At 37.0% G+C, this 285,231-nt stretch overlaps 7 protein-coding genes and 1 long non-coding RNA gene across 13 annotated transcripts; 1 reads left to right on the top strand and 7 right to left on the bottom strand.

Annotated features, from left to right (window-relative positions):
- Window positions 1–4,066: 4,066 nt before the first annotated feature.
- On the bottom strand, window positions 4,067–5,215 carry LOC109076799 (vegetative cell wall protein gp1-like). The gene is made up of 2 exons (XM_019092453.2): window positions 5,156–5,215; window positions 4,067–5,062 (listed from the first exon to the last, which is right to left on the bottom strand). The coding sequence occupies exons 1-2, from the start codon at window positions 5,213–5,215 to the stop codon at window positions 4,307–4,309; spliced, it is 816 nt and encodes a 271-aa protein (XP_018947998.2). The 3' UTR covers window positions 4,067–4,306.
- Window positions 5,216–14,534: 9,319 nt separating this feature from the next.
- Window positions 14,535–44,240, bottom strand: LOC109054809 (MAP kinase-activated protein kinase 2). Its single transcript, XM_042734269.1, has 10 exons — window positions 43,553–44,240; window positions 23,862–24,001; window positions 17,790–17,854; window positions 17,601–17,680; window positions 17,394–17,520; window positions 17,238–17,313; window positions 16,980–17,104; window positions 16,792–16,877; window positions 16,599–16,679; window positions 14,535–16,469 (listed from the first exon to the last, which is right to left on the bottom strand). Exons 1-10 carry the CDS (start codon window positions 43,769–43,771, stop codon window positions 16,320–16,322), a joined length of 1,149 nt encoding a protein of 382 aa, XP_042590203.1. The 5' UTR covers window positions 43,772–44,240; the 3' UTR covers window positions 14,535–16,319.
- Window positions 44,241–60,110: 15,870 nt separating this feature from the next.
- Window positions 60,111–68,406, bottom strand: LOC109083876 (dual specificity tyrosine-phosphorylation-regulated kinase 2-like). Its single transcript, XM_042734268.1, has 3 exons — window positions 67,477–68,406; window positions 66,233–66,348; window positions 60,111–64,279 (listed from the first exon to the last, which is right to left on the bottom strand). Exons 1-3 carry the CDS (start codon window positions 67,517–67,519, stop codon window positions 62,690–62,692), a joined length of 1,749 nt encoding a protein of 582 aa, XP_042590202.1. The 5' UTR covers window positions 67,520–68,406; the 3' UTR covers window positions 60,111–62,689.
- A 2,983-nt stretch (window positions 68,407–71,389) lies between these two features.
- Window positions 71,390–108,589, bottom strand: LOC109083864 (ras association domain-containing protein 5-like). Of its 3 annotated transcripts, none has more exons than XM_042734264.1 (6): window positions 107,826–108,589; window positions 92,122–92,252; window positions 74,409–74,525; window positions 74,025–74,307; window positions 73,817–73,932; window positions 71,390–72,797 (listed from the first exon to the last, which is right to left on the bottom strand). In XM_042734264.1, exons 1-6 carry the CDS (start codon window positions 108,481–108,483, stop codon window positions 72,645–72,647), a joined length of 1,458 nt encoding a protein of 485 aa, XP_042590198.1. In that variant the 5' UTR covers window positions 108,484–108,589; the 3' UTR covers window positions 71,390–72,644. The 3 variants fall into 3 exon arrangements, with proteins under 3 accessions (XP_042590198.1, XP_042590199.1, XP_042590200.1); XM_042734265.1 differs by lacking the exon at window positions 107,826–108,589 and adding an exon at window positions 101,287–102,081; XM_042734266.1 differs by lacking the exons at window positions 92,122–92,252; window positions 107,826–108,589 and adding an exon at window positions 82,931–83,656.
- A 326-nt stretch (window positions 108,590–108,915) lies between these two features.
- Window positions 108,916–118,630, bottom strand: LOC109087965 (inhibitor of nuclear factor kappa-B kinase subunit epsilon-like). The gene is made up of 20 exons (XM_042734263.1): window positions 118,270–118,630; window positions 118,035–118,172; window positions 116,658–116,793; window positions 116,342–116,523; window positions 115,204–115,364; window positions 114,968–115,078; window positions 114,264–114,443; window positions 113,830–114,026; window positions 113,553–113,611; window positions 113,352–113,443; window positions 113,148–113,249; window positions 112,942–113,002; window positions 112,737–112,852; window positions 112,151–112,227; window positions 111,724–111,763; window positions 111,546–111,647; window positions 111,273–111,369; window positions 110,224–110,318; window positions 110,082–110,153; window positions 108,916–110,006 (listed from the first exon to the last, which is right to left on the bottom strand). Exons 1-20 carry the CDS (start codon window positions 118,381–118,383, stop codon window positions 109,943–109,945), a joined length of 2,196 nt encoding a protein of 731 aa, XP_042590197.1. The 5' UTR covers window positions 118,384–118,630; the 3' UTR covers window positions 108,916–109,942.
- A 135-nt stretch (window positions 118,631–118,765) lies between these two features.
- LOC122138928 lies at window positions 118,766–119,644 on the bottom strand. Its single transcript, XR_006155910.1, has 3 exons — window positions 119,366–119,644; window positions 119,007–119,247; window positions 118,766–118,824 (listed from the first exon to the last, which is right to left on the bottom strand). It is a non-coding gene; the product is annotated as an uncharacterized LOC122138928 (long non-coding RNA).
- Window positions 119,645–121,327: 1,683 nt separating this feature from the next.
- On the bottom strand, window positions 121,328–213,032 carry LOC109087963 (SLIT-ROBO Rho GTPase-activating protein 2). 4 transcript variants are annotated; one of them, XM_042734258.1, is made up of 23 exons: window positions 213,011–213,032; window positions 210,672–211,120; window positions 167,024–167,216; window positions 157,849–158,011; window positions 150,970–151,032; window positions 146,388–146,603; window positions 144,697–144,825; window positions 143,430–143,651; window positions 141,889–141,990; window positions 141,007–141,204; window positions 138,898–138,982; window positions 136,457–136,484; window positions 135,948–135,978; window positions 133,557–133,617; window positions 132,822–132,899; window positions 132,592–132,726; window positions 132,368–132,473; window positions 129,716–129,940; window positions 126,574–126,653; window positions 126,070–126,277; window positions 125,765–125,911; window positions 125,109–125,427; window positions 121,328–123,743 (listed from the first exon to the last, which is right to left on the bottom strand). In XM_042734258.1, the coding sequence occupies exons 2-23, from the start codon at window positions 210,736–210,738 to the stop codon at window positions 123,276–123,278; spliced, it is 3,324 nt and encodes a 1,107-aa protein (XP_042590192.1). In that variant the 5' UTR covers window positions 210,739–211,120; window positions 213,011–213,032; the 3' UTR covers window positions 121,328–123,275. The 4 variants fall into 4 exon arrangements, with proteins under 4 accessions (XP_042590192.1, XP_042590196.1, XP_042590194.1 ...); XM_042734262.1 differs by having other exon boundaries at window positions 126,070–126,250; window positions 213,011–213,031; XM_042734260.1 differs by lacking the exon at window positions 213,011–213,032 and adding an exon at window positions 211,932–212,036.
- Window positions 213,033–213,265: 233 nt separating this feature from the next.
- On the top strand, window positions 213,266–217,333 carry LOC109087980 (protein FAM72A-like). The gene is made up of 5 exons (XM_019102160.2): window positions 213,266–213,427; window positions 213,764–213,958; window positions 214,059–214,136; window positions 214,849–214,973; window positions 215,675–217,333. Exons 2-5 carry the CDS (start codon window positions 213,813–213,815, stop codon window positions 215,767–215,769), a joined length of 444 nt encoding a protein of 147 aa, XP_018957705.1. The 5' UTR covers window positions 213,266–213,427; window positions 213,764–213,812; the 3' UTR covers window positions 215,770–217,333.
- The last annotated feature ends 67,898 nt before the right edge of the window (window positions 217,334–285,231 follow it).

Genomic DNA, 285,231 nt, shown 5'->3' with positions numbered 1-285,231 from the left:
GGGGTGGTTAGCTGGTTGGAGTAGCAGTTGAAATTGAAAGCTTTTGCAAAACAACAGAGCAAAGAGTCATAAACTTGTGCATCTATAAACAGCAAACAATCATAGACTGTGCATGAAACCTTTGAGGGTTTCTCTATAAGGTACCTCCTAATGAAACTAGTCGCATACAGGCTTCCAAGGCACCAAAACATCAGGTCTTCTGATGCAGAACTGATTAAGAGAAATATGTGGTGACTGCAAAGCATATTTCTTAAATACAGGTTTGTAAAAGTTTTGTTTTTATTTTTTCTATTAACTAAATGCACATCACAAGAATTTAGCTGCCTTCAAAATTAGATGAAAGCTGTCCTGCTCTCCATGCTCAACATTGCTACACACTAGGAGATGATGGGGTGGGCGATATGACCAAAATCTCATATCACGATATGTGTCATTTTATTTCACTGTAACAATATTTATCACAATATAGATATTCTTTATGATATCAATACTTTTGATACCATAGAAATTTCCTAACTTGTCACCAATGTCAACATCATAAAAAAACTAATACTAGACCAAAAGAAAAAAACAAACAAACGCAAGATCACTGAAGACAAATACAGTCAGCGATTAAAAAAGAAAAAGAAACTAATTACAAGCAACAGGACAAAATAACTACAGTAGAACAAATAAATAAGAAATGCTACATACATTGTATAAAGTGTATAAAAACACTGCATATTCTTCACTGTGTAAATTAAATATATATTACTTCTTATCAAAATTACAAAAGTGTTTTAGTCAAGAACAGTGAGAGATTTTCTCTCTTTTGTTGTTTGATTAAAATGAATGACTGCTGTCACTTTAAGAGCTGCCTGGATCTGATATACTGTTATTCATGTGTTTTCAAGTTGCTGTTTTTTTTCACTACATTACTGTGTTTATGAGGATACTTGCAAAGACAGGCATTTTGACACATGCAAGTGTATGTATTTAACTGTTAAAGGCCTAAAAGCAGCAAAAATAACTTGTTTCAATACCCGCACGCTCTATGAGCACTGTCTTCACATGCGCATGCCTCTCTTTGACAGCACTTGGTCTCTCAGACAGCACGTGCATATAGCGAAATGGGTTCTTTTTCGCTGCTGATTGTGTTTGAATGGCTTCAAATCACTTGTTTATAACCCCAATACACAAACAAACTATACTTTTTGTAACCACATAACACAGAAACGTCACGTGAGCTTGTATAGAGACGAAAGTCCGAAATCTCTACTGGTTGACAGATTACTACTGCTTAATCGTGTCCATCGGTATATCACCAGCCCCTAAAGATGAAATGCAGTACTATGCAGATACAAATAAAGCACTGTATTGTTTGTCTACATCTACCAGACACAAAAATAACAATTAAGAGTTAAATTGGACAAATTTAGCAATTAAGAATTATAGACAAATGTTAAGTTGAATTTTAACTACCTCGGGATCGGAGACTAAGTCATTTTCAGTTTTAGAAAAAGCTGATATGGCAGAAAGTGTTCAGTGACATTGAACAGCCAATACATACACAGTAAAACTGAGAATACAAACTCAAGTTAGGATGTAATATGGAAACTAGATACTGCCGATGAGCTTAATGGGTCAGTTCTTGCACCACTTTGCACTACTGGCATGGTCGGAGGCAGACAGGCGCAAGGCCAGAATGTGCAATTGAAAAAATCTGATTAACTCTCAACAACCTAAAACCTAAAACTCATAACCCTTAACCATACCAAAGAAAATAATTAAAATCAGTCAATGTTTTAATTATCCTTTCAATCCTGCACAACACACAAGGCTATGTTGGCTATCCGTAACAGGAAAACCGAAGCTGCTTCATTTCCGCAACAAGCAGCCACCAAACCAGAGTGTGATTTTACCAAGTTGTTGAGGATGGTCATGCCACACTTTGCTGCCACTGATTCACGAAGGAGTGTTAGTCACAAGACTTCCTGTTATAGTCTGGTCCGTTGGCTGAACGTTGCTGTCAGTCTGAAGGTCTGGCTACATGAGACTAACTTCCTGTAAGCCCTAACACTCTGTGCGCATTGTATATTCAGAGAAATGGAGCGATTTAACAGAAAAGCAGAAGAAAGGCAAAATTCCTAGAAAACGTGTCACTGTATTGATCTAGACAATTTAGTGCAAGTTTTAGGGGTTCATGATAAATAAATAAACAAATACTCTGGTAACGCTTTAGATTAGGCCACAACCTGCAACATACTGCGTTATTAAACAGAATTTACAGCATAACTTTTTTGTAATTGTAGTATCCAGTACCTCCGTGTAGGTATAAGGGAATAATATGCTAAATTTGGGCTAATAAAGGGGTAACAATCTGTAAAAAACGACAAATTATTTCTACTGTAAGTATTTTGAAAATAAGGGGTACCTATTCTAATATTACCTGGTATGTATGACCTAACAACAATCTTACATACAAGCGATTTAGCAAAAACATACACTGTGTGCTTTTTTATAACCTACATATATAAAACACGCTGATAATTGTTTTAATCGAAATGCTCGGTTGAGACTGTTGGGTTAGGAAAGGTTGGGTTAGGACTTGATTTGACCCAATTTGGGTTGATATCAATAAGTATCCTGACGGTGCTGGGTTAGGAATGTGGAGGACGATGTGGATTGAAATTGTCTGGAGTATGTTCCTTTAAAACCAGTGAATGTGGTGAGCGCGAACTGGAAACAGCTGGAATGGCGAATGAGATGAGTCTATCCATGTTTGCGGCGCTTATGACAGGAATATGTGTCGAAAATACAAGAAAACTAATTGAAGCAAAGAGGAGAGGGATTTTTGAAACTGGCTGGAAGGTGTTCTTTTAAAACTGGAGGGTTTTGCCCGAGTATGTTCTTACAACATTGAGTGCCGGCGACTGATGAGCGGTAAAACCAGGAACTGTGAACTAGTCAAAAAGGTGCTTGAGGACGTGGATCAAAATGATTAAATCAAAGACGTAAAATCCTGTCAGTTCGCTATAATACACAGTTTAATCTTGACTTTCAGTGTTTATTACTGTGTGTTTATTGGGGTGAGGGTTTGGCCATAATAGTAATATTAAACCGTTTTTTTAACAAGCTTTTCAAAAGAATTTGGTTTAACTGTATAAGCTGTATAAGTATGGAGTTGCTTTACTTTTTTCGGAACTGGTGTAATAAATTTGTATCTTTTATTAGGCTATCTGTTGCCTGTGTTGTTACTGTTGTCATATTGTGCGTGATTTTTGTTTTAAAACCCATTTTGGGTTCATTTAACCCGGCAGTATAGGCCTATAAATTTCAAACAGTATTTGAATTATGTAAAACAGTCCACCATGTTTATTGATATATTACCTGATATATAATGTATGTATGACCTACTATATAAACAATTATTTCAGAGCAAATTGTTGTAGCCACTTACCCTGTAACTACATGAAACAAGGGTGGGGGGGACAAAGCACCACTTTAATTTACAGCCCGCAAATGTTATATTTACACTGCAATTACGTACATGGAACAAGGAGGGAACAAGCACCACTTTAAATTACAGCCTGCAAATGTTGTATTTACCCTGTAACTACAAGAAACAAGGGAGAAACAAGTTGGACTTAAACACAAAACAAGTGTATATTTGTATAGTATTTACAGAGAAAAATATTGCACTACTTTTAATTTAATTGTTCGATGGCCAAATGAAACCCTCCTTTTTTTGGGGGGGGGGGGGGGGTATAAAAACACTATCCACAGTATACATCCACTGAAATACAAATGTTGTATCATGTATTTTTTTTTCTGCAAAAAGCTCGAAAGAGGTAAGCTTGTTTTAAGCTGCATTGAACTTTGATGGTATATCATGCAGCCATATCAAGTTATTTGGTGATAGTGGTGTTGGGAAGTTGCTGAGATTGACGAATAAGCTTTTAAGCTTTTCAAGGCAAGTAGTGAATTATAAATCATAGTAGAAACTCATTAACTAATTTCACTAGATGTCCAGTTTTGTTGTTCAGTAATCTCCATGTTACAGTACGTGGTTGTAGAGAATGCGCTCGACACGAAGTATAAGAGAAGAAGGTATTTAATTAGCTTCAAAACACTTAGACCATTAAACTAACATTAATCCAAGACAAAGATGATACAGAAACAGGGCTTATAAAGGAAGGCAAACTAAGGAGCAAATAAATGATTAATACAACAAAGGTGAACAGAATGGACAATTACATAATGAGAACAGGAAAAGAACCAAATAAGGACAGACAGGAACTAAACAGAAACTGACATGTGACAGATATCACCTCCCCCGGAAGGCGCATCCCGCACCGTAACAGTAACATCGGTGAGGGAGGGCATGCACCCTGGAGGCTGATGCAGGACAGGAACAGGTCGGAGAAAAAGAGAGCCTGCAGGGTCGGATCAGGGAGCTCCAGGAGCCATGGCGGAGCAGGCAGTTCAGTTCATTATATGCCCCCCACCCCACACAAATCTTCTTGGGGAAATCTAGGAATCCTGGGCGTCCCTCAGGAGGAGCTGGATCGGCTGGGCACTCTGTAGGAGCGGGCTCTTGAGGGGGCTCTGGAGGAGTGGGGATTTGAGGGCGTTCTGGAAGGCACTTATGAGGAGCAGGCACCGGAGGGAGCTCTGGAGGAGCAAGCTCTGGGGCTGGAGCCCTCCCTGGGCGTAATTGGGGATCGGGAGCCCTTCGTGGGTGCAACTGGAGATCAGGAGCCCTTCCTGGGCTAAACGAGGTATCAGGAGCCCTCCCTGGGCTAAACGCGGAATCAGGAGCCCTCCCTGGGCTTAACTGGGGATCAGGGAAGCACTTACGAGGTGCTGGCACTGGAGGGCACTCTGAAGGAGCAGGCAAAGCAAGGCGCTTTCCAGGAGCTGGCACTGCCGGTGGAGTTGCCACATGATTGGCCAGAGGGCTTGAATTGGGAACAGCTGGTTGACTTGACTCGAGAACGGCCAGCTGACTTGACTTGGGAACGGCCGGCGGAGGGGTTCCGGATCGGGATCGGAGATTCTCCAGTCGTCTGTCTCCTTCCAGTCATGGTTGTGGTGTCTGGGAGCTCTGTGGGATGATGGAAAATAATTCCGAGCCAGAACAGTGTCATAAGGGTTTCCCCTCGAGGGAACTGACCAGGTCAAGTGGCACAAACACCCTCGTGAAGACGATCGGGTCGGGGCTCGCCTGAGCCATTTTTATGAACCTTGCTCATTCCTCCATTTGGGACAGGGAGAAACAAGTGGAATGAACAGGAAGAAACAAAACACTTTTCAAAGGTAGAAAACAAACACGGGGGGAAAAGGTGCCACTCACTTTCGGTTCTGGTCACGAATTCTGTCACAGTACGTGGTTGTAGAGAATGTGCTCGACACGGAGTAGAAGAAAAGCAGGTATTTAATTAACTTCAACACACATAGACTATTAATCTAACATTAATCCAAGACAAAGATGATACAGAAACAGAGGGCTTATAAAGGAAGGCAAACTAAGGAGCAAACGAGATGATTAATACAATACAGGTGAACAGAATGGACGATGATTAACTAATAATGAGAACAGGAAAGGAACCAAATAAGGACAGACAGGAACTAAACAGAAAATGACACGTGACACTCCATCATGTTTCCTTTAATAAATATAATTTATTTAAGGTTAAAAATACCTTGGCCTATAATAAAATACCATAATAAAATAATCTTTCTAAATCATTCACAAACATAAGATTGTTGTTTATGCCATATATAGCACATAATATTAGAAGAGGTTTCAAAATACTTATATAAATTATTTGTAATTTTACAGGTTGTTTACCCTTTATTCCGCAAACGTTGCATATTATTCCCCTAAACCTACACAGAGGTAGGCTACACTATAATTACAAAAAAGTATGCTGTAACTTAAGTTTACTTACACAGTTCTTTGCAGGTTGCATATCTGGTTGTTACCCCACGTACGTTCTTTATAGGTACACTATAATTACAGAAACGTACACCATAAATTCAGTATACTTATGTAGTTCTTTGCGAGTTGTAATCTAAAGCATTACCAATACTCTTACTGTGACTCTTACTGTCCCATGTTTTCCCCCTAAGTTCTACATTCCATTGGAAATTAAATAATTACCTAATTCACATCATTTAAAACCAAATAAGAATTAAAACAACCTCGTTCACTACCCTTGTAAAATGCTGACTACTTTTAAATGTGTCCATAAAGGTTAAATATGATGGCAATCACTAACATTCTGTTTGGTACGTTGGCAGTCATTTTCTCTCAGTTGGCCATATACCTACAAAAATGTTTGACATAAAAACACTTTGAGTTCATTTACCAACAATGAAACTGATAATGATCAACATCATCAACCACATCTTTTTGAATTTTGGTTTTTCAGTTTACCCTTTAAGACCCCTTTAAAATCTGTTCTAATATATTGAAGCTATTTTATATACTGAAAGGAAAACGCTATAATCATCCACAACTGCCAAATTGGGTTGGTGGGATAAATCTCAAAGGTCTGTAAAGAGATTAATAAAAAAAATCTGGAAATGGCTATCTGGATTAGAAAGGTTTACAAAGAAGCTGTACTTCAGCTTCTTTGTGCACTGACAACAACCTGCTCCTTAACACCAGTAAGACAAAGGAGCTCATTGTGGACTTCAGGAAGAAAAAAGGAAGCACACACGACCCCATCCACATTAACGGGATGGTTGTTGAACGTGTTTCCAGCTTCCAGTTCCTGTGAACCACCATCTCGGAGGACCTGTCCTGTACCACAAACACCTCCAGCCTGGTCAAGAAGGTTCACCAGTGCCTCTTCTTCCTTAGGACACTGAAGAAGAACCAGCTGTCTTCAGCCATCCTGCTGAACTTTTACTGGTGTACAATCGAGAACATCCTGACCAGTTGTATCACAGTCTGGTATGCGAACTGATCAGTTGCTGATCGCAAGGCACTGCAGAGGGTGGTGAAAACTGCCCAACGCATATCAGGGACAACACTTCCTGCTATTGAGGACATCCAGAGAAAACGCTGTCTACGTCGAGCTTGCAGCATTCTTAAAGACTCCTCTCACCCTGACTATAGACTGTTTAACCTCCTGCCCTCTGGGAGGCGCTTCAGGAGCCTCCGGACAAGGACCAGCAGACTTAGGAACAGCTTTTTCCCTACAGCTGTCTCCTTACTGAATTCTGTCCTCTGACAACTCATTTATTCACCCTCATGCCATTCCAAACTTTGTATGACTTTCTTATTTCTGAAGGCCAATTCGCACCACACTGATGCTGGCAAATGGCATTTTTCAGGTTTTGTCTGTTCACTGTTTTACCCCTCAGTGTCTGTTTGTTTTGTTCAGGATTTGGATTTGCCAAGTAAACATGTTGAAATGATCTTTGTCAGAATATCTTGGAATATCTGAAAAAATTATGTACTGTACTCGGTTGGATGTTGCATTGGGCTGTATCTCTCTGAGTGGTGTGAACCACTTTTTTAATGTCTTTTTGTGTTCTGCAGAAAAAAGTAAATTATATGGGTTTGGACTGACATGAAAGTACGGAAGAGGATTAGGGCCAAGCAATAATAAAAAAATAAAACCATCTCGAGATTAAAGTCATTATATTGCGAGATTAAACTCGTTCAATTTCGAGAAAAAAAGTCGAAATACAATCTTGAGAATAAACTCATTAAATTTCGAGAATAAAGTCATTGTGTTTCGAGAAAAAACTCGTTAAATTTCGAGAAAAAAAAGTCGAAATACAGTCTTGAGAATAAACTCATTAAATTTCAAGAATAAAGTTGTTGTGTTTAGAGAAAAAAACTCGTTAAATTTCGAGAAAAATAGTCGAAATAATCGTGAGAACAAACTCATTTAATTTCGAGAAGAAAGTCGTTGTGTTTCGAGAAAAAAAAGTCGAAATGAAATGTAGAGAATAACGCATTAGATCAGTGTTCATTTGCATAGCCTATAGAGGACATGGCAGAGTTGGATCACTTAGTCAAGCTATATTTTAGACTTTCTTTCAGTAACAAAGAAATACTATCAACTTTAGCTAATTATGACACAATAATAATTAGCACACAAACTTTAAAGAGAATTTGCAAGCGGCCAGGTCTTTTTAGAATTAAAAATCAGTCCAATTTGCGCGATGAAGGCTACTCGCTTTTGTCCAACATGAAATGACAACCAGAGGACAAATGCAAGGTTATCGCTGGCTTCACCCAAATGCACTCTGGCACTTGGACAGCTATGATGAATTTAAACCGTACAGCATTGCTATTAATGGCGTGTAATGTAATGAGTTTATTCTCAAGATATAAAAAAAAATATATTTCTCGAAATTTAACGAGTTTTTTTTCTTGAAACACAACGACTTTATTCTCGATATTTAATGAGTTTATTCTCAAGATTGTATTTCGACTTTTTTTTCTCGAAATTTAACGAGTTTAATCTCAAAACACAACGACTTTATTCTCGATATTAAATGAGTTTATTCTCAAAATTGTATTTTGACTTTTTTTCTCGAAATTTAACGAGTTTAATCTCGAAACACAACGACTTTATTCTCGATATTTAATGAGTTTATTCTCAAGATTGTATTTCGACTTTTTTCTCGAAATTTAATGAGTTTAATCTCGCAATATAATGACTTTTAATCTCGAGATGATTTTATTTTTTTATTATTGCTTGGCCCTAATCCTCTTCCGTATGAAAGTGAGAGGAATTACATAAAATTTGTTTATTTTTGGGGGGAACTATATCTTTACCAATGTTTTTTTTTTTTTTTTTTTTTTTTAATAGTCAATCATTTTTACAGTCAATTTTCAGCCTCTGTTTAGGGAGTGAACAGGGGGCGATGTGGGAGTGTAAATCTGGAAGGGTGATTTCCCTTTGGGTGTGGTATACTAAGAACATGAAGATGAATAATTTCTTATACGATGGCATGACTCAGCTAGCTAGAATCGAAATGGGCTTTTCACGTTTATCCACAATTACTGTCACAGAATCATAGAAGGAGGCATTCATGCCATGACCATTCAATATTACAGTGGTACTCATTTTGACTCAAGGCACACAAGTTGTGTTGCAAAATTTTCACCCTTTTCATTGTGATAACAACCCAAGCAGACAAGTGGGTTCCTGTGGCTCAGTGGTAGAGCATTGCGTTAGCAGCGCAAAAGGTTGTGGGTTCGATTCCCAGGGAACACATGTTAGGTAAAAAAATAAATAAATAAATGTTAGCCTGAATGCACTGTAAGTCGCTTTGGATAAAAGTCTCTGCTAAATGCATGAAATGAAAATGAACAAAGATTATAATAAAAACAGTCTAAAACTAGAACCGCAAGTACTAAAAACAGTACCAACTCCCCTCTACAACATTGAGGCTGGAGTTTCCCTTGCTACACAACACAACAATCTTGTCACAGCTCTCTATCCGTCCATCCCTAACTTCTAGTGGTGGCCATCTTAAATACACATTTTTTTCCCGCTCTCCCCAAATTGGAACATACCATTTTTTTATAAAAAACTCTTGCCTTTGACTCTTATTATATACCCATGATCTAGAAACAAGAGTTTAAATAAATACAATTAATCATACAATTAAATAGAATGAATAAACCAAAACATTTGCACAAAAATTAACAGTGAAACCAGTGATGGTAGACCATTTCAAAGTCTCTCCATCACATTCCTATTTTTACCCAAAATAGGTTACAAAATATTGCAGAAAAAAAATCAAGTATTTATAGACATATCTAGCCTATGAGCTCATGGATTAATTCAAAAGAACTGATTCAAAAGAGTGTTTTATTCCTGAATCGGACATAGTTTGTTCTGATTATAAACAGCCATGGAAAAATAAAATATTGTGCCCTTCTTTAACTGTGTAGAAATGTAAGATAGTAAATAGCTTCGCAACAAGTACCTCGTCTACGAGAAATGTAGTTTAACTAATAGAATCTAGTTATGGTTTATTTAAGTGACCCTTTATCCACTTCTTCTGAATCTGGGTTGTGAAATGTAAGAGCTGACATCTTGAGTGATGCTTTCAATATGCTGGTCTTGCTGTAGACTCTACATGACCACGACCCGACCACACAACCATTGGGCAGGATAGTCTCTGTGGATGAGCCGTCCTCCAAAGATCCGAACTGTCGAGGCAGCGCATCGGGTTTAGTATTCTTAGAGCCTGGTCTGTAGGAAATGGTAAAGTTGAACCGTGCAAAGAATAGAGCCCAGCGTGCCTGTCTAGCATTTAATCTCTTAGCCGAACAAATATATTCAAGATTACGGTCATCAGTTCAAACAACGAATGGATGGGCTGCCCCCTCAAGCCAATGGCGACACTCACCTAATGCCAACCAAATGGCCAGGAGTTTGCGGTTACCTACATCGTAGTTACGTTCTGCTGGCAAGAGACGGTGAGAAAAAAAAAAGTGCACGGGTGGACCCCATCATCCTGTGGAGAGCGCTGCGACAGCACTTCTCCCACACCAACATAAAACGCATCTTGTAGTATCGGGAGTGATAAGAACAGGAGCGGTCATAAATAATTTCTTAAGACGGTCAAAGGCTATTTGAGCCACTTCGGACCAAGAGAAATAGGACTTGGTCGAAGTGAGGGCGGTAAGGGGGTGGCCACTTGATTAAAATCCCAAATAAAGCGACAAAAAAAGTTTGCAAACCCCAAAAACCTTTGGAGAGCGGTGCGTGAGTCAGGGATTGGCCAGTCGATGATGGCGTGCACCTTAGCCGGATTCATGCTAATGACCTCGGCAGACATTACAAAATGCAAAAACGTAACCGAATCAGCATGAAAAACATACTTCCCGGCCTTAACAAAAAGGCAATTCTCTAACAGGCGTTGTAGCACACGACACACGTGCTGGACGTGTTCCTAGGATGAGGATGAATTTTTTTTTATGTCGTCCAGGTACACGAACGCGAAGAAACTGAGCATGTCCTTAAGGACATTGTTCACAAGTGCTTGGAAAACAGCTGGAGCATTGGCGAGCCCAAACGGTGGAACCTGGTATTCAAAGTGGCTTAAGGGCGTATTGAAAGCTGTCTTCCACTCATCTCCCTCCTTGATGTGCACCAAATGGTATGCATTGCGAATATCTAATTTCATGAAAATCCTTGCTCCCTGCAAGATCTTGAAGGCCAACAACATAAGTGGCAATGGGTACCGGTTCTTAACTGTTATGTTGTTCAACCCACAATAATCTATGCAGGGACGCATAGAACCATCTTTAATTTTCACAAAGAAAAACCTTGCGCCAGTGGGAGAGAACAAGGTTACAATGGTACCAGCTGCCAGTGAGTCTGCAAGGTATTCTTAAGCACCTAGCATTCAGGTGCGGACAAGGAATTAAGTTTACCACAAGGTGGCGTACTACCTGGGACCAGATCAATGCTGCAGTCATATGGTCGATGGTGAGGGAGAGAAGCAGCCCGGGAACGACTGAATACTGCTCACAGATTGTGGTACTCCTTCGGGACACCAGATAAATTGCTGAGTTCCTCCTGTAACACAGAAACAGAGGACATGACAGGCACAGCTGAAACAAGACACTTAACATGACAAGATAAGCTCCAAGACATTATGGTCCCTTCTACTCAGTTAATTTGAGGATTATGCTGAGTTAACCAGTACGGAGTTAACCTAAAACGGCATCAGGGGGGAACGAAAAATTTAAAATAAAATTGTCTCTTGGTGATTGCCAGAAATGGTGAGATTCACCGGAACGGTGGCTCAAAAGCGTCTCAAAGCACTTGTCGATCCAGATGGCCAGTTCAACCAGCTGGTCCAAGCGGGATGGCAGATCATGAGAATTTCCTCCCTTATCTCCCCAGAGAGGCCCCCCAAGAAGTGAGCAGGCTCGTTCCACTCACAAGTGGGCGCTAGGGTGCAGAACTCGATTACATAATTGGCAGCAGACCTTGCAGGCGAAGTGTTGCCATTTGTCGAGACACCTCAAGTCCATAAACGGAGCATTCGAACACCTTTATCCTCTCCTTCTTAAACAAAGAAAATCGCTCACAGCAATCTGCCTCTGACTCCCACACTGCCATTCCCCAGTCACGAGCCCGCCCAGTCAGGAGAGAGAGCACAAAAGCTACCCTGGAGTGATCCTCGGCAGATGTTGTTGGTTGGAGGGAAAAAAACACCTCACACTGCATTAAAAAGCCTCAGCACTCAGTGGGCTGTCCAGAATAGCAAGGAGGTTGTTAATACGTGGTTCAGGAGAATTACGTTACGTGACCAGCTACTCAGGGTGCAGGTTCTGCAGCTGACTGGTTAACTCACCGTTGCTATGCTATTACGCCTTTTGTAATATACATATATATTGTTGTTTTTTTTGTTTTGTTTTTCTTTATTCTATATTATTTAACCTTTTAAGTTTGTATAATAAATTCCACTGTTTTTGGCAGAATTTTGTTGGACATTTGGTTTCTTGCCACCATCACTACACCCAAATTATTTACAAATCTAAATGTTATCTATTATACCCTTAGATCCTCAACCAAAAGTCATAACAATCATTAATCCCATTTTATTAAGTGATGTGAGTGCTTTTTTGGCACACACACACACACACACACACACACACACACACACACACACACACACACACACACACAGACACACACATGCACACATACACACACACACACAAAAACATAATTTACCACTTTATTTCCGAAAATATTATCCAAACACATGTTGTGGCACTCTGGTAAACACTCATGTGTGTTGTGTTAATGCAAGTCTTCTATGGCATGACTGCAACACAAATGGGGTTTAATGCTCTCATGAGCACAATGTAGATCAATATTTTCATAAAGTTGTAAACTGTTTTATTGTGCAAACAAAGCACTCATGTTGCTTCATAACATTGAGGTTAAACCACTGAAGTCACATACTTTAACCATGTCATTCCTACCGTTCTGGGATTTTAACGTGTAAACTGAGTTGCAGCCTATGGAGGGAAAGCTCTCGGATTTCATTAAGATCTTCATTTGTGTTTGGAAGAGGAACAAAGGTCTAACGGGTGTGAAACGACACAAGGGTGAGTTATTAATGACAGAATTTCCATTTTGGGGTGAAATAAACCTTTAAATCATTCATGTTTCCAACTGGGGGAAAAATTAAAGAAGCTGTTTTGGTGCAAACTATGTATGTATTAAAATATATCAGATATTGCTCACTGAATGTTATTGCAGGACAGAAATAAAACCAGCTCTAGAACTTAACTTGCTAGCAATTGACTATAGCTTGCTTGGCAAAAGTTAGTTACTTGTTTCTATAGAAAAACTGAATATTTTCAAGTATTAAATTAAACTAAATATTATTGCAAATGTCTGAACAGCATGTAATGAAACTTGAAAAATGAAACCCTGTAGACTAATTATTACGTGAAAGATTTAGGGCAGTTTTGCTGGGAAAATCAAAGGTAAACTGTCATTACAGAGTAATTTTAATGAACCTAGCTCATCTGTCGACATGATGTCGGTGAATCACACTGGCCGTTGCTCACACGCATTAGGCCTATTATGGAGTGTGTGCAAGAGCAATAAGTTACCACAGTTCATATAACGGCCCCCGGTGTCGCTAATAACAATGGTTTCTGTATTCTACAGCAAAATATCAGCATTTGTCAGGAGTTAATCTTTACTGTTAACAGTGAAATTGCTTGAGCCATCCTCTTGAGTAGGATTAGGAGGTATGACGATACAGTTTCACAGGACTACCTAATTTTTGACATGCTTATAAAAAAAAACATAAAAATATAGTGTAGAAATTCCTGATGGTATTAAAGTAAACGAAATTAGAAAAAATTAATCCATATATTGTCCTAGGGTTAAAGAATATGTTGTTTATAAGATGTTCAAGGAGGGGAACGCACAGGAAAGCAATGACAGTCTCTTGCACTTGATTGCTTGTAAATACTGTTTGCATTTGTCAAATTGCAAATTACTTGTATTATAATTAAATACATTTCTCACACCAGTATTTTTGTATTTTAATTAAATACATTTGATGAACTTGTATTTGTAATTAAATACTTTTTGATGCAATTGCGCCCATCTCTGTTCATAAACAAAACTAAGTCTATCTATTGCCTCTTCAATTTCACTTAGCTTTTAATTTTCTCTTGCACTCTGTTTTTTTCTTTGTAATCTTTTCCCATCAACTACAGAGCTTATTAGTACATCTAACTCATCTCTTTTTTTCCCATTAGCATAATGGGCGAGAATCGTTAACAGGATGAGAAAAGGTGAAGTTAACAATAAATAATTATTAGATCTCATGATAAGACTGCATTTTATTACTTGGTTTGAGACGAAGAGAACTGAATTACATCATATACATGTATCACCAGTTTCATGAAGTGAAAGAGAGGTATTTGACAAGTTAGTATGAGAACATTAACACATTCCACATAAATACTTATGTAAATACAATGCTGGTTTCATCATAATTCTACAAGTTTAAATGAGACACAGACATTTGGGTTTTAGACGTTTTAATCCAAAGTTGAAACAGACCAAGAAATAAGTACAGCAGTCAAATACTAAAAACGGGACACATATCTGCCTTTCCCCGTTAGTATAAAATTCTGTGGGAATTCTAATCTGTTTTTCAACTTGGTTGATATTGTAATCTTTGCTTTGAGAAATAAATGTATGAGACAGGGAAAAGATCCTACAAAGTGGTAATATAAAAAGAAACGGCAGAAACTGTTATTTGCAAGAGGGGCACTGAAATCATTTAGCAGATATCTGCTGCTTGGGAGTATACTGACATCGCATGTTCAACTTTGTGAGCATTAAATCCTTAAAAAGAGGATCAATCACACAACAAATATGAAGTTTTAAAAAACTATACAGAAAAAATAAAACAAGATTCAACCTTTCAGCATAAGTGAATCAGTGCAGCTAATAATCAGTCTGCTGGATGTGTAGAATTCCCTGTATCTCTTAAACATTTCCAGAACACAAGGCCTTAAGTCAAAGAGGGCATTTCTTTGTTCCTTATCAAACACCTGGTACCTATAAGCTGCTCTCAACAGGTGCATTCAAACACTTACTGCATGGTAGGCATAGAAAAGACAACACAAACAAAAAAAAAAATGCACTGGCATGATGAAGAGTACAGTCGACGGCTAATGCATGTAGAACCATCACAAAGATCCCATTTCAGAATTCATTAATTCATTATACACTTAAGAAAATACAAATGGGCTTTGCGGTTCAAGGTGATGGGTTAAAAGCAGCAGAATGTGTCTACTGTTTTTAGCAGGTATTTGTAAAATGAAATGCCAGAGCATGGGTTAACATTCTTTACAAATCTCTGAGGGAAAAACTAGTTGGAAACATATGCATAGAATCAATTCAAGGCAAATCAAAACGATGTGAAATAAGCGTATCATTCAGCAAGCAGAGGGCCGAAACAATGCATTGGACTGGCTTTCCATGGTAAGCCTAAATCAAAACCAGTGTGAAAGCACGGCAATATGCTGTTTTCCTCTCAGTTTTAAACCAACATAAGGCTAACTGGATCTAAAGCTCCAAAAACAAAAAAAAGATATTGTATTTTACTTGACAGGACCCTGAACAATACTGACAGACATTTTCACAGTAAAGAACAGAGCGCATCTACATTCAGAGTCATTTCAAAAATACATTTTCATCTGGACACCAGTACTGTCTTTTACTGTAAAAGCATTCAAGTGTAGAAATAAATGACAAATATAATAATGAAGAACAAACAGGAAAACTAGCACTATGCATAGGCTTCTCAGAACATAAGCAGAAGAAAGGAAACTGATCATTCTATTACAGGACAACTTATTTTACGAGCTGTCCCATAACTCAGAATGAAAACATCATTAAAACAAACAGTGTTAAATGTGTATAACTCATGAATTCATTTTCCAATGGCTTTTGATTAAAAAAAGGAGAGGAAAAGGAAAAATAAAATGCTAATGGTAACTAACTTGGCATTCTGATTACCCCACTAAACACCCTGTGAAAAACAGTACTTGAGAACAAATTACTGGACGTCAGCCGCTTCACAACTCAGTCTTGTACCATAATTGTACAGACCCTTTCTTTTGGTAGCAAATTGGTGTATTAGTTACAGATACTGAGTGATTAAAAAGAAATACTAAAAAAAAAAAAAAAAAAACACACCTTACTTTCACTTTTTTGTTATTGCTTCCTTAATTCAACCTTTTCAGCTGATGTATGGGTGTAAAATGTGTGTGCACGTGCAACAGAACAAATATGTCCTTAGCAAGCAGGTGTCTCGTTTTCAGCAGCTGTATTGTTGGTTTTCTTTCTCCTTTTCATCAGCAGTGGATTGGACGAGTCTTCAATCCTCTTGATTTTAATCTGCTCATAGTCAACTCTCATTGTTGCCAAGGCACTAGTCATTTCTTCCTGTGGAACAGAGACATAACAGCATCAAACAGAATGAAGATATGGATCTGAGGTGCAGTGACTGCAAAAAGCATGCAGGAGACTCTTTCTGAGTTCTGAGAAGACTTTTTTTTTTGTGGGAGGCCTCACCTTGACATCCTCCCATGTGTCTTTCTCTTCCTTCAAAACACGGCTGGTGTGTAGGGGCGTCTGTGGCACCTCCATTGATTGCTATAGCCACATAAATAACCATATAACATAGTAACCCAAATATAAAGTACAAAAGAAAGCCATTTGTCTAGATCAACACAGAATCCATAAAATAATATTTATATTTACTCACATTGATCCAGGGGTGGTTCATAAACTCTGTGATGGTCATCCTTTGTGTCGGCTCAGTTTTCAGTAATGTTCTGATGAGATGCTTGGCTACAAAAATAGGAATAGTAAGTCACTCTAATCTATAATCATTCTTCGAAACATGCAAAACAAATGACTTTAATAACAGCATTCTAAGAACAGTTTCTTTACCTTCCTCTGAAACTTCTGACCATTCGGGATTTGGAAACTCATACTGGCCCATGCGGATTCGTTTTTTCATACCAGGGGATATAGCCAATCCGTGGTTGGAATAGAAAGGTGGGTAACCACAGAGCCTGGAAGTTGAATGAAGGGAGAGTTGAGCTATATCAGACACTTCACTAGGTCAAGAGTGGCAAAACCCATTTAAATAGAGGTCTAGACAGAGAAAAATGGCGTATGCACAACATATGAGACAGATTCACTTACAGAATATACATGATGACACCCAAAGACCACATGTCACAGGACTTGTCATACTTTTCTGGACCAAGAACCTCTGGGGCTATAACATGAAAAATATGAAAATACTTAAAAATGGGATCAAATGGCCATCCTGATTATTGATCATTCTGATATTCTTACCAACATAATAAGGAGTATAGCAAGGGGTGGCCAGAGAGTTGTGTGAGGTTGTCTCTTTTGCAAACCCAAAGTCTGTCAGTTTTAGAAGGGCGTTGGGCCTTTTAGAGGTATATAAGAGGTTCTCTGGCTGCAAAATTAAATTTTCAGGCATATTCAGTTAAGAAAACAGTGAAGGCAAAAACAATTTCGTCGTCGTAAGAATATTACCTTGACGTCTCGGTGTGCGATGTTTATTGCATGTAAATACTGAATGGCCTCTCCTATACTCTTCATGATATCAGAAGCCTCTGAAAAAAAATATTAAATTAGGTATTGTGGCAAATGGGTCTATTTATTATTTTGGCATTCTTAAACATGTTTATATATACTTTATAAGAGAGTAGACAATGCTGTTACCTCTTTCAGTAAATGCCTGGTCCCCTCTGTCCTGAATCCGACTGAACAGCTCACCACCATCCATGCTTCAAAACAAACAAAGCAAAAATCAGCTGACATATCACAAAATAACTGAAGTAACGTCATATTAGTGGGGGAAAAAATAAGATATTAAGCTATTATGTAATAATATTAAGACATAGTTAAGTGAAAAGTGCAAGATGTTATTACTAAATAAGGCCATTTACTACTACTACTATTTTTGTTATTATTATTATAAGAACCAACACATTTGGCTGAATGTACAACAGTGGATTTGAAATAGAAATGGCGTCAGGAAGCTATAGCAGTGTTTCCTCTAAAAGCACTGATAGTTCAAATGTATACGTGCTGAAACGCACAAAAAATTATTTTGTTCAAATGCATACAACTTAACCACACACATCAAGGGGGGATCTTTTCACCTTTGTCCCCATGTCATCATTGTGGTTATCATTTCCGATTATAGCAAACCACTGCTAGGTGTGCAAGTCGTGTGATCTCCATTTCTTGAAAACTTGCCAGTTGCGAGAAACTGGGTCAGTGGGCTTAGATAGACTGTCTGTCTCTCAGCAGAAAAGAGGAAGATGGGCGGGGCGGGGGGGGGGAGGGGGGGGGGGGTGTAAAAGAGGGATGGGTAAAAGAGGGATCTGCGCAAGACAATTGGACTCAATTATTAAATAATTGATCGTTGGACTTGAAAAGCACTTGGTGTACTTGGCATGCTTCTAGCACATCCGTTATTGTAATGATAAGCATGATAATTTGTGAAAGAGGGTGCAAACTGCTGATAACCGTGTACATCTATGTAAATGTGAAGAATCATGCTGTTTTCACATCTCCACTATGGGCCACAGCGTGCAAGACGAGTTTCATTTCCTCAGCTCATGTAGAATTGCAGTTTCAGGTGAAATCATCAAAGGACTGACAGAAGAAGAAAACACAGTAAGAGTTTGACTGAGAAAGCATATGAGACAGGGGCTATGAACAACCACATCACGTTTTACTGCTTTCAGTCTCACTAAACCTCAAGACGCTTTGTGTCCCATCCATTCGACATATAGCTGAATGTGCCAAAAAAAAAAAAAAAAAAAAAAAAAAAGGTGTTAAGCTTAGGTGCTGAAATTTCAAAAGCATGTGATTTATGGTACTAAACACCCAAGCCCCACAGAAGGGTTGGGTTGCACCATCATTTCTATGTTTAATATTTCTTAGAAAAGCCATATTTGAAGCTGAACATCAGTGTTGCCATTTTCCGTTTCCATCACCAGCTACACACTCAGTTCTGATGACCTGTAGATTCTGTTTCCTGCGTGATGAGTAGCTGGATGTGTCTGGCCTGATTTCTTGTAATCTATTCATGATCTTCTGCAATCTATGATAGACCTTCAGCCAGCTTATTTTAATATTTGCATTATGACTATCAGCAGTTACATATAGATGAATCTATAAGATGTTAATGATACCCCAATGAGCCACTGATACCACACGATCACTCATGTCTGGAAGCTCCTCACACACACACACACATTTCCGTCCTAACAGAGGATCAACGGTTTCTAAAGAAACACTACACTTCCCTATGAGTCTCTTACATCAAAATGATGCATGAAATCTTGCGTCATCCATGAAACAATATTGTGCTTGTAAGGAAACAATGGACTGTAAAGCAGAATTAAAGCAATGTATGGATTTATTTTTGCACCTATCAAACAAAGAGCATCTGTGACATGCAAAGAGTAAAAATGGCTCAAATTAATTGTGCAGAAATGTGGAAATATACAGAAACAGAGTTGCCTCCTCTCTATTCTTTAGTACATTTAGAGAACTTTTCAAACTCAAAATTTCTGGAGAACACATGTGGAAATGTACAGGAAGGAGAGCTCAAGTAGAAACACAGAGTTGTCTCTTCTCTGTTCTTTAGTATATTTAGATTAAGACACTTTCAAACTCAATTTCTGGAGAACACAAGGGTGTAACCAAACTCCACACTATGCATCTGGTTGACCTTCCACAAAATTAGTTCCGCTAAAAAGATTGGTAACCTTTTATAACACGAAACTGTCAGTTTTCAAGACACTGATAGTCAGTGTCAATTTTTTTTTATTGAATTGGTAGTGAATTTACATCTAAGGGGCATCCGGCGGATTTTTGACTGCTTCAGGGCTTTTGTTAAAAATTACAGATCAAATTTCTGCATTTTTGTATTCCTGCCCACAGAAAGTTGGGTCGACATAGAGGCAAGTTCATTATCGATTTTAAAGTTTCAGGCAAACAGAACACCGCAGCCCATTTTCCACAGTTTTCTCATGTAGCACCAATTGCCCAAAAAGTTTGATTAAAATTACATCTTGACAGCAGTGAATTACCACTTCAAAGGGATAGTTCACCCAGAAAGTTATTAATTACTCACCCTCATGTCATTCCAAACCTGTAAGACCTTCATCTTCGGAAAACAAATTAAGATATTTTTAATGACAACTAGACAGCATAGGGATAGACAGCAACGCAATTGAAATGTTCCCAAGCCCAGAAAGGTAGTAAGGACATCATTACTACAGTCCATGTGACAGCTGTAATTTTCTGGAGCTACATGAATACTTTTTGTGCACAAAGAAAACAAAAATAAAGACTGCAGAGTCAGAAAGCTCTTGGATTTCATTAAAAATATCTTAATTTGTGTTCCAAAAGATAAAGGTCTTATGGGATTGGAACGAAATGAGGGTGAGTAATTAATGACAAAATTTTGGGTGAACCATCCCTTTAAGAGAGAAAATGTCTCAGAAAAGGATTTAAAAAGCTGATACTTGGCATGCTAAAACACAGCATGTCATCAACATTCTACAAACCTTTCAAGAAGCTGTCATTAAACATCTCATTAAACATCTAGTATTTCATCCTGGTCTATCCCTATGTGCATAATCTCTGATGAGTAAAACGATTAAAAACAAAAAGTAAACAACGAAATAAAAATGTTAAAAATTCTAAGCTTTAAGAATTCTCACCCTAAAAACCTCAAAAATTCACATAAGCTCACATCTGCTGGTAAACAACAGTGGTGACAAACACAGTGACTTCCTACAAACAGGCAGTAAAGAAAATGTGTGAGTCAGCGCATACGTGAGACCAAGAGAACTATCAAATCAAAGAAATGGAAAAAGATGTGTGATTTCTGATCCAAACATCATCATATCTGATACAATAAAAGTGTGTGACTTCAAGATCAAACACCTGAATGGAGATGTCACAAGCACATCACTTTGATGTTTTCAGTGAAAGCATGCATTTCAGATCATGCTGATCATGCCAAATCATGTTGAAACTAGACAAGATGGTGTTCTGAAATGATACATATATGCATTTAGTGCACAGTCTGGGCAATATATATTGAATATTCACAATTGAGGTGGGCAATACGGCAAAAATCTTATATCTTATTCAGTTGTGTGAGTATATGAGTAATTTTATTTTAACGATAAGGAAATATATCATGACTATATATTTTTGCAGAAAATTACATTTTGATGTAAGAATTTTTTCGGCAATCACATTATCACTGTATAAATAGTATATACAAAAAAAAAAATCAACTTGTGGAAATTTCACGAAGGCAATAATATAGAATTAAGCTACATTCAGAATATTGCAATGATTTTAATGCATACAACACTTTCCAAGGCTTCAAGAACATAAAGAAGTTTTAATAACGTCTCTAGTTTAAATTTCAAAAACAAAACTGTGTTAGAGTTGGCAAGTCTCTTTGAATGTTTCAGCTAACTCAGAATTCTCTGACTGAACTGACTGACAGATCTAAAAAAAAAAAAAATAAAATAGATCTATAAATGTTGATGTACCATATGTGAAAACATACTAAAACACTTTCCACTTTCACAGCATTGCCATTCTCTTTTCTCTGAAGTCTTTTAAATAATCATATCAGTAGTCTGCAATTTAAGTAGTCTATTGCAGACTTAACCAAAACATTATTATTTTGTGTCATTATACAAGAACTTGCATTTTGATTACAGCAGGGACCGTCCCAATGAAGCAACCGAGGTCCAACTGCCTTGCAGAGGAGCACACAATGGTGGTAAGCAGAGAAGGATGGTACCAGCTAGCATACATGTTACAAGTGTGGGAAACAACGGCATCTGGTTATGCAACTACATCTAGTTTATATGAAGGAGAGGTCACCACATTAGAAGGTACGTCATCAGACAGGGGACTTCTGAATTTACTCAAACATGAAAAGGGGCACATAGGTGTATGAGTGTTTACCGTAACAAACCTCTAAACACCTGCTGGTAAACTATTTACACAGATGAGGCACTGAAACCTCAGCAAAACATTACAAATGAGTTAAGGGGCTGTGCAGAAAGAGTAACTAAATGAATCAAGGTTTTCATGACAATGCAATTCAGGACACAATCAGACACAATGCTGGGTGCACTGCAAATGTCAAGTCATATTGCTCAAGAAATGTCTACTTAAACTCTAAATGGCCAAATGTTACTAATGAAACATAACATCAACTCGGCATTCTGTTCTCTTAATAGACGGTTAAAGGGGGCATAACAATAACAGTTTCACCCAATCTCAAGTTAATCTTGGGGGTTGGATGGTTTGCAAAAAAAAAATTATTGAACCGTTCGATTGTCCATACACGGTTCGGCACGCACTAGGGCCGCGGTTTAACTTAAATCTGACAACGCATCTGTAATATGGTTTCTTATAAATAACACGTAAAAAAACAGGGTTTGGCTAATGTATGTTTCTGTTGATGGCAGCGCATTCTGGCTTCCCAGTACATTACAACAACAGTGATGAGAGGAAAAAAAAAAATATAATAATAATATTGTGTTTTTATGGACAAATTCACATAAAAATTATGTCAAAATGTCCATCTTGGTAAGTTTCCTATAGCAGACATAGCCGGCTCAACGTACTGTATCAGTGCACTGTATCAGTGCATTCTCTTAAAGTGACAGTCTTAATATTAATTGAACAGCAACAACAAATAAATAACTCACTGCTTTTGATTGGATAGCTTTTGTAACTTGGATAAAGATTAATCTTTAATTTATACAGTCAAATACTTTATTCAATTTCTGTGCCTAAAAACTAATGCTAGACCTACCTAAAAAAAAATGTTTATTTTATTTGTATCTTTACTCTTTTGTATTTATTTGTGCTGTTGCTTGTAGTTAGATAGAATATTCTTATTTTCTTTATTTTTATTCGAAAGTATAGTTTTTCCATAAACACAGCACATACCAAACCATACTGAAACTCTGAAACCATGATACAAACCGAACTGTGAAAAAGTTGAACCGTTCCACCTCTACTATCGAGCAGTACTGCATCCTTCATATCTCCAAGAAGTCTTTAGTTTTATCATATTTATAAAAGAAAGATACAGCTTTACGATTCTCTCCTGAAAAAGCTGAACTCCTGAAGGCGCGCCGTGGGTGGAGCACTTGAGCGCCGAATGCCAACAAAAAATACTTTTGATCACTGATCTATAATAGAGAACATGCTTTTTGATGCCATTTCACTTACCGTCTGCAGTTCTGAATCGTGACCGGGATCTTTTATAGCTGGGACCGCTCCATCTTTCAGTATCAAGATGTGCAAATCCAGCGTCGAACTGGGCCACGATTAAAAAAAATAAAATAAAAAAAAAACTATTTTTTTGAACCCTTGGCCATGCTTAGCATGAGAATCCAACTCTTTAACAGTGTGACCAACTCTGAATGAAACAGCATTGTACCCCCCTTTAAGAATAAGGGCTACAACAGCAAAAATTGCAAGTTGGTATGATCTAGGAAATAAAGATGATGCCTGATCATAATGCTGATCAGCATTTACAATGGAGTAAAGAACCTAATCTAGGGTTGCTCTAGGTTAACTGTTTATGAATGGAGCATTCATATTCACAGAATTCTAAGTTGCTTATAAATGGAAAGTTATCTAAAAAGGAAGTGAAATATAGAAATGGGCCAAAAATAGGACATTTTCATCTCTAATGAAACGATGATAAAACTGATGACTCACCACTCCATTACAATAAGAAGGCACTTCCTGTTTTGGTAGAGATTCTCATAGACGTCAATAATCCTGACGATATGGGTACATGATGATGCCCGCCAGTGCAGCTCCACCTCTCGTCTAGCTTTGGGACAGTCATGAAGCATTTAAAGAGAGGATGAAAAGGAGACCAAGTTATTTAGTTATTTAGCGATTATTCATAACTGAAGTTTGTGACAAATGTTTATTAATAATAAGAAAGCACAAAACAATAGAGATGTGTAACAATTTATGATTGTTGCCATTTTTCCTCAAATTTATATTATTTGTGCTTTATGTATATTTATTATAATATATATTTTTGAATTGAATGTCTTTATTGTTATTGTACAAGTACAACAAAATTGAAATGCAATCCTTTGGGTGCATATATATTTATTATGCAAAAATTATAAATATGAGAAAAAAAAGACAAGAAGGTAATATATACTTGCCTATTGCTACCAAGGTCACAATGCAGAACAACCAGATTTCTGGAGTTTTGCCTCCCCCTACAGGTAATCGCCCCTTATTACATCAAGATCTGGACAGTATGTTTTTGGTACATAGTCATACTAACATCATGCATTTTTTATTTTATGCATTATATTATACAGTTTAGTCCAAGTTATCTTACAGCATGATATTTTAAACTGAATTTAAATTTTTGGGTAAACTATCCCTTTAAACACTACATAATACGACGACGACACATAATACACTGCAGTCAACTAAGCCATGGTTTTGCCCAAATGTAAAGCATGTAACAATAGATGAATGTCCTTCATATTATTTATTTATACACACATACACACATATATATATTTAATGATGGCCTCTTACAATATACTACTGTCTAAACGAACATCCAGTTACACTCCCAACTTACATTTCAGAGCCTGGAAACTAGTGCGTGTTTTAAGACTGCTAAGAACAATCACATCACTGAAAATGTCAAATATAGACTCCCAATCCTAAAAATGACTGAAACATCACTGATAACAGAACATACAGTCCAGCCGCAAAGCTAACTGAATACCACCTTCTTTTAAATCACTGAAAGAGGAATTTGGAGTGTAAAGAACAGGGACTTTCTCTCTTTTCTTCTGCTTTTAGGATAATAGGGAGAGATTTAGGGCCTAAATACTCCATGAGAGCAGAAACAGGATACTTCTTATAATAAAGAAAACTACGGAGTGACACGCTTGTCCATTCAGACAAAAGCACCTGATTTAAGCAAAAGATCACTGGGATACAGGACATTGACAAAAATAAAAAAAAGCTTAAAATTATTAAACATAAGACAGCTTTGGAACCTCTAAAGTTTATTCCATCATGAGAACACATAAGCAGTTGGCCACCATTAAGGCATGTTGTACTGCAGCACACAGTTATGTATGACAAGTAGCGGAAAGAATCCCTTCAGGGAAGTGGTTTCAAAAGGCAGACATTCTCGCTTGTCCAGATAGCCAGCTTAGAGGTCTCGGGATTCCTGCTTTTGCACACCGCCCACATCATGCCTGTGAAACCTTATATTCTCACACCGGCCTACAGGGGGCTAAACAGCTTATTTGGCAGAGCAAAACCATGCGAACCTTCATTTGCTTGCCCACCATGTATACAGGTATGATTCAGACCTACTTGTCTGATGTGAGAGGATTGGTTATCACAAATGTAAATTAAAATGGAAATAAATATATGTAGCATGTAAAAACCCTTCTGTGAAAATAGACACATCACCCACACACTGCACAACAGGCAGTAGCAGTCACAAAGCCTTCTCTCACCAAAGCCCTCTAGTTCTCAAGCACAGACAGATAGCTGTAATGTTTCATTTCACTAATGCTCAGCAGAACAAGAGTTTTTTTGTTCATCTTCATAGAATATTTAGTAGCCTGGAGTGCGATGGACTTCACTCCACTTCTACTTGACTTACTGTCATTTCAAATACCATAATAGGGTTTATTAAATGTTTTGACATTTGATGGCATTTTAAATCACAGATGGGATAACCTCTCATTTTAAAAAGTCTACTCACATATACCAAGGTCTAGTTCCACTCAGTGATTGATTTGATGTGGAAAAGGGTGGATGACATTACCTGACATGATCCAAGCAGTTTGACAGGCTACAATACCTTTAAAACCAAATTTTTAGATATGATGCATGCAGTTTCAAATTATGTCACACAACACAAACATTTAAAATGAATGGGAAAAAATGTAATTAAAATGGGTGAGAAAGATTAATAATGGCATTTATGGAATTCCATCATTTTAAAATCACTTTGACCAAGAAACACAAGCTTTATCCACTCAAGTAGACAGGAAGGCTTCAGCGTTCTTTCTAACGACTAGTATTCTTCTATTTCAAACCATTGCAGAGATGTAATCATTTTGCTGGCTGCAACAAACCCTTGAAAAAAAAATGAACACTAATGACTGCAAACAATGTTTTATTATTTAACACCATTGGAGGATTTATTCAAACATAAACTACCAGTCAAAATTTCTGAATCATTCAGATTAAAATTTTTGAAAGAAGTCTCTTTTGCTCACCAAGGTTCCGTTAATATTTTATATTGATAAGAAAAAAAAATGTTTGAGCACCAAATCAACAGATTAGAATGATTTCTGAAGGATTATTTGACACTGAAGATTGGAGTAATGATGCTGAAAATTCAGCTTAAATCAAAGGAATAAATCAATTTTTTAAATCTATTAAAATAGAAAATTGTTCTTTTAAATTGTTATTTTATTTCACAATAACACTTTTTCCCATATTTTTGATCAAATAAATGCAGCCTTGGTGACCATAAGAAAAGTTTTAAAAAATCTTAATGATTCTAAACTTTTGACAGGTAATGTACATTAATAAATAGTTATACAGATAAGTAACTAGCAATGGACATCATATCATTTTCCTGATGTAATGCAAGATCCAGTAAAAGTGACAAGTTTATAAACTTAAACTATATATATATATATATATATATATATATATATATATATATATATATATATATATATATACTATAAGTAAGTAGGAGGAGTGATCGGGGGAAAGACACTATGTGGCTCTCCTGTCTGACAGAGTTCAGTAAAGATCCATTTCCTGGACCAACCAGAAATCACCACATGGGGCTGTTTTTCAGTAACTGTAGACCTTGTAACATTTCCCAGACATAATCCATGCCAACATTATGAAAGAAGAACAAGATGACAAGAAGTTGTGGCAGGTGTGAAAACACTCAGGGTATTGTATTTAGGTCTGTTCTATGTTCTATGATTGGATTCTGCCAGATCGGGTGGGTGCTATGACCAAAATCTTATACCATGATATAACTAATTTTATATCACGGTATATATTATATATATATATATATATAACTATATATAATCACAATATGTTTTTTTATTTTGTTTTTTTCTTTAAAGGTTTTTTGGATATTAAAATCTTTGATACCATAGAATTTTCATAATCCTTGTCACCAATGTCAATATCAAACTAATACAAGCCTAAAAAGAGAGACAAAAAACCCTCAAGCTCACTGAAGATAAACAGTGATTAAATAAGGATAAGAAACTAATTCCAAGCAATAGGACAAAAAACTACAATAAATAAGAAACGCTACAGACATTGTGTAAATTAGTCTTCACTGTGTTACTTATATCTATCTATCTATCTATCTATCTATCTATCTATCTATCATAGATTGATAGCTAGATAGAATTTATGTGTTTTAAGTATAGATTACATACATATATATATATAAAATATCATTATTATTATTATTATTATTTAATTTCTTCTTATTAAAGTTACAAAAGTGATTTAGCCAAGAGCAGTGGGAGAGTTTAGCTCCAAACCTGAAAAAAAGCCCGCATTTGTCTGTAGCTTTAGTAATCCTGAAGACCTTGATTAGCTCGTTCAGGTGTGTTTGATTAGGGTAAAGGCCTGTTCACACCAAAAACGATAACTATAAAGATAACTATAAAGATAACGATATTAGCGTCCACACCAGCGAACGATAAAGCGCACGCTCGTCTGGCGCTTTAAATTCTCGAGCTCGTTACAGCAGGATGGATTCTGATTGGCTGTCAATTTTTTATCGTTCATCAGCTGGAAAAACAAAAATCGTTTTGAAAGTGATTCCAACGATATCTTTTTCTTTGTCTTTATCGTTATAGTTGTGGTGTGGACGCTGCTGTTCTTTAATACAGAAAACGATTTTTAGAACTATATCTTTATCGTTATCTTTATAGTTATTGTCCTTGGTGTGAACGGGCCTTAAGAGAGCTAAACTCTGCAGGACAGCAGCAATCCAGGATGTTGGCTATCCCTGCAATATACTGTTACATATGCATTTTTTTTTTTTCAGCTGTTTACTCTCTCTTAATACCTAAATCACTGTGTTTGAGGATACCTTCAAAGATGAGGATTCTGACGCATATAAGTATGTTTATGTAAACGTTCAAAGCCAATAAAGTGGCAAAAAAACGGTGTGTTCCTCTCAAACAGAAACAGAGACGGCGCACGCATATAGCTCTGTTGTTTGTGTATTTCAACGGCTTAAAATCGGTTGTTTTAAAACTGCAGTGCTTAAAAACGCATGCCCATGCTACAGATGCAGTCCCTCTAGAAAGGAGCTCCTCGTTTTGTCCTGGTTGGTCATTCTCCACTTGGTTCTGCTTCCCCTTCACGCCCCGTGGTGTTTGCAGTCATCCAAATGATGAAAAAGTATTATCGCAAACAATGTATTTTGCCACACCAATGTATTTTGAGACTTATTTCATCCATCCGATATATATCATCATATCGCACAGCCCTTTATATATATTCACATACATACACATATATATGTTTGTAAACTGGCACAGCTTTTTAAATATCTGAAAGTCCACTCTTAACACCAGTCAGACAAGTATTATTATATGATACAACTTTAGTAATTACATTTAAATCTTGGTAACCATGTATGAATGCAGAGACATTTTAACTGAATTTGGGACTGGAGGTGATGCTTTTTTGGTCATTCAGTGTTTCTGTTTAAAAAAAAAAAAAAAGGGGGAAACTATCATATACTGATAAGATGATAAAAATAATTATAAAAATAATAATACATTTTATTAATAATACAATTCTACTAATAAGAATAGTATAAAACGTACAACGTAAGGATTAATGAGCTACTGGATTCATGAATATTAATCAGGTTGTGATCCGCTGAAATCAAAACGGGGACGAGTGAAAATATATCTGTGCTAAACTTACAATTAGCCTCCAACTCACACACTGGCAAGTAAAATCTGAGAATTTATCAGCCACTGGCTAATATAAGACATCATTTAGTTGCTCAGAGTGAAAATTTAGTCACACATGTGAGTGATTTAATCATAGATTTACTTGTAGAGGGCTGCTTATAAAGTGATACAACCATTGGTAAATATTAAAATGAAAGAAAAGCACTCCTTTGCTATCAAAAATGTAAATCAAAATAAAATGAAACAAAGACGTTTATCTGCCGCCTGAAAGTTAAATCATTTGTTACACCAGAACTTTGGATTGCACTGTTATTCTGAGTAAGGTTAAAGAGTGTGCATACTGTGAATGTGTAAATAAGGGAACTCTGAATGAAACTGTGGCATAAAGGGTCTGAAAGTACACTAGGTACATGCAGCTTGCGTCACAGGAACAGATTTGGGCAGCCACCTGCCCGGCCTGAATGCAACTGGAACATCTATATTAGACTGTAGTGACTTTAAGACATTAAATGTCATTAACAAATCTGCTGTGGATAACTGTGAGTGACAGGGAGGAAGGGACATATGGCAGGTGGCACGAGCTTTGTTTTGCATGTGAAGGGGATAGAAAGGGACGGCGTCACGTGTGGTGTTGTGTGAGAGGGGGAGGGTGTTGGTTTTCTCCAAAGAAACATGAGGCGGGGCCGAGTGCTCCAATTTCACTGGCAAACCCCAAAGCACCCTTGATATCCTGCTAATGTCCTGACAATAAACAACAACCTGCTAAGACTTCAAAATATACAAACGCAAACAAATATGACACCCACGGTGGCATAGGGGCACAATGTATGGGAAAAACATGCAAAGAAGTCATCATGATAACAGAAATTAAAGGTTCTAAATCAAAACTGCTTTCGCTTACAAAACCATTCAAGTTCAGTTTTATGAATCACACAAACACCTGCAATAAACTGTATGCTTACTAAATGTGTTTACAAGAACAGTTATAATAAAGAAAAAGCTGGTTTTCGTATACTACAGTCTCTCAAAATACACAAAAGTGTAATTGAAGAATTAAATGTTATATTTGTCTTTCAGACAAAGTGCTTAAATTGCATCTTAAATAGATTAAATTTGCTTTAGACCAACTGAAATCAAAATTTTAAAGTGCATGTAGAGGGATAGTTTACTCAAAAATAAAAGTTCTGTATTAATTTATCCTAAGGTTTGTTACAGGAACATTAACACAGCATTACAGTAAAACAACATTATTGTGCCAATGCACACATCAATTCATAGAAAGCTTCATTTGCTACATGTTTGTCAAATTTTCACATCTGTGTTCAGTTAATTATATATACACTATTTACACTATAAAGAGACAAGTTCACTTAAAATGAACGAAAGTGTTGAGTTGAAAAAGGAGCCTTGAAAACTTCTCTTTTATCTCCACTCTTTTAATACCGGTGGATCTTCAAGAAAATCATGTCCATCTGTTATCAGAGTTTTGCTTTCACCCGCTCAGTGGGAGAATAGCAGATGTGGCCCATTCACCTTCCTGAGGCCCAGTACAAAAGATCCCCTCCACACGCACACAAAAGAGCGGGGTGAGAGGTTTCGAGGGTGGGGAGGGAGGGCTGGAGGTGGAGGGCCAGCATCTTCCACCTGCTTCTGTTTAGGGACTGAGGACAAAACAGCCTGCAAGCTACTTACTATCTTACTTTAGTATTAACCGCTCTTTGTGCCAGAGTATGTGTTTGGGATACGTGTGTGTGATGCCAGACCATTGCTCATTGTGATGACTGGCCATCCACATGTCAGAGTAAACATGTTTGTGTCAAAATGTCTTGATCTGATTAAAGACATCTGCCACTGACCCCTCTGACTTAACTCAAAAGGAGCTTTGTCTATGACATATAACAACAATAAAAAAAGTCTTCTTATTTGTTCAGAACTGATTTCCTGTTATCACAGACTCCATTCTTATCCCATTCCAGACCGTGACCAACAGCTTGTAACACTTACTGTCACTACAGCTTTAATGTGTTACACCTTCCTTTTCTTCCTGTGACATCTTCATATGGTTTAGGGCCAGACACTTGGGCTTGTACTCACATGAAGAGCTGTGGAAAGTGAATGTGTCTAGAGCTTATTCTCTTGCTGCCAAAGCAACATGTCATCCAGCACACAGCACTTACGGGCACTGCAGGCAATGGATGAACTTGCTAGAAAAGGAACTTATTCATTCACAATATTATTGCAAGGGTTTTAGTTAGGGAATTTTTTAAAACATGTTTCAACTACAATCATCCAAACTAAATGTTTCGTCACCCAGTGTATTTGTGTTTTACAATTTATAAAATGTATAAAGTTATAAAGCAATATTTTGAGGCAGATACAGATAAAAAAAAAAAATACATAAAAAAAATTCAAAACACTGACAAGTAAACAGTCATTAATAAAATAAAAATAGATTAATGACAAGTAATGGCACAAACAAATACAATAACAAGATAAAACTAAAATTAACTGTGCCTTAAGTTTTTCAGATAGGTTTAACAGTAATATTCAGGTGCAGAAATACCACAAACAGAATAATCTATTTAACTTTAAAATAACACTGGTTAGTCTTCAATGTATGAATAAACAATGATAGCAGCAGGCTTATTTAGGTTGCGGTCTCTTTAAGACCTCATGCACGGCTCAAACTGTTACACAAGTTTTGTTTCTCAACTGTTTACATTTACTTAAGAGCCTGTATACAGACAATGTTTAGTATAAATCGACTGTTTACATGAATACTCATCAAGACGGGCACTTTAACATATTTTTGTATGTATTTGGCATACCTGTCAACACTCCCGTTTTTCCTGGGAGTCTCCCGTATATCACACCCATCTCCCGTCCCCCTCCCGTTTTGTTATTTCTCCCGGGACACACCCGTAATTTGTATGGCCCTACCTCGTAATATGAATAATCAAATCAATACATTATTCCAATGTTGTCCAGTTGCCAGATCTTGTATGAAACGTACCCTACTCACACAATAGATACATCATACAATTTTGAACCCATTTGTGACCTCAACCTGGCAACCTACAGCTCTGTTGCGCAGTTGATATCTGCGCAGGTAGATGGGGGAATTTGAATCAAGCATCACTAAAAATGGCATTAGAAAGCTCAGGTGGTGCTACAGCGAAAAAAACGAAATATAGCTTCAAATATAATAACAGCTGGTCGGAGGAATTTAATTTCTTATCACGAAGCAGCATCGACAATTCCCACGCTTTTTGCAAAGTATGTCGCACTGATTTCAGTATCGGACACGGTGGGAAAAATTACGTAACAGCACAATAAATCCCAATGGCACAATCGCGCTGTGGAGGCACAAAGGGGCACACCCGCGATTTCAAACTTTATCACTCCCTCCAGAGGGGTACTTATAGCAGCAAAGTCTGCTACTTACAATAATAATTCTGGATGTAAGAAACACTAGGAAACACCCTCATGTTAAATACATCAAGTACTGTACTTCATGTATTTAACATGAAGGTGTTTCCTAGCGTTTAACCTGAAGGTGTTTCCATGTACTGTAATATAAAATTTGTTATAATAAAGATAAATAAAAAAGAAACATGAATAAGTCTCATTATTATCACAATAATTCTTATTAATAATTATGTATTATGTGTATTTAACTTGCCTCTGACCCGCCCCAAACCCAACCCCCATCAAAAATCTGAAGAGACCGCAAACCCCCCAACCCCAACTGCCCCGCCCCCCGGAGTCTCCCAGATTTCGGTATCCAAATGTTGACAGGTATGGTACCCCAACTGCCCCGCCCCCCGGAGTCTCCCAGATTTCGGTATCCAAATGTTGACAGGTATGGTATTTGGCCGTTTACGCGCAAAGGCACACGCTCTCAGATGCGTCTCTATGTGCGCGAGCTTTGGGTTTGAGGCTGCTCACAGAAAGGGTCTCACAGTCACAGAGCACGCAAGCTCTGTATTGAGCACCTGAATGTTCAAAATTGTGAGACTCAAAAACATGTGCAAATGATACATTCCGTCGTCTGTCGCGAGCGTCTTTCACGTTGAAATATTTGTGGGAGTCTCCCGCGTTACAGCTGCGGGAATCAGTAGAATTATGCGCAATCCCAGAAAACCCGCGCCGAAATTCAAGCCCTGCCTTTCAGGTCAGTTTTATTCAGATCAGCTTAATCGGATCATTGAGATATTTATATGAAGGCTTTTCAGTCTGACTAAAGCCCCGTTCTCACTACAAGCGACAAAGTGACATGACACTGTGTCTGAATGAAGGGATGCTCTAGTGTCTGATTTGAACAGCTAAACAGTGCCAAAACAGCTTATACTACTGTCTCAGCTATTAGAATAGTTCAGTTTTGTATGTAATAGCAAAGTTATTATATTAATTTCATTTATTTAAATTAATTTAGAAAAACGTTAGGAAGATATTTTTGTTTGTTAAATATAAGTTTTATTATTATTTTTTTTTTCAAAGTAATGACTAAGCGGCCAGCATTAGACAGTGAGCCTATGTTTGAGCAATTTAGCCTTCTCAAATCATCACGACCTGCCTAAAATAAATTCTATAGATATAAAACAGTTCAAGCATATAACAATGTTTAAACGTTAGACCCAGATAAATGTGCGCTATATCCAATAGTTTGTGCAAAGACGCCTCAGGACATGGAGACGCCAGCGTGATCATTTGCATTTTTTTCAGTAGATACGCCTTCATTTTTGCATAGAAAGGTAAGAGTAATACATCATTTGTAACTGCAAAGGGTCTACTTTTATTTGTGTGCACTCACAATATCAACAAAACGTTGCGCTTTCTGTCGTGTTGTCTTTAACAGGAGTACAAAAAAACTGACACTCAGTGAAAACACGACTAAATGATAAATATATCTACAGACATGCTAAATATATCTATAGAAAGCATTAAATTTAGGGGGAGTCGTGGCCTAATGGTTAGAGAGTCGGACTCCCAATCGAAGGGTTGTGAGTTCGAGTCTCGGGCCGGCAGGAATTGTGGGTGGGGGGAGTGCATGTACAGTTCTCTCTCCCGGAGTACCAACTTAGGTGCCCTTGAAAGGCATCGAACCCCCACTCCCCGGGCGCCGCAGCAAAAAATGGCTGCCCACGCTCCGGGTGTGTGTTCACAGTGTGTGTGTGTGTGTTCACTGCTCTGTGTGTGTGCATATGGAGGTTAAATGCAGAGCACTAATTCTGAGTATGGGTCACCATACTTGGCTGAATGTCACATCACTTTAAATGACCACTTAACGAAATAGAACAAATCGAAAACAAAAACTCTTTCATTATAATCATAATCCATAAAGATGCACTTCTCTCTAATGCTCATCTAATGAGATGGTGAGTCAGGATCAGCAACTTCATTCTTGCGACACAGACTCAGAAAACACTAGTTTATTAGTAAATAATTCAAATATCTCCTTACTATTTCCCCCGCCACATTTATGGTAATTAATTTTGCTGGTGCTTTGCGGCAAGCTTAAGCCTATTGCGTGTATTTAAACGCAGAACTTTTCAGCTGCGCTGACAGCACACACCATACTGTTGCTGCGGGACACTAAACACCGTCCAGCCTCTCTTGACAGTCGCGGAAGCATGGTCTTGTGTTGTTTCCACCAGCGCGGCAAACAGGCGGGATGCCCAGCCTGCATCTGAACTATGATGTGAAAATCAAAAAAATTTTAGTCGCATTACATGACCCTTTTAATAAAACTCAAACAGTGAGAATAATTATATTTCATTTCACCATATGAAAATGAGGATGTCACAATTTTATTTTCTTTATTGATGTTACAGTTTTTAATAATGAACATAAATTTGCATCTGCATCATCATAACTCAAGTTACTACTTCTGTCAAATGTGCATTTCTGTAAGACAAAAAAAGTTATATTATTAATATTGCAGCCTGCAATGCAAACTTTGCTGAAGATACACTTCATCAAAGTCAGGCAACAAATCTGTTTCGTGATTTGAAACAAACAATATTATTTGCTAAAACATGCAGAAACTAAGAAATGTTTTTTTCTATTATTTTTGTTAAGGAATAATGATTGGAAAGAATTAAAAAATGTGAAGTCATGTTCTGACCATAAAGAGCAGTTTAAAACCACAATCAACAGTCTGGTTTCTATAGCTTTCACTTAAAGGGTTATTTCACCCAAAAATGAATATTAACCCATAAATTACTCACCCTCATGGCATCCTAGGTGTATATGACTTTCTTCTTTCAGACGAATCCAGTGGAAGCTATATTAAAAACTGTCTTTATATTAAGTTCTATTAAAAAAAAAACCCCGCTGACCTCATGTGTCATCTGCCCATAACTGCTTCCGTTTACAACAGTGAGCGCAAGCTAGATTAAACTGATTATTACGTTTTGAATATGGATATTTTTCTTACAAAAACACATCGATTCGCTACAGGAGGCCTTTGTTCACCCCATGTGAGACTTTTTTTTTTTTTTTTTTTAATGGATGGGCGCTTTTTTTTTTCACTTCTTTTGGACTGAAGCACTGCAACACCCGCTGACTGCCATTAAACAGCTTGAAAGATCAAAGACAATTTGTAATATAACTCCAACTGGATTTGTCTGAAAGACGAAAGTCGCATAGACCTAGGATGCATTGAGGGTGAGTAATTTATGGGCTAATTTTCATTTTTGGGTGAACTAACCCTTTAAGACCAAAAATCTGCCTTTAGACTTCAAAGAAATAAATAAATTTGACATTTATTGTGATTATCGATATCAACTGATATAAAATTTTTTGTAATATTCTTTTTGCCTTAATGCCTAGTCCTACTCTTTAATAAGTCATACAAGGTTGGACATTACCACAAAGTTGTCAGTTACACTAGAGTGCTTCCATTCATACGTATGCAAACACTGGAAAACGGAAGAACAAGCACATGAGGGGAAGTTTCGAGTTTCACTGTGCATTTAGTCTTCTGAACTCTGACCTGTGAAGTTTGACCAACAGAGAATTCAAATATCATGGACTGACCTTTTGGAAAACAATGGAATTCAATAAGGTGAAATAAAATTAAACAAAATGCTATCCTAAACACTGAGCTAGGAAGGGTACAAGGAGCAATTTCAGAAACAGCTAATAAAGAAGACACCTGTAGCTGACAATCAAGTTTTAATGGAATGCTATTATTCATGCAAAAAGACAGCAAATGTGACCACGAAGTGTCATTCTCTTCACAATACAAGATTCCTCCACCAGGTGTCCTTGCATATGACATTTAGAAGTTTCACTTCTACAAGTCCGCCAAACATCCTTTCCCCACTTCCTCCAGTTGACTGTGCAGCTGTGTATTGAGACATTACAGCTCACTAAACTGACCCATTTGATAACCACTCCTCTTAAGTGCGATCTGAAAACTGCCACAAAATTTGACACTTTGCTGATGTAATTTCCCTGCGTTATCAGATGACATTTTGGTATAAATCACCATCACTAAGCTAATGATAATGATACTTTCAGCAGTCATGATTCTCTATTTGGCTAAGTCATCTCTTTTCCTTTAGGGGTTTTCCACCTGTCACACTGGTTGAGAGATGGGAAACTCCTTACAGGATGTGGTCAATTTACTTCCAGGGAAATGGAGGAAGGGCCACACAGATTGCTGCTCATGTCAAAGTATAATTAGCTGATTTCATATTCATTAGACTGGACTCCCAGAGTAAAAAACCCTTCTCTTTACTAAAATAAAAAGTGTTTGTGGGACATGTGAGATGTCACTTTTAACATTTCAAAATGTCACTTCTAAAATGTGACGGAAGACTAATGTAACATGGGGAAAAAAAGGAGCATGCACAAAGAGGTTGCGCATTAGTAATAGATTTCCTTACCACAAAGCCAAGGTCAAAATGTTAAAATATGACCATGATCAAGTCATTCTGTCATACCAAGAAAAAAAAAAAAAAAAAAAAAAAACATTCATGCCATGTTCCAACCGTAGATTATTACATAATTCTGTCATTTTATACAAATCTGTCAGCTGCAAGTGCATTGTTAAAAACTCAATAAGCAAGATGGATACACCCAAACATAAACAATACAATATAAAATTAAAATAAGTACATTTACAAATTAAGCTATTTGCCTATTTAGCCACAGGTGTGGCTCTGGAGTTGGTGTACTACTAGAAAAATAACTTAACAGTCAACAATGTCATAGAGACAGAGAGGAAGTGCAGCTATATGCCAGCTGTGCAACGCTAAGACACCTTTCATGTAACAAAGTCAGCAACTTTCATACACAGAGACCAAATGCAAAAATAACAGGTGGCTCTTCCACTACTTACTTTAGGCTAAAGAACACCATAGAAACCCTCACTTAATATAAATATTATTACAGCCATAATACAGACCTGTGCAAACTCTGCCTGGGCACGCAAATGCAACATTTGATTTGATTTAGGATACAAAAAAAAAACTTGCCACTTTGCTTGAGTTATAACACACACATTATATATATAAAATTATTCAATAATTGAATATTACAATAAATATGCTGTAATATACAAATATTATGTGCACATACACGCAACAACAACAAAAAAATTAAAAATTAATGTGCAGGAAAAAGGAAAGAAAAATAAAAAGTAGGCCTACTTCCTTTTAGCCCATATGCTCAGATATCGGTTATGACTGGATAATCCACTCCTTTGATTATCTTAGCTGAGATCAGCTAATAAATCTAGTAACACATTATCAATCAGACCTGTACCTTTAAGTCCATACTCTGTCTGATAGCTCACAATTTGTTTATCACATTTATAAAAGCAACAAAAGCATGTTTATTTCCCCTTCCTTCTTACATGCCAGAAAGACTGCCTGTTGCTAACCACAAACTATGAATGAGCAGAAAGGTCTTTGATGGCACATATAGGGGTTAACAGAAGAGCTGGAATAAAGATTGATATTTTACTTAAAGCCTCTCAACATTCAAAGAACTCAATTATAATACACAATAATTTTTTTTGGAGATAAATGTCCAATACTTGCTGTTTTTAGATCATATAAAAGTGAAAGCAATTTTAAACAGCATTCAAGGAGGGTGAATCACATGACTTCCTCATTTAAGAGGGCGTAAAGGATACTCCATTGCCTTCCATCACAAGCCCCCCCCCCCAAAGAACTGTCATTGCCTTTCTAGCAAAGATTACGTATAACATTCCAGAATCAGATTTAAGGCTGGGAAACACTACACGACTTTTAAAAACTGAACAGATCTTAAAATATTGGGCATGAAAAACTGGCTATCATACATTAAATGACTGAGGATCAGACACTACCAGACTTTAAAGTAGTTTTGAACACAACAAACTTCGGCAGAAACGTGTGCCTTGTTGGTAGGAGAAGCATGACAAATGAAGACAATGCGCGTTCTAAAATCGACTCAAAATATCAAACATGTTTGATATCCTCTGCCTGGACTGTATCAAATGGAGTCTGTGACCACCATACACTATACGATTTTCTGTGAAATCTGTCAACTCAAATATGCAGACTGGCTCTGACTTTCAGCAGCTAGTGTCGACTAACTGTAAATTAGGGCACAAACTGTACAGTGTATTCCAGCCTTTTACCATGTTCTTCTGATCATTCCAAGTGTTTTAAAAGGCTTGTGTAAACAAGTTTACATGTCTCTTAACATTTACAATCCCTTTTGTGACTGGGTGATGAAGGGCAAGCTGAAGCAACCACCACAGCAGCTGAAGCTGTCTAAAACTGACCTGATTGTGGTTATAGTACAGGAAACAAGTGACAAACTAGAAATTGTAAACCACTAATAGTTCAACATTTTAATAGTGACACTTTGGGAAATCATGAAACTGAAAGAAAAAAAAAAGAGAGAGAAAATTAGGCTTATTTCAAATGGCAAATTTTACACAGTAAAGACTTCCCGATGGCCTGGGGCCAGCATGAAAGACATTTGGGACATAAGACGGATTTGTCACCTGCTGAATCAGGCTACTGCCGCGTAGTCACAACATTTTATCATTTGCATGGGTTTTTAGGACTTGTTAAAAGGATGGTTGCTGTTTTATGTTGAACATAGAAGATATTTTGAAGATTGCTGGTAATCAAACAGTTGGTGGTTACCATTGACTTCCATAGTAGGGAAAAAATGGCAACCACCAACTGTTTGATTGAGGGTGAGTAAATAATGACAGAATTTTCATTTTTGGGTGAACTATCCCTTTAATTTAAAAGCATTTGGGCGTACAAGACAACTCCTTTAAGTACTCGCGTGCTGTGCTCTGCTGCATCTCTGACACGCCCGAGCCACCTGAATGGGCAAATGCATACAAAAGTATGTCAAAATACCCATCCTGGCACGTAACTTTGTAACTTTAACAATGATTAATCTATATCGAATTTATACACTGGAGTACAGATGATCTACCGGACATGTTTTGTTTTATTTCAAATTTTCTGTTCCTTGCTTGCACACAAACGACACTACAATAATTTCCCCAAAGGCCATTTGTGTGGCCAGAGATGCTAACGTAAAGACGGAAACAAAGAGGAGAAAATATTGTAGCAGGCAGAACAAGTTCACTGTTCACGATGCGCAAAATATGTGTGCCGCTCCATTTGAAAGCAGGTGATTGCTATTTAGCAGTAATCACGGAACCAGATTTACTGACTAGATGCGCATGATCATATCGTTAGATATATCGCCCAACCCTAAAAGACAGCCAGATGTGCAATAATTCTGGGCAATTGTTTGTTCACATGTTTGTTGCAGAGCGGACCATCAGTGTACGCTTTCGGAAGTATAAATGGAAGAAGTCTGCATCCGCGCTGTCCATGTTCGTGTGCGGATTGCTCATGCGGAAATTATAACACAGGCTTTAAGAACAACATTCGACATTTTGCCTGTAATCTAGTATTTTCGACAGACTAGGACTAGGTCTAGTTTCTAGGAACATATACAACCCAAATCAGGCTGATTCAGGGTTACCCATGTGAATGTCTGTCATTTTCCTTTGCTCTAAAAATACAACTAAATACAACTAACCAAAGGATAACGTTTACTGATTAAAACGCAGGAAGTCAAAATATTTTCTATTGTAATGCAGTGATATAATATCATAATTTGATATTCTGCCATAAGCGAGACAGTTAGGTAAGAGATACTCAGATGTACCTCAGACTATTACAGATCCCATGAACAGGAAAAATAAAACCCACCAAAAAGCATCTAAGAACAGACACCATGTGGTGTTTAATCCTCGATTTAATCAGCAAAATATATCAGAGGATGCACCGTAGGCTCGTATGTCTGATGTACGGATCAAAGAGGAAGTAAATATGGTATAATCACATAAAAAGGATTTAAGGCCAAATCTGCAAAACAAAGCATAATTCCGAGAAAAACATTGGAAGTGCTGTCTTCCGTTCTCTGAAAAAAAAAATAATAATAAAAAAATCTTGAAACTGTCAGCCAGTCTACTTGTGAGATGTCAGGATGTGTTGTTACTTGTACCCAAAATGTTAAATACATAGAATGGGCTACCATAAATCAATCAAAAAAAAAAAAAAGCATGTCCAGGTTTACAGGCTTTTGAGGGGATTCTTTTTTGTGGTTTCTTGCAAATGTGTTCCCGGCAGATGGAATTTTCCATTTAAGTCAGAATGGAAGATTACTTAGATCACAGAATTCACAGATCCTTGACAAGTTTAAATCTGCATGTTCATGAATTAAACATCACAGTCTAACAAACATGAGTCCTCAAATCTAATTATTCCTTGGCTTGAAAACACGATTGGTGTTTTTCTTCCTCATGCATCCAGTTACAAAAAAATGATGATACCGGTGGATCAAGCTGAAATTCCAGGTATATGAAATCAGGAAATGTGTTCATTTCTAGGTAAAAACTAGGGCTGTGACAGTCGCCGTGACAACCATGTCTACTGCCACCGGCAATAGTGCACATGATGTCACGCACTCTATAACAAGCATAATACAAACTTTATTTAGACTATATGTCTATAGGTAGCCTAATTCACAAATGACCTCAAACACCATACACAGCTTTTCATTTAGACTGGCAGGTTTGAGTGCAGGAAAATACAGTTTATTCTGCATTCAGCAAATTAATTCTGTGTTGGGTGATGGCCCTTGTTGGTAAACCAAATACTACATCGCCGATCTATAGCCATCTACATTCATGCCACCCATCCGTGTTTGTACAAGTGTCTTCAAATTCCCGTGATCACAAACGCCTGGCTGGTCAGGTTTGGTGAGGCTTTCTCCAAACTGACCAAATACAAATGAGACAGCGATAAATGGAAGATGTTAACAAGAAATGTGGAAACAATACCTATTTCAAAGAGAGCATGTGCAGACGAGAAGTTAATGCACCCGCTTGCTTGGTGGCCGAACAGTGAACAGTGTCTACACCGGACGCAACACCGGCACGTCGCAACAGGTTGAGTCTGTCTACACAGGACATCTGAACTTTGTGTCAGTACCTCATTAACAGGACGAGGCAGTTTACTGTCTGGGATTTGTCATGTCATGTTGCATCCAGTGTAGCATTACTGATTATAGTAAGTAAACACGCATGTTTGTTAATAGATGATTGAGCGTCATCTATTATTACTTTACAAAATTACAGGCCTACATACACACATATGCATAAATACATAGGATATATATCCTATCAACACTGCACCAGCGGCAGTAGTTGGTCCATTACCACAGCAGTGGTAAAAAAATAAAATAAAATCTGCCACCGTCACAGCCCTAGTAAAAACGAGCCAATTTCCCCAAACATGTACACAAGGAAATGCACTGTTGTTAACAAAATTGTGCTCTTTTGTGGGGTGGACAGCTCCTCAGGTCAAATTAATTTTACTAACTGGCAGATCAGCTATGACTCACTTTTCCCCAAACATACGGAATAAAGACACCCTGATGCACAAAGACTAAATCACAAAGGTGGTTGAATGTCTATGTCCCTAACACAGATCATTAATGGGCTCTCCAAACCACTATCAGACATTATTTATCTCATGCTTTATAGACCCTCTCTTCTGCAGCTAAAAACAGCCAGGCCGTGTGGCAGTGATGAATGCAGGGCTGAGCCAGATCTGTCACTGGAGAGCACAGAGATCCAGCATGATGACAGAAAGCCAGCTAGGGTGCTGACATCATCAGTGGCCCTGGAAGATCAACAGGGCTTTCCTTCAACAGATAATCATCCTATCCCACCAAGCTGAAGCAAAAAGCAAATGCTTGATCTTACAGTAGTCCCTTCAATAAGAAGATTTGTTTCCATGTCTTTCTATGTGATCAATATTTTGGGGTGGCTTCAAAATAACTTTCAACTACACCGTAATGATGAATGTCTCTAAAAAGACCCCAACCCAACAAATGTTAAGAGGGAGTAAATGAACACCTCTGCGTTTCTGCTCTGCTACTATAGCAGCACAGACAGTGAGTAGGAAGAGGCCAACCACAGAAGTGGATTGTTCTGAACTTTGAGACATACATTTTTCCCCAAGTCTTGTTGGGGCAAACTAGAGGGTGGGTGAACTAAGCCCAAACTTATATAGCCTAAATGATACCTGATCATTTCAGGTCATTTTAGTATGTTACCATTTTGTTAGCTACTACTAGGAGATTATCTATAAAAAGCATGTGACATTTTTGGTGGAAACTTCCTAATTAAAAGTATGTTGGTAAATTTCGAAATAACTAAATATGAGTCAACCAAATACAGGCCAATGCTGGTGTCAACTTTCTACAAACAACCAAAAATCACATGGCAACTTCAACACAACTGACTACCGCGTCAACTGTCGCACCCATTCCACAATCACCTGACCAAAACAAGATTTAGATTCCTGTTTTGCGTAAAACGAGTGAATTTGCATCAGTCTAAATGAAGCAAACACTCCTCCTGATGGAGGTGGAATGTCTTGTGTCATTATCTGCCCTCTCATCCAAGCCATGCTGCCCAATACAGTCATTAATATCAAAGGCCAGCTGGAACAGGAACCTGCCACCTGGTTCTTAATAAAACAGATGGCTGTCCAATTTCCATTGTGCTCCTAAAAAGAATGATTAACTCACAAATCACTGTTTACCCTGGAAGAACACCTGCAGAAGGCCAACCTGGTTACCATTAAATCCCTTAAACATACTTTACAGAGGAAAACACTCCAAATGAAGAATAAAACACTGATTTGAGGCTATATGAATATGAGAGAGTGGGTAGTCGGTCCTTTTAACAACCAGAAAACAACACTGTGGCGTGTTATTACTATTACATATAATCACAAAGACATGTCCTCGTTTGAATCGTGCTCATAATGTACAACAGCAGATTTATAAGCGTCTCAATTTTACCTTTAAAGCATACTTCTCCGCACTCCTCTTGCGAAAGATCTCCAGAACCCTGCCATTGATGCCCAGCCCCAGGACCTGGCTGGTGACCTTGTAGTCGTCAGTTATGGCATTTTTCTTGATCTGAAGTGAGGCTTTTCCCATCATGAATTGGGCTGGATTCTGTTGCTGCTGCTGCTGCTGGTTTGGAAACTTCGGCGGACTGTTGGCGTTAGTCAACATCTCACACCTCTTTTCTTCCCTAACTTCAACAACTAGCTAACTGTTACTTTTCCCGAACTTCAGTCTTTCTTTGGCAACACCCAAGGCGAAGATCTGCCTCACAGAGCTCGACTCCAGGAACATAAACTACGTTTAAAAGCGATAAAAACTCAGACAGGGACCCTTTGATGCGCCGTTATTGCGGTTTCTTGGTAACTAACGTTAGCTAAGCTAGCTAATTTCCATGTCGAGGGTCAACCCACCAATTCAGGGCTCAGAGAGTTAAAAAAAACGACTTACATAAAACCACTTCAAGTTTAAACGGCTTCGAAGTGTCACAGGCTTTTCGAAAGCGCCGCCGAGCGAGTTAAAAACGCAAATACTGAATTAAAAAGTCGAGAATAGCGTGCGCTCCAACCTTACTCTGTGAGACGAGCACTGGCCCTTCGCTACTTTCGGCCAGCGTCTTACTGCTCTGACGTCATAGCGGGGGTTCGGAATGCTTGTGCTCTTAAAGGAGCCGCCACCTAATAAAAAAGCCTCTCCACCATAAAATTATGTATATATGCTAAACTGTTGACTTCAATTATGAAAGCTTGCTGCCCAGATAAAGACTTCTCTGCCAGAGAGGAAGAGTAGTTTAAACCAGCAAGGCACAAAAAACAGCTTAAAGCCGGGGAAAGAAACTCATTCAAACATTATCGTCATTTACTCTACATGGAGGCTTTCTAAGTTTGCGTTTTCTTATTAAGTGTTATTTCATTTTTAATCTCGGCAAATATCAACAGGTGTCACTGTTGTGTAAAACTAAAGAAAAAAGTTTAATGAGGTAAATATGTATAGCCGCAAGAGGGCGCAGTCTGCACGCGTTTAAAAACATTCACAAACTTTTGTGAAAATAAACCTATAATTTAAAAAAATACAGTTTAATTAATTATTTAAAATAACAACATTCACATCTAATAATAATAATAATAATAATAATAATAATAATAACACTCATCTTTTAACCAGTTGTACACTTTTTGTAGGTCTCAATCATAATAAGAAAAGACGCAAGAGGGCGCTTTAGATTAATCCACCCTTAGAAAACAACAGATTTGAGAACATTTCAACACTCTTGTTTTTGTATTATGAAACAGATTTATAGATTTTATTTTGCAAAAGGACCTGAATCATTCACAAATAGCTTTTATAGTCAGCTGGTATTATTGAGAAATGACTGAAAATCCTCCTTATGTCACTTCTGGCTATTTTTTGTGTTATGCATGTGCTCATTTAGAAAACAAATTAACTCTGACACATTGGTTATTATAAATTGTAACATTTCCTTTTTATGTGAATGATTTGGGGCATGTTTTATTAAAATTTTGCTATTTGGTATCAACAGGTATTATTTAGGCTACCAAATAGCTGTCTAAAAAGTGTGCGACTTTTATGGTGGAAACCTCTAAATAAAAATAGGTTGGAAACTTCCAAATAACTCTGAATTACAGGCAAAACATTGGCAAATGGTGGTGTCAACCTGCTACAAACAACCAGAATCGCATGGCAACTTCTACTGATTGAACTGACATACCCATTCGTAAAATGTTGCTGTTTTAAGTCACATGTCTATTGCTGACTTCTGAATAAACCTTTGAGTCAGATCAAAAGTCACACTGCAACAAAGAGATCATAAGTGGCTGATATATGCACACAAAAGATCCACGAGTGACATTAGCAAGCAGATATAGCCATATACAGTGTGTCAGCAATATTTCACATTTCACACAGAAAATCCCTCTGATCACAGTTATTTTGATTATGAGTCAGGACTTTTGTGTTTTGTTGTTGTTGTTGGGGTTAGGTTTTTTTTTTTTTAGCTGGTGTCCAATAACTACATCCACCAAAGACCCATGTTTTACTTTTTCTTGTAGTCTTGCCTATTCTTCTCATTTCATTTGAAACTTTATACAAAAACACAGTCTATATAAGATTCATTCATTTAGCAGATGCTTTCATCTAAAGCAACTTACAAGTGAGAGCAACAGAAACAGATTTGTATTCTCCTGTCTGCTCCTTTCAAATGTGCAGGGAATCTGCAGTCTAGAGCATGAGCCAAGTCACATTTACAGAGTCTATTTACGGCAACCTGCTTCCAGTCGTGCTTGCTTCCCAAAAGCTAAAAACAACCGAGCCCAGTGGAGAACTGTATATTGGGAGAAGGATTTGATTTCACACGTAGTCTTTAGAAAACGGACTTGGCTTGGTTGTGTGGACAGATGTGTGTGTGAACCCACTGCACCCAACCAATTCAACCAGTGTTTACCACATGTCGGCCACTTCCTGCTAATGGCAGTAAGCACGATATGACTGGCAAACACTCACAGATAAAGCTGCCATTTTTCTAGCCTTGTTTGTGCATGGAAACAAGAAATTGCTATTTAAAGTGTCATATGCTTACACAAGCTGCACCAATCAGAGCCCAGGTATAGTTAGCATGCCGTCCCCCTCCTGCCAGGCCAGAAGACAGCTCGACATGTTCCAATTTATCCAGAGACAGTGGAATTTAGGTGCTGTAGCTTAAGAGACAGTGTTATATTAACATTAAGGCCAGACATAAAAAGTAGATAGACTCAGGAACATTTGAAATGCTACTGTCATAAAATTTTACACCATAAGGCTATGTAAAATGTTCATGGTGTACCATTTGATCTCGTTCTTGGTTGCTTTCCAGTCTGCGTGTGACAGCATCGTTGCCAAAGTGGAATGTTTCTATGGTGATGCACCATCTAACGGAAAGTACAAGAGGGGAGTTTGCCATCATAGTTTATTCATTTTATTCATGTATTTTTTCAAGCATATTTAATGTGCTTTTCAAGTTCAGAACTTTAGTTATATTCTTATTTCCTTGTATGTGACAAAGCAAGCCATTAAAAGCACAATGGTTAATGAAGATGAAGCTCTATCATACTGCATTTAATAAAAGTAAGAGATTGAGGTGAAATCAAAGCATCAAGAACTGAAAAATCCAACATACTCAGAGTAAACTCACAAATGAGGAACTTCCCTGCATGCCCATAAAATTGCCGGGTACCGTTCTGGTAGGTCACATGATTCTGTGTGGAATTTCCCCTGTTCTGCAGAAAGCCTCATACTCTTAAGGAACATAGAATGAAAGCATTGTTGAGAAGGGAAGCACTTTAAGTCATTTTGTCAAACCAAGAGATGACTGATGAGTAAGATATTACGAGGAAAGGACGTCATCATTCCAAAATCTATATATAATATAATAATATCTAATAACAATCAAGCATGCATAGTCAGTCCAGTCATTGTGCAGCTGTGTCTAAAGAGCTGTTTTTTGTTTTCATGTCAATGCATTCAAAAAATCATTATATGCATTTAGCAGACGCTTTTATTCAAAGCGACTTAAAAAGAAGAACAAAGCAATTCATCAAAGAACCAACCATTGCTGTAGTACACAATGCCAACTATCTAGAAAAGATCCTTTGAAATTATTTTATATAGCATTCTTTAATTAATTTATACAATATTGTGGCATAATTGCTAATTTAGACATCAGACTAGAATTTTTTTTTCTTTTTTTTTTAAGACTGGCACAGCTTGTATATTGATTGATTGATTGATTGATTAAATGTTTATTTTGATAAAGTTAAGTAATAATGTCACATTATGAGTTACATTGTGAAATATGAAGTTGCAATTATGAGAAATAAAGTTGCAATTGCAAAATATAAAGACACATTATGATTTTCTTCTCAGCCCGCAAAGGGTTATTGGCATAAGTTGGTGAGTGAACGCTTTTGCTATATGGAGACTAAACTGAATACTAAACAGTCAGATCTTTTTGCTTGAATGTTTGAAACTGTCCCAAAATATTTCTCTATTGGTGTACAATGAAGGGTGCTAACAAAATGCTATGAAGTGATCTTAGGTCAGTAGGGCACCACAGGGTCTGTCTGGATGGTCCCAGTGCTTGCATATCTGAGTCACATGAAAATGCCTGTCGTCTCCCCCATTTCCATAAACAACAAAGGGCCTGATGGTGGAAATTTGTTAGCCTACTTCTGGGTGCCAGGTTCCCTTGTGTCTCACTCAGCTAGAAAAACTGCCCCACTTTACACTTCACTTCTCAGTCACAGGAGCAAACGGATGACATGGCTAAGATGCTCCATTTGTCATGTACAACAGATTTGGAATTGTTTTTCCAAATGGGCCTCAAATGAGCTTTCAAGCAGGTCTATATCTCTGCAGCCCCAGACCCAGTAACCAACTAATCTAGATGGGAATCGGCCAGGTTGGCAGAAACTTGGTTTACAAAAGAGTGAACAGAATTAAACTGGTCATCTGTTCAGTGGTACAATCACCAATGACCTACATATCATCACATTGGAATTACAAAGTCCTGACATTTTTGTCAAAATTAAGTTATTCACATATTCTTATGACAACTGATTTACAGGATGTGATGTTTGTTTTTTAAGTTACATACAGTCTGGGACTTTTTATTAAGAAAAAAAAAGGTTCTATCTACAAAGTAAATGGAATGCAAAAACTTTGAAGCTCAATATCTCAAAACTGCTTAGAATGCAGATAAAATTCCTAGATAACAATATATTGAATCACCCAACATTTAACAGATTTTCTTCAGGTTTATTTCTATATTGCTGTTCGCAGTAAATAGCTTTATAGAAATTTCCACAGCAAGAAATTGGCAATTGTAAAAATATACTTATATATTAATAAAACTTTTTGCAGGTTATATAAAGCAGTGACGACAAGTGACTGTCTTCAAGAGTGAATCATTTTAATCATACACTCAAAAAAAAAAAAATTTCCAAAAATCTGATTCATTCAGGAATGAAAGAAGTGACTTGCTTTATGAATGAGTATTTAATCATTTACTCGATTTGTTCATGCAATTCATGCATTAACAAAACAATGTTGCAGTAGATTTGCTGTGGCTGTTTTAAAAAAAAAATTTTATGGTTGGAACAAAACAGATAAAGTATCAAAGTAGTATTTAAATTGCATGAATATGTATTAATATAAAATATATTTCTATGAATAATAGATTTTTTTTTTATATAGAAAACCGTCATTGTCAAATGAGACAACACATTTTATATTACAATATTAGTCATGGCAGTGTTTCTTAGTGCAGTATTTAAATACCTTGTATTTTGGCTTTCTGGTCTATTTTCAGTCTATCCAATCTACAGTATGAGGCACACGCTGACGTACAACAGATCCACACACCTGCTGTCGACTCTCTCCTCCCACATTCAGCTGATCTCTGATCAGTTCAGGCCAGCAGTAGCAAGGAAATGTGAGCCACTTGCTTCATCTTACAGATCTATCGGTTCATGCATAAGGTGCTTCTGGGCACAGATGTCAAATCCACCTAAACCTTCTGATCCTGCATTAAGATTACAAGAGACACTTGTGTGCAAGATTACCACTGAAACATAAGTAACTCCTATATGCTGATTGTGGATAATCTGTATAATTTCAGGCAAGTATGAAGATCATTGTTAAGTATTTTATTCAATACAGAGATTTTCCCATTATCCACCCATCCTTTAACTGGCCCACATCCAAAATGAGGTTTTCCTCCTCCCCAATCTACTCTAGTAGAGGCCTCATACTCTTAGCACTCTCTGTCAGATGCTTCATTTCTTTACATTGACCTGGCCAACATCACTCTAGTGGCTCTTTAATCCTTGACCTGTTTTGATCCCAGTCACGTTTCAACACTTGACACTTCAGCATGCAACAATACAACCTACTGCCCTAGATAAAACATAAGCCAGCTTTTTCCATACAACCAACTCTACTAATTCACTTGCTTGCTTTGTGTAGATTTGGGATTAATTATTCTTTTTCAGTGCAGACATTTTGAATGCTGTTCACCTGGGCTACATTGACTACTCCTATCTGGCATGGTGTCTATCCCTCAGACATACTGCTTAGACATGGGATGGGCACTACCAGAGTCTCCGCTCATGCATACCCAATGGCCATCTTGGGGTATTTGAACTAAAGGCCATCTGAGGTGTTTCCTTATCATTTCTGCATGAGCGTTAACCTCTCTCTAAACTAATCCCTCTCCATGCCATCCAGAGGAGAGAGTTATAAATAAACAGCCATGCATCAGACATCTACATAAGTGTCACATTCTAATATTGCTGCAAATACAAGCCTCACGTTTCAGTGTAGATTTCACTGCCTAATAGGATTAACTGAATTACCCTTAGCAAGGCCTCTTGGCCAATTAGACTGCAACTCAAATAGTGTGCACAGATGTCTCCTGCGCAAAGTTTTCCACAGCAGGCTGGAATGGACACAATGCAATGCTGACTAGTCTAACCGTGGATTATAGAATACATTGCATTATACTTCATATCAAATATGTACACCTTGTTATTTGTGGTCAACAATGCAAAATGCTAATGCTGACTGAGGCCTGTCTACAGAGATCATGCGTTTTAGCCAGTTTCAGTAGAAGTCACAAAGGAAAGCCACAATTTAGCTTCCTCTCACATCTCACAAGAGAATAAATGCAACACTTTGCTTTGGAGGAAATTAATGGCTACATTTGAATACATGACAATAAAGGTGTATATGAACAATGACTGTCAAATGGAGCTTGACTAGAGACATAAATTTAAAATGTTCTGAACTCGTTATAAAGGATAAGTTTGAGAACTCAGGATGGTAAGTTCAACAAGCTGCATTATTCACAAGATGCCTTGTAAGATTTGTGCTACAACCGAATATAATAGCGACACTTACATAAAACGATTCTGCATTCTTAATATCAAAACAGACTGACATTTACTTGAGGTAGCTAAAGAGCTGAATTATTTAGAGATCTCATACTGATGGAGCCGTGGTGTTTTATTCTGTTCCCTCTTACAGAGGTTTGAAAGGTTGTTTTCTGCACTCTTTGATTGCAGAGGTTGGATGGAAGTATAGAACCAAGTATTAAATTGATCTCATTCTCTTATAGTCCTCAAGTCTGATTACATTTTGCCCAGCAAGATAATGCAGACCACTTCAGATGTTTATGAGGATTATTCAGTGTTTGCATAGTCATGGAAAACCTGGAAATGTCAGGGACATTTAAAACAGTGACTTCCAGGCCTGGAAAATTCACAGTCATGGAAATGTGTATAGACAGAGAGGGGAAGAGAGAAAGAGAGAGACATTTTTCATACATTACTTAAGATTTAATTTCATTGCTGTAGTTATATGCAACCATTACTTTTAAGTTTATTTTGTAGGAGTATTTACGACTGAACATGTATGTAATGGTCCGGATTAGATTAAATACATCTGAACTATTCTAAACAATGTCTGAAATATTTTATTTCTAACCCTTCTTGTATTCATTGCCTCTTTAGGATGAATCGCTAGATGTATTCCCCATTTGAAAGTCATTTTGGACAAAAGCATCTGCTAAATGAACAAATGTAAATAATCTCAACTCATAATTTTGTAATTTGCAGTGCATTTACTGTAACTTAAGTGAAATATGAGGTCAAATGCTTTGTCTCACCAAAAAAAAAAAAAAAAAAAAAAAAAAAGATTAGCTAAAAACCTTTTTTATTTGATCTTGAAATGGACATAACATAATATAGTATGGCAGTTTGGTGTTTGTTTGGTCTTCAGTCTGCTTGTGATGGGTGTGTAATCCCTGATCAAGTGTCTGTAATTGCTGTGACACTGACGGAGCGGATGAGCAGGAGTCCTTTACTTACCTTGACCTGACTGCTGCCTCGTTTCCTTATATACTGATCCATGGCCAGCTGTGCTGACCCAAATAATTGTATTAATCAGTATAATATAAGCCACAAAACTGACCTTGGACCAGTGGAAAAGGAGACTTGCAAACAGCACCCTGTCATGAGCAGACGGATATAGAGTCCTTCAAGGCCTTGCTTTGAGCCCAGTCCTGCTGACACGGGAAAGCACTCAGCGGTCAGTGTGGTAGGAGAACAAAGCTGAGCTGCTCCTTCAGCGTGCCAACAGCTGCTCAGCAGGAGGCCTGGCCATAGAAAGCCTGGGCTTCTTTCACCATTTGCTCATATGCAACAAACAAAGACAACAAACAGACATCTGAAAACATGCTCACACACACACAGATACAAACACGCACATCATTTCATATATACATGTACATGTACTGTATATGTGTGTGTGTGTCTCATTTTTGATATTGCATACAGAAAATCATACAAATCTGCTATTCAAATGTTTAGGGTTTTTCTTCGCAAGAAGTGAATTTGATTCAGCAAGAGTGCATTAAATTGATCAAACTTGATAGTAAAGATATTTAAAGTTTGTCAAATAAATTCTTAACTTTCTATTCATCAAAAAATCCTGAAAAAAATACAAGAGTTTCCAAAAACAGCACAACTGTTTTTTTTTTGTTTTTTTGTTTTTTTAACATTGATAATATTAAGAAATGTTTCTTGAGCATCAAAACATATACAAATAATTTCTGAACGATCATGTAACACTGGGCTGCCAAATATTCACCTTTGCCATCACAGGAGTAAATTTAATTTTCAAATCTTAAAGCTTAGAAAATTGTATTTTCTTAATGTATTTTGATTAAAGAAATACAGCCTTGGTGATCATAAGAGACTTTTTTCAAAAACAAATTTACCAACCTCAAACTTGTGAACAGTGGTGCATAAATGTCAAGATATAAATAAGTGTAGTTGATAACTAGTTGTGGTTTTATGAGTCATAAAATGCATTTTATAACCACAAAGGTCACATTATACAACTGAAGATGCAGACAAACTATGTGATCAGATTCGATAGTACACCTGACCCAATAAATACTGAATCTGAAGCTCAATGAAGGTGAATATCCTGCTCAGCACTGCAAAGACTTTCAGAGAATCATTATTGTATATTAACAATTACCAATATTTGATACTTATGTTGAACCTAGTACACACAATAGAAATGTAGTTTACATCTTAATTATTATTCATATTATAAAGAAGAACAAGCCACCACTCCTGTGTATTTGTGAACCATAGGGAGGACAAATCTTCCCACAGGGGAAAGGCAGGACCGAAAGTTACCTGTAATCTTGTCCAGGATGGCTTTTCTGCATTGCAGCCTCCCAGCTGAAATCTGACACTGGCTACAAATAACTTGTTTACCTAGCAACAGTGACACTAAGCAACAAGCTTCCTGTGAAATGAGACAATGTCCATGTACAATATGCACTGGCCTAGAGTCAGTTTGACTCTTGTTGCATATGAAGATGCACAATACTAACATCAAAATAATTAATAACATAACATAGCAAATGTTATACTCAAAGTCAGATTCATGCACTAAAAAGGTGATATAAATGTAGGAAATGCTTGATGAAATAATGTTCAGTGAAATGAATACAGCAGAAATAATTTAACACTATTTACTAATAACAAGTTAGCTATAAAATTAAGTAAAATCATTTGTTCCCAGCATGTACTAGGCGATGACTAAAATAGTGTAGGATTTACTTTGAAACTATTATCAATTAATAAGTTTCACAAATTATACATGCGATTTTAAAGTAGAAAGACTGAAACAGTGTTGAACAAGAAGTTGGCTAGCCGCACACTAGATCCAATCCAGACTGGAAAATCTACAAAAACATATATATATATATATATATATATATATATATACCTACACATATATATATATATATATCCTACACAGATTCAGTTTCTGCACATAACTGGGTCATTTTAAAATGTGTCATAAAGGTAATTCATTTTACGTTTTTACTCAAACACCGTCACATAATTTGGAAATCATACTGACAGCTTTTGGACACATGACTATCACAGACAATATCCAACACTGTGCAATTCATTAAGTGTTCTTTGCAATAAAATGATTTGCGTGAAGGCACTTCATAAACTGCACAATACTCTTACCCCAATTACATCTTTATGGAGCTCACTCTGAACAAGAAGGTTGCCCAGGGGGAAAGTAGGCCACTCATGCTAACAGCAATTTTCATAGCACTGCTTTAGAACAAAACCTTTCCTGAGAGAACGGGGCAGCAATCCAAATGTTCTTTCTCTTTTGTAAACAGCAGTATATACTGCAGTCACTATGTCTACTCTCAGTGCATTAAAAGGTCAGCCATAATTCATTCCTTGTGCTGCTGTCAATACTCCCTTTTCCATATAGGCCTGATGTCCATCACTGTGTTTTTTTTATATTACCCTATATAACATAAACAAAAAATGATGTCATTATTAAAAACACTTCATATAAACATATCTTGGGTCAGACTGTTGCCATGATGACAAAGATACCTTGCTCTAGCATGGAGTCAGTTGGTGTTTATGTCTCCTGCCTGGCTATTTAAACATCAACATTATGATGGCAGTATATAGAGGGCTACTTCAAAAAGTTGCATCACAGGACAGTGATGTTGGTTTTGTGACCTCTTTAAGGACTATGACTGGCAACACAGTCAGATTAGAGTGAAAAAATAAAAGACAGAAAAGTAAAAGCAGACGCTTTTTTTTTTTTTTTTTTTTGAGGGTCTTGATAAAAAGAAAAAATATATATATATTTCTTCGCTTAGAAATAAGTTGTCTTAACGGGGCACAAAATATGGGGTTCCCAGGCAGACGCTCCTCAGAAGGATGCTCCCAAAGAGGAGCATACTCTCATTTTGTTGCTCTCCAGGCAGACTGTGGGGTCATGGTCTATTTCAGTGCTGTCTGAGGCCTGCTGAGTTCAGCCATAAACAAATCAGCAAAAAAAAAAAAACAGATAACAGAGAGAGCATAGGAGTCATAGAAAAAGAAATGAGACAAAGGTAAGACACAGATGAATGAGGAAGTTCATCCAGAAAAGCAAAAACATTGATAAGATAAAGAATACCTGCAGGCCTGCAGTGTTATTATTAACTAAAAGTACGTAAATCTATTACAAATGTATTTTGTTAATAGAAATATATATATGAAGAGTTCAGATGCAAAAGCCTCTAAGACCGTTTGAAATTTACTTCTAAAATGAGCATTTTTTTCAGGCTCCTATGTTTATGTTCAGTTATTTCACTTTACATATAGGAGCCTGAGACAAAAAAGCTCATTTTAGAAGATATATAAATCCTGACAATTAAGTAATCATATCATGTTGTGAGTTCATTGTAATTCAGTCTTTAATAATAATACATTTTTGTTTCAGTACATTTTTCTAACAGTATTTGCATTTTAGTCATAAGTATTGCAAAATAGGTGGTAATACTAAAAATTGCCTTCTATTTCATTAAACTTTTTTTTTTTTTATATATATATTTCTCATATTTTCTTTTCATTGTATGGGTAAAATATAGCCATGTTCTTGTGAGATTCATACATCTGACCTGTTGCTGGGGTAATAGAAGTAGGCCACCCTCATCATAAGTATAGCTGATTCTTCCGCATCTGTGTGCCAGTCATCGGCCCATCCTGACCCACAAGCAGTGCTCCTGTTACCGTGGCTCTGGCTGCTGCGCTGGAATGTGGAATGTTCGGGTTGTGGGACAAATGTTCCTAAAATGCAGCCCCACCTTTTTAAACTGTTTGCCACCACAGTTGTGGGGACCTGTGCGTGGCTTGTGTGGACATGTGTTAGACTGCAATTGCACGAGTGCCTTTGTGAGGGGGGCAGGGTGGTGCAAGATTGCTGAGCTTTAATGAAGTATTCCTCCCACCCAATAGAGAAACTCAAAACATTATCAGAATGGAAACAAAGTGCAATGAGGGCATACGCAGACACATGCATTTTTTTGTCCGGTAGCACACACCACAGATGAATGATTCATATTTAACAAGCTCATCAATCCTGAAACTTTTTCACTAGAAGAGTTGCTTCAAGTTAAGACTTCACAGGCCTGTTGTTCAGCTTTAATTCTTGATAAACAGCCTTCCATAAAGGCCACAGATTTACCAGCCAAATTAGACTCTGTGTGGTCGATTCTCACAGCAACTGTCACAATAAGGACAGGGTCATGTTTTACAGGAGCATTTTTATGGGATAGTAGTTCACAAAAAACAGTGTGAAAACTTTATGATACATCAATGACTCACTTTGCCTTGACGCATTTCATTCAGTTAACATGAAAGACGTCAATATGACTATTACTCTGATCCAGGTGGGCACACAATAATATGTGCTTGTATTTTATCGCTGATGCAAACATTCCATTCAAGCCCTTCTCATTAGATCACCTCAAGCTAACAAGCGTATAAATCCTGAACTAACTGTGGCAATGGTGGGCTTCATAATGGGCTCTATAAAACTAGCTCACATCAGTACGAGAAAAATGTCAGAAGGGGAAAAAAAAAATATTTTCCTCATTTAATGCCTTTATAAGAACTAAATGGGTGCAGTCTTGTGCTTGTATTCAGTAAACCAAGCACGGGATCGTGTGACTTTGAAACACACCGTACCAAAGCTAATAACAATCTCTGAAAGCAGTGCATGGAAAAGCATGAAGCGCGTGAGGACAATATGAATAAACAAAAAGGATGTTTTTCTTGAGGTTATCCTTCGTTGAATTGACCTGAAGTCCCTGTATAATAACAGCTGTGTTGCTCCGATTCTTTCATTTTGTGCAGGATGGTTTCATAAAAATCATTCCAGAGAAAACCCACACAAATGTTTCTGCATGAGAATACAATTTACATACAAGTGTATTTCTATCATGACAACTCTCAGTTTTTTTCAGCATGGTAATAGATGACAATGTTAATGCCAGGAAATCATGGTTAAAGGGATACTCCATCCCAAAATGAAAATTTTGTCATTTTTCACTTACCCCCATGTTGTTCCAAACTCGTAAAAGCTTCGTTCGTCTTTGGAACACAATTTAAGATATTTTGGATGAAAACTGGTAGGCTTGAGACTGTCCCATAGACTGCCAAATAAATAACAGTGTCAAGGTCCAGGAAAGTGTGAAAAGCATCGTCAGAATAGTCCATCTGCCATCAGTGATTCTACCGTAACGTTATGAAGCGACAAGAATACTTTTACACGAAGAAAACAAAAATAACGACTTTATTCAACAATTACTCTTCTCTGTCTCTCTCCAAATCAGCGTAGCTCCATTTTGGCAATTCTGAGCAGTAGGCAGATGGCGTACGCTCTTCTGTGTCACCGGCGCCACAAGGATACGTTTTTACGTGTATTTACGCTTTGGTTTGAAAGCAAACAGCACATCGGCACAGCCCGGCTGACACAGAAGAGCATACGCCGCCTGCGTACTAGACAGATTTTTCAAAATGGTGCTACGCTGATTTGGAGAGACACAGAGGAGAGGAATTGTTGAATAAAGTAGTTATTTTTGGGTTCTTCGTGTACAAAAAGTATTCTCGTCGCTTCATAACGTTACGGTTGAATCACTGATGGCAGATGGACTATTCTGACAATGCTTTACTTTCCTGGACCTTGACACTGTTATTTATTTGGCAGTCTATGGGACAGTCTCAAGCCTACCAGTTTTCATCCAAAATATCTTAAATTGTGTTCCGAAGACGAACAAAGCTTTTACGGGTTTGGAACAACATGGGGGTAAGTGATTAATGACAAAATTTTCATTTTGCGGAGTAACCCTTTAATATTGTAAATTAACACAGCATATGTTGTCTTATTTCATTTACTTAAGCGGAATACGAAAGGGAACTTGAAAATAATCAGGAGGAAAATAATGCAGCGGGCTGAAAAGAGCAATTCTATAGATATTTTTGTCACATTAATATACCAAACTTAACGTTATTTTCCTGACTTCTGAACATTTACAGCCCAATCAGTCAAAATGAAGGATAAGGATTTTTTTTGTAGCACAATCTTATGATTTGAAACAATTTTTTGCAGTCTTTTTGAGTGGAACTTCCCCGAACCGCCTCCCATAATTTAAAACACAGTAGGTTTGTTAGGAAAAAGGTGGATAAGACAGCCTTCTAAGAACACAAAGCTCAATAAAAAAAAAAATCTCAAGATCTGTTGCATAATTTTTTCATTCCACTAGCATGCATCTCGCGATTTTAAATACAAAAACACATTTTGTGTGAATAGCCCCTTAGATTGTTTTTCCTCATCACAGTAACATTAATGAACGGTCACACTCTCATCACAACGGCTGGTCTACAATCCCCCGTGAAGGCTCCATATGGCTACAGTACTAAGTCTTTGTAAAACCCTCAGGCTTGAAGACTGTCCCTGACACAAAGGGTGAGGGGAGGGAGGATGTGACTACTTGGACCATTTGAGCTGTGCCAGTCCATATGGGTCATACATTCAGTGTGTTGGATCCTTAATGGGATTGACTTAATCTGCTCTCTTCTAGCAGGACAGTTCTGTGAGGCTAAATCAACCACGTTGTCCCTAAATCTCAATGAGATTGATGAGAAACGAGTGGCTACCTTGACGCACTATTGTTCTGAGCCTGTTTAGACATGTTGAAGACTGGTGAAGAGATGATCATGACTTGCCCCAGACAGGATTTTATAGTCACACAACTGCTCTGATTAATCCCAAATGCATGTCACGTGTCTCAGTTAATTGGACATATACAAAATTTCAAAGGGTAGTACTATATAAGCCTTTGATAACGAAGAAAAAAACTAACCAACCAAAACAATATTAGAACAGCTGAATGCAGGCTAGCCTAAGCTGTTACACCTACACATAGCATAAACTGAAACTCAAAGCTCTCTGGTTTCATTCCATCAGAGGATCAACAAAAGATGTGTCTGCTTTCATGAGGTTAGGCAAACAACATGTTTCAAAACTCATTCAGGAAAATCAGAAGTGGGTGGAAATAAAAAGAAGGGTAAATTCAATTAAGTTCTCTTTAATTCATAATATTACATGATTGGAGAAATATTTTGTGTATGATCTGATACTTACATCTCCTGGTAGTGCACGGTGATTGCATTGATTTGGATATTTTCGCTTTTACAAATGTGCCAAGATCCTCAAAATCACCTAAATGACAAATGATATAATGACTAAGTGGGATATTGGTACATAAAATGATTAAATAGTTTTTCCTGTTGTTCCTATAAAAGAAACATCCGTTTTTACCATGTAAATAGTGTGGTATGTTTATGAGCTCACCATATGTAAATACCAACCGACCGATTTGCTCTCAGGGGAGTTTCAACAAGTTTCAGTGAGGCTGGAGATCACAGTCTAGCAAACACATATTCATATATTGCCTCATCGAGAAACAATGTCTAATTTTGAATATATCCAGACCTCCTGTTACTGTTTTCAAGTATCCTGTTGTTTCTCCACATCACTTTGTCTTATGACCTACTTTTATGTCTGGGATAATCTATAAAATTTGAACATTCAACCAAGCCAATACTGCCATTTAGATTTAGAATTTCAGTTTTATAAAGATTGGAAAAGTAAATACGAGGACAAGACAAGACATTAGGAGTCTTAAAGCAACTGAAAACAGCATAACCAAATCCACATGAACTAGATTACTATGCACGAGCTGCCTGATTTGATTTCATCTCATGCACGTATACTATTCAGATATGCAGTTAGAAATGCAGGTGATGCTCCTATTTGTTTACACGGTTTATAAGGTGATCTGTTGTTTATCACATCAGTATTTAAAATGAGGCCAGGCTTGTTTACATGAGTCTGACTCCAAGTGTATTAAAACTATGGACCTGTACAAAGCACCTCTTGAATACTTTGGACAAGACCTTTGGACAAGACTTTCATGCAAAGTCCAATTATGACTTCTAGATGTCATGCACACTTGTGTCATGAATAATAACGTAAGTATGCAAGTAATGTTTATACAAATTGTAATGTTGTTTCAGTGCACATTCCTACATAGTATTGTATTTCATAGGTGTGTTGAAGAGCCTGCTGCTTCGTTGTGTTAAGTTTGCCAGTTAAAAGATTTGTTTTTAAAATAGTTAAAATAGCTTAAAGTTACACTGAAACTGAAGTAGCACTAGATCATGTACTTCACGTACATCCAAGAATAATGAATTACCCAAAAAGAAAAAAAAATGTAGGTCGGGGAATGGACTATTGCACTAAAAAAATAAAATTTAATAAATAAGGAATGCAGTCTTGAGTGTATACGGGCTTAATGATTGGAAAAGCCGGCATATTGAACAATTTTGAACAAAAATAAAAAAATGAAATACATGGATGAAAGATTTATCTATAACATACATTTACAAAGTAGATAAGGTGAGTTTTTTAATTTAAGGATGAAAATTCTCATTTTTGAGTAACTAACCTTTGAATGTTACAAAAAAAAAAAAAAAATTGAAAAACAGACAAATTGCAAACAAAAGACTGGTAATATTGATTTTATTTCTTAGAAAAGAAACTAATACAAGCTTATTTGGTTACTTACACACATTTTTTCATTATTTAAATCTTTTCATTTACTCCCGTTTCACTTTATCACTTATTTTCATGCGTTCTGTGATTATCATGCTCTGAATCACATAGCCAACAACCAAGAGACAAAGTTAGAAGGAAAATTACATCATCTCTTTCACTTCTCTTTAAAACAGTAACAGTAAAAACTCTATAAAAGGGTGAAATAAAAGCAATACAAAAACCTGACTATTAAAGCTGGAAGAGAAACATTAGTCATCCCGTGCTTAGCGTTGATTTAGTCAAGTGTGTTCAGTTAAAGGCACAAGACTAGATTCCCCCCCCCCCCAAACCGAGGGGTCCACGCACCGAGACGAACAACAAAGAGACAGCTAAGTGAACGGGTGCTTTGGTGAAAAATTCAGGATAACACAAACAGGCAGGAACACTGGAGCGAAGTAGAAAGATGTGGAGCGAGATGCTGTTATTGTGTGGTAGAGATCTCTCTACAGCATACAAGATGGATTTCACAAGCAAGAAAGAGGTAGAAAAACAACACTATAACCACTTTTGCCTGGACACTTTTCCCTGATGTATTCCAAGAATACGCAGAACAACTGAAACTTTGCAGGAGACCACGTATGAACCCAAAAATGATTACGAATGGACAAAGACACCATAGAGGCCTGGAGTTCATGGTCTAATTTGAGCACCAACATCTCTAAAGCTATAAAGCTTTTCTGAAACCCAGCTTTTTTTGAGAGCCAAATCATCACCATCTTTACACCCACTAGGTGTGTGGAATCATATTTAAATGTCTATTAAACCCCAAAGGAAGGTTAAAACCTGAGAAAGAGGCGTGAAAAGACAATGTTGTTTTTCCAATTAAGAGGACTTTCACAACTACTTGCCTGGTATCCACTTGGTCCAGGTAGCACACAGATGCTTTGCACACACCTGTCAGGGCCAATGGGTTAAGCGCCATTCATTTTCACAGTCCTTTAGCAGATTAGTGTCTTACCTAGAAACAATTAGCTTCTAAACATTATGTATTCAATTCACAGCTAGAAAGAGTGAGGCAGTGTCAAAAAGCATGCTTATGTTAGATCATACAACAACCTTCCGAACAACCAAATGCATATATTGTTTGTCCTGATAATGGGTTCACATGGACAAATACTCAGAGTGCAGACACTGACCAGCGCCATTGTGGGTGGGTGAATGTGCTGCGTGCTCGGCTGTATAAAGAACAAGATTCTCTTGTAAACCTAGAGTGAAAGGGAACAAAATGGTAGGCCACTATGAAGAGATATTTCAGACTACACAATCAACCAGAGTCACTGGAAATTATCCACTCTATGTACTGATGCTAAGCTCTGGGGTAGAGGAAGTACCTTTAGTCATGTTGTTTGTATATATACATATTCTCTCACAGTATGTATGGCAAGAATAGTTACTAACAAACAAAAACTAAACATTAAAAATTACTGGACAAGGGAGAGGTTCATAGGTCAAACGCAATCTAGAAGGATATATCTACAACCTTTTGTTAGCTAGTATTTTGCATATGCTTATGAAGTCCTCACACTAGCTATATCCATAATCACTCAGTGCAAATAGCACACGGTTATTGAATATATTGCTAACAATTCCCTTCCCCCACCAGCAGCTTAGGGGAAATACATACTACCATGTACAGACAAACACGTGATACTGCCTGTTGCCTTCAAGTGAAACCTGACTAATATCTTTCAAAACCGCACTGATAAAAACACGGCCCTATACGACACTTGTGAAATAGTGCCCATCTCTCCCAATACATGCCAGGAATGGGCATGGCCATCAGAAAGCATTGTGACCTGCATTACTCTACCACTTACAAACAAATATAACTTTCTTTATCTTGTTCTAGGGTAACCTATCCAAAGCAATAGCTTCTCAAATAATAAACAGACTTTGTCCTCACACTTGGATGCAGGTGACTGGGGGAGGATACTGTTAAAATAAGAAATGTGCTTATCTTAATTAGATCAAGATCATTTTTAAGATGATAACATAGGCTTTAAACCACCAACTAGACATTTTAAAATAGTTTTAAATGAAGATTAGAGTCAGATGTTTGAGCTAAAACTGCAAAAATCCACTCTGAGCCCTTGCAAAGAATACTAAGAGCCACATACTAGCAAAACAGTCCTTAGAGATGCAAAAGTTGTAGGTTTGTCTGAGCAGAAGTAGTGTAAACTTCAGAAAGGACAGGATGAGCAGTCAGCATCAGAATTTCACCCACTCCAATCAACAGCACTCAATTCAAGACCAAGGTGTAAATAAAACAGCCCTGATGTCAACTTTGCATTTTTCACGCTGAAGTCCATTTGATAAAAACACAGTATAGTTGTATAAAATTGTTTTTGCTTGTTACACCTCATTAAAAATTGAAACTCTGAAAGTTTTGACACTCATTTAGAAAAACCAACCAAAACAAAGGGGGAAAAAAAAATCCACTTCTAAAACTGCTACACATGTCTTTATCCCTGAAAAGCTAAGGAGTCTCTATGAAACAAGCTTCGGCAGCACTGTGCGAAAAGCTATACTTCCAGTGGAGTCCCCCATCATGGTGGTCCGCAGTTTGTTGTTGGTTGAGCCCATGACAGGGGGTACCTTGGAGATGATAGTAGGGAAAGAGGTGCTGTGCTCTGTGATCCGTTTGGGCGCTGTGGACTTCTCTCCACCAGGTGCAGGCTTGGGCAGTCTCTTGTAGAGCCAGGGGTGTCTTAAGGCCTGAACTGGTGTCATCCGAGTACTAGAGTCCCAATCCAGACACTTTTTCAGAAAGTCAATGAACGTGGGGTCATCGCAGCCTTTGAGGGCCACCCCCCACTCCTTGCTTCCTGGGGGACCCCGCATTTTTCCCCGGCGAGAACGGCTCCCGTTGAGGACTACGGTGCCATTGCTAAGTGTGCTGACTGTACAGTAGCGTGGGTGGCCTTTGGAACTGATAAAGTTCTTGGCACGCTTGGCTTGTTCCAGCAGTTTCTGAGATGGCATACCTAGTAGCTCCATCATGCAGGCCAGCTGGTCACCTTCATCTTCACCAGGAAACAGAGGGTATCCGGTAAGCAGCTCTGCCAGAATGCAACCAAAGCTCCACATGTCTATAGGCATACCGTATCGCAATCCCAAAATGACTTCGGGTGCACGGTAGAAGCGGGATTGGATGTACGTGTAGACACGCTGGTGATCGAAACAGCTGGAGCCGAAGTCAATAACCTTGATCCCACTCCTGCCTTGCTGCTTCAGTAAGATATTCTCTGGTTTCAGATCACAGTGGATGATCTTATGGCGATGGAGTGCTTCCAGGCACTGGAGAATAGAGTGTGCAAACTTGCGTACCAGTGGAAGACTGAAACCCTGGAACTTGTTGCGTTTGATGAGCTCGTACAGGTTCATGCTAAGCAGCTCAAAAGTCATACATATGTGATTGCGGAAGGTGAAATTTTCCAACATGTGGACTGCGTTCATGCTGCCTGTCTTGTCTTGCTTTTTCAGGTGCTCCAGAATTCGGATCTCCTCAGCAGCTTGCCGATGGAAGCGCTTCTCGTTTCGCACCATCTTCAAGGCAAGGTGCTGCTGTAACTTGTGGTCATAAACCTTCGCCACTTGTCCGAAACTACCTTTGCCAATCACCTTGAGGAACTCGTAGCGATAGGCAAGGTGGTCATGAGGTACGTGGATGTATCCTCCCTGGTCGTCGTCATATCCACTATTGTTGGTGCCCCCAGCTACTGCCTGCCTTTTCTTGGCATTTGGTCCCAGGAAATAGATCTCAGGATAGTTGTGGATCTCCTGCTGCTCCAAGGTAGTCAGCTGCTGCCGGTATTGCTTGAGAGCTTGTTCTGGGGTCATTGTGCTGCCCAGCTTTGTGACTTTTGTTGAGCTCTCCGAGGACTTGACAGAGCTGTTGCTGTCCACGCTTCTCTCTTTGGAGATTGCAGGTTGGGGCTTAGCTGGTACTTGGCTTGTGCCGTTGTGCTGGCTCACACCATTAAGTTTGCGGTTGTAGGTGTCCTCGTAAACATATTTCACCTTCACCTGTCCTCCGCGGATTGCTTGGTGATCCTTCATTGTAGGCTTGTTCACACCCCAAAAGGAAAGAGATATTTAACAGTTTGTCAAACAGCTACATCAAATTGTACAGACAAAAATGTGGTTGACCAAAGTCAACATTATTTTCAGCTGAATAGATGTTCAAAATCAAAGGGAGGCTTCCTTTTATTGCTTCTAGCTTCTGCGTAGAACTGAAAAATAAATGTACTGCAACTCTGAGGTTTTATCAGACCAGTGTTAAACAATCAATAGTGCAAACGTGCAGAATTGATCAGCTGCTGAGTAACCCTGGGAATAACATGAGACCAGTGGAGGGGTTTGATGCATGAGTGATAATTGTGGCGACAGAGAATGGCAGACACAATCTTTGCGGTCTGACTGGAACGTGAACTGAAAACTGGTGGAACAGGACGTTACTTTCATTACCACATGGGATACAGGAAAAACCTATAAAGGCAAGAGTCTAATTTTTAAGACCTGCTAACATGCTGAATGTTTCAAAACAAAACAGGAATGCAATTTAAATCTAGAACTAACTGCATTTTAGTAGACTGGGAAAACAAAGCGATGTGGAAATTTTCTTTTAGAAACTGTGTTTTACTTCACCATAACAGTTTCTACACATACTTTTAGCACAGCGCTTGGAAAGAATTCTCGCCATGGTTAAAGAATTGACCTAACTATATCATTAAATATGCACTGAACTTTTGCCTTACAAAATAAGCATATCATAAATAGCGGTTGCTTACACCACTCACATTGGGCTTTCCTAAGTGAACGGGAATAGAGGAACCATCTTTCACATTCAGGATGTTTAATTTACCATAACTGCTCCAAGTCCCATTCCTATTTAAGATTCCACTAGCAAAGATTTATAGTTGAGGCCAAGACACTGCCTGTTTGGCTCTGCATATAGCACAAGAAGAAAAAGAAGAAAGCAAAGGACAAAAATTAGGTCATGCAGATACAATTATAAGGTGCCTAGTAAACTGTGCCAATCGTTTTAGAGGGGGAGGGGGCATGGAAAGGCAGTTCCAAGGAGTGAGACAAAAATAGAAACCAGTATGTTGGGAACTGAAGGATACTACATAGCCAAATGCATCAGCTGTTCAATCACAACAAAAAGAGCTTGGTTGACTAAACAAGGAGTGCATGACCTAAATGAAATCTGTTGTGTCAGTGGCTTATTGAATGATTGGAACTACTGGAAGCTGCTATGATTGCTTGTACCCCAAATGCCAGAAAATCAAAGTCGTCCCTCCCGGATTGTTTACTGAACATTTACGGAAGGCCGATTGCTAATTAATTATTCACTGAGGGTAAAAAACAATTACATTGCGCTTGTCCTTATGATCACAGAAGTCCAGTATATTAGCATGCAAAGAAGTTATTATATCCTCATAACTGAAAATAATGACACCAGATCCAACATATAAGCAGAATTACTTATTGCATAATAGTACAGTGGAGAATCGGATTATTATATCCTTTATCATCTCCTGTCCCACGTTGGCGTATAATACTGTAAGCAACATGGACCTCACTGAAAGGCTTAATCTGTTCAGCTTGAACACCTGATATTGTTTTAGTATATTTGCTCACCATAAAAATAGACATTGTATTAAATCATGGTTTATTTATTTATTGAAAGATGTGATACACATGCTGTGAGGCACAATAATGTGCTGCAGATGTAACTTGTGCCACTATCAGAATGAGGAAAGAAGGACTTGTCTAAATATGTGACATTCCAAGATGCACAAATGGCAGCAGAACATGTGCTTAGGGGGTGATTTTTTTTTTGAACATATTAAGCTCAAAGATCAGAGATTGAAAAACTAATATACAAGAGAAATTTTCAAGCTGTTCTTTAAAACTGAAGCGTGTTCTTTGGAACTGTTTATGTGAGCACTATGGAAATATTTTCATCTAGTGCTCGGAGAAAGAATCCGGTGAGAGAATCTGAGGGAAGAGGAAGTCAGGACTTACAGTGTGTTTGGGGAGAGGGGGCAGTCCAGAGGGACTCTGCCCATTCACATCAGCGTCCTGGTTCACAATGTGATCGGTGCGCATGTAGGAGTCATATAGACTGTCCCCGTGGCGAGCTGTAGGGAAAGAGTGAAAATGAGACTGGAATTAGATTGTGAAATCCACAAGAAAAATATTAATACACTCGCCACATCATCATCATCCAGTACACCCATTATATAAATGAGGATTTCTATTACACAAACATAAGAAAAAGAAAAAAACAATGATCCCATCTGAGAAACACAAAGCCCCTTAGGGAGGTATGTAACCAAGTTGCAGGTGCGCCAGACAACAGACAGTTTCTTAAGCACGTCACACAGCAGGTGGCTATATTAAACCAAGCTTCATGACTCATTTCAGTTTCAGCAGTTTCCACAACCCTGACCGATTATGTTATTAAAACCTAGACCACTTTTGCCTTAAGGCAAATTCCATCCAAAAATGAGAGTGACAATTTCATGTCACTCCAAACCTACATTACTTTAGTTCTTCTGTGGAACACAAATGGAGATATCTTGAATAATGTTTATTTTTCTGTACAATGAAAGCATAATGTTTTGAACCCCATTGGCTTGTATTGTACAGATAAAAAACACTGACTCATTTTACAAACATTTTCCTTTGTGTTACACATGAGATAAATCAAAGTTTGGAAGAATATGTGGGTGAGTAAATAATGAAAGAAATTTCATTTTTGGCAGGAGCATCCCTTTAAAATAAAAATCCAGTAGGCTGTATTACTACATGGTTGATGAAATGAGCACTGAAGTGTTTAAAACATTATAAAAACTAAACAATCAAGGCATTTTAATATATGTGCAACTACACAAACCCTCACATACTATACACCTATTGAGCATTCGGACCCCGTTACTATCACTTACTGTGATGTCAATTGAATAAACTGTTAATATGTACATAATATGGCCTGTAGGGACTGTTGTTTTCACTCTCCAATGAATTTTCAATGCTGACATACATGCAAATGCTTTATAAGCTGGAATTAAAAAAAAAAAGATGTGATTGTGAAGATTGTTTACATTTGATTACTATAGTACATTAACAAAGAATTATTAACACAGGCAGTGCATTCATAACAGTTAATCGGCTGTCTTCAACTAGTCTTCACATGCCAAGGGAACCAAGACCAGCCACAGCAAACTCACAGAGCTGGATATTACATTTCATATGGATATAATTACCTCCAGCTATGGGGCCATCTGGTTTTCTGCTCAATATCATCATGGCTGCATGCAGTCAACATCAAATATTTATTTTTCCTCTGAAAAATGTTTTCACTAAAGCAAGATCCATCCAAAACAACAATGCAGTGTCCTTCTAATGAGATTATTAAAATATATCCAAGGTGAAACTTTTCAGATGTTCAGAGGCTAGATAGACGATTTCACAGTGTTGCAGGGTTCATGCATGATCCCCTTTAAGCTGTTTTCACGAGGCTTATCAATTTGACCACCTGTATTGCAAGTCTAGAGAAGTACGTTAGTGTAACAGAGGTATCTGTATTTCCAGCAAGAAGGTCCGAACCCATTGATAATGGATCTAGATTTGCATAAATTCACAAATGCATCAGAAGAAACCAAATAATGGTGGTGAGAAGCGGTCGTCCTCGATAATAACGATGATGATGATGAAGACTCAAAGTTGCAGGGCAAACAAAAGCGTTTCCGTCATGAAAAACAGTCTCCCTGAAGCACAATGAGATTGAGTACAAACATTAAACAGATGTCGACCACCTCAACTCTTCCCCTTTCTTAAATATCGTGTTGTTGGTTTGAACAGAAGAGTCATCCCAGCCCGAGCACACGGTCCAGCAGCCAGCTAAAGCTCAGGCTAGCGTTTCCTCTTTTCCGGATAGTACAAGCCTAGCTTGCTTTCATTATAAAAACAAGGAGGTCAAAATAACTCCCAATCCCTTCCAAACACTTTTCGAAATGTCAAACAAGTGTTCTCGCGAATCGTCTGAGTGTTTTGGATGCGTGTTCCGTCTCGTAATGGTACGCGTATAGATGTGTGGTTTCTTAGCTTGTTGCTAAGAGCGTCTTCAGCTTCGCCCAGCGCGACGTCATCAAACAGGGGGACTTGCCTGGGGCGCGGCCAAAACAACGCCATTCTGGCTCAAACTTCCTTTAGTTTCAGGCCTTTACAAATTGGGCTAAGATACAAGGAAGTGCCTGTTGAGCCAAAATGGGGCTGTTTACTGGAGAGGGAGTTTAAATCAAAACATAAACAAAACGAAACTAGACCGTGAATATAAATTACTAATGTGATTTCAGCAATGACGATTACATCATTTTTCATTTATATTTTATTTACGAGCATAGGTTTTAGACTGGAGGAAATTCCAAGAGGAAATTAAATTTAGTTTAATTATTATTATAATTATTATTATTTTACAGCTGAGTGTATTTTTTTTCTTGGGAAAAAAAACAGATTTAAAGGGCATATAAATATTTAAAGGGCCATGGTAAAAAGAAAAACAGATTGTATTAATATAGGTTCGATACATTACATGAAACGGTTTGACTGAAAACCATTTATTTTTCTTTATTTTTTTTTTTTTTTTTTTTTTTTTTTTACCGTTATTTCTTCACAATTTCAAACAATACTGTAGTGACTGGTATATGTAAAACAAAATGATTATTGGAGTGTGTAATATTATTATTAAATACAATGTTATAGATACTTTAAATGGACTGATACACTGGTACTTTTTTTGCATTGCATTTTTACGTTTAGATTTGAATTCCGGTAACACAATAAAATTGTAATTAAATTATTAAATAACTACAAAAGATGCAAACTCACATACAGAGGCAAAGAGTGATACTAGCTATTATGCAGTATTTCTTCATTGTGTCCACTTTGCAGTTTAAAATGGCCTATATAGAGATTTGAAAAAAAAAAAAAACAGTATGCAAATTAATGTAAAAAAGAAGACCAACTGTGACTAGGTATTCAAAAATCATGATGACTTCACTGAAGAGCAAACTTTTAATCAAAGTAAGTGGTAGATATTTTGTTGAAATTTTGAATTTTTAAGTATGAACTGACATAGATGGCACAACTAAAACAGCAATATCCAGAACAAAGTTATAAGATTTACTGCAAGATAAATATGGAAAATATCAAAACACAACAAGCCTAGTGTGATCCTAAGCTGTGCTGCATATCCTAAATGGCCTTGGCAAGACTGGTGTTGTTGTCAAACTCTTTAAAGCCCAGATATAGATCAACACAGGCAGAAGAGCACATGCAGGGGTGACAGAGGTGATATGGTGAGACATGTCAAGATAAATTGGGTGTGCTTACAACAGGAACGCAGCCATAGTACGCTATTCTTAGCAGTCAGTCTTAGGGGAAGCTGAAACCTGTCTATATTTGTGTCTTTAGATGACATATTGACATTGTTTTCAGGCTGACCTCTCAGTAGCAGACTGAATGGGTGTGAGCACTCACATAAGTGCTCTTTAACATTATGATGGACACGCACAACTGCTATCTTTTTGTGGGGACTTAAAATGTTTCTGGGTGTCCTTAAAATATTGCAAGACTTTTCCATGTATGGGCATGCTGTTGAACCTGTAGGTGTTTTTTACTGAGTGCTTATTTAAAGTGTGGAGCCGGTTCAAACTGAGATTACTATTGAAAGTAGCATGTTTTCTCTACAAATGTGCACAATGCACTATCTGACCCTTGGCTTTTCTTATTTTGTTCTAGACACAGCGGAGTAGTTGTGAAAACGTGCTTGTGCCTTGCTGTATTTGTACTGCTACACAGTACCATATAAATACATAGTTTAGTATGCACAGTATCTAACAGATTACAAGTTTTATAACTATGCTTCTCTACAAATAATCTTTGGATGGACATCTTTTGCACCAGAAGCAAGAAGTGTATGCATTTAAACTACGTGATTATGGTTCCCTCTGCTGGTTATGTATGACTTATGCAACCTTGATGCTACACTAGTATTGAAACTAGTATTAAAACTGGTCTATTTTCTATAGATAAATAGTAAAAGTTTTTGATGCAAAACTTACTATTACCATAACATTAGTTGCTTCATTTATCTCAGTGTAAATAAAAAAGACTCATCACCATTTAAGGGTGACCTTTTATTTCATTGTTCAGTATATTTACAGCTTACTAGACATTTTAAACATTTGATACTCAAAAAAAAAAAAAAAAAAAACAGATTGACCAATAGTACTGATTTGTCCACATATTCAAGTTTACAAACACTGAAACTAAACCAAAAAATAAATTAAACAAACACACACACACGCGTACACACACACTTCAATATTTTAAACATTAGTCCCAAAAAGTCCCACATAGACTTAATGGCTCAGACGTTGAAAGCACCTGGCTACAGCCACTGAATGTGTGTGAACTCTCTCAACGTGGAGTTATAGGGAAGGACATCTAGAGCATATTTACAGTACACAGTCAAGATAAGCTACACGGAGACTCAAGGCACTGCCAGCAGGAACATGGCTGTCAGGGAAAAGCATCCTGAGCAGGCATACAAGACCCTGCCGCTTGCTTAGAGTAGAAGTGATACTTCCAGTCCAGCAGGATCTGTACCCATACAAGATCAAAATATACAGGCTGAGCACAATGGGCAGTGATCCAAATGGAAATGAATGACTTTTAAAGTGCCTCTACAAACATACCAGTCCGAATTATAACTCAGACCTCTGCCATCACAAATCTGCTTGCTAAAGATGTCCTGTTTGGTTATTTGAGATTGAGACTTTAATGTGCTTTTTAGGGAGAAGAGAAATGAAATATCAGTGCCTGGAACATCAAATTGTGGGTTCACAGTTATTCCCGACCAATATGGAAAACTGCTTCAGTGCTTTTATATGCTTTTCCTAAATTCCCTCAGTATCACAGAAAAATTCAATTCACATGCACCTCCAAAATTCATCAGACGCGCAATAAAATATGCTTATTATCAAGGCAAAAAAAAAAATCAAATCCATCTCATGTTCCCTGTACAGAATAATATTGACTACTGTACATACATACTGGCGGACCATTCAGTGGTTTGTTTCGGTGTACAAATCACAGACATCCTGACTCCACTTTACATGATCAGAAAGATCTTTATAAAAGCTTTATTTTGTAATTACAATACAGGGTGCTTGTTCTGTTATCCTTTGGTGTAATACAGATTGAGATGCTTGTGGTTTGGATCCGCAGAGCTTTTCAGAGTGCTGATCTAGGAGATGCCCTCTAATCTAACATGACCTTGTGTATTATTGTATGTGCTAAAAGACGAAGTGATTCAGAAAAGCTTTCCAGATAACCACAGCACACAATCCTCAAGTCCACTGATGCTCCCTACACATTAAGTACTGGTGGCGCACTTGAGAGTCTGAGGTGATTTGTCAGTGCTGAGCATTTCAAAAAGCTTTCATGGGACACCCGAACTGTCTTTTTCTAGAGAGTAGCAGTCGACCTGGGGACCAGAGGAGCTCAAAATGTCTGCGTCTGAACATGCTCAGCAGCCCAGATCTATTCAAACACTTTTTTTTATAGATATAGTGGCTAGAGAGCTTCATGACAGAGATGTACAGCCATTTCGAAAGAGATATTTTGACTCTCTGGGGTGAAGTATTGAGCTATAGGGTGAAACATTATCAGTAATACAGTACATTTATAGTTATATTAAGACAATCTCCAGTATAAACAGTATAATTCTTTTTTTTTTTTTTTTTTACAGTAGCATGTTACAATTGTTTATGAACTGAATAATTTGATATGTGGACAAGGTTACTGTTTGTCCTCTGATATTTCGCAGGCATCATATTTTCTATAACTTAAGTCTCCCCACTTCCTTTTCGGACAGGAAGTGCTTTTTTCACTCCGTTCTTTCATATAGATATTCCCTGATAGAGGACATGCGGTAGACACAAGCAGAGAGACCAAAGGGAAAGTCATGCTTTAAGTAACACTTGCAGTAGCAGCAATAGCAGCAGCAATGTAAAAAACACAAACAGACTGGGTCAATGAAAAAAAACTATGAAAAAGAAAAAAAAAATGAAACCCATTCATATCAAAAAGCATGACTGCCAGAAACCTATTCCTGGGCTTTCAACAGTGTGCCATTTCTGGAGAGAAGGATTACTCTTGAAGTACTAATCTTTAGTTCCAACCTCCTCTTCGTCTTAGTCATGTCTCGAATCCCTTTGCCCGTCTTTGGGGGTTAAAGGTCACAGAAGCATGCTGAGAGCTTGTACAAAGTCCTGAGTGGAGGTTTTGAGTTTGTCTATTGGGCTACTGGTCCTCCAGGCTGGCCCAGTGATGGCTCAGTGGGGTGAAGGAGATTTGTTGTCTTACATTAGCCTGGTTTGCTCTCAACTTGACCCAGAGCCAGTAGCAACTTCTCCCTGTAGGCAGCGTAACGCAGCTCCACCTGCCGCATGCGCTCCTTCTCCTCCTTCTCCAGGATGATCAGGAAGTTCTGCAGCTCGGGGACTGAAAATGCATGCCACTGAAAAAAGATGGAACACCTTATTAGCAAAGGCAGACATATGAAATAATAGACAGAAAACTATTTGTCCGAAATTGAACTGTCTATTAAACCTATGTTTTTGTTTGCATGTGTTAGGTTAATTGCATGGCTTATGTTAATGTGTTGATCAGAACATTAATTTTGTTTTATAGAGTTTCATTGGAAACAAAGGATGAAAACATCATGAAAAATAATAATAAAAAAAAATCATAGCAAAAATTTGCTTTTATTTTCAATGATTATGCAGGCTAAAAATAAAAAATATATGTACAAATACAATTTGTTTCTGCTTTGTAGAGTTTCCTGTATCTCAAACAGCAGAGTATGGCACTAGAAACGCCAAAGTCAGGGTTTTGATTACCAGGAAAAGTTAAAACTGCTAAAATTTAAATGTGTACCTGGAACGCATTGTAAATTGTGTGATTAAATCTAAAATTAGTTTATTTTCATAATGATAGAGCAGATAAAAAAAGTATAAACACACACACACACACACACACACACACACACACACACACACACACACACACACACACACACACACACACACACACACGTTTGTTTCTGTGAATTGTGGAGACTTTCCATAGACTTCCATTACTTTTATACAGACCAAACTATATTTTCTATCCCCTAACCCAAACCTAACCATAAACATAACCCTTATAGAAAACCTGTTGGCATTGTTACACTTTCAGATAAACATAATTTACTATTTTAAATCATTTTTTCCCCTTGTGGGGACTGGCCACAATGTCAAATATTTCAGGTTTTTCTATCATTTGGTCCCAGCAATGTAAAAAGAACATTTTTATTTATTTAAAGTGTGTGTGTGTGTGTGTGTGTGTGTGTGTGTGTGTGTGTGTGTGTGTGTGTGTGTGTGTGTGTGTGTGTGTGTGTGTGTATTTCATTAAATGATTAAAATACTTGATCATATTTCTGGTGGTTGGCAAATATTACTAAAAAATATTACTTTTAGACAAAATAGAAAAGCTCACCTCCACCTCGCCAGTCTCATTTTCTTTGAGTACAAAAGACAAGCTCTCTAGATCAGGACCTGCTAACAGCCTCAAGCAGAGTGGGCATTCTGATAACGGCAACTTCTGGAAAAGATCTGAAAAATCAAGCAAACAATACCTTAGTATTCCACATGGCAGTAGTACAACACAATGCTTTTGTATATTTCATCTTCACTTGAACCCTTACCCTGGCTGTCTCGACGGGTCAGGCGGTAGAGGGCAAACTTGCGTGGGTTATCCTGTACCATGAACTTCTTCAGCAGGCCCTGAATGACCTCCCCGACCGTGGTGGTACTGCTAATGTGTAGCTGTTTAACGGCATCTCTTGGCAAGTAAAAGGATGTGCGGTTATCTGAACTATCAGAAGAGGAACCCGGTCCTGGCGACTTCCCGTCCCCAGAATCTACAGTCACGGGCCTGCGCAACTTCAAGTGAACCTTTATGAAACCAGTGTATGTGCCATCTGAGCTCTGGAGGATAACAAAGCAACGTCAGTCAGGTCATTTCTCACTGTAAAATTCTCAAATTACAACACTGAGTGCAAATGCTTTGTTGACAAATCAGTACTCACTAATTTCATTCCATTCTCTGTCACTTTGGAGTTGTAGTCATCTATTTTAGCTTTAATATCTTCTTTTGTGAGGGATGTTGGCTTCTCTTCCTCTTTATCTTCCTCTCTTGTGACACTCTAAAACCAAGAGAAAAAACAGTAAGCTCAAGGTTAGATGAGGCATCTTTATATCAAACACAGTAGAGGGCTTGTACAGTATTAATGAGCTGTGGAGGAAAATTCTATCCACATCAACACTGCAGAAAAGCTGATGTTGACATTATAAGCATTTGCCATGACGAAACTTCACAGTACAGATGAACTGATGTGAAGGTGCTGTATTGGTCGGTTTAATTTGTTGGACTCTCAACCAGCTGATTTTTCGGTGAACTTTGCTTTTTGGAGTTCCTGTGAGGTAGTTCCACTGTAGTTTTTTATTTTTGTATTCGTGTAGAGACAGCAGAACATCTCTCTGGGAGGAAGAGGGGACAACTGATTGCTGGCAAGATTGCAGACACTTACGTTATCAAGATAACCAGTTATCTGCCCTTCACAAGAAGCTATTATGTGATGTATGGTGCTTGTATGATGGAGAAACTGCCTTCAGGAATCAAAAATAAATATGCTGTTTTGCTGCTCAAGAAACATTTCTTAATTATTGATGTTGAAAAGAGTGCTACCTAATATGTTTGTGGAAACCGTGATGCATCTTACTAACCCCAAACTTTTGAACGGTGGTATATATAAACCATATCATCAACAGGCATTATAATATGTTGATATTTATGTTTGAACATTACTACTCTTAATTATTCAATTCCAGGGGGCAGTGTCACTTACTGAGTGCTATAGATATCAATCTCTCTGTTTCTTTCTGTGTGTACAGGATGACAGTAACAGTTTGAATGCCTCTTGAGACTTCTTTAAACAAATCAAGGTTGATCGAGACAAGACTAAAGTCTATGCAAAGACATTTTGGCCTCTGAGGAGTACACTACCGATCCATAAAGATTTATCAATAAACAACAAGGAGAAACACAGGTCATTTTAATGTTCTTGTGCAGTCAAATCCCAAAAGATGTGCTATTAATTCCATCCTTTTTCGTGAATTGAACAGTGTGTGTGTGTATATGTGACCCTGGATAACAAAACAAGTCATAAGTAGCACGGGTTATGTTTGTAGCAATAGCTTGTATGGGTCAAAATGATCAATTTTTCTTTTATGCAAAAAATCATTAGGATATTAAGTAAAAATCATGTTTCATGAAGATATTTTGTAAATTTTCTACCATAAATATATCAAAACTTAATTTTTGATTAGTACTATGCTCTGCTAAGAACTTCATTTGGACAACTTTAAAGGTGATTTTCTCAATATTTTGATTTTTTTGCACCCTCAGATTCCAGATTTTCAAATAATTGTATCTCGACCAAATATTGTCCGATCCTAACAAACCATACATCAATGGAAAGCTTATTTATTCAGCTTTCAGATAATGTATACTTCAAAAAATTTAACCTAATGAATGATTTTGAGATCCAAGATCACACATAAAAAAATAAATCACAGTTATTTAAAATTGCGGTATTATTTCACAATATTACTGCTTTTACTGTATTTTTGATCAATTAAAAACAATAAAAAAAATATCGTCCTCCAAATATCTAAACATGAGCACTGAAATGACAAAATACTTGGTAGGGTCACACATTCACTCTAATGGGTAGAAACAGTGATGGGTATATATAATGGGAAGGAATGATGATGGGGCACGTGACACTAAATATGCCATAATTTCCAGTGACAGAAAGAAACGGTTCTCTTGGAGGGGTTTTCAGGATGAGTGACATCCAGTTCAGTTGCTGAGCAAGCCTTAGCAACAAAGATTCTGTCTGAGGTATTTTTAGCTTCTAGCTGCATCCCCCGTAATACACGCAAAGTGAGTTTCTCTCTTCTTTTCTGGGACGAAAGAATACGAATGAAAAAGGAAGATCATTTATTCATGGAGATCCCTGGGGCGCCAGCATGGCAGCTCTATGTCTCATTGAGCAGAAAGAGACCGACTCGTACACACATGAACACACAAACATTAAGCCTGAGCGGAGAGGAAGAAGAATTTATCTGGGCACTTAGCAAACAAATTAACTTCTGCCTGGCCCACACACTACAGCTGCCTGGCATGAACAAGCTCAATGGACGGAAAGTTCAGAAATCTTCTCAAATGAGACAACTTGTTATGAAAGACGGAATCTGCAGACAGGAAATGTGCAATAAAGCTGCACTTGTGCTGTTGCGTCTTGTGGTATGTGGTGACATAAAAAAAAACCTTGCCAAATGAAGCGACGCAAAATCCTCAGTGAAGGGGAAAACTGCTTAAAATGTAAGACCTAAATTTACACAATAGCACTACGTGGGCAATATAGCCAAAACAATTATATTTGTAATACACTTTATTACACTATTTATTTATTTTTGATAATATATAATGGGTAGAATTTTTATATTTAGCAGATTTTTTCTTAATAATTTGATCCAATGTTGCTAATTACAATCCAAATGATTAATGCAACAATTAAAATACATTAAAATCCACTTAAAATGAATGTTGGCGTGTTTTTCCATCTTATTTTTTGGCCAAATTAGCTAAAGAATAATGATATTTAATTATCTTAATGTATATGCTCAAATGTTAGAGTACATAAATAATAACATAATAAGCAGTAATATTTATTACTAATTTCTATTTTCACTAAAACATAAAAAATGGCATTCAAGAATCAGTCACCAGTGTTGACACAAATCAAACGTTTGTTTGGAATGTATTCACTGAAATGAACAATGTGTAATAAGTGATGGAAATGAAGCAAGTTTACCAACTCTGGCCTCATTTTACTACTTAATCAGAGACGCAGTTGAAACATCCGTTGTAACACTCTCATACTTTTTTTTTTCTTTCTTTCTTTTTTTCGTTTGCAGAGTTTGTAGAGACGAGAAGTAAAAGGCAAAGAGAAAGAGCCACTGTGACATCCTATAGTCAGTGTTCTGTGAAAAGAAGTGTTATCTCATGGTCTGTGCAATCGCTCATGCAATATACGTCACATTCACTTCTTCAAATTTCTCTGTTTTGTATTGTGTGGTGTAGACCAGAGACAATGATCAATTGTGTGAGATTATCCAAAAACACATATCATAGTTCAACCACAAAAGGAAAAAATTGTAAAAAATGATACTGTGCATAAAGAAAATGAAGCCTGCATGGTGCCATTCAAGTGTGTCATTTCTGTGCCTCTAGTGGCACCAAACAGTACTGCAAAAATAATGACAGTTTTCAAAGAGTTCAAAAGAACACTTCCAGTACCTCCATCTCCCATTGGTCAATAAACCTAATTTACACATCCACTAGTTGAAAACAAATCCTCTGCCATTCCACAAACAATCTACAGATCTGAAATTCTTTATTAACACTGACAAGTAAAGACACAATGTATATTTTTGTGGCATCCTCATTTTTAATTTTTCTCCAACTAACTTGAATCCCTTGGTGCACACGACCAAAATCTCTCAGGAATTCCTGTATTTGTGACCAGAGGACTGAGAGCTGCTAAATATATCTTTCTCCCTCCCTTCCTCACATCCAAAGCAGGGAAAGTGGCCTTTTGGAACAATGGGCAAAACAACGGAGACCAGTTTAAATGTTCACTCTGCTCCTGATGGTCTCTTTCCGAAACACTGTGTGTGTTTGACTGCACATGCATCTACACGACATCCAAGTCATATGCCCATCATATGCCATCACCATCACATTTTCAGTGTGAGTATATGAAGGAGCTCTGATCTTCTCTTGAAACACAGTGAGGGAAGAATCCTTATTGTCTGTGGGAGAATTGATGTTTTTTTGCTGGAGAAAGTGTGTAAGAGTGCACGTGACAGTGAGCGTGGGAGTTCTAATTGGAATAAAGGGCATCATAAGTGTATGTGATTGTAAGAGGGTGGGTAATGTGTGGAATCTCTCCTGCTATTCACTGAGGCTCACAGTATCTGCTGTCATTCAGGTGTCTGATCTGAGCTACATGTGCAAAACAAACCTCATCACTAAAGGTAAAAAGGAAACCCTGATCAGTTAGCTTGAAAAAACACTCCATTGCAGGTTTCATGCATCAATAGAAATTGCATCTGCATCTGCAGACACATGATTTAGTTTCAGGTCTGAGACAGAAAACACCTTTTGTGAGAAAGCTATGAATTGAACCTTTCAGATTTTAGAAGTGACTGAGCAGAAGCTACATCAAACGCAACCCGGATATCCTGTGAATGCACAAAAAACACTGTCTGGCAACATATTTTTCTAGAATGCTCCTTGTGATAAATCAAAAATGTCTTGCAAAATATTATTTTATTAAATAAACAAAAATGCAAATTATATATACTTATTTTGTATGTGTGTGTGTGTATATAAATATATATATATATATATATATATATATATATATATATATATATATATATATATATATATATGTATATATATATATATATGCTCTCTGTGGTCAACCACAAATGTCTGGCAGAACAATTAAGCATGCTTTAAGCATTCAAACTGATAAAACCTACCTAACCTGTATGAACTGAACAATATATTTTCCTTTACTGAAGAATGACTTTCATTGTTAAGTGCTCCAGGTTGTTCTTTAAATCAAACTGAGAGTTAAACAAACAGAGGAAAAGAAGTCATAGAAGGCCCAAGTGGAGGGTGTTAACCTTGTACATAACAAAGGTGCCTTGGGGCATGACCTGAGCAAATATCAACTTACAGAGCCTACAGGACACGAAAGAAAAGGGCACAGCTGTAAATGCTAGTGGAGTGTCATCTCAGAGTCATCACTGCATGTCAGGCAGGTGTCCTTAAGCGCAGCACACAGCTTCTCTGACCGATTAAGGAACACAATGCCCTTAGTGTCAGTTTCAGGCAACATGCAATTCATCTACGTCTGCACCTGCTGAATGGCCTCAAACCAATAACCTAATTTGGTTAGACGCTGCACGTTCTGCTTATCAGTGTGAGAACTGTACTGACAAAAAATACAGGAAGTGAGAGTTGCAAGTGTTAGCCGACATCAGTTCTAGGGAAGCCTGTGTCAATTCTAGGGAAGTGACTACTAATGCATTGATAAAGTAGTTTAATGCACTGGCTTCAGCTGCCATAAAATCAGCCATGGCTAGTCAGATACAGGTAAGCAAATGGCAGTCTATTCATAGAAAGACAAAGGCTTCTCCTGCATATGGCATGCATGATTTTTAACAGCTCATGCATATTTCATGTGTGTTTTCATATATTGTGTATTATATGCAAGAAAAAAATATAAAAATAATACAAATACATACATATATACAGACACACACACACATATACATACAGTACATACACATACATACACTGTATATATATATATATATATTATATATATATATATATATATATATATATATATATATACACATATGTACAGTATATATGTGTGTGTTTGTGTGCGTATCTGTGCATGTATATATGTAAGCATTTGCTATTTTTTATATTTATATATATGAATATTTGTGCATATAATAATAATAATAATAATAATAATAATAATATTTTGAGTAATCAAATTGAATAATCCAGTTTTAAAACGTATTTTCATATTTGTAAAAACAAATATAAGCATATTGTGTGTGTGTGTATGTGATATAGTGTATACACACACACACACACACACACACATACAATTTATATGTAAATATTAAAATCTAAAAATATTTGGGGCAATCTATGTAAATTTTTTTGTGACTACATAAGTAATCAAAATGCACCTCCCTAGTCCTTGGTGTCAATATGTGTGAGATTGCATTTCTCAGCATGCTTTCAAAGACTCAAATGCTTTTAATTGATCTTTCTTGTGTGCGTCTCTCTCTCACTGCTGTTTCTGCCGCAGTGTAGGAATGATGTCTTGCGATCTGCTCCCTCCCACACGTTGCATATGTGTACTCATTCTCTCCCTCTCTCTCATTACTGGGTCAAGTGTGCAGTAGGAGATTCTCCCCTCCCTCTCTGCAACCCTGCACAAATGCAAAGCCCATCATCTGCATGCCTGAATAAACAGCACAGATCATCAGAGTCCACGAGACCAGTAAACACACGACCTACGCTATCAATCCGTTCAAATGCCTTTGATAATGAAGATCTTAATTATCTGTGCATTGTGCTTGGGTCTGTTTTGTTATTATGCACCATTACCTATAGCAAACCGTTACATATGATTGAATTTGAACAGCCATTCAATTAAACAGCTATTATAATGTTTAGAAATGAGAAAACTCGACTCATTCTGCTGTAGCTTAGCATCTAGGCAGCCATTTGCTGAAACGACACTACAGCTGCAACATCTACCAGAATTGAGCCTCTCTTCAATCATACAAAGGTTTATGAGATGGCTTATAACTTTCAGTACTCATAGAGTGCAAAACCTTGAGCAAACGGCCTCATGTTTGCATGACTTTCCCTTATTCAAATGTTAAAATATCACTGGCTGCCCTTGAAGAGGAAGCTATTTATTGTTTGTTCCTGCTAATAGTAGTCATTTGGGTCTAAAATTGACAGGTTAAAACAATTCAAGACTTGTGTAATGGATGTTTTCCTTAAATGTGTTCTCTTTAATAAGTTCCTGGAATAATTATCGAACACAGAAGCAGCAGCATTTATCAAGGCACTATTACTCAGTGCTCTTGGTTTAAAAGCTTTCAGTCTACTGCGTTTAACCCGGCGAGGTAAATAGGAAGTGTAATATTGATCCATAAAGCAAGAAGAATGTGCACACTAAAGTGAGAACATAAGCTAATCTCCCATTTATCCATCCCTGTGGCTCTTCTAAGAGGACTTCCAGAGATGCTTAGAAGAATTAGGAAAAGCTAACTTCACCTTCTGTGTGCTGCCTATTCAAGCTGCATTTTAATTTAAACTGTGCCCACTGAATGCCCTCAAACTGGCAGCTCACATTGTGTCCAGACAGAGATGCGAACAGAATGAATAATTCACATCCTGAAAAGCTCTTTCCAAACCTGATACTGCAGAAAGTGATGTAAGGCTGGTCAGCTTAGGTACAGGAGTGAAGTTCGAAGTCTTTAAGGACAAGACATATTATTTCCACTTCTGTGGTGTTCATTTGCTAGCTACGTTATAAGACCCAGTCTACATTATGATTGACTTCTTGGTCACTTAACAACTTAACAGGAACAGGAAGTCAGTGCAAAAGCTATGGGGTCTTGTAAAATAACACATTCTTTGATTCAGGGAAGGACAGGCCTTTCTGGCACAATCAGCAGCCATTTCCTTCCCCTCACAGCATTAGAGAGCTCTGAAGGTGTGAGAGTGCACTCCATATGTAAACACTGCCATGTTTAAACGAGTCTATAATGAAGGTCAAGCTATGCAGCTAATGCATGCATTAATGCTTTCGGTGGATGGTATTAATGCTAATACATGAAACTTACAGTAAAAGAAACACATATAACATAAGCACATTTAATACTTCAGTTCTATTGTGAAACACTTACTAAATTAGTGTGGAACAAAGACTTGTACACTTCTTAATCTTTCATAAGAACATCTTTAAGCTGTTATCATTGTAAGTTTAAGCGACCTAACACAATCTCCACCTACTAACCCGCTTTCGACAGTCACCCTAACGGAGGCTTTAATTCAAAGCGACTTACAGGGCATTCAAGGTATGCATTTTTTATCCGTCCATGCGTTCCTTGGGAATCATACCCACAACCTTGATGTTGCTAGTGCTATGCTCTACCAGAATTTGTGGCTTTCATTTTACCTGTACATGTGAAAAATGGTAAACATACTGTCCAAATTGTGACTTCAAAGTAGGAATGGGTAATACTTCAGTTAGTGTGTCAAAATGGCTGCAATGAAAATCATATTAACTGACAGCAAAGAAAACAATGGATAAGCTTCTTTCTTATCCAATCATTAGTCCTTGAGAGACTCTTCATTTAAATCAAAAGTGTTTGCAGTCGCTCTAAACAGTGGTTTCCACTGAGAGTGTTTCCATAGACATACACTCTGAAAAAAAAGGTACAAAAGTTGTCACTGGGCCAGTATTCTTTCAAAAGGTACACCTTTGTACCTTCTTTACCCCTAATGGCTAGACATTGGTATCTTGAAGGTACTTATTAGTGTCTAAAGTGCATAGTACATTTTAGTACCTTTCGAAAGGGTATCGCCCCAGTGACAGCTTTTGTGTGAGAGTAGAAAAATCTACAGTCTGTCTCATCTAACTTTAACAACCTCAACAAGGTTGAACGAAATGCAAATAGACAGGGTATGTTGTCACTCAAAACATATCAGGTCATAAACCTTTTTCGAATGCAGCAGTTCAACATAAAAAATGCACTTCCTTATACAAACTTCCGTTCAAATTTTCTCATTTTTTTGTATTAGCTGAGAATATATACGCTTAATCTTTACAATCCCATCCGTCTCGTGTTCATACACTACCTTAGGTACTTGCTTAGCCTGTGTCTGCGGAAAAAAGTTGGACTTGGCGGTGAAGAAGGTGAAGTCATCGTTCTCCTCATCCAGGCTCCCGTACCCACTGCTCGTGCTATTGCTACCGGTCATTTGTGGGGATGGATCCAGTTTGAGGGACTCCCTACGCGGGTCTTTGGGGGACCAAACACACCATTCCAGGCTCCAGGGTTGGGAAGGGGAGGATGGGCTGGGAGCAGGGGACCACAGGTTCAGGTGAAGGGCCAGAGCTCCACGTGCCGCCGGAAAAAAGTGCCGAAACTTGCAGGATGACGCTCAGCGAGCGTTGCAGCCGGTATCTGATGCACAGTTCCTGTTTCCACAGGTCACAAACAGGCAGCTGAACAGAAGCAGCTTCTCCCGCACTATTCAGCCAACAGCTTGGTTCTTTAAACCCACGACTGCTTGAGATGAGAAAATTAGCCCAGTGTGGAGGAAAGTATGTCAAGCAATACAAATTGCTTGTATTGACATCCACCAACTGGCACACAGTCACACAGTCTTGCTGTAAATGGCGCTGAAGGTGTGAGAATGCTGGATAGACATTATGTTGAATATCCCTTCAGCTGGCTGCGATGGATGCAGAAGTCTCCGGTCCACAGTGAGGCTGCGATGGCTGCTAGAAAGAGGCTAGAAAATCAACCTGCCTCTCAGTGACTGAGTGAGCAGAGAACTGACGTACTGCTCCTCCCTCCCTTCCTTCTTCTTTCACACCAGCGCGCACGCTCTCTCTCTCTTCTCTTTCTCGCTCGCTCGCTCTACCATCTGTGGTTGGGTCTGTTATCTGCCTACAAGCTTACGCAAACACCCTCCTTGTTCCCCCTCCCTCCTATACTATCGCTCTTCCTGCATGCAACTGCTCTTTGCTCAACTCAAGAGACTTCCCACTGTAGAGAAAGAGAGAGAGAAGGACGGAAAGAAATGGAAAAAGATAATAAACCGGAAGAGCGAAAGAAGAAGAGAGAGGAAGAAAGAGAGAGGTCTCTGTATAAGGTCTTTTGGAGGCTATTTTACATAGTACCTGATATGCAAAATGCCCCTGATGGCAGGCAACGTGAATCTAGAGTATTGTTAAATGGCACTGTGGCATTAATACAGGCAGGACTGCAAAAAGCATTTACATTTCTTCGAGTCTGTCAAAAGTAAGGGACAACGAATAATAAGCTGGTCATTATCACAAAATAAAAATGATTGGGGTGGTCTTGTATCATCTTGAAGAGGTGTATTTTGTGATAACTGATAACTGACTCTCCATAAATTAATTATTTTATGATGTAAGGAAAAAAGAGACTGTGACATGTGACAAGAGACAAGAACATAGATTGGCTGCCAATTAAAAAAAAAAAAAAAAAAAAAAAAAAAAAAAAAAAAATATATATATCTATATATATATCTATACTGTATATGTATGTATGTGTATATATATATATATATATATATATATATATATATATATATATATATATATATATATATATATATATATATATATATATATATATTTGAGGGCATAAAGACCAATCAAAATCAATTATTCAAAATAAAAATAATTACCAACATTGTAATAAATAAATGTTAAATATTGATTTAAGTTGAAATTATTTTATTACGTAATAATTAAAGAGAACGTGGAGTCATAAAAGATGCCAATTAAACAGTCAATTAAACAGTGCAATACTCATTCAAAAAAAAAAAAAAACTGAATGCATATAGTTTAAATTATACTGTATATTATTTTATAATTTGAGAAAAAAAGACACTAAACCTAGACTGTCTGCCAACTAAAAAGTTTGCAGAATGAGGAATCAACCATATAATATTCCAAATAAATATTCAGTTAGTTGGTTGGCTGGATTAGGGAAGGAAGGAATGATTATTTGAAAAAAATAAATAAATAAATTTGACTGTAGAATGTTGCATGTGGTCAATCAGAATCAGGTCTGTTTCTTTTCTTTCCTGCATTTCACCTCTGCTTTAGCTTGTGTATTAGACTACCATATATAAAATCTTCTATTGTGTAGTGCAAATACTGCTGGCTCTAATGATAAATCAGTTGTGATGTTCCTTATTTTTAAGTCGCTTTGGATAAAAGTATTTTTTACATGAATAAATGCAAATGTAAGTATTTGTAAGAGCCCTTAAAAACCACAGGTATAGCCCTAAATGATCATCATTACTGTTGCGCATTCTATAAATAATTCATCACACTGTAATGTCTCATTGCTTTTTCCCTGCACAAGCCATCTACCACTAATAGAAATACACTGAGAGAGGAATCTTTTTGTAGTGCTTTTTACAAGGAACCTTTAATAGATGTCTTTGTGATTGAAAGGAGAAGAATACAATTACATCTAAAACAAAAAGAATGGACACAAATTAATGCTAAATTAAAACACTAACACACAAAACTAGGCTCCAGACCAACAGAAATCATTAAAGAGTGTTACAACATTTAATATACATAGGTCAAAACAGGGCTTTGGTCTTAACCTTTGACCCTGACCTTGAGGGGAATTAGACATAAAGTCCAGCTGGAGCACAGTATATGTTAAATGTGAGTACAAGACAAGAAGGATATAAAATCACTGCCGTATCCATCAGTCCATCAACTAGGCACGGGTAACAATGGTCAAGTAATTGAATAGTCATTCATCAACCAACCAGGTTGACTAGTTTATTCGTATAGTAGCATCAGTCATTCTGCATTGTAAAAAACATTTCAAGTTTCTTTATTTCATCTTATGTAGTAAACATACCTGGAGTCAGGTGAACCAAAAAGAAGCCTAATTATTCAGGGCTTCCTTACAGAGATAGTTCACATAAAATACATTATTCTGTCACCAGTATTGCTCTAAACGTTTAAAACTGTCTTCCTTTTTTAATTTCTTTCTTTTTTTTCACAAAATAAGATATTTTGAAAAATGTTTCAGTGTTGTTTTGTCTATACAACGAAAGTCAATTGGTTCCAGTATTGTTCGGACCCTAAAGTTCTTAAAAATGCATCAAACTATTATGTTTTTTCACATCGTCGCCATCAACTAGATGATAACTTCTATAGTAGTTAATTATCAAAATGTATGCGCCATAAAGGAATAGTTTGCCCAAAAATGAACATTTTGTCATTAATTACTCACCCTCATGTCGTTCCAAACCTGTAAGACCTTCATTCATCTTCAGAACACAAATTAAGATATTTTTGATGAATTCCGAGAGCTCTCTGACCCTCCCAGAGACAGCAAAGATCGTTACACGATCAAGGCTCAGAAACATAGCAAGGTCATTGTTAAAATAATCAATGTGACATCAGTGGTTCAACCGTGATTTTACGAAGCTATGAGAATACTTTTGTGCTCAAAGAAAACAAAAGTAACGACTTTATTCAACAATTCTTCTCCTTCGTGACTTTGGAGAGTATCACAAATGTACGCAGATATGTTGTTTACGTTCAGATCAAAGCGTAAACAACATAAACAATGTTTCCGCGTACAGACGTTGGATTAATTTAATGATGTCCTTGCTACATTTCTGAGCCTTGATCGTTTAAGGATCCTTGCTGTCTATGGGAGGGTCAGAGAGCTCTCGGGATCCATCAAAAATATCTTAATTTGTGTTCAGGTTTGGAACGACATGAGAGTGAGTAATTAATAATAGAATTTTCATTTTTAGGTGAACTATCCCTTTAAAGCAACAAAATTCCCTTTCATTCCTTTAGTGACTAAATGCAATGCAATTCCACATAATGTTACTATGGCATTGTGTCAGCTTAAAATGAGATCATTCATCACCTCTTTTTCATTTGCTGCTTTCCTCAGCTTGGTTTCTTCAGCAGGGAGACGATTCCTCACAAAGGGAGATAAAAGACAAGCCACTATAAACGAGGGGAGGTTGAAAGCCACTTTGGAGTCCCCTCGTCAGCTTTATTAGATTCTCATTGAACACTGTACTGGGCCACATTTCTGCCATCATCTTTCACTACAGCAGACGCTTTTCATGTCCTGAACTATATATCGAGTCCGTACCCATAAACTCTGATGGCTGATGTGGTGCATGAGCAGCTATGGACATAAAAATATCATCACTACCAGCTTCTGACAAATTACCTGAAGCAGTGGCCTTGGGTTGCATTATCATAATCAATGAGCTAGATCACTGGGAAAGACAGAGGCGCTTGAACATGTTCGATATCCAAACCCCACGGGAAGAAGAAAGGTCCTCTTTTGGCTACTGTCAATACACCCCAATTAATTCTCACTAGAACTCAATCGTTTCGCTCAAAAGAGTTTGCAAGGGGGATTATGCGATTGCCCAGAAAAACATAATCAATACCTTAGATGGATGGATGGATGGATGGAGTGTGCAAAATCAAAGTAAAATCATCCAGACTAAAAGCATCACACAGAAACCGCTAAGGGGTCCAAAATGAAGCACGGTTCCTTCTGCTAAAAATGCAAGTGGAAAGTGTCATTTGTCACTGTCAAATACAGGCTCTAAAGTTGTCTCACTGCTGTATGAAGTATGAAGCGAAGAGGCCCATTGTCGGTAATCAGTGTGCCTGACAATGATAATGTATCTCAAACAATCAGGCATTTTTCTCTACAGGGAAGCAGGAGGTTTTGTGTTCTCCCTACATTTTCATCCTAAACGCTCCTTCCTGTAATCACTCTGGTTTTGTGCTGGTGACACATTCTGAGAGGAGTAACTGGAGGCTTGGACGGATCCTGACTCTGAACTCGGCTCTTGTTTCACAGTGGTGTTAAGTGCCGTTACGACACTCCATATGATATGTTTCTGATACCGCTACAACACCTCTCTCCCTCCCTCTCGTACTTAGTTAAATAATGCAGATGGTCTCTGATTTCCACGCTTGGTGATGACAAAGTGTGGATGAGAAACAGTCTTGGCTCTGTTTGGAAGGCTCTCTATGTAACAATGCTATATTTATAATATATATTTATAAGTCATCATGCTGTGCCGTTGTCAGTACCTACTGTATATACCTACTGTAAGTTTTACTGTACTGTAAAACTTTTGTTGAAAACCATGTAATTTCCCTGAAGAGTTCCTCTTCCTCTCAACTTCCTGTGGCCAATGCAAATCAAAATCTCACTTATGAATTGAAAGCTTGCCAATTCTTCAGTTTTAAAATATTTCTAGCCCTAGGTAAAATGTTAACAATCTAGACTCTATTTTAATTCTAACTTTATAATACGTCACATTACTAAAGTGAAATCAACCCGGATGCTGTTTCATGTTGACGTTAAACAGCTCATCCCCATGAACAGCCCCTCACTTCCTGTGCTCTTCACACTGTCTTAGATTCTGTTTTTGGAATCCCACACAGATCAGTGTGTAAATGTGCCTTACTACAGCTCTCTCCACAAATTATTAAATCAGCCCACACACATACGCATCCCAGGATCTCTTGAGTGGTTTTCAGGAATCTAAATCAAGCTGCTAAAACCAACACAGCTCAAAATCAAACTGAAAGAGAGAAAGATATTGAAAAAGACAGGAGCAATCAAGTGTACCATTCCACTTCATGACATAAGTTGTTGAGGACACTGGAAATGGCAAAAAACATGCACATTGCGGTGAACTATCACGCAAATTACTCCACAGGAAATGCTACGCTGAGATGACAGACCTGTTAAAATACCTGAAAATGGCACATGCAAATAATAATAATAAAAAAAATCTGTTTCTACTGAACTTCACATGATATCTCCATATCTCTGTGGTGGTTTGAGGGGGCTGCAGTGCATGCGACACATAAAAAAGTGTGTTTGCTGTGTGTGTCTGTGCATGTGTACACACCCGAGGACAGGAAAAGGAAGTGTACGAGAGATGACAACAGCCTATCTGCACTACTATACAAAAGTCAAAGCCGATGAAAAACCTCCAGCAGCTGGGGAAATAAACCCTCAGCACACGGTCTATAGCGCTTTCACAGCCAATAAATGGCAAGAAAATTAAACGGTGTCTCTGAACTTGCAAATTTATTCTTGTTTGTGCCTGATGTTGCAGAGACTCACCCAAAGAGACCTTCGGGGGCTTTCAGATCAAATCAGCTGTATTTTAAACCAAAACTGAAGGGATAAACAAGACGTCAGGATGGAGCAGTTAATGTTACTGAGGGGCACTGAGGCTAACAAAACTGAGAGATATTCCACAGCTAACTGTGAGAGAGCGCTAACAGGGCTAATGTTTTGAGGCCAAGGGGACATGAGGGCCAGCGCACTGTGCCTGCATGATATGAGGATATTAGTGTAATGTGCATGAAGAACATTTTGTATTCTCATGAAACAAAAACAAAAAGAGAGAGAGATATAAGGGTTGTGAAATATACTAAATAGGGGAAGTGTGAAGTGACAGGAGTGTTTAGAACATTCAAGAGAGTTTTTTTAATTACCCAACCGATTAATAATATATTCTCCTCTCATAGATATTACTGGGAATAATAGTTTATATACATAATAGAGCTATTAATGTGATGCCATTTGTGAGATTTCTTCCAATATCAACTATTCCGTTCTTTGTGCACATACATTACAGTTTAAAAGAGTCAGTAACATTTTTAAAGCAAATTACTAACTTTTCTAATAACGTTTATCATGGTTTCCTCATAAATATTAAACAGCATTATTTTTTAACACTGATAATAATCAGAAGACTTTCTTAAGCACCAAATCAGCATATTAAATTATTTTTGAAGAATCATGTGACATTGAAGACTGGATTAACTGCTGCTGAAAATTCAGCTTTACCATCACAAGAATAAATGACATTTTAAAATATATAAAATATATAAAATAGAAAACTGTTGTTTTAAATTGTAATAACATTTCACATTGTTACTTTTTACTGTATTTTTCACCAAATAAATGCAGCCTTGGTAAACATTAGAGACTTCTTTAAAAAAAAAAAAAAAACAGGCAGAAAATGGCAATATAACAACAAAAGTGCTTGCCAAGCCCAAGAGTTATCTCAGCAAATGCCCTTGAGATTCACACGCACACTCCCTCATATCGCTGTGATTCATCTACATAAGGTCAGTGGTCCTCCCCCCGGTTTCCTGGTGCTGGTGTGATTCTTAAAGAGCTCTGTTTAAATAAATGCTTCTGGCTGCAGAGGTCTGTAAAATCCCTAAAGCCAACGAGGGGGTGTCTAGCTTCTGTTTTGGCTGTAATTACATTGTGAGGCTGTCTTTATGAGCTATCTGCATTTCCTGTGTATGTCCAAAGCCTGTCTGTTTGCAGAACGGCACAACTCTCTGGGGTGTCTAAATGGCAGTAAAAACAACTATAATACAATTTATGCCAGTGTCACAGGCATATGGACTAACAAAGGCTTTTATATGTACAAATGAATTAAGTTACTTGTATGTCTTATCTGTTTTGTTGCAAAAGATACTCATTTGGACTTTGTAATGGAGGCATTCACATGCAAATCACACTGACCCGTTGTGCATAATATATCTGCCTCGTGTGGTGAAGTTTGGAATGACAGACAACTATAAATGGTTATTTTGAACAATGCAACCTTATCTCTTATTCTGTGAAGCTGCATCAAATCAGTGACACAATCTGTAGTTCACAAGACCAAAGCTCTGCCTTATGTGAGGAGACGACTAATGTGAATTTAATTTCCGTTGAGAAATAACCAAAATGCCCTCTGTTGACAGCTCACCATTCAACAGCTTTCAATCGCACTGACAGCACAGTCCAGCTGGGTTTGCTCTTTTCCTGATTTAGAGTAGATAGGAACAGACAGGAGGGGCCTCATAAATAAGATGGATACACTACAAGGGACGGAAAAGCTTTTTCCACTAATGACTACTCGGACAATATAAATGCTCTGAGAGAAATAGGCTATTGGATGTCTGATTGTCCTCTAGGTCATACCGTTTTGACCTTTTGGTCAGCCATCATATGATTTGAAGAGGATGGGCTCATCTAAAAACTTGAGAAAAAGAAAGTGTATGCCTTTGTGTGCATGTTGCTGACGACAGTGTGCCCCTGCTGCTCTTCCTCAGTCCCAACTGTGCTGTCACTTCCTGTGTACCTGGGACTAAAACGCTGCCACTGTAAAACGCAGCCAAGCATCAGAGAGGCAGTTAAGCATATGCTAATGTGTCCCAACCAAGCAACCCAGGGAGGATCAGATTCAGCTTCCGCTTCATCCATTGCATATCACTGCATAATTTTATGCTCTTTTTCTAAATTTGGAAAGCTCTCTGCATGCTTCACTTACCAAAAAAAAAAAAAAAGTAACAAAAAGTATACCACATCACAAAAGTTTCAATATATTACTACAAGACAGTCCAATGTTAAGTTTTTTTTTTTTTTTTTTTTAAATATACTATTGTACTACTACATTTAAAAAAAAAACATAAAGTACTTATAAAATAGCATGGTAAAGGAATATGGCAATAATACCATGGTATAAGTCAAAGTACCGCAATTTTATTGTTTTATTATAACAATCAATATGGAAGCCTGTTTTGGTTTATAGCAAATGATTAATAAAGTAATAGTGAGATTTAGAATTTAAAGGGACAGTTCACCCAAAAAAATTTTAATTCTGTCAATAATTACTCACCCTCATGCCGTTCCAAACCTGTAAGACCTTCGTTCATCTTTGGAACACAAATTAAGATATTTCTGGTGAAATCCGAGAGCTCTCTGACCTTCCCATAGACAGCAACGGAACTACCACGTTCAAGGCCCAGAAAGGTTGCGGTTTAATTTGTGCACAAAAAGCTCGTAGCTTCATAAAATAAAGGTTGAACCACTGATTTGAATTTTAATAATGTCCTCACTACCTTTTTGGGCCTTGAACATGGTAGTTGTATTGCTGTCTATGCAGGCTTAGAAAGCTCTCGGATTTCATAAAAAATATTTTAATTTGTGTTAAACAAAGATAATTTGAAGATAAACGAAGGTCTTGCGGGTTTGGAAGCAGTAAAGTCAATTTATTTTGCTTTTCTAACTATGCATGATAACATACAGTACTATCAGTGACTCAAATAAAACAGGCCTGTAAGCCATTTTTGGGATGGGATGAACAGTCTCTATCAGTTCTGTCTCCTTGTGTTTCTCTGTAGTGAGGAGCTCCCTCTTTTTGTGTGAATACAGCAATAATAGTTAAGTGAGAGAACTTACCGTCTCCTGAGGGTCTTTGGCGCCGGGGCTCTGTGGAACAGGGGTAGACACCACTTCCGTCGGCTGATCTAGTTGGTTGCAGTCCAGCTGAACAAGCCCCTGACACTCCAAATGACATGTGTAGCTGCAGTCTGGAGGCCAGAGACAAACAGGACACACACAGTCACTAACAGCCATGAAGCACACAGACAAACAGCACAGTTTAGAGAGCCAATGAGGGCTGCCAACTCTCTTTCACCTCCTTTAAAAGAAAAAGGCTTGAAAGGGCTGGAGGAAGACTGGGTCATGTGTTTTATTTACTGTAAATGTCTGTGTCAGCGTGAGCGCAGAAGCCTTGGAGAAAATCGACTGGAGCTGGTGATGATAAACTGACAATCTGCATGTTGCGGACATCTGTCTCAGACAAATGCGCTCCACAAACTAGAGACAGCAAAGATGCTTCAGAATGAACAGTAACAGTGTCTCATTTACATTAGAATGTCTGGTGTGTCCTCCACATAAACATTAATTATAAGAAGGAATTCAGTCATGTGCTCGGTTAAACAGTGCCCTATTCATTCACTCTCAACTGACTTGACCCCAAGATAGATGTTTATAAAAATCAGAAGACCTAATTTCTTTTATTCAGTGCCAACTATAGCAGCTGTAACCTTTATTACATTGACATCAATTGCGCTTTTTGACATAGTTGTTGTGTGTGGTGCCATCTAGTGGATGTCGCATATAAAATACTGCTCCGTTTGCACAGGAGGAAGAGTGACCTGATGAATAATAAGATGAGTGAATCTTTTTCTCTTACTCTTTATTATTTCTTAAGAAATGCATTTTAATAATAAAAAATCAAATAAACAAATGCCTATATATAATGTTTAATAATAATTTTAAATAATAATAATAAAAAATAATACATACTTTTTTACTTGGAAAAATATATATGAATAGAATTAAAATAAAATATACTAAAATGAACTGCTAAATGCATTTAATATAAAAACGAATTTAAAAGAAAATATAATATTATATAACATTATATAATACATATTTATATATTACTAATATATTTATATAATATAAAAATATAAAATATTCTCAATTGGGTAACAATCAGGCTTTACACTAGATGCTAGATGGCGCTACTGTACCAACATCTTCAAAGGTTAACGGAGGCCAATGAAATAAGGTTATTTAAAGGGCTGGAACAGACAGCTGATGTTTAATTTTTGCCAAGAAACGTTTCATTGACACTGGGGTTCATTTTTTCCTCCCATAATTGCCCATCTAGTGAACTTTTTCCACATATTTGCTTTGGAAAGTAGCATATTTTATTTAAAAATCCTCATCCTAAAATTCCCATTAGCATCATAAGAGAGATAATAAAATGACCTCAGACCAGCACAGGGAGTAAATTCAATAGCTCAAAAGGCCTCTGAGCATCTATATTCATTGCTCAGAGCCGCACAGTAACCAAGGAAACAACACTCTGCACCACTGGATATTCTCCAGCACAGGCGGACTGTGATTTTACATGGCATGGTGTCCTGCAGTGAGGCTGCAGTGTCATATATATTCTATAAATAGTCTGTGGCCAACAACACAAAGTGCTTTAGTGATAATAGCATAGAACTGGCTTGTTGTTTTTGCAGTCACATGATAACAAAATGACTGAGGTATCTGTCTCTACACACAGCGGGAGTGACAGATATCAACACTGAATGCTGATTGTTTATCAGTGGATTGATTATCAGTGCCAAACACATTGCTACTGTCATTGTGGAAGAGCAGGGAGGTGCAGATCACTCTGAAAGAAGATTGCGAATGCTAAGAGCCTCTACACAACACAGATAAGTTACATGGAAAATGGACGTCACTTTCACTGGCAAAATATAAACCTTCAGGGGAGTGTTGAGCGCGACTATGAGAAAGAGTGTCCAAACCAAACAGAATGACTCAGGGTCGGGAAATGCATTATGGGAAGAGGTGAGGCTTCCGTCCGGTTCTGACTCGCACCTTCAACCTCAGCCTGATATCAGCAGTGCGCTTTAATGCAACACCCTGATAACTTTACGCAGCAATGACTTTTAAATGAAAAACCTGACACGTGCAGCAGCAGTCAGGTGCCATGGGTCATCCTGCAAAATGGGTGCCTTCATTTACATGTGTAAAAAATTACTTCACCAAGAAATTGACTTTTTACAATGTAGACAAAAATCTGATTTTGAATTTTTTTTACAGACTGATTAAAATATAAAAGCTAGAATCTTTTTATTTTATTTTATTTGATTTAACAGTGTATTACTAAAATATTAAATAAATTATAAAAAAAGTATTATTAAAAAGATAACCTGTTAGCACCACTTTTCTGCTTTAAATAAACTTTTGTATACATTTAGAAAAAAATGTCATAATGACATCGTCATCTTTTCAAGAAGACAACCCTTCAAGGACGAGTTCTTTTTTTTTATCACTTGTGAGACAATGTTGTCAACATTCTTACCATTTGACCAGTAAACAACTGATAATCAAAAAGAAAGAGCTTTAAATTCTCTTTTTAAAAAAATCTTGTAGTTTCATGAGATTGTGCTCAAGGCTTTTAATGTCAAATTAAACAGCCAGGACAACTTTTATTAATTGGCATTTATTAATTTAGCATGAATTTGCAGTTTATTCATAATTAAAAGTATTAGATACACAATTTTACTTGAAAATTCACACTATGCATGCATATGCTACATAGAATGACCCTCATAAAAATATGGGTCAAAGACTTGATTTGAAGATTAATCAGCAAGTACTGACAAACTAGAAATCAAAACACTTTGATTTCAATAGTATCAGTTTATATTCGATTCCAGCCAAATCTAAATGTCCCAAACAAGATTGGAGGTTTACAACAGCCAAATCTTCTTTGAAACTCTTTAGATGAGGTAATTAGTGCCACAGGATGCTCCCAGAGCCCATGTCTTTATCCTTCAAACTGTGTGCTCACATATGCTCCCCTCCATGATCACATGCCCTTACTGCAGTGCAGTCTGAACCCCCTAAACCTGATTAATCTGAGGAGAGTGCCGCCAACCGCTAATCACTGACCGTCACCTTCTGGGGTTACAGACAGAAGAACTGTAAAGAGATTTAACACGTCTTTGCATGTGCTCTCAGTGCAGAGGATTATACAGCATGCTAATTCACCCATAATGGACCAGACGGAATATGACTGGCAGGTACCATCATCCTTCTGGAATGTTAAATCACTCCCAAACAAAAATCAATAAAACATCCACATTTTCAGATTTAGTTAATTCTATTTCTCAAGCAAGTATTATTTAAACCACCATTTATAAGTCTGGAAACACTTATCAACGATAACATGTAATTATTATAACTTTTTATTAAATTAAATAATGTACAGCATTTGTTTTTATTGTGTGTTGATCAATTAAATGCTACATTGATAAACAGTAGAATGAATTTCTTTGAAGTTCAAAATATGAACAATGTAGCAACAACGAATTTTAAGAAGAAAAAAAAATCACAAAAAAAAACTAATTACATAAAAATTGAAGATGTGTAAATGGAAAGTGCACTGTTAATAAATAAATGGTAAACTAAAACATATACAGACTACTTGAAGCCATGTAACCTGTTTACAAGTATAAACATGCCTCCAGTTTGCCTTCTAAAATCCAAAATCCTGATGTCCGGGGGGGGGGGAATTCCATGCACAATATATTTGTCAAATACACTCATGTGGAGAAAAATCTAATAAGCACTCCATATATTTTTTTCCAGAGGCACATGAAACCGTGACCCCAGAGTAGCTGTTTAGCCGCAGAGCTTTATGAACAGAGCTGGGGTCATTGCTAGAGAAACCCCATGGATAGAGCATTGCAGCATAGTTTACATAACCTGAAAATGCTGCAGTGCTGCTATAAAACAGGAGTGCTGGTGACAGAGGAGGTCAAACTCTTGTCCTTGTCACATTAAACACCATGTTTATTCGACCATGTGTGGAATTTCCTCAGTACGAGAGGTCAAATACGCATCTCTGGGCCTGTCCCTTTAAAACATCACTTCCCACTAGAACATAGTCACTTCCTCTTGGAGTTAACCACGTCTGCTGATCAGTAGAAACATTTCGGTTGTTTCGCTGTAAAAGCGTGTCAAACTCCCCTCCGATAGCTGGAATGAAAGGGGGAGTTTATAGGGAACGAGAACACTGATGCCTTTTTGTCCCTCACGCGCCTTCTCGCCTCCTACTTCCTTCTGACATTTCTGATCTCCCCTACTCTTCCATACATCAGCATTTTTCCACCTCAGGAGTCACAGTTCCTTCTCAGAGTCACGATTCATTTGCACCCCAGCTGTACGCACCCTCCTACAACCTCTTTCGCTCTCTGTTTCTCAGATTCTGCATCGGTCAGCAGCATTTTCTGCCTTTTCTTTCTCTCATTTCTTTCCCACCTTGCTGTGCATCTTTTCCCATGATTCAAGCATGCCCTTCATAACAAAAGTGAAGTTTCACTTGGCTCATTTGGATTTTTGAAGAGGGAACCAGCAGTGTGTTGGCATACTAAAAACGTCATCACTGCACAGCTCTATTTACACACAACATAGCATCATATTCCAACAACCTGGTCCCAGTGGAACCTATCTGACTGAACCCTGTAATTTAAGCCTAAATTAATGTTTCTAAATTAGAAACAGACCCAAATACTCCAATGAAGAGACACAACCACAGCAGCAGTTTGACTAAAACACACTAGTTTATTCAAACAGCAACAATGTGCTAACGTAAAGAACCTTTCTGTAGACTCCCATACAATGACCTCTCTTTAGTAGAGGTCTGATGAGTGTGTAGTGTTTTAAAACGTGAAGCTCTATTATACTGAGCAAGCATAGACATACTTTACCACTCATAGACAACCCTTGGGATAATAGTTCTGGGTAACTGGTGGGTATTTAGACTGTATTTAAACTGAGCAGATCTCTTCTGTCTTAACAGGGACCTCACAACAAAATCTGACCTTTCTTTCCAGGTGGAAATTTGTCAAAATCTCAGATTAAGTTGTGCGCAATTCTGCAATAATTTACTAATTGAAATGCACTGATATTAAAATTAGGGCCAACACTGATAAGCAGATAATTATTTTAATGTTTATAATGTTTTGGCTGTATATAGATATGGAGATACAAATAATAAATACAATACTAGTGTACTGTATATATATATAAAAAAATATACAAAACCATAAATAAAAATTCAAAAAATCAAAATAAAACCTAAAAAAAACGCAGTTTTTTGTAATTATTAGTGAATTTCTTTATCCACTTTTAAGTGAAAATTGTTACTCCTATATCATTTTTTCTCAGTGTATATTGTCCAAAACAATGAGAAAATTAAATCAGTTGTTTTAAACGGTACAACTGTATTTATGCATTACAAAATTATAAGTGTTAAATTATAAGTTTAAAAACAGGGGACATGGGAATGCATAATCTTTAAAATAGAATATGTTACTGATGTATCTGTATCTGTTACTGTGTGTGCGTTCCTATTTGCTAATCTATTGATTACTCTGATGTAAGTGAAAGAAGTCAAATCACTTTTTAGACACTCGTTAGACTGAGTTTATCCACCTGGCAGTGACTAAAATTCCCTTCTCACTCCCCTTCACATCACCACATCCATCCATTCTCTCACAGACAGGGTTGTTTTTTTACACCCATACTCATATTCATACTGAGGCTGAAATACATGTAAACATATGCATGCTTCATTCACATGACATTCAGACACTACAAACTTCGAGAGTCTTCCTCTCTTTCTTTTTCTCTGTTTCTCATTCATTTCTCATTTTAATCCCTTCCTCCACAGTTTCCCCGTTTCTTTATTTTCCAAGTATACACCCCCACATTAAGTTTAGTCGCTGGAAAAACATGAGCAACCCAAAACAGAAAACAAGTCACTGAATACTGTGAAACATGTTACTTTTCCCCTCAATTCCTTACTTGTATAAATTGTTGACCAAAAAATCTAAATGTGGAAATTTAGAATTCCAATTCCTGGAAAACCTGGAAAATTTAAAAAAATATTTTTTTAATGACAATAATGACATAAAAAAGTATGATGGAAATAGAATTTGTCAAGAAAAATAAATATATGTTTATGTCAAATATATGTATTTTATTATTGTATTATTTTATATATTATGTTTTTTTCTTTAAATATCTAACACATATCAAAATGTTCTTTTAGTTCCTTGTTCTAATTAGAATAATGCGAGAAAAAAGAATACTGCTGTTATCCAGGAAGGATTTAACCCACAGTAAAACAATGTCTGGCACTCTTTGTTTATACCCTATTAAAACATAATGAATAGAAATAGCCCCATCCCATTTATGCTTAGCTAAGGGAAAGTAAGGCCTACCGAGGTGTAATGTATCGACACAGTGAATATCAGGATGTTTTGTCTTGTGAAGCATGGGAAAATGCTAAAGATGCTGAAAGAGCACTAAAATCCAATCTAATGGATTTAATAAGCTGCACGGGTCAGGTCTCTGCGGTCCTGAGCACATGCCAAGGGCACAGCCTCACATGTACAGCTAGCTTATTCACAGAGAATGTCAACTTGAGCCTGACTGCAGTACACTGTGAGTGGGAAATTGTCAATTGAAATTGAAAGCAATTGTGAAGGGTGGATCGCTAGTGACAAATAACATAAAGAAGTGTGTGTCTAGTGTTTACTTTGAACATAGATGCTGACAAAGTCTGAATACAGACAGGTTTGTTTAGGGTCTTATCAGCATTTCACAGCCAAGCTTTCACAATCCAGCTCACATGCAAAGATTCAGCGTCAATTTGAGCTGACAGAATACTTCTATGCTTCAGTCAAATCTATAGTTCTGTTAAACGTAGACATAATGGCTCACTAGATTAAGGTCTTTTGGCCATGTTCACACTGCAACTCATTCTGGCCAAGAACAATTTACTTAAAAAGAAAAAAAAAGCAACACTCAACAAGTAAAGGGACCAACCACAGGTTATTAAGTATTTATGTGGTGTTTAGCAGGTTTATGTGAAATAGGTTGTGCTACAATTTTAGACTGACAGGAAAAAAATGTAGGTAAAAACTATGAAATACAAAGCATGTGAGTGAAGTAATTGTGTGTGTGTGTGTGTGTGTGTGTGTGTGTGTGTGTGGAGAGAGAGAGAGTGATAAGGCCTTCTGAAGTGATGCGTTTGTATACGAAGAATATCCATATCTAAAACTTTTAGCTTCTAGAGATTATGTTTTATAAAGTTTCTATATGGATATTATTCTTACACAAATGCATTGATTCACTTCAGAAGGCCTTTATTAACCCCTGGAGCCATGTGGAGCACTTTCTTTGATGGATGGATGCACTTTATTTTTCTTCAATATCTCTACCACTACTCACTGGCATTATAAAGCTTGGAGCAGCCAGGACATTTTTAATATAGCTCCGATTGTATTCGTCTGAAAGAAAAAAGTCATATACACCAAGGATGGCTTGAGGGTAAGTAAAGGGTGAACTCTGCCTTTAAATCCTGCTTGAGAAGTTGGTTATTTTCTTCATGACATGTAAAATTCACACCTCCCCTGCTGATTTCAGTCTCACTCAGCGTCTGTCATCCACAGCAGTGCGTCAGTGTGTACGGGAGCTGATGGCTAACGTCACCATGAAGCTAAAAGGGTGAGAAAAGTGCTGTCATCATCTCATGCACTCGTCAACTCATAAGCATTTCCGAAGCAGAGACTGAAAAGGCTCATATTTGCCAAACAGCTTTAGCGCTAATTGGATTGGCCATGACTTAGAAAGTGAAGTCTACTGGGAGTTAAGAGCCAGATGTGATGCCATTTTCAGAGCACTCAGTCTGTAGTTCTGCGCTGACACTTTAAATGTTACTACAGGCTATGTCCATGTCAATAAAAGAGCACTGTTATGAAAACTTAAGCACACAGGCCATCACCTTCACACATGAATCCATCAATCTCCACTAAACCCTTTGTTTGAAACTTAGAAAAAGAAGAAGTGTCATCAGTGTATCTTTCTTTCTTTTTATTCAAGTATGATATAACGTGAATAGAAGGGAAGGTAACTTGCACTAAAGCAGATCACTTTTTATTCATTAGGCTGGTGTACTGTATCCCAGTCTCTGTCTACTCAAAGAGGCATTCCGGTCTAGATCAATGGGAAATTCAATTTCAACTCCCTTGGCTTCTTATCAAAACGTCATTTTGCCAAAAACAGCACTGAGATCAAATTCATCCACTGATGCCTGGGTGTCTAACTTGAAATAGAGACGAGAATCCGTATGATATGATACATTGGGTCAATTCGATTCTACAAACACAACCTAACACAGACAAACTTACTAATATTAATAAGTGGTTTTTAGGGAAAAGCCAATACTCCTATTATTAAACTTCAGTACTTATATCAGTGTTCTACAGATATGAATGATACCTCAAAATGGGTAGTTTATTCTATTACTTTGTAAGCAACATCCAAGAAATCACCAAGAACACCCTAAATATCACCCCAAACCCCATAAAAACCTCTAGAGATTACTCAGAAATCTCAGGCATCTACATAGCAACATGTTTTCAACCATTCAAAACAGTGAAGCAGCTATTATATAACCACACTTGAGCAAATTTTGTCATTTTGTTTAGAAAATGTACATTTACTTTGCATTTTGTTTCAGAATATGAGACAGTGGCTATAGCACAACAAAGAATTATCCTGACTCCATGCATATGCATGATAACATAGCACTGGTTTACTGGCACGTTCTAGAACCACAGAAGCTTTTAGTGACCGAGTTACAGATCAATGTCTATTCAACACAAGAATGGACAACGATAGATACAACATGAGAGTGAAAAGGAAACCCAGAGGGAAAGAAAGAGACCAAGAGAGCATGAAAGGAGAACGAGAATGTGATGCGGCAACAAGAACAGAACAAGGCTATTTAAGGAAGGTGAAAGCCACTGCGGAGCTCTGAATGAAGCCTAATTGGACAGGTCTAGTCACAGAGGATAAAAGTACATTAAGGTTGAGTCTCACATTCACTTACTAACCCAAACCCCATTCTATCTCAGCCCTTGTCCATATATTTCTCATCTCTCGGACTCAAGTTACCTGATAACATGAGGGTCCCGCTACTGCTGGAGCGCCGCAGCATGCGGAGGCCCTCGGACCAGGAGCGGGACTTGGGCAGGCGGCGGAAGACCCGTCCTAGGCGCTTGGAGACCTGTCCGAAGCAGGCACTGGCCACCGCCTCCTCCGTCCTCATCTCCGGCAGCATGACCGCCGCTATCTGCGGCCTGTTGCGGCCATGACCCCAGTGCCACCACTGCGTCCCGCTCCAGGTGCTGGTCCGTGAGCGGCCTCCGTCCCGGTTGGGGCTGGGCGCCTGCGGCTCCGTTGCGTCGTGGTGTGGGCTCCCTGCGCCAGTCGCTCCTGTGTGTCCACCATCGCAGGGCTGCGCTCGGTTTTGTGTTGTGCACTGAACGCCCCCCTCCTCCCTGCCTTTCTGCCACCCTGCGCCCCTACCCTCTGACACAATCACCCCCTCCGCTGACTGGTGGTACTCTCTCTCCTGTTCTTGTCTCGCTGCGTCCGTGCTCCTGTTTTTCTCACGCAGTGCAGAACTTGTACCAGCTCAGACTGCACCCACTCATCCTGCTCTCTGCAGCATGTTTTTCACTGAATCCTTAAAGGCACAGTCGCACTGCTCTCCTGCCTCCTACTCTCTTTTTCCTCTCCCTCCGTGTCTTTCTCCCTCCATCTCGATCAATCGGTCAATCTCTCTCTCTTCCTCCCTCTATGCCTCTCTCTTGTCAATATGTGCCATCGTGCCACTTCCTGTGTGAGAATACAGTCCCACGCTTGTAGAAACCTGTTGTCCTGAAGGACGTCTCAAGTTCTGGACATGTTAGCCCTCCACTCTACACCTTCCTCATTCCCTCTCGTGTATATCTATAAATAAAGAGAATTGAGAGCAGTGTCTTGCTACATTTCTCTCAACAACAATTATTACAGCATCAATGAAGGTTAACCTTCAACTGTATAACCTCAATAAATCACCTTGCCCTCATGTGCATATATTTCAATTCAGACATTCAGATGTTAGATTTTCCAGAAATGAATGCATATTAGTGATCTAATACCTCATATTCCAAATTAGAGATTTAGAGGTTTGGTTATGCCAAATTAAATCCATGTGAATTAGCTAATACCTAAATAATGCACCTTATATTTCAATGTAGAGATTCCAAACTTTGATGATGCATAAATAAAAGCATATTAATCATCACCAAGCTCATTAATGCACCTCATATTCAAATTCAGAGACTGGATTATCCAAAAAATAAATGCATTTTAATGGCCTAATAGCTCACAAATGCACCTCATATTTCAATTTCAATATATAGAGGGTTGGTTATCATAAAATAAAGCATTTTATTGATAAGCTCATTAATGCACCCAATATTCTAATGAAGAAGTTTAATGTTTGGCTTTTCCAAAACACATTATCTGAATTATCTAATAGCTCAATATTGAACCTTGTATTTCAGTTTAGAGATCTGGTTATCATAAAATATACAGTAGTATATTATTGACATAATATCAACAAGTCTAGTAATGCATATCATATTCCAATTTAGAGATTCAGTGGTTGGATTATCCAAAAATAAATGTATTTTTAGTGATATAAAAGCTCATAAATGCACTTCAAATTCAAATTTCCAACATAAATTCATATGAATTAGCTAATAAATGCATAGCCTATATAAATGCATATTGTATACACTGCATAATGAATAGATCCAATACCTCAATGATGCATCTCATATTCCAATTTACAGATTCAGAGCTTAGGTTATCATAAAATATAGCGTATTATTGATCACATATATCAACAAGTTTATTAAGGCCCCTCATATTCCAATTTAAAGTTTCAGAAGTTTGATTATTGTAATAATATAACTCATAACATCTCATCTGCATCATGAAACAACTGATTTACATTTATAAAGCAAAACCCGTTTTAACCAAAACCTAGAACAAATGTTAAGCAATACATATTTTGCTTTTGACTTCTGTTGACTATAATAGATGGGGTGGCACATTTCCTACTGTCCTCACCCCACGTCTTCCAAAAGAGAGAGCAAGTCTGAGAGAGATAGAGATAGAGGTAGAGAGAAGTAGCCAAGGGCAGCCTAATTATAGCCTGAGATAACTCCCAACGGTTCTGTCATACTTTTGCGTACTCACTCCTCATGTTCAGCAATAACTGCCTGTACACCCATCACAGACCTCATTAACACATCTTTACTTCACACACGCATGAAACACAGCCCACTCAAACTGACTGCCTGATACTGATATCAAACCAATGAAGCCTTCATGCACTAGATGCCTATCCAGCCTCTGAATACTGTGGAGTCACAGTACTCAAACAGGAAGTGATGATTTAACAGGCCCAGTCCATCTGTCGCTTGAGGTGAATGTTGTATTGAGAAAGTAGACAAAGCTTTTGCTGTTTAACCGTGTGTTTCAACAAGGATAACTCTGTGCACACATAACCACTAAAACATCTACAACATGAATAACACGTTTTCAATGGGTTTTTGTGGTGCATCCAAGTCAAGCTTGTGCCACGGGTTTGATTTAGTTTGCAAAATTGAGAACTGGGGAAGCAGCCAACTTGATTTTCAAGTTTTCATAACTGAGAAAAAGAGAAATGAATGGTAATTGGATGTAAAAGCTATAAATGTTTCCATTTCACTTGAGAGAAAAGACACCCAACTATAATGCAGACATCTCATATTTCCCTCCTAATAAGTTAATAATACCTTCTTTTTTGTACAGTTATGGATGGATGCAGAACTTCCGATGGTCAGAAAGAAAGTAAACAACACATTACATCTACTCAGCAGCATCCCTTTTCCTCGTCGAGGCCAAAAAGAAAACATTCCTCTTTCTAGTATTACAGTGTGTCTGAAACTTTTAATTAAAAATCAAGCCGATGTCTGACTGGCATCCATAAGCTATAATCCATCTACAATTTGGCTAAAAACAGTTTTACTCCAGCATGGATTAAACTCATGCAGACGGTTATGTGCTGAATTGGGTGGGGGAGGTTGCCAAAAACCCAACCAGATTAGACAAATAAAGCCAGACTGGAGGAGCGGGAGAGAGCAGGTAAGACTGATGCTTTGAGACAGGCCCATGCAGTGAGGGACGCTTTTTAAGACACTCTGAGTCACACTAGCAGGGAGGTGGAGGCTACCTGAGGAGAACTCACTCATTCTCCTTGACTAAACCTTGAGACCTTGTCTAAACCTGCTGTGACTCAGCCTAACACATATCCGTCGTATAATATAACTCAGAAACAGAACTTTATAATGGTAGTACTAAACACAATGGAGCATGCCTTACAACAATCCGTTTAGCCGTGCATCTGTGCAATCGAAGACTAATGAGAGGTTTCAGGTTTTGACAGTGTATGTTGGCTGAGCAAGAAAGAGCTTCTTTAGAGAAACATTTTTATTGTTCAAAGGATATTCTTTTATCGCTCAGGAGATTTCATAGAGATTCCAGATATGTTTCTCCGAAAAATTCCTTGAATTTTAAATGGGAGTATTGTTTATATATGGTAAGAGGATATACTGGGGAGGAAAATGCTCACCTTAATGCCCCCTTTTAAAACAACAATTGTTACAATATATAAATAATTATAAAAAATTAATGTGTACCGAATACCACAGAACTGATGAGAAATGTTCGAAGTCTTATTTAAATGTAATTTCTTATTGTATATTTTTGTATTTTGGTTTCTTGGCGAATGAGTGAAGTGCAAGACTATAAAAGGGATAGTTTCTCCAATAATGACTTTCTTTCTTCTGAAGAACACTATATACATTCCTTTTTTCATCAAGGAAAACATCTGAGAATCAGGTGACTTTAGCAAAAGTCTCCATTTGTTCTCTTATGAATTGTTTTCTTATCTAAGAGAAATAACTGATTTATTAAAGAGACCTCATTTGTGATTTTTCTTTCCTTTGGGAGAAAGCAAGATCACAAAGGAACTGTTTAAAGGGGAACGTAACCACTGATGTTCTCTGACTGCCTCTTTCATTCAGTGTGTATAATTACGGGCTGTGTGCACTAAAACGGTGATCTGTAGTAGTCAAGACGCTCCATCTTTAGCCCATCTGCGCCACCGCAACCTCTTAAATACACCATTTCCCAGCATGCTCCAAGACACTTCTAAACAATAAAAGCAACAATTACAAACTACAATGTTGTGCTTTACCCATGAGTGACTTCTGGTCATGTGCAATAACTGTGCTAGGAGCATCTCAACATACTAGAGAAAAGAAACCAATGCTTATGGTGGAGGCATATCAGGACATGCTCTTGGAATGCTACTCAAAACCCCCATGAACTAAAAATGGCAAAATTTAGAATTTGGAAATCCCCAGTGTATCCCATTCTGATTCTTACTGACAAACCACAACAAAACTACCAGGAAAAATTACACCCAACCCTGGCATTTACAATAAAGGTTTAGGAGAATGAGGAACAAGTGTTTAAAACTCCCGTGGTCTCAATGAAAAAATGGAACTCTATGAAATGTGATAAGGTCGGGAGCTTCTACAAACACACTTTAATGGCTCAGTAGATACAACATTCTGCTCGACTGGCTATACTGTTCCTTTAAGTACAATTCTGTTATCATTTACACACCCTCATGTTGTTCCAAACCTGTGTGACTTTCTTATGCAAAACACAAAAGAAGGTATTTAGACTACTTATAGAGAAAAGTAATAAAGAAAGTACTAAGGGAGGTTTAAAGAGACGCCCAAATTTGACTTTTCACTGCACTGGAAGGGCAGAACAGTCATTGGGGTTAATGTATAATCCTAGAATCATCCCCAACTTCTAATTGACACACTCCACAAACCCCTGCAGTTTCGCTGTCTGCCCTTTTATGAAGCTGTTCACTGCAGTACCTTTTCCAAAAGAGAACTGCTGACACACTGCTAACTCAGCAACATTTTACACATGCACACACATACACGAGCAAACAGATGCACCATGTGCACACACACAAAACTAAACACACAAACACACAGGGGGAACCTTATGTTCTCGGGGTGCATTGTAAACTCGTTCATTTCAGATCACTGTAGGACATTCTAGAGATGTATGAATTTAATCTCTCAAATAGACTGTGTTGGCGGAGCCTTTTTTCTTAAAGCTATAACGTCATTCTATTCTACATCATTCACAGATCTATTTCTGTAACTGTAAGCAAAAATTAAATGGAATTTGCTTTTGGTTCTCTTTTACAAACCGGTCCAAGGAAGTTGTATTTATAACAGAGGGTTTTGTTATAGCAGCCCTTTAAAAGCAAGTGAATTAGCTGAAATGCATAATGGGACAGTGGAGTGCAGCAACAAGGGTACAACAGCAATACCAGAGCAGAGGAAAAGCATGCAAAGAGAGGAAGAATTTCCCTCTAAACCATTAAGAAAAATCCTAAATGATTCACACAGGGTGACTGGATCCCAATTCAGATTCTTACTTTATTTATTTAAAAGGCGTGTGTACCTCACTCACATGCTTCAAATGTTTCTCATTCCTATCTCCAGACAATCAGAGACCTCTGTGGGTGATAGTTCTTCATTTAGGAATCCCCAGGGATCTGGAGGGGGTCATCAGATATCCCCCTTCCCTTTCATATACAACTAATCAAACATGACAAATAACGAAACAGAAAAACAAACAATGACCTCTGCTGGGAACTTCCCCCTTATTCTCCATATGAGCATGCTTCATCTTGATTAAACATGCACTATGGAAGCTCCTTTAACACTGGAGCCATACAAACAACCCCTTCAGCAGAAAATGCTAGCAAAACAAACACTTGTGTACTTTATAAACACATACGTATATGGACATTACTCAATTTATCACTCTTCTATCAACTCCGTTTTCTTTCTTTTTTAGTCATCTCATGGTTTTGAATGCTGAACAGTTTTTTGAAGTGATTTTTGCCTCTTCCTCACAATTTAAACACTTTTCAAGCCTCTATGTTTAGAGAGTCTTTTACGTATGCTAAAAACATACAACAAATGAACATAACGATTTATTTATCTACCTATAAGTCCATCCAACCATCCAAACAACTATTCATTCATCTGTATCTGTCCATCAATCCATTCATTCAACAAATTCTGTTTACCCATTTATCAATCTATCCGTCCATCTATCTGTTTATCCTCGGATCCATGCATCCCCCTACATTCAGCTATTAATTCATCCATCCATCCCTCTGTCCATCTAACTCTCATTCCATTTGTCCATCCATCGATCCTTCTTCTAACCCTTCTAATATGTACCCATTTAATCCTGCATCCATTTGTCCATCCATTATTAAATCAGAACTATAAATCTATTTTTATCTTTCCACCCTGCCAATCATTTGTTAATGCATCCATCCACCCTACATCTATCTATCTATCTATCTATCTATCTATCTATCTATCTATCTATCTATCTATCTATCTATCTATCTATCTATCTATCTATCTCCTTTTATTCGTTCATCCATCCCTCTGTTTATCTAAGGTCAGGTGAGGAGAGGAGAGATAGCGGTCACTTACTTTGACACTTTAGCGCAGCGCTGTTGATCTGGCGGTTGCAGGCGTCGCACCAGTCTTGGCTCAGCCGTCTGGAGATGAAGATGTGGCCCTCTCCCCTCTCTGCCTTTACCCTGGGGTCTCTCTGGTTGAAGATGGACCATGCCTCCCTCCTGAGAGGCTCGCTTCGCATCTTCACTACTCCCGACCTCGCCTGTGTCAGCTTGTCGATCGCCAGTCCTTCCAGTTCGTCTGTCGTGCAGCTGAAGTTTGACCTCGCCGAGGGATTGCGAACTTCTTGTACTGATGAAGACGCATGGATCTTTGCCATCTCCTTCACCGAGCTTCTCCGGCTCCCGGCACTGTGTCTGCGAAGTATCCCGTTATTATTGTTCGCGTTCTCTCGGTCCATGTCCACAGTCGGTCCGTCCAGATTACTACGTGGCGAGCCGCCACGGCTGTGTGATGCTGAAGGCGGCTCGTGATTGAATAACGCGAGCGATGCTGAGACTGCGGCTCTCCCGCTGTCCATATCACTCACTCTGTTTCGCGTGATGATCTTGTCCAGCGACCATTTACGCGAGAATTTCTTCCTGTCGCTCGACTTCAGTTTGTGGTATAGTTGCTGATCCGAGTCGAGGTGGTGTTGAGCAGGGTGCTGTCCTAAAGTGACGGACGCCATGTCTCTCAGCTTAGAGTCGTATTTGGGCAGAATACAAACTAAATTGAAGCGCCAGCGGCGAGAGTGTGACGCGCACACTGAATCAGCTGCGCGCTTTAAATGTCACTGGCTGCGCGAACCTGCCCCTCGCAAACCAATGATTGTCGCTCACTTCTGTTATTTCACTAAACATTAGAAGAATTTGTATTGTGCATTTTTATAACTATTTATGCTTAATTATCTATATTATATATTAACATATGAAATATATATATAAATACACACACACACACACATATAATATATATATATATATATATATATATATACACACACACACACAGCCAGACACATATTACATAACATAATGTGTAGTTTATTGTATTATATTTTCATCAAAATTATAATGTGTAATTGTTAAAATATTTTTAAATAAAAAATGATTTTCACCAATTGTGTTCATATATTTATTAGAGCCATATATAGTCTATCAAGTACCACTTTACATTTAAAGGGTACCTCTTACCTCACAATACAGAAGTGAAGACGTTAAAAAAAAATACAAAACATTTAACATCTAAGTTTACAAACTGGCAAAAGGAAAGTTGATAAAATTCCATTTTAAGTCAAACATATGCAAGCTTTGTCAGTGAATGACAGCATGGTCTCTGTAAGGTCACCATAGTTCCCCCAGAGTGAGGAATTCCCCTTAACTCACACTCTGTAATGTGCCATCAGAACCCACCAAACATCTTTCACTTTCCATATTGTAATGATCTGTAATACAGCAAGCTAGGAGTCTAGTGACTCTTGTCAGTATTTGCAGGATGATAATATTTGGAGTCATTTGTACAGTTCACACATTTTTCAAAGGCCTAGGTGAACATTGTCAAATAAACAAAGCCTCCTCTAGAGCTCCATGCTGTGTGATACTCTGTTGTGATCAATAGACGAATTAAATTAGTGCTATTGCACAGTTATCTCTCAGAAACGGAATCAATTACAAAGCAGACTGAACTCTTCTCTCCTTATGCCATGACTGTGCAATAATTACACCATTATTGTCAGCTGAATGCACTGTGCCATCAATTTTGAAGTCTCATGAAAACTGCTGTAGTAGTTACAACAGATCTATATTTCAATTTTCTTGGCTGTTAAAGTCAATACTACTAGACTGCTTGAAGATAAAATGCATTAACTACATAAACACTGAATGTGAGAAGTATGACTTTTGTGATTCATATCAAACCAAATTGCAGTTTTAAATACTCCTGTTTTCCTTTGATCTGTCACAAGACAGTTCAGGGACTCGAGACCAGTCATAACTCAATTTGTGCTTTGCACATCAGTACACATCATGAAATTTCAGTTGCCTGCCCGGGTAACAGTCATTAATCTGTTCTTTATGGTTTGAGAGGTTCAACCAAGAACATTTTTTTTTTCCTTTAGCTCACAGATTGTTGTGCATTCTTTGAGGTCTTCATGGTCTGTTGGCTTGAGGTACTTTTTTCTCCAATGGCAGTGTAGCGGTAACTACCGCAAGGCTTAAAAAGAAGATGCCTTGTTAAATTTGAAAGGATTCAAATTTCAAACATTCACAGCTAAACACTATACAGTACCTTTCTATCATGTTGTTGTTATTCTGTAGCTCCCGTGCCACAGCCTCCATCTCAACCTTTAATCTGTTCATTCTGGAAACAATTTTTGTTTATTCATTATTTGGAACTGATAAATGCTGTTATCTTCAATTCAATGACATACTTGAAAATCAGGTGCTCATCATCCTTTTTCTGTCCATCTACCCCATCAGCTCCTGCAGGCTGCTGGAGAGCTCTAAGCACAGCTCTGTCCAGAACCTGCAAAGATGGAGAAGAACGTGGTCAGGACTCAGGATGCTCCATACTATGTCCAAGTTTTTGTGGATCAGGAACTGTAAAAATGTCTGACTTCAGAATAGTTTGTTAGGTTTAGACAGAAAGATATGTGAATTATGAGCAGGAATTAAGGAGAGGATCATACCTGACGCTGCTACTGCAGCCCTGATTAGACTCTCCTTACTTATTTATTAATTAATTCTGAACTGAGATATTTACCCAGAGAGTTTGCACAAAAAAAAAAAAAAACCCTGATAAATTCATAATGAAATTTAGGTCAAAATCTAAGGTCTAAGGTCAAAATATACAATAGTTATCCCTGAGGAGGTTAGAGAAATTTTGTGTTTCACAGACTTCACAAAAGTGAACATTTCTATGTTTTTCCTCACACAGCCTCTGTTAAAATTGCACAATATATTAGTTTTTTGACCAACTCTGGGCTCAAGTTCATCTGGAAATTATGTCTGTGAGGGCAGATTTGTATTTATGTCTGAAAAGGGCTGAACAGCCATGATTAGACAGGTCTTATTGATTGGAATAATTATCATTTTAAATTGGAAGAGATGCAAGTTCCACTTGAAATTCACTTTACTTAAAATTCATAATGACTGTATACAAGGCAGCATAATCAGACATTCAGCTGTAGTCATGTTAAAGTCAACACAAATAAGGAGAACTGCTGTTAAAATGTAAATTATGCCCTCACAGACATTCTTTTCTTTGGGACTGAGCCAAAAGTAAGGCAAAATTTAATTTGCCAGCTAATTTGTCGTTATTTTTACAATGCCTTATTCAACTTTATTTCAACAGGATTAAAATCACAAAGTGAGTCTGTGAAACACTAAATTTACTTAACCTCCTCAGGGACAACTTGTCACGCCTGAATAGGGCTAAAGACAGACGGTGTGTGTCTTTTGTGGAAAAAAGAGGGCTGACCTTGTTCTGCTGGGCCTCGCACACATGCAGATCCCCCATCCTCTGGCGGAGGACAACTCCAAATTGCTCTAGATTGGCCTGCATCTCATAAAGAACCCTGCAGAAACAACACTCACATGGTCATCTGCATATGTTGTTTTCTGACCGCTTTTTTGCTGCTTAGACAAAACACCTTTGACAGTAATAAAACGTGTATCAAATATGTTTGACATTAGGGCCCATACATAATGTGATTGGATGGTGTATTCTCAGTCCGTGTAACCTCTGTCATACCTGTTCCAGCTGCCAGCAGCCATCAGAACATCCTGGTATTTCTGCAAACATTCATCCTTGAATAAACTCTTGACCTTCTTTATGTATGAAGACAGATTGAGCCTGAGCAGAAAATAGTTGTTTCTCAGTTTAATCACTTGAATACTAACTCAAGATGCTCCTGGTGTTTAGTACTTACTTCTCAAACTTGTGAATCTGTTCGTCATTGTAGCTGAGCTCTGGGACAGAAAGAGAATAAATTAATAGCAGTCAGTGCAGTCATTAGATAATCTCTACCCAACACCGTAGTTCTTTTTTTCTGTGCGACTGCTCAAGATAAGCACTATTTTAGCTGACTGGCTTCTCTGCAGAGTCATATCTAACATTATCAATGCAGCCAGGCAGAAAGGGGGGTTATATTCTTCTGTCTTCATGCTTGCCTGTCTGGAATGGTCCGTACTGTCAGATAAGGCAGCACAACAGTGCCTCCCTTCCCTGCAGCACAGTACTGAGAACTAATCTGACTAATCTCAGCACTGGCTCCACTCATCAAACCCCCAATGTAGATTCTTCTGTAATCTGTTGTGTTATATTAATATGAGAGAAAAAAAAATGCATCCAATTACTTCCTGTTATTCTGTCTTTGCAATACTGCTGATGTACTGCAACAATCTTCCCCAATAAAACCTCCATCTTCTGGATGCTGCATTAAGAGGAAGAAAAAATAATTTAATTATTAACACAGGATTAAAATTTAATAAATACATTTTATTTATATAATAATAATATATTATCAATTTTGTTATAACCGTCTATAATGATATGCAAATGTATAAATTTTAATCAACCATTTGAGGCATAGATTTTTATTTATTAATTTTTTAGAAATATATTATAGTTAATGAATGCTTTCGTTTTTGTTTATGTTTTACATGTGATAATATGTGATGTTTATTATTGAATTTAATTTACAGAGAGTTAAATCAACATTTGGACAAATGCTGTGCTGCAATGTTTTACTATTTTATGGCACTGCAAGATAAATGTTATCTATAGTTTTTATGTTTATTTTCAAGATTTTTCAATAAAAATAAAATAAGAGAATCAAGGAAAATCCCTTGGCACCAGGATAATGATTTAATAAAGCGATGAATAAGTTTGAAAATAGTAAACTATCATTTTCCCCCAAATTATCCTAACAGGCTGTGCTACCTCTTATCCTGGGCCAGTATCTCGGAGTGTTTAGACAGGATCACACGCAAATGCTGTAGTTGATTCTGGAACTCTCTGACTCCACTGCCATACATCCGCTGCAAATCCTCTTCAATCTACACACAATGATAAACCTCAAGGATGCAAACTATTGTGTATTCTAGTTCATTTATTCAATGTACATTTGACAAAGCACAACTCTCACCAGTGGGAGCTTTTTCTTATTGTCTACAAAGTCTGGTAACTCATGCGCAATCCTCTGAGCACTGGTAGGGAATAATCAAGAGACATCCATCACTAAATACCTCACTACATATAATGCTTATTAAACTAGAGTAAGCATTAGATTCATGATACCATGTAGTAAACTAAAACACAAATTCAGTCAGTATCTCACTAGTGGATTCTTACAATAGATGGAGATGCTCCTCAGTGCTGATAGAAGAAAGCAGCTTCATATTCACCATGGCAATCCTGTGTGCCACATTACTGCATTCAAAACTGGTGTTTTCACTGAAAAGTCAAGAATATTGTTATTGGACACAGTTTTAATTATTGTGGCAATAATTATTGGGAGACTGACTCATGCACAATAGTGATTATATAAGAGCTCACATGTAGCTATAGTACCCCTGCAGAATCAGTTCCCTGTACATCTGGAGTGAGCGGGCTATCCGCAGGTACTGATGGATGACCCCGACAATGGTCTTTAGGAGGAACAAAAACAACAGGACACAGTGTGAGGCTCAGGGATAATGGTGTTATAATGTTCACCAAAAATAAGCACCAGAGATAAAAACAAAGAGGCTTGCTTACCTTGGAGAAAGAGTAATCTGCCATGACGTCAAACTTTGTGGGCATCGCAGGGGCCTCAGCTACAAAAAAAAAAAAAAAAAAATGAAAATAGAAGGGATGGCGGAAGAATAAATAGAGACATAGTTACCTCTGTGAATCTTACCAATTTAATTACCAACTAAATTACACTATAAAACATAAACTTGAGACTTCAGGGTTTATAATATGTCTCATAAGCTTGTTATTGTGACATCAGGCACACACACACACACACAAAAAAAACATATTATGACCGTACGTTCTTTGTATGGAGGGCCTACTAGTTTCTCTGGTCGTCGGCTGATTAGAATGATAGGGCGGTCTGGAGTGGTGTTGGGAAGGTTTACTATTTTCATGCTTGGCTCCAATATGAGAGGATGACCCAAAAAAAGGTACTGTTGAGCTGCCGGCTCAATTCCAGTTTGGGCCTGAACATCCTCAAAAAAGATTGAGACCCTTGAGGATAACAACAACAACAAAATATTTTGGAATCACTGTGAAAAGTAAACTTACATATAATTGTAGGTAATCATTTTTAATTGATTTTAAATGACCATTTGGGGACCTACACCAAAATGGCATCTGTTTTCAAAAAAAGAATTTCCATATACAGCAACCTAAAAATGTATTGGGCCACATTTGAATGAAGTTGCATGGAGTACTTCAGCTGTAGATGCTGTAGAGCCCACATACGTGTTATGAAAGTGGATGTAAATGCTGTGTGCTGTGGCTTGCTGGAGAGAGAAGATGTGGACCGTGATGCGGTGCAGAATGTCAGTGGTGGCAGCAAAAAACTGGACGAAGCCCCAACACTTCTCCTGATTTGCCTCTAGTATGCTGGCCAACACTGGGACCACCTGGGTCTTTAAACCCCTACGAAAAAACAGAGCCGTTGATCATGTGCTACTAAGAGGATTCAGTGTTCAAAGAACTATCAATGATTTCTTTCCAGGATGTTATTCATGATAAATAAAAGCATGAAACTTAAATGAGTCACAATAGATTGCTATTTTAAGTTTGACATGCATGAAAACAATCCAATGAGCTGTTATATTGTGGATCTTGGTGTTAATCATTACAAATTTCCAGTAGACAAAAAACTAAGGCCAACATGAAAATAAGACATGACTAAGGACCTTAAAGACCCATTCACACAAAGAATGATAACTATAAACAGGATAACAACAATAGTGTCCACACTGACAGATAACAGTGTTTATTATATGCATGAGCTGCATTTATGCAGTTTTTATTGTTCAGTGGCTGAAAAAAAGTTCCTCTAATAGAATTAGATTATTAAGACTTTGTAGTTATATAGTTATCATCTTTGGTGTGAATGGCCTTAGATGCAGTATGACACATTGATTTTAACCACACTTTTGCACAGAGAAACTCACTCTGAAAGCTGGCAGCAGTGAGGCAGACGGTAGCTCCATTCAATGTGTCCGTCTTCCATCTTCTGCACACCTGCTATAGTTCCCTCCGGCTTCTCTGTTGTGATCTTGTACCTGGGGAGAGCACCAAAAATAGCACATAAATAAGCCTAATATAAAAAGTAATGTATCACAAATCATCATTTATAATTATAATTTATATATAATTGATTATAATAAGTAAAACAGGTAAAACTTACATGACTTTCTTGTTTTTGCGTGGGCCTCCATATGGTATAAAAGGAAGACTGCCAGTGGCAGCATGGTAGAAGGTGACACCGATGCTCCACAGATCCACAGACACACCATAAGCTTTGTGTTGGGGCTTCCTCAACACTGCACGCTCATACATGTCCGGATGCTGGACCACACAAGTTATTATATAAGTGTAACGGCTGGGCAAATCAGACACATTATTATTTGTTATATTTAAAGAGCAGGTCAGATGGGTTTTTGAAAAATCTCTCTTTTGCAGTTTATAACGTAGCTATCCTTAAATGAAAACAATCTGCAAAGTTGTTAATCTAAAAAGTGCATGATAAATAAAGATATTGTCTCTCAAAAGAGAGAGTCGGTTCTGAATCGCCGTAACGAGTCGTTATATTTTCGACTCTTTTGCCTGTTACCGGTGTACGTCACTGGGTAACACATTTGCATAATCCCCGCCTGCCCGCGAAATATGAACAGAGTCTGATCTGATTGGTCAGCTGGCCAAACCTGTTGTGACTGGCACAGAGATGAGTAATATTAAATGTATATTCTGAGAAAATTACAATGTTTTCTGACCTTAGATGCATTTAAACCTGATGTAGGGGACTCCAATACAATATTGGGACACTTTAAAATACCATCTGACCTGCTCTTTAACAAATAATCCCACAGACCCCTTATCCGATTCTGTCACTGCTTGCAGATCAATGTACACTTAAATGAGTCCTGATCTTGCTACATGCTCTAATGCAGTAGTACTGGAAGAAAGTTATTTCTTGTGGCTATGAAAATAACATTTCTTAGAGTTGATACGAGATTACACTGAATGTTAGTTCACTGTAATATTAATACTGCTACAGTTACTTCTAGTAGCTGAGATAAATAATTATAATTAATTGTAATTATTTATATACATTTCCCTTTTGAGCTAATTTGCTACATCAGATAACATGTTTATTCACAGACAGATTAAAGGAACCACATCAAACGGCAGATTACATTTCTGATAAGCAACTGCACGTGCTGTTTTTTCTGTGAATCACTGAATACAGGAAGAGGCACCTTTGAGGGTTTTTTTTTTTCAGCATTAACCAAATAAAAAAAAATTAAACTGCATTTCCTTCTTACCAGATATTCCTCTGTGCCATATATGGACACAAACTTCTCATCGTCCTCCAACTCACGAGCAGCACCGAAGTCCGTCAGCTTGTACACCGAGCGTCCATCCTCACCCACTTGCCTCATGATATTGCCAGGTTTGATGTCTCTGTGCACCACCCCATTCTCTCGCAGGTGGTTCATTCCTTGGACTGTACAGGACAAAATGGGAGAAAGACTAAATGTGAGGAGAGCTCCATTTATCCACAGTAATGCCTCCCAACAGGTGCATGTGTAATGGAGTGGAAACTAATTTAACTACTTAATTTCCTCTGTTGGTTCTTACCCACACACTGTAATACAATGAGGAACTCTGACTCTGCAAGTCCAAACGCATTCTCGGGCTCCTCTAGCAGGTTCAGCAGGCTGCCACCTGAACAGAACTCCATCACCAGAACCTTCTGCTTCGGGTTCATATGCATCTGACATGCACAAGAATAGAAATGAAAACATTGAAATGAAAAATAACTTGAATGTCACCTGCTTGTCTGAGAAATTGTTAACAGCCACAAGAACTTATAACTATATATATTTTATTACATTTTAATACCATATGAACTGATAGCGATATATATATATGGACTTTTAAGGTAATCTATGTCTAGCTGTTTTAATTATTGGTGTTTTATTACATTTTAATATCCATAGGTTGGAGAAAAGCCAAAAAAAAAAAAACCCTTTTTTATTACGATTACTAGTAGTAGAAATAGTATATTTTTATTGTTTTGAGGTCAGTAAGAACTCTTACGCTCACCAAGGCTGCATTTATTTAATCTAAATACAGTAACATTGTGAAATACTATTACAGTTTTAAAATGATCTATAGTAAAATATTTTAAAATGTCATTTATTTATGTGATGTTAAAGCTGAATTCTCAACAGCCATTACCCCAGTCTCTTTAGTGTCACATGATCTTTCAGAAATTCAGAGCTCAATAAACATTTCTTATTATCAATGCTTTGTTGAGACCATTTTTCAGGATACCTTAATGAAACAAAATTTCGTTTATTTACAAAGAGCAACTGTCTAAAATAATAATATTCTTTCAATTCTAAATATCTTGATTCTCCAGTTCCTTGCTCTAAAAATTTATTTCAAAATAAAAGCCCAGACTTCTGAACAGTAGTGGATATAAATGCTTTCAATACAATGGTTGCAAAAGTATTATCACAACTGTTAAACCATACAATGAGCCGCGTACTAAAGCTGAATAATTATCTAATCTATTTCACTGTACTATATACAGTAGTTTTGAGCTGTTGTTTGGAAAGTTGGGTAACACTGTAGTATAGGGACCAGTTCTCACTATTAACCAGTGGCTTATTAGCATGCCCATTATTAACATGCTGTTTATTAGTACTTATAAACCACATATAATACATAATCATATTCTACATCCCTAATCCTACCAAATACCTAAAGTTAACAACTACCTTACTATTAATAAGCAGTAAATTATGAGTTTACTCAAGCAAAAGTTATAGTTAGTAGTTTGTTAATAGTGAGAATTGGACCTTAAAATAAAGTGTGACAAAGTTGGCCAAAAATATCCCTTACACAATGCATCATGAGAAACTCAAACATCAAAGTACCATCTGAAAAATCAGCAGTACTGCGGCTGGAAAATCTTGAACAGCGTCACAAACCACATCAGATACGCACCTCCTCCACAGCAAAGAGTTTAACAATGTTGACGTGATTGAGTTTCTGCAGCACCTCAAACTCCCTCATCTGAACTTCATACGGCCGGTTGTAGCTCGCCAAGTTAAAGACCTTCACGGCAACCAGCTCCCCTGTTTTCTACAGCAATATAAAGTGTCATTTAGCATAAAGTATGACCTGTCTACGACCCGTTTGAGTCATGGAGATGGGAAAACTGTAATAATGATAAAAGTACTTTGTTTCGTGCTTTGTAGACGCATGCTGTGGCCCCTTGACCAAGAACATCGTCCAGCGACCAAAGGTGGTTTGCTGTACTTGCTGTCATTATGTTGACACAAGCGGATGACATGATCGGATCTGTGTATGACAGAAAAACAATCAAAGATTCTCTAGAGCGGTAAATATTTAATGCTTAGTTTCCTTCATAATTACCTGTCCTCCACATTTAAGACATATATTTTCTGAATTTAAACTATTATACACACACACACAGTATATCCACGCCTACTGTATGATAAACTGAACATTTTGTCTACATCTAATGTCATGTTATTCTGAGTTAATACCTGAGTTCAGGTCATATGTTGTCAATGAACTCCTGGTTTGTACCAAACAGTATATTAAGTTAAACGTAAGGTAAAAATAAACAAACAAAATATTCTCATCAACCAACCATTGTATTAATAAAAAAAAACTAACCACCTTATTACTTAACAAAACAATCACCAAAAAAAACTCACTCAACAACAAACAGAGGCGTCAAATAAAATCCATTTCCTTTCTATACGACCTGCAAACACAGAATATACATTAACATAGTATCATATTTCTCCAAAAACAAGTTATTATTCTATAGATAAACTTTGTGTGAACTGCCAACAATGATTATGAGGATTTCCCCTTTATATCATAAACACATCGATATCATCATCACTCTGACAACACACGAAACCACAAAATAAAGCAACCAACCATTTGTGTGTTAGATGCCTGTGCATTTTCCACTTTTATCCGAATTTTTCAATCCCTGTGTGTTTTTCTGTGGACTAATTACAGCTGCGGTCCTCCTGTGTGAGTTATGAGAGAGAGCAGCTCGACGGAAACCAGTGTCACCAGCAACTTTCGTTTCTGTCAGGAACTTCCTTGTTCGGTGCATCTCGTTTGTGTTAAGGGTACGTTACTGGTGTATTTTTCTCTGAACATATGTTTTCATCTAAAAGTTAGATAGTTAGTTAGTTAGAATGGATAAAAAGTGTTAGGTAGAAAACATAACACAAGTTAAAATATTATGTTGTGGGTCATTTTACGTAGTTTATGTGCAAACCACTAACTTTTTTTAGAACTGTGACGTCACTTTGTATGCGTCTCGGCTGTTAGCATCGCACTGGTTCCCTCGACAATCGCAAAAAATGTCCAAGTGTAAAAAAGTGTCCAACCATAGGCCATGAAACGTACAAGTTTTGTCCATCAAGATAATCTTCAAAACATAATATAACTTTGATGAATTTTGAAGCTTAAATAAAAGTGCCAGAACTTAAAAGCTAAGCCTAGGCTGCAAAAGAACTACAGCGCCACGGTCGCTCGCCTTCAACGTCACCACCACCATGCCCCCTACAACTTTTTCAAACTTATTTTTAACACGTTCAGTGGAAAGGATTTACTCTGTATATGAATTTTAACCCACGCTGCACGAACCTTTTCTTATAAACTATAACAAATACGAAACTAGAGCCAAATTAAAACTTAAATGAGACATTCATAGTAAATAGTATAGTGAATAAATGAAATAATCATAACTAAAGGACATTTGAAAGCACGTATTTCACTACATTTCGATATTTTTTTTTATTAAAAACGTGTCTCCACGTACTATTCAATACAATTCTAGTACATTTAATCTATTAAATAACAGCAGAGTGTTTTTTTTTTTTGGATATGGTAAGATTAAAATTATTTTAGTGAATAAAGTACCACATTTCAGCTTTGTTAGGGTGGGTACACAAAATGTTATGTGTATATATCTATGGTGTGAACCACGGACCTTATTTCAGGGATTTAACCAAAATCCCATTAAAAAAAAAAAACATTGATTCTCTGGGGCGATGGAACCGGAAGTGCTAAAATGCTAACTCGCTTCCGGGTTTTTGCCTACAAAGTGACATCATAATGGCTGGATCAAATGGATGTCGCCCTCTCGTGGACGGAATTTAAAATAGCAAAATAATCCAGAAATGCAAGCAAGTAAGGCTACTTTTCTTAAAAAAAGCATTTTTGCCTTAAGTCTGTTCAAAATGATTTGCATATTCTAGTAAATTCTTTACAAACCTTTCCTGTCTCTTTTTTGCCAATATTTATAAAAAAAATGCCCATATTTCCTGCTTAGGATAAATTATTAATCCGATTTTTGGCACTTTAAATATATTTAGAATTTCTTCAAGAACAGAATAGGTGTCTAAAGGTACAATTTATGTAAAAATAAATAAATAAATAAATAAAATCCTAATTATTCCTTAGCAAGTTAACAAACTTCTGTAGTTTATTAATGAAATTCCATACTATATTGGGTTCATTCATTTTTATTTTATTCATTTTACTTTTTGGTCCAGTGAATGAACACTAAATAATCTGGAATTATGAAGTTCATGAGAAATGGGAGCTGAGCTGGACAGTCCCTTCTAGTTCCAAAGAAACACTTATAGATATGATGTGAATCACTCGGGTATTTTACAAACATTACACACAACATACGTGTGAAAGCTAAATGTGGGTACTTTTTCTGTAATGGCTAATGTAAAATTGCTTAATACTAGACACTGTAACAAGGCATCTCGGATTGATGCTACAATATATATATATAATAGTAGACCTACAGTATCGGCCGTATTATATTTATATATATATACACATATATATATTACATACATATACAGTATCATACATATATATATATTATATATGAGATCCATGCCCAGTTATATATTTAAACAAACAACAACAACAATTATTTCAAATGAAAAAGTGACTGGTAAAAATGGGAAAAAAAAAAGATAAAAAAAAAATAAAATAATAAAAAAACATTGGCAAAAATACAAACTGTTTACAAAAATTAAAATAAAAAGGGGCTTGTAAAACCAAAAGAAAAAGAGAATAATAAAAATGAAAAATAAAAATTATAACATTCTAAAAAATGAATAGTAACAATTATTTCAAATGAAAAAGTGACTGGTAAAAATGGGAAAAAAAAAAGGTCATTTTCAATTTTTTGCATTTTTATTGAAATAATCAAATACACATTTAGCAAGCAATTTTTGTTTTTATTTAAAAATGTTTACTACAAGAACTACACGTGGAATTATAGAATGTATATTTGAGTGGCAACTACTATTGCTGTAACTGTACAATATTGTACCAGAAAGAAAAAGAAAACCACAAACAAAATATGAAGAAAAAGAATGTACCTCTGTAATGTACACTATTGTATATACAAAGTACACCTGAACACGGGTTTCTCTGGTAACAGATATCTGAATGGACAACTATAAATATATCCAACAAGACGATTCATTTTACAGTCTTGTTTCAATTGGACAGGAATTACATTTTAACAATAGTTATGATTACAAATAAAGAACGAAAATCACCCTCACTTAATTTGTTCACAAACATACAATGCAGATTCAAGTGTATAATGATTGATTTCAGTTTACTCCATGAAAGAAAACAGTATGTGTGTACTATTAACATTACACATTAAACACACACTGCTCTCATTTGCATGTAAAGGTCCCGCCCACAAAAGAACTCCAATAAGACAGTTTTCAGTTGCCTTTATGAGGTATCAGGAACAACACACACAGAATACTTCCAATCATTAACACATGAACAAATGTAACCACCTGTGAAGACGTTTTCAGAACACGACAACACGTTCAGAAAATAACACGTAAGGAAAAAATTCTGCGTTATTTGGGGTGGGGGGTGCCTCAGTCAAAAACATCTCAGTCTGTCTGTAGAGATTTTCCAGGAGTCACAGTCATTGCTTGTAAGGCTTCAAAGTGAAGCAGGATACTTTTGAATACCACCACAACTCATTTTCTAGGACATTAAGGCCTTGCTTAATAAAACACAGACATCTCCAATCCATTATGTCGAAGGCATAATCAGGCAGACCGTGTGATGAAGATTGTCAGACTTTTAAAGAGGCTTTTTGCACGCTTATTCTTTCAGAGTTGGAAAAACTGAGGAAAGCAAGCTACGTTTTTGCATGTATCCTCCATTGGTCTGTTTTAAGTCTTTCCCTTTTTTGCATCATCAATCTCTAAAAGCTGCTGTTAGGCTGCTTAGATTCAGAATATACATACTGTACGTAAACACACATACTAATACACAGATACCATGATACAGACCCAAAGGTGAGTAATGACATAGGGACAATTAAATAAAATTATGTTTCTGTTTTTCTTTTTTTATACATGGGTGACGAAGAAATAATGTGCTTGCATGACATTCCTCATTTTTAGATCACTTTTTCCAGTTATAATCATGATCATTAAACTTCTACAAAAAAAACCCAACACCCTCTTTTTTTATGTGCCCTCTGATATAATAGTACAATAAAACCACATATTAGACTGTTAATAATGTCAGAAGTGCTTTTGAATCTGTCTGTTAGGGAATCCACGTTTGCCATGCAAATATCTTGTGAATCCTCATGCAAAGATGTTCCTGTTCCTTTATTTGGTGTGTTTAGGATTGATGTGTTTAAGCAGAAACGGTGGATTATATGAACTGTAACTACTGATTATTGTATAACAAATTCATACCAGGAAAATTTGTTTCTATTTACTGAGATGCTGTGCCGTCTGTAACCTGATTCAAGATGCACCAAAGTCTCGCGTCCTCAGAAAGCACTTCCACTGCTCGTTTGTCCTCAAAGTCTGTCCCCTTATAAAATCAGTCGGAAAAACTCCAAACCACTCATTTGGGATTAGAAAAGAGGGATTGCTGACATCCATGTCTCAATCCAGACTAAAACAGTGTTGTAAAATCACTCCAACATTCCACATGTGTATATTAATTCCACACACACACACACACACTCATGCTCAATCACGCAAGCATCCATTATCAGTTTGAGTCTGTTAAGTTGTCCACAGATTTTCATGAAGATCCAAATAGTCAGTATTAGAGCGTGCTCTTGGAATTACTAAGAAACTGATCACAGATCGAGGTTGTAAATGCTCAGACGGGGCAGGACTTGTCGGTGGGTGGTGGAGGGGGCGGTGGTGTTGGGGGTATGGTGGTGGTTGGGGATCCCATTGCCGGACTGCCACCTGCCGAACTGCTTTTTGGGAACACCACAGGCTTGGGTTTGGTGGCTGGGGGTTTGTTCTCTCTAAAGGTGGAGCCGGAAGCGGACAGACCTGTGGTAGACATTGAAGACAGAGGGCTTTTGGGGCCCGAGGTTTTGCCGGGCCGGAAGGTGGAGGGCATGTCGCTGGCCGAGCTGGCGCTGCGCTGCAGAGGATGCTGGGAGGAGTCGGCCTCACGGAGCAGGCGGGAATGAAGCGGGCTGGAGGGTTCGGATGCCCCTCCGCTCTTCAGCTGCTCTAGAGTATCAAGCACAATGTCAGGAGTGTGTTTGACGTTGCTCTGCCTCTCCAGCTCTCGCAGCTCACTTAAAGCCGTGTTCATAGTCTCCTCAATGTCCTGAAAGAAAGAGAAAAATGAAGAAAGACATAATGAGAAAATGTGAATGTATATTACATAAAACAATTTAAAAAACATGATTGAATTATTTTATAGATAATTATTTTAATAAAATATATTTTTTTATATTTTAATATATAGCATAATACTTAATATATTATAGAATATATAATTTTGTGAAATATTATTGCAATTTAAAGTAACAGCTTTCTATTTTAATATACTTTAATATTCTTTTAATATACAATAGAATTTATTTCTGTGAAGCAATGCTGAAATTTCAGCATCATTACCCCAGTATTTAGTGCCACATGATCCTTCAGAAAATATTCTAATATAATTGTAGTCAGTGTTGGAAACGTAATATTTTTTTTTTAACCTGTGATACTTTTTTTCAGGATTCTTTGATAAATAAAAAGTTAAAAAGCGTTTATTCAAAATATAAATTTCGGGTTACAACATACACTACACTTCTATTCAAAAGTGTGAGGTTAGTATTTTTTTTTTTAAAGAAATTAATACTTTTATTTAGCAAGAATGTGCTAAATGGATAAAAAGTGATAGGAAAGACTTACATTGTTAGAAAGGATTTCTATTTTGAATAAATGCTGTTCTTTTTTTAACTTTTTATTCATCAAAGAATGAAAGAAAAAAGTATCCTAGGTTCCAAAAAAAAAAAAAAAAAAAGCAGCACAACAGGTCCAACACTGAGAATAAATCAGCATATTAATAAATATAATAAATCAGTTTTTTCTATATTTTTGATCAAATAAATACAGCCTTGATGAGCAGACTCCATTAAAAAAAAAACAATAAAAATCTTACTGATCCCAAACATTTGAACAGTAGTGTATATATAGAGTTATTTTTGTAGCCACAATTTCAAAAACATTACTGTCATCTGGCCTTTTTTTCATATTATTGGAGTTTAATGGAGTTTACTTTCCAGCAATTCACTCCTTTTCAAAAAGACAACATCTGTAGCTTTGGCTTTAGCTAAGGTCAGTCGCTTCTGATATCTGTTGTACAGCAAGTACACACTCATAATGACCGGACTGCAGACACTCCAACTCAATTACATACAACCACAGTCGGGATCGATTCTGGACCCTTATCCAGACGTGAAATTACAGCTCAAAGAAAGATAAATAGGACGTTCTAAAAAAAACACAGACACTCCTCTGGAGAGCTCTGCCCTATTTTTCGGAGTGGAAAATGGATTTCTACACGTGTGCTATTCTTATTCATTGTAAGTTTGTATGAAAACTGACAGGGTCAGAATATTTCTGAATTTAAATAATACTTTTAAAGCAATCAAAGCAGTGTCACGCTGAATTAAATTTCCAGATTCTGGGTTTGTCGTACCTGTGAGCTGTGCTCCACCTGAGCGATGACCTCTGGGTCCAGTGGTCTGTGATTGCTGAAACTCTTGGATCGCCCTGCAGGCGTGGACCTGCGGAGCTGAGGACCTTCTACCTTAGTCTTCAGAGAGGAGTGTCGGGTGATGGAGTTTAGGACACTGTGAGCACTGACCGGTCGCTTGTCTGTCCCTTCCTTGGCCAGTCCACTTGCTGGCATGGACGAGGTCTTTAAACCCCCTGTTGCTCCGGATGAGCCCTCACCTACACCCTCCACTGCCCGGATTGTTCTTCGGATGCTGGGCGCTTCTGGCCGTTTCCTCATCCTAAGATGGATAAAGTGTAGGCAAAATTACATGATAATCGACATTTAGTTCATCTTTTGTTCATACACACACACACACACACACACATACTACATATATATATATATATATATATATCACACATACACTGTATCATATATACTGTGCGTGTATAGTATATATATAAGGATATACTATCCTTATATATACACATAATGTATCAATATATACTTTGTGTGTGTATATGTGGTGTGTATATATATATATATATATATGATTGTATATATATGTATATGTACAATTTTACTTTTTTGCTCACCGTTTTTATTAATGCATACCAGATGAACTGTTAACTTACTTGTTGAGGTTAGCTAGGTAGATATCAGCTACATGACCTCCAGTGGGTGAGCTGGCACTGGCTCTGGTGGACACCTTCTCTTCCACAGCATCATGGGAAGCCTCTAGGTCAGCTTTGGGACTTCCCCTGCCTGCATATCCATCTGGCCTATCACACAAAATCAAAGACACCTCTAGAATTCACATACACTATGGGCAGTCTTACTGATAGTTAATCAGTTATTACTAGTACGACACTGAATAACTGGTTTAAGAAGCAGTTCTGATTGATATCATTAATTCAAGTCAATAAACCAGACAGCTTACATGTCTTGCACTACTATGTACTGGTGCGGCACCAGTCCCTCAGTGCCGTTGTGGCGACCCTCCCACCAATCCTCAGATGCACGGTGGTACAGCAGCAAAGACGCCCCCTTCTTAAAGGAAAGCTCAAGATTGGTGCGTCCAGAGTAGTCAAAACGTGCGATGGCCTCAATGGGGTCAGACTCTGAAACGTTCAAGGACCCTGACTTTACTATTTAGAGAAATAAAAGACAGGGAAAGACAAAAAGAGAGAGGACAGGAAGGGGAGAAAGTGAGAAGGGAGGAAGAGCACAAGGAAAAGAGGAAGGGTTATTGCACAGGAAGCCAGGCAGGTTAGAGCACATTTATCATAACAGGTTTAGCGCTGCAGAAGGGGTGCATGGGCAAAAGTGGGGCATGAAATAGGAGCTTCCACGATGAGCTGACTTGTGCTGGCGGCAACAGTGTGTCTTTATGAAAAATGTGTGCGCGTGTTAGTACGGTCTTTTGAATGGCATCTGGGCTCACCATCATCGCTGTTGTGGATTTCAGAGGCAGCGTCAGGTGCAGGTTCATCCACCAGAGGGGGCTCAATGTGTGGACTATCACTGTTGAATTGACCACAAGAAACATCTATCAGTGAAAACCTCAATTACGGACATTAAAAATGACAACAACACAAACATTAACCATTGTATTAAAAAAAAAAACAAAAATTATACAAAACGAAAACATCAACAATAACAAGTAAAAAAGGTAATCAAAATGAAAAGTTGACTAAAACCCGAGTAAATGTATGATCTTTAAGAACTTTTGATCTACAGCTTACAGCTTCTGCCTGATGCTTGAAAGGTTTTTAAATTTGATTATTTTGATTCATTTTGTAGACATAAACTGTATTAAGGTATGAATTTCCATTTTAAGTGATATAATTTAGTGAATAAATTAACAAACCGTTTGTTTGGGTCGACAAGATTTTTAATATGCTTTTGAAAGAAGTCTCTTATGCTAACCAAGGCTCAAATTTGATAAAAAAAAAAAAAAAAAAAAAAAAACCTTAAAAAGAAATATACTGTGAAGTATTACAATTTTAAATAACTATTTTGAACTTAAATTGATTACTCTCTCACTTTTGATCAATTTAATGCATTCTTGTTGAAGTTTAAAAAAAAAACTTTTAAACGTAGTTTAAATAAAAGTAAATCAATAAATAAATACACTAAATAAATAATAAGTACACAAACACAGAAAGTTTGATTAGAAACATTTGTACCTTTTAAAAGCTCATGAGACTATTTAGATTTATTATTTGATTATTTATATTTTGTGTATATTTATTTTTACTATTCTTAATATGCATGATTATATGATTATATATATATTATATGATTATAAATGCATGCTTTTATTATTTGTATTCACATCGTTTTCCCTATCCTCCTGCTGTCCATGAACCAATATCCATTTTTGAGCCACAATTCACAATTGTACTATTTTTCCCCATAAAATCCCCCATTTTTTTTCACAATACTTCATGGTTTTTACAACCTTTATTCAAAATGTGACAAATAGTAATAATCAAGAATGAGTAGGTGTATTCAACTTTTGACTGCTATAGTAATAATGAACAAGAAGATACAAGAAACAAAGATCGAAAATCACCCACATGACAGTGAATGAAAACATTTCTGAGAACCAGTTATGATACTCTAGTGTCCATGCTTCTTTGAAGCAAAACAGGAAGCAGAGCCCAGATACAAGGATCAAAGCTGGCCTTTCCTGTGGCCTCTTGACTCTAAACTGAACCTGTGCTCACTCAACTCAACTCCAGCACGGAATCTAATGTGACCAGAAAACAAACACAGTACTAATGCACAGGAAAATGGCTCGTTTCCAAGGTCATGAGGGCCTCAGTGCTGATAACAACTCTGTTATGCCATTCACAGGCCAAGAAACCCTCTAATACCCTAGTATTCATTTAGCAAAAAATCCAACTGAACAACCTGATCTCCTATTGAGCACTCAAGCAAAAACACTGCCTAATTTCCTGTCATCACTCTACTAATAAAAGCCGCTCTCTCGTAACATATGCTGGAGGAAATTCAAGCTCTGTAGAGTGAAAGTACTGTGCTCTACCCAGCTGGAATATATCTCACTAAAACCATCCCGGTTTATTACATAGACAGTTGGCAAGCATGAAGCCTGGGCTAATGAAAAGCTTAATTTCATTAGAAAGCAGCTTTAGACAGAAGGAACCTGAGGGTAATGACTGTATAATGCACTAATCTCTACCTGGTGTGTGTAGGGACCCGCTGTCAGACAGGTTTGGCAAAGTACAGGTCCATCACAGTTTCAGTGAATCTTTAAAATGACAGACTGGCCCTCATTGAGCAGTTAGTTGGGTGAAGAAGATCCTGTGATCCTCCTGTCACTCCATCTGAGAGACCCAGTGTAGCTTTGATCTGGGCTCTTAAGGTAAAATGATCCATGTGGCTTCTTCGCCCTCAAGCAGATGAGTTTGTGTTCACGGAGGTCAGAAGCTGCTGTGATTTTTAATGTCTTCCCCAGAGACACGCGATATCTCATTCTGCTCTCAGGATCAATCTTCGACAAAACTTTTACTTTAGCATTTCAAGGACACTGCGTAAAGTAAATTTGTCTGGGTCATTTTTTAAGGGCATCACAACATTTTTTATGAGATTCACTCAGAATTATAATTTTTAAAAAAAATAATACACCCTGACTACATAAATCAAACAAATGTTTATACTTTTTTATGCTTTTTATATGCTCAATAAAATATCTGAATATTCACATGCATCTCAAATTCAGATCTGAGGCTATAAAGATGTAAATGAAGTTAAAATACTGAACGAACAGTAATTCTTATCAGGGCAGGGACTGAGCATGCAACGTGTTAACTACAGTATGTTGTTAACGTGTCTCGACTTCACGTGACCTGGAACCTCAGGAAGCTGAAACGAGACTCTGACTAAACCCTGAGCTAAAAACACATCATCTCACCAGCTCAGTCTTAATTACACCACCCATGCAATCTAAACAATCCCGTGCATGAAAAGAGCCTGCATCTCACAAACAAACCTGACCTGGACATGTTGCTTTCTTTTCACGATGACACAACAGTCTGAAGTCATTTCCTCTATGACATCCAAAACAGTTACTAAAAAGCAGCAGGAGGGCATTTTATTAGCACTTGGCCTTGAGCAGGGTAGGATAACCTTGTTTTTCATTTAAAAACGGACCACATGTTGGTGGTTTGTGAGTCTGGCTGCCTGCCACTATTCTGGTTGCTTTCACGGTGACATCTTTTGGGAGTCTAGGTCATGTGCTGATACATGGAAATGTATCTATGCCTTCAACCACTGAACTGACGGCTTAAGTAAGCATAACATACGTAGGAACTTTAAAAAGTGACTGACTCCCTGAAGGTCTTTATAATGTCTCTCTATCTTTATACTGCTCAATCCATCATGTCTGACAGATTCTGCATTTAATCAAGCTCGTCTGATCAATTCATTTCTGGTTTTGTGGTTCGGCTGAGCAGCTGCTTCTATAAAATATGGGGCTAGTATTCACTGCCAATGAATTTTGCCAAGATTATGGGATTCGTTTTCATCTTTCTTTCTTACTAACTTCACTCTAGACTCACCAGTATTCCTCAGCGGCTCCTCCACGGTCATATATGGGGCCCTCCAGCTCACGGGGCCCTGGAAAGATGGTCTCGTGATGTATAATAATGGTTTTGATGAACTCGTTCACATGTGCCTGGCAGGAGACTTGGTCATGGCCCTCAGGCACAGACATGAGTGTGGGGCCGAAGCAGATAGCCAGGTTGTAAGGGTCCATCATGTTATCATCACTGTACTGGGACAGACTAGTTAAAAGAGAGAGAAAAATACAGAGTTAAAAAAAAACAGATATGAAAAGCCTGCTTAAATATTGCTATAATATCATTATTTGTTCCTGTTTGCAATAGTGCTACTGTGATGTAACATGGTGTAGTATTGCTGTACTGAGCAACACTGGTAAAATGACACTAAATGTTAAATCTGATTATTTTGTATGGAACTGAATAAAAGTGATATATTGATATTTATTATTAACATATTTCTGGTCCAATTTGTTTAACTTTCAGTAAAAGTGTGTTTTTTTATTGGCTTGTATTTTTTTTAATTCATTATCACTAAAACATCCAGAATTTTCGGTTTCGGCTCAGAATTTTTTTTTTATTTTAATTTTCAGGCAAGTGCATCCAGAATTTTCGGTTTCGGCTCAGAATTTTAATTTCAGTGGGTCCATAACAAATTATTGTATGCAAATTGAATGTCAATTATTACATTCAATTATTTTATTATACAGCATACACAGGAATCACCTTTTTTGCCAACCATACCCCTTTGACTTTATAATTTATTTGAATTTTAAGTAAATATTTTAATAACAAGAACACATTTGCATGTTCACTGTTCTCTGATATTGTTAATGGTTACATGACGTGCAGGTCAAAAAAATAAATAAAAAAAATAAAAAAAATAAAAATAAAGAAAAAAAAATCATTAAAAAGCTAATTTGAATATCTACTAAAACACAACAAATTAATTGGTTTCCCTCAATTCCTCACTCAACATCCATCACACACATCACAAAATATTTTGTATCTTTTGTAGTAAGTGTTGTATCTTGATAACCAACAACAACAAAAAATGTACACAATAGTCATACTATCCAGAAACATGTTAAAATGATCCCTGATCATATGACTATTCTCATGGAGACACCAGCTCCTGCTGGACTAATGTGAAAAACAGATTGAGTTCCAGACTGAATCTCTATCTACACTTCCTCGCAACAGCTCATTTATCATGAGCCTAAGCCAGCTTTCTCTCATTTATGTGTGTCTGTGAGACTGCTCTGAATTGTTACAACTTTTTATTTGTTCCTTTCTTACTCCACAGTATGCCCACTTCATTTGATTACTGAAAACTTGGGTGTGTCCAAAATGTTGGGAGAGATGTCCTTAACCGTATATGTTTTTGGGGTAACGGGGGTTGGGATAAAAGCAGTAGGGGCTCCAAACCAAATTTATGGGCACCATCCTCCAAACAGTTACAACTGCATAAGAGCTTCAAATGACCTATCTCTCTTTGCTTATTTCTGTCTGCATTGCCGTCTAAATGAGATCTCTTGATGTGTATTTGTGAGTGTATGCCATGCATACCTACGAATGATGCACATGATTGGCTGTAATGAATGCTAGAGCGCATTAGAGAGAGCGGCAGTTCTTCAGAGACCTATTCTGGCACCTCCATTTGACTTTTATAGCAGAGGAAAGATCTATCGGCAGTAGAGCAAACAGAGAAGCCATTCACCCAGGGCTACAGACGTCCAGCAGGGGAGCACTAATGGTGGCTTGATGGCGACACCATATTTCAACACACATTCGCTTCCCCCTTCTGGCTGTGATACGAGGGCTGGAAAGGGTTCAGATGCTTTAGGAAAACCAGACATGCCTGCTGGAGTAGAAACTAAGATCGTGTTGTGGTCTGGAGGGTCTTTCAAAAGGACCACAGGGTGGAAAAAAATGTAAGAACAAGAGGCAGAGATACGGAGGGACGCGTTCCAAGAGGCTTGAGTGCTGTAGCCCTCAGCTGAGGTTGGGTATAGGCCAACCTTCTCTTTTTGGTAAGAGAATATTTAAATTTGTAGTAAAAAGGTCTTGTAAAATGACAAGTTTAGACTGTACATAAGCTCTTTGTATGCTGGGCTAAGGTTAGCTGTAATAAATCATGGTAAATTGGCACTGGTTGAAAGGAATCGTTCATCCAAATAATTCTGTCATCATTTACTCACCCTTATGTTGCTCCAAACCGCTAACTTTCTTTTTATTCCTTTATTCACTGAAAATCTCATATCTTAAGGGATGCAAAAAAAAATTGACGAATGGACATATGTTATTAAACCATACAGTTTTTTCGCCAGAAAAAATAATTAATTGAATAATAACGCAGTAGTCTATGGAATTACACTGAGCACAAGCCATATGGACCGAATTTAATTTATTTAAAAGAGCTTTTTTGTCCTTTCCTTTTTTATATGGAAAAGAGCACCTGGGAAATTCTGCAAAACATCTACTTTTGTGTTCCCTGGACATAAGAAAGTGATACGTGGTTGGAAGGACATGAGGGGGAGTAAATGATTGTCACAGACCTTGTCTTGAGTTAAAAATCACAGACAAACAAAAGAACCCAATGACTTTGGTGGGAAAATTCATTCCAGACCAGCTCTGATCGGTGGAACTTACTGGTTGAGGAAAGCGAACAGGTATCTCATGATAACCAGGGTGTTGCTGGGTAGGGACAGCAGGACTTTGCGGATGTGGACAGCTCTGTCCTGGAGGTTCTCCATGGCTGGAAAAACAACATGAACAAGAGACGAGTTTATTTAGGACAAAAGCTTCTCCATTGTCTAATCTGGTCTGCAGTGCGCACGTGTACCGTGGGTGTAGAAAATAAAGCGGACACTCACAGACACAGGACATTAGGTCATGGAAGACTTCCTTAGGAAAGAGGGCGTTCTCCAGGCCTCTGAAGTAGAGCTTTAACACTCCAGCAATGGAGTCCATATCGTGATCGTTTTGGTCCCCAGCCAGCGGGTCCTCACCTGAGACACAAGAAAGTAAGAACCCTTGAAGAATGCAGATTTGATTCGAAATAGATAAAACAAGGCTCAGCATATGACAGTCCAGAGAGACTCACCTCTTTCAAAGGCGTTCTTAATATCATTGACTTCCACTTGAGAGCCAGACACCCTGAATATGCCCTCATGATGGAGACCTGTACAGACACAGAGATGACGTTATGGACAAAGAATAGACAGGAAGTGTCGTACTGGTTTACTCTGGCACTTGAAATGTATGTACTTCATAGTAGATACTGATATAATCCTAACGATCTCAACTAGGCTGGGTCTACTGAATCTACAGCATCATGGCAAAAAAAAAAAAAATTTTTTTAAAATTTTGTAGTTTGTCTGAGTTTAATGTGATTTGGATAAAATAAATAAATTGATTACTTCATAATTAATAATCAATTAATTATTAATGAATACTAATTATACATTTTTATAATAATTTTACAAATAAATAATTTTGAATTGTATGATAAAATATATTCCAGATTTTCCATGACACAAGTAATAAATGGTATATGAAATAAATAAATAAAGCTGGGACTAAATTGAGTTGAATCCTCAAATTAAAAAAAAAAAAAAACCTGGATAGTTCTATAGTAATATAGGTTGTATATACTGTATGATAAAAACAATAAATGAAGCAGAACAGAACACTTTGTTCATTTCATCAGGGAAAGTCTAGAGAGCAGCACAGCAATAGGGCTTTTGGCAAGAAAAGGAGAGCGAGAGCGAGAGCGAGAGAGAGAGAGAGAGAGAGAGAGAGAGAGAGAGAGAGAGAGAGAGAGAGAGAGAGAGCTCACCGTGTCGACTGATGAAGCGAATACAACTCTCCACCATCAGGGGAATGATTTGGCTGGACTCCTAAAAGAAGGGGGAAAAAAATATAGAAAACAAAATTTGAAGGAGAAAATATGCAGGTCTGTTCAGATGGTTCAGGGGGGTTTCTCTGGACATTTTGCAGCACAGGAAACCTTTCTGAACAAGGGTCTCTGTTTCTCGGCAGAGTACTTTAATAATAATATTTGCAAAGGGAGGCAGGCATCAGACAGAATTTCAGGAGGGATGAAAAAGCAGCACAGTTTGAGCCATGGGGGAATAGGGCAATGGTTGCTAGGCGACAGCTTCTCTCGACAGCTTCCTTTTGTTTATTTGGGTAAGCAGGAAAAGGCTAAGCGAAGCAGAATTTGGGCCACGTCTAGCCTGAACTTTACTGCTCAGAGTCCAGCTCACAAACTCTTATACATACAGGAGTATAAAGCATCATTTGGATTTTTTTTTTTTTTAATTCCCCCAATAAATCTTTTGTTTCTCATATCGTTTGTCTTCTAGTCACAGAATACTGCTCTTATATCATTATCCCTCACTAGAGGGCGACATGAACATTGGGGTGGTTAAATGAAGTGCTGCGGTGGGTCCTTTTCTTTGTTCGCCCATACTGTAGGGTGGTAAACCCCTGTAGGGTTTAGGTTGTAGGACGTGCACACTAAATTTATCTCACTGGCCCATTTTACAAATTTATCCCACTGCCATGTGCACAATGATTGCAGGGTGGCACCGCTTTATTACTGTTATATTACTTATCCTAAAGAGACATACACTGAACACAAGTACAGCAAAAAATCTTCATAGACAGTATTCATACAAATACACGTCACACGTCACATGTAAGTAGGGTTGGGAGTGTTCGACTGTGATTCACAAAGTCTCGATTCAATTCCAAAATGATTTTTAAAGCATTTTTCTGCAATTTTTTAACCTCAATGACAAATTCTGGGCAAAGATTCTGCATAAAAGCATTAATAAGATATGTCTTCTCTGTTCCACCAATACTGTTTATCAGGAGAGTGACAACATAAAAAAAAAATGTATGTATACAGTACAGACCAAAAGTTTGGAAAAATTACTATTTTTAATGTTTTTGAAAATACAGTACAGACCAAAAGTTTGGAAAAATTACTATTTTTAATGTTTTTGAAAGAAGTCTCTTCTGCTCATCAAGCCTGCATTTATTTGATCAAAAATACAGAAAAAACAGTAATATTGTGAAATATTATTACAACTTAAATAATTGTTTTCTATTTGAATATACTTAAAAAAAAAATAATTTATTCCTGTGATGCAAAGCTGAATTTTCAGCATCATTACTCCAGCCTTCAGTGTCACATGTAACATCCAGTCTATCACATGATCATTTAGAAATCATTCTAATATTCTGATTTATTATGAGTGTTGGAAACAGTTCTTCTCTCAATAAAAGGTTAAAAATAAAACATTAAAACAAAAAAACATTTATTCAAAAAAAAAAAAAACAAACAAAAAAAATATATTCTAATAATATATTTTCTTTACTATCACTTTTTTATCAATTTAACACATCCTTGCTGAATAAAAGTATTGATTTTATTTAAAAAAAAAAAGAATAAAAAAAAATTACTGACCCCCAAATTACTGACCAGTAGTGTATATTGTTATTACAAAATATTTATATTTTAAAAACATAGCTTCTTCTTTTTTTTTTTTTTTTTACTTTTTATTCATCAAAGTATCCTAAAAAAGTATCACATGTTCTGAAAAAATATTAAGCAGCAGAACTGTTACCAACTTTGATAATGAATCATCATATTAGAATGATTTCTAAAGGATCATGTGATAATGATCCTAAAAATTCAGCTTTGCATCACAGAAATAAATGATAATTTAAAGTATAATAAATTTAAAAAACAATTATTTTAAATTGTAATAGCCTAATATATCACAATATTAATTTTTTTTTCTGTATTTTTGATCAAATAAATGCAGGCTTTATAACAAGAAAAAAACCCCATCGAACTCTGATGTCCTTGATTGTTGTCTAATTATAGATATATTCATTTATATACTGTTTATCAGGAGAGTTAACTCATTTAAAACTAAAGATATATTCATAATATAATAAACAAGAATAATATTAAAATAAATAAATAGTATGAATACTATTTATTAAATGAATAAACAGTATATTTAAAATATACCAATTAAATATTATCCCAACACTACACACCTATGCCAATCCACTGTTTTCCCAGCACTGCACACCATTGTAATGTTTTGTACTGCATATCGATTTCAATAACAGCAACTGATTATGATCTTTAGTGGATTGATCCAGAATCAATTCTGGGTCAGTTCTACCGGTGACTGGTGATAATTACCTGTTTCCGAACAGTGGAGTTCCTCCGTCCGCTGATGGACACAAGCAAGAGAGCGATGGAAAGAAAAAGAGAAAGCTCTGTCATTATGATGGCTCATTTTTCCTCAAACTGCTCTAATTTCCCTCCACATTCAATTTACAAACTGCCCGTAGCCATTAGACCAGTAGAAATCACCCTCCCGAGAAGGGTCCTATTTTAATACACTGGCCTTAAACACACACACAGAAAGCCTTTCAGAAGTGTTAGTTGTGAAAGCGCTTGTTTTGTCTCTTCTGTGAACTCTTGTTTAAAGGTCCGTTCTCATTTCCGTACTCCATTATAGCTGTAGAGTAAATCACCTACTCCTGGCGTCAATAAATAAATCAGCAGATGTGAATTAAAGATGAATGTGTCTAGACAAGATATTCATCTATAAATGGCCCTGAGACGTCTGCATGTGTGCTAAATTAATTCTTGAGTGTAAATGTTTGCATCTTGTTTGGTTTTGTTGGCTGTCCAACAGCACTCACCTGGCAAGGCAGTAGTCGGTCTTCTGACCTGAATGGAGAGATACAAGGAGAAAAAAAGGAAAAAGAGAGAGAAAAACAGTTAGACGGAGGCTGGATTTGTGAGGAAGAGGCCACAGCTGGACACAGTTTCCTTTTGGGAATAAAACACTCGTCCCGCTTCTTGTCAGTCACGAGGACCTTCCTGTGGGACACATTACCCTCCAAATACATTCAGCGGCATCACAATGTGCTATTTTCCCCATCAAACGTGCAACAGACTTCAATGGGCTAATCATCCAAACCACTGTTTCCTTCAATCTGTCAGTTTACTCAGTAACAGCAGCTTGATTTACCAATGCATTTTGACTTTAAAATTTGTTTTTGTCATTGGACAAAATAAGAAAGACAGCTTGTGAATAACTGAGGTGTTTCCAATTTGCTAAACAAATTACGTCAATTTGAAATCAATCCAAATCCCAGTAGAAAAATGATCGAGGTGCTCTGAAGAAAATGTGAGTGGTGTTTGTCCATGCAGAACACACTGCCATGATGTTGGAGTCTATTATCAGTATTGATTAATATTGGATATTTAATTCTACATGCCTTTTGTATAATTTTTACATTTAGATTACATTTGCCATCATCTAATGCTCATTTAAATGTATGACTAATAATTACTAATAACGTTATCTTTGGCAAATCTCAAAATAATGATACATTTTTCATACTGTACATTATTATGTTGAGCAGCAAATCAGCATATTAGAATAACATCTTCAGCTAGCATGCTTATTTTATGATAGAGTAATCAACACCATTGCTCTCTCCATCACACCTAATTATCTCTTCGTTATCCTCTGTGCTATCAGTCTGATTCTCTCAGTTTCACTTCCTGTTCACTGGCAGGCTGAACTGACTGGCTGACAGTACCGTTCTTTCTGGAGGAATGAACGTGGGAGGATAAAATAAATAAATAAATCAGAGTGAAAAACACACCAGGAAATCCCCGCTGTGCTCTTCTCTTTCTTACACAGACTAATTTTCTCGGTTTTGTAGCATGGCACATGACCTTTGACCTCCACCATCCAGGACTGCCTATGAGTGAGTGGATAAGATCATGCTAAAGTCCAGAGGACAGCAGTACAGAGTGGCACTGCGCTGTTAAAGCTTCATGCTCTGATGAGACTGATGACATCAGTACCATCCTCAAGCTCACACATACACACACACACACACGGTCAACCCAGTACCCTCTCTGCCTGACACTGCAACATCCCACACATGCATATTAACCCTAACCCTACACATAAAAGATGAAGATATAGATAAATAATGAAATAATAATTGTATAATTTGAAGTATCTTTGAACACACAGACTAATGATAAACTGAAGGCTAATTATACAGCACTGTTCTGTCTTTATGAGGGAGACATTTAAATCATTTACTCAACTGATTTGTTCAAAAAACTGATTCATTCCAAGATGAAACAAGTGTTTACATGCACTATTTTTCACTAACCCCCCCCCCCCCAAAAAGCAATCTACTTACAGATTTGAAAATTTTTATATGAACCTTAAATTTTGCAATCCGATTCACATATTTGTTTGCATGTGCATTGCACAAAATACAAGATTTTAAATAAAACTGAGAAAATAGCTAGTTGGTGTTACATGAGTATTTTTATGGAAGCTTATTTCCGCCACTGAATGAAAAATAAAAAAGGTAATTGCGAGTTACAACTCTGAATTTTTTCGTCGCAATTGTGAGTTTACATCTCGCAATTCTGACTTTTTTTCTGACTATAATAGTTACTTTATAACCTGCAATTCCGAGTTTATATCTCACAATTCTGAGAAAATTGCGAGTTTGTATCATGGCCAGAATTGTGAGATAAAAAGTCACAATCACATTTTTTTTACAATTATTATTCAGTGGCGGAAACGGGATTCCATATATTTCTTGTTTCCTATTGATCAGATTATTTTGTCTACACCACCCCTTCCAAACCAATAAAAATTTCATTAAGATCAAGCTCAGTTGGATTCATTTAGGTGTTGACAATGTCTTTCGAGTCTGACTGAGTCATGAATCCAATTACTGGATAATTTGGTTTCATGTACAGTAAACATATTGTCTTTATGAATGACTCACAATTAATCACTTTCTCAACCAATTCATTCAAAACACTCATTCTGGGAACTGTGTGTTGCTCTGGGAAGTACAAAGGTGGATTCTGCTTTGACTTGTTTGTTTTGAAGTATTTTCACTTGTTAAGCACAAAATAACATACTATTATGTCTAAAATATATTTTACTCCAAATTAATGTGTTGCTTATTGAACAAAAGCAATATTACATTCACAATATCTTATTGATGGCATTAGCATTAACATTTAAAATGTGCCCAAACTACAGCTCATAAACCCACATGCACAAGTCACTTCGAGAAAGATTACTCACTTTCTCCCAGAGTCTTTTGGATCAGGTCATGTTTAGCCTGTAATTTGGTGATGAGGTTCCTGCCCTCCAGAAACTCCTTCAGTTTCTGAAATAGAGAATATAAAAAGTTTCAACTCCAGCATAACTGCTAGACCATCTCAACACTTATGAACAAACACTGCTGAGAAATTTCATTTGAATAGCTATTAAGTGCGCAGTATAATCAATCTTCCTTCCTTTTCTCGGCTTTCTGGCAAAGGTTCCTTCCTCCACCCCTTTCAATTTGCTGTGTAGCGAATTGAGACTATACATCTTGTTGGCGTAAACATTAATTTCATATCCACTGGAGCACAGGGAGGCAATGGATCTATGTGCTCTAATAGCTTATGGCTCTTTGGGGGCGAGAACCCTGACCTGATGGAAACCTGACAGCGGAGAGAGACAGAGGAGTCAGGAGACGGATGGAGAGAAACCTGAACTGCGGAGGGAATGAGGGAGCTGGGTAGACAGATGCTTACAATTTCATCCATCATATATCACAGCCATACCAGCATCACAGTCATGCAGACTCAGGAAGGATAGCCAACACTTGGAGCCATGCACTAGTGCTTTTGGCAGAAAGAGACGAACTGAATGTACATAGGGAGTTAAAGAGAAAGAAAGAGGAGAGAGGAAGATATAGGGGAGGAATACATCAGGATGTGATCTAATGAAGAGAATGTGATAAAACTGCCTGCACAACATCAAGTGACAAACCTCTGCTTTCTAATCTTGTGCTTCCATTGATCATATGTGTAATGTTAGACCAGAGTGAATGGAAATTCATGTTATTATTGTTCTTTTCTGTTCTACCTTTTGTACTCAATTTGTTTATTTTTTTAAAGCAGGTATGTACCAGAAAACATACAGTAGACATACAGTATACTTTGAAGTATTGGCTGCAAACAGCTATCGGACATTTCAATCATTATCGGTCAGAAAAAAGAGAGTTCACTGAACACACATTGACAATAGCTGTCACACTATATGGTGCTTAAATGGGGGGGGGGGGGCATTTTATCTCTCAAATCCAAAGAGATGTTCTTTATAAAAGTTAAGGATCAACCACACCCCCCTAAAACAGCTCGTTCTAACATGCCCCCACATCTCTATGTTACTATGTGGGAAGATTTGCATAACGCCGCCCAAATGTTCACGCAAAAAAAGAAGGCGTAATGTTTATTCTGTCTGTTGCCGCCGCTGCCATGTTGTGGAGTTGCTGTGTGTTTTGTTGAAGTGAAACTTTGTTTGGCCTTCCAAAAGAGGACATAACTAGAAATCAGTGGTTAATTTGTATTTCAACACTGTTCCAGAACAGTCCAACCCAAATATTCAGATGTGTGCTGCACATTTTATGGAGGATGAGGACTGTTTCCTGAACCAGTAGCCTGCAATGCGTCTGTGGCCCAACGGCTGTTTGTATAAAGTTGGGCAGTTCAAACTTTGCAAGGATAGTCTGGCGCTTCCGACTCACAGCCTGTAAGTACATTTTTTATATTTGAATAATTTGCCAATGATGATTCAAACGCGAGTGTTTGAAACCATCATACCAAAACTACTGATATAGAAAACAATAATTTATTTAACTATTTTTATTTTTTTAATCCTATACTTACTGAGTTGAGAAAAAACATCCCCATGTGACCCCAGTTTTCACTTAAAGTTGCCGCAAAGTGCTATTAGTGGCTCCCTGGCCATTGCTATTCTGCTGCTGCTGTGTTCTGGGTATTTTGTAAATGTGTCTGGAGAACAAATTCCTCTGTAATTTTATTTGTCGAATTACAATGTAACACAGTTTCAGTTGTCTACAAACAAGCACAGATCAATGAAGAGCAGTCAACTGCAGCAGTCTCCTCTAACCGCTGTGTTTTCAATCAAAGGCTTCTTAAAAGACAGAATAGAAAGGACATTAAGCTGTATCTCAAACACTCAGTCTCTTATCTCTCCCTTCATCACCCTTCCTTTTTCATTTCTCTTTCTGTCCTTTCATGCCTTCAGCTACAGAGTTCCCACTGTCCAATCCTCCACACCCTTTCTTCAACCCTGTGACCCTGTATTAAACTGATTTCTCTCCTTCTCCATCTCATTTACCGTGAAGTAGAACTGTTCTGTCTCCTGCTGGTTGGCTCGTCTCTTGGCGAGGCTGGGTTTGCTCATGAAAGATTCAGACACAGTGGACTTGACCGACTCCATGGAGTTACTGTGGTGGAAGCAGTCAGTCACATCAAAGTCCTCAATGGTCACTATGTCCTGGATGGTCTGTAGAGTGGCCTCCATCGTCTTCTTTACCTGGAGAAAGAGTATGTACATTATAGCTGCTACACGTTGGCAATATTACAACGTACAAAGTGAAGCAACAGCAATTTCTCCTGCTGTAATCACTCTATCAAGATATTTCATTTTACAGACTGGTGCACTGCATTAAATCATTTTCTTGGTTATTATTTCAATCTTGTTTTCCATTAAATGCATCCAAACATCCTTAAAAGAAGATAAGGAACACAATTGCATATGATATTAAGATTTCTTAAAGTCTTGAATTAAGTTTGTTTCTCAGACCACTGGCTAATTGATTTTTATATTATTCATAAGAATAACTTCACTGCATTTGGTTAGATTAATAATTTAAAGCAAGAAAAAAGATTAGGCCAACTTAAAAATTAATGCACTTCGAAGAATTTTTTTTTAAGGATGTTTAAATATGTTTACTGAAAAACGGGTCAATCTTATCTTATTGGTAGCTTAACATTTTATCCAATTAGCCATAATATTTTTCATAGTATCGATTTAGACAATAGTGTCTGCCAAATATACAAATGTAAATAATTCAACTCCGTGGATTTAGGAATGTATGTGTAAAGATGACAGCTGAATCAAAAATGCTTTTACTCAATGCTTTGATACAAAAAAGTTTCAAGTTTGACAGATGTAATATAAACATAAAGAATGAATGTGCACACATGTGTATGTCACCTCTTCATTCTCTATTTTCAGTGTGGACAGGCGGGACTGTAGCTGCTGGCATCTCTGGATCAGCTCTCCCTGCACGGGCTGCTGGGCACACAAATGTCCCATCTGAGGGAGAAAGAAAGAAGAAAGTGCTTAAGAACTTCAACAGCAGAATGAAGGAGAACTAATGCAAGTCCATCTCCAGCAGTGATAAAGCTTATGTCCCCATATGCTTTGAAGAACGGAGTGACACGAGCAAGCCTCTATCTGCCTCTCGCTCACTCTCTTTCCCACTCTCTCCTTCTCTTTTTTGCCCATAACAGCTGGGGAACATCTGGCTCACTGTGGTCCACCCTCTCCCTGAGGGCTGAACACACGACAGGGCACACGTGCACTGGGGAAAACCAGCTGCTCTGTTCATCACACACATACAAACATCCAGGACCCCTGATGCAAGTTGGATAATTACAAAAACATCAGCATAAAGTTCAGCACAGCAGAAAACATTGTTGATTGATTTCACTGAAAAAATGCAGTACAATTAAAAATGTTAATGTTTAGGTTGAACTGTAGTGTCTAATTTTTTTTAATGCTAAAATACTTCATTCTATCCCAGTTTAATATTCACACTGTGTCTCTATAAGTTTGACTGACCAATGACAGTGCTTAGAAAACCTGTTTGTAAAAATCATTGTTTGGTTTGGTGAAAATAGTGGCACAAAACAAAGCAAAGCAAAACAAAACAAAACAAAACAACAAAAAAACAAAATAAAAACAAAACAAACAAAAAAAAACTACCTTTTAAATTAAGAATTAACAAAACTAATAAAAAAAAAAAACAAAATTAAAATTAAGAATTAACAAAACTAATAAAAAAAAAAAACTCAATTAACTGGCTGTTTGTAGGTGCTATGGCATTAGGCACTAATACAAGTGTCAAAGAAAGAACACATTTCACCTTCAATAAAATAAAATAAAATAAAATAATAAAATAAAATAAAATAAAATAAAATAACCTGTTGTGATCTATAAGCACCTATAAGGTTAGCAGTCAATTAGCCATATTAATAGAGAATAATATAAAACAATAACTGGACAGTCTAAATGACAACCTATAATAATACAGGGCTGAAGCAACTGTGGTCTCTCAGCAGGCATGTCTGTCACTGTGCAACAATCTGATTGAGCAATGCTTCATTCCTCTTGAGGTGTCTGGGTTTGTTTGGACATGCAATGAGTCACAGTCTTGCAAGAGTCACACGTAACAGCAGGACACATAGTCTCAGAGAGACAATGCTGATCGTTGTGTAACAGTACCGACTGGTATTTAGCGAAGCTGATTTCTTGATATCATCAAGATGTTTGATATTTTGGAGCAAAAGCACTTGGCATCAGTAAAGCTGCACTCAGCTGCCTAAGAATGTCTGTGTGTCATTGTTTACCCACACTGTGAGTCTGCTATTGATATATTGCTTGGGGCACGAAAATAATTACCGTCACTGCATATTCCATTACTTCATTTCACCACTGTCATGTCATAAGCAATAATAATCACACCAACTGACCATATCACCCATGTGAGACTGGAAGTCGAAGCGCATCGGAGGGCAGAAGACGTTGTTGTAGGTCTCCATGAGCCTTTGCTTGTCTGCGTTGGCCTCCAGGTTCTCCGCAGCATTCTCAATGGTCTCTAAACCCCCGTGCTTGGAAGTCTCCACGTTAAACTCGGCCGAGAGGTAGGTACGCAGTGCACGGTTCAGGCTGGCATGGTAGCCCAGGTCACAGCACTGAGAAAGGGGAAAAAAGGGCGACATTTGGTTGGTATTTTCAGCTGTGAATGTAAAAGCTGTGAATTGAGAAAGGCATTAAAATCCAGAAAAAAGCACAACATCTTAGAAAGTGACTTTCATTCAAAGGAACTTAAAGTACTTTTAATTAGTACTAAAACTGAAATAACTAGTGATAAAATAATAATAAAAATAGTCTGCCCTCTGTACTCCCTCTGAAACCCATTTTCATCTGTTAACCCATGCATGGTTAAAACTTTACTTGTGTTTAATAAATTCTCAATGGTGGAATTTAATTACTTGATTATATTTTTATGCAAAAATGAATGAGATGACCATCATACGACAGCTCAAAAAAACTTTTTTTTTTTTTTTTTTTTTCAAATTATTGAATTATAGAAAAGTTTTGTGAGAACTGTTAAAAGGGACTTCATCAAAATGTTCATCAAAATTAAAACGTTGAGATTAATCACAAACTATTTACATACTGACATTCCAAGTTTCATTTCATCAGCTGCCCTGAGCTTGCAATCTATACACCTGGCATTGTAAGTTTTAAAAACCCTTAGATCAAACTAGTTCAAACCAGTGTTGTTAAACTAAAACGATGAAAAAGATAGAAAAATCATACTGAAGATACTAAGAACTAAAATATTACAGTTTATACATATATAAAGCTAGAAAAAAATGATAAAAGCACTAATAGAAGCTCATTTAAAATATGAATGAAAATATAAATCCATAAATAATACTAAAATAACATTGGTTAAATCATTATGATATTAAGTAAAGATCATGTTACATGAATATATTTTGTAACTATTTTATCCTAACAAACTGTGCATCAATGGAAAGCTTATTTGTTCAGTTTCAAAAAATGTTCCAGGGTCCACAAAATGTTTTGTGGTCCAGGGTCAGAAATATCAAAAGTTTTAAGAAGGGATATTTGTGAAAAAACAGTGTTGTAAACATTTCTTTATAACAATACACTAGAAACACATTCCTGAACTGGCTCTTTGGAGAGATGAGATAAAGGTGGACTTACATCTATGAGGTCAGACAGATCATGGATGTAGTATTTGAAGACGCAGCTGTTGGTGGCCTCCAGAGCCAGAAGGTACTCATTCCTGGCTTTGTTGGCTTTTAGCTTGTTCTCAGTGTATTTTGTTTGCCGCTAAGAAAAAAAAAAAATAAAACCAGGAGGATGAGACAATGGTTGAGAAAAGGACAAATACTTTATTTCACAGTTCATAATGAACACAGGCTTAAAATGTCAGTGTTTACTACTGTCATGCAACAAAGCTCTTAAAGTCAAGCATAAAGTCATAGAAGTATGGGGAAAAACATCTGTTTTTAAATTTTTGTGTAAAAATAAAAGTTTGGAATAGCATGAGGGTAGGTAAATAATGACAGACTTATTTTTGTGGAAACAAAACCTTTAAAGCTTATATTAAACATGAGCTCATGATGCATGGCATGTTGTTTAACTTCTACTAGCCCTCCCTGAATAGGCTCATGTTAGAGCTGCCACCACAAACTGTACTACATTTCCATCTGTAAATGCTGCTGGGGTGACCACAGGCACTCTCTAGTGGGACACACATAGAGTAGCTGCTGTTGGTCTTGTGGAAACAGAGGTGGCCCTGGAACAACCCAGCGATGATCCCATCAATCATTTCATAAGCTGGTGGTACTGGACAGAGATGGTAACCAGAGGACTCCAGAAGAACAAAGACATGGATTGACAACAATATCTGGCCCAGACATGCTAATACCTGCCCCCTGCCACCATGTCATCTCATTACATCATCAAATGACATTCTACAACACAATATATACAGTCACAGAGGAGCCATTCACTTGATGAATTAAGCTGCCGTTTAGTGCTTAGGATTACCATATCGAATTGGAAATTTCAGGAATTTTGCAGAGTGTATAATCAAACCTTGTTTCACCATAAGAGTTGATTTTGTGATAATGAGCAGCTGATTGTATTTTATGCTGTGTTACATTGCTACTTACAAATTAAATATGTAAAATGACAAGAAAAGACCATTGTTGGTCACCAGTTGTGACTTATCTCACTCTTTCTATATTACTATTCTATGTAAATGTATATAAAATATAGTTTATAATATATTTAATTTACATATATTTTAATTTATATTTTAAGTGAAGTGAAGTGAAGTGAAGTGAAGTTAAAGTTAAGTTAAGCTAAGGTAAGGTAAGGTAAGTTAAATGACATGAAAACCCCACTGTTGGTTATCTATTCTACAGTATTACCGGTTTTAATTTATTTTCATTTTTTATGAATGCAGAATGGCGTGACAAATCAGAATCAAGTATTTCAGAGCATCGTGTGATAAGTATAGTATTATTTAGGCATGATAAGCATGGATTCCGTATCTGATGCATGTTATAAATTAAACCAATGTCAACAGGCCATTAAAGCTGTAGAGGATCAGGTTTAGGACCCTCAACACCATCTGGCAGTGACGGCATCCTCTGTGTCTCTCACCAGCTCATTGCTCCCTGTGCTCTGCATCTTTCAGCCTCTCTCTCTCAACTCTATCTCCTTTCCCATTTCCCTGAAATCTCCTTCCATCTGTTCATTCTTCTACTGCCCACGTTCACCTTTCCTCCACATTCTCTGTTTAAACTGTCCAAGAAACTCTGCATTCTTCTCTTTCCTCACCACATCTCTTCTCATTTAAACCTTCTGATCTCTCTGCTCACCTTCTCCTTCATCTTCTCGATCTTCTTGACGGAACTGCGGCGCACATGTTTCTCCTCGTTCTTGATGTTTGCGAGAGAGTCGGGCGAGCGCTGGGTCTGCCTGTCCTCATGTCGGACGCTGCGGCTCATCTGTTTCTCCTCCTGCTTCTCTGCCTCCTTCAGCTTGCTTTCAGCATTGATGCTGTCCATGTTGTACATGTGATAGGTCTTCATCACCTGTGCAGTAAGAAAAGGAGGTTCAATGTGCATGAAATCGTAGATTAGACAGATAAAATGCATCATGCCCAGTGATGTATGTCATTTAAATGTGATGAATTAGATTTTGCAAAGAAATATATGGAAGCCTTTTTTTGCCACAGGAAAAATAAATAAATATATAAATAAGGTAATTTTGACTTTTTATCTCACACTTCTTTTACAAGATTTCTAATTGCAACAAGCTCAATTTCCAATATTTTTGGGGTATTGTTTTTTTATCAGAATTGCAAGACAAAAGATTGAATTATAAGATAAAAAATTTGTACTAATTACCTTTTTCATCAAGCTTTCAATCAAGCTTCCATATAAACGGCAGTACAAACAATTGAGCATAATTAACTATATTAACTATTTCAGCATGACTGAAATAGTTAATATAGTGTTAATAGTTAATATAATATAATATAATATAGTGTTTCTTCTTTTTTTTTTTTTTTTTAAATGATCCTTACATGTGGCAAGAACTGGGCTGAAAGAGGAGAACACCTGAAATTATGACCTGTCAGTTTCAACATGCACACAGTTATTCATATAACAACCAATTTAAAAAACAGGCCCAAAATCATTCACACAAATGCTTTATAACTCACAGTCAGGCATGCAATACCTTTTTAGCTCAATGTGTTTGTATAGGCAGAGAGGCAACGGGACAATGACTTTCCATCACAAGGACTAAAACTCTAGCAGAGCCGCTCTGCTGCAGAAAAGTACATAATCTAGCCCAATTTATTAGCCCTTATTTCTTACTGCTTATGACAGAGAAAGAAAACGCACAGCACAGATTTATTACTTTGGGTGGACTGCAAACAGAAGTCATATACTGTAAAAAGCATACTCTATCATACACTGTAAAAATGAAGCTTTCTTTCTTTTGAAATAAAAAAAGTTTGATGAAAACATGCTGAACACTTCCAGAAAACAAAACTTCCTTCTGAAATGGCCAATCATGTAAATGTAGATGTAAAAACACCTCATTCCAAAGTTTCTTACAATAGCTCATCAATAGCTCAATTCTTAAACACCAGAAAAAGTAATAAGAGTAAAATGTGGGAAAGTTGTTAGAGAGAGATATATATATTGTGTCATATAAATACTAAAATAGATTAAATAAATAAGAAATTATTATTTATTACTATTCCATAAAATAAAATTACAAACATTACAAATCGCAAGGGACATCTAAAATTTTATGACCCCTATAAAGAGCAGTAAGAGACTATGGTGAAAGATCTGTAATTGTCATCTGTGACTATTGCCAATGAATGGAAAACACCACCAAGCTTGATAGTAAGTATTCAGCAGATGCTAAATTTGGGAATGGGACTGAAGGGAGGATCTCATTCCAAACTTCTGCTCCTTTGAGAGGAATGTCACAGAGTGACGCCATTCTTGTACTTGCAATCAAACACACTGCCAAGATCGGAGAGATGATACCAAGCCATCGCTCGCTGTCTGTGAGAGAGAGAAAGTTAATGGACTCCATTTCCCTCCAATTACACTGGCTTTCATGAAGGTGTCAGTCTCCATGATTGGCATAATAAATTTAATACGCTCTTTGCAATGTCATCATTAAAAGGAAACACTTACAGGAGGAATTTGGCAAACATAAATGTGGGCGGCTCTCAATGGACTTTTCTTGCTCTTGTAAAGTGCAAAGAAGTGTCAGGCTCTTTTCCAGTTTTTAAAGGAAAAGTTCACCAAAAATGAGTCACAGAAGAAAGTTTTGGATCGACACAATGGTGAGTAAACGATGACAGAATATTAATTTTTAGGTGAACTACTGAACAAGCCACCGTTGAGCTTATAAAAAAAAAAAGAATGCTAAAGATTGTGAAGAGGAAACTCAATTCATCACGTTTTTCACAGTTTCAGCCCTATGGGGTTCCTCTCTGATCCAAAAGGCTGAGATAATCATCATCAGCTTTTCCATTCATTCTTTCCTTTCTTCATATAAAGCACAGATGTCACTAAAAATGGTGCCAGGTTTATTTTCATCATCCTTAACTCTTTAATTAAAGCCTCTGCTTATTTTTTTATGGGTTATTGAAATGGGTTACAGTCATTTCCCAGGAGAACATGTATGTGCGGGGGGGAATCTAGTCACCATTCAAAGAAAGCCAATATCATGGGTCCTCCCTCCTACCACATTTGAGCCTAGAACACCCCACCCTAAAACCAAAAAATACCTTCCTCAAACACAAAAACAAACACAAAGGGCATTTCTAATTGAATTTCTTCTCCAAGTAAAAATAAAAGCTTGAAATTATTCTTTCTTGACGGAACCCGCACATGTTTCTCCTCGTTCTTATTCCTTCCTCCGCTGGGTCAAAAACAATGGAATACAAAAAAATGTGCCTCCTTCAGCCAAATTGATGCTGTCCATGTTGTACAAAGGGAACATTTCTAATTGAATTTTCTGTGTATCAGAAAGCAGCACCACCATAACAAGGCATGAAAACAACAATTCTGATTATTTAGCTGCGCCACTAGGCATGTATGCATGGAATCCTTGTGCAATGCTGTGTATCAGAAAGCAGCACTCCCCTAACACAGCAGGATAATAACATGACTTACAATCCACTGAATCATCCCTGAATTTTCCGTGCACCACTGCTAATTTCGGCACTGCCGGGGAACATGGGTTTCTGTGGTTGTACAGATACTGCAATGCTAAGTCTGTAAAACAGTAATCATACTGCCACTAAGGGTTAAAACTGAGGTTAACTGCCATTAAAGGTTATTTCGTGCTTAAACGTAAACACTGAAGGAGTTCCCGATAAGCCACTTTCCAAAAATAGGGTACATGTTGGTATCCCACTTCTTCACTACTTTTATTAAAGCATAAAAAGCCACAAATCTAATGTTGTTATAGTGACATAATTACTGTAGATGTTACGTAAATCATCACTTAAAATTAACACAGTATCAAAATAGCATTAAACACATTACTGTCTGTATTCATCTAGTATAACTATTCAAACCTGTTACCAATCTTATTGTAAAATTAAAAAATGTTCAAGCAAATTTATGGAATTTATTTATTTTACATTTGGTCTATCTGATTTCAACAATAATAAAATAAAATAAAATAAAATAAAATAAAATATATAATATTTTAATTAGCTTGTCAGAAATATGGCTAACACTTTACAATAAAATGTCATTTGTTAACATTAGTTCATGTATTAACTAACATGAACAAAAAATTAACAATACACTTATTACACTTTTATTACACATTTGATAATGTTTGTTTATTAATTTTAGTTCATAAAAATATGTCGTTCAACTTGTGATTTTAATAATGCATTAGTAAATGCTTATTCAAAATATCAATAAATACTATAGTAGTATATAATTTATACTAAAGTAACACTGCATTTAGTGATAATTTATTGAAAGATTAAAAAGTCTTTGGGTCCTAATTTGTACCCTGTTCATGAAAAGTGTCGTAGACGTACAGGTAGCTTGTTCATATTGTCTATTTTAAAAAATAGCATATTCTGTGGCAAATAATTAGGACAGAATATAAATTGATTAATGCTTGAGGAAAACTATAAAACATACAGCATAGCTGGAATATCAGAAAATCTTCTATGACTGCAGTAAATAATGAGTGAGACTTAATTCTGCACTTCTGACCCACAACTGTTGCTGTTCATTACCATCCTAAAAGCATCATCACCATTTGGAGAGCTCTTATACTCCATAGTGTTCCTCTGTGCCACTGCAAAAGCAACATTTTTGCTTTAGAGTCTCAGGCAGGTTACACACAGTCAGTCTGCATGCCAGCAGGTTAGATTCATTGCTGACTGACGACTATAATTACCATCACTCACTGCTTGTTCATACCCCCTGTGTTACTAAGGAATTACAAGGACTGCCTGGTAAGATATTGTTTTGTTCACATACACACAAACCCATTTCAAGGCACATAAACATTAAACGGTTCCTTATAGGCCATTTGGAACACCCTGTAACACAGCCACACACAGGGGGCCACACAGTGACTAAAAGCTCTCAAAATATTTTCAACAAAAAGAAAAAGTAACTAACGCCTCAAAAACACTGATTGGACTACAACCACAAGAGACCAAAATAGCCACTTGACTGAAGCAGTGACTCAAAGCCTCATCAGTGCAGAAGGCTGACGCAGAGGAACCAAAGATATTAAGAGAAAGAAACTGAGGATTCATGCACTCCGTTTGAAAAATTGAAAGTGACAAACAGATTATGAAACATGGAAAAACTGAATAAAGATGAAAGCCTCAGATTTAGTGCTGAAAATAAAGTCACACTCGACTATGCTGTGCTTGCATCTTACCGTGTATAACTCGTTGAGGACCTTCATCAAATCCTCCTGCAGCTGGAGGCCCACTTCTTTACTCTGTAAGAAAAACAAAACATTAATATAAAACAATAATGGTGTAGATCATGATCAACAGTTGTTTCCTGTTCTCTATTACAACTGATAATCCGTTTTGGACTGTGCGCCCTGAAGCTGTCACTGTTGAACTGATAAGATGTTTTCTGCTCTTTCAGTAATAGAGGTCAACACCAGCTTACTCCAACATCTATACAATACAATCTCACCCAAATGGTCACATTATACTGGAACACTGCACACTGGGCCGGATTAACCATTCAGGCATTTGGGCACGTCAAAAACGGGGCCGTACAAAGAGTTTTAAAATGGCGCACAATGGCCAAAGCCTCTTTCATTTCAGTTGTAAGTACGTCATATTATGGAAATAAAATGGGTTGAAACATCAATTTATTTATGACTTTAAAGGGAAAGTTCTACCCCCAAAATTCTGAGAGAACTATCCCTTTAAGTCACTAGTGTTGTTTACGTTCAGTTACAGTAGTTCCGCTTGCGCACTTGTCTAAAGATTATACTTCTGTTTGAGCCGTTAAACAAAACTGAAGTGTACAGACAATGCAAAAGTACTGAATTTCAGTTCAGTGTCAATCAATTACAATGAATGTCAAAAAGTATGCAGCTGAACTGAAACTGGAAACCCTCACTTGTGATTTTGATAAGACTTCCTCTTAGAGACTGTGGAATAAAGAGGTCTGGTAAACTCTGTGTGAAATGGAAATGGTGGTTTGCTGTTCTGGTGGATGCTGGATCTTGTAAGGGGAAGTTCGGGAATGAAGGCACAGCATGACATGAAAATGAAGTGCTTGCGAATTCAAGTCCAAACTTCAATCGCTGTGGGCTGATAACTTGGGAGCCGGCCAAGAAGAAGTCTAGCATTCACTGAGGGCTTTGACTCAGTCACTCCTTCCTTATTCCCCACATTGACATTTTGTGAGTGTTCCTGTTTTTGAAGGTCTGAACAAAGCTTTTTATGGCTGTTTTGGACAGATGTCAATTAGCTCCTTCGTCCTGAGACGTGATGGAAATGATGGAAGAGAAAAGAAATACGAGGCTGAAAGGAGATGAAGTTTGTGCATGGGCGTAAAAGACAGAAGGGAAGTTAAGGGTGAGTGTGTTCACAAACAGTCAATCTGTCAATCTTCACAGACAGTGATCGTCAAGTCACACAGTTCCCTTCATGTTCCATTCAGAATGGAAAGGCTAGAGTTCATTTTAACCCTTTGAAAGCCAAGATGGATGAGTAGGCTATGGGGAGGCGTCCCATAGGAGATCCCCTTTAGGAAGTCATTCATAATGGAGCTCTGATGGGTTTTATTTGGAGGCAGTGGACTGAGTAATATGTGAGAATGCACAAGAACACCCAGATTTAGAGCAGAGGATGAACTGCCTGTCTGAAGATTCTCACCTCACCTCTCTAAACATGTCTGAGGAATTTTGTCAAGCTGATTGAGCTCATAAATTGGCATTAAAACACAGCAAAAAAGACAAAAGTTCAAGACAAATGTTAAAGACAAATGAAACCATGCCAAGACAAGATACCTTTCTATTGCATTGCCTTCACTGGCTGCAGTCAAAAACAAATATATCTGTGTATATTAACAAACAAAAGAATCTTAGAATCTATAGATTTAATTAAATATAGTTCATACAAATAACTTATAATCAAATTATTTACATTTTTCAAATTGTTGTTTGCATTTATATTTATAATGATGTAAAACAGTTCATTTATGCATATAATTCTTTAAAATATTAAAATGTATTTAAAATCTAAATCTAAATAACACTGCTGTACAATGTCGAAGTTCCATCCACTTGACTGAAGACCAATAACTATAATGAGCATTTATTGTATTAAGGTGTAAAAGATGCCATCAAAAACATTTCTTATTGAATTAAGGCATAAAACGAAAGAAAATTATACACCTGGTTTATTTTTGGCATGTGCGTGGTGGCCTTGAAGTAGGGCACATTTTGTGTAAAAGTTCAAAAGATCATTTCCAAACACTGAGGTGCATTAGTACTAGAAAGTTAATCTATTTGTCAGTGGAGACTGAAGAAAGAGGAACTTTTGTTAATCTTTTCTTAATTTAATCATAAACACACATAATTAGCAACCATAATCTCATGAGGAAAACACACATAGACACATGAGCTCTTGTTTCAGAGATTCGTAAACCCCAAAACAACCGCTCAAGCTATAAACGGCTGGTGCAATAACATCATTGGAAGCAACCTCAGACCAGTAGATTTCTCCAGTGGAAAGGCCTAAAAATACCTCCAAACAAACATCCAAATACTTTATTTATGAGAATGTTGTCCCATTACATTTTCCTGTCATGTGTGGGAGATAGTTCAGAAGCATATAGTCCCCCAGCTGATGTCTGTAAATTAATTTGTGCTTCCTCCAGCCTGCCCTTCTGCTTTCCCTAATTCAGACCAGTTCAGTAAGGAGCATTTGATGGATTTATTCAGCCTGCTCTTTCTATTAGAAGTGTTAGGTCTAAGCTACTTCTTTCCACTTTTCCTTCCTCTCTCTTGCTCCGCCTCTCACAGAGACACATAACACTTCCCCTCTAAGCAACATTACATACCCGCGGTGCAATGGATCTTCAGGAGTGCGGTCGGAGCAGGCAGAGCTGCCTTCTTCCATCTTGCTCGGAGACACACTCCAAAGACAACACAAAAGAGCCCAAAAAAATGGGAGTAAATTATTGATTTTCCATGAAGTCCTCTATAAATCTATTGGACAACAGGGGAGAGGCACTGGGATGGGAGGACATGGATTTATGAGCCGTAATGTTGAGATGCACTTGTTAAATGAAAAAGATCACACGTTTGTCTGTGAGCTTGGCAGGAGATTGGTTTTGGTTCTGCACAAATCTGTCAAAGAAGCATCACTTAGGGGTGTGTGTGAGGGGATTGGTTTACTGGCACTCAACATCAGTCACATGTCAAAGGATTGTTGATATAAGCGATGATTGTTCTTGCGCCTCTGCTACTAATTCCCCTCATAAACAAGAGCATGTAGTTGAATTGATGAAAATCATTTGCCTTAATGTAAAAAAACAAAACAAAAAAAGTCCATAACATGAATAATGTTTCTTGGTTGGAGTCCAAAGAACAGCCAATATTCCAGAGTCTATTGTCTTTTCCTAGTAAAGAGAATTATTATTTATTTATTTTCATCATAGCTAGTGTTAGTGGCACTAAGTGAGGTTTTCCAAACACGTCTATGCACCAATATTAAAATTCTGTCCGATACAGATAAGCCATTAATTATTTTCATAATAATATTATATTATATATATATATATATATATATATATATATATATATATATATATATATATATATATATATATATATATATATATATATATATATATATATAAAATATCCTAATAAATGACAGATATTCGTACAGGACATTTGTTCATCAAGCTGTATTAGCGCTGAGTAACTCGTATAAAAAGTAAAGGTCCTTTTTTTTGTGGGTGTGTGTGAGAAAGCTCTGTAATCTGTGTTGTTTATGTGATAAAGTATTGTAATTCTGAGTGAACCTGCTGTAACGCAAGACAAATTTCAGATACAGTCTGAAAATAAAGTGTATCGCCTCATATAGTATATTCAATACTTTTGACCAAATATGTTAAAAATCAAACACTACCAATTAAAAACAATCAATAGTTTTAAACTGTACAGCTGCATTTACACATAATAACATTATAGTAAAGTATGAAAAACTGCTATTAATTTGCTGAAGATTAGTGTTTAAAAATAATATTTAAAAGAGAGATATATAAAATCACAAAAAACACTTTAAAAAATATACAAAAATAAAAAACAAAAATTTAAAATTAAAAAAATATTAAAAAAATACTCCATTATTTTTTATCAAGATACTTTATTCCAAAAACATTGTCTCTCTCTACTATTTGCTGCCACATTTGATAAGGTAGAAAACTGCTTTACAATCTTTTTATTCTTGCTCATGAAAATATGTTTAAATGTAAATTAATTAATTACATATCACATTATATTAGAAGCAGGTCAAATTAAATTGTGCTATGTTTCTCATCATGCACTGATTAAGGGAAACAGATTTCACTACCAAAACTTCTCTTTCTCTGCTTTTAAGAGTGTTTTTCTTTATTGTGTGTCTGCACTTATGGTTCAATAAAATCGCAAACCTCCTCCGGACATGGCTCACTTGACTGTATTTGCATCTAGAGTGCAGAATTTCTCCAGCGTGTCATAGCACTTTTAAGACATGTGGGTGGTGTGTGGCACTGGGAAGTGGGGTAAGACCAATCACACAGACTTCAGCGATTCCTAGGAAGCCTCTAGAGAGAGGCCGGCCGGGAGCATTCAATTAAAGGACTGTTATTCCTGCAGCACGGAGGGCCGGGTGAGCTAAACTATGGAAGAGAGAGACAGAAAGAGTTGACAAGAATGTTGATAGGAAGGCTCATTTCGCTCTCTCTCATGGGAACCGAGGAACAGACAGAGAGACAGCGGAAGAGAAAGAAGTGCTGATTGGGGTCTGAGAGACTCTTGCCGCTAGATATGCAGGTGAAAAAGAATTGCGATTTAAGATTGAGGCGAGTCCTTTCTCCCTCTTGATTTGGAATTTTTAGAAAAGTTTAGAAGACAAAATTGCAATACACCTTATATTATGCATAGCTGAGACCATTGACTATATCACAAGAGGTCTTATCAAATAAACATCAAAAAGTATCAAAACACCCTGCTCAACTGATGGGTTGATGGGAGACTTTTAAATTGTAGTTCACCTCTCGAGTAAAATTCTCCCATCATCAACCAAATGGTTTCTGGTCCCAATTGACTTCCATAGTAATTCTTCCATACTACAGAAGTCTGCTTGGGCGACGACATTCTTCAAAATATCTTCTTTTATGTTCAACGAAAGAAATTTATACAGGTTTGGAACAACAAGAAGGTGAGTAAATGATTACAGAATTTTTCATTTTTGGAGGTTCCTTCATCCTCTGAATAACTAAAGCTGGATTAGACCTTAAACAGACCATATTGAACTGGATGCACCTGGATAACCAATGGACACTGCAAATGTGTTGATAAGAAAGCATCTCTTTCACAGATCTGGGTCTAGATAGTGAGTGACCTGTCTAACCAGGCTGCAATTAACAAATTAAATGCAGGGTTTTTCCTACATTGAAAATTTTTTGGCGGCCGCCAAAACGATTTTTTGTCCCGCCAAAGCCTTATTTGATGTGTAATTGTGTTTTGTGAGTGAAGCAGGCTACAGACGGAGTGACGGAGAGAACGAGCACAGCGCCCCTCCCCCGCGCGCGCACTCTCCGTCTTCAGTTCTGTCTTTGCTCTCTGCCTCGCATCAAAATCAACTGATCCTAAAGGTCGGAAGACCGAATCCATGTTTCACTTGGTGCATTCGGAGAATATTTTTGCTGAATTACCGCTGGGTGTGAATTGCTGTCAAAAAAAAAGAGTTGCCTTATCTTCTCTTACAACTTGTGACAAGCATTCCGCACATGCAGCTGACATAACTTTAAATAAACGCGGGAAAAAAAACATCTATCCAGTTATGAGGTGTTTTGTGTGTGTGTGTGTGTGTGTGTGTGTGTGTGTGTGTGAGTGTGTGTGTGTGTGTGTGTTGACAAATCTTTCGCGATGTCCTAACAGCCAGGATTCCCAGACAACACGTCCGCTAAAGTCCGATTTGCGACCTAATGACTCCTTTGAGCCGATTCATTATAATGAATGGTTAAAGCAATCGGTCTGCCCGTCAGAGTCTGAATCAGTATATAACAAATCATTACTTCTTAGAAGAACATACACCTCTGAAATGAGAAAGTAAGTGTGCTTACCCCATTTAGCAAGAGGGTTTAGTAAAATTTAGCCTTAATAATCCACAGTATGTACAGGCCTATGACAATGTGTAGTAAATTACCTATAAAATCATTTAGTTTAAAGTTAGACTTGGAGTGAGATGAAACTAGATCAAAGCACAAAGCAAGCTGTTGCTAGCTGGCTGCTAATTTTATATTGTAAAAAATTACACTATTACACCTTTTAATGCTACGTTTTTAATGCTACTTTTTAAGTTATATGATTATACTAAAATAATTATCAGGTCTATCAAAAACGGATTTTATCTTTCAAAACTATGAAAGCTGTAAAAAAAAATCACAGCTTTTTTTGCAAACAGGGCAAGAAAGGATGACAGTGAGAGTGACAGGTAATATCTGTGTCTGATAATTGCATAATTTGTAAATAGATAAATTGTGATACCTTTGACATTTCAAATATACTTTGGTATCGATGATGTTTATGTAAAATAAGTTGTAATCGCTTTCTTTTACTATCTAGCCTGACAGTTATCGTTTTTTCATGAATAAATAGGATAATAAAAAAAATCACAAACTGTTTCTTTGTATTTATTTTAAATTTAACATTTATTGTCAATATTGGGCTTGCGGATCATGTGGGTACTAGGGTACTCTTTGCTGTGTGTGGATGACCATGTCGGTCAGCCACCACCGAAGACCAATTTTGACCCAGGAAAAACCCTGAAATGTACTATCCTTAATTAAAATAAATATTGATAAATTTGATCATATATTAGGCATAAAATTAAATAATTATTACAATAATAATAAATCAAAATAGTCAAATTAGGTCAAAACTGGTACATCAGTGAGGAGAGAGAGATTATCAATTGAACTGAGAAGCAAATAAAAAAATGAGGTCTCAAGCTCAATGACCACTACAGAGGCTTTAACAGAGAAATCGACTGGTATGCAGAGCGAATGTCACCTTTTTGAAGAGGCGTCCTGAGTCCTCGCTGACCTGGACGAAGCGTGGGATGATGTTGTTGAGGTAGAGATCGCTGAGAGTGGCGTGGTCTCGACTCTCTCTCTTCACCTGAGCCAAGAGAAGGTTCCAGCAGTTGACTGGAGACAGGACGTTTTGCTCTTTTCTGCATAGAAGAGTAAAGAAAAAACACATTTATTATCATTTATCATCCAACAGAGCAGAATAATCAGTTAGAAGAAGCTATTAAAAAAAAAAAAACATTGTTATATATACATACACACACACGGTATTCAGTAATATATTAATAATACATCTGAAATGATCTTGCTTTTTATAAAATGTACAGTATTTTGAGATTTATTTTGCAATTTTGGGCCATTAGGTTTCCTGAAGATGACTATATATTAATATGCAAAAAGTCTTATCGCAATCAGTAATTCAAACATCAACTGTTTGTGAAAACTAATGAGTTCAGATCACTTTGTCGCTACAAATCACTGTGATCAGCTTTTGAGACACAGAAATCATTATTACAGATAAATCAGCTCAAAAAACCCTCTGGACTCCTGCTCTGATAGGGAATGTGTCCAGGATGTTAAAGGCTACTCTAAACTCATACAGTCCTGGTATGGTTACACACAAGAAGGGTACACATACATATAGATCCCGTCCTGATAAACCTGTTGCCCTATATGTGAAGTTCACTCATGGATTACAGAGCAATGGATGTCACGCCAAAGAGGAATTCTGTTAAGCCCTGTGTTACTCTGGGCATATGCTTGAAGTATGGATTCAGCAGCCTGTGCATGCCAGAAAAGACAGCTGATGCTGAGGGTCCCGTAGAAGCCCATGAGGTGGGACCCGTTCCCTGCTGCTAAAATGCCTCTGAACGGGTGGGGCAGAACCTGATGTTTCTCCAAACCAGACGGTCTGAAAAGTCCACAGAGTGGCTAGAATCAGGAAGGACTGAATCTAAAGAACCCACAGAAAGCATCCGGCTGTCTGTTAATGTTTTACAGACCGTCTGTTTACAGAGGAACAGCTAACACATGACCTTGGTCCTGCTGTTAACTGGAGTGCAAAGTATCTATGAGAACTAAAACGTTCATCACATCTACCCAAACAACCAGCAACCTTATCCATCAGTGGTATGCAAATGTGTACATTTAAGACCTAAACAACTTGAGACCTGCAAAGGCAAAAGTGTTGAGGTGAAATCCATTTCCTCCCTCATTTTAGAAACACTGCAACCCATAAAAAACACTTCCACAGGGTGTATTAAACAGATATAATGACATACACTAAAGTTTGTAAGAAACAAATTCATTTATTAAACGGGGACGTATTAAACTCATCAAAAGAGATGGTAAAGACCTTTAAAATGTTTAATTTTTTTTTTATATTAAACAGCTGTATTAAAGCAGCACTGTTTTCAATATTAAAAATAATAAGAAATGTTTTTGAGCACTTGATTACTGAAGGATCATGTGACACTGAATGACTGCAGAAAATTCAGCTTTGCATCACAGGAATAAATTCAATTTTTAAAATATTTTAAAATAAAACACTTTTAATTTAACTTGCAATAAATGTTTCACAGTTTTTACTATATTTTTTTATCAAATAAATGTTGCCTTGGTGAGCATAAAAGACTTTCACTTTTGAACTGTACTGAACATATCCAAATCATTTTAAAAGTGCATGCCCAAAAACCATGCTATTTCTAAGCTACATGATCAAAAACATGTTATTTCCTAAGCACACGTCCAAAATCATGGTAGTATACCTTTGTAAAAATCAGACCCACTTTATGCTGCACAAATCATAGCAGGATATCAGCATCATCTGAACCCATTTTAGCATATTTAAAAAAAATAATAATAATAATATAAAAACAAAAACATATTCTGGGCTGAAACCAAGCACTGCTGATGTCCTGAAGTAGTCTGAGTCTAATAAACCTCAAGTGATGTACGGATGTGTATTAACACTTGTCTGACACCAGTCCTACGTGCTGAAGAGCACATTGGATTAATCATATCACTCGATGGGGAACCTGTCTCTCTGTACAGGACATTCCCTCTGGCTTCGCCTGCCGACAAGACTTCAGACAGACACTCCTCCCAACGAGTTCAAAGCGAGGGGAAATCAGCCAGCATTCAGAGCTCAGCGGGGGGCTCAGTGGAGGTACATCACAGCTTGTTCTCCTGCTCAACATCTGTCAGTGTTGCGGAAAGGAATGGACACGTCTCACTTCATCGGTCCCCATGTAACTCCTTTGATGATGGGATCAGAATAAAAAGACCAAATATACTGTCGTCATCAAACAAGGTACTTCTACAGATGATAAAAGAAAGCAACAAAGATGCATATCATAAGCTTAAAGGAATCCTCAAGCATTAAACATTTTTGCAAATGAAAGTGTTCTAATATTGTTCAAGTATATATTTCTTCTTCTTTATTCAACATTTCAAATGTTTTGTACTTGTAAAGTTTAAAGAATAGTTCACCCAAAAATACAAATTTTGTCATTAATTACTCACCCTCATGTCGTTCCAAACCCATAAGACCCTCATTCATCTTCGGAACACAAATTAAGATATTTTTGATGACATGTGAGAGCTTTCTGAGTCTCCATAGACAGCAACACAACTACCACGTTCAAGGCCCAGAAAAGTAGTAAGGACATCGTTAAACACCATAAGTAAGGACACCATGTGACATCAGAGGTTCAACCATAATTTTATGAAGCCACAAGTATGCTTTTTGTGCAAAAGGAAAACAAAAATAATGACATTATTCTAGAGCTTCACGATAAATCGAAATGGAATCGAGATCGCGATTTGACAGAAGCTGCGATTGTCAGGCGTCTCTTTCAGTGAAGCACAGTTCTGTGATTCTGTGATACTATGAAATGTGTTGCGTGCCTTATTCTGTGTAAGAAGCCACATCATCTCACAGAAAGATTTATTTCAAACACTCGACTGACGTTATGAAATGAGTTTGGAGTAAAAATATGTTATTAAATGTGGTATTATCACATGCTTTCAGATGGAGCAGCATTTACTACACAGAGCCGTAGTTCACTGAGAAGCTATGCAAACAGCTATCATTATCGCAAATGATTTCTTCGATTTCATTATCGCGGAATAAAACCATCTGCAATTTTTTTGCGTAACTTGTCAGTGAACTACGGCTCTGTGTAGTAAATGCTGCTCCATCTAAAAGCATGTGATGATGATTTATTGCTGATTACAGAACCGGCTTTACTAACAAAATGCACTTGACAATTTCATCTGATTAATCGGGCAGCCCTACATTATTCAACAATTTTTTCTTTTTTGTGTCAACCTTCGCAGTGGTACTCTTGTGAACTCATGGTGGAGACTGACACAGAAGATGGTGGTATGTTGCATTGCTGTCTATACAGGGTCAGAAAGCTCTCAGATTTAATCAAAAATAACTTGAGTAGTGTTCCAAAGATGAACGAAGGTCTTATGGGTTTGGAACTTCATGAGGGTGAGTAATTAATGTCAGAATTTTCATTTTTGGGTGAATGAACACTTTAAATCCTTAGCTTAGCAACATGCTAACTTCAGACTCTATTTGAATACCATCGTGACCATTAATAGAGTTGTTGCCCAAGTATCAGTAACTTCAAAGTTTTTATTTTAGTTAGAATGATACCTTATAAAAAAAAGCTGAATATGTAGGGAGCACTTTAGAACAGAGCTACTGAATAAAAACAAGCGGCACACAGGCAGCAGTCACAATTCAACTACAATTGTAAGTAAATAAGTCTAGTGTTTTCAAAGCACTTAGGCATGCACACCACTCTCACTAATAATGTTTCTCTCCACCAGCTTTCCCAGACACCCTTTTCCCCCAATTCAAAGAACAGCGGTTAAGAAGTGTAGCAGAAATAATTGTTTTTGGATGTTTTGGAGGCTACGGCTGAGGTAAAGAGTAGAAAGAGTGCTCTGCCAATGATCGGACAACACTTGGGAAACAGGGAAGAATGAAACTGGTTCAAGCATGTAGCAAAAAGTGAATCAAAAATTAAGGTCTTGCATAACAAGGGTTCAAAGAAGGCAAGTTCTCCAACAGACATGTGTGCCAAAAAATGGTGGCAACACCTCCATTAATTGACACATGGTGCAAGACATATTATAACACAAGGAACATGAGAAGACAAGATTATACTAACAAAACAAATCTTTAAATCTTCACAAATACCAAATTGTGTGTAAAAAATAAGAATACAATAAGTGAAACCAACAGTCTAACGATTGTTGAATGATTAAAACCAATCATTCACAGCTCTGAGAAACATCCTCCCAAACACACTAATTTGCTTTTTCATATGCAAAGAAGCAAAACACATGCTTAACCACATAAGATGGAGTCCTTGGAGAAACTCAGTTCCTCTCGAGAAATGAACAAAGGGACGTTGATGAGATTAGCATGGCCCCTTGGCTGACGGAAAGGGTTCTTAAATGGGCATTCAGACAAGGGAGCTCCGGGTCATTTCTGGAAGGCCATGAAAAAGCTGAGGTCACATGAGAGGAGGAATTGCCCAATTAACAGCAAGGTCATCGCAGACAGAGCCGGCCTTTCACCAAAGGAACGCTCCGCAAAGCCAAGAAGGGCTACTTGCTAGGTGACATGACACCAGGGACGTGACATGGTGGCATGTGAAGAATTTTAAGAGACGGAGAATATGAAGAAATTCTTGACATTTGGCTGGAGTAAATAGATGGGAATTGATCAATGATATTACTTCACAAAGCAAAACGAGAAGCTCTGAATGTACACATGGACCATGAGGAGCAATTAATACTCCACAAGGATGCTGCTGGAAATTCAGCTTTGCCACCACAGGAATAAAATGAATTTAAAAATACATTAAAATAGAAAACATTAATGTTAGATTGTAATAATATTTCATTTTTTTTGCTGTATTCCTTTCAATACATGCATAGAGTCATTAGCTTAGCAATATACTAACATCAGAGTCTGCTGTAAACTGTGAAGAGTGACCGATTCATTTAAATATCGCTTGGAAGGTACATGAGAAGGCGTTGAGGGGAATTCTTCACTCTGGTGAGAAGTGTTTTACAAGACTTTGGTTTCTGTTCAGACATGATGCTGGGAAGACATCAGTCAAGCTAGTCAGACTGGAGAGGAAATGAAACTTGCCTTGGCTGCTTTCTCTTACAGTCACACACTTACGAAGAATAGGCAAACACACGAGAACAGACGGACTCACTTCCTCTAGTCAACTAACCCTGAGCTCCTCACAAATGGGCCGGGAGTTATTGTGAGACAGGATACTGCAAAACAGGCAACATTATGACACTTGTATATGGAAGTCCAGTCTCAGTAAATTAATTGATTTCTGTACTAAATTACATTTAAAAAATACATTTAGAAAAAAACAGCTAAGTTGAATGTACAATATATGATAGCATGTACAAGAATTTACTTTACATCACCTTCATAAATTCAATAAAACAATAAAAAGCACCTCCTGCATATTCTTAATACATCATTTTGAAGAAACATAGTTAAAAATCTTGCTGTAGAAAAGGTACATCGCCATCTTGCTCCAACCAAAGCAACTTGAATGCACCTGACGCTTTAATTACAACTTCTCAACTCAAATACAAGAGGACTTGAATGTGCCATTAATGCAGGGTTTATTTAAATAAACCTGAACAAACAAATTAAGTTCTTACAGATTTCTAGACACTTCCATTAAGGGGTTTTGGATCAGGTTGGAGCTAAACTTTGCAGGAAGGTGGCCCTCCTTGTGCAGGATTGGAAAACCCTGGACTACAATGTAGACTACGAAATTCAAGACATTAGGAAGTGAGGTAACTCCATATGACAATGTTTTAAAAACTTTGAAATGACGAAACCAGCATTGACCATAACCACTAGCAGGGAATTGAGAATTTGTTTGTAGTGTAATCTTGGATCAGCAGAGTGGACCATTAAGCATATGACACATCACCGCTCCTCTGTGGCACCAGTGTAACCACCACCCTTCTTATTTGTCATGTGTCCAGACGTTGTGGTGAGTGTCAGTTGCTTCTTTGTATCAACTCAATCCATTTGTAGAAAATCAGGCATGCTAGAAATTCGGTCAGTACCATGGTGTGTTATCATTCCAGACCGCGTGTTTCTTAACCATGCTCTCCATTCATTGCCGGGCAACTCGTCATTGGGCCTCCTGCTGGCTTGCTGAACAAATGACACACACTGTCATACCACACATAGAGGAGCCTTTGAACCCTTGAGTGGTAGAACGGAAGGCATTGAGTTGAACTCTACCCTGTAAGAACATAAACAGTATATCAGGGGTCTCTATAGATGCCACTCAGTTTGTAGGTTGGGCCTCACCGACAGCTACGTTCTTCTTGAGGAGAGAGACCGGAAAATACCTCAAATTCCTTTGTGGCATTATCGTCCCAGATGTTGCCTTTTGCCTGTTAAACATACAGATGTTGGAGCTGGATTCCAGGGGCTCAAGGGACCCACGGAGGGCAGGGGATAGTATTTAGACTGGATAAGATTATGAACCGATTAGAAAATCTATCTCAGCAGGGGTCACTGGTATCAGGGAGGACATTAACAGGGGTTACTGCAGATTTGGTGTAGTGAGGGGGTGCTCAGAGCAAGAGATGGTGTAATGCGGGCCTAATGTGGTAGAAAAAGTAAGAAAAATGAGGAAATCGACAGACAAGCACAAGAAATGATGTCAAAATGAAGAAACAAGTTCTCAGAGAGGAAATGCAAGTAAAAGAGAGCAAAAATACACGATGGAGAAATTTTCTTAATGCTTAAGACTAAAAAAAAACATAAGGCAGTATATGACACATTATGTACAAAATACAAAATATGACACATTTTCTTCTTCTTCACTTGTTAGTTTCCATCCATCCATTATTATGGTTTTTTTTTATAATTTTTTTGTTTAAATGTATATAAAAGTTTAAATAAAAAATACAATTTAAAAATGGGCATCATCCAATAATAATGTATTATTATTATTATTATTATTATTGATTACAATTATTGATATTGATCATAATTAATTATTACTGTTTCCTTATTATTTCATTATTTCTATATTTTTTCAGGAACCTTTTTACATAAAATTAGTTTTTTTTATTTAGATAATTGTTCAAATAAAAATAACAAATATAATCTCTTTTTATTATTATTAATTCATATAAATACATTTTATTTTTACTTCCTTTTTCATAATTTTTGACAACTGTGTTTAAATGTTCAACTAAAAATATGAAGTTTATTTTCCTCACTATTATTACAATTAACACCTTATTAACTTTTTTCAGTAATTTCTTGATCATTATTCTATAAAATGTCTACATTATGAAATATATTGCTGTTGACCAAAAATGAATATTGTGGTATACATCCACCGCTTACACTAGATCATAGGTCTCCATTTGAAATTGAACCTCCCCCAGGGTCTAAGGTACACAGGGTCTCATGTGCACCATGGTCTGATAGGGCACAGAGCTGTCACACAAAACTGCTCAAAAAATAATATTTTTTTTTTTTTACCCTGCTATCTACTGATTATTTCTAGAAGCTGTCAGAGATGCATGTTGACTTTCCCAGACCATGCCTCTAGCACTTAAACCATTATATTAGGAACCGAAGAGTCAAGTGCAAATACAAAGAGCAAAATAATGTGAAAAGACAGAGAGTGAAAAAGGGAAGGAGCAAAGAGAAGCACATGACAAGGTGGAAAATGAAAGAAACAATGAAATAAAGGAAAAGTTCAAGCACTGGATATCCCCTTTGTCAAAACAGTGCCTGGGGCAAAACTGCCAGAAAGAAACCTGTCAAGGTACGCATACTAGACCCTGGAAAACAACTCAAATCCAGTCCAACCTATTTACACAGCAAGCATAAAAGGATGACAATGTGTCATTGCAAATACAGGCTGTTGGGAGTTACAAAAGCACCTTGATAAATGTTAACGCAAGCAAAATTTTTGCTTTAAAGCGATCGGGAAGACATTATTGTTATCGTCATAAAGGTTCTCATTAAAAACTGCTTGAATTAACAAGAAATGCAGACTCACAAGGAAGTACACTTCAAACTTTAACTTTTAGTTGGTCTTTAAGCTTTTCTTTGTTATTCTTTGAGGATGAGGTTACCACATCCTCACAAGATCACACTGAATCCAACAGGATCCAAGCATCTGACCACAGAGATCCGTTTAGACAGTATATAACACTGATTAATAGGCTCTTCGACAGCATATCCTGTCATAATGACTGCCGTGAGACTGCATCATTCTCAAAGCTCGCTAGTAAGGATCTTCAAACCTGCATTCATTTAATGCCAGGTCTTCATCATAATTGCCACTTGCCTTTCTATGCAACTAAGCTTTAAAAAGCCTGTTCAAAGTCTAGCCCTATGTATAAAAATGACATTAGGACATTCAAAAGCTTGTTTTGTTTCACGCTAAACAATAAAATTAGCATTATAAACGAATGCAGTCAATCAGACAGGATAATATAAACATTTATAGCTTGAGTAAGAACATAAATGCTCCACTTTACTTGCTTTTCTTAACGTTACGCCAGCTGTTTCTTCATAATACAGCATAATAACTCTAACCGCTACAGAATCAGGATCAAATATGGGTCACTGGAGCAGAACCAAGGACTTCGAAGAAAATTTCTGACTTTATTCCACGATCAAAATCCCTGCTGCTATCTCATCAGAGATATGAGAAAAGCCTCTTATATAACAGCAGGGTCTTGTGCAGGCCTCAAAAGACTGTAAAACTGTATTTACATTGTCAAAAGCTGATTCATCATCATTCTGACAAATAAGGAGACTCTGTTTAAGTTTACATGTTAAAATATTAGATGGTTATGAGTTACCAAATATTTTAATGGAATTATCTTATATAAGCCTAAAGGGAAGTGTTGACTGGATGTCACATGACCTTGATCAGAGTTTACTCAACCGTCTCAACTTTCACTGCAAAACAGCACTTATGTAATCAGAAGAGTGTGAGAGAAAAGAAAAAATAAACATATTGATTTCAAACGGTGCCCAGGTAATGGCACGGATCACAGGACTTTGATGCATCAGCTGGAAACACGGCCAAATGTTCTCTTACTTGAATTGAGGGTCCTTTGTGTAGCGAGTCTTGGCCAGGAACCTCTCGGCAAGTTTCTCTAGGTTGCGGGAGTAGTCCATCTCGATCTCTGCCTTCTTGCGGAAGAAGTCCTGCAGGTCTTGCAGGAGCTGCACGCGGAGCTCACATTGCTGGTCCAAACACTTAAGCTGCTCCACCAACTGGGCTCGGATCTCTGCCAATCAGAGGAGGAGAAGAAGAAGAAACAGAGTTATTACAGAACTTCCCACTCTGGATATATATTCTAAAGGTGTTCAGAACCACATGGAAAATTTGGAGAATTACTGAAAAACGCACACTAAATGCCATCATCTATCTATAGACTAACATTTAAAAGTTTGGGGTTGGTATGCTTTTTTGAGTGTTTTTGAAGTCTCTAACGGGTTCATGTATTATATGGTAAATACAGTAATTATTACAATCAAAATTACTTTTATACTGTAATACATTTTTAAATGCAATTTATTTCTGTGATGGCACAATAGAGTTTTCAGCAGCCATTACTCCAGTCTTCAGTGTCACATGTCCTTATTTTCCTGTAATTTGACAACTAAAAGCATCTAACTTATTTTTTGTAACAGGGAAATATGGATTTCTTTATAAAATGCACAATCAAGAAATATTTATACCTGGTAAACTCACCCATATGGACGAAAGCTCATTTTGGATATTGTTTGCAAATGCAACAAATTTTAATAAGTGCTTTTTACCATTACTATTCGACTCCTTTAAAATTCAGTTAAACACAAAGAATTCCACATATTTAATCTAGGACTTCTCACTAAAATGTGATCATCCTCTAATTTCATTCAATCACATTTCACAATCTAGTCTATGCTGCTCCAGTCTAGTTCCGCAAAACAAAGTCAAAAATAGCTAGTGAAGACGAGACATTTCAACCTTCTATGCAAAAAACAATGTGTCAAAGAATAGGTTTTATGATTATCATTAAGTCAAGCGGTGCATTAACATTCTTCAATAGACAGAAGAACAATGCATATCAGGACATCTTTTTGCAGTGGTCCATCACATAAACACACACACATCTTCAGAGAGTTTATCCATTCTTATCACTTTTTATTTCCGTTGCATCTCTCTCTGCCTCTCTTTCTCCCTGTCCAACATCCACCGAGCACTTAAGCATGGCTCCAAATTAATTTACTCCACTCTATCCCGACATCCTATTGAAATATTGAATTATGATGTTTATGTGAGCTCTTGGGAAGCCTGGAACTATGGATGGACCTACTTGTCCTGCATACTTTTTTTTTTTTTTTTTAAACATGATACGATACAGCAGAGCCATCTAATTTAGCAGTTGTATAGCTGTTTAATTATTCAAAGAAATGCAAAGTCCTTCATCCAAACATTAAAAACTATAAACTAGCACCTATTTCATCGTTTACAGCTGCAGGATCACATTTCAGTTGATGTATTGATGGCAAGTCTTGACTTAGCGGTCAAAGCAGTGTCACGAGTGATGAGAAAACAACCTGAGAATGTCCAAGAATCAACAGTACCTTTGCATTTCCTGCTGTAAAGAAATCTGATGACTTTTGCCTCCATATGCTCTAACTGTTCCAGCCCGGAGAAGAGAAGAGAACAGAGGTGTGACAGTCCCAGGGCTCTGATACCCAGCTGTCCCGACTCTATTGTGCTTTTGCGCTGAGAGCACACTTTCACTCTGACATCACACAGAAGTGGGATTTCAACAGACCTCTGTGTCTCGGTCAAGTCAAACACAACAAAGTTCACTCCAATACAATCCCAGGACTATAGAACTGGGCTTTTCCCACTTCATATGACTCATTCTGATGATTTTTACATGACTATGTCATAAGGCAGCCCTCGTCTGGGATAATAACTACCCGGGCCTTCTTTCTGGCATGCCAACATGTGTCGATACCACTGACACATGTAATTTTCTGCTGTCTGTATAATTTATGATCATAGGAAATGAGTCAGTGCCACATCGTAATGCCCCAGCTTTCAAAGAGAGCCCTGTAATTTTACCAAAAAGCAAAGCGTCTACAAACACGCACAGACAGAGCATGGTCAATGCCTACATGGGCCTAATAATGCAGTTATGAGCTTAATGTTTCGTTTTTATTGAGATAAATACAGACACAAAGGACATGGGGGAATGCATATGCCGATTTGTGTATGGGCATCCCTAAAAAAATGTCTATGTGCCTAGTGGGTAAAATAAAATAAAATAAAATAAAATAAAATAAAATAATAAAATAAAATAAAATAAAATAAAATAAAATAAAATAAAATAAAATAAAATAAAATAAAATAAAATAAAATAAAATAAAATAAAATAAAATAATTCATCAAATGATAACCAAATGATGGAAACCAGCATGATAGCCAGCATTTATGTAGACGTGGTGCACATAAGCATTTTTGACATTTTTACAAATTTCAATCAAGTTTTAAGATAACAGTGGTGAAGTGATTCTGATGTTCTTGTGGTTGAATATGTGTTCATCCATGTCTATATTGGTATATTGGTTAGGTAAAGGGCATGAGGCCAACAGGGCTGTGTGGGCTAGGGAAAGAAACCGTGGCACAGATTTAATGGGAGGATATTAAGCAAGACTTGGCTAGAAAAGTAAAACTTAAATATTAGAGTATAACCTGAACAGTTTGTGCTAAATGCATTATAAGCTAGAACAAACACCACCATGGATTAGCTTAGAATCAGCTGAAATATAAATGAAATTCACTCCTCTTTAAGTAGAGATTTGAGAAGAGCAGTAAACGCCATCACTGTCACCAAGAGCAGGAAGAGTATAATCCAACCACACTCACAAGGAAACTCAAGTCAGATGTTCTGCATTTGTCTCAGGGGCTCATAAAATGTTTCTGAGAAACACTGTGCTACCAATTCTCTGGCCATCCTGCTGTTCTACATCTATGAGAAGATGTTTTAAAATAGCTTGAGTGGAAAAAACATACACACAAAGTTTAAAAAAATTGGGGAAAAAACAACAACCTAAAAAATCTCTTTAGCTCCATATCCGCCTCCAAAGGCAGACTGAACACTTTTTGTTGAACACTATGAAATATTAATTAATAAAAAAAGCTTTTTAAGTTCAGCATGCCTCACGTTCACTCAGCCCTTAGGCCAGAAATATACTTGGAAGTCACAATACTTTGCACGTAGCAAACCTCAGTATACTCAATATGGCGAATGTCTGTGCCATTAAAAAAAATGACAAAAAAAAGAAAAGAAAAGATATTTTAAAGAAAAAAAATTCTTCAAAAAATAAAGTTAACATTATAGAATTTAACTACAAATGTATATTTTAAATATATTTCACTTGAAATATAATACTTTTATAATATAAAAAGTCTAATAATAAATTCTGATAAATACTGTACCACACACACAATAACTTATTAACTTAAATATACATGTATTACATAACAGGGTAAGTACATTGTACACAAAAGGGGAAGCAGAGGTTTTACTTCTGCAGGTGCAACAAAAAGCAACTCTTGCCTCACTTTAATTTTAACTACTTTAAGTTTTGTTTTTGTTTTTGAAGAAAGAGCACTATTTTCCTCTGAATCAACAAACAAGGACAATTAACTTTGATTCAAATGGCATGTTTGATTGGATATCATTAGTTGAGCATGTCATAAACATTAAAGCAACACAAAATATTAAACGATCTCAGAGTAATCAGACAGCAGTGACCCCTGCCTCCTTGAGTGTGCATTTGCTGAACAAGCAATATAATGATCTAATTTCATGCCTACATGGCAGTCTTTGTGACACAGCTGATGGTGAGCACGCTGCAAAGCACTGGCTTGGACCTTCATTATAAGACAGAACCAAACACTGTGTTGAGAAATACCTGCTGGTCCCCAAACAACAATCATCACAGCTACCTGCTGAGATATCTGCTCAGTCAGGGTGTTACACAGCCATACATTATTGATTCTACTGCCTCTAACTAAAAGGAAAGGCGGGAGTGAGCAAAACAGATTGAGTGGCAAGCTGGCACCTGACAAAGGATTGAAAGATAATCTCAGGAAGACAAGCACTGCATGGTGAATGACATATGGCTCAATGTCAAAAATAAGACAGACCACAAAAAAAGCACAAATAAATATAAACAAATACATTTTAAATTATTAGCATTTTGACACATTCAGTTTTTTATATATATATATTTTAAATTAAGTATTATTTGAAGGTATTATAATATCCGAGATAAACATTTTATGACTAGATAAATGTCATGTGGTTTGACTCTCCAAATTAAAATAATATATAATAATATTATAATACACACACACACACACACACACACACACACACACTAGGGGTGTCGCGATATACCGGTATTGACGATAACCGTGATATTCAAAGCTATCGATATCGTGTTAATTTAGTGTGTGACGATATACCAGTATTAGCGATAACCGCAATATTTAAAATGAACAGTTCTCTTATGATAACACCACATGTTAATACTCCAGTGCCAGTACCTGGTTGAGCTTCCAGGTGGCAGTATTGTGCCTTAACACTGACACCTGCCACACAAGAAGAAGACGGTGAGCTTGCAGCTACTCCGAGGAGAGCCGTGTCTGGCAGAGTAAGTTGTCATTATTTTACTAGTCATAGAATGGGAAACGTTATATTAACCTGTTAACAGGGGTTTTCTGTGTTCATATATTTAAGTAAAGGGTGATTATTTTAATAAGTACCGCGTTTTCTTTACTCGTCTAATTTTTGTATTTGCAATCATTACGGCCTGTGCAAAGTAACCCTTTATTCCTTTGTTCAAATCTATTAACAGTTACACGATTAAAAATGATCTTGAAAACTGAGTGACCACATTGCTACATTAAACTCTGTAAAATGTTAAGTTCATATATATATATATATATATATATATATATATATATATATAAATAACCTAATTAATATAATTTTTTATAAAAATAATATACATCTGGACAACAGAAATGAGTGTCAAGCTACAGATTCATGTATTATGAATCTTACTACACAAATAATAATAAGAATTGACGTTATGAAGACTACAATGAAACTGTGTTTTCAGGGGTCTGTAATCTTATGGTGCTGTATCTTCAAGGCCAAATCAATCCTCCTCCCCTCTTCATCCCAGCTGTCACTTTGCTCATTTCCCTGAGAGCATCTCAGCCGGCTTCCCTAAAAACCCCACCCCAAATCTGTCATATCTCATTACAAGCCCTGGCTAAGGGCTCCAAACTCCAGGCTTGTCGCCAGAGCTTTAAAAGCAAGGAGACAGAAATCACTAGGAGGTAGACGGCAACACTGCTGTCCTCAAAAACAGGCCATGCTCAAAGTTTGTGAACACCGGGGTGCCATGGTGACTAAGCAGGCGAGATTAGTGTTCATAGTGGCTCTTTGAAACCGTAACCATTATGAGGATAACGCTAACAGAGAGAAAAAGATGGGTTAATACGTTGTGTATTTCAAACCAAAACACAAACAGCCCAGGAAGCCTGTTGTTTTGACATTAGTCATCCTCGCACGGTTGGTACACAGATGTCTGAGGTATTCACCAGCAGGCAAACAATCTGACACATTCAAAAAGTTGTAAATTAAACCATCTAAATACACCCCTTCTCCTTTGCTTCGCCAGACGATCGATCACAACAAACATCTCAACCAGTTACAATCTGTCAGAGAAGATCTGAAAGCACATTTAATTGAGAGGTTTGTTAGCAACTTTCATCAGCAGGTTTTAGAAACTTTAACGGATCGTTTGCCCAGAAATTATTCTATGATTCTAAATAATTCTAATTATTACAGTTTTAAGTGTCTACACACTGTCTATATAACTATAGTGTCTATAGAACTTTAAGTATTTAGACGATTTTGATAAAAAATTATAAACAAGTAGCATCTTGTCAACAAACCATAATAGCCCACAGATGGGCGTAAGAAGATAGCAGGAAGATTCACACATATGTGCGTTTGTAAAAAAAAAGAGCATTGTGCAGCTCTGAGCTGTGCTATTGTTTTCGTAACTTTTACGGGATACAGTCCAAAAAAAAAAAAAAAGGCAAATCTGAAAGGGACTAGTTGTTTCCAAGAGGTGGGCCTGTTGGCGTATACTACTTGCGTCACCAAAGGCAGCTTGAAGGAAACCATCCATTCATCAGAGCAAACAGGAAGCAAAAGGGAGCTGACAGGAAGTTAGTTTGTGCAGCTGGCTCCACAATGCAAGATGAATTGGTCTAAGACTCTTGGGAGAATGAGAAGAACAGCTGGCTGGGATAAGGCCCTGCACCTGAGCACCTGAGCTACAGTTTGAGGCCAAATGAGAGCCCAAATTACAGTGAACATCAAAGAATTTTTTTTGTCAGCTGTGGTATGTAGCCTTGGGTCCCCAGCTGTGGTATGTAGCCTTGGGATTTTGCATTTCCGCTAGCAAATTTTCGTAAGCTAAATCCAGCCATTCAATAGGAATCTATGTGATCAGGAATTTCATACGAGGGCGACAGATTTCCCAATGCAGATTTTGCACCGGGTTCAAGTTGGTCACATGGATTCGCCACTGGTTGGACTGTATGTTTTTGAATCACTAAAAGGAACTGGTTTATAGGAGTCATTTGTTTTTGATTCAGCCTACAAAGGTGATTTTGTAAACATTTTGTTTTTACATACAGTCTATGCTTCAAGAGGAGCTACACTATTGAGAGTATACAAAGGACCCTTTTGTCTGTAAAACTTAACTGAAAGAAATACACATTTCTTTCATAAGAAATGACGTTAAGTCATTTCATAGGGTCTTTAAATACTTGAAGAGACATAATGATAATATACATCAGTCTCATGATGACACAAAATCAGGAAATAGGGGAGGAGGAGGAGGAGGAGGAAAATTACTTTGGTGACAAAGCTTCAAATTACTGAATCCAATGCCTGAACTATACTTCTAGAGCATTAGTGGACCATTGTATGCCGAATATCATTATACTGATGAGGGAGAGATTCGTGTATGATGAGCTTCTTTGTGCAAACCATTCAAAAGATCTTGTGTCATGTGTATGGAGATGCAGGAAGGGGAAGAAGAGAGAAAGGCACATGAATGACACCATACTGACACACCAGCACCGACTATACCAATGAACATCAGAATGAATAGATAAAAAGGGACACGCTCCCATTAGAGAGCAGCTGTCAGGACAAAATAAACATCTCCTTGGTGGAACAAAAGAAGGAGGAAGTGTGTGATGTGGTGTGTGTCTGACATCAGGCTCAAAAATAAACTCAAGCTGACAGAACATTATCATAGCCTTCATTCTCCTCAATTTCCATAATCAACCCCGTTACTGTGGAAACCATGTTGTATGTGAACGGTGAGGGACAGGAGATTGAAAATCAAAACCTCTCGCTGAACTCCCTCGATTAATCATTAAAACATTTAAAGGAGATAATTGCTTTACGATGGCGACCCATATTTCCTCCTCCTCAGCTAGCCTATTTCAGTGCGAATCAGGAAACACAACACGAGTTTTCCTTGAGGAGAGGCTGTTGGGAAAAGCCTCTGTCTACACAGCTGATGTTACTCCAGGAGAGCCGATGGGGTGGAAAAACTGTTGTCACCTACTCATCCGTACAAAACAAGAATAGTTCACAAACGCATACACATTTAACCGGATTCTTTCTCTTGAAGGAAAACTTTAAAAAAAACAAACACCGGTGGAAACAAAGGAAGGCACATTGACCAGGTACATAGTAAATCTACAAGTAGGCTGTAGTTCACAGTTGGCATTTGATCTAAATCTTTAGAGGTTTTGGTAGAGCTAGAACTACTCTTATTACTCCTCATGCTTATTGTTAGGGGTTTGTTTGATCAGACTTATTCTAAAATAAAACAGTACACTACACTACACTACAGTACACTAAATATCTACAGCCATTTCTAAAAACCAATATCACAAAGAGAGTCTGGATCTTAAGATGGACCAGAAAACAACCATCTAGCAACTATCCAGAATGTCCATACAACCATAGAAACACTCTAGAAAAGGACTGTCCATTGTGCCGCAGAGTTTTGGTACCTTTAAGTCACATTTATGAGTTAAATACACATGTATGTCACTACAAAGTCGTAGTTATGAGTGGGAAATTCATAGCTTGCTTCAAGCCTAGAGTTTCTGACTTGAGAGTGTCAATAAGAATCTTGACAGTAAATTCAAGTTTTATTGTTTTTTTTTTTTACAATGAAGCTAGTTCCATCTACAAAATACAATAGTATTAGTACATAAAGAGTTAACTGAGTTAAAATGTATTGCTTGTAGAGTTAAAAAATACTGCTGTATTAATAATAGAAAAGCATCATTCCTAGCTTGTTCCAATAAAGTAATTTGAATGTGCCTAAAGTCTTAAGTACAACTTCACAGCTCATGATTATAAACTTTCCAGAAAGATTTGAACAAATGCTTATGTTCTAATAAATTCTAATTAATCCCATATGAACCTGCTAATCATGGTCAGGATTACTAAACTTCCGGACAAGTGTGCTGGAGCAGGATGAAGCTACACTAGTTTCCCTCCAGGAGCAGGATTGGACACCCCAGCCTAAAAACCCTTGTAAGGTCTTAACTTTCGAAACCAAATGAATGAGTTAATGAGTTGAAAATGAAATCAGTTCAGTTTGGTATTTACATATTTTGGTAACTATCACTTGAAGCTACCAGTTGCATAGTACCTAAGGAGATCAGTTTGCCATTTGATGGCACAGGTTCAGGGCATTCCACCAAAGCACTAATGAAAACATCTGTAGGATGGAGAGTGGTTCTTCTCACCCAGAAAGTTTTGTCAGGAATGGACCAAAGGAGAGTACACCCAGTGGGGTGAAATTCCTATCATGAAGCCCAGCTCTGTACTGGAACTGTACCGGAGGGGAAGGGATATTACCCTACTTCAGGCTTCTACGGCCTGCCTCACAATCACTCAGCAGGCCATGTTATACTACATGAAGAGAGAGGAAGAGAGTGCGTGAAACAGACAAAGAAAGATGGCCAAAAAAGAAAAACGTTCTCTTCAACACTATGAGATTCCATTTCTCAGTCTAGTTTTGTTTACAAAGGCCTCAGGCCAGACTTGCCCTGGGCATGAGTAGAAGGGAAATTCTTTGGCTGTTAGAAAAACAGAAGTCAACCGTTACTCCACTCTACAAGCCGATGCAAAGCCAGTGACGATGTCTGCCACAAACTTTACTTTCTCAAGGTTGAAATTCCTTCAGTGTCACTGTCCTCAATCATGATTCATGCAACATTGGCTTTTATGATCTAATGCCAGGGACTGTGGCTGGACTACTCCAATTAGCGATTGGCACATGGTTCGGTTAACACTTTCAGCAGTCCATTTACAAACATTTACTGCTGAGCAAATCATTGAGAAGTCATCGGGTTCATTTAACAGCTGATGTGCTCGACGGGCTCAAGAAGACTGCATTCAAAGTTAAATCCTATGTTTAGAGTCAATTTTAAAAGGGTCATATGATGCGATTTCAAGTTTTCCTTTCTCTTTGGAATGTTACAAGCTGTTCGTGCATAGAAAAGATCCCTAAAGTTGCAAAGACTAAAGTCTCAAACCCAAAGAGATATTCTTTATAAAAGTTAAGACTCGTCCATGCCCTCCTAAAATGCCTCTTTTAAACACGTCTACATCACTGTGTGGGAAGATTTGCATAACACCGCCCAATGTTCATGCAAAGAAAGAAGGAGTAACTTTGATTCTCACTGTAGTATTGCTACTGCTGCCAGTGTTTCGTTGTGAAAGCGAAACTACTTTGTTTGGCCTTTCAAAAGAGGGCACAACTAGAAATCACTGGTTAAGTTGTATTTACAACAGTGTTCCAGAACAGTTCAACCGAAATATTTGTGTGTGTGCAACGCATTTAATGGAGGACTGTTTCCTGAACCTACAATGCCGGCTGTTCTGACTCACAACCTGTAAGTATGTTTTCATATTTAAAGAATTTTTCACTGATGATTCAAACGCGAGTTTTGAGCAGTGTAGATTAGCGCTTGTTGTTTGTCATTTCTCCAATCACAAATGCAGACAAATGGTTTTATGTTTATGTGGCGGGATACGCAACGCGTAAAAAGACAATATAAGTCATATAATCCCCATCCCCATAATTATGACTGCACTGGATGCAACAAATGCCTCGTTTGTAATGAGTTTTATTGTTTTTGTCTCGTCGCGCCGGGAGACGGCATCACAGTATGGTAAGGGCCGTAACATTTCCGTCACACGCTTGAGGTATTCGGCCAATCACAATGCACTGGATAGCTGGCCAATCAGAGCACAACTTGCATTTCAGAATGATGAGCTTTGTAAAAATTGACGCGTTTCAGAAAGGCGGGGCATAGAGGAGAAACAATAATGTACAGTATGTGAAAAATAATGTGTTTTTTGAACCTTAAACCCATAAAGACATTAGATTACACCAAATACACAAAATAATGTTCTTTTAAGCAATTTGACCCCTTTAATACATTTTAAAATTTGATGCTCAATAATTATTTCTTATTATTATCAATGTTTAAAACAGTTGTGTTGCTTAAATTTTTTGTAGAAATTGCTATTTTTTTTATTCATTTCCAAAGAACAGTACTTATTTAAAATAAGATGTTTGTATAGTCTTTACTGTCACTTTTGATCAGTGTAATGCATTATTCTGACTGCAATATTACAGACCCGAAACTTTTATACAGTACAACATTCCTGTTAGGGAAACCCAAAGGAAGCATCATAGGCTCCTGACAAGGAGCAAAAAAGAATTAAATAAATAAATAAATAACAATAAAATAAAATCCCTGTTCCAGTCAGGTTTGTGCATCTTTTTCTTTGAATGTTTTTTGAACTTCTATTGTGATGGCAGCCGAACAGACTTTGAGATCAAACAGCACAGTCAGATGAGTGGCATCGGCATATGAATCATATTTTCTTACATGAATTCTCATTCAATTAATTTTGCTATTTGTGACATCGCTGAAGGAGAAGCACAGCCAATTAGCTCAGCAGATGATGGGTTGCTTAACAGACTGTGAGAAGGGGAACCTGTTTCAGAAAGCTGTTGTACTTTTCACTCATATTAGGAAAAATATAACATTTCTTTCCCTCCTGCTATTTCATCACAAAATGTTCTTACTTACCAGAAAAACTGAATGCGAGGCAATGTCTCACTGTAGTCTGTAAGCTACACTGAATGAAAAAAAATTCCATTTAGTGGTAAAGAAGGAAAACTCTGAGATGATTCTCCTGTAACCCGAGACCAAGACCAATAGCAAAGCATAAAAAAAAAAAACACAGAAAGACATTTGATCTTTAAGCTCAACCTGTAAAACACATGGTTTCCACAAATTTTGACTCATTTGTTGACCTTGAACAATATGGAACCTTAAAGGGTTAGTTTGCCCAAAAATGAAAACACTGTCATCAATTACTCACCCTTATACCATTACAAATCACATTAAAAATATCCTCTTTTGTGTTTCAGATAAGAATTAATATCCTTGACAGAATTTATTTTTTAATGAAATATTCCTTCAAATCACTGCTACAAGATATTATTTTTACAGATTACCTTTGCTGTCAGAGAAAATTTTTAGTTCTTGTGACATATCTTATTTTCAGTATAGCTGGAAGACCTGGTGGTCATATCAAAATGTCTAGTCAACTGGTTAACCAGGTCTTTTCTCCATTTCCAGTCTCCTTCATCCTACCTTTAAAAAACTAATGAGTTTTTCTTCCTCACGTAGACCACTTAAGGTTGAGGTCACATGTGAGCCATCTTCAATCAAATTATTATATTAAAGGAAACCCTCCATGATCTTCCATTTCCCCTTGCCATGACGATTCAGATTGGAATACCAGTGTACTGCTTACTACAATTACTGAATTGACATCTGATTTCCTGAAAGGATGTTTACATAGCTAAAGATAGATTTTTTTTTTTTTGGCATGTAGTTAGGTGCAACTATGGAATAAAAAAGGAACTAAACACTGATAAATATACAGTATAGTACGAGTAGTATGGTAGTTTGGAACTCTGATCACAGCCAGCAGACTGTTTCATATTGCATGCATACAGCATTGCTCTTAAAAAGCGAACATGATGTAGCTGATCTGCTTTTGGCCGCAATAATAAGTTGACCTTCTGTCCGTTTTCAGGGCTTGTTTCACTGGTGCCATTTCCTTACCTCACCCAGCCTTACCAGCCCTCCCCAGACCCAATGCCTTGAGCGGACACGGCCATCTGTGCTGCAGTCTGGTCCCCTGCTCCTCTCTCTAGTGTGTCATGTACAGCATCGCTCCTTCTACATGTGGTAAAACCAACCAGCCATCTGGCAAGACAGACACCATGGCCAGGAATTACGGGACGGCATACTGAGGCTCCCTCAAACTAATTTACCATGGCCAGGTTAGCACGGAAAAGGTACCACAAGATCTAATAATAAACTAATTAAAAGCCCAAGAGAGTATCAGATTTTCCAGAAGGGATTATTTGCAAAGGCAAGCAGTAATATTACAAGTGGGTGTTGCTCATACAGAGAGCTGAGGGCAGAGAAGCAAACAGGTAAAGGGGGTAAAAAGGTGAGAACATTGCGTGGGTCTGGGGCATGCTCCACACAGAATTTCTTTTAAAGAGATTTTCTTATTTGTCTAAAAAAATAAAAATTCAAAAAAAAATAATTTCTCAACATTTTACAAAAATCAACACTTATATGATTTATTTGGTCAAAATCCCAAGTTAAAAAAGATGAAGTGCTATGCAGGCTATTTACAGTTTTTTTTTCAACTGCTTACAAACAAAATCTTTACTTGTCACACAATTTCTGAAAGCTGACACTCAAATAGCAGAAGCACACACCAAATCTGCAAAACCATACACAAATTTTTCAATTTCATGAAACACTTTTTGCAAAACACAACACACAATTCTCTATGTAACATCCATCTAACAGGAATTAATATTATTGCAAAGGTTTTTGCAAATGTTTGCTTTTGAAATAAGTTTCTGATATTTTGAATGCAGTGCTTAATTTTGCCCTAGAGTTGTGAGGCTTTTTTTCATTTTGTGTGTATGTGCAATTCTTGGATTTGTGTGTAAAGTTTTGAAAATGTGTGTAAGCAGTTGAAACAAACTGTAAGTCAATATTGGCTGATTGGACGGCAATGATGACCTAAAATTTTAAATGTTTGCCCTCTCTTTCTTCACCGTTCCAGCATCTCAGAACTCAAATACATGATATATTTTCCTTTTTAGACATAGATTTTGAATTAAAGAGTAAAGAAAATACTAACTCATTGAAACAACCAGTTCTTTATTAATCCTTGTAAGATCAAAGTACCCCCCCCATAAAACACGTTCTCATTGGATCTAAGCAAATCTCATAGGTGACCTATTTTGATCTCAGAAAGGTAAGTTGTCACTGAAAGGTGAAGAGTTTGCATTATGTAAGTGTTTTTCAATATGTGAATATGAATGTCTATAGACTGATCAAATAAATGAAGGAATAACAAATATGACGAGTATAATTGGCATAAAAGTCAGCATCTTCTGCATGTGCAATTTGTGCAAAATGCCACTTTCATCAGAAAATATAAAAATCCGGTTGAACTTTATACTGTATTGGCTGGGTGAATAAAAACAAATCCTCAGCCAATCTTTGTCTACAATGACAGCTGCTTGAAGAGCTAAAATTTCCCATATGGTGATTATCTGCGAGAAAACCTATTTCACTGTGAGACTGATGGACAGATTACTCTATTGAACCCCTCAGCGGTACAGGCAGCACTATCAAATACTCAGGTAAGACGGGGAGAAAGACGCTAACAGCATGAAGTAGAGCCCCTGATCTCAAGGAAAAACACAAGGTTTTTACACAAATCTATCTGAGCACTGGGCAGTCACACAGTTCTCACTCCCACATTCAGACAACCTAGTACAAACTCTTCACACACACACACACACACACACACACACACACACACACACACACACACACAAACACACACACGCAAAACTCTACCATGAGGCTTGATGAACTTAGACACCATCACAGTCTGTGTTTACAAATGGCCAAAGCATAATAATCAGCTTTTCTGCCAGCCCAGGGATTTTGGAGGGGGAGTATTAATCCAGCCAGCTTTGACAGGAAGTTTTTGATGCTAAAATAACAGATCAAATTAGTTTTTTCTAAGTGTAACTCTTCTCGTGATCTAAAGCAAATTTTCAGTCTGAATTGAGAACTTCATGGATATTTTTTTAAAAAGAAATGGCTTTGCACTTGTGATGTGCAGTAAACATAAATAAATAAATAAAGCAAAGCTTTGCGCTTGACTTAGACAAACAGTGGGTGGCACATCCACAATAAATAATAAATATGCAAGGCTGAGGATTTTCAGGGTGCCCTGTCATTTACACAGAGAACTGGGTCAGCAAATAAATCTGTTGGAGGCCCAATTTAACACACTTGTCAGCTGATATTTAACAGACTTTTTATCATTTAAGAACCTTAAACAATATTTAGATATGTATATGTAGGGATGCACAATATAGACAACATATATAGGTGTAGTGTGGAGGTGTTCACATATTTTAGGTCACATCCCCTTCTGTGGTCTGAACACACCTCTAGGTGACTAGTCAGGGTGATGCTTTTGTAGTTCTTCTCAATTCAAGAAAGAAGAATGGACAGAAAGAGAACAAGAAAAGAGGGCAAATGATTGATATGGACACGTCCTGCTCGTATAGTAGACAGCCGACCTCTAAGTCTATGTGGGTGTCACTTCCTGTGGAAGACCTGAAGAGTACATACGGCATAAGTCTGCATCATTCTGACTAGAAAAAAGAGAGAATATCACCAAACCAACCCATTTTAAAGTCACAGCACCAATCACCTACTTTGAAATATTAATAGTGCTAAAAATATGGACATTTCAAAGGCCCATTTACACCTAGAAAACTAACTATAAAGATAACAAATTATAAATTAGCATTCGCACATTATAAAGTTATGTTTATTATAAGCACTTTGTCTGATGCTTTAAATGGACAGTTCACACAAAAATGAATATTCTGTCATTAATTACTCACCTTTGTGTCGTTCCAAACACATAAGACATATGTTAATCTTCAGAACACAATTTAATATATTGTGGATGAAATCCGGGAGTTTTCTGACCCTGCATAGACAGGAATGCAACTAACATGTTTGTGGCCCAAGAAAGGTAGTAAGGACTAGGGCTGCACAATTAATTCGAATGCGATTGTCATGCACATCTTGTCAGTAAATCCGGTTCTGTGATTAGTAGTAAATCTCCATCACCTGCTTTCAGATGGAGCAGCATTTATTACACAGAGCCGTAGTTCTCTGACAAGCTACGATTTCAAAAATGCAGACAATATAATTGTATGATTATGAAACTGAAGAAATCGTTTGCGATAATGACATCTGTTTGTGTAGCTTCTCAGTAAACTACGGCTCTGTGTAGTAAATGCTGCTCCATCTGAAAGCACATTTAATAACATGTTTTTACTCCAAACTCACATAAACTCAATAGTCGAGTGTTTGAAATAAATTCTTCTGTGAAATGACGTGGCTTCTTACACAGAATAAGGCACACAACATATTTCGTAGTATTCTAAGCAGTGATAAAGGCTATGTCGATTAGCATTGCATTATAGATATACTTTATTATAATGAAAATTACAAAAATAAGAACATAGATAAACCATATATTGTCATAGTCGTGTTTTTATTAGTCACGTTGAATCAATGAAAGCATTTAAATCTTCTGTTTATTCAATTACCGCTATAGGGTTTTCCTGGGTTTCTTCTGCAGGGCGTATTTGGAGTTTCGGCATGAGAGTGCCCTCTGGCCTTCAGATGGAGATTAACTACTGATCACAGAAGAATTTTTTAAGAATTAGAATAATTATTAAAACTTTATAATTATTGTTATTGTCTTTGGTGTAGATGGGCTTTAAGGCCATTTAAAACAACACGTTCTGGCCGATATCAATACGCCAATATTGATTTTCACATTATGGTTGATAACTGATTAATGGCTGGTATTAAAATACTAGATTTTGTCTTAAAAAATTTTTTTAAATGTAGAATTTTTGTGTGCTACAAGTGAATTTAGAATCAATTTACCTTCATAGATGGTATCCATCTATAAATAAATCACCAATAACTAACACGGTATACTTATATTTTCCAACCACATGTGTTATGTATTCAAGAGTGGCATGCACTGATATTATACAATTCCACATTTGCATGCAGCAGATCTTCATCTTATCCAGTCCTATGACTGAGCAAGAAGAACGAGACGGTAAAAGAAAGAGAAAGATACAGATCGAAGAGAGCCAGAGAGCAGGGACACGAAGGGAGCATATCAGAACGTTACATTCCCATGCTGGAGATAACAGCTGGCATTGGAGCTGCTCTGTACTGCCAGTGCAGGGTGGGACAGTGATACCATCACCTGCCTTCCAATCAAAAAGATCTACAGTCTCATAACAACATCATAAAAACAGAAAGTGAAGGAGAAAGAGAAGAAAGATTTTCCTAGACAGATATATAGGCAGACTAGTAGTAATAATATTCCACAAAAATAAGTCTGAAGAAATATCTACCTCAAACAAAGGCAAACAGCATTGCGAGGCTAAACCGGCGTGCAACCATTTCACATGCACAGGCATCTTTCTCCATTCCTTACATTCCACAAATCTCCTTTCAGATGTCTTTATTGATTAAAGATGAAATAACCACAGGGTTTCATAGAGTACGGCATCTTAAAACTCTCAAGGGAAATGGTTTAAAGTCTCTTTGAACAGGCCAACGATGTCTCTAATATGCATCAATTAATGATCAAAAGAAACATTACAGAGCTTGATCGGTTTAATTTTGCTGTACTGTCGGCGCCAGCGGATGAAACTGACATCATATCTCTCCTCCACATGTTGTTTTCAAAATGAAACTTGAGCAAATGAACAAAACAAGGATTCTGGCTGGTGACCACCTGCATTCAGGCTGAGCCGATGTCCTCACAGCTCCGGGATGATGTTTACGGGCATGTAAGGTAAGCTGACAGGCGGATCACCCCCTCCTCCCTCGGAGGAGACTATAGCACTGGCTGCTTAGAAAGCAGAAATGAGATTAGTGGGGCGCAGAACGGCCTGGTGCCCATTGTCTGCCCATTGTATGCCTGCATTATCACACCCACTCAGGGTGTTGACGGGCCCACAGTTAGCTGTCGTTCTGCTGACGTATGCTGGGCCTTTGTGTGCCAGGTACTAGTCCCGAGATGCTGGATCTCTTTCTCGTGATGAGCTAACGGAGTCAAACAAACACAAATGAAGACATAATATACACTTATATTGTTTTTATATAAAGCTAAATATTATTCCAGAAATACAGTAACTTAAACTCAATAAAAAAAATAAATTAAAAAAAAAAATTTTTTTAAACACTACTTCTGAGGACATCCTCAAATGGATGTTTTTTTTTATATATATATATATTTTTTTAAGATTTAGTTGTTTTCCCCAATGTATAGCTTATTGTAGTATAAATATAACAATATAATATTATAACAAATATAATATGTTTATAATATGGATGGGGATATTGACATTTGGGGCATATGATAAGCCAACAATTATTTTCATGTTATGGCCAGTAACAAATAAATGCCTGATATCGGTAACTAAAAAAAACAACAAAAAAAACAAAACAAGGGATAGAACTGATAACACGACAGAAAGATAGAACAATAGCTAGATAGAACAATAGATAGAATGATAGATAGAACGATAGATAAAACAATAGGTAGAACGATAGATAGATAGACAGACAGACAGACATACAGAGATGGATGGATGGATGGATGGATGGATGGATGGATGGATGGATGGATGGATGGATGGATGGATGGATGGATGGATGGATGGATGGATGGATGGATGGATGGATGGGATGGATGGATGGATGGATAGATGGATGGATGGATGGATGGATGGATGGATGGATGGATGGGATGGATGGATGGATTGATGGATGGATGGATGGATGCATTTAACAATTCATCTATTTATAAAACTATAAATGGAATATTCAATATCAGCCAGTTAAAAAAAAATTACAATGACCAATACAGTGATTACATATTGTGCATCTCCACTTTATAATACCTATCTCATTAAAACATCCTATACACACTATATGAAGGGTAAACACACTTTTCAATTTCAAAGCCATTTTGTGGGCTCACAAAACAATCTGTCTATTCCAAGAATCAGCTGAACACTTTGCTTACCTTGCAGTTTCTACCAAGGGCAGTGCTAAAAAACCAAACACGTACTAGATCTGTCTGACAGCTGATGATAAATCGAAGTGCTCTATACCTTAAACTCACAGGTACTCATGCGCTAGCAAACCCGCACACATCAGCGGTATATGAACATCTTAATTGTGGCCACGTGTGCATGCTGGAGGCTGGGTAATATAAAACTTTGCGGGTTTTATAGCGCTGTTTCTCTAACCTGAAGTGTCACTGTGTTGGGGAGGGAATTAGATGGCCCTTCAGTCATGGTAGAAAAGCACATTAAGATTTCAAAGCACAACGTCTGTGTAATTATGATTTAGTAGCTTGGGCGAGAAGGCTTTGGATCCACACATCCTTTTAATACTACATAAATAAAGAGGTTATTAAATTACGGTTCTCCAAGCGGACACTGCACACACCCAGTGAAGCTGTGGCATACGCTGAATTCCAGCAAGATGCTGTATTTGTATGAGGAAACAGTGTTGAATTGTGTGGGTGAACAGCGGTTTACCTGCGCTCAACACTTTATGGTATATATCCTCAGAGACTTTCCTTCAGACCAAAGGAACACGTTAGAAAAAAGCACACATTATATTTGTGTGTGCTTTAAATGTGTGCTTACATGCACTAGAACACAGTCCCATCGTGCATTAACTGAGACTCACATCTGAGCAAACATAAGCCATGTGTCAACAGAAGCAGATAGACAGCAGGGAAGAGAGACAGCGAGATGTGAGATCAGTTTCCTGGTTGATCTAATGATGGGAAGAGAGGCTGTGGAATTAATCGGGCATCTTGCAAAAATCACAGTTTCTACATGCATATGAGTGTTTTTTCAACTATAGATCTTGCCAGATCATTTAATCTAACATATCTTTTTACTGAATCTCATTTCCACTACAGTGTCATTTCTTGTACATCTCAAATGATGAGTTGAACATAACAGCATTGTGCTGGAAATAATGTGATGGAAACAGCATTTTAAAAAGCAGACTTCTCTAATTTCATAGATAGCATTTTATGCATCAAATAACATTTTAACATAACTTGACAAACTGCAAATGACACAAAATAAAATGCTTTATTTTTTTTTATTTTTTTTATTCAAGCATCAGGTCACATATTTACTGACATTTTTATGTCCTTGACAACCAAGTGCAGTAACTTTTCTTAAAAAAAAAAAAAAGGGGAAAAAAACCTTTGCAGTACAGTGCAGCCTGAAACATACCACAGGCTAGTCTAAACATAACCAGTGAGTAAGCATATCACTTTTAGACTGCTTTTGTGAGATATTTCGATCTCATCCTGTCAAGTAGAAGTGCACAATACAACACCCAAGCTCCATCAAAGAGTGCAGCATATCAGCTAACAGCAATTTTTCAAGACAACACAGGCGTCCTGTCATTAAAACCAGCATTACAAATAGAAGTATCCTATTTATGACCCAGAGCCAGCCTCTCTTACATCCAACAGAGTGATAACCGTGTGAAAAACATCAGATGATCACAAAAGACAATATCTGACAGATCCTTATCCGCCGACCTTAACGTGAACATGGGCAGAATACAAGACATCCAATACATTTATAACCCACAATCCAACCGCAAACAGATTAACCAACTCAACATCCGATCAATAAAAACTCACTTTGGCGTCTTGTTTGTTTTTAAGTGATCGTCAGAGAGCATGGTAACCTGATAGCTATGGGTCAATAAAAGTCATTTCTGGTCTTTCAACCCAGGTGGTGCAAAACGCAATTTGATCTCAGTATGAGGTCTGTGACCTCATCGGCAAAATCTGATATAGTGGAAAGGCCTGGTGTGCATTGACAAAAACCAAACAATTGTGGCTAGGGCCTGCATGATGTTGAAAAACTGACACTGCATATATTGAGATATAAGAACTATGAAAGCCCAGTTGTCTTTTTATCATAAATTCGCAATTCTGAGAACATATCAGTCTTTTTCCCCCCAGAATTGAACTTCATAACTTGCAATTGAAAAAAAGTCCAAATTACGAGATACAAACTCGCATTTGCGAGAAAATAAAAATTCAGAATTGTGAATTTGTATTTAGCAATTATGAGAAAAAAGTCAGAATTGTGAGATAAGTCGCAATTGCCTTTTTTTCAGTGGCGGAAACTGGCTTCCATAAAAAACACAGGATGACTTGAATATCTATATAAAAAGATAGAATCATTCTAGAGTTAGTGGGGTGAAACAAATAAAGCATATACTTATTTCATTAAATTACAGGCTGCACAGTTTGAGAACTGCACTGAGCCATATCGCGATATTGATTTTATTTCAATATACCTTGCAGCCCTAAATTTGCTTGAGATTTTCACAAACAGACGCCCAGACTGTAAACAGTCTTATCAAAACCAGTCTCTAATTTGGGGGGTCAAAAAGATGCAAAAAGATCCAATCTATAATAACATTCACAGATGTATCAAAAGTATTTTGTTTCACAAATTAAATGTTAAGTAGCTGTGGCAGTAACTCACAAACCCTGTCTTTGGATTGAGCGGAGAACGTTGTCGGGGTTTGGCCTTGTGTGCCATAACTCATTCAGAATGGAGCGGCATTTCCTTCACTCAGACAAGGCCGACATTATAACTCCTGTAAAACTTCAAACCTCCTTCCTGCCCGCACACACAGACCTGCATTGTGCTAGCGGGCCGGGCCTGGAGTGGCGTGGCCATTCTGAAGTGCCCGAACTGCCAAGAACATGTGGAGCCTTTTCAGCAACTGCCATTCTATTCCCTGACCCAGGGAATTTTAGAGCTGCTGACTTGCCAAAATCCTCAGGAAAACATTTGCTTTTGAATAATCAAAATTCAGAGAAGACATTCCAGAGCCACGGTGCTCGCCTGTGAAGATTTAAGGCAGGTTCTTCAAGTCTGTTGAATCAATGTACCATTTCTCATATTAACAAGGTTTATGGCCGTTTGCGTCCTGCAGCTTACCAAATCAAATTCCCATCCCTATTGATGCAGGAATTGCGTAGCATTAGGGACGGGAATATTAAAAGGTTTAAAGACTCTGTTGCGGAATTAACTAAATGATTCTGGTGTCTTAATTATTATAAATGATTCTTCTAATACTTTTTCGAATACATCTCTTCTATTTATGGAGTGAGTCATTAGACCAATAAATAAATAAATAAATAAATAAAAATACTAAACCCTAAATAACTAACTAAATAAATACATTTGGTCAGTTTAAAGTATTATCATTTTATTGTGCTTTTTTTGTTTGTTTGCTTTGGGTCAGAAACGAAATTTCATTTTTGATGATTTTAGCCATTTTTATTTTTTTATTAGAAAAATTTAATACATTTATGCATTTAACAAATATGTAAAATAATATAAATTTTATATTTTTTGTGTTATGTTTTTATTTTTTGTATTATATCAGGTGTACATATCTAACAGTATCCTAAATGGTGTTCAGGCCAACTTAACGATTCTTGTGTCTTAACGATTAAATTAATAATTATTTTATTTTATATATATATATATATACTATATATATATATATATATATATATATATATATATATATATATATATATATATATATATATATATATATATATATATATATAAAATTTAAATGAACCTCTCCAAATCAATTCACTGAAGGAGTGAGTCATTTTTAAAATTTGGTCAGAAATCATAAGATTTGGTAGACAAAAAGCTTTGTCCTATGAAAGTTGTGAAAATAATTAGTTTCATTGTTTCATTTGTTTTATTCTAAATGAGAACCGATTGCATTCCCAACCCTACACATCACACTCACACCCAACGTGTAGAGTTTGTGGTGAAAGAACAAAATAATCAGGCTTTTATAGGGAGGAAAACTTATCTCCCACAATCTTATTAGATGAGTAGTGCTGACATCATGTTATACAGCCTCATCTACGCTCAAGGAGAACAGAGAGGGCATGAAAGAAAGAGCTGAATCAGAATTAGTTGTTCCAATGACTGCAATCTCTTAATCACCGGCAGCTTCCTTTCTCCGCCGCCCTTCTCTCTTGGGTGGTATAACTCATCCCAGCAGCCTGCAGCGTGTGAGAGTGATTTAGCCACTCGACTGGGAAACAGCAACGTGTCGCTGTAATGAGTTGGAGAGCGGCAGGTTTTTCAGGGCTGGGTGGCGGCTGCGACACCGCATGCAAGGTGAAATACGACAGCCATTTAGAGATGGAGGAAAGCCTGCAATCACCAGGAGAGATGGGGCACTGGGAAAACACACAGCTCAACCACAAACATGGAGGATGCCACAACTGCAACAGCCACAGACTTTAACATTGGTTACCAAAACAAAGTGACCGTAAAAGGATCCAAAGGCCAAAGGGAAAAACTACCTCTGACTTGTTGATAATTATCAGCCCATGACCTGTTCATGCAAGATGGATTGTGCCACTTTACGGATGACGCTTCCTTTGTCCTCACCTTCTACTGCAGATTACAAACACACAGGAAGTAGGCCAACACAGACTAAAAGAGAGCAGGGGAGGGAGTCTTATAACACCTCAGCAGAAATACACTCTGGCATGCTGAATAATACCTCTGCAAACTAGCAAAATTTCTTCAGGAAAAGAAGTATAAAACGAAGAGGAAAAAATCATTCCAATAATGAAATCAGTTGAATCTGATATCAATCTAAGTGTAGAATATTTTCATTCCTAAATATATGATTATTATTTTTTCACATAGTAACAAACAGTATTAGGGATTATGCACAATACTCTGGTTATCAACTGATATAAGTGTTTGTTTTTGATATAGCATTATGTATATATATATATATATATATATATATATATATATATATATATATATATATATATATATATATATATATATATATATATATATATATATTAGTGCTGTCAAATTATTAATTGCCGTTAATCGCATCAAAAAAAGTTTTGTTTACATAATATGTGTACTGTGTATATAATGTATATACAAATATACACACATACAATATATATTTTCAAAATATTTACATATATTTGCATGTATATATTTATATTATATATGTATATAAAAATATGTAATATAAACATACAATATTTTTCTTAAATATATACAAGTTTGACAGCACTAATACATACACACACACACATATATATATAGTTTAAGATATAATATATATAATTTATATATTATTATATATAATTTTAATTTGAGCATTAAACCCATTATATACACATACATACGTGTGTGTGTGTGTGTGTGTGTGTGTGTGTGTGTGTGTGTGTGTGTGTGTGTGTGTGTGTGTGTTATTAAAAAAAAAAAAGAAACAACAATAGTCAACATTTCAAATGGATCAAAAAAGTTCATCAAAGTTGTCCGGTGTGGTTTTAGGACAACTCTGATGAAAGGTTTTGATCCACTTCAAATGCTGACTACTGTATATTAGTACTGTATATATATATATATATATATATATATATATATATATATATATATATATATATATATATATATATATATATATATATATATATATATAATATACTAATACACTACACTAATATATACACTAATATACTAATATACATTGGGTTGTCTTTAACCAACAGTTGTGTTAAATGTTTAACCCAGCTTTCTGGGAAGCAACTCAACCGCTGGGTCAAAACAACCCAATCGTTGGGTTTGTCCATATTTTACCCAGCACTGGGTTGTATTTAACTCAGCATTTTTTAGAATGTATATATTAAAGCAATTTTTTACATTTATTATACAAATTTTAGATATTGCTATAAGGGGAGAAAAAGGCATGCATATCTTAAGATCCTACGAAACCGACAAGCAGACTTTAATCTTCAAATCAAACGCTAGTTTAAGCTGCTTTATTCATTGTTATTTTACTGATGCAGAAACCAGCCTGGACAGTTACAAAAAGCATACTTAGACAGCATTTCATGTGAATTTGTACGCAGTTTTGAGAAATACAAGCCAGAAACGACATCTAAAATAGATCTTGACCCGTTTTTTAATCTTGCATGAAAGGCATGCTGATTTATGGCTTGCACTGCAAGTTCTGCAATCCTTCGCAACCTGTTTTATAAACTTTTAAGATCCACTGCAATTCATTTCATCGCAAGTTTCTTTTTTTCCTCGCCTGCTAGGGAATGTCTGGTGCTGTTCTAGTTCCTGCAGCCCCCAGGCACAGAAAGCTGCAATGCAGGAGGGAGCGATTGGGACACATTGTTTTTGAAATCACACCTCCTGTTCCTGTGTGTTCAATGAATTGGACGGCACCATAAGGGGACTGCAGGTGTTCTATAACACCATGACGTATAAGAAGAGATGCCAGATTCCATATTGCAATAACACAGATGCAAACTGCAGAATTTTCATAGAAACAAAAGATCATAGTGATGCAATATCGCTGCACAAACCATGCCGGATTTTAGTGCAAGAATCAGGCAAATAACCAGCTGCAATGAAAGCTGTCAGCTGTAGTTCAAGCACATTGAGCTATATAAGGAGAAATTAATCTCCCCCTTGGGTTTAATCAGGGGTGGGTTTTGAGCAAGAGAAAACTGAACAGCCATTTGTGCCTGCAGCAGGAGGCATGATTATATTTGACAGACTGAGAGAATCAATCTGGCAATAACGCAGATGATGAGAACCACAGTGACGTCTGGATACCCAGACCACTTCCTAATGTTACTCAGTGCTCAAAACTATGACTAAAATGGTCTCAAAAGTGACAAAAAAATATATATAAATGTGTGACAATATTTGAAATCTAATCAGGAAAGCTCAGTGTGCATCCATATGCAGTTTTTTGTCAGGTGTCCTCTTTTTCGAGTGTGTGCCAGTATTTCTTGAACACAGATCACAGCGGAACTCATGATGTCCAATTCATGAGAAAATGTATTCTTTCAAACAGTACCTTTTAATAAGTCACTCAAAAAGATTCGCAAAATGTTTGCAAAAGAAGTAGTCAGTGAGTCACTAAGAGCCGTTAAAACTGGGTCACAACTGTTCACAACTGACTCCCTAACATTATAAAGGTTCAAAAAAAAAAAAAAAAACACTCCTATAAATTGAAAAAAACACTAGTAGTTGGCCTATTCGTCATCTTTTTTCCCCATCTCTAACACACAGAAATATTCTTTAAATTCAAATTTAAATGGCAGCACTACAATGTAACTAAATACTAGAATAACACCCTAGTATATTAAACTTACATTTTTCATAAAAAACTATGAACTAAAATGCTTCTTAACCATCTTCAACTAGTAATTCTATAATCTGCCAAGTAAAAAAGTAATTTGGCTTCTAAATGTTTTATTTTAGGAGCCAATTGCTTCAGAGTCATTTTTTTCCTTGTTTTGCACAATAGTACAAAATTGTCCCTCAGTGGCGAGGATAAACTTTCATGGAGCTCCTCAGAGTCTGTACAAAACACTTTGGGGCATTTGACACTGCATAATGTAAATGAGCATAATCGGATTTACAAACGCTAAATATCTCCAGATTGTGCACATGATGGCAAAAGGCAATTTAGAGAACTGCAAAACCTGATTAGCCTGCTGTGATTATGGTAATGCTGAAATGTTTACTTGTGAATAACCACTGTTAATAAGGGAATTCAACATTTTGGACATAATGTAGAGAGCCAGCACTGCCTTTGCTGAAGCCAGCAAGAATCAACTGAAGATTTGAGCTAAACAAAAATTTACAATTTATTTGTACGTAGTGTTAATTTTCCAGAGACAGCTACCCAGCTGCGTGTAAAGTTGCTCAAAAAAATCCCTTGAGATGCGTTTGACTTCCAAAGCCCATGTCCACAGCCTCTGAAGGTCAGAAAGCTTAGCTTCAATTCCCAGTGACTGGCAATGCGGCATTCACTTTTGCATTGGAGAATCAGCATGTGTCAGCATTTGACCTCTACCAAGCTTAAAAATCAACAATGAGACCAAAACGATCACCAAAGCGTCAGTCGACTCTACATTCATCCATTTCAAGATGGTTTTTGTGGCAGATGGGAGTGGTGGGAGAGGATTAAGGAGGACCCTGTTTTGTAGATTCAGGATATTAGATCTGCAGGAGGTGTCTTGCGAGATTGTCCGAGGTGGGCCAGTCTAAAGTAAAAAGAGGGAATGAATCTGCTTTCCTTTATACTAACTTAATAGCCAATAAAACAAAAATCAAATGAAATATATCATCGCTATGACAGAAATGTCAGTTGATCTGTTTTTAAAAGTGAATGGGTAATTTTTAACTACTTATTGTTGCTAGATAAATGAGTCGGACTCCCAATCGAGTCGTGGCCTAATGGTTAGAGAGTGGTTAGAGAGTTAGAGAGTCGGACTCCCAATCGAAGGGTTGTGAGTTCGAGTCTCGGGCCGGCAGGAATTGTGGGTGGGGGGAGTGATTGTACAGCGCTCTCTCCACCCTCAATACCATGACTTAGGTGCCCTTGACAAGGCACTGAACCCCCAACTGCTCCCCGGGCGCCGCAGCATAAAATGGCTGCCCACTGCTCCGGGTGTGTGTTCACAGTGTGTGTGTGTGTTCACTGCTCTGTTTGGCACTTCGGATGGGTTAAATGCAGAGCACAAATTCTGAGTATGGGTCACCATACTTTTCACAATCACTTAACCTTCACTTTTAATTAAGACCATTTCAGTATACTTATTGTTGCTAGATAAATACATACAAGCCCATTCCAGAGGAATGGAGTCAGACTGCCAAATGAGGCAAAGCTTGTGAAGCTGGTGGGGGGAGGAGAACGATCTCAGTATCACATTCATATTCACAGTCTACTGCACATTAGCTGCGGCAAAGCAAATACAGCTCGGACGGACCAACAGCCTGATGACGGATGCTTGGGTTTGAGCTCGGATCACTGTTTTGCCATTCGTCCAAGTGTTCCACAGCAACATGATGCATTGGATTGTTTCTAGCCATTGTGGTGGTGGTGGTGGGGGTGTCTCCTGTTACCATGGTAACGCCGCTGACAGGCTCGGGGGCCGCCGAGAGCAGAGGTCAGTGGCGAGATGCCAGAATCCCCCCAACTGGCGTCATTAAACAATGTAAAGTAGACACAGCATGAGTCTGGGACTCCAAGAGAAAGGCCTGCATTGATGCAATGCGTATGTATTCAGCTACTGTGGTCGTAAAAAAACTCATTATCTGTTCCACTGTAAGATATTGAGAAAAGACAATGGCTGTGTTCACAGCCACACCCTTTCCTTCTTGTGGCTCGAGGAACCAGGAGGATGGAGGATCTGGCTCTTCCGGGCTGAACAAATAAGATTGGGCTGCATGACGGATATTCCTGCAGTAGAGGGGTCGTGTTATCAGAGAAGCCTTGAACAGGGCAGTGACAGCCAATGCAAACAAAGCATAAGCTAACCTCTCCATCTTCAGTTCCCCGGTCTCTTCCCACACACCTATCTTCATGGATCTCTACTCTCAGCTCTGTTTGTTACTGAAGCCAAGAGCATAGGCTCACCTAATAACTGCTTGCTTAGAGTTTCCTTGTACTGGCCAGAGAATAGTGTGGAGGATGAGAGAAAGTGAAAGGAGATGTTTGGTGGCTGCCGCTGCCTGCTTAGTGTTTTCTTCATCAGCTGCTTAATTACTGATGTACGGCTAAGGGCAAGAGAAAAATGTACTTCCAGTCTTCAACAACTGATAAGATATTTGACAGTTTATATGCACATGAACTGACAGTCACCACTGATAAGCTACTACTAAATATTGTAGAAACTTAATTTTCTGTAAAGTTGCTTTGTAATGATTTGTATTGTAAAAAGCGCTATACAAATAAAACCGAAATAAATCGAAATCAAAATAAAATTATCACCTCTAAATGACCCCAAAAAATTACTGATGACTTTAAAGCATTAGTTCACTTCCAGAGTAAAAATTTCCTAAAAAATATGCTGACCCCAATGTCATCCAAGATCTTCATGTCTTTTTTTTTTTTTTAGTCACAAAGAAATTAAGTTTTTTGAGTTTTTTTCTCCATATAGTGGACTATTGCAGTTCCAATGCAGCTTCAAACGGTTCTACACGATTTCAGTTGAGGAATAAGGGTCTTTTTTTGTGATCAAATTTTTATTTATTTTTATACATACAACAACATCACAAAACACCAAAAAGGAATAAGAGTCTTATCTAGAAAAATGATTGATCATTTTCTAAAAAAAAATAATAAACATTTATATACGTTTTAACCACAAATGCTCATCTTGCACTAGCTCTGCATAGCGCATGTGCGACTTCACACATTACGAAATCAGGTTGGAAAGGTCACGCACAGTTCGTTCTTTGTCTGTGTACTTCGGTACAAAAAGGTAGGGTAGGGCAAGAAACTCATTTTCTCCTCCAACTTCAAAATCATCCGACATCATAGTTTTAGATAGATAGATAGATAGATAGATAGATAGATAGATAGTTATATAGACATAGTTCATAGATGAAGCATTAACATCTAAATTAACTATGCCTATGTTAATCAATGAAGCACTCACAAACCAATTTTATAGTCTATTGAGTGCATTCTAGTTCATCTAAAGAAGGATAAACAGAGCATAACCACTAGGGACCAGAAACCCCAACCCTTAACCAGCTATCCATATCAAAATTGACGTAAAAAGGAAGCCGCATTGAGTGATGGTAGTAAACACCGCACAGGACTAATTGTCTGCAAACCATTTGAGCTGTAAAGGATAAACGTGCATTACGACTGAAAGGGTCAAATCTAAACTGCTGGTCGGGTCACCAAAAAAAGGCAAAAAACTCCATTGACAACCCCGCCCCCCAATGTGCACCTTGAATGTAGTGGATGAACAGCAAGGTCTGGTGTACAGCAGGAAAGATAATCTATTATTTACAGAGACACAAACAGACTGTGAAATCTGACGTAATTTAATTCTACCCGCAGAGATGAATGACAAGTCCCAATGCTTTTCCATAGTCAAGTGACGATGGCAGCTATGTGCAAAAATCCACTCAAACATCACACAAAATATTTCATTGAAGTAGATGCCACATCTGTTTTCAGACAGGCAGTATACAGGCACTGCATGCTAGATGATACAACTCCATATACATTGACCCCTAGGAAGATATTAGCTACTGATGATCTGTAACATGTCTGCTATTTCCTGACGAAATGTTTGTTTCAAAATGGCAGGCTTGTGAAGGAAGAACACTGCGATCCCAGCATGCATTCGTTTTTCTGGACCACCTTTAATATTCATTTTATCTGAAGAACATTAAAGGGAGACTGGAAACTCATCCAACCAGGAAGCTGTTTGATGTCGCTAAGCTCAAACGCTACAACTGTATCTGAACTCTAAAGCTACAGTCAGCAATCGTCTCTCTCTGTCCCTTTCTCTCTCTGTAAAAGACAAAACTATGGCAATTTATTAGACTGAAATGAAATTTTCAGACAGGTTTGCAGCCCTTAAAGTAGCTAAAAAAAGTGAAAATTGAATACAAAAAAAGATTATTATTTAATAGAAAAAAAAAAAAATTATATATATATATATATATATATATATATATATATATATATATATATATATATATATATATATATATAACTAAGTGAGTAAATAAATAAATGCATAAATAACAGATTTAGACACTTTCTTCAACCCCCCTAATATGAATTTTGGATGAAAAATCTTGCAATAAAGTACAAAGAGCTTCGCTGAAATAAAGTCATGCTAATCGTATCATATGAAAAATGTTTATGGCTATTAATCTATCCATCCAACAAAAGGGCTCTGTGTTTCTTCCCATGATTATGTTACACTGATGGGTTCAGAGAGACTGTGCTTGAGGGTGACATATTATCATGCTATAAATTATACAGTGAACTCCTAAGAAATGCCTTACAGTTACTGTGTGACTAAATCATACAGCACTTTAAGATTTTCTTATAGTCCTTTCAGCATTCCTGTTTGGGGTCAGACAGTCGGGCCTCCTTAGTGTCAAGAATAATTACCTCCCAACTCCAATGGGGCTTTTGTAAAGTGACAGGGTAAAACAGACTCATGAAAAGAGAGAGAGAGAGAGAGAAAGAGAGAGAGAGAGAGAAAGAGAGAGAGAGAGAGAGAGAGAGAGAGAGAGAGAGAGAGAGAGGGAAAGACAGAGATGAAGCACATGTTTACATCTGTGGAGCGGCAGTGTAAGCACAAGTGAGATTTTGGGTGCCTTGAGTTGATTCTGATTAGGCTTAACATAAGCACATGAGCTTATAAGTTTATGTCTGAGTGACCAGTGTATGCCTATTTTTCGGAGGTGTGAAAAAAAAAAGATACAAACAGAAACACATGCTCATGATCTGAAAACATAATCAGGAAGCATTGTGCATCAGGAAATGAGGAACTGATGACTGCTTGCAAAAGAGTGGATTTGCTCAGTCTTCATGCAAGTGTCACATATCACCTCTTAAGTCTTTCTGTGTTTAATGATGCCTTCAAGTCATGTCAGAATTATCAAATTTAATCACGTTGTGGATTAAATATTTCAGCTGGCACTCAAAGTACCAGAAAGCATCTATGGGAAACCAGCATATAAAGATGAGAGGCTCTCACTAAACTACCACTTAGAGGAAAAACTGTAGAGGCCCACAGCTTGCCAATGGATTTACATTTGATCACTGACCACACTGGCATTTGTGACTGTTTTATGGTGAGAGTGCTGTGGTCAGGGAGTGCAGTATTTACGGACTGCTTAACTGTGACCTATTCTGCCTAGTAAAACAACAGCAACAATAATTGACATGTCATAATGTCAATAATTCAGATTAGTGCATTTGAGTGCATCTGAAAGCACAAGGGAACTCTGTAGATCCAATAAATAACAGGCAGCATATGACAGATGACACACACACACATACACACACACACACACACACACACACACACACACACACACATATTATTTTAACTCTGACTGCTTAAGATACAGAAAAAATAAATAAATAAATAAATTCATTAATTTGGCAAACTGGAAGCTTGAAAAAATATTACTTGGAACGAGTCTATAATTTAACTACAGGATGTTCAAATATGTTTGGTTCCAAATCAAGGACTAAACTGTGATTCTGTTTGCTTACATTTAAAAATGGACCAATATTACTTTACATTACACCAAACTGATGAGTAACAGAATTTTCTTGAAATCAACTCAGATAATTTCTAATTGTTTATGTGCACTTCTGAGTTTGACTGCAGTGTTCAAAAAGTGTTCAAATATTTGGAGTCATAAATTAATACTTTTATTCAGTACTGATGCATTAAATTTATCAAAAGAGGCAGTAAAGTCATGTACAATGTTACAAAAGATTTTCTACTTCAAATGCACTTTCTGTTCATTCAAGAATCTTAAAAAATGCATCATGGTTTTCACTAAAATATTAAGCAGCACAACTGTTTCAACATTAATAATAATAAGAAATATTTCTTAAGCAGCAAATCAGCATATTAGAATGATTTCTGAAGACTGAAATAATGGCTGCTGAAAATTAGGGGTGGGAGAAAAAAAATTGATTCTCCGATACATCGTGATTCTTGCTTCAACGATTCTGAACATTTCACATTACATTGTGAGACACGTGCTCATTGCTTAACAGTCTGTGCTTCCACCCGCCGTGTTTTACTTTAGATATGCTTTCATTTATGCCGTTTGGAATGCAGTACTATTAGATGCACGAAACCCGTGCACTGACAGACTTTCACGTGTGCTTTGTGTTTGTTGTCCTACAGCTCAATTGCTGCTGCGGTTAAATGCACTTGCATTTTCAAATAGTTTTACATCAGTAATAATCAAACGGCAATAATGCTGAGGAAAAAAAGAAAAATCCTCAAATATTGTCTGTAAACTTTCGGACACTTAATTTTGCACAAAATAAATTTGATATTAAATTTATATGAAAATGTAGCCATGTGCAGTAATGTGACGCATTGTGATATATAGTTGATAAATATAATGATAATCGTAATTGAATTGAATTGTGAAACCAGTGAAGTTTCACACACCCCTATTTTTAAGATGGCAGTACTGACATACAGAGATTCCAACTATAAACAAAAAGCATAAAACTGCAATTTTGTTTAAGTTGTAAAGATGTATTTACACAGGAAAATAATTAATTGGGGAAAAAATGTAGATCAAGAATCGTTTTAGAATCAGATCGTGACTTCCAGAATCGGAGTCGGATTGAGTCGTGAAGTGCCTAAAGATTCCCACCCCTATTGAGTTCTGTGGTTGTTTAAAAAGTAGTAGAATTTTACATAGATGTACAGGATGTATGACAACATTGTGATGCATCATTAATCGTAATCGAATCGAATCGTGGGCCTCTGAATCGTAATCAAATCGAATCGAGAGATACCCATAGATTCCCACCCCTACTGAAAATTCAGGTTTGCATTACAGGAATAAAATTATTTAAAATATTTCACAATAGACAGTTATTTTAAATTGTAATAATATTTCACAATACAATTATGGTCCTTCCTGTTATATAAATTGTTGCAGTGCAGCTGAAGTATCCACACCTGTATCTGCATCAATAAATACAAATTATTGAAGTATAATGTGGCCACGTTATGCCACGTAACGTTACATGGAAAGACCAATTTCATAAAGTGAAAATGTGTAGCTGATACTTTAAGGATTTATTTCTACTTTATCTGACCCCTAAAATGACCTTTACTGGTTAAACAGATTGATTCAGACATATCAAGCAATAATTGTACTTGAATTAAACCAGTTCACTGAGATGTTACAACATAATGCTCATTTTAAATCACCTGATACTGAACAAGCTGTTGCTTTTCCAGTTCATGATTTCTCTGCTTGTTTGCAGCAGGACATGTTCATACATGTATAGTTTCATAACCCATCATTTTCTAGTAACTGTATACATAGCAGTTACAACATGCAAACTTAAGACGCCTCAGAAAATGCAAAACAACCTATAGCTCTGGGCAAAACAATTCAGAAGTAATGAAATGATAAACATTTAGAGCACACCTTGGAGTTTTAAAAGACATGTCTGATGTATCTCAATTTAATTATCATCTCTGGTTGTACATTAATTGAAACAGACATGCAGGCAATGTATGAGCTGGATAGAGGGAACAAACATGTACCAGCACCCAGTGGGGCTGTGCAAAGACTTCAAAGGAGCACAACCTCCTCCAACCTTTAAAATAAGCCCCTAAATTATTATGTAAGCAGCAATATTGTGCAAAACAGACCGAGGATGAAGGAAAGGAATGAGAGTCTCAGGTTTGGCTCTCATTATGGAGTCATGTGCAGGGTGAGCGGACATCTGGTTTGAGTAAAACAAAGCCAGAGCCTTATAAGCCTACGGCGGGGTGAGATCCGCCTGTCCCGGACTCACAGGAACCTCCAAGGGCTGCTCATCAAGGGTCTGTGGGTAATCCAAAACACACAATGTTGGTCTCCGTGTATGCATCCATTCAATGGCCATTCCATTCAGTGGATTTATTTTTCTTTCCTGTCAAGTGCGCACTACAAGACTGAAGTCTGCAAGCAGTCTGCAACAGGTCTGGGGGAGGTAATACAACTGTCCTGATATCATGAAGAAAAAAAACCTAAACCTAAAATTCTTAAAAGTAAAACTTTACGTATCTTAGTATAAATGGATTATTATTATAATGGATTATTCATGTAAAATAAAATAAACACAAATATATATTATATATATATATATACTCATATAATATAAGTATATTATATTATATATATATCAAGAAATCAAGTCTTTAAATGTACACAAGCTAATGACCTTCTGCCTGTAATGTGTGTTCAGCTTAAGGCTGTTTGCAAATCTGAAGTTACACAGGTTGAAGACTTTACGTGTGTAATAGTGGGCATACCGTAGCGTAGTTACATTATCTTAAAGTTCAAAGCAAACCTGGGCTGATGTGGAGGAGGAATTTGTCTCTTTGAGCCTACGCTCACATGGTGCGTACAGAAAAAAAAATCAAAATGAAAAACACTTTGATACATTGGAACAGCTAAAATGGCTCCAAGTCATTTGTGCTAGCACATCAGAATACAGATGAGGCATACGCTTGGCTCATCTCCTTTCCCCCAACATCAGATCAGTGCAAACCAAAAGTGTTTGTGGATGGGGGAACAAAGAAAGACCACATATTAAGAGAAAAACAAAGAGCAGTGATGAATTGCTTCATTAAAAAAGCATTAGTAGATGTGTGACCCAGTCAGACAAGCCATGTCCCTGTTGCATGGCTCATGGCAACAGTGCAGTACAGTACCTCATTTCCATTGCTGAAAATCCTGCTGATATCTTATACCTGATGACTGTATTCTGTGGGGCGGATTTGGATTAATCACTAGGCCTGTATCTTTGCCAATATTCTTCATTTACAGCCAAAAAAAGCTTGTCTGTTAACAGTTATAATGTAAACATAGTAGGAATACATGATATTAAAATTCTGGCCAAGATATAAAAATATATTTTTTTAAAAGAGTTGGATTTCATCGAAATAGTAAAAAAAAAAAACACACACAGAGAAAATAGAATTAAATACTCAATACTGGCCAGTACAGCCAATAATCAAATGTAAAAAAATTAAAAAATTCATTAAAAATAAAAAATAAACAGAAAACCAATGACAACCGTATAGACTCCCCATTAAAGCAAGTACTCAACTTTTGTGGTTAGTAATGAATTAAAAGCCACTAAATAGCTATATCATAAAAAACGGTTCAGTCTCAAATCAAATGATGTGAATGATGTAAAAGGCACAGTGAATCTGAGTCTTGTCCATGATAAAGAACAGTGAGATAAAGTTTAAATCTTGTGGAAAATATATTCTACTTGTCAGACTTTTGTGATCAGAGTTGATGGGAAAATAGATATCAATAATAGTTTTGGTTTGGAGGAAAACCACGTCTGTGGTGTACAGAGATGACAGGAAAGTTTAATTATGCTGAAGAGAGACACACCTAAATTACATTCTTGCGTCCATAAATTTACAAAAGATGAAGGTAGATGTCTTGTGTTTGGCAGCCAATACTTTTTCCAGTCTACAGCACAAAGCAATAGTCAACAACAAGACATTTGAGGGTGTCTGAATGCTAATGGTAATGCTAATGGGGATGGTAAATGTCATATCATTCTTCTCACAATCCCACAATTCTGTATTCTTCACTAACTCAATTTCACGGCTAGCCATTGTTTAAATCATTATCTATAAACCAAGGTGGATTAAACCAGTATCCAGCTGGATATCAAATAAGGAAGTGAGCCAGAAAGCCACGTAGCGGTCAGTAACTGTAATCAAGAACTGGCCTAACAGAGGCAGGAAACAAAGCAGGCCTTAACACAAAGAAAAAAAATCTGTTTCCTCTCCTGTACCAAGGGACTTCTCAGACATCCAATACCTCAGTTTCAATTGTTTTTCATTTAGGCTGGGTTTATTTTGAGGAGCTGCTGCCCTTTATTCTTTATTTATTGACTTTTAAATTGAGGATATGAATATGCGATTGTTGATGTACAAGGCTTTTTATAGCTCCTCGCTTATTCTGTGCATTTTTAAACCTTTCTTTATTTTGGATCCTATTCACAGGCAATGTAAAAGCCAAGACATGTAGATATGCAAGATAGATTATAAGTATTATACAGGCAATATAGCCCGTGGTCTCTCATGAAACTGTCTCTAGACTGAAGTGTGCCATATGAAAATTAATACAAAGCAGAAAACAACATGACGAAGTGTGTGGTCAACCGTGTGTTAAAACGTCATGTGTTTGCAATTATTAAAAGTCTGGTTAAGAAGGGGGAGGGGGAGGAAAACACCAAAAACCAATGTGTCATATTTCATCCTGACTGACAAACATCATTTCAGGGGTTGCGAGAAAAAGTAGGAGTGAGCAGGCCAAGAAAAAAGAACAATAGAAGAACAGGGCGCGCTTTGGTCCTGCAGGTCTACACAATGCTCTTATTGTTAGTCCAGAACCACAGCAGATCTGGAAAGGAAGTAGAAGGAGAAAGAAAAGACACCAGTTCTCTCTAAAGACTGTGATCCTGACACATGGTGCACATTCCTACAGGTCTCAGGTCTGTTGCTGTGCTAGACGTGGACTCTCACAGTGGCCGGGTATAAATGAGCGGAGGAACTGAAACATCCTTTGGGCAAAACAGAGCAGAAAATGCTTCCTCATTTTAGTAACATAGAGTCAAGGAGATTATGTTGAGAAGGTGCAATGTGATGAGCTGGCATTCTAATTTTGCATAGCAGACAAGCTGATGGAGGAATGTGTTCGTTGGCAGTATGCAAATATCACCATAAATACCACTAGATTCATTCAAAACCGAGTCACTGTTCAAGCTGACAAAAAGCTACAGATAGCCATCCTAAAGACACAGTTCACCCCCCAAAAAATGTTAAATCTGTCATTATTTACTTCTGGGCGATCTGCCAATTTTATATCTTGATCGATCTCGAGGATGTATAAGATTAACTTTTCAAGCGTAGAGAAACGTAACGATTCGTTGCAGCTGCAGCATAGGTAAATCATAGCGATTGTGATCATTTATGTCCTCATAATAATGTTAAAACTACAGCAATGACTGCCTATTAGATGTGGCTGGTCAAATTAGATCACGCGTCTCAATCATGCGTCTTTCATGCGTGAGATGTATTTTAAAAAACTCAAACTCAAATTTTAGTTTTAGTTTCGATTTGTGCCTCATGCCATTACATTCCTTTAAAGTGCTGCGCTTTCGCCTCTCCTTAACTTAACACCGAAATTAGTCCAACCATGTAATGTGACTGTCGTGCTTTATTTTAAAAGGAGTCATTAAAAGCACATTTACTGCAACTGACACTGTTCCCCAGGTGCGTTCTGTGCACACACTCCGAGGCAGAGCACAAACAAGTAAAGTATACTGGGGTTTCAGGTGCACACATAAATGGAAAAGTATAAACAAAAATGTCAAAATTTCTGTCCTGAGAATATTTATATAGAGACAGTCAATTATGTCTTAAATGAACATAAACAATTGGGGGGGGATGCATGCCAGTATATTGGATTCATGCATTCTGTCTTAAAGCCTAATGCAAATACCTGCTGCTGTCTGTGTCATTACTATTAATCAAACAAAAAAAGACAGAGAAAAATCACTCACTGCTCTTGCCTGAATCACTTTATAACTTAATAAGAATTAATGTATGCATATATGATTCATACAGTGATACAGTGTTTTAAAGTTAACTCAGCCTTTAAAGACCATTTTGGTTGTTTAATGCAATACTGGTTTTAAATTGTTCAAATAGATAGCCTAATTTATAGGCTTATTCCCATCTGGATATCCTTGATAGTACAACACAAAATTGGGAAGATTGCGATTCAGATTGTGGATAGTGATTTTGTGTGATAAGTTATTTTGGGAAAAGACAAAATAAAAGCATCATAAAAGTGGTCAATATGATTCATTAACTATATTCCACACGTTCTGAACCAAATAATAGTGTTATAACACTAATAATGATAGTGTTTAACAAGAAAAATAAAAAAATATGGATTTCAAAAGAAATAATGGTAAATGATGACATTTTTTGAATGTAAAGTTTTTGCACAACTATGGGGCTACATTTAACTGTGCCAAAATTGCACACCTCATTTTCTTTTGCAAACAGGATTGCAAATAAAAACAACTGAGTAATGTCTAAACTTCTTTATCAAGCAATTTGTACTTCTGTTTGGTGCTGCTAGTGGCACAATAATTTAGAACTTTAATGCACTTTTTTATTTGAACCATCAATAAGCAACCATTTAGATAGACATGCTGTTGCACCATATTCAGACTGTGCAATAATTCTAATATTTATGAATGCCTACTTTAACTGAACTTGTGCCCAAAGACTCCTCCTTGTGGAAATCCAACATCCTCAGAGGAGGAACTAATGAAAAACAGCCATGTCTGTGACAAGCAATCCATAATTAGCACTTGTTAAAAGGTAAGCCCCTTCCTGTCTGTCATCCTTGAATCAGGACAGCCGAAACATAAGGGAGTACATCCAAAGTGTGCACTCTGAACTCTTTCATTTGATCCCCTCTTTAAATGTAAAAACTGAGTAAATGATCTGTGTCTTAAAGTTAACATTGCCAACTAGCACGTGTTCTCCTGCCATGCAGAATGCAAAAGTCCACTAAAACCAAGACTGCCCATTTCAGTCTGACAAAGAAGTAGATGGAAGACAGAATGTAAATGGTTTTCTACTTTGCAGGCTCTCTCCAACCCTCCCCCACACCTTCCCTTGGATGAGCGCCGGGAAAGTGCTTGATGACTTTACCGTGCCTGTTTGAAGGTCTTCTGGACTTCAGGACATTTAACACTGACTGACAGAGAAATCACATTATTTAGTCCAGTGTTACCCATCAGGGAGATGAGCCACGAAAATGAGCATGTGTGCATGAATTGCATGCTTGCTAATATAGAGAGAAATGAAAAGGAAGTTGGAAATAGCTGGTCCCTGAGCATGCCTCTAAGTGGAAGCAGGTTCATGAGGGCAGTTAAACAGAGCAAGCACCTTCCCTTGATCTTCTTCTGCATTTTTCTGATCCAGACTTGCAGAGTTTTTACATTCAGATTGGGATTCACCTGGTGTTCATTTGTTGAGAATCACAGTTGAAGACTAATTAGAGGGAACAGAAAGTCGATACAACCATTTTCATTTCCACAGTAAATTATGCTGATGCAGTGCAAACAGTTTAATGAGAGTTTTAAGGAGTGCGATTTCGGTCCCATTCCTTCCTATTCTATGTCAGGTAACAGTTTGTGCGTTTAACCATGTGCATCCAGCAGGATCAGGCATCTGTTGTCAATTATGGCCTTTCTGTTGCATTCACAAACATTATGCTCTGTCTGTCCATTGGTGGACTGAGGGAACTGAAAATTTCTCCTGCATCTAAAAGGAAAGAAGCATTTAGTACTTAACAGATGTTGGAAACACAGATGATTCATTGGTTAAAGAGCTCTCAATGTTAAAACTTAGATCTGGACCAAATCAACAAGGTATTGTTATTACAGCAGAGACCTTCACCCTGATCCAGGTCAATTCCCTCAGGGCTGGTCCTCTGACAGGAAGTCCAAAAATGGGGGGGGGGGCTTCCAATTCAAAAGCACACAATAGCAACAATGCATGTGTGTTGTGCACTGTCTCCCCCTCTTTCCTCTCTTCTTCTTCCTTAAACAAACATCCTTCCTGAGGAAGATTATTTCAGATCAAGTTAGCATTTCCACATAAAGTACATTTACATACTGTATTCTAGAGCTGGGCACACCATCCATTGCTCAGACTCATTAAGCGTTAAAGTGGAGCGACTTGGCCGAAGCAGGAGCCACGGATCAATGCTGACCTGTTCTAATTGAGGCACTCTCATTATGGGAAGGGTTTTAAAAAGGACAAGAAGAGATTAGTGGAAACGTAACGATTCGTTGCAGCTGCAGCGTGGGTAAACAAAGGCTGATGCAGAGCTGTAAACCTAAATGACTTTCTCATCATCGACCTCGCAGATTAACTGAACATTTTGGAATGGGTTGGAAGAAGTGCTGCCGCTTTCTAAAAACCAACCAAGCCATAAGCTTTGAAGTAATCACTAGCAAACAATACCATTTAAAAGCATCCTTCAAAGCAATATCTAACCAAAATGGTCAAAGGCAAAGAATGCTATTTCTTCAATATAGGATATTGATGTATAGTAGGGATCACAATGAGACCAATAAAAATCAATGTAGTCATATAAAAATCTATATGTAATTAATCAGCTTGGTCTATTGCTAATGTTAACACATATTCGTATTGATGTCTCTGATTGAATCAGCCTTTGAATCTTTCAGTCTCCTCAACCAATCGATATCTCACCCTTTCTGCTCAATGCTGCAGATGTGTGAAAATACAAAAACACTGCTAATGAAACCAAGTTTTTTCCTCATTCTCATTCCATCTCTTTTTGACGGATGAAGCCAAATAACAGCTGCTCGGGTTGTGAAGATTTCACTATTTCACTTGTCAGCAGAAACACATGCTGTTGCAGAATTGGAAATGTGCAGTCAAAGAGTGAGATCGAGAACAAAGAAGATGAATTCAAAAGCAACGGTCTGTTTTGGGCCTTGAAACTGGATGAACGTGGTCATTACTGACATTCAAACAGGGAAATGTGAGGAACTCTGCCGAAATATGTTGAGAGGGAAAATGTTAGCAGGCTTTCACACCCTCCCCCAAAAACCAGCATCAGCACTTCAAACAGAATTCAACAGTGACCTACATACATAGGCGTCAAGATACTATTAAAAACAATTAATCTACAAAAATCGCCTGACCTATTTGGCACCATATGGTTTCCCTGCCATCTATAAATTTCAAGAACTTATTCCATGTGAATGAAGGAAATGTCTGTGTTTAAATTTTCATTAAAACAATCTGTCCAAACACTTCTGGTACTCTTTCTATTGTTAAAAACACATCAGGCATTTTCTTTCTTTTTCTTTTTTTTATTACCAATGCCAATTAGAGCAGTCAATCATTTTGTTTTCCCACAGCTTCAGATGTTTGAGGGATATAGCTACATTATCTAATCCTTCCAACCAGCTGTGGTGAAAAGCAGCTGTACATTTCCAGCCAATCCATCCATCTCTTTCATTTCTTTCAGGTAAGAGAAGCACTTACCTGAGCCATTGAATTTATTCCTTTATAAAAATCTGAATGGAGAACCCGAGGTATTGAGATTTGCAAACAAGAGTCAGAATGTTGAGATTCTGTTTGTCTGAAGCCCATGTATACACTTGATTTTAATAGCTTAAGATACCAGCACCAACTCCAGGGCATTGGGTAAGAACATGATTTGAATGGAAAAACTGTATGTTTCGCATAAAGCTGATGTTAATCAATGATAATCCAGTTAGAACTCTACAGAGCTTTGATGTGTCTCTCTCTGACTTCTCCAGTTTCAGATTTTCTCCTTATGTCTGGTTGTCTCAGCACAGAAATGGATCACCAAGCAATTACTGCTTCCTCTTCTGCCACTAATTCATGACAGATTATTTAGCCAAATCAGCGATGTTTCACTAGGCATAGCTGCTTTCGAAATCTAGGCCATTTTTCAACGTGCGCCCTTTGCAATTCCTGAGAGAAGAAATCATGCTTATTATTGTTTCTTTCCAGATCCTGTCAGCTCAAGATTATTGAGCAAACTGATCTACAAGTATTTTTTTCCAGACATGGCAAAGTAATAGGGATTTGATGTGGGGGAGGCTGGGGTTTCAAATTGGCAAGAGAAAGTGATATGACACAGCATCCAGAGAGAGGTGCTGGAGGAGGAACAATAGCGTAAAATTAATATCATGTTTATAGATTTACATTTATTTTATAAACTAAAACACAGTCTCTCTTTGCACAAGAGCAGACAGGGTTTTGGGAATAAGATTTCTCTGGGATGTGAATGCAATTATTATTCAATTTTGCAGTTCTGTAAAAGACACTAAAGAAAACTGATGTAAATTTATCAACTTAAAAGCTGCTAAAAAGGACAACGGTCTGTACTGACAATAGTTAAGGAATAGTTTTTTTTATATATATATAATTTTTTATAAAGACAGCAGCTCATATTGAAAATGAATGATGTATAAAATAATGATTTAGTTACAATTTTTTACTTATTTTAAATGATATAGCAGCTCTCTAGTGGGCCTTGGCCCATTTTGTGGAAAACCAGTAAGCTGAGCATAACCATAAGACTTTATATTCAGCAACTGTAATGATTTTTCACTGACTTAAGATGATTTCATTTCAAGATTTCCATTACTTTTGAGAAAATCACAATTTTAAAAATTCACATTTCCTTACATATACACTGCTGAACTAAACAAACAAACAGCTAAAATGGTTTGCCTGTCTTAGCTGGTTTAAGATTGTCTACCAGTCTCATTATCTAAAAAAAACTGATCAAAAGCCTTCTAAAACCAGCCAAAACAGTAAGACCATGCTAAGACACCATCTAAAATACCAAGGCTAGTTTGAACTGTTTAGCTATTTCTATGCAAAACTTGCATTTAGACAATAGACACCCTAAACCAGGCTCTGGTTCTGTTTAGCAATATTTATATGTCACAATGACCTACTTGAATGAAAACTCATTATAGACGAGAAACTCACTGGCTCTTATTAATGGAGATTTTCCCCACACTCAGCAGAAGCAGGCAAGGGCTGTTCAATTGCTCTATTCAACGTGCCAGTGACCGGGCAAATGCACAAAAGAGCAGGCACACATAACGGCGTGAATAACATGATAGGGAGCTTCACTAATGAAGTGAATCATTCAATCCGTCTTTCAATTAATAACAGCTTCGTTTTACTTCATCAGACAGATGTTTCTATGGGAACGGAATCCCTCTACAGAGACAAAAACACGCGTTGCGTACACATCTGTGCGAGTTAGGAAATATGCGCGGTGTATTGTTACAATTACTTCATGAAATGCTACATTTCTACTAAAAAAAAAAAAACCTAAATTAAACCATACCCTAAGCCTCTAAACTAACACTTTACACTGTTACCACAGCGCTGTATGAATAAAACTGATGAGGTTACAGCCACAACCGAACTGTCACCAAGCATCACACCTTTACTTCGTTCACGCTCAGTGGTGCCAAGCCACAACAGTTTTCGGTCAGATAAAACTCAAAACGGCTTTAACCGTGTTGCCACGTCCCTGACCTACTGTAAAACATCTGTGTCAACTAACCTGACCTGTTAAAAACTAAATCAATTGGTTGAACACAGCACCAAACCAGCTCGTATAGAGACACGCAGGGCAAAAGAAAACGCCCTGCCTTGTCTATACGTAACGTTACAACCTACACAAGCAGAATGAGGGAAACAAAAACAGCAAACACGTCACATAAATAACACCTCAACTCCTTTCTGAATAGTAAAAACCTGGTTAAAAGGTTACTATCTATTGACAATATCGCTTCTCACACCGGTCCGGTCGCACATCTATCATTCCGTTTGGACACATTGTTACATGTAGAGAAGTGCTAGCATTGTGTCTCACAAAGTCAAATAAATAACGGTTTTCTCGGCTTATACGACTGCGTTTGCACCACTTGTGCTCCTACATATAGATAGTAACCTATCCAACAAAAACACAATGGTAGGTAGTCGTGGAAGAATGCGACATATTTCACTTACCTTTAACTTGCGTTTCATATTCGGCAATAATCTCCTTGTCCTTTCGGAATTTAGCCGGAGACGTCATATTGCTCTAAACGAAATAAGTCCTGTCACAGCGAGAAACACCGCAGAACAAAAGCCTCTTCGCCCGCACTTCGTCTATAGATATCCAGTGAATATGTAGGAATGGAAAGCAGTGGATGGGTAGTGTCTCCTGCCGATGATCACTCACGCCGCATTATTAGTTGAAGCTGCCGTTGGCTTTGCTGAATATGTCCGTGACAACACGCGAGGAAATGAAGCCAAGAAGAAGAGTTTCATCCCACCGTTCACTCACACTGGATCCGCGCGACCTGACGCAGCGCCTTAAAAGTTTCAGCCTTCCTCCGGCGGGCAGACGTGTGAGTGAGGCTACAGAGGCTTCTCAGTGCTGGATGTAGACATGGAATAGACTTCCCAGCATCACACTACACACACACACACACACACACACACACACACACACAGGGAAGAGAAAAGTTCACTGGATCAGATTTCTAAAGAATAGTTCCTTCCAGTAAACTTCCTCAAAATATTTTCGTTTTGTTTCATTTGTTTTAAACAGACGTTCGACCTCATCAAAGCTCCTCTTTACAGCTACAGTGTTTAGTTTGAACAATGTAAACTGACGCATATTAAATAGCAAAACATGAAGAGGAAATCTGATATTATTCTGACATTACACCATTTTAGTAGGACACTATGATTAAAAAACGAATTTTCTGGTATTTCTTTGTTAGGCTATATTTCATAATAGTAACAGATATTTCACATAACATTATGGCATCAATTAAACGCATACTTTTAACCCAGTACGCCTATCATAGGTGTGGAGAATAGTCTGACATGCTGCCATTTATGATTTTTTATTTATTTATTTTTTATCCAAGATTGTTAAAGAATCATTCATGGGAGAATTATTAGGTTAACGAGCACTTTAACATTGTCATATCATGTAAAACAAGTTCAAATTGAAGCTGTCAATCCTGAAGACTGCAGGGTTGTTGGGGACTTTAAATCACTAGTCCTAAAATGAAAGAGGCTATGAGCAAACAAGAGGGAGTTTGTCGAGTAACGTGATGTGAAAAGCAGAGAGGCCCCTGGTGACTCTAAATAATAGTTCAGGCAGGGCTTTCCTTAAGGAGATTCCTGCATTTCATCCGGAGGATTGCGGCGGTTTCTCTGATGCCTAATTCACTCGTATCATATACTGCTGAACTGAATCGATCAACCACTTACCTTAACAGGCGAGTTCCATGTTTAAAATCGAGTTTCATTTAGCAGACTTCTCCCTCAAGACTTGCTGTTACGCTATTCTCTGAATTTTCCCAAACTCAAACCCCGCCTCTTTTTCATGGAAGAGAAAGAACAACCCCTCTCTATTGTCATTGGTTACAACACACGAACGCGACATGAATCTATTAACTTGCCAAAAGATACATTTCTGATGTATTAATACTGTTTTATTTTATACGTCCATATTGCATGTCACAGATTTTAAAGGCTTGGGTGAATTAAATCACTTTACATATTTACAAACTTTACAGCCTTCCTTTTTACTGTTTGTTTTTTCCTTTTAATTTATGTCGTCGTGTCCATAATAATAAGATTAATAATGATCAGAAATTATTTTTGTCTATGTGTCTTTATTCTTTTTTTTTTCAAGATGTCTGATTCGTGAATGAATCATTGCGAGTCGGATCTTTTCAATGAATCAGATGAACCGGTTCACAAACTTGGTCTTACAAATTGAACTAAACGAATCATTCACGATCACTACTCGGTCAAACAAGCAATGCGAACTAAGTGAAAATTATGTTTTGTTTAAAAGGAGGTGAGAATTTATGCGATCCTCGTATGTGGGGAAAAAACCTTTCCATACTTGTATCCTCGATCAGGAGTCCATTGGAAGCTTATTTACACCTTGCACTTCGCCTTTTTGCAGTGCATTTAATGAATATAATGTTGAATATAATTTAATGTTGTCTGATTTTCAGGTTACGCGCTAGCTAGAGGATAGACTAGCCAGAAAACAAGTAAGCATCAATTTAAAATACCCAACAACTGAATAGAAACTTTTGTGGAGATGGTTTTAACAAATGAACAAAACATGGAAAAGCTTTTAAGCCAAGAGATCTAAATGTAGCTAATAATAAATATTTTAAATGCAAATTATTTGTAAGTTTTAAATAACTTTGTGTTTAATGAGCTGAATCACTGCTGCAACAAACTAACCTAAAATGCATGGCATTACAATAAACACACTTAAGAATAATATTAAATCAAAATAAACGTAATAAACAGCAATAGGTACCCACATATGGTATTTTTGGAACATGTAATCCACCACAACGGGATGTCAAGGGACCACGTTATGATAATAGAATACTGAACACCTTTTGAACCAGTTCTTTGAAACGACTCGTTCGAAAGAACCGACTTGCAGAAACAATTCGGACTTCCCCTCCCTAGTGGTTTGCGGAAAGTCACTGCGACCAATCATCTAAGGAATTTTTTAGCTGACCAATCATGTGTGAGATATGGCCATTTGGAACCAATCAGCGTTAGAGAACGGGCTGTTTGAAAATCTTTCAGGAAGTGTATCCGCTTTGACGCGGACGTAAACAAACGTAGCTTAGCGATCTAAACCCCGCTGTGACTATAGAGAAATTGTACTGTAGTACAATGTGTTTCTCTGCCGCCTAGATCTAGAACGATCTGATATCCGGTAACAGGTAAGAATGGTTTTATGGCATGCTTAGTAAAAAACTAGATCCTGTGTTTGTTAGCTAGCTAGCTCTGTAATGAGAAAGGCAACGTTAGAGCTTTTCTTAGTATCTTCTAACAGAAACGTAAAATGAGCTGGAAATACTGTGATTTACATCCATAATGTTAATTTGAAGGGCTTTCCCGTTTTCGTGATCAATAGACTAATTTGGAGATACTGCTAACGTTATACAGGTGCAAACCGGCTACAGCTAGCTAGCTAGACAGGTGCAGGTCGTCTGTTTAACATCTGCTGTAGCCTTCACTGCAAGTTCTGACTCTTTGTTATCATTTTAAATCAACAGGATCTGGCGTTTTGTTAGGAGCTTTACTTGAGAAGATCTCAACTCAACAATGTCTACTTCAAATTTCAAGAATAAGTGCGTGACGCAAGTCAACTGTATATACTGTGACAGTCTGCTGTGCATGAGAGGAATGAAAGCAGTACTTTTGGCTGATACGGAAATAGAGTTGTTCTCAACCGACATACCACCAAATAGGTGAGGTTTCCGTGATCAGATTTCACATATTGTATATAAACGTGGTCATCATACTCTTTATGTTGAATTCCTAATAGCCTGTGTTGTTTTCCCCATTTAGGACAGTTGATTTTGTGGCAAGCTACTATTCCACTGAAAGCTGCAAATGCAAGTTAAGAGACATTGCTTGTTTGAAATGGTAAAGTTTTTTATAACTATTAGGTTTTACTTGTATTGTTTAGGATAAAAAAGTGCATGGAATTATTATGTTTAGTAATAACTATGGTAATATACAGTACCATTCAAAACTTTAGGGTCATGAATTTAAGGAAATTTATATTTTTGTTCTGCAAGGATGCATAAAATTGATCAAAAGTGACAAAGGCATGTCTAATGTTATACAAAAGATTTCTATTCCAAATAAAAGCTGTTCTTTTAACTTTTTATTCATAAGAAAATAATGAACAAAATGTATCTCTGATGCCACAAAATTAGGCAGCACAGCTGTTTTCAACATTAATAATAAGAAGAAAAGTATATTGACCTATAAATATTATAATAATTTTCAGCATATTAGAATACTTTCTGAAGGATCATGTGACACTGAAGACTAGAGTAATGGCTGCTGAAAATTACAATGCATTACAATAAATAATTTTTTTTTTTTTTTTTTACAGTTTTCCCCTCCTTTCACATTAAAAATATTACCAAACTTAAACTTTTGAATGGTTGTGTATTATCCTTTTTTTATTTGCACTGCAGCATATTTAGACTTGTAGGTTGGCATCAGACTTGTTTAGGTAATGTTCAGTCCATTGTTAACATTGAGCCATTTGCTGTTCTGTTTCATGTGTCTCACAAAGCTTTTGAATCAGGTGTTTTTGTTTGTCTGGCTCTTTCTGCACATTCAGTGGGAATGTTGTGGGATATCACGTGGTGGCCCCATGCAAGCCCTGCTTGCTGTCCTGCAACAATGGTCATTTCTGGATGTTCAACAGTGAGGCTGTGTCCACCATCAATAGACTGGATGCAACAGGTATGGGACGTCTGATACAAAAACACTGTCTATGCCCTCTGCTTATGGTCAGACAGCTTTTGCATACCATTGTTTCAAAGATTATCTACTCATAGCCATCAAAAAAAATAACCAATGTAAATTTTTGTCAAATGAAAAACACCTGAAAAAGCCTTTTTTTGGTCTGCCACACATTTGAAAGGTAAAAATCTAGATTGACAAACTAATGCATTTCGGTAATTAAGCCTTCCTCAGAGTGGGCCAGACTGTCATCCTTTGAGAAATTCTTAATTGCCAAAATGCATTATAGTGCCAGTGTAGACTTTAAACGTTATGTTTCTATTAGAAGATGTGCCTTGCATTATAATTTCATCATTACTGTTTGAAACCTAGCCAAAAAGCACCTAATGTTTTTAACAACAAAAGATGCTGACAAATGATTTTTTAACTATAACTTCAGTTATTGTTTGGTTTAAATTAGGAGTGAGTTATTGTGTATTTAAAATGAAATTAAGCTTAACTACACATACACTACTGTTAAAATGTTTGTGTTCTTCTTCAGCAAGGATTCATTAAATTGATCAAAATGACAGTAAACAAAATAATAGTTTAAAATAAACTCTGTACTTTGCTGTTAAAAAAAAAAAAAAACATTTCAGTATTTCAGACATAAGTTAATAAATGTTTCAAAAATAAATAATACAAGTCTGTCTCTTTCATAGGGCAGAACTTGCTGCTGTGGGGAGATCTTCCAGAACTGGAGGGCAGTGATGACGAGAGTCTGGACAGTCTCTCAGAAGAAGAGTACCTCAGATAGAAACACACACATCCAAAGGAAGTAGACTGATGGTAGCGAACTAGTTTACTTTCACTCACACAAGTCTCCGTTTAAAGCACATTGTCTTGTCTTTAGCTGACTGGGAATAGGCAAGAGAAAAAAAAGTCTTATCATCCCGGCTTGATTTACATGCATTTTCTTTCTGCATCTCCTCAGATTCGTTTCAGTATGTCAGAGTGCCACTACCAAAGAGATGTTTCTGTTTTCTTTGCATTACGGTTGCAGTAGCACAAAACATGATGATTGGATTTAAAGATTTAGGATGTTATCCTCATATATCTTTATACAACATGGATCAGACTGTTTAAGAAGATTAACAGTAGTGTTACTTTGAGGTGTTAATACAGGTTGTTTACTCCGGTACTAATGCAGTTTTGTGAGGCAACCAGATAGATAGATAGATAGATAGATACAATCTTGCAAAATCAAATGCTGGTTCCTCAAGTCTATGTGGTTTTATAGGAAGGAAATGAATGACTGACATTTACCATGTTTTAATGGTTTACCAGTATATATGTCAATTTCAATTGAATGTCACAGAAAGTCCCCTGAAGATGGATATCAATTGGGATATTTATTCTAAACAAGGTTCATCCCTGCATAATATTTTTTGTATTTAGATTTTGCTCTTTTTTTATGGCTTTGACATTTGAAGTGGCACAAAATGACTTGGCAGCTTTGAGTAGAGTAGTTAGGTCTCAACTCGGTGACATTTGGCATTTCAACAACTTTAATTTAACATTATGGTACTTTGCTTGGTCCACTCTTTTCAATTGAAACTCTGTTTCATGAAATAGTAGTTTAACATATGTACTTTCTGTACTCCGGTTAAGTTTGCCACCAGGGCAATCATGAAAAACAACAGAAAATAAATCTGCATTTAATTACTATAAATTCTGCATGACACTGTGTGACAAACTGGACAAAGCATTTTTAAGCTTTTTCATTTTTTTTTTTCTCATGGAGGTAACAAAATGATTTGCATCCTCTTCCATTTCTTTTGATTTATAAAGACATGATATATTCATTCAGTAGCAGTTTTTCCACAATCCTGTTTACCATTTCACTGTGTAATGATATGATTTTCACAGATCATTAAAAAAAAAAGAAGGCTATAATGCCCCACTGTAAACGTCTTAGTGCAAAATTTACACCATGTTGCATTTTAAGTAAAAATAACAGCAACAAGAGTAAACAACCACTATTGTGATAGCTTTCAGGTGTAGCAGTTTTAGGGGTTGGCTCTTTTATGCCTTGAAGTGATATTTAGTATGCATCTATGACCAAAATGAAACAGCGAAAAAATATGTTTTGCATTTTAACTTATTAACAGAGGATTTATTTGATTATCTATGTTATGAATGTATTTATTAACAGACATGATACTGTATTTATACTGACGTGATTTCATTTGCGCCATGTGAGGATGAGAAAAAAAAAAACATTTGTATACTTTTGATCTGCACTGACAATATGTTGTTGGTTTAAACTTTGGGTTATTTTGTATGCTGAATGTCTTGATATTAAATTTTTAATGTGGATATACCTTTGTACGTTTCCTTAATTCACCAAAGTTTTCAGCATCATTATTCCAGTCTTCAATGTCACACGATCCTTCAGAAATCATTCTAATATTGTGATTTGCTGTTCAAGAAACAACCTATTACTATGTCGAAAACAGTTGTCCTGTTTAATACTTATTTATTAATTTATTACTAGAACTATGATGCAAAGCAGCAAGTATTAAAGAATTAATGACCCAGATTTAAATCCAAATAAAATCCTGTATGACCTGAACATTGCAGTTCACATTGCAGATATTCTCCATTAAATTTAGGCTAATTTATTGATGCCTGGAAGTTTAAATTAATAAATAAATCAAACATTCAAAGTGGGATATTTTCTTAAAGTTTGTGGAACAGATTTGGAGAAATTCAACACTGCATAACTCTCCTTTTGACGGCACCCATTCACTACAGAGGATCCACTGGTGAGCAAGTGATGTAATGCTAAATTTCTCCAAATTTGTTCCAATGAAAAATTAAACTCATCTACACCTTGGATGGCCTAAAGGTGGGTATATTTTCAGCAAATTTAAATCCGTGACCATTATCTCAAATGAGCAAATATGATTGCCCTTAAAAGGAAGATGTGGAAATGTTGAAATAATTATTGGAATCAAACATATGCTATTTTAGCAACCCAAAACTACATCCACAAATAAACTATTTTCCACTTGAGAAACTCATTTTTCTCTGGAAAATGCTGACTTACTTTGGCAGTGATAAATTGCAATAACTGTTCAGACACAGCTTGAACAACACCTTTCAGTATTTCAGGCCTATCTACCAAAACAACCTTTGTCTTTATAAACATACCTCCGCACCTCAATAAATAAATCATTTATCAGAATGCTTGTCCCTTATCCAGCTCCTCTTTGTATGTCAGCACACCTCCTGACAAACACAACTGAGAACATATAATGATACCATAAAATGTTTAGTCCTGCCACTTTCAGCGACATGCTAAAGGTTATAATAACATGTTGTCAAAGATGAGACTGGCTTGTGTGCTGAATCACTATGAAAATAAAACTGCACTATTTAGCAAAAAACCAATGCCATAGAGCAGGGGTGTCAAAGTCAATTCCTGGAGGGCCGGAGCCCTGCAGAGTTTAGTTCCAACCCTGCTCCAACACATGTAGTTATCAAATAAGCCTGTATTATCCTTTATCCCAGGTATTTTTGTTTAAACGTAAATAGAGATTCAGCAATCATCTAATTTAGCATGCAGTGTCACCTCAACATGTAGGCTACAATCAGAATACCTACTAAATCTTTTTATACTGGGTGTGTGAAATTATGGGGGTTGGTTTGGGTGTCACTCACCCGGGTCTACTATTGTCACTCACTGACAAGGCCTGTCAATCTTCAAGAATGTCTCGAGTCTCGAGTCACCTTAAGAATAGGGGACCAGAAAAGGTCTGTCAATGGTTGTGAGAAATGGCTGATTTTGAATGGTGTGTTGTCCACAGGGAGATCAGGAATGTCTATGAAAGGTCAAAACTGATTAAATATGTCTTGTATAGAGCAGAGAATAGTGCGTAGTAAAGCTCACTGGCAGATAAAGGTGTGACTACTAAAGTGTTAAATGGGTTACTCAAAAGCAGAGTTAGGAAGGTTACTTTGGAAATGTAATAATTTACAGATTACAAGTTAAAATGTAATAAGTAGCATAACTATTTCAATTACTTTATTACAGTACTGTAACTGATTACATTTGATCAGGCCACTTTTTTTATTTATTAGGCTACTTTCCTAAATTTCTAATGAATGTTTTCAATTGTTAATCATTAAGGGTTAACCTTATTGTACAGTGTGTACTCAACACTGATTACTGTCCAACTTTCAAAATCCTTCTTCACATGAATTAAGATTATAATCATTCAATTTTAAAGCATAGCAACCACAAAATCTGACTTTAGCACCTCTTTTTATTTTGAGACCGATTAATTAATAACAAGATATACACTCTTAAAAATAAAGGTGCTTCAAAAGGTTCTTCAAGCAATACCATAGAAGAACCATTTTTGGTTCCACAAAGAACCATCTCTTTCTTACCTTTTTGTAATCTGAAGAACCTTCTTTCGCCACAAAGAACCTTTTGTCAAACAGAAAAGTTCTTCAGATGTTAAAGGCTCTTTATGGAACCATTTAGACAAAAATGTTCTTCTATGGCATCATGAAGCACCTTTTATTTTTAAGAGTGTAGTTAAATAGCTTTGATACTGTTTTTGAAATGAAATATTTGCATAGCTATGACAGGAAACATTGGCACCTAACAATGTCTTGGAAAAAACAGTTAATATAAAAAATAAAGCACAAACCCAAGTAGGAAATAAAAGAGTTATTGAATAAGCATGTGTCCTATTCTGTGTCCTAAACTCCTGGAACACTGGTGTCTCATATTTAAAAGCAGTCAATGCAATTTATGAAAGAAATTAATCACATCTGTATGTGGGTGAAAACATTCACATTTAACCTCCTTTGTAATTGTTAATATTTTCAGAAGTAACTATAAGAGATTTTTTTTTTTCAGTAACTGTAACAGATTACAGTTACATTTATTTTGTAATTAAATTACGTAATTCTGTTAGGCCTACACTGCTCAAAACAAAGTCATTTAAATACTCAAATGCACTTTTTTTTAAGTAGAATTTTATTTAGTTAAACCCTGTTATGGTGTAACTACTGCATTATTAAAAATAATACAGTTTACAACTTTATAAGGAATTCGCACCTACTATATAATGGCCATATCAACCTCAGTTCAGCTATGTAAAATTATAATTAATTATAGTATAATTGGAAAATAAAATATAGCCTAAAATGTATTCTAAAATACTACAACACCGGGACTTTCGTTGACCATGTAGACTATGCCTTGTGTTTCAAGAAAGTTTCAAAAAAGTGTTACACATCTGTACTTTAGGTCAGGATGGTTTTTAGATCGCCATTTTGGGCCAAGGCCAGACGCAACGTCCAAACGATGGGCTATCACAGTTTGCATTTGCTTCTTTACCCTTACGAAAAAGAAGTTTATTCAAGTGTGCTATTAGTATACTTTTTTTTAAACTAAAAATAGGAAAGTATGCTTTTAGTTTACTTTTTATGTACTTCTCAGAAATGGGCTTTATGTACTTCTCAGAAATATACTTAAAATGACATTTAAGTATACTTGACTTTATTTACAAAAACTCTAAATATACTTGAACTTTACTTAAGTATACTTAATAAAATAAACTTGAAGTATACTACTTTTTGGTAAGGGTAGGTGAGCTGTACAATTTGGAAAAAGTAATGCAGTTACTTAATATGAGCATATACTGGGTGTAAACAACATGTTTTTGATTCAAACAGAGCCTTCATTAAGCGCTTGGATCAGTTTAAACTAATTTAGGGGGGAACAAAACAAAACTGACAACTTAAATAGGTCCATGTTTTTGTTATTGGCACTTCCAACACAAAACGTTAGTTACTGGTAGATTTACATGGAAAAAGTTGTTCTAAAGATGGCAAGGGATGCAAATATTACTTTTAGACGCTACCAGGTAAATATAAGTAAGCCTAAAAATGAGATATGGTATTTTTGTCATACATACAGGAGAGTGATCATGGTCATGCTGTCCTGTGACATGATGTGGATTTAATCAGGTCAGTAAACATTAAATAAAAACTTACTAAGAAGGTTTTTGTGCTGTTTATTGTAGTATGAGTGTATTTTTATACACGTAAAAACGGGCTTTGTCTTGGAGTAATTTTAGCAGGGCCTATACATGTATATAGTATACATATGGCTCCATCTGCTGGTTATTCATAACATGCAGTTCTGTCTTCAAGATCGCTTTGGTTTGTTAATGCTTTGTCCAACCTGAAGGATAGATGTATAATTTTGTGCATTAAAACTAGAGTTTATGATGTTAATGTTATAAACAATATTTTGATATAACTGATTCTTCAGTGGAACACACAATTATATATTCTGTGCAAAATATTATAGAATGAAAGCCTCAGTGACCATTCACTTGCATATTTTTGTTGACGAATGTGAATGACGACTGAGGCTTTCCTTCTGCCTGAACTCTCTTTTAATGTTTCAAAAAGAAAATCCTACAGGTTTGGATGAGTAAACTTGACAGATTGTATTTTTTGGGTGAATAACTATTTCATTTGGTTAATTGTTGCAGTTGTGCACTGACCACAAGAAGGCGCCATAATACAAGGATTCAGGAAAAAAGCTTAGCAACCATCGATCTTCGATCTTTTTTTTTTTTTTGTCGTTGTAGATCAGAATTCAGGAACGTTTGTGTTGACGCACGTTCCAATTTCAATTTGTTGTAGGCTTTGTAGAATTTATAATAATATGAGATTATTTTTGTTATGTATTTTAGCAGTTTAAATGCCCCAACATATTTTCCACTCTTTCTTAGACTCCAAATATTGTACAGGTGATCAGCAAAATGATAATGTATCTAGTATTTGTAAATTTAACTTGGAGCGACCAATTATAAAATATATTTTAGCCTACAGCGCACTTCTTGAAATACACAACGCAATTACAATTAGAAAAGGCTGGAGTATCTTTGCACGAGCTGTTTGATTTACTGCGTTTTTGATGGCTGTAATTAATTTTCTGAAGGGACATGACGTCTGTTCAGATGAATAGCTGTCCATCTTTTGCTTACAAATCCCCATTTAAATCAGTGTAATGCCACTCAGTCGTTGTGTATATGAGAACGGTAATTTGAAGTTAAATCCGTAGATATTTAATTGTAATGTGTGTCGCATCCTTTTCCCCGGAAAATAATAGGCTATCATAATTTTAAAACGCGAATCGCTGTTTATATAGTAAAAATACTGTATTTCGCTTTTAATAATGTACAGTTGATCGTACTAAAATGAATTTGTTTTGTAGCCTACTGTATAACCCTGAGCATTACAGTGACTCTTAATAGTTTTTAATAATTTTGCGCAGGAATTACATATATATAAGTAATCTTGCAAAAACCACAAGCCACATTTTGTTTTAGGTTGTATTTTTGTAATAAATATATGACAGATATGCTAGAATATGCTCTTTTAGTTTTGTAAGCTGTACAAATGATTATATACTAATAGTATTGTTTTATATATTTAGAAAAATAATTAATTGCTATTTTCCAACAGAAAATGCATTTGTTTCCCTTAAAAATATTGATTTTATTTTCAGTTCTATAGTTTGTACCATTTCCCTCGAGGACTGTGGTCTTTATACCGAGTCACTGGAGTATTTGCAGGGACTGACTTTCACTGTGCCCCCTTCAGCCTCTCCAATGTCTGTATTAACCATGATAAAATAATAAAAAAAAAAGCATATCAATGTTTTGATTCTTTTTTTATTGATCAGCTTGATTATACAGATTTTCTTGTGAACCTCAATCATTATGTATTTAGTAAATTGAAGTATTCTTCCTCATCAAGTGCCATGGGAATTTTTAAAGAACCTGATCCAAATTTTGATCTTATTGATCCAAAATGATCAACACAGTGTTTGAACAGCAGCAGCAGTGGATGCAGTAGATGGAACCTAAATGTCACTGTATTTCTGATGGTCTTCTGTTTTAACATTTTATTCTGCTCCTTTAGAATAATGTAGTGCTAATCTCAGCAGATGCTCTCCTTTATCTAAACAAACCTTTTAATACTGCAGCACCGTTTTGTAATTAAAGGGCTAATAGGAGGTAGGGGGGTTGGTTTCTTGTGAAGGGGGTTGAGTCTGTCGGTCATGTCTGTGCATTTGAATACATGTATCATGAATATGCATCTCTTAACCTAGAGCATTAGAGCTGTGGTTGGTCAGTGGAACCATCTGATTAATGCAAGTTTTGACTAATATATGTATGACTTCAACTGCTGAGCTCTTCTTGAATACCACAGATATAATTTTTTGTCTATACATTAGAATAGCTCCTTAGATGTTCAAAGTTAAGAGATAAAATGTGGTTAAAATTACAGCTATTTCAGTTTTCATAAATTAGCTATAGTATTTTTGTTTATTTATTTCTTTTTTGATTGTTTGTTTTCAAAGGCAGGACTTCTAATTAATTTACTTTTCAGCCTGAGTGAAATGAACAGGACAAGATCTTACTCATAGCACAATTAAGTCTAATTTGAACGCAGCAGTATATAGTTAACCTTCACAAAATTTCCACAGGGCTTTCATTAGTTGAAAAGTATTACATCCATTTTCATAAATGTATTACTCTCTTCATAAGAGGGTAAAATAATCCTTGCTAATCACAATGTAATAAAACTTGTCATATTTTGTTGTACATTTGGTATTTCCATTTCTGATTCCCAATAGTCTGAGTCAGGCCAAATGTACTGAAATGTGCAGCGTTCACATCTGTTTTCAAGCCTTCAGAGTTAAAGGCCAAAAAAACACACATATAAATATACATATTTTCTGCATTCTCCAGATTTAATTTAATATGTGGCTAAAGTTATATACTAAAACCTTCATTTAAAAGCAAATTAATGTAAATTTCACAAGGACAGCGGAGGTGGCAAAGTGATTTTTATTTATTTATTTATTTTTTGCTAATTTGCAAAGGTTCTTAATATTGAGACCTTCAATTTAAGATTACCTCAAATAGTATAAAATGAGATATGCATAATTTGTCTTTTTTAGGAAATTACACATTAAGCTTTGAAATGCTTTGATTGCAATGGTACATCTTCATTGCAATATGTCAGCATTGTTGCAGTCGATTCAATATATTTTAATTGTGGCGAAGGTCGTTTGTTGTTTTAGACTGGGATTGCGATTTGAAAATGCAGAGGTAAAAAATGTCAAGATTTTCCATCCCTGACAAATGCACTCTCGACAGTGATTGGCCATTTATGTGTTCCTCCTGTCTGTTGAATTGTTTTGAAGTTTGTGTGTTCCCCTTTAAGAAGGGGGCTCTTTGCAGCTGAAGAATTTGCTCTCCTGTCGCTGTGAATGGGGCCCGGGCAGGAGCTTAGCGAGGGGCCCAATGTTTTGTTCTGTTACACTTCAATAGGGCGTCAAGCAGGGTTTGGGCCTGACAGCCTGTGGATTAAAGGCTCTTACCAGAATCTGTTCGCCCCACCCCCTGACCCGCGCACTCCAACAATAGCCTGAAAGAAACACATTCTTAACTCTTCAAGTACTAAGTTGTAATTTGCAGGTGGCTATAGCCTACCAAGTCCCTCTAGTCCGAGACGATAAGGGTTATGGAGAAAAAAAAGGGAATAGCCCACCTTCTTTTTTTGCCCCACTTTAGCTTTCGCATACATTTAAAAATATAAATTCATTTCTCGTCGATCTGAAAATCAAACTTGAACTGCGTCATTGGACGATAGACTTGAAGTCAGAAAGGTACATTGTGTTCTTCTAATCCCTGCTATCTTTCCAAATTGTAAAAGATACACTGGATGTCAACAGTTTGGAGTAAGCAAAGCAGCCGTTGTTAACAATAGCCAGATGCCTGTTCCAAGCAAACAGCGATGCTCCCAGGGGCTGTAGTGATGACAAACATTTGTTGTTGCTTTCTATTTTGACAGCACTTCCGAACCCTGGAGCCAGGAAGAAACAGACTTTTGTTTGCAAAGTATTTGACACCAGAGATCTAGATGTTAATAAAACCAAGCAAAAAAATAGAAACACTTCTTATAGTTACTATTCTTATTCAATAAGAATTTTTAAGGTTCAAATGTGTTTAATCTAGATGGACCACTAGGTGGAGCTATTTGAAAGTTTCTCAGCAGGAACAGAAGTGCACAGGTGATGGGTTCGTGTAAGACTATTATTTAGATTTTCTGAGTTCTTCTAAGTGAACTTTTTTTTATCTAAATGTTTATATGTTGGTTCAACATGCAGCATGGAAGTTGAAAGATAAAAGCAGTTCTCAATCATTCATTATGTCAGCTAAAGTCGTAATAAACATGACTAAAAATGACCTAAACAATAGCTCTTTTTGGTCACGTCAATCAGAGTATTTTTCCAGTGTGCTGAAATAATGTTCAGAAGCTCTCTCGTGGTCCAGCGGAGAGGAGTCAGCTGGGTCAAGCCTCGCTCATCCTTATAGTCCCAGCCGGGTGTGTAACACCAGACTACATCTGGCCAATGATTCAGAGTGTCAGAGTTCACATCGCGTACTCGTGCACACACACTGTGGGCCGATTCACGACCCTGCCACTCTTTCTTTGTGGTCAGATGATCAGTTTGATCACCCTTATTTAAAAAAATGTTTTACACTGAATGCTCTGTTCATTCATTTCCATATCCTCTATAGCCTCGGTTTCGAATAGTCCGGGTCCAGGCCTGAAGGGACCCAAGCAAAATGTTTTTATTTATGGGGAAAATGGCATTGCTGACATTGCGTATTGGCTCTAATTGCATGCGAGGTCAATGGTGTTTTTGAAAACTTCTCCTTAAAGTGGCAGCCTTTCAAGAGCAGCCGCCTTTTCCCCTCCGTTTTCCTGTCACCAGTAACAGAACACAGATGTGACATGGGGTAGCAATTCCACCTCTATTTGTTTTAGGGCTGATCGAGTTATTTAAAATGTTTGCAGTCCTGAAAAGGGCTAGGGAGGGAGAGATGGGCTGCGCACACGTGCATGTATGTGAGAAAGAAAAGGGGAGAGAGAAAGAGGGAAGGTAAAGTGTGTTTATGGACCCCTGGCCAGACCAGGTACAGCTAGTGACAGATATGTAAACAGCTTGAGCACACTAGACACATACTGTGAAAATAAAGTAAAGCAGCCAGATTTTAAATGTCTTCTGTTTACTTTGGGATGTTTCCTAAAACTGTTGAACTGCTAGTTAATTTTCTCGTATACATGTTATAAATCCTTTACACCTGCACAGTCTGTAATACAATGTTGAGCTTGTTATGAGACGGTCAGTTTATTTTTTTTATTAGTGCCTGGTTTTGCCATTATTTGTTTTCTGTTTAATAAAACTATTAATAACAGTTTAATACTATTTTCATAGTAGTTATATATACTAAATAAATAATAAAATATTGTTATTGATATAATTAGTGTTATTAACATTATTTATAGATTTTTTTTTTTTTTTACTATTCTCATAATAGTTTTTATAATAGAACTAATGTTACCAATACTAATACTACTAATGATAGTTTCTTATGCAGTGTTGTTGGATAATTTTTTTTAAAGCATAGTTATTATTGTAATAAATAATAATAAAGTTAATAATATTAGTATATTATTTATAAATGCGCAAATTAGTTTAATACAGGGTTTATATAGCATTGCAACACTTGAGACTTTCCTTCTCATAAAAACTTTTTGAAATCAACTTTGACTTGCTGATAACTTTTTTTTTCTTTTTTTTCTTTTTTGCAGGGTATTTTGGACCATATATGTGAGGCTCAGTACACATCAAGGTGCTCTCGAAGACACTTTACAAACAGCCGACTGTAACCTTCAAAGAATGAAAGAAAGAATCCAGGCTGCAGTGAAATCTAATCCAGCCACAGCTATAGCTACATATTTCCCTGCCCCCCTGCTGAACTCTAACCTCTGACTTTGTCTGGGTCATCTAACCTTGCTTGAGTTATAGACAGAACACATCTTGCCTCATTCTGTTCCTCTTATGACTCTCTTTCTCGCTCTCTCTTATCTGTCCAGTATGTCTCTATTGGGCTGGCAGGAGGAGAAGGGGGGAAAAAATCAACGGATTGGGGACCTTACTTGCTCACAGCAGAAATGTCAGCGAGACATTAAACAGTGAAAAGCTGGGTGTGCTTTCATAGTACAACCTGTCTGTTTTCCCTCCTATTTTTTTTCCAGCCCCGCATATCATCAGTTTTCCACTGAACCTTTCACTCTGTGAATGTTCTGGTCATTTTCCAGGTTGTTTGTTGAAGTTATGACTAGAATGGGTGCTGTGAACCAGTAACACAGTCAATATTAATATTGAGTCCTCAGACCATTTTATTTTATTTTATTATTTTATTATATTTATTTTATTATAAATGACTGTAAGGTTGAAATAATGATCAAATAATTCAGTTTAAAGATGAAATAGCACTAGCATCATTCAGATCTATTTTATTTTATTTTAATTTATTTTATTGTTTTACATAAATATAAAGTAAATCAAAAAAGTCCTTATATAGACTAACATCACAAAATGGAACCGCAAAAAGCATTTAAACGGGTTTCCCAAAATACTTTTCCCATTCCCCAATAGAGGAAAAATAGGTAGCCAAGGTGTCCGTTTTTGCTATGAATTACGCTTAAGATGGGTTACGATTATTTTAACAATGAACAAATGACACACTTCACCTTTAAGTTTAGATTTTTTGGCTTAAAGGTGCGATCGAAATCTAAAGCTGACGTACTTGGCTTTTTGTCAAAGATAACCATGCTCTGTCTTTGCCAGCTATGATTCGCGGTTAGGGTGAAATTTCTACTTGCGTTTATAGTGATTACAACTGGTTGCGTTTGATTAGGGGCTGCTATAATTGGCTGACATTAGATTTGTGGCCGCATGCTGCTGCTCAGCAGGTGGTCCTGGCATGGACTGTCATTGTTAGGATAGAGGCAGCCATTATGTACGGAAGTGGTGATCAGGAAGTCCTTTTGCCCAAAGCAACGACTCTGTGGCGCTCTCCTCTAGAGACCAAAAACAACAAACTTGCCAGACAAACACAAACACATAAGCCGAGCTTAGGCATGTACCTGCAGTCCTCCCCCTCTCTCTCCATCCTAACTATAACCTCGCCTTAATTGAACGTGATTCATGATCCTCCCTTCTTTTCCCCCTGACGAAGTGCTTTTGTATGCATCCTTTAGTTCCAGGGCCAAAAGGCCCTTTAGTGCCCTTCAGGCATTTCTTATTAGTGTTGTAACATTATACTTTCTTTCTCCTACCCTCCTTCTCTCTGCAGACTCAAAACAGCTTTGAAACTCATCCTGGACTGGTTCTTTAACAGCACCTGAGGGCGGGAGACAGCAGGTTATGTGTCCAGGTCTTTCTCGCACACCTTTCCTCGACCCCATCATTCCCACCCGAGAAGGTAAAGGCCCTTTTTCACGGAAGTGTACACAAGCAGCCCTTGTTTATTTTATTGAATGTTTATTTCATTTTTTAACGTGCCACTCAAGGCTCAGAGGAGACGCCGTGTGTACCTTTCCTCCACCCGTGTAAACATAGCATATTTCGCCACTCGTTTCCCGCTGTAAAAAGTTTATATCTGTAATCTGTTAAGTCAGATATTTTAAACAACATCTCGCTTTGTTTATAAATGCTGCCGGGCCGCTGTAATGAATTTACGGTAATGCGTTTTTGTTTTTTTTTGTCTTCACTATCACTTCAAACCTTTTGCGGACCGGCCAAGTGAAAATCCTGTAAGATTATTTAGGTTTGAAATGAAAACAAAACCAAACGACTGAAATAGAAAATGTTGGTGTGACAGAAAAAAAACAACATGAGCGCAAACACTTCTGTGTGTAGGATGAAGACAAACAAGTGGTGGAAGTGTGTAAATCTGCACTCATACTGATGAGGTGAATGATGAAGGATGAACACACTGGTATAGATTATTATGACCACCGGCAAAGTCGTTTTTCATGGTGAAATATACATATACATACATCATGAAAAGTGTGTATTTATTCTGTTGGATTTTCATTTGTCAGTGTGTGTAACTGAAATAGCACTTTAAGTTGCATTAACAGACATCATGTGCAAATTATTCCTCAATTATCATTAAATGTTTGATAGAGTCTGGGGTGTTTTCATAGATTACTTTTCAAGTAAAAAGAATAAATGCTATTGAGATTCAGTGGGAGGCTTCTTTGGTTAATTTTAATCACTTATCATTTCTCTGTGTCATTTGTCATGAATCACAGAGAAAGGAAGAATGGAGATCGGGCTGGAGTGGAGTTGCTGTATGTCCGATTGCTTCTCTACTGGTGAAAGACACTTATCCTGCATTTATTGACCATGTTGTGATGAATGAGTGATGAATGAATAGCTACCCATATAGTACAAATGACAACTATTGCTTTAGGAGGTGACACATAATAGGCTGCCCAAAGTTCAAGTGCTAAACAACAGAAATTATTATTTCTGAACTCTTTATACTGTACATCCCTGTCCATGTTTATCCATGTTTCAAAAGAAATCAATGTGTCTGGGAATTTTGCACAATGACCTACAGAAAGCTGCTTAGTTTGATAGAGATTCAAACATCAGTACTCTATTGACAATAGAGAATAGACCTTTTTTGACTAAAAAATGTTGTTAATGTGAATGCACCTTAAAACTCCAATTCATTTAAAGCTCAAATCAGATCCAACTGTCCTGCATTGGAAGACAGGGTTCCTGCTGGTCCTTAAAAAGTCTTAAATTTAAGTATCAAATTTAAGGCCATAAAAAGTCTTAAACTGTAGAAGAAAGTCTTAATTATGATTTCAAGTAGTCTTAAATTTGGGGACGGAAAGACCAGAATTGCGATATAGCTTAATGTCATGATTAAACTTCAAAAGGCTATGATTTCATTACATAAACATGAGCGCTGCACAGCCCGGTTCTGGCTGCTTTGTGTACCACTGTTACCTGGGAAACAGATCTATTTCTGCCTTTCCGAAAGCGCCACCTGCTGGCAGAGAATTATTGTGCATTTTAAATAAGCCTGTTGTTTTTGTTCAGACCAGTGTGAAAATCAACCCATATTTTTACCCTGCAAACATGCAGAGCTGCAAATGTGAACTGGTGGATTGATAAGAAGATAATGCATTATAAAAATCTAAACAGTAAGAAGTATTTGCTATTTTGTTAATATAATAATTTTTTGCTAATAATAATTTTTTATTTAATATAATAACTAATACTTTTGACTCACCCGTTTTCTTAAAAATAGTTTAAATTCTAAAATGTGAAATGTATCATTTTATAAAAACATTGTTTTTGTGAAAACTTGCATCTGAACTGTAAATCATGCTTTTTACAGTCATTTTACAGTTTAATATGTTACTATAAAGTAGACATTTCCCTACCCCGCTTACATGGTATTAATTTTATTTATGCAGGTCTTAAAAAGGTCTTAAAGTCTTACATTTGAGCTCGAAAATCCTGCAGAAACCCTGGAAGAGGACTGTGTGAAATTAAAGTTAGGCTACATCCTGTCTACTACTATACCTACCTGTGTGGTGCAAGAATAAAAAGACATTTGATGGAGTAAATTTACTTAGAAATGTCTTTTTTATCGACTTATGATCTTATGAACATATAAATAATTGCTTGGTCATCTCTTTTAATTTTTCTTTTTTTTTAGATCATAAGAAGCTGCCTAAGGTTTTAGACAGAGCAATTGTTACAGTGACACACACACACACACACACACACACACACACACACACACACACACACACACACACACACACACACACACACACAAAGAACGTGTTATATCTAAACATTGATAAACTCTTGGTTAGTCTTGGGCGTTGTACTGTCGTACCTCTATATCAGCATGGCATTTTCTTGACAAACTAATATCTATATAGAACATTTGTCAATTCACATCATTCTTTGATATTGTCCTGACATTATAAACCATTCATTCGTCAATGTGATCAAACAATCTTGAGCCTTGTGAAGCTTCTGTGCCTGTGCCTGTGTATTGTATTATATTATATTATATTATATTATATTATATTATATTATATTATATTATATTATATTATATTATATTATTTTATTTTATTATAGTTATACATATAATATTATACTTTACATAATAATATATAATATACTTTATATAAAAATATATATTATAATATATAATATCTATATAGAGACGTTATTTCTGGGACCAATACATGGCTAGTTTTCATGCACATCAAAGTCATTGACAGATTTTTTTTTTTTCAGTCTTTGAAGCATATTTCCTACATTACTTCTTTTATTCATTTTTTGTTTAGTCATTTAATTTAGATGTGTATTTAATTTTTTTCTGCCCTTTTTAATTATTTCATTTATAAATGAATAAAAAAAAGAGTAGGCCTAATAAAGTATACAATAAAGTACAACCAAAACCTTATATTATAATCCCATTGCACTTGAATAAAGTTAAAGGTGTAATCTGCTGATTGTCCTGCAGGTGACCGCATAAATCTGTCTTATTATGATGCACTTAGGGCTTTACGATTACTCTAGAGCACTCGTAGATCTACAATGATTTTCAAGTGCTACTTAAGTTACGATGCTTTTGGGAAACATACTGTAATATTAAGATCAGTCGTACGATCGTTTTTACGAACTTCTTAGGCTTACGAACAGTCACACGTTCCATCAGAGCGACACAAAGAATAGTGGACGTGCAGCTAAGGAGGGAGTCATTCTTCATATTTCCTCAGATGTGAGGGGCCGTATATTAAGGCAGTCAAATTGTAGTGTGTGGATGATTGGTGGCAAGAACCTGGACAGGGAAGATTGCTTGTGAGAGTAGCCTCGCATTAAGCCTGTCAATGTACGAACAGTTCACAGGAGAGAGCTATAATTAAGCCTCCCTCATCCAGGAGAGGCTCTCCATTATATTCAAATTAAGCATTAGTGATTTTGATCAATGTATTCTGAAGGTATATGTGTGTTGATAGCCTTAGAGAGGCATGGGATTTCATCTCACCATGTCAGACAAACAGAAGAAAGAGAGAGAGAGGGTGACAGAAACAGACATTTTTTTAAAAGATTCAAGACACAGTTCCTTTTGTTTGGATTATGGTCGTATTGTCTCGTAAAGTTGTGGAAAATGTCAGATTGCCTGTCGTCATATCCGTCTGCAAGTGTGTGTTCCTGTTCCTCAAGCCGACTGATTTGTTGCCGTCACCGAGAATGATAAAGCGATTCCTCTTCCTGAGCGCTCACGACCACATCTTCGGAGAACAGTTTGTTCATTTCAATAGCTTGGGGACATAAAGAGCAAACGAAGTGGCGAAGTTCCTCCCATAAATCTCAGCTGAAATATGACTTCTCCAGCTTTTTCCTCACAACTCGAGTGTGGAGGCATGCTTGAATCTGACATTAAATGCCCCTCTCGTCTAAATGAGCGCAAGACTGATGGCGGAAAAGTTACACTTCCAGAGCAACAGATAGTGACCAGAAGTGTGCGAGCTTTAAACAAGCTGTATGAATTGTGTTCAAGTCCTTACTGGTTTATCTGTCCAGGAGAGCTATAAAGAACAAGAAACAGACTCTGAGGCAATAAATTTGACTATTATTTGTTGGCTAGAGCGAGTATAACATATCTTTATTTAATATGTGAGTGCATGGGAGTCACTTTTACATAAAAGTCAAGTCACAAATAAAATTTAAGTAATATTATTATTAGAAATAGCCACATTGTATATTAACATCCCACTGTATTTTCATTAACTTCTGATTTGAGAAAGAGAGTAATTTTTTAAATTGTGACATAGGCTATTTTGTTTGAAAACTTAATCTGCTGTCGATTTTGGGATTTATAGATCAGTGGATAAATGCATGGATCAGTCATTAAGTATGAAATATTTATATTAAATATAGAAGGAAGTCTCTTATGCTCACCAAGGCTGCATTTATTTGATCAAAAATATAGTACAAACAGTAATTGTCACAGATTGTGACTGTAGACAAGCGCACGACTCAGGAGTAATCCACCAAACAGTCTTTAATTCAAACATAAACGTAACAGTAATATTGTTAAATATTGTAAAAAAATAAAAAATAACTTTTATTTTCATATATTTTAAAATGTCATTTATTTTTGTGATGCCAAAGATGAATTTTCAGCAACTATAACATAAACACATAATAAATAATTAGACACAGCAATTGTAAAAAAAAATTATTCATAAATTCTAAAAATGTTATTAATAAACAAAATTTAAACTTATAAATTTTTCAAATATAAAAATATTACTTCTTTTCAATATATTTTTATAAACTGTGCTACATAATTTTTTAGAATTCTTAATCTATTCTGTTCTGATAAATAAAAATTATTTGATAAAAAGAAACAGCATTTACTTATAGAAGTCTTTTTTTTACCATTATATCTTTACCATAATTGTTGATAAAAATCATAAAAAAAATTATTGCATAATCAATCAATCAATCAATCAATCAAACTGAACCCGAACTTTTGAATGTTATGGCTTGTTGGTCCAGTGGAACTGTTTTTGTGTTGAGTTGGAGGGGTTCCAGGACCTAATTCAACATAATTTAAGTTAATCTCATAATATATTATTTAATAAACGTGGAGTGGGGTAACAGTTGTTTGCATTTTGTTTTGTGTTTTTTTGTGCAAAGGTGATGTGGGGTGTATATCTGAACACATCTCAAAACCCTTTAAAAACACATCTTGTTTCCTTCTGCTCTGCATCTTTTTCTTTTTTCCTTTTCCCGTCTAGCACAAGTATGTGTCTTATGATCAGGATCAAGTGAACCTGAAACCACCCTAAATATTCATTGCTCCCTTAAGACAGACTGAATTACTAGTTGCTCAGGAAACTCAACAACTGTTTAATTTTGAATTTATATTGTTTTACACATCCCTAACATATTCTCAATATATGCATATGTAAGTGAACCACTGAGAGAGAGACAGGTAAAGAAAAAATGAGTGTTAGAGACAGAAAGCGAGAGATTGCTATCTATCTACATTGAAATAGAATCCACCGTCTTAGGTTTCTGTAGGAACACAGTGCTTTTGTGTTGCATGGCTGGCTCTCACCAACACTAGTGTCTTACAGGCTGGCAAATTAAATGCACTGGCTTCCTCCAACCTCGCTTTCCTCTCACACTAATCTTGCCGTATTACCTTCCAGGATCACCGTGCTGTTTTAATATCTGTCACTACCTTCCTGGATTTTACGACTGTGCTTCCTCCCCTTTCATTTGTCCTCTTTTTGTTTGACTAGCCTGTCTCACCCTTTTGTATAATTCTGTCTTTGTTTGATGGGAGAAATGAGAGTGATTTCAGGTCTGGTCTCTGCTCTATCTCCGGCTGTTTTTCTCGTCTGTGCCCAAGCTGTCGCTTGGAGATTGCACCCTCTCTTTCGTCGACAAGTTGGTGTAAACACTCTGATTGCAGCGCTAACCAGTCTCATGGAGCGCCGCACCTGTGTTTCATTGGTAATGGCCTAGTAACAGGTTCGTCATTACAAAGGAGGTAATCTATTAGCCTTAATGAGGCCTGGCGGAGAGACACATTGATTTTTGCTGAATGCCTGTGATTACCGTCCCACTCAGAGAGAACGTAATGCCTCCAGCCAACAGTAATGCTAGAAACCACCACCTCAGTCCTGCAGGGCCTGCTAGGTCATGAAGACATTCATTATAAATACATCGACTGTTTGGACAAATGGGAGCGTAATTAAATTTTGCAAACTTAGCATTACTGTTATTTAAACAATAAGCTGCTGTTTCGCTCATTGCAGTGAATGATTACATTTAGATTGTGTCCTGTATACATTAATATGTGACATTCTGCTATGACAGGCGGCATTCAAAAAGTATCCAAAACATTCGGTATGCTGCTGACATTTCATGAAGGCCTTTTCTTGTTTTTTTTTTTTTTTGCACTATATGTACTTGTATATTTCAAAGCTCCTATCTTGTCATGAATCAAAGCTTTGCCTTGTTATTATTGTAAAACCTGAAAGGCCGGAGCAGAACTAATTCGATATGCCCTTGTTAGTGAAGGCCGTCAAATAGAGTGTTTGTACCTTGGAAAAGCTTCATGGAATTGCGTTCCACTATTTAAGCTCGGCTCTTGCCATTTTGATGTTTGCTTTTATGTCCCGGGCATATTATTTTGTTATTATTATCCGAAACAAGACACACAAATTGAATATTGTATTTAAAAGTCAATTTCATTGAGGAGATTACGCAAATCAGCCTTATTCTTTTCCGTCTCGCCTGCCTCCACCTTGATGCATCTCTTAATTTACACTGGTTTACTCTATTCATTTGCCAGAGCCTTGCTGGGGATCTTTTCATGTTTTGCTCCCAGCTTGCGTTCCTTCCTTTTGCATGGTTATGGCATTTGTGTTTGTTCTCTTCCAGCCCACCGTTCTGAAAATCAAACCTTAAAAGCAATTACCTGCCGACATTTAATGTGCTCAAGCAAGGTGAATTTCATTTTGCCCCGACTGACTGAAAACCCTTAGATGGCAGCTGCCTTTTCGGCATCGCAATAAAAGCACCATGTACTGTAACGAGAGAGAAAAGCGTGAAGTATTCCTAGTGTGTTATTGGTCATTTTTATGGTGTTTGGCCATTTTGGTCCTAAACTGCAAATCCTTATGTGGAATTTCCTTTATTGGCCCTCATGAAGGTCAGCCAAAGATCTCTGCGTCGGGGAAACTATCAAAGCCCATGCCTGAGCCTTTGGGGGTCCGGGGTAATAGCCCTCCTGACCAGGGGAAAAGAGAAACCCCTGATTGCTCAACATTTTACAGAGCACATGTTTGTCATTAACACGTCCTACTATGGTAGTTACAGATGTGATTAAAACAACCTGAGAGACAGGTGGGTCCTGGAGCCCCTGATTTGCAGGCTCTTTGTTCTGGGCCTGCTCACATTCTGTGACCGCTTGGGTTTTGGGGGGTTTGTTGCGCTTGGGTTGGGTGGAAGCACAAAGCTGCATTTTTCCCCTGTTGAGGCCCACTCATCAATTTTAGCCCTGACCTCTGGGTATTTATTTTTCCCTTGCTCTTTCATTTTTTTCTTCTTTTCTGTTTTCATCCGTTCCTTGGAACTTGGTGGTATTTCATTTTGGAGGTCAGGAAGTCTCATATGGTGAGTGGAGTGAATTGTCCGGGACTGAAGACACACTTTTAACGTGGCTCAGTGAGCAAGCAAGCGAATGAGTGAGATCAATGGAATGCAAATGAACAGGAATTTAAACAATGATATTTTGAAAATGATTTGGAGAGCTGGGCTGTAACCTTAGAGGTTTGTTTAATGCTGTACAAACTGACTTCTACACAGCTAGACAAAAACAGAAATGATTTAGCCATCATTTGTTTTCTGCATATTTCTCAGATTTTTCCTTTCAAGTGCAAAAACACAATCTTCCTTCCAACACCCATTATCAGGCCTTTAATGTATCTAAAAACTCCACAACACAAAGTGTTTTCTGCTTGCAAATCATCTGCAGAACAGGCTTGTGCTCTATTCAGAATTGATCTGAGAAAGCAGAAAGCAGTTCCTGAATTTGAGCTGTATTTGAATTGAGGTATTCAGGAAAGGAAAGGAAGGAAAGGACATGACATGTGGCCAAGTATGGTGTCCCATACTTGAAATTTGTGCCCTGCATTTAACCCAGCCACACTGTGAACACACACTCGGAACAGTGGGCAGCCATTGCTGCAGCGCCGGGGGAGCAGTTGGGGGTTCGGCGCCTTGGTCAAGGGTCTCACCTCGGTCATGGTATTGAGGGTGGAAGAGAGCACTGTATGTTTACTCCCCCCACCTACAATCCCTGCCAGTACCAAGACTCGAACCTTTGGGTTACAAGTCAGACTCTAACCATTAGGCCACAACTGTCAGATTTGGCCAGATTTTAATGCAGAATCAGAATAACGACTTTGTCGTTTAAATAAATATATACACTTATTCTAATATTAATGACATTGTTATAATTAAAATGTAATATTCATTATTTTTTATTATTATTATTATTTTTTAAATAGAACACCTTATAAATTATTTGCTGAAGCTGTAAGTTAAGATTTCATAAAACAATATTTAATAAAACAAATTATTGGAGTATGTTTTGCAGGAAAAGCATGCCTTTTCTTTGTAACATTTCATTTTCATTTCTTTGTCTTTATGAAATTTACTAGCAGTTTCTAAGTGAAAATAGTTTCTACACCATTTTTTTCAGTGAAAAGTTTGTCAAGATGATGTTTCAATTTTGAGTCGTTAGTGATTGTAAAAGTTTACAGACACATTTGTATTTGACTATAAATGTAATTATAGTACTTCATAAATTAACTTTTGGTGACCAGGGTGGAAGAACGCTTCATTTAACAGAATTCATTACCTGTGTTGATTTTCTTTGAATTGCAGTTTTCAGTAAATTTCCTCTTCCTGTCATTCAAGTTCAAATCCTATAAGGTGTGGCCAATTCATTTCAAATTCACAATGATGAACTGAAATGGTGACACGTTTTTAATTTAGATTCCCCCCCCCACAACCCTGTGGCAGAAGTAAGCAGAAGGAGTCTATGCTCGCTTTCAGAGTGATGTGTTTATAGTAAGCAGCTTTTGAGGGGAATCGTGTCCTTTTATGGTCATTCTCCATGCTTTGCAAATATGCACTAATGCGATGGCATCTCTCTAGCCTTTTCTCTCACTCTATTGCTCTCGCGCTCCAATCCCGGTGATGAGGTACCAACGAGGGCCGTCAGTGTCAGGACGGTCCACCATCCTGTGACTCATCCACTTATAATCTCTCATGAAAGTGCCTTTTAAAGTGCTCGCATGAGTACGTGTGTGTTTTTAAAACCATCAAAGGCCCCTGACAGAGGTTTGTTTTTACTTCGGACATGTAAAAGCCTCACTCATGAGTGTTTAGGTTAGAGCGCTGCTGTCTGCGGCCCTCGGTCCACTTACAGCATGCTGTCCGGGAGTGTGTTTAAGAGGAGTTATCTGCATCTAACATATACAAACACGCATATACACACACACCGCAACAATCTTAATGTGACTAATGCATTGGTTTTGCTATCAGACAAGAGAATGAAAGCGCTCAAGGCATCTTGTGTGGTTGTATAAGGACCATTTGTGCTCAAAGTAGACGCAGCTCTAATGTGGATGAAATGAAAATGGTTAGTCTGTACCTAAAATGTTTCTGTTTGGTGTAGTTTGGCAAAATGTAGTTGTTCACATCCTGTAAGCTTGTCATTCTAACCTTGACATTACAAGATGAGTGGCAACTCTGTGAGGTTTTTCTGAAGTTATGTCCGAGTGTTAAAAAATGACGCAAGGAGAAAATGTCATATTTCAAAGCTATTAATATGTGCGTAGCACGACAGGGAATGTATTAAGTCATGTTCCTTATTAAACCTCACTAATGCCACATTATGTAGCATGTCATCAATTAAAATCAATCATTTGAGCTGGGGCATCATGAATTAAAGATGCTCTGAAGGTGGACAGCACATGTCTGGATGATTGGTGTGGGCTTTGTTCTCGTGCGTTCTGGCTGGATCAGTGACCATAGTTCATTTGATCTGAGGTCGGTGTAGTCTCAGTATGATATTTCGCATATTTTTGAAGATTTTTTTTGCATGATCTGAATGTAGCTTATAGCTTAGTCATATCAGCCAAGTTGATGGGATGGGTGGTTGGAATGACTAGTCATTTTTAACTGACTAACTTAACTGTTTGTTTGTTTATTTATTAATTAATTATTGTTATTATTAATTTTTTATTTAGGATATTTTTAGCTAACAATAACACCAAACAGTGTATTTTTCTTTTTTAAACTTAGTTGTGGATTTATGAGCCTGTACCAAACAGTTCAGATGTCCATTAACGCTCAAAGTAAAATTTTCATCATTCTGCATTGACTTCTGGGATTTACTTTAAAAATGAATGGCTTTTTTTCCTTAAACATATTTATTTGAATGAAAACAGGTGGCTTGTTAAACTTGATGAATCTTTGTGAGAGAAATCAGACTCGTCTGCTAAACGGTACAAAAGTAAAAGTAGACTTTTGTGTATAAAAACACATTAACAAATTAAAATAATGAGTAAAAAGGCCATTTATTTATAACATAATCAAATGTGGTCATCTGTGTTTTCCTTTATAAAGATTTACTCTGGTAACCATGGTGTCTGCCAAAACACCATAGACACTAATGTGATTGTTACTATTAATACAACTCTGGTAACTAGCTATTAGCCACCACTGTCTTAAAAAATGTTTGTATGATATGTAAAATATGTTTGAAAAGGAATTAAACATTTGATTTCATTGTAAATCATAGACATTGATCATTTTAACTGCTCTTTTACCGTTAATGGACATCGCAACCGTTTGTTTTCCAAACTTTTCCAGCTTTTTGGTATTTAGGTGATCTGATCTGTCCAGTAAGCTCTCTAAAACTATATTACATTGAAAAATAAATATGCTGCTTTAAGGGTCATATCCACCAGACACTGATCAGATGTGTTTAAAATGACAGGGTCATATGGGTCATTCTTGTGTTTAAAACCAGCTATATGTAGCTCAAAAGTATGGAAATTTTATATTTAAAAGAGTGGAACTACAGTATATTTAACTAAAAGTCTGAAGTCTGATAATTTTATGAAGTCTATATAATTGTATGCACATTTAGTGTTGAAGGTTTTCTATAAAAGTCCTTTAGAGGTGCATCTTCTCAGAACTGTTACTTTTCACCATCAGCATGATATTGAATTGAACCCCTTTAAACATTGCTAGTCACTATCACTATCTATCATCGACACATTTAAAGGTAGTTTATATGTAAAATGGAGAGGTGAACTGGCCTTTCTTGGGGTTGTTGGGCAGATCTTCTTCTGTGTGTGTGGCTTTGATTAGACACACACGGTGAGGCCCCTAATCTGCCATTCATCTGCACAGGAATTTCTCAGTTTCGGAGGGGCCTCTGAGAAAACTCTCAACGCAAACAAACAAAATATCAGCTTACCCTGCCTCGCAATATCCCCTCTTCAATCTGGGGACGCTGAAGCAACACACTGTTTATTGTTTCAAAGTAAACTCTGCTGTTGCATTGCTGCCTTCCTAATTAGATTTTACCTGCCTTGTTTTTCTTTTTCCCCACCCTCGCTTTTTATTCTTTACTCTTAAAAAGGTGATGTTTTTGTGGACCACTGTAAACCATAGGGTGTTTGGAGGTTTGAGATTTCCGAGAAGAGAACTCTGATGGGAATGCGACAGACATCTGAAAGTTGACTTTTTTTTTATTGTTCTGTAGAAGATTTTTCAAATATGTTTACGATATTAAAAACTAAAGTGAGATAAAAGCTTCCGATGCTAGAGTTGGGGTAATGTCTGCAATGCTTTCTTGGGTTTCTCCTCCTGACTTTTTCAAACATACTCCGCCGTACCTCCAGGGATAACCGGAGTGTTTCTTTGTGGTTTGATTTGCCCCAGTGTGGCCATGAGAATGCAGGCGTAAACCCAAAAAAAAAAAAAAAAAAAAAAAAAAAAAAAAGAAAAAAAAAAAAAAAAAAAAAAAAAAAAAAAAAAAAAAAAAAAAAAAAAAAAAAAAAAAAAAAAAAAAAAAAAAAAGAAAAAAAAAAAAAAAAAAAAGAAAAAAAAAAGAAAAAAAAAAAGAAAGAAATAAAAAAGAAAAAAAAAAAAAAAAAAAAAAAAAAAAAAAAAAAAGAAAAAAAAAGAAAAAAAACCCCAAAGAAAAAAAAAAAAAAAAAAAAAAAAAAAAAAAAAAAAAAAAAAAAAAAAAAAAAAAAAAAAAAAAAAAAAAAAAAAAAAAAAAAAAAAAAGGGGTAGACCACCCCCAGGGTTGCCACCAGGCAGATCCACCTCTTCTCACTCACCTGAGGGGCCTGTCACCCTTTCCTGAGGGTTGCGATGCACCTCTCTTCATAGACACTAGGGTGAGGTATATTATCAGGGGGAGCCTGTCTACTCCCTGAACGTAGGGCTCGCGCCTTACTTGTGCGCACAGAGCTCGCTTTGGAGTCTTTCAGCAATGACCGTCTGATGTTGATCGCCTTGGGAAATTTTAGTGTTGTCAGTCACTATGTATCCTTTCATCGACTTTCCCGAGCCACGTTCTGTCATTTTAATTTTTTTTTACCCGCACCCAAATGTCGCAGAGTGCTAAGAAAGTGTCATAAAAAGTAGATAAAATTAAAACTTTTACAAATTTAAACATAAACATGCATCTTCTAGAACTTTAAGAAGCCTTGAAGTGCCTCGGGATGAATTCTCCCAGGTACCTTGAACTCGTGAAGAGGTTTTCAAGTGTGCGTTTATACGCTTGTCTCCTTTGTTTACTATGCTTGCGCTTCTTTTAATTTTCTCTGTTTTGGAAAAAGTAGACGGCTTGTCACTAGGCTCGCTGACCTCAAACCATCACCCGTAAAGTCCTCTTATGGTATTGTATATGCAAGCGATGGCACTTTGTTTTCTTTCATAGTCTTCATGCCTTACATGGAGGCACACAGTGGCTCCAGCCAGTGTTGTGTATCACGGAGACACTTTTGCATTGTGTATCAGCTAGAATAAACTGTAGGAGGCACACCGGGTTCAGAGCTTCGCTATCAAATCCTTGGATATTTTGGATAGGATGTCAGTGCTCTTTCAAACATGACATGTCAGTGTTTAGAAATGAAAAGTACACCACAACAAAAGGGGGAAACCTAATACGCCGTGCCCTGATGCACATTTATCAGCTCACTTCAAAGTGCACTTGTCATTCACTGTCTAAAACAGGGCAATTTCTCTCTCCATCTTTGTCAAATAGTTGTGCCCCCTTGAGCAAAAAAAGTACAGACAATATATTGAAAAAAGAGGGGATAGAAAACAGAGGATTTTCTTTTACTCCCCCTCCTCTGTTAACTCCCCCCACTCTTGCCCCCTGATCTCTTCACGCACTCATGGGGAATGTTTGGAGGCCCTGTTCATATTTTGTTTGCACAATGCATTCCTGCAGGCTCTTTATTTATGTCAATCTCCCCTTTGATCAGGGTCCGCTTACCCACTCGGTTCCTGTGAGTGAAAGAACCCACCTGTGAGGCAGCAGCCAGGGCTCTGGATTCTTGGGAAAGTTTACCGTCAATTAATAATATGGCTAAATTATTTCTTCACATGGCAAACTACTTATGTAAGGTAATCCTGGCTGGTGGCTGATTTCCTGACATCTGGGTTGGATATTCTGCACAGATGGTTCTACCTGCTCCGGGAGTCTCTTTTCATTCTGTTTTCCCTCCGTCCTTTCTTTCTCGCTTGCATTTTTTTTTTTGGTCCGGGTGAAAGGTAGGCCACGGTTGAATGCTTGGGCAGAGTAATACAACCAGTAGGGAAGTGAAGGGGGTTGTTTTTCTATTTTTTTTATTGTTTTGTTTACACACAGATGAGACGCACTAGTGCAGGGGTTTTCAAACTTTTTAATGCCAAAGGCCCTCAGATATGACTACATTGTTAAAGAAAGAAAGAAAGAAAGAAAGTATATATGTATAATGTATAATATGTATACTGTGTAAGATAGTCCTAAAACAAATTGAGTGAAATATTTATTTATTTATTTATTTATTCAAATTTTCTAATACCCCTTCATGACCCTGAAAGAGTCCATGGGCCCCAAAATTAAAACACCTGTACCAGTGCATGTACATGCAAAAATTGCCACAATCTAAGGGAATGACACAAAAAGTTTTGAATTTAATTCTGCTTTCGTTTTATTTTATCTGGTTTTGACCTGTGTATCAAGATCGTTGTGCCCTGAAATTATAGGTAGGCCTACATTTAATGAATTACAAATCAAGCTTTCTTCCCCCCAGCAGCAGGGCCAAGAGACCAATCGGATTGTCTTTTGTTTTTTAAATAACTTCAATATCTTAAGACTTTCTCATCCCAAGTTTTTCTCTTCAACTTGATTAACCTCTCTAATCAAGTAATGTTTTTTTTTTTTTTTTGTCTATTGCTGGTTTAGCAAGTGATTATCAGGGGATTTTTTTTTTTTTTTACTTTAAATAGATCTGCCTGGTTTTAGACACTGCTGAGGGCCTGTCCTGCTATCTGTGTCGGCAGTGAGACAGGAGCTCTGGACACGTTCTCATACAGAAGCCCTTCCCTCGCATCCCGCCCTCAGCTATCCCAGAACCCCCTCAGGAGCGGTGGACTCACAAGTACCCCATATCCAAATAATTAATCCAAAGCAATTACTCACTGCCTTCATCCGTCTCTTAGCCTGCTAACAAAACATTTCTACGTATGTCCTCATCAGTTAACTTTAATTACGCCGACTACAATTTATCAGCCTCACATTAATGAAACATGCTGCACCAAGATACTCACAAAAATGTCCTATTTTCCCTCTTTTTTTCTGTAATGGAGGAAAAAAATAATAATTAAGAAACCCAACAGTGAGGAGCCTCATGAGAGAGCCAGCAGGAGCTGTGAGATATCACTTTTTTCTCTATTTTGTTCTAATCAGGGAACATAGTTACCGTCACCAACGTGTCTCCTTTATTCAGCACAAGTGAAAACAAGCACATGAGACACTACTTTTTTTTGCTAAATTTTGCAAAGATTTAAAGTTCCAGTTTCATAATGCATGTTTTTATTTTTTTTATTTATTTTTTTTACCTGGACGTTGAAGATAATGTAAAATCTGAATTCCTTTCATTTTTACAACAATAATATGAGTTTTGTTGCAAGTTTTGTTGTTGAATACAGACATGTAACATATAAAATTAGATTTTTGATTCCTAAGGCAGCTGTAATGTGTAGAATATTTTTTGAGAAAAAAATTAAATATGAATTACAGAGAAAGAGATTGGTGATAATATGTATTTAAAGGTAAAAAAAATGTAAACGGAAAAAAACCTTTTACAATATGCACTTATTTGCAAAACTGAAGACTAATCTCATTTTATTATGCAAATTTACAATGATGTCATTGCTTTTGGTAAATATTTTGACAAAGTCAATTGGAAATTCTTAGATTTACATACCCTCTACAGAATTCTGTGTTATCTAAAATAACATCACAAGTTATTTGATATGGAACATTCTTACATCAGCAGACCTGACTAAGCCAAACTAAGATCACTGATAGTAAAAAAGGACTTTGTAAAAGTCTTTAAACTGAAAAATAGCATATCTGCCACATATAATAGCCAGTTTTGATCAGTTTTCTTTTTAAATGTACTGGTTGAGTAATTGTTTTGTAATGAAAAATACTTATATGTGCACTTTTAAAAAGTTCAATCTTAATTTTTTTGAAACTTAAAACCACTTTAACCTCAAAAGTGCAACCAATAAATTGAATGGAGTGTGCATTCACAAGCAGTCAGGGCAATTGAAAATAAACTATATTTATTTTTATACCATTATAGCATCTCTTAGTATACAATCTTAAAATCTTCAGCTCTTATTCGGATGCATCTCCTCCATTTTTCAGCCAGAGAGGAGCAGAACATGATCACGGAGTGGTAAGATTCCTTTACTGGGATGTTACAGCCATCCGTTCTCGTTTGGGGGGTGGGGGGCTAGTGTTTGGAGGGGGCTCATCCTTGCTTCCTCGGCCAAGGGCAGCCTGGGAGCAATTTGGCAGTGTAAATTGTTGCCACACATGGGGCCGGTTGCTGGCAGGGTCAGAAACCCTTGATGTCACACCCTGTCATTTCAAATTAAGTTATGCAAAGCGAGGCAGCCGCTTAATTTTCTTGTAAGTTGGACCATGGGGCCCCTTGGGCATAATGAGCAGGAAGTTATAATTGGACCGAGCTGTTGATTGCGATAATTGCTACTGTCTGTACGAGGTAGCCTGGCCTGCTATGATCAGCTTGTTACCAAGGCATGACAGCATGCTGCAATTCTGCCTGGACCAAATGAAGAACACAGGAGAAGAGGAGGGGGAACAAGGAGTGAGAGGTCTGAGGGGGTGGAAGTGCTGCTTTTGGAAGCATCTGTATTGTGTGAGTTTGGATGGGTGCACTGGCCATTCCTGGCAGGACCTTTTTTCTCTGCAACAATGTTCTCCATCCTTCCCCTGCTGACCCTTTGACATCTGCCCACTTGTTGACCTTAATTCTGTGGTCTTGTGAGAGTGAAAGGTCACTGGTCTTTGTTCTCTGCTGAAAGGTAGGAAAGGGCCATTAGTGTCCACAAATCCCCTGACACAACTATGGATTCACAGTACTTGAGATCCTTAAAAACAGGATAAATATTGGAGGATGTTTAGACTGACATGCTCTAAATGAGGTTCTTTTTTTGAGGGATACAGTAGTTTGCTCAAATGTTATGTTTCCAAACACGTATGACTTATAGGTAAATACCTTGACTGTCAACCCATACAACAGCTTTGTGCGAGAAAACAAACAGTTGTTGTTGTTTACTGAAAAGCTGCTAACTTAGCTGAGAATTTCTCATGCTAACTTCACTTCAGAATTGGTGAAGAAGTAGTGATATCCAATTTTTTCAGTTGAAGACTTGAAAATATAGTGAAAAAAACATTTGGATTATTTACATATGGTAAAAATGATTTGCGGTCAGTAAGATTCAGTTTTTTGTTTTGAAAGAAAGAAATAATTTAATCCAACAAGTATGCATTAAATTCATCAAAATATTTTTTTTTTTTCAAATAAATGTTTATTTAGAAATTTCCATTCAAGAAAATAAAAATTAACAGTGTCCACAAAAATAATAAACAGCACAGCTGTTTTTAACATTGATAACAATAATAAATGTTTCTTGATCACCAAATCAGCATATTAGAATGATTTATGAATGATCATAGACTGGAGTAATGGCTGCTGAAAATTTAGCTTTGCCATCACAGGAATAAATCGCATTTTAGAAAATATTACAATGGGAACAGTATTATATTGTAATGATACAGTATTTCACAATATTACTGTTTACTGTGGTTTTGATCAAGTTAATACATCCATGGTGAGCATAATAGACATCTTTTTCAAAAACATTAAAAAAACATCTTACCAAATTGTACTGTATATCATTGAGCAAGTGAGCAGCTAAGCTATTCTTCATAGATAAGCCAGTGGATGAAAGATACTCAAAAAAGTTTGGAACAACAGTTGGGTGACTACATGAATATGCAAAAATGTTCTTATTTAGGTGAATTACTGCTTTAATACAACATCCTTCAGTCTCTCCTTCAGCATCGGTCTCACGGCTTGCACTACAACACATCAGTGAATCAAACTCTCATTACTTTTCTTGGGTACTAAACAGCATTAGCCATTCTAGGTCATTAGACTTCAAAGGCAAGGGGTGGATTATTTACTAAACTTCTGAAATCACATGGCATGGTTGCCTTGTCGTGCCAGATGAGCCTCTAATGAGATAAACACTAATTCAATCTGAACAAAATAGCAGAATCTTAAATATTTACTGTTCCTGTCTATGAACCACGATTAATCCTGAAAACAATATTAGAAGGCACGTATCTGAGTCAACGGTAAAAGGATTTGCTTTCATTATTGTTTTGAATTATCGCTCAGGTAAATTATTAACAGTTTTTTTAATATTTTCAGAGTTATAAGCACATAAATCTTTCAAGTGCATGAAATTGTGATATTTTTTATTGTCATTCAACTTCATGAGCAAGAAACTTATGTTTCATGTAATTTCCAGCATACACGCATCTTTCCAGCACACACATGAAGGTGCTTGGAATGCTGTGATCTGCTGAATGGCCCCATGATGTTCACATACTAGCACACTCCGGCTGTCACAGATAGTTCCTCAAGAACAGAGGATCCAGACCACAAACACATTTCAGAGGTCATCGAGGGAAGGGTCTTGGAGAACCCGTTCCTCTTATTCCGTTGCACCTCACTTCCATTCATGTTCGTCTGAATGCAGCACTCAACAATACCCCTGCTCAGGGGGGAAATGTTTTCAGGTATTTATTAATATTTTTAGCTCGCTCGTCGCCACTTTCATGTGTCAGGAGTAAACACGCACCCGATGACCCATAGCGATTAGGGCTATTCATGCTCATCTTCACAATCTCAAGTGGTGGTGTTCTTAAGAGGGAAGCTTCAGGAGCAAGGGCTTCCTGTGAAAGCCAAATGTTGCTTTTCATGGAAAGGGAATGATGATGAAGTAAAAAAAGAAAACAAGATGATTACCGCATATAAACATGTGCACCCTTGTCTTTTTGTTTAACTTTCCTCTGTAATGTGTTTAAGACTGTTCCACTCATGGATCTGAACAAGCACATACTCTGAGTTCTAATTGCCAGCATTCGTCAGGTTTTCCCCTTCGAGATGCGACTGCGGAGTGGCTAACGATGCATAGCTACAAAGGGAGAGCGGCGGCGGGGTTAACATGTCTCAGTGCTCTCCCTGGAAGCAGGATTTTTGGGGTTTAGACACCCACTGAGAGAGAATAATGAGTATATGTTTCTAATCTGGGCCCCTAGGAGATTGCAGCTCCCTTGTCTTTTCACACTGGTGGAAATCGGCAGGCTTCTCTTCTGTGTGTTTTTTTTTTCTTTTTTTTTTCACAGGCTAATTTAGAGCTGTCTTTGATGCTTTCTCTCCGGAGCTTCTGTTTCAAATATCCAAATGCAAGGATTAGTGGGCTTTTGTGCAGTAAACCCCAATTTATCCTGTTTTCTTTCCCATTTTTTTTTTAAATTTTTCGCAGTCTTCCGCCCAAACAATGACAGACCGACAACCTCTGATGTGTTTACGATTGTATGTATTTATTTATACGTTTGTCTGCATGCATATTCTAGCAATTTTCTGTGCTCACACACACGGGACACACACGGTACAACTAGAGCAATTTAGGCGCCGTATCTTGTTTTAAGATTCATTACCAGGAATAATGTGAAATAATAAGGACTGAAGCATATTCTCTCGGTGATATTACAAATCCCTTTGTCAGGCAAAGCACTGTCACTTCTAAATCTGGGTCTGATGAAAGAGAGGAATAAGGAGAAGACACATGCAGCATGCACCCATCGTCTGCTAACTGAGCCGCCTTTGACGACTTTCAGGATCCTGCCACAGATCCTCGGATGAAGCCTTCAGTGGAGCTGGCAGCTTATATGGCACTTTGCCCGTGCTTGCATCCCTCTGCGACTTGTTGCATTGTCACATATTATGTATTTAAATCCCCTTGTGTCTTTCTGTCACAACACACCCTCGTTCTCAGTGTCTCTGAGGTGACATTAATGTAACAGGCAATGAGACACTCTCCATGACTTCAAGAGGACCTAACTCAGATTAATATTAGAGAGAAAGCAGCAATTATTTAGACATCAGTCGCGCTGGAGACCTGAAGGCTCAGGCGAGAAACCCAGGTTGACCCTAGCTGACATATATAAAATCAAAGCAGTTTGCTTAAATTTTTTTATTATATTATATTATATTATATTATATTATATTATATTATATTATATTATATTATATTATATTATATTATATTATATTATATTATATTATATTTATATAATTTTTAAAAAATATTTATATTATTATATATTTATATTATATTTATATTTAATATTTTATTTAATAATCACTTTAAGTCTGCCTTAATTCCAATATTTATTTTCCATATGCTTTGCTATTGTACTCTGTTATTGAAGATGACCTTTGATATAGGTTTGTTGTGTTCAGATCCATTAATATTTGTGGCTTGTGGTAACCTTGCAGTGCTGAATGGCTTTATTTGTTGTGATTCTTTTCGTAATGTTTTGCTGCACCGACTGAAAAGTTCGGAGTGGCGTGTATTTGGAGATGAAGGCTATACAATGTCACAATTCTCCCCCTGATAACCTCTGCATCATGTATGTACCTGACAACTCTAAATAGACCATCATATAATGCAAAATTATCTAAATTTAACAGTCAGTTAAGCACAACAATTTCAATTAGTGCAACTGTATTATTATTGATGACATTATTGATATAATAAAAAAATTAAAAAAAATTATTGAGCTCCAGATCAGAAAATGTAATGTTTACTGAAGGATCATATGAAGTTGTCATTCAATAACATTTAAAAATCTTACCGACCCCAAAATTTGAATGATAGTGAATAAAAATGAAAATGTGATATCCATTTTAAATTTGCTAGATATATCATTCAGTAGTGTTAGTAAATATGTAGTCTTTTTAAATTGAAAACCTTTATTTTGTTTTTCTAACTGCACTCTTTATTGTTTGATATAAGTTAAACTTCTCCATAAGTTCCACTTCACGTGTCATATACATGTACTTTCTGAATGACGTTCCCACTCTGGCTTTAAAATGTCATTGGTTGACAGTGCTCTGCTCTTCAGCCTGACTGATCAAGGCCATCTCTCTCTGCGGCCTATAAAAAGATCTCCTGCACCTGGCAGACCATGTCACATGAGTACTATATGCTGACAGGTAAGGGAGATCAGGGCCGTTTTCTCTGTTCTCAGGTTGGCAGGTATAAGGAGCAGGTGACAGGTTACATGAAGAAAGGGGGACTAGTAGATCCATCATGACCTTTCTGCTAACCAAACCAACATAGACCTCTTAGAACGTGTGATTCACTCTCACTCCCACCCCTGCTTACCCTTCCAACCAACAACTGTGTGCTTGTGTTTGCTGTTGCCTTGCTACCCGGATTAATTTTAGAGGCAGAAGGAAGGGGCAGGAGAAAAAAAAAAAAAAAAAAAAAAAAAAACTTGTCATGCAAGTCGACAGGCAGTGATTAAGGTTTTAACTGATCATCCTCTCCCTGACAGCTAACCAGCTATTATCTTAAAAGAATCAAACGAATGTTCAAAGCCCTCGCCGGGCATGGAACATGAAAGGAGACGTCAGCCTCTGGCAGCTGACAAGCCAGGAGGAGAGCCAAGGAGTGCACGAGGAAGAGTGGGAAACCAAGAGAGAGAAGGAAAGACAAAGGAGGGAAGAGAGATCTTTATTTTCGTTCTACTACAGGGAGTTTTGACAAACTGATCCCTGAGCCCGAACACTGATGTATTAGAACAACACAACACAATGGCGTGTTTATATTGTGGGAAATCGGCACAGATGAAAGCAAAGAGCGGTAGAAGGACGTGCAAAACTGCATATTTTTAAAATCAACTTCAGATTGTGAGTTGCCTGAACGAAGAGTTGACTAGTCGGTCCCAAGGAAGCTGCGTAATTAGGTTGGTTTTGGTTCAAGGACCCTCAGAGGGCCACAAGGGCCCTCCTAAAATTAGTGTAAAGGAGTGTAATAATGACAATAGTCCTAATACTAAAATAAGTAGAAATATATTCTAATAATTCTGCCAAATTTGACATTTATTACGGTTTCATTCTGCCTTAAGAATGAGAATGTGATTAATAAGTCTCATATATGAATGACATTTAATCATAGGAATTCACCACGAATTTGCCAAATTGTAAAATAGTTATGAATTGCCATAAGAGTGTGTTGGAATCTCATTGTCTTTATTTTAATTTTAAGTCAAACTCACAGAGCAGTCAAAAAGTAGTTAGCTATAGTTTTCAAAGTGCAAATTTAATAATAATGATAATAATAATAATAATAATAATAGTAGTAGTTATCTAGGAGTTTATTTGGTAAATGTTTTTTGGTATAGAATCTATCAACCTCAAATGCAGTATGCTTTTTATGATAACTTTCGAAATTTTGTTATAATTAAACACATTAGTATTCAGCTATTTAATGTGATATTCCAAAATTGGCATACAAATATGTGGATGAAAAACCAAATAGTGTCACACTTAGTATGACTGAAAACTTTTCAAATTGTTGTTGTTATTGTATAGAATTTTAAATATTTTTCAAATGGTTTTCTCTGTCTGTTGTTAATATAGTTTAATATAGAGATTTTTTTGCTTTGTGAATGGTAAAGTATATTTTAATTTGACCCATTTATTGGTAGATTAATGAAAAGTACTGTTATAAATACTAATACTACTTATGACACTGTTTCAATTGTTAATTCATCTGTTTTATTTACTAATTCTGTGTATCACTAATGCTCTTTCTCTGAGTCGCTATGCTCGACCCAAATGTTTATACTATAATTGAGATTAAAATTGGCTCCACTTCCCATACTTTATTTTTGATGTGCAGCAATGACAATCATGCCACCAAACCTGGGGGAAATGAGCCTGGAGGGTATCCAGCGGTCCACTGATGCATTTGAATTGTTGAGAGGGGATTTAGAAAGAGACCAAGTCGCTATTTGTAGGAGCCAACAATCTAGAGAGCATAAATATGGAAAATAGTTCATTATAAGTTTGTAAAAGGAGCTGTAGATTACGCCATGTCCTTGCTTTAAGTTTGTGTTCTTAGACCCACTTTTCTCAAACTTCTGAGAAAACGTTCTGAAGTAGTTGAAAGTGAAATAACACAAACATAAGAAGAAAAAGAGGTTTTGTTGTTCACTGCTTTGGTTTCACAATAAGGCACTTTGAATTTGGGAGCGAAGATGCTCGCAAGGTTAGAACATCAACTGAACTAGCATAGAAATCACCTGTGAAAGAACACAGCTAGTTCTGAAAGCAAGTTCTTTTACACTTCCTGTTCATCTGCTTGAATCTCTCAAGGACCGCAGGTTGAGCCTATTGTGGAGTATGTAAGAGTGACTCATCATAACAGCCCTGTTCATGCAGATGGAGAGCAGTCCTGTCAGATTAGCACCAGGTTCAGCACTTATAGCCTGCGGGTGTGATAGGATCAGCCTCAGCTGTGGCATTTACTGTTGTTCTCCGTTAACCACTATTGTGTAATGAGAGACTCTCAGCTTGCGCTAATGACATTTTTGCCGACATATCCGCAGCTTAATGTCCTTCACTTTCCCTGCGTCAACGTTGTTTCCATGCCAGGCACCAGATTGACACTTTGATATTTGCTCTGATGGAATCATTACTAAATGGTCCGCTTGGGCCAGTGAGCATGTGCGTGGTTCAGCATGGAATTTTATAAATGTGAGAATCTAATTAACTCAGAATTAGAAAACAGCTGACAAACCTTTTTTTTTTTTTTTTTTTTTTTAATTTGAGATCAGATCAGATTATGTCAGCTAAAAGTTGTGTCCTCATTGCTGGCTACTCCCAACTTAGAAAGGAAGAGACCACCTGACTGACATGTAATGTGACCAACCACAATTGATTTTGTGCCATTAAGCAACATAACATTTATACAAGCAGTTTTCAAACATTTAGATTCCATGGTCTCACAAATTTGATGATCCGCTCGTTAGGGACCTTCTTAACTCTTTCCCCACCAGCATTTATTTTTAAAAAGTTGCCAGCCACCGCCAGCGATTTTGATGATTTTCACTAAAATTTGATGGCCTACAGTATATTTTGCTGTATGAATATTTGAATATGCAATACACCAAAATAAAGATCAAAGCCTCTACTTTTAAACAAAAAATCTGTTTTATTCTAGCTTAAAGCATTCTTTTTTTATCAACACTTGAATATAGGTAGGTTTCACAAAAATGTATAATTTTGAGCAAAAAGGTGAGAATATCTAATTTTTATCAAAAACTACATCTGGATAATATTCAGTACGATTATCAAAGCATAAATCCAGTAAATTGCTTCCATCAACACCTCCAATGCTTGCACAGACATATACCACTTCTGGATCATCATTTTACTCCATAACATTATGCAGTTTTCATTTATATGCTGTCTATTGCTGATGATCACATTATTTATCATGTGCATCTGTTTACATAAGAGATTGCTCATGGTCCTGTTCACATGTGCTTTTTGTTTGGGAGGTTTTGTACTCGTTCAGAAGATATTTAATAGCGTAAGTGTATAACAGTGAAAACACGAAAACCGTAAAAGCTTGTCTTTGGCGGGGAATCGTTGTCTTCTAAATGACGAGATAACTCGTCAATAGCGGGGAAAGAGTTAAAACATAAAGGCAGCTATATTTTTCATATATATACAATGTGAGAAAAATATGAAGCATGATTTAACATGATGTTTCCATGGTTATTTGAAGAATATCAACCATATTTAAGTAATTTTCTTCAATTATCTGAATTCAGATCCAGTCTCCATAAAAAATGTGCACAAAAATGGTTGAAAATGTGTATATGCTTTGCAATGAAAATTTCTCTTTTCAAAAATATTAAGTATTGATTCATATCAATATTGACATAAATGTTTAGAAAACAAAAGCAAATATGCACCTTTTTGTACGTGTAAATATGCATGTTTTAAAAAAGGAATAAAGCTCATAAACAGCTGCTGAGATAATATTTTTACTTGAATATTTTTAGGCTTGGAATTGGAAACAGTATTCGATACATCATGACTATAAGAAAAGAAAACCTGATTGCCATTACTCCCGAAGTTGCATAAAGTCAGCCAATCAGGTTATAAATGGTTTTCCTTAATGATTTTTGTGTGCAGCTGTGGATGGACTGTGGATGTGATGTCACAGATAACCTAAAGGTTTTGGATTATAAGTGTAAAAATGAATAGCCTGCAGGACTGCGGATATATAGCCTATATATAGCCTTAAGAAATAATTTTCACCTCAACCTACTCCTTCTAAAGCTGTTTTTGGCCATTACACTATTCAGACTGAGAAACATTAACGCAGGGATGTTGGCATTTAATCCAGCACACATCCGTAAATCAGTGTGGGGACAGGAGCCGTGCTTTCTAATTGTCCTGTTAAGTGCTCCAGAGTGTGACATGTTAAACACCCGGTGTCCTTTACAACTGAGGATAACCTTGCAAGAGCTCACCATAGTAGCCACTATTTTCATTGTCCAGTACCTGCACAGAAATTTTGCTTTTGTCCTATTTGTTCTTTTAAGTATTAGATTGTGTCTCAAATGTGTGTGTACCCTATTTTCCTCTTTCTAATCTCATTGGAACATGTTGTCCCTTGGCGTGCAGTTTTTAACAATTCTTGGGCGTCTAAAGAACTGTGGTTGTCCCCAGGTTAATGCTGGCAGAAGTGAGGGCTAATAATGGAGACTAGTTCATCAGGCGCCTCTGAGCCTCTGAGCAGGAAAGCCTGTGACCCACTTACCCAATACACAGACCAGGTACTTTCAGCTTTATTTAGCCACAAATTGCACAATGTCAATGTAATGCAATCCAATAATAATAATAATTTTAACAACACATTTTTCTCATTTGTAAGTAATTTAAGATTAAATCAAAATAAAATACAAAGTAACTATATTGGCTGAAATAGTGAATAAGGTTGTAAGCTGGCCTCACAGTATTATTGCTTGTAGGTCCGACTATAAAATCTGTCATCTTCTACATTTGCATTTTAATTGCTCCACTGTTTGGACCAATTTTGATTTTGACATGTCTCAGTGTAACTCGTGCATTTGAACAAACAGTGGCGTCTGATGTGTCACATGTTGTCATTAATGGTAAACCCTTACAGCAACTCAGGAGATGTTGATTGTGTGATAATATTAATTGATGAAGCCTAGTATTTGATCATCTGGTTTTGCTAGCAGTAGTGCATTTGATAGAAACCCAGCAATAAACTTTTTATTGTTCCGGTTCCATTAAAAGTGTGTTCGTTGTGAACAAGGTTTCCAGTCACTCATTACATTACATTTTTGAATAGAATAACTATGGCATGAAAGTTAGCTGATCTGATCAATTATTTGCCCTAATTTTAACACAAAAACACATGTCGAATAGTGTCTGTCACCTGATCTAAAGCAGATTTATGAAGCAGTTAAGCTTGTGCTGCTGTGCTTTGTCCTTGGCAGTGGAAACAATTGAGGCATGAAACATTAGTTATTCTCCATGTATTTTAATCAGGGTGGTTTCAGATCCCGTGTCAAAGAGGGGATGTGTAGCTCCAAGGCAGTTTGCCCCCTTATGATGTGGTTGTGGGCTTTGTATGGTTGATGTTGATTTGGCTATTTTTTATCATGTCATATACATTAATTAGTTTGTGACTAAAATGGTACCTAATGGTATATATTATTAATAGTTTTAGTTCAATTTAAATATTTAAACTGTGCTTCAGTTTACCAGTTTTTGTTCATCTGCCATTTACACAGCTCTAAATGCATATATATATATATATATATATATATATATATAGTATATATATATATATATATATATATAGGTTTTCAAGTGTGTTTTCAAAAGTTGTTTGTTTATTTTATTTATTTATTATTATGTAGTTTAGAACCTTCCCCACTAAGCCACTACCACCATCACACTATCAGGTTCTGTTTTTACACAAGTTACATGTCAATGCGTATCTCTAACCTGCAGTAATCAGACAGCATTTGCAAATAAATGTAACCCCCCCCCCACTTTCCTCGATGTAATCCTTCAATACCCCCAAAAAGAATAACACAACCTCATTTATCATTATTTGTTTCCCCCCATCGCTTCCCGCAATTGATTGACAAGGGCACCGTCGGGGTAAGGGGTATGAATTACCTCACATTCAAGTTATGGATAGTAAATTATGGGTGGCTAATCCCCCATAGGGAAACTCAACCCTTCTATTCAACCCTATTATTCTGTAATGGATGTCTGATTTGAGAATAAGACACTCTGCCTGTCGGGCAAGAGTTGATATAGCGCCGGGCCTGCGGACAGGGAGGGGTCTCCAGCTATAACTCACTCGCAACTTGATCAACGGCATATAAATCTGCTGCCAGCTTCCTGCAAGATGCGCTCGGGCCCCCTCTTCCTGCAGAGTTCTCCCCGGGGCTATGGAGAAAGGGTATACCGTATCCCCCCGGACCCCCAGCTTCCTGTCACTATCTGATGTATAGATACTGTATGACCACTGTCACTCACTGGAATCCTATAATTTTACATAGACTGCCTTAGGGCGAAGGGCTTTATTGTTGAAGGACAGCAAGCTCCTTGGTCTTACCTTGGTTTTTTTGAATATCTAGACATAATTTGGACATATTTTGCATTTTGTAGATATTTTAATCGATATTTATCTATCGAGAGATATTACTTGGTGCAATCTTGATCTCTCCTCTTATTTTACGTCTTTCCAAGTTTCTTTGTCTGTTTTAGAAATTTGAAGATTATTTTTGTGGAAGTAGGGCACAATGCCATGTTCAAGTTGAGATCACACATCATTATTTAATTAGCTAAAACTCTTGATCTTATGCACCTAAGCTCAAGCACACTACTTTACAGTTGGACATTGCAAGAGCACAAACCATTAAATGAATAGATCTATGATGATAGGTCATTCTCTTCATTTGAAGGATAATTGGATACTTGCGTAGCTCAGGTTTGCCTGAGAGATCACTTTTAAAAATGCTCTTAAATGTAATAAATAAATCTTTTAAGGAGCAACTTTTTTCTAGTCAGTGATGCTTACTTGAAAATCCAATGCTGTGTATTATTGATGAAGGCCGTTTTAAAGATTATGCTCTTGAAAAATGCTCTTTTGAATTTCTCAGAAATATAAGAACAGACACATATAAGCTGTATATGATTAAGTGACAGACGAATCATTTGGGGATAGGTGATATATCAGTACCATAGTTATTGGCTGTTTTTTTAATTCAATAATATAATTGTTGGATTTTATTTTGGTTTTCCTATGTGTGTTTTATTATTATTTATTTAGATAAAATAGTATTGAATTTTAATATCAGCCATAACAATAAAAGTGTCATCTTATATTTACTTCCAGTCACATTTTTGTGTCCTTGGGTAAAGCGTCATGACCTGACAAGCCAATCTTAAGTATGTTAACCTGATTTAAAAACTTGAGTACATCTTTCTGTACACTGATATATCACTGGAAGTCCTGGTGAACAGAATCAGGACGCCTTGGTGGGTAATTGACAGGCTGATTCACAGCACCAGTGTTCTGTCAGTTTCAAAGCCCTGGTCTTACCTGTGGATTAAGTCAGATCAAGCAATGATTGACATGGACTCAGACAGGGGTAAGAGCGGGGTGGGGATGTTCATGCACCGTATTTGGGGTTGCCGGTGAAATGCTGGCGTGAAACCATGGCTACAGAGCGCTGAGTGAACAGACAGAGATGAAGATGAAAGATTTGGCCTGTCTGTCTCTGTCATGTTTTACAAGGCAGCTCTGCCCATACTGTTATTACGTATTGATTCTGACTGCAGTTTGCCAAAATGACTGAAAATTTTGATCAAATGTTAAACCACTGTAGGTTATATATATTTAGGGATGCACAATATTAAAATAGTTAAAATAACAAACTGGTGAGCCCATAATTATTTTCGTGTTATGACTGTATGTACTGTTTTATGTAAATAAATAAATAAATAAATAACAATCAGTTGTTTTACAATAAATTCTGCAAGTGATTTTAGGCATCAAAGTAATGTATAGTATGAAATCTTGTTCATTTTAAGATTTGCTAAAGACTACATTTAAAATTAACATTAAATCATTAGTGCTGTTAAAATTTGGTGTGTTTTGAGGTAATGTAAATGTAAAAAATATAGACGTGCATGCATAATTAATATCCAGTATTTCCCTTTAGGTAATAATTAAAACTAAAGTGAGTTAGAGATGCATTTCAGTTGTCACAAAGCTCCAAGCAGCATATTTGACCTGTTCACTCAGTGTGTCTCTAAACTAACTGAGACCTATGTAGGCTGATCTGAGATTAGTGCGTGATACCAGTGCACTTCCCCACAAGCACTGCAAATGAAGGGTGTGCCTGGGTACTGATCATCTCCATTCATAATCAGCTCATGTGTTTCCCTAATGATGCATGCAGTAGCAATCTCTACAGTCTCTCAGTTCTTTTAGCCAGCTCAATGCTACCTTGAGCCTGACATTTAAAGTCATGTGTGACTCAAGTTTCCAATTGGTTTCCTTCAGTTCCGCCCAATAGGCCAGAGGACGTGCTTGCCTCCAAACACTGAAATTAATTGCTTTTCAGCAATGGGCATATCTCTTTTACCCAGCATTCAACACTGTAATCAATCAACATTCAGAGTTAGACTGTGGTTAAACTTTTCTCTCTTTCTCTCTTTCTTTCTTTCTTTTTTTCTTTTTTTTTTTTAAATAAAATTACATTTTAAATAATAATAAAAAATATTCCAGTGTTAAATGACAGAAAATAAATAATATAGAAATGCACTTTAGTTTGGTTATAAAATTTTATTATGAGATTTGATCAAATTTATCATTTCAGAGTATTAATAATAACTGTAAGCATAGACTTTCTAAATAGTGAAAAATAATTTGATTTACTTACTATTCTCCCCAAATTGTATATGTATGTCAAAGTATTTCTGTGTTAATACCCAGTAGGTCACATAATATTTAATGTTTTTGGTTTGTATTCATCTAGGCCATACTGTGTTAGTTACAATATTTTAATGGCATTGCTTTTATGTCATGAAAGGCAGCATTGGTTATGGAGATGCAAGTCTGAAAGAATTAGCTTTGTTTCATTTGAAAACTCCTAAAACCACAAGCTCCTTTCACTTTTAGAACATTCCCTCAACATGTGTTCTCTATCCTGAGTCAGAGTAAAATATTTTCAGCCATATTAGCTTAGAATCACAGAGCAGTTGAGGTGTGCGCTTGCAAACACAGAGATGTTTATTTCCTTAAATTAAAATGGGAATAGACGCTTAACCCAAATAGTCCCCAATCTTTCTGTCCTCGTCCTGTTGTATTGTTATTATTATTGTGGCCTTAATAGGGGCCAGATGGCTAATATTAGATGTAATCTGTTGAAATAGTTTTGTTTATGTAAATGTATTTTTCCAGGCAGTTGTTTCCAATTAGGATGTTTGAAAGTTTTAATTGAATTAAATTGCAGATTTCTATATGTAATGGAATGGTACAGAAAAAACAGTGCAGGACTGGCCATATGTGTGGTGATGTAATTCAGTGTTCTGCCTATGTTTTATTGAGCATCTACAGTCTGTCTGGCAGTTCGGCGCAGATGTGCTAATCTGTTGGTATTGTACAGTTACACATTCAACAAGCTGACTGCTGAAAGATTCCCTGTTATTATAAGATACTGTACTTTGTGTACATAAAAGAAGGAAAGAGAAAAAAGACACAGTGAGAGAGTTTTTAATAAATATATTTAGTAAGCATAGATAAATAATGTTATATTTAATAATAATTATTTTATTATGATTTTTATTATTTTATATTGAATAAATATTTATATAAATATTTATTTAAACAAATTAACAAATACATTTTATTTGTTAATTAATTAATTAATTAATTAATTAATTTATTTATTTATTTAAACAACTACATATTCCTTACGGCACATTCACCCCCACCCCCTCCCTTTATATAAATATAAATATTGCAAAATAAAATTTCATAGCCATTAGGAAGTATTATTCTTTCTGTCAAAAATGACAATATGTTTTCTCATATCAAAACAATAAAAGTTCAATACAGCGTTTTTTTTTTTCTTTTTCATTTTTACCATGATTTACAGAAGACACCCACTAAAATGTCATTCAGTGCAACGATAGTTCATATAACACAAAAAATGTTCTCAGGTATATTTAGAACCAGAATCATTCGGTGTCGTTACAAGATTTTTTATGATTTAAGGATCACAGTACAGCCCCTCCAAAACTAATTAATTTTTAACAATCTTTGCCACTATTCTTCATACCACCAGTTTTTACCTATTTGTCAGCAAGACTGTTTTTATCATTTAAAATATAATAAGATTTAGTATGATTACTTTTTCTTTTATATATTTTAACAAGTACAAGTCAGAAAAAGTTACACTGAATGATGATGGAATGCACGTGAATGATGGACATTATTTTACCCACATTTAATTTTCACAGAAGTAGTTTGAAACATTAAAGTAGAGACTTTACTTGCATTTAATATACTCCCTATGCATATAAAATCACATTTTTTAATTAAATGAGGACACCAAAATGGGTGCTTCAGTGTAATATGTAGTAGTTTACCACTCTGTCCACCAGAGGCACACAATGACAGGTGCATAGACCACCAGTCAAAGATCAACCTGATTCAGCCTGTAACCACTTCACGTTGCATGAGCATTAGCTTTCTGTTTTATGCTAATGTTGCATAGATCAGTTTACTTCAGAGTTAAAGAATTGAGTCAATAAAACAACTCCACTGCTTCTACCATCTTCTATCTCTCTCTCTCTTTTCTTGACAGTCTGCACATTCTTTTCAGTGCAGCTCATACTGGGGTTGGCTTCTGGTCGTTTGCACAATAAAAGAATTGACAGTACACAGAGGGAAAACCAGGGGCCTTTGGCCTGAGGAGGGGAGAGGCGGAGCCTGCGGGTTGCTTTGACAGCAGCCAAGCGAATATTGAAAAGGAACTTTGTTGTTGGTAATGTTCATCCCTGTTTGTTTTGGACTTCACACGGAAAGCAAGAAATTCGCAGTGAGTTGCCAGGTTACTGTCAAAGGGGAACATGGTATCAGGTACTGGTTATAGCTCAGCGAGATTGTTTACAAAAGCAGCGACCTGTCAGATGTCCTGGAGAAATCGAGAGCACAGCATTCCAAAGAAAGTGGAGAGAAAGAAAAAAACAATATAGGAAGGAATAACAAGTATCCCCATTGCGGGCTTGGAAATGACTTGCATTGCATAAACACAGATCTTTGTGAGAAGCTGAATGCTGTGCAGTAATTTGTGTTCTCACTCTGGTAACTTTAATATGGATGATTTAACGCTTAAGTGCAATCAGTGTTAAAACGTTCCCAAAAATCCTCATGCAGTCATAACAAGTTTGGGGGCTGTTTATAGAGAGAGGCACAATGCGGAAGACAGATGTGGAAAACTTGCGCCCACCAGACAAGGGCCTCCTTCAGTTCTCTGCTGTGCTCTTTTTCAAGATGGAGGGCTTAAGTTACAGAACTAACTTCCTGGATTACATCAAACAGAGTCCTCTCCCTCCTCCCTGTGCTTTAAGCTCCAGTTCTCTTCTCTTCTCTTCTCTTCTCTTCTCTTCTCTTCTCTTCTCTTCTCTTCTCTTCTCCTTCTCTCTTCTCTCTTCCTCTCTCTTCTCTTCTCTTCTCTTCTCTTCTCTTTCTCTTCTCTTCTCTTCTTCTCTCCTCCTCCTCTCTCCCTCTCTTCCTCTACTTCTCTTCTCTTCTCTTCTCGTCTCGTCTACTTAAACTATGTTTTAGGCACAGCAAAACTGTCAATTTGGAAGACTAGGAAAAATAAACTACTAGGTATTGTTGGATTGGACCCAGTGAAAATGTTGAAGGGCTTAATTGCAAATAGATTGAAAATTGAATTTTCTTACTATGTTTTGGTGGGAGATTTAATAACTTTCAGAGAAAATTGGTGTGTAAGGGAAATTTTATGTTGCATTTATGAAGAACAGCTTGTTCTTAATTTTTAAAAGACTGTTGTTGTAAGTATGTTTTGGTTTTACATTTGACTAAAAATTAAGGTAAGATGTCATGAATGAGGATTTATTGTATTAGTAATGATATATTGAGGAAAAATTGTATTGAATAAAGTTGTGTTTAAACCTCTCTTCTCTTCTCGTCTCTTCTTGTCTCGTCTCGTCTCGTCTCTTCTTTTCTTTTCTTGTGTTCTCTTCTTGTTTGTTCTCATCTTGTCTCTCTTCCGCGCCTGTTCTCATCTAATTTATTCTAGTCTCTTCTTTTTTCTTCAGTTGTCTCTTGTTTGTTCACTTTTCATCTATTTTCATCTTTGTTCTATCATTTCTGTTTTCTTCGGTCCCACTTTATATTACTTTATATTAATGTTTTTTCATTGTACATATATTTAAAAAAAATACCTGCAATTATCTGCAATGAAAGGCAGCATTGGTTACTGCAAATATCTGTAATTAATTTCTGTAATTATGTTACTGTCATGACAACTCATGGCATGGTAATGTACGTGACAGTGTTAATGTATTTGGTCTTAGCGGAATAGATCTGCTACGCTGTATTTTTATTATTACCAAGTACCGAGACTTGCTACTGCCAATACTCCACAACATGCTGCTGTGAGCATGTAAGAAATACTGCTGCTGCACATATAACATATATGAATAACCCCCATAGCATACATGATCACCCCCTAGCAGATCTATATAGGTGGAGCTGGGGAAGGTGGAGGGTTTCTGAAGTGCGCTGCAACTGCTACCACAAGCATTAGCCAAGTATTTGAATGTTGAGCAGCAAGCTCATTGGTTACTGATACAGGGGAGAACTGAGAGGACTGCGCCAAAAAAACTTTGTATTTATAATTACACTGTTGACCCATCCTTTACACTTTACACCTTAAGACTGGAGTAATGTCTGCTCAAAATTCAGCTTTGCCATCATGGAATAAATTACTTTTTAAAATATAATAAAATATTTGATGCTTATTTTAAACTGCAGTAATGCAATAATTACTGCAGCCTTGGTGAACATAAGAGACTTCTTTCAAAAATATTAGAAATGCACAACAGTAATGTACCTATTATCATCGCATGACTCTTTTGAATATTACTATAATACAACTATTATTTCACATACTATGTAGCAAAATAATATTCAGCATATGTGCATTTATTGTAATGTCTTGCAGAGAAGGTTAGGCTTTCATAGTCTCTCTCAAGGTTTTTCTTCTCTTCAGTCAAAAAATCTAATGGATTTCTTTTGCCTTTCCCGCAGCTGCCTTTGCTTTGCTCACTAGGGTCTTTAAGGTAGACCTGTCACGATAACAACTTTTTGTTGTGCGATATATTGCCCCAGAAATGATTGCAATAAGCGATATTATTTTTAAGACCATTTTATGCCTCTGAATATATCATAATATAACATCATAATAATGCAAGAAGGCCTAGACACTTTCAAATGACAACAAACTTTTAATATGCAGCTTTTAACCCACACTTAAACCTACCAAATCTGTCCCTAACCTTACCCGTATCCCACCTCAATAGCAGCTAAAGTGTTTTGCAATACAATATAAACACAGTAAGTACACTGAAGTTATTTTATTATGTAAGTAAATAGTAGTTAAGGCCACTTCATACAAAGTGGGACCTTTTCTTATTTCTTCTCAGTGGGTCTCATTTCATATTCACTCTTCTCATCTCTTCTTGTTGCATCTGTAGTCTTCTCGTCTTGTCTCATCTTGTATGTTCTGTTCTCCTCTCTTCTTTTGTCTTATCTTGTTCCCTTCCTGTTTTATTAATTCTTGCCTCTTTTCATCTCAACTCATCTCCTCTTTTCTCCTCTTGTCTCCCCTAAGCTCATCTATTATCTAGTGATATTTCTCTTGTTGTTTTTTGTCAACTTGTCACCTTCACTTCTCTCCTTTTCTCCCAATTTCTGTGCACCACATGTGATTAGGGTACACGGCAGCAGGCCTCTGCATTGAGACTGCATTGTCAGGTTTGTAGAGCGTCATGATCCCGGCCCACACAGGAGAGAGAGGGAGAGAGTTCTGCATGTGGAGGAGGGGGAGAGGGTCACGGGATGACACTGTGAAAGTCAAAGCGTCGCTATGATCCGCTCAAGCATGAAGAGAGCTGATCCCGGTCTTAGGGGAGAGAAGTGGATGCGATGGGTCGGGGGGCAACAAGGGGTCTTGCTCAGGAAGGGATGTGGCACGTTATCGGGCCAAAAATATGCAGCTGTATTTACCACCTCTGTTTGTTGTTCCTGTAGAAAGCTCCAGGATGGGAATTTTCTGTGTCACTGCCTCAAAGGATTTTGGCTGAGGCTTTGTTGATCCTGTGTTGTTGTAGAAAAGGGGAATAAGATTTAAGCATTAGCCATGTCAGGCAGGATTTAACACTCTGGTCCCCAGACCTCTCACCATTTAGGCAACTCTTCTCCAAGCGCTTAGCCCTCCGCGGCCTGCCCGGCGGCCCACCGGGTGGAGAGAGACAGGGTTGGTTCTCTCTCTCTCTCATGTTTCCGCTTTTCCGGCATCCATCCAATGGAAAAATAAGGTTCAAGCCACTTGATTTTGTGTCATGCTTCCTGGAGCATGCCAACTTTCAATTACAGCACCTCCAGTCCACCTTGCACTTTGGCCATGGCTATCTGACAGCTCCCCTGCTGTTGCTTGTGGCTGGTGGCCAAGTGATTCCCAGTGCATTATGTTTCTCCGACCAACTGAGAGATAGTTGGTTGTTTTCTATTAGGCTATAAGTTATCACTATCTGATGGGGCACTCTAACCTTGACAGATGCCTGGCTGTATGGCGGCATGAGGATGAGGAGCGATGTTGTGCCTCCGAGTTCATTTGCCGTCTCCTCGACATGGGACTTCTTTGTCACAAGAGATTGTTTATTCTCTGTTAGAGTTTTACAGTGTAGCTTATTATTAATATAAATAGAGTGAATGTTGATATATGTGTATTTTGTCAGAAGGTGGCTGAAAAATACTAATCTAGGCTTATGTTAGTTCTTAATGATCATAAGAAGAAAAATTTAATGAAAGGAGGGAAGAAAGAAAGAGGAAAAAAACTTTATTTACTAATAAACAGGGACTAAAATGAATCCTAAATCAGCACTCTTGCTTTTAAACTGATTATGTGTTCATGAGAGACTTGATTTGATCTCTTTGTATTAAGCTTGTATTAAGCCATTATGATGTTTGATTACGACTTGATGTAGTCCCATATCTCATGATTACTTCTGAAAGTCTGGGGACACCAGAATCATGTTAAAGGACCTTCTGAAATAGCTAGATCCAGAAATTGCTCTAGCACAAACTTAAAATAAGAAAGAAAAAGCTAAAAAAACACACTGTGCACGGTTGGTTATTGTATTTTTTGCTTTGCGTCATTCATTTCTCATATTTATCCAAGCTTGTTTCTGCCCCTGTTTCTGGTAAAAACTAATGGCCAGATTTTCTAACAGCTTGCGCCAGTGCAAACCATCTTTTGGCGTTAAAATAGTACCATCAGGATTTACTAAAGACAAGCAGTGAAGAATTTGCAATGAAAAGGCTTGGACAGTTATTTTTGCACCTGACCATACTGAATATGCATTTGTAGGAGTTTCCCTTTCAGACGCAAAATTTATGGGAGGAGAGTATTAAAATAGATCATGCAATGCAATTTACTAACGTTTCTGCTCGCCAAATTACTGGTATTTGTGCCATTATTTAACACCCCAAAAAAGCATGTTTTAACTATTTTGCACCTGTGTCGTAAGTAGATCACCCACACCTGATGAGCATCAACTCTGCTTATTTGCTATGCATTGGTCGATATGTAAATGAGATGTTGCGTCTGTGTTCTTTAACTTGCGCATTGTCAGTAAATCACCCACAAAAATTTCCACGCCCATTGGCGCTGTTTTGGAACTGCACTCTCATGCTAATTACCCTGTTTAGTAAATCTGGCCCTAAATCAAGTAATTGTAAGGTAATAAAATAAGAAATAAAGTGAAATTTTAAGATGTAAAGTCACATTTTGACATTATTGTAAATAAAATCACAATTGCCTTCTTTTTAACTAAAGCAGAAACTGTTTTTGTTTTTTCGTTACCGTTCAAAAGATCGGAGTCATTTACTTTATTTATTTGTTTATTAAGCAAAGATATATTAAATTGATCAAAAGTGACAGTAAAGACTTTTACATTGCACAAAACAATCTATTTAAATAAATGCTGTTCTTTGGAACTTTATATTTATCAAAGTATCCTTAAAAATGTGATTTCTAAAATTATCAAGCAGCTGTTTTCAACATTGATAGTAAATATGGATAATAATAATAAAAATGTTTACTTAAGCACCAAATCAGCATATTAGAATGATTTCTGAAGGATCATGTGACTCTGGAGACTGGAGTAATGGCTGCTCAAAATTTAGCTTTGCCATCTTGGAATAAATTACTTTTTAAAATCTAATAAAATATTTGATGCTTATTTTAAATTGCGATAATGTAATACTGCAGCCTTGGTGAACATAAGAAACTTCTTTGAAAAATATTAGAAATGCATAACAGTAATGTACCTGTTATCATCGCATGACTCTTTTGAATATTTCTATAATACACAACTATTATTTCACATACTATGTTGCAAAATAATATTCAGCATATGTGCATTTATTGTAATGTCTTGCAGAGAAGGTTAGGCTTTCATAGTCTCTCTTGATGTTTTTCTTCTATTTCTATTTCTTTTGCCTCCCCGCAGTTGGCTTTGCTTTGCTCACTAGGGTCGTTTTAGAAATAATTGCGATTTATTTATAAATTTATTTATTTTATGCCACTGAATATATAATCATAATATAACAGCATAATAATGCAAGGATGCCTAGACACTTTCAAATGACAACAAACGTTTAATTCTTAAGAACATTTAGATAATGGAAATTAAATATCAGAATATTAGACACCTGAAAAAACTTGAATAAATAGAAAAAAAAAAAAAAAAAAAAAACTTTTCTAACAGAAAGTGCAAAGTAACAAGTAGAAAAAAGAAAATTGCACAAATAACTTGTATAGAGATTTTTCCCTGACCTTCTTTTCTTTGTAAATGAAGGGTGCACACTACTGCTGAAAAACACAATCCCTACTTATCAGTCAGGTGTCCGTATGCACAAAGGCACAGATCCCTAAACAAGGCCATATCTGCAGGTGAAACTTTTTTTTTGTAGAAGCAACTTTTAAATTTGAAGTAGCACCTCATAACTACACCACCTTATGTACGAGAAGTTGCAAAAGACACAGGTGCAAGTGGAATGCAAAAAACATGGTGACATTGATTTTTATGTAAATATAATGGGCAATATATTGCATCACCAAAAATTATTGAGGTCATGTATATATACTGTGCGATAAGTCGATGTATTGATTATTGCGACAGGCCTACTTTAAGGGATGTTTTACTGTAAAGCTTCTTTGAAACAATATGTATTGTTAAAATTGCTACTGTATATCATATAAATGTAATATATGTACATAAATATGAATTTTCTATATGTGAAATATGTTGTTAGATGAAGTAAAAACATACAATATGTACATTTTTGGCTTTAATATTTGTATTATGAGATAATTTTATAAAAGCAATAAGGTACTGTATTGTGAATAAGTCAAGGCTGAAGGGGTTGCAGGCACTCTTCTTTGAAACAATATGCATTGTGAAAAGTGCTAATTTTTCTGTAACTGTCAGGAACTATTTTTTTTTTTTTTTTTTAGAGGGAGGATAACATTTAATGAATTTACTTTAAAAAGTACTATTTCAATACATACAATTTTTTTTTGTTTTAATGTTTATATTGTGTGGTAATAGTTTTATAAAAGCAATAAGGTACTCATGGCGTGCTGTATTGTGAAAAAGTAAAAGCTGAAGGGTCTGCAGCAGGCACTATGCTTCATATCATGCCTAACAATGCTCTTTAGCCTTGACTTAATCACAATACAGCACATCCTCTTGTACCTTTAATTGTTGACATAGGTAACACATATGGCAGTATCACTCTTGATAAAGAGCAATATGTGTGTCTATATAGACATGCACTATGATTGACAGAATGAAACAAACTCATCTCAAACCTTCATTTAAAACTCTCTCTTCCTTCTACTTTGAGCGCCATTGTACAGTATACTTGTATTCTCCTAAAGCTTTTCAACATTTCAGTCCACCTGCAAGCAACCAACTGTAAAGATCCTTCTAGTCCAAGGTTATCAGCAGTTTTTGATTGAATTTTGCCTTTGATCATTGGGAACTAAGAGTACTGATAAAAAAATAAAAATAAAAAATATATATATAAAAACATTGATTAGTGGTGCCCAGGTTATGTGGTTTATAAAAAAGAACCTGTTGCAAAATATCAGAAATATTGAAAACACTTTAAATGTATGGAAGCATCATTTTGTTTGTATTTAAGACCCTCAGAATAGTGTATTTGGCATGTTCTTAAGGAGTTAAATTGGGGGGTGGTGGTGTTTGAGGATGCAGTGGGGCATTTCTGCGCTGTTCACTCCCTTGTTCTGCCTGGAAAGCTCTGCACGGGCCCTTGCCTGGGTCACCTGCATAGGATTAGGCTGGGGCTGGTGGACAGTTGTTGTTTGAGGAGCGTCTGGGCACGTCAGGGGTACAGGAAAGGGGAGGAACGGAACAGGCGAGTGGCCCGGTGAGTCGTCTCGCCTCCAGATGCCCAGACCTCACCCCTGCAGGGAACAGCACACCAGGGGACAGCAAACATAACAATCAGTCTCTTCACCAACACTTCTGCTCCTGAAAAGGCATGGATGAATTCTTGGATTTATTTAATTTTTTTTACATTTTTATTTTTATCATGCAATGACATACAGTTGTTGACAGTGACCAAGAAAGCTCCAAAAAATAAAAAATAAAATAAAAAATAATAATAATAATATTTGATATTTACCAATATTTTCTTTATTTTATTTTTTATTTTTTCCATTCTTCTCCATTGCAACCCTAAAATACAATGATATGTTTTGGTTTATTTGTTTCAAATACCAGTATATTTAAAAAAAAAAAAAAAAACTTTTATTCAGCAATGATGCTAATTAAATTGACTAAACATTTGTTTCATTCAAGAAAAAAATATGTATCATGGTTTCCACAAAAATATTGAGCAGCACAACTGTTTTCAACATTGATATTAAGAAGAAAAGTTTCTTGAGCACAAAATCAGCATGTTAGAACGAATTCTGAAGAATCATGTGACACTGAAGACTGGAGTAATGATGCTGAAAATTCAGCTTTGCATCACAGGAATAAATTACATTTTAAAATATATTAAAATACAAAACTGTTATTTTCAATTGTAGTAATATTTCACAATAGTACTGTTTTTACTGTATTCTTGATCAAATAAATGCAGCCTTGCTGAGAGACTTTAAACAAACATTTAAAAATCTTACCAACCCCAAACTTTTGTGTCGAAGTGTATACATATATATCATATATATATATATTAACATAATAGTTAATGCATATATCGTGGTAGTCTTGGTGAACACGTGTCGAAGACTGACAGAAGAAGATAAGTTGTTGAATAAAGTTATTTTTGCTTTCTTTGCACACAAAAAGTATTTTCATAGCTTCATAAAATTACCGTTGAAGCAATGATGTCACATGGACTATTTTAACAATATCCTTACTACCCTTCTGGGCCTTGAACATCTTAGTTGTGTTGCTGTCTATGGCAGGGTCAGAAAGATTTCATAAAAATTTGTGTTCTGAAGATGAACGAAGGTCTTATGGGTTAGGAACGACATAAGGGTGAGTAATTAATGACAGAATTTTCATTTTGAGTCAACTATCCCTTTAAATATACTGTATAAGTAGATAAACAGCGGGGCGTTTTTGACAGACGAAGTATTTCTTAAGAAATTTGTAAGGAATGTTGCCCTGGGACTGACTCATTAATCCAAATTAGAAAAAGAGAATAAAAGGGAGAGAAACAGAAGAAACAAAGAGCGCATCCCTGAGCACAAGTGTCAGAAAGCTCTGGAGGGAATGCAGTATTGAATGTGCTGCAGCTTCTGTACTCTGTGTCGAGCCGAGAGGGGCACACACAAAACGAGCGGAGAGCCGCATCACTACACCCGCCTCCGTCAATAATGACAAGACAGCATTCATTGATATTCTCATGGAAAAATAATGTGTTAATAAGGACCCTCTCAGAAGATTACCCAACCTCGCCCCTCTAATCAGCCTCTTTGTAAAGGTCCATAAATCACCAAACTAATAGCGCGGCGGATATTAATAACTCAAATTATGATTTATATCTTTGTTGTCGTCTGTGAAAGGATCCCTCACCTCCTTACATTTTCAATCAATATCATCAAAATGCTAACGAGCGAATGGCTGTAATTACCTTCATGGGGGACAACACTAATTTAGTTCTCTCTCTTTCTTCTGAAATGCTATGAAACAGACATGTGGATACTGCATACCTGTTGCACAAACAAAGCAGGCAACGCGTTAGTCCATGAAGAAGACATTAGCCTTGATATTAGCTGTCAAACCAGGATCGTCCTCCTTTTTGCTTCTGAACACCGTTGATGCAAATAAGACATCTATCAAAAATGAACAACTGCACAGAGATTATAGAAGGAATTACAATAGATTAACTGTAAAGATTTTTTAACGTGTTTTTGTGATTGACTTTGGCATTGCTCAGGTGACCTTTATTTCCCTCGATAAGGGGATTCAGTGAACTTTTGCTTTGAAACCTGCATACATATACAGTATATAATTAAATATTCATATCACTGTTCAAATACACACTACCTCTTTCATCTTCAGAACACAAATGAAGATATTTTCGATGAAATCTGAGAGCTTTCTGACCCAGCAACTTAACTGAAATGTTTCCAGACCCAGAAAAGTAGTGAGGACAAACACACGTGGTTTTGTGCGCAAAACCACCCCAAAATAACTACTTTATTCAACAATTCTTCTCCTCCAAATCACGTATTCCGCCTTTATAGAGAGTACCATAATGCATTCCTCTGCACGTAAACAAAGCACATCGCATGCGTTGTTCAGGTGCAGAGGTACTCTCAATATTGGGTATTTTTTTGGTGAACTGTTTCTTTAAGAGAGCCTCTTCACATGCATGTGACAGTAATGCTTGCTTGTATTTTTGGCATCAGTAAAATGGTTGGTTTCTTGTTTAGCAAAAGTCACAATTTGAGTCTGAGGTTTAGGGGCTCACCTCATTTGACAATGCGGTGATTCAGATCTTGGGCCAGAACTTTTTTCTGTGGCCAGCATGATGTCAGCCTCCAGCTTTTGTCAAAGTCTGATAAGACCAATAACACAATGGGATCTTCTTGAAGGCTGCTTGAATGATAACCCATAGCAAAAAGGAAAGGAGAAAGAAGGGAGTATGGCAGTTTAATGAAAACTTTCCCCGTGCTGGGATTTCAAGGCTTTTTCTGAGGTGACTGAGGTTATCAGTCTTGTTTTTAGCCGTGTGAGCTGCCCAGCAAAGCAATCACACAAACAAATTAATTAGTCTCCCAACAATAGGGCCTTGATAAATTGAGCCACTTGCATCTCATAGACTGTCGTTCCATGTTGCCTTTTTTAATCTCAGTCTTTTCAACACAGACTTGAGAGCACTGTTTACATTTAGTCTTTGTAACGAGACATTGCACATCGGTTTGGAATAAACAGCTAATTATCATATCTCTAGCTACAGCTTAATTATATTTGCATAAAACTTCTTTGTCTTGCTGTCTCAAAAGAGCCTGCATTACCTTGTCTTTTCATTGCTCAGTTATTATTTACATGCCTGAAAAATGCTCAGATTTACACATCTTATTTTTCCCCTCCTCATTTTGCCTTAGGTTGCCCCTAAAAGAAAATGTGAAGGTCAGGGACTGTTTCTCTCTTATTTTAATTTTCAGCTAACTATGCTAGTTTAAAGATTTGAGCCAAGTTGCTGTTTTCACTCATGCATGTTCAGTGATTCATTTTAATTATTCGTTTTTTTCCTATTCAACAAGAAGTCACATAATTATCAGTATCTTTGTTTTTTTTTTGTTTTTTTTAAACACAAGTGCTTTGCATGAGCACACGGCATAGGAAATTAGTCAAATAAGTCATAAAAAAAAGGGATTCAGCTTCGGAAATGTATTTACAAATTATTTTCTCAGTGCTTTGGCTCAGGGCAAAAGGGGACTGTGTCTTCATTCAAATATCAACTTTAAGCGGAGTGCAGTCATTAAAGCAATCTCATTACAGGTACAACCCACATAATTTAACCCCTGACTGACTGACTGTTCACATACGCTCAAAACAAAAAGCATGGAGTAGGAGAGAGTTGGATTTAAAGTGTCAGTGAGTAAGATGATTAATCTAAGATGCTTAATATTGTTTAACCTAGCGAAATATACACTTTTTTTGTTTCATGTGATTGCCATGTATTTAGAAATGGGCCCATCAGTTAAGGAAGTAAATTAAATGAAACATTTAATATTTACCCATTTTTTGGATGTTTTGTTGTGATAATGCCATAATCAGCAGCAAAATAAGAATCTATAATGGAATTGTGCATTAGTAAAAAAAAAAAAAAATCTTGTTTATATTCATAGTTTTGTTTGAAAAATAAATCAGTTATGGATTGCCAATGACTTAACTTACCCCTTATGAGATTTTTTTTTTTTTTGGAAAAGTGATACCATATGATTAGGTGTATTATCTAATTTCTCTTTGACTAAAAATAAAAAGTGGCACATCTTACCCCATTCTCAACTTTATTTCTTACTTAGCTTTTTGCAATTTTTATTATAAAGGAAAGTGTAGAGAGGATAGGGAAAAAATGTGACGTTGCAAGCTAGATTTAAACACATGAGTGTGACAGTGCATGAAGTATGTCATTCACTGGACTCACATAACACAAAACCAGAGTCTTCCGTTTGCTCTGAATAAGGTTAAAAGTAGGTGGCCCGAGACTTCATATCCACCTTTCTTTTTTAAAGGTACTTGTCAGCGAATTAAGGTAGATGGGAGCTAAAAGCAAAGGTGGAGAAATGTATTTATGAACGTAATTTCTCAGAGTTGCATGCTGTGCAATTACTGTAGCCTCTATAGGCAGAGTTAAAGGGGATTGACTGTAATCACGGGTATAATGAGACTCGTGGCAGAACTCTCTCACACAATATAAGGTCAAACATGTCGTCGTAGGCAGCCTTTCATTTTCTGTTGGAACTGTCAATGCTTTAATAGTTCCCTGACTGACATTAACAGAAAAATGAGGGCCTTATTGCTCAAATCTATGATAACTGAAGAAGAAAATGTGAAAGTGGAGCACTGTTCAGATGAGTGATTGGTAGGAGAAAGTCACACGTTTTTATACTGACGCAGACCTTCTGTCCACACATCTGCAACTGGCCTTAGATCACAATGAAAAGACAAGCTTTAGTACTGGCTTGGATTTAGCCACCATTTTGAGAGATATATGATATATTCATTCATTTTACTCAGATTTACATTCCAAAATTTCTCAAAGGCATGATGCTAAAATGTTTCCTTAATACAGAATTTCTCTGCAGATTTATGAAAAAAGCTATCTAAGACTTTGTTCTTGTTTTCCGAAAGAAGTCTGCAGGCTATAGAGAGAGCATTTGAAAGACGTGCTTTATATTTTAATGTACTTACAACCCTCATGATACCAGGTTTCAACAACCTTGCTGTAATGTCAGCTTAGATTGTTTGCTTCAAAGCAGCGACCTGCCGAGCAGAGGCAAACACAATAAACAGGCTTCTGTGCGTTATTCTAAGCACTCAGCAAGACCTGTTTCAGATTGGAAAACATGGCTTAATAAAAGTTTCATATGATTTGGCTCCTCAAGCCACGTGGCATGCTAAATCGTTTATCTCGGGTAACTTCAGTACAGTCTGTTTTGATGGGATGTGCGCCGTTCAGAATTGCAATAAGAATGCTTTTTCATTTCTTGTTAAATTTCGGAATGTTGGATAAATTTGAATTGAGGCAGCAAGCAAGATGCAGAATTGCAATTCAAAGTTGCTTTGTTGCTTGTGTTACCTATAAATCATATGACCTCTGATCTTTAAGTGATGATCAATCTTAATTACAACCCTCCATCAGAACTCTTCTCTTGTTTCCAAAAGCTCATCTGTATCTGCTACAGCTCTATTTCAACAAACAATCTAACGTAGCACAACGGTAAACACACTTCTGGAGGGTGCTGAATCACTGCGCTGTGGCTTAAAAGAAAATGAAGAGTAGCAAACAAAGGCCAGAGTTGTCATGAGACATAACATGTGTTTGTGAGATCTACCAATCTGTGACTGGATTTGATGTTCTGCCAATGTTAATACAGAAGCATTTCGCTTCTGCTGGGAAACAATGATGCTAAGCTAAAAGAAGTTTCATCTAAACCAGACTAAGCTCTTTTTCATGTACTCTACTTCAAACCAGTTTTTTTAGAGTGTAACCAAACATGTTAACTTATCCCCATTAGGGCTCGTAATGTTTAGAGTACAGAAACCAAAACTGGAAAACTTAACAAAAAAGCATGTGACGATGGAAACGATGAGTGAAAAAAGGAAGACAGAAGAGAAAAGCAGTCCAGATTGTTCAATTAATTTTATTCATCATTTCTCTCCAGCCAAAAAAAAAAAAAAAAAAAAAATTCAGAGGAGCAAATTCATTTGTCTTTACCACACAGAAACATGTGACCTATTTTTCGAGGTTTTCCTCATTCTCTCTGGTACGAAGCCTTTGACTTCCACAATGTGCCTCTATTGTCTTTATGCAATGGACCTTTTTCGCTGCTCACCAGGTGAATGAAAACCAATTGACGGGTCCGGCGTTCCCTCACCGAAGTCATCAGGAAAAAAATATTACCTCATTCCGAGTGGTGAAGAATCCTCTTTTATGGAGACATAATGACCTAAAGTTTAATCTCTTCCGTGTTCACCTTTATGAAAAGAGCACAATGATCCATTTGAAGTAAGTTAAATTACACATTTAAATGGAGACGTGTAATATACTTAGTTAAAGTGGGTTTGACCACTGCACCAGTTAATCAGGGGCCGCCCCATTAAAATTGGACGGGAGCCCAGGTTCTGTGACCATATTTTAGCAGTTGGAGGGGATTTTCTGTTCTGTGTGTGTGTGTGTGTGTGTGTGTGTGTGTGTGTGTGAGAGAGAGAAAGAAAGTTCAATTTCCCTATTTGTCCACACCCTTCTCTTTGAGCTGTGTATCGTAGAGTTTTGAGTGGAAAGAACATCAAAGCCATTCAAGACTGACACTTTCTTTTCCCTGCCTTTCAGAAGTCTTAAATCCCGCTAAAGCTCAAAGCCCGCTCTGTCCGGTGTCTGCATGCTCGGAGCAGACAGGTTTCAGGTCTGACTTCAGGACAGGGGAGACAGAGCGCCTCAGGGCCTCTCCTCTTCATCCCTCCATGCAAACATCTCAAAATGGCACCTAGTCAGGCATCAGAGGCCTGTGACATCCAGGATCTGGGTGACATGCAGCTCTGAAGAGCCACATTGCTCTTTGATTCAGTGAGACAACGTTCACGATTCATCTCGAAATGCCTCACCTCCACCTCTTCCTCAATGTCTTTTGTCTTATTGGAGAAAAAAATGATTAATTTGATACATTCTTCTCTACGTAATTAGAGGATCATTGTGGAGTCTGACACTACTGTGCGGTAATTCGGTTTTTAATTTAGGAGGGTTTTGGTTGCGTTACATTAGACAGACTCCGGTGAAGTTAGTTAATTATTGTTACTACTTTAAGATGGAAATGAAATGTGCCGTATTGTCTCTAAAGGATGAGCAACTTCATTGCATTTAATAATTTAAAATAAGCTTCAGTTTGTTAAGTGATGTGACATACAAACAAGTATGGTGACCCATACTCAGAATTTGTGCTCTGCATTTAACCCATCCAAAGTGCGTATGTCTAATAACATGTTTAATTCTGATAACACAAATCAGCAAATTGTCAGTAATATACCTCATAATTATTGTTTTTCTTTCAATTAAAATTTTTTTACCTAGCAGATTTGCCGCTAAATATAATAACTGTTCTGTAAGCTAGATCATAGGTCACTTATGCTTTGTTCACACAGGCATATTTTTTCCCAACTCAAATTGGTTTACTGAATAGACTATGTATTAAATCTGCTAAACATCTGCTACACTTTTGTAGGTGGTCAGGATTCTTCTTAAATCCAACTGAATCCAATTGAAATGTGTGGTTTGAAATCAGATTTGGAAATGTAGTTTTGGAATTGCATTTCAGTCTGAATAAGTCTGATTTACTTTTAGGATTTATAGGTTGTTCTTGAATCCAAGAACACAAGAACAGAAGGAGACTGGTATTCTCTGGCTACCTGGTGCTCAACTGACCATTCCAGCAATGTCAGTAGCAGCAATGCATGATAAATACAAAATAACATCACAAACAAATGTCATAACATATTAAAGCATTTATTTCATATTATTATAGACCTGATTTTCTGAGGTCTGCATTTAGTGCATTTAATATCAACATTCAATATCAACATTAATGAACATCTATGAACATCTATGTCTTCACTGGTTTCCTTTTTACAAAATCCAAAATACTCTGACACTGGAAAGCAAACTTTTTAGAGTGTTTTGCTTTCGTCTGTCATCTCCTCTGATATGATTTTGAGTGGCAGTAGCATCTGCGTCATCTTTTTATGATGGGTGTTTGGGTGTCAACCAGGTGAAGTATATACAATATTAATACAAATTCACTAATTTCTGGCCTATTTCTTTAAATATATACTGTAGCATTAAGTGAATAAGTGGTTTTGGAGAAAGAAACATAGGCCACTGTCACCTCATGAGTTTAGAACTACAACAAACAGAGACAAACTTTCTTGTTTTCCATGTTGTCCTTTCAAAATGACTTTTATATCTCTAGGCATTACTGTGGAAACAAATGTAGACGTATAGACTATTTCCTGCACTGTCTGAACAAATGCATATGATTATTTTTATCTTGCACAGTGCTTCTTTCATTGCAAGCCCCTTATTGCTGCCTCTCTTCCATGCATTGAAAACTTGCAGTAACCTCGTACCGTATAAAACAGTCTTTTGCACTGTGCATTGAATTTGACCATGTCACCTTTTAGATACAGTGTCCATGAAGGAATGAACAGGTGTGGGACCCTGGAGGACAATAAAAACACAAAGATGCTCAAGAGAGCAATCCGTCTAACAGAGCCTGGCTATAACTCACTAGCGCAAATGCTTTTTATCTGCTTTGTCCTTTCTCTGTCCCACATCTCAGTCAATCTGAAGGATTAGACACCGTGTCTCCTGCAGTCAGTCCCACCTTTGGTGACCAGCACTTAAGCACAGGGTTTTTTAAAGTCAAGGAGCATTTTATCATTTTCAACCTTACTTGCGCAGTGTCACAATCAAAGATGAGAAGCACAAATTCTGTGAATAGGAACACTCGCAATATGTGTATGCACACACCCAAATGGGCCATTCAGATCACACAGTCGGTCAATCAAAGGCAGTAATAAAGGGGCCACGGGGCCCCCCTGCATATATACACCACATCTGCACCTGCGGAGGCAGTCGTGACCCTCTCTCTGAAAAGCTACACTGTAATGATCACATGCAGATAGCATGTAATATCCAGCACTTCGTTATAAAATTGTCCCTGAGGTCAGAAATGTCATCAACACCTTTAAATACTGTCATGATTGTGTATTTTTTTTTTTTTTTTTTTTGTCGGTAAGACATGCTTTTTACAAAGAACCATACAAAGTGTCATTACAAGCAATTAACCTTAATTTGCTTTTTTGTAGATTGGCCGGCATAATTTCCCTTCAGTTCATAACGACTTTGAATATATGGGTCAATGACATATGAATCTTTTAATTTATTAAAAATGCATTTGAATATCAACACCTCTGTACTATGATGAGCAAGTCAATACATTATATGTAGGATCTCTGAAAATACTTATGAACGTGTGTCAAGATCAGTCCATCTCCTAAAATATCAACTAATTTGACCTTTTTATGACATGACAAGAGTAGTTAAGTTTTTGAAGCGTCGTATGGTGTGACTCCTCAAAAATATAATAATATTTATGATTGTAATTAATTCATAATTAATGGTTTTTGTAAAAATTACTGTTTGCCTTAAAAACTGTTTAAATGATTAAGATGATATAGGGATTAAGAAAATGTATTATTACATCTTCACCACAAGACATTTTTAGAGTCATTTAATTTAAATTTAAATTTTACTTTTGAAAGATGAAAGATTTGAAAGATTTTCAATAGATTTTTAATCGTGGGCATTTATTTGTCATTGATCCTCATACTTTTGTTTGAATTTATGCATCTGTCTGTCTGCCTGTGTAATGCGTGAGATTTATTGAGACAAACTGTAGCAGAAGATCTATGAGTCCCTTGATAATGATGTCACCTCGAGCCACAGGCCAGCCTGAACGCATGAATGGGCTTCAAGCAGATTGAGTGTCTAATAGCTCTCATGTCCGGATTATTACATATTTCCTCTTACAGGCGATCTGAAAGTCTTCATAATCTTGAGAGCATTTGAAACCGAGGAAGTGTCAGTGGCTGTGTTATTGCATCAGGCCTTGTACTCTGATGAAACAAACATTTTCACATCTGGTTTATAATTTAATTTGCAGTCAAGCTAAATAACATAACTGTCATAATCCGAATCAGCAGGATTTCTTGTTTAATTCATTATATAACATTTGTATGCTGTGGTTTTGTATGCTGTTAGTATTGCATTTTGCTCTGTATGTGTGCACAAAACCATACGTGTTTGTTTTGCTTCGCATGTGCTTGTGTGCATGTGCATGTGTGTACTACGCCGGGCCCCGTCCCTTTGGGAACGTCCCACCGGCATAGAGCTCCTGACATCGCAGAGAGGCTTTCAATAGCCGCCTTTCAATCCTGATGCAATAATGATGCCGGGTTGCATTTCAGCAAAGTGGAAATTAGGGGACTCAAAGAGGAAAGGCAGCCACCAGTGAGGAGATCCTCTCTCGCTCTCCCTCCTCCCTCTGGCGCAGGGGGGACGTGTGGGCCCTGAACGCAGCCTCTGTGAGTGGCAGGCCTGCTATCACCACCATCACACGCGGCTGCCTGTGTTAATGGAGAATGCCCCGGACTGCCAGTGTCTTTGTTTGCCGGGCCACAGCAATAAATATGCATGAGTTTGAGTGGTGTACGTGTGTGTTTAATGTGTGCGTGTGTGTGTATGTGTTGTGGGGGGGTTCACTAATTACTAGATTCCTATCATGAATATGTATGGCCGCATCTTTTATTACGGGATTGGCTTAAACATATCACAGGCCGGCGAGAGGGCCTGCACAGCATGCGTAATTTAGGCCTTTTGGAGTGTTTGACTTTGATGGCAGTAAGATGCTTGACAGAAAGAGAAAGAGAGAGAGAGAGAGCTTAAAGGGATAGTTCACCCGAAAATGAAAATTCTGTCATCAGTTACACACCTTGTGTCATTCCAAACCTGTCTTTCCACTGTGGAGCTCAAAAGGGGATATTTTGAAAAAATGTCTTTTTAACCCTATAAAGCCTACTGTATTTTATGCACCTTTCTAAGGCTTCCAAATTATTAACTCGATCACAACTTTGAACAACCTGTTGTACTCAATGTGCTAAATGACTTCTGTCATCTGACTGATAGTTTATAGATTTTTATTTTTAGCAAGTAAAGGACCTTTTAATATAGTTCTAAAAATGTCCCCCTTCAGGTCGCGATATGTCTTTTTAAATCTTTACAGATTTTTATAAAGTAAATAAAAAATAACTTTTATATTGTTAGCAGTATTTCAAGATGAACACTTACTAAAGTAAATTAGGTTTACTTGTTTAGCCATACATCATTTTTAGTAATGATACATCAGCCTATTGAGGAATATATATATAATATATAATAATTATATATATATATATATATATATATATATATATATATATATATATTATAATTATTTTGTGAATTGTTTTTTATATATATTACTCAAATTCATAATTTACATTTATAATAATGCTTTTGGGTATTTTTTTTTAACCTTGAAAGTTGTTGCAATTGGGATTTTCCATTAAAAAACAATGTGTTCTTTTTTTTTCTTTGGTAAACATGAAATTGAGTATATTGTATTATATTATATTTTGTTTTTAACATGACAGATGCAATACATCTCTCGCTTTTGCATTTGCCCCCTGAAAAATAAGAATACACCTGCACATCATGGACCTGAATCAAGGTCCGGAATTTTCTCTACAAATATCTGTGACAGATAGAAAGAAGGTCATCAATTCCTAACTACGCTCTCATCCATCTAGGTGTCGACGGATTCCAGATCTCTCATTACCCCAGGAATAAAGCCCCCCCGACCCCTCCCTCTGCCACTCGCCTCTCGCTCCTGTATGACGCTGCTCTGTCCGAGACTTTATCCATTAGATAGATAAATCTCTTTTTCTTTTTCTGTCGTGCCGGTGTCCATTTGCCGTGTCCCACACTCAAAAGTTATTACTAACCTCAGAACAAGAGCACCCTGCAATCTACCAAAAAGCTAGGGAGCTCCTTATCTGTCTGGTTTATGGCCACAGTGTAATAGATCAATCGAAGAAGTTAACTGGAAAGAAAGGAGCTGCTTTTGGCCTCGTGTAACCCCTATAATGCCAACAATGTCTCTGTCCGCAAAAGTCCATAAGACATCATGCTGCGATAAAGGTACTTGCAAGAGAGTGAGTGAGAAAGAGAGAGAGAAATAGTGAGACTCTCACATTGTCATCTAATTTAAGGACAACGAGGTATTGGAGAAATCAAATCTAAACTGAAAACCATGTTTCCAGCTGTTAAGCTAATGTCATTTTATACTCATTTGGTCATTTGTCTAGACTTTTAAAAACAAAGTTACCAGTCAAATATTTAAATAAATGAATAAACATTTTATATTTAAGAACTAAAAAAAAGATTGAGCCCCATACAAGATTTTTTTTTTTTTTTTTTTTTTTGTAAATTGTTTGTTCACCCAAATATGAATATTTTCTTATCATTGACTCTCATGTCATTCAAAAACCTGTATTTTCTTTTTTTTTTCTTTTTTTTTTTTGAAATACACACACACATATAAAGCAATGAAAAAAAAAAAAGCGTTTTAAGACCATTCCTTATCTGTGGTGACTTATTGCTTTAATAAAGTTTCATATTTGAATGCTTAAAATCACACAGTACATCAACAGCTAAAAAAAAAGGTCCTGTCATAGTCTTGAGTCATAGTGTTCACATGTGTCTCTAGACCAGACAGAATGATTCCATCAACAGTTTTATCATTTATCAGAGTGCTGGGGATATGAGATGTGGACCATTAGCTGTTTAGTAGTTATTGTACCCTCTGAGAGTCAATTCTGTCCAAAAGCTATTGAGTTTATCATGGCTATGACAGCTGGCTTACAGCTCAATTGTATCCTGTGTGAGTTTGTAAAAACCATGCGGGCAGTGTCATTTCAGAATTACAAACGCAACTCAATAACACATATTACTTCAGATGTGTGGCAGCTTTTTTGGCTATTTCCAGCACATCTGTAATCACAGCTGTAGAAAGATGATAGGACCCCGCTGGCATTAAGACCCAACGGCATTATCTAATATTTCAGTACTCCGGCTTTCATTATTGCTGTTATTACTGCTACTCTTATTGCAGTGATTTGCAGCACTTATCAGGAAAGAAACTAATTAGAACTTTAGCATTTCTATTGCGCTTGGCCATCGAGACAATTGTTGCATTTAAGTTAACTCATATGATTTTTGAAATGTCATGGTTTTAGTAAAGCCAGCTCTACTAAATCCAAAGGACAGAACAGACAAATAAACTTTACACTCAGCAGCATAACTTTACCATTCAGTAGCATTAATACAACTTTCTATAATACACAAACAGACAGAAGTGAACTTGGTGAAAAAGAGCATGCAAAGATCATGTGCATCTGACTTTAACTGTTTATACTGACTACAGCTGTCAAAAATCACCATAAAGGATGGTCCATATCAAGTTTTCTAAAAACATTTTTTTATTATTATTTTAGATTTATGCAAAGAATGATTTATTCACTGAAATTCTGTGCTTTGGTCATCAAATATCATCCTGCATTTCTCATATTTATCGAGTATATTTTACACTGAGATTGGCTACAACATGCTAGAACTATTGCATAACTTGACTGAAATTCCGGCCTTACAAAAATGAGAAACATAATGCACAAGGCGTTTTTAGGGTATTGTTAGAGTGGTCAAGGATCATCAATTTCCATGTGAAAAACTGTCCGGGCAGACCAAACATAAGTCTTAAAAACTTGAAACTTGGAGTAATGATGGTACTCACACCATCTACAACATCACCAAGGCTTGCCCCAGTCAGCCTCTGATTTGTCCGTCACCTGGCGAAATTTTCGGGTATTTTGCAGTTTTTGAAAAACATTCTTTTGCAAACTAGTCCTAGGTTATTCGCCTGATCAGAACCAAACCAGTGCAAGAAGATTCTCTGGAGAATGAATATCACAAAGGGACACCAAATATTCAAAGGGCAGGGCCTCTTGAGATGAGATATCTTCGCCAAACTCACAACGAGTGTGTAAGAGCTGAATCTGAGGTCACATGAAAAAAAGTCGCAGAGCTTGGTTCACGTTGTGGTGCTATAAGTGGGGGGAAATACACAAAAATGGCCAAAACTTCGTAACCGTTTGTCCTATCGACATGAAAATCAGTACACACTGTCTTGGTCCAAAGTGCCTCTAGTGGCTATAAGGACATTTGTGTATCTCAAAATTCATGGCTGCCATAGGCCGATGAACTTTGAGCACCTATTAGACAAGGTTAACGGAGGTCGATCGGAACAAAACTCGGTGGACATGTTTGACTCACTGCAGTAAAAGTCTGTGAGAAATTTCTAAGAAATAGAATAAGAGGGGGGATATCGCATTTTTCAAGGGTGCTGATGATAGTATATTGTGCCTTTTTACACACATACGCATGATATTCATATCATACGATAGACCTCCTTATTCAGAACAGCTTTGCCTGTAGAACCACTGCTGTCAATAAAACTGTTTGTTAAATGATTGAAAAAAAAAAAAAAAAAAAAACTACTTTTGCAAACTAGTCCTAGAGTTTTTCACTCAATCTGGAAAAACAAAAAACACAACAGTAAAGTACAATTCTCTGGACTCTTTAATTCAATAATTATCAAAAATAATTACCCTTTGGGAAGCTATAACAGGGTCGTTTAGAAAAGGGGCCTGTCCAAATATACCCAAAAGCTTATAAAGCATATACAAAAAGTCAATACTTCACGAAACCTTGTGAGCACATGTGACAGGTGATTCTAAACAAGCTTGCAAAGTTTTAGGGAGATCGGACCACAGCTGGTGCTATAAAAGTCATAAACGTTAAAAAAACATAATGTTTCTAGAGCAAATTACCTGTATTTGCCAAAAAAGTTTTAATTCATTGATTTAGGTGGTTACAGGCTTGCTAAATAATATGTAATGTCTTTTTTCATATGTGCTTAAATGCCTTAAAGCACTTGAGCCCCGGTAATCGCTGCTTGCAGCTTTGTATTTTTATTTTTCTTAATACACTAAAATGAAAGATGAACTATCCTTTTAAATAAACTCTCTATAAATTAGTTTAAAGAGCTCAGATTTTACACACAAGAAGACTTAATATACAGATATATTCATTTGCTTTTCTACCCAGAAAAACTGCATACAGTAGATGTGAGCTGTGAGAGCAAGATTAATGTCTGTATGAATCCCTCTTCCGTCTCTTGCACACAATGCACAAATGGCCCCAATTTAACTTAACACTCATGTGATCTGACATGTATACAAAATACCAGGCATTAAGTATTTTTCTTGTATGTATTGTTTTTCCACATGGACAAATTCGATTACAACTGCAGCCTTTCCAGCCATGGATTTTTTTTTTTGCATGTGCACGGTAAAAAAGAATGCCAGCCAAGAAATGGGGGAGTGATTTGCTCTAAAAGGAGAGAACAAACATAAGAGAGACCTCCATCCTCAAAGACAGACACAGCAGGTGATAGAGAGGGCCTTGTCTTTGCCAGAGTTTCATGTCAACTCTGACCTTGATAAAGAGGAAATATGCACTGAAGGCTGAGAAACAAACAGCAAAACCCTGCAATGAAGACAACACTGATGCGTAGCCACGATAGTGGCCATCATTGTCAACACAAAAGCACAGTGCCACCACACATCTGTCAGTAGCTCTACCTGCTTTGCTTTTGCCCTGAAATCAGAGATAGGACAGCGTACAACAAGAGCCCGCATGCCACGTCACTCCCATCCCTCCTCCTTCCTGTTCCCCTGACAGTTCTGCCTCCTGATCTGAAGGAAAGAAAGGTATGGGATGGATTGTAAAAAGAAGGAGAATGTCAACTGTCAGTCTTCCTCTGATGTCAGAATCTGTGGAAACCATCAAATGAGAGCGAGAAAGAAGAAACACAGATAGAGACAAAACAATAAAAGAAAAGTCTCCATTCTGTCCGACAGAATGTCAGCTATTCAGGAAAAAGTCCCAGCAGCCTGTGCGTCAGTCCCTTAAAATGCAGCCTTGGTAGTCAGATCACTTTGGTCTGTGAAGTCATGCAAGCCGTTTTCCCTGTAATATGTCGGGAGAAATCATTTAAAAATGGTATGTTATTGACCATGCTTTCAGAAAAAAATTGTAGTCAGACAAATTGGAAAGGGACTTAATGAATCATATTAAAGGGATTGTTCACCAAAACATTATAATTTTATGTCATTCCAAACGTGTATGACTTTCTTTCTTCTGCAGAATCCAAAAGGAAATATTGTGAAGAATGATTCAGTTGTTTTTTGTTCACATTTCTGGGGTTCTCAGAAGCAGAAGTCATCATAGTTGGGCAAGGTTCTAGTGGTAAATATGAAACTACAATAAATATAACTTGCTTTCCAATTTGCCCTAATAGAAAAGAAAAAAAAATACACAATAGCTTTTCTAAAAGAGAAGAAAATATCAAGAGATTGATTATGTTAGTCAGAAGAGAGAAAGATGTCAAATTTGTCATAATTCCCTCAGCTGTTGTATTAAAAAATAAAAAATAAAAAAATAAAACCTCAGACAGCAGCGTTTTCTGTAATTTAATGCCAAGGTAATAAAACAAAAGGGTAATGTTGTAAATGTACAATAATTTGATTAAAAACTGATTTTTTCTTTCTTTCTAGATTTATGATGCTACTAACTGTGGAAACACATCATCAAAGTCTGTGAAATTGGTCCATTATTAAATTCAAAACCAAAACTTTCAAGCTTCAAAAAGGACATGAAGGATGAGTGAAGTTTGTTTAGTGACACAATGGTTACTAATGGTTACAGTGGTTACAAATGGTTTATTCATAATAGTGAATAAACCTGTTCATACTTAGAATGACTTAAAATATACCAGTTGAGTTGTATGGATTCATTTCACACTCCCTTTATGTCCTTACTGGTGATTTTTGCTTCCCATTTACTCTCATAATATTGACAAAAACAGCTGAACAGCTTCTTTTAATGAAGAAATTCCAATTTCTGAATGATCTTTCCTCTAAAGTGTATGCTACAGTAGCTGATGTGAGGAAACAGCTCCCTCTACCCTTTCTGCATGAGTCTATGTTCCCAAAACCAATTGAATGGAGGTAATAGGAAGGC

The sequence above is a fragment of the Cyprinus carpio genome, chromosome B11 (assembly GCF_018340385.1).
Source record: "Cyprinus carpio isolate SPL01 chromosome B11, ASM1834038v1, whole genome shotgun sequence".
In the NCBI taxonomy this organism is placed as follows: Eukaryota; Metazoa; Chordata; class Actinopteri; order Cypriniformes; family Cyprinidae; genus Cyprinus; species Cyprinus carpio.
This window is presented reverse-complemented; position numbering and strand designations above follow the sequence as displayed.

Coding starts and splice junctions, on each gene's coding strand:
- LOC109076799 (XM_019092453.2), bottom strand. CDS start 5,215: ATGGCTCAGGCGAGCCCCGACCCGATCGTCTTCACGAGGGTGTTTGTG. Junction 5,063..5,155: donor TGTTTGTGCCACTTGACCTG/GTCAGTTCCCTC, acceptor CCACAACCATGA/CTGGAAGGAGACAGACGACT.
- LOC109054809 (XM_042734269.1), bottom strand. CDS start 43,771: ATGTTGACTAACGCCAACAGTCCGCCGAAGTTTCCAAACCAGCAGCAG. Junction 16,878..16,979: donor GTCAGAAGTTTCAGAGGAAG/GTAAAGAAACTG, acceptor CTATTTTTGTAG/CCAAGCATCTCATCAGAACA. Junction 16,470..16,598: donor ACACATGGGAGGATGTCAAG/GTGAGGCCTCCC, acceptor TCTGTTCCACAG/GAAGAAATGACTAGTGCCTT.
- LOC109083876 (XM_042734268.1), bottom strand. CDS start 67,519: ATGATGATATTGAGCAGAAAACCAGATGGCCCCATAGCTGGAG. Junction 66,349..67,476: donor AGATGGCCCCATAGCTGGAG/GTAATTATATCC, acceptor CTTTCCCTACAG/CTCGCCACGGGGACAGTCTA. Junction 64,280..66,232: donor CCCCTCTCCCCAAACACACT/GTAAGTCCTGAC, acceptor CTTTCCTTTTGG/GGTGTGAACAAGCCTACAAT.
- LOC109083864 (XM_042734264.1), bottom strand. CDS start 108,483: ATGGCGTCCGTCACTTTAGGACAGCACCCTGCTCAACACCACCTCGAC. Junction 74,526..92,121: donor CCAAAGACCCTCAGGAGACG/GTAAGTTCTCTC, acceptor TCTTGGTTTTAG/AGTGTCACAAGAGAGGAAGA. Junction 72,798..73,816: donor ATGAGACTGGCGAGGTGGAG/GTGAGCTTTTCT, acceptor ATCTTTTTTCAG/TGGCATGCATTTTCAGTCCC.
- LOC109087965 (XM_042734263.1), bottom strand. CDS start 118,383: ATGTCATCCGCTTGTGTCAACATAATGACAGCAAGTACAGCAAACCAC. Junction 113,612..113,829: donor AGGCCCTCCATACAAAGAAC/GTACGGTCATAA, acceptor TTTTTTTTGTAG/CTGAGGCCCCTGCGATGCCC. Junction 113,444..113,552: donor CAGATTACTCTTTCTCCAAG/GTAAGCAAGCCT, acceptor TTCCTCCTAAAG/ACCATTGTCGGGGTCATCCA.
- LOC109087963 (XM_042734258.1), bottom strand. CDS start 210,738: ATGACGTCTCCGGCTAAATTCCGAAAGGACAAGGAGATTATTGCCGAA. Junction 146,604..150,969: donor TCCTCAACGAGTTATACACG/GTAAGATGCAAG, acceptor CTTACTGCACAG/GTGATGAAGACCTATCACAT. Junction 132,900..133,556: donor TCGCTTCATCAGTCGACACG/GTGAGCTCTCTC, acceptor GTGTCTGTACAG/GTCTCCATCATGAGGGCATA.
- LOC109087980 (XM_019102160.2), top strand. CDS start 213,813: ATGTCTACTTCAAATTTCAAGAATAAGTGCGTGACGCAAGTCAACTGT. Junction 213,959..214,058: donor ACCGACATACCACCAAATAG/GTGAGGTTTCCG, acceptor TTCCCCATTTAG/GACAGTTGATTTTGTGGCAA. Junction 214,974..215,674: donor CAATAGACTGGATGCAACAG/GTATGGGACGTC, acceptor TCTCTTTCATAG/GGCAGAACTTGCTGCTGTGG.